This window comes from Notolabrus celidotus, chromosome 13 (genome assembly GCF_009762535.1).
Source record: "Notolabrus celidotus isolate fNotCel1 chromosome 13, fNotCel1.pri, whole genome shotgun sequence".
NCBI classification, from domain to species: domain Eukaryota; kingdom Metazoa; phylum Chordata; class Actinopteri; order Labriformes; family Labridae; genus Notolabrus; species Notolabrus celidotus.
Genome location: NC_048284.1, coordinates 17648651 through 17873734, shown reverse-complemented (window position 1 = coordinate 17873734; position 225084 = coordinate 17648651). Strand labels below are relative to the sequence as shown.

At 39.1% G+C, this 225084-nt stretch overlaps 9 protein-coding genes and 1 long non-coding RNA gene across 19 annotated transcripts; 5 read left to right on the top strand and 5 right to left on the bottom strand.

Annotated features, from left to right (window-relative positions):
* Positions 1-1935: 1935 nt before the first annotated feature.
* Positions 1936-9362, bottom strand: slc35b2 (solute carrier family 35 member B2). The gene is made up of 4 exons (XM_034699945.1): positions 9086-9362; positions 6411-6598; positions 6120-6280; positions 1936-4025 (listed from the first exon to the last, which is right to left on the bottom strand). Exons 1-4 carry the CDS (start codon positions 9103-9105, stop codon positions 3093-3095), a joined length of 1302 nt encoding a protein of 433 aa, XP_034555836.1. The 5' UTR covers positions 9106-9362; the 3' UTR covers positions 1936-3092.
* A 3649-nt stretch (positions 9363-13011) lies between these two features.
* nfkbie (nuclear factor of kappa light polypeptide gene enhancer in B-cells inhibitor, epsilon) lies at positions 13012-24156 on the bottom strand. The gene is made up of 7 exons (XM_034699810.1): positions 23919-24156; positions 23375-23792; positions 18194-18296; positions 17199-17409; positions 16799-16887; positions 15549-15797; positions 13012-13845 (listed from the first exon to the last, which is right to left on the bottom strand). The coding sequence occupies exons 2-7, from the start codon at positions 23695-23697 to the stop codon at positions 13777-13779; spliced, it is 1044 nt and encodes a 347-aa protein (XP_034555701.1). The 5' UTR covers positions 23698-23792; positions 23919-24156; the 3' UTR covers positions 13012-13776.
* A 5840-nt stretch (positions 24157-29996) lies between these two features.
* Positions 29997-40538, top strand: tmem151ba (transmembrane protein 151Ba). The gene is made up of 2 exons (XM_034699293.1): positions 29997-30632; positions 34124-40538. The coding sequence occupies exons 1-2, from the start codon at positions 30546-30548 to the stop codon at positions 35564-35566; spliced, it is 1530 nt and encodes a 509-aa protein (XP_034555184.1). The 5' UTR covers positions 29997-30545; the 3' UTR covers positions 35567-40538.
* tcte1 (t-complex-associated-testis-expressed 1) lies at positions 32828-48428 on the bottom strand. 5 transcript variants are annotated; one of them, XM_034699294.1, is made up of 6 exons: positions 48354-48428; positions 46143-46326; positions 45484-46052; positions 44296-44745; positions 41949-42096; positions 32828-33060 (listed from the first exon to the last, which is right to left on the bottom strand). In XM_034699294.1, exons 1-6 carry the CDS (start codon positions 48411-48413, stop codon positions 32990-32992), a joined length of 1482 nt encoding a protein of 493 aa, XP_034555185.1. In that variant the 5' UTR covers positions 48414-48428; the 3' UTR covers positions 32828-32989. The 5 variants fall into 5 exon arrangements, with proteins under 5 accessions (XP_034555185.1, XP_034555186.1, XP_034555188.1 ...); XM_034699295.1 differs by having other exon boundaries at positions 46143-46323; XM_034699297.1 differs by lacking the exon at positions 32828-33060 and adding an exon at positions 33156-33199.
* A 6062-nt stretch (positions 48429-54490) lies between these two features.
* On the bottom strand, positions 54491-63470 carry rnf8 (ring finger protein 8, E3 ubiquitin protein ligase). 4 transcript variants are annotated; one of them, XM_034699291.1, is made up of 9 exons: positions 63214-63470; positions 62870-62998; positions 60345-60793; positions 59727-59934; positions 58541-58603; positions 58287-58376; positions 58093-58200; positions 57722-57933; positions 54491-54918 (listed from the first exon to the last, which is right to left on the bottom strand). In XM_034699291.1, the coding sequence occupies exons 1-9, from the start codon at positions 63334-63336 to the stop codon at positions 54882-54884; spliced, it is 1419 nt and encodes a 472-aa protein (XP_034555182.1). In that variant the 5' UTR covers positions 63337-63470; the 3' UTR covers positions 54491-54881. The 4 variants fall into 4 exon arrangements, with proteins under 4 accessions (XP_034555182.1, XP_034555181.1, XP_034555180.1 ...); XM_034699290.1 differs by having other exon boundaries at positions 54491-54915; positions 57729-57933; XM_034699289.1 differs by having other exon boundaries at positions 57729-57933; positions 63214-63469.
* A 1666-nt stretch (positions 63471-65136) lies between these two features.
* On the top strand, positions 65137-74891 carry aida (axin interactor, dorsalization associated). Of its 2 annotated transcripts, none has more exons than XM_034700189.1 (11): positions 65137-65178; positions 66176-66242; positions 66340-66393; positions 67783-67837; positions 67922-67985; positions 68236-68339; positions 68521-68529; positions 69797-69919; positions 70009-70131; positions 72868-72985; positions 73064-74891. In XM_034700189.1, the coding sequence occupies exons 1-11, from the start codon at positions 65159-65161 to the stop codon at positions 73161-73163; spliced, it is 837 nt and encodes a 278-aa protein (XP_034556080.1). In that variant the 5' UTR covers positions 65137-65158; the 3' UTR covers positions 73164-74891. The 2 variants fall into 2 exon arrangements, with proteins under 2 accessions (XP_034556080.1, XP_034556079.1); XM_034700188.1 differs by having other exon boundaries at positions 65148-65445.
* Positions 74892-76349: 1458 nt separating this feature from the next.
* mia3 (MIA SH3 domain ER export factor 3) lies at positions 76350-100412 on the bottom strand. 2 transcript variants are annotated; one of them, XM_034700185.1, is made up of 28 exons: positions 100108-100332; positions 96547-96680; positions 96367-96453; positions 93830-96272; positions 92444-92773; positions 92097-92227; positions 87006-87137; positions 86852-86873; positions 86661-86749; positions 86497-86574; positions 86284-86394; positions 86130-86201; positions 85932-86036; positions 85715-85837; positions 85532-85619; positions 85334-85386; positions 83914-84004; positions 83645-83783; positions 83308-83470; positions 83180-83215; positions 83003-83070; positions 81569-81654; positions 81187-81300; positions 80500-80562; positions 79671-79717; positions 79482-79550; positions 78566-78968; positions 76350-77479 (listed from the first exon to the last, which is right to left on the bottom strand). In XM_034700185.1, exons 1-28 carry the CDS (start codon positions 100226-100228, stop codon positions 77220-77222), a joined length of 5658 nt encoding a protein of 1885 aa, XP_034556076.1. In that variant the 5' UTR covers positions 100229-100332; the 3' UTR covers positions 76350-77219. The 2 variants fall into 2 exon arrangements, with proteins under 2 accessions (XP_034556076.1, XP_034556078.1); XM_034700187.1 differs by lacking the exon at positions 79482-79550 and having other exon boundaries at positions 100108-100412.
* A 1672-nt stretch (positions 100413-102084) lies between these two features.
* On the top strand, positions 102085-109034 carry taf1a (TATA box binding protein (TBP)-associated factor, RNA polymerase I, A). The gene is made up of 11 exons (XM_034699752.1): positions 102085-102331; positions 103449-103627; positions 103917-104080; positions 104340-104453; positions 104542-104740; positions 105441-105562; positions 106336-106494; positions 106655-106721; positions 106865-106988; positions 107126-107280; positions 108156-109034. Exons 2-11 carry the CDS (start codon positions 103516-103518, stop codon positions 108200-108202), a joined length of 1263 nt encoding a protein of 420 aa, XP_034555643.1. The 5' UTR covers positions 102085-102331; positions 103449-103515; the 3' UTR covers positions 108203-109034.
* Positions 109035-140018: 30984 nt separating this feature from the next.
* On the top strand, positions 140019-152343 carry dusp10 (dual specificity phosphatase 10). The gene is made up of 4 exons (XM_034699639.1): positions 140019-140278; positions 141426-142246; positions 149184-149552; positions 151035-152343. Exons 2-4 carry the CDS (start codon positions 141472-141474, stop codon positions 151298-151300), a joined length of 1410 nt encoding a protein of 469 aa, XP_034555530.1. The 5' UTR covers positions 140019-140278; positions 141426-141471; the 3' UTR covers positions 151301-152343.
* Positions 152344-202932: 50589 nt separating this feature from the next.
* Positions 202933-203952, top strand: LOC117824208. Its single transcript, XR_004633545.1, has 2 exons — positions 202933-202995; positions 203591-203952. It is a non-coding gene; the product is annotated as an uncharacterized LOC117824208 (long non-coding RNA).
* The last annotated feature ends 21132 nt before the right edge of the window (positions 203953-225084 follow it).

Genomic DNA, 225084 nt, shown 5'->3' with positions numbered 1-225084 from the left:
CTGAACCGTTGCGTTAGAAAAAAATTCATCCCCCGTACAGTGTGTGCCGATAGAGAAATTAGCTACGTAGAGCCAAGACGTTTTTTGTACCAGGCTGTAAACATGTTTATTAATGCTGCAAAGATTGTCTTTTTTGAATTGGTGTCTATGTGGTTTCCGGTGTTTCTGCAGCCAGCCTCAAGCGGATTCTCGATAAATTGCAGTTTATAACACTTCGGCATGGGCTTCATAGTTTGAGACCGGAGGTTGCCACTTGGTATGAACACTGGTGCCACAACACAAATACATTCTGAAGGTGTGGCTCTCTTTCATATTTATCAATCTGTAATGTTCCTGCAGTGTGTCCTACTTCTTTATTTGAAATCCATTCTACCTTACATCAACCCACACTTCTACAGACTGCACATCTACATGAAGTGGAACAGTCTTGGGTTAAGTGCTCAGGTTTAAAGGTGGAGAATGGAATAGAGATGCACGATATTATCGGCACATTATCGGTATCAAACGATATTGGCTTTAGAATTCATTTAAAATCAGATAGCAGCCAACACGCTGATATCCGTCAATATAATTAACCAATAAAATAATGGGCTGCTGCACACATGTTGGGCTCATGTTTTAAGTTAAATTTAAATTAAAGCAGCAGTCTGTAAGGTACATGTAGCTGACTAATTTAGGCACATTTACTGTCAAAGAGTAAACCATTTAATTTAATTTGGGTTTAATTGCTGTACAGTTGCACTTTTCACATATTTCCTGTGAACAGAGGTTAGGTTTACTTACTATGTCAAATGGGAAATTGGCCAAATGTGCCCTGGTTGTGTTTATTGTTATGATTGTCTCAGGGAGAGCATCATCCAAGTTTTAAGTGGGATGTAGCTCTTTGTATTAATTTTGTTTGAAAGTAATTGTCGTAAATAAATATGCAGTTTTAAGGATTAGGTTTTTTTTCTTATTTTGCACAGAACAAATGTGATAAGCATATCACCATAATACTGTACACTAATTCCAAGCATCATCCAACCCATTCTCCTCTACTGTTCCCCCTGCTACTACAACATGCTAACTGTCTCCAACAAAAACAAACTCATACGCACCACAAACACTGCCACCAAAATCATCCGCCTCCCCACACCCAACCTGTCTGACCTCAACAACAGAGCCATCATACGCAGAGCACGCACTATAACACTGGACCCCCAACGCCCCCTCTACTCGGTCTTCACACGACTCCCCTCCGGTCGCAGATACAGATCCCCTTACTGTAGGCGAGCCCGGTTTGGCAGAAGCTTCGTCCCATCGGCCATAGCACTGCTAAACAGAATGCCACTGTAATGTGTCCGGTGTGTTTATATGTGTCCAGTGTGTTCATATGTGTTCGGTGTGTTTTATATGTGTCCAGTGTGTGCATATGTGTCTGGTTGTGGTGCACCATTGCTGTGAGGCTGGGTGGATGTTTATGGTTATTGTGTTCATACATGTATTCCTGTACAGTCGGTGGCAACAAATCTCCTTATTAAGGACAAATAAAGATCTATCTATCTATACAGAAGAGAATTGATGATCTCTGCAACTAGGTGTGCGGAAAAAAAAAATTGTATCGGTAACCGGCTAAATGAGTTGTAAAATATCAGCATATCAGATATCTGCAAAAAATCCAATATCGTGCATACCTAGAATGGAAGTCCAACATGTTCATGTTAAAGCGTAGAGAACAAGAAAACAAACTAAGGGCCTAGTTTAGAAAGGATCAAGAGGTTGAGTAGCTTACTTTTAAATGATTTTCAAGTCAGAAGTAGAATTTTTACTTTTTCCAATTTGATCATGACAAAAGTGAAGCAACATTTTGTTTATTGGATTTGCCTAACAGACCACATGGCAAATCCTTCAGGACAAATAAGTTAAAAAAGAAACAAACCTCCTCACTCCATAGTGTTCAGTTAATTTAATATGTTTTATTATTAATCCAGTTACCAGAGGAAATATTAGAATAACAAAAACAAGATATCAGTAACATTGCATTTCCCTTGATTGCATTCTGTTCTGCAAACCCCCCTCCCCCTTCACACCCAAGTGACGGCGATAATAATCATCATCATCATCATCATCATCAGAATCCATTCAGTATTCTAGCAAACATTCAAATGTAACAGTGAAATACATGTAGCAGTCCTTTTATAAAAGTACACAACAGACAAATTGGTTGAAAATAAACAATGACTTTGAGAGATTTATTTACACGACTTTCTCAGTCCCATTTAAAACATTTAAAATCTGTGTTCTGACTTCAAACAATGTGGTGCAAAAAGAACCAAAAGCAGCGTCTGCTTCAATTAAATCAGGCCAAAGTTATTTCATTTCTAAGTAGTGCTTTCTTTCTCACACAAACTGTTCTCAGCATCCATACCGTCTATCATGTCTAGATGTTGGCCTTAGGAGCATGTTAACATAACTTAAATTAAAAAGAAATGTGTGCACCATGTGGTTCAGGCTATTTATACAGCTTCACAAGATATAACCCCACATTAAGACACATAAAGGCCCCTGATCTCCAACATGGAGGACTGTGAGATACGCATCTGGTAATCATGACTGACAGGTTCCACCGTGGATGAAAAGTGTTGTCTATACAGAAGGTGACAGTCACGTATTCTGGGTAATGCTAGGTGAGGGAAATTACATTTAAATGAAAGTTGATTTCAGTCAGCTCACATACATTTTCAAGGTAACAGTACCCTTTGACTGGCTGCACAAGCCACATACGGTGGTTAAGGAAAGAACATATATTTAACGGTTAAATTATGAAAGAGGTGAAGAGGCAGTTTGAAAACTTTATGGTATGGGACTTGTGTATTGAACAATCTTACAGGCACTCAAAGCTTCCGCGACCCGCCAACCTGACACATCACATGGACCCCCTAGAGGTAGGTCTTTGTGTGAGAGTCAAAACTGCAGATTCCCTTTCTGTACCTTTGCTAACAAAAACAAAAGGAAAAGAACGATTAAAAAAAAACTGATGGACACAAATACGCAAAAAAAAAGCACCACTGAAAACGTGGCCTCAGTTCCCAGTTTGGTGCAGCCCTGCGGTGCTATACCCTCTGCCCGACTGACTGTGCAGGCCGCCGGCCTGACTTCATACGGCTGCGCGCGTATACCCGCAGAAAAAGTGCCAAGAAAACTACAGCAACACCAAATCCACCCACTATAGTGACAGCATGACCGTAGAGAAAACACGAGAGGAGGATTGCGATGGCCTGCCGCAGGGTCATGATGATGGTGAAAACTGCTGCTCCAAACTGGTTGATGGTGTAGAAGATAAAGAGTTGCCCGCACGCGGAGCACACGGACAGCAACACGGCATGGAAGGCAAACTCAGAGTGGCGCGTCATGAAGGACAGCGAGTCAAAGAAGGCACCCTGCTCCAACAGTGAGCCGACCGTGAAGAGGCAGGAAAACAGGTTGACCCCGAACATCATCTGCACTGAAGACATCTTGTACTTGAACAGGTTGTCCTGCCAGTTGGAGGTGAAGCTGTCGAAGACAATGTAGCCTACGAGGATGATGACCCCGCTGAAGGTGGTGACCGTGGATGGGTGCTTGCTGGGCGTGCTGGACAACAGGAACATGCTGACACCGACAGAGATCAGCACGGCAGTGAAGTACTCCCAGTATTCGTAGCTCTTGTGGGAAACGATCTTTCCCATGAGCATGACAGGGATGACTTTGGAGGCCTTGGCCAGGACTTGAGTGGGGAAGCTGATGTACTTGAGGGCCTCGTACTGGCACCAGCTGCTCATGATGTTGGAGAGTGAGGCAAAAGAGTACTTGTACATGGGTGCTCCGTGGCTGGGCTGCTTGAACATGAGGCACCACAGGCCCGACACGGTCAGAGCCAGGATACGGTTCATGAAGACCAAGAACTGAGAGTCCTTGAATTTCTCACCCTCCTCCTCGGGAGTCTGGGCTCCATATGAGCGTGTCATTACCCGCTCCTGTAGGACTCCCCATGTCAGGTACGATACCTGGGAATGAGAAAACTTTTTTTAGCGTCAGGCTGGTTGACTTCATTACATTTTAGCATGAGCACTGAAATTGATTTTTGATGTAGTATCTTGGAATATTTTGAAACTTGAAGATGACTCTTGAAGGTTATAGAAGGTTTTCTGTTTCAGCCTGGTACATCATTTAGATTTATTGGATGTCGTAATGATCTCTACTCTCTATACTGGCAGAACACATAAACACAGAATATACAGAACATAAATTAAATTTCATTCTGTAAAATCTAGAAGATAATTTAAAATCCTTAAAGCAGTGAATGGTCAGTAAAGAGCCACAAAGAGCCCATTGTGCAGTCATCTCCCTAGAATACTGCACTTGCATGATTCAAGACTGCTTTTGGTTGCTAGGGTCTCCAAAAGTAATATGGGAGGCAGAGCCTTGAAATATCAGGCAAATCTTTATAAAAATAGTGTAATATTCTACTTGTTTGGGGTCTAGAGACAGACATGGGGTCAAATAAGTAATAATTCTAGATGGGGAATTTATTTGGACCTCTTTCAGATATTGCAAAGAATGCAGTGTCTGTAAAGTGACTAAAATGAAGTTTGTTGTGTTTTTGTGCTTCATAGATTAAAACTAGTTAAATGATTAGAAATCATTTTGTGATAAAAAAAAAACAGCAAACTGGACTTAGGCTGAACTTTTTTAGAAGAGTATTCTAAAAGACTCTTCCCATCAGAAACAGACCGCTTCATGGCCAACAGAAACCAGCTGAATGATCAGATTAGAAAGTTGCTTTCTTGTACATATGGCATGCAAGTGTGTTACTGATGAACTTTAACACAGTACTCAAATATCTAAGGGCTACAAGAGTTGTGTTTTTTTGGGGGGTTTTTTCTCTCTGTTTATTCTTAGTGATGTTGTAGATCTTTTTCTTTGTACATTTTCTTTAAAGTGTGTTTCTGCATTGGGTATCAAATCCTATACTCAAGGGTGAGTCAAAAATGAGCTGTTTACTTACAGAAGATAGTCTTATATATATACTATAAGAAAACTCATCCAATGTTGACATGCTGACACGTCTTTGTTTTGTCTTGTTTTGTTTCCTTGTTGTTGTTGGTTTTTTTTGTGAAAACTACTAAATAAAAAGTTTTTTTTTTTAAAAAGAGTTGTGTTTCTGCCTGTGTGAAGCCCTGTTTTGAACTCTTAACTTTTATCTTTGCGCATCCAGTGCCTTCTACCTCAATTTCAGAGTGCTTCTCACCAGTGCTCACTGTTGCTTGATTAAGAAAACTGTGCGGTTGCACTTCCACCTCCTTTAGTAGTGACTGTTTAGTTGTTTTGAAATTGGGGTCTAGAAATTGACATGGGGTCAAATAAGTAATAATTCTAAATGGGGAAAATGGTGGATTTATTTGGACGTCTTTAAAAAATTGCAAAGAATGCAGTCTCTGTAAAGTGACTAAAAGATTAATAGCATGTTTCATATACACTGTTATTCAATGGAATTATTAAAGTCAGAGCATTAGCAGCAACTCTAGAACTAGACATTGCACCGCAAAGTGACTCGGTCCTCCCCCATTGTTGCTGACAAAACTGATAGCAGTAGTCCCACCTATTTTTGATTGTGATCAGTTTGTGATGGAGAAGTGACAGTCCTGAGCGCGGAGGTGTTCTAAAAGTTGAACAAATTTCAACTGAAAGTGTGGTAAGTGCAGCAACCAAAAAAAAGGGCATTACGGCGCTAAGGGTGCAGGGTGCTAAAAATGCGGAACTGTATTGGTTTTGTATGGAAAACGTGCTGCAAGTGCAAAAAAAAGAAAATGATGTTAGTGGACATAGGCCCTTAATGTGACTGCTAAGTGTTGCATTACGCTTAATTCCTGGTGAGCACGAGTGTCTCTAAACCTGCGCCTCCCTTTATACACACTTATAGCTTAATGACGTTGTTGAATAGGTGAGCTGAATGCAGACTGAACCTTAACGACAATCAAAGTCACACAAGACAAACACAACAAAGCTACACAAATATCATATGCTGTTATCATAGGAATTAGAACACATGCACATAGCTTTATGTATTATTTGATTGTGTTCTCTGGGAGGAGCCCCACCTGAAGTCCGGCAGCACAGAAGATTAATTTGATAACCTGTCTGACTGATGAGCCTGAGTTACCCTCGTTCCTTGGTATGAGTGACACATCATCCAGAAGACCTGATTTGGCCTCATTGCCAAACACACAGGACTTTATGACAGGGAAGCAAATCCCATTACCTGAAATGAAAGGAAAAAGGGTAAACACAGATGAACGATATTTATATGAAGTTGCTCATGAAGGAGTCAAGACTTTAACTGGCAAATATTTTTTTTCCAAATGACGTGTCAGTATCTTACAAGCACAAACCTGTGTCTAGGTAATTGGTACGTTTGAAGTAGCTAATGAGGAGGTAGCCAGGGATGATGATGGTGGAGTATCCCAACATGTTGACGAGAAAACGAAGAGGCCAGACATCGCGCCAGCCTTCGAATAGTGACGACTCGTCGGCAGCAACAGTGGAAGGAAAGAGAAGCAACACAAGTGCGAGCCAGACCCTACATGACAAACAATACAAAGTAAACAAATGATTATAAGATCCCACTCAATCTTGCAGTCATATTTATGACAAACATGGTTATATTGAGCTCAATGTCAAACTGAATGGCAAATACTATTTATTTTGAAAACTGACTGATTTCTCACTGCAACACCCGTATTATCATATTACATCAAATGTGTAATATTTGTAGGTCCACTGAAAAGAATATCAAATTCAGTAAAAAAAAACAATGCTCCACAACATCTAATTCATGTTAGCTGCTGACCCACAATCCCCACATCACAAGGATTTACAAGCTCCCTTGATGGTGTTTTGTATCTCTTAAGCAAGCTGCAACCTCTGGTCCTAAAAATATGAGTCCAATGCAGAAGTGCTAAAAACTGCAGTTCATCGGGATCCGCTTGAGGCTGGCTCCAGAAGTACCAAAAACCACATACACACCAATCTTTACAGCAGAAATAACATGTTTACAGCCTGGTACAAAAGATGAGTGAGGTCTGGATAGCTCATTTCTCTATCGGCACACACAGTACGGGGGGTGAATTTTTTTCTAGAGCGGCAATTTTGAAGATATTGAGATTACGAGTTTTCCAATTAGAGGCACAGCTGACTTGTTTTTGTTCTTCAATTAAATAATTCATTGCTCAATAAAATATTTAACACTTGATAAAGTTCTATTTAAAAAATAAATCTGTTTTATTGTAAATTCCCCATCTTAACTTCCCATGGAAATTTACCAGACATTTTCCACCCCTTTGCAACCCTAGTGGTATGTGCCAAAAGTTTGCATACTCAAGCACAGTACATACTCTGCAGGAATACATTCCGTACGTTCAGTGGTAAAAAGTGTTGGGTTTGTAACACAGGCCAAGTCCTGAAGACTACAGATCACGAGGGTTATTTGATCAGGACTCCCCTAACAGCCACAGTGCACTGTATGACTGTTTTCACAAGATGTACTAACAATAACTGGATACTACATTTAGTGAATGTGATATTGGTGCCCTAACAGTCCCATGAACGTTGTCCACACCTGGCACACACTCTGGCTTCCTCAGGTGTGCAGGTTTAAGGATCAAGCCGTGCTAAAAAAAATATTAGCTTCACCAGGTTGTGACAATTGCAGAGACTGCTTAAGTTTGCTCCTCTTCCTTATGATTGTTATGAAAAAGGAAAAAGGAAAAAGCACCATTGGGTAAGTGACTATCACCTGGTGAACATTAAAGTTGCAATACCTCATGAGGCCACAACACCAACATTCCTCTACTGCCCATCTGTTGTTGTTTTGTTTTTTGACTAGGTTTTCTGTTTACAAAACTACCCTATCTAATCTTTCTGCATTAGATATGCAAGCTGCACTAACAGCGTGGAGATGTGAAGGATAGACTATGGTGAGAATCACACCGACACACACACACACACACACACACAAACCCTGTTTAATCAGCCAAAAAGAAATTTGAGGAGTATCATCAAACCGGCTCCTCAAACAAAGCACACAACTTAAACAAATTAGTGGTGAAACCTTAGCTTCTATTATAGGTAAGATCCTTGCTGTCGTGGCATAGTTTGTATCCCTTTCGAAGTGGGGTTGGGCAGTTTCCCAGGGGGCCTGACTCACATAGAGCCTCTTTGTGTGGGACTCTGACTTTGCTTGGTCAGAGTAGCCCACTGCAGAGAGAGACCTGGGTTTGGAACAAGCACTGTATTGCATTCAGGAATGCACTGCACTGACAACCCACACTATGCTACACCAGACAAGAGGAATAACTGCAATCATTTACCTGAGTGGAGAATGAGTGTTAAGCATCTTGTGTAAGGTAAAACAGAACAAATTATAAAACCCTCCCCTGGTTCCAAAGGAAATTAGATAGCATAGGTCTTCACAACTGTGACTACAAGCTGCGAGTAAACACATTAGTGCAGAGAGGGGAGAGTCTGCACCAAAAATCTGTGACCCATCAGAGTCTTGCACAAGTGTGAGAATTACAGCCATAGTGCCACAACATCAGATGTCTCCATCTGTATCACACACTCCATATTTTGGGAAGTATTACCACATGTAAAAGCTCCATAAATCTGCAGACACTTAAATCAGATGATGTGGCTCTCTGTGTGTTTTCAAACACAGTGTCTCACAGCATTCAGTGATTCTGTCTCTGGTAAATAAAAAAAACACAACCTTTTATAAGAAAGTAATGGAATATTAAGAAGAGTTCATCTGGATTAAGAAAGCTAGCTGAAATTGGTGTTACAGAATGTGTTGTCACACCGGTTTCAGTGAACTGTTACTTGAATTAGCAGGTTGTTAGCAGACTTTGAAAAACACTTACTGTAACTTTAAATAACAGATATTTCAGCTTAGCTTGAAAGTAGATCAGTATATGTAAGATAACAGCCAGATTGCGGCTGATCAGGCCAGCAACTCATATTAAAGCATAGATATATTTTACAATTAGCTCCTCTTGGTCCTAAACGTTACCTCCATGATAAAGATGTCATTTTCCCTCACTCCGTGGCCCGACACCTGGCGCAGCACACACGCCGACACAGTCAAACCTTGTCGCTGTCACGGAGCATAAGGACACACGGATCCAGGAGGCAGCGATGTTTTATTTACAAGGGAGTGTCTCCTTTGTACTAGCCGCCTTTAGCTTTGATATCTCCAACTTATCCTCAATGGCCGATGTGTTCACTTGAGCAGGAAAGGCTCCCCTCCTCTGTGCTCCCCACCGAAGGATGCCGGAGACACAGCAGGGCCAGTCCTGCAGCAGCGCCCCCTATCGGTGCGGAGGAGTAACTACAACAGGGGCGTCAAACTCATGTCAGTTCAGGGGCCACATACAGCACAAGTCAGAGCTGTGGGAAGTGGCTTTAAGTTGGGGGTGCTGTAGTAGGAGGTGCAATTTTTCTTTCTTTTTGCATTTAGGTTACTTATGCAACTGGTAGGCTATATCATACAAACATTTTATTTTTATTTATCTGGTTTGAATACAAGCTTTCAAGATAACTTCATTATAAATTCACAAATTACAACTTCCATACCTGTTGTACAGCAAAGAGCATACAAGCCAAACCTGGTAAAACAGGCTCAAAGGGCAGTAAAGCGCATTGAACAGAACTTATTCAAATACGTTTAGTTTTTAAGCAGGCACACACAGGGCCCATGCATCTGGTTATTTTAAAATGAATAATTATTTAAAATTACTAAAATTATTTCTCCAATCTTCCTAAGGCATTACATTTTCAGAAAATAATACAATGAAAAAAAACTGATTTATTGTGTTAATTAATGTATTTGTTATAACTTATTTATGCATCCAGAAAAAAATGTGTGATGCCTTTTCCAACAGTGGGTGCTGCAGCACCCTCAGCACCCCTACTTCCCATGGCCATGGCCCAAGTTGATCTGAAGTGGGTCAGACCAGTAAAATCATAACATAATAACAGTAATAACAACTCTAAATGCTCCCTTTGTTTTAGTGCAAAAAGTACAAGTACATTCTGAACATGTTCACATTTAATGAACTATCTTTCTACAAAAACAGCTGTTGTATTTTCTGCCATGATGAGTCTCATAGTGGGTCAAATATTTAACTTTTTAAGCCCTGGAACCTGGCAGACAAGGCAAGTTTAACTCTATAAAGCACCATTCATACAAATAGCAATTCAAAGTGCTTTACAGAGTTAAAAACAAAAACCAGAACAGTAATAATCAACAAAAAACATACAGAAAACACTTCAAACATTTACAATTTATATGCAGCCAGTTATGTTTGGTCTACTCTCTCTCTATCTGTGTGTACTTATGTAACTTAACTTACATAGTAAATAGTGTTGGGTCTTATTATTTATTTAAATTAGGTGGGATTATTACCTATTACTTATTACCTACCTGCTGTGAACACACCAAACACTCAGGTTACCCATTCACCTGACACACAGTGTGTAATGTTTACTGTAAAAGAACAGATAGATTATAATAATGAAGAAGGTAAAGTTGATTATTTTTGGACCCCTCAGCTCCAGCATGAACAGTTTGCTTGTTGGACAGTGTTTTATGCAGGGGTGTAGTGCTAGTGCTAGTAGTTAGTAGATGATCTTATAGTGCTCTAAAAAGTCTTTATGAATCTCAGCCGGATTATGCAAACAGCAAGTCATCTATTTTCTCACTTTGAGAAGAAAAGTTCTGGGGCACCGGTCAGGGCACTCCGTCAGCACTATGATTTTATGCAACCACCAGAGGACAAATTTGAAATAGTAGTTACTTTAATAGAAAAAATATAGTTCACCCCTGAACTAAAGTGTAATTACAGAGAGGCAATTCAAGTTGCTGCATAAACTGATGATGATAAGCAGTGGTGGACAAAGTACACATCTTCATTACTTAAGTCAAAGTAAATGAAAGTTACTCTGTTAAATTATTACTTGAGTTAAAGTACTGGAGTACTTCCTTTTAAAAATACTGAAGTATTCAAAGTACTTCTTAAAAAATCTCAAAACATTGTATTTTCACAATACATAAATGCAGTGAAGAATACATGGAAGTACATTTGGTTACATTATGTTTATTTAGAAACCATCACTTGAAATCTCTAAAAACTATACCATGTAATAAAAACAGAAACTAAGTTACTCCAAGCACAGACAACTTAGTTTGAAATGTTCATCTGGAATGAAACAAATGTTACGTAGCTCAACACGCTTTCTCAGGTTGGACAGTGAATGTTTGTATGTTTGGGCAGAGTGGGAAACAGGGAGAACATTTCAAACGATACGTATCATTCTTCATTTCAAAAACCTCTGACACGGGCTGAAGATATAACCATGGGTGCTCAGGTGGAGAGTTATAACCATCATTACCACCTCTAAATGAACTGCCTGATCTGAGTGAAATTAGCTCTGTGTTTGCTCCACGTTCAACCTTGGAGACGCACGATATACAGGTACGACTAAACCACTGAGATAAACAGAACTACACAAACACATTTTACTGTCTTAGGGATCAGATTTCAGAGAAGAGAAGGAAATGCATGAGCTGACTTCAAAGCAAAAGTAGTGAGTAACTAGAGCATTGATAGAAACGTAGTGAAGTTAAAAGTACAACAATTGTCTTCTGAATGTAGTGGAGTAAAAGTAATAAGTTCCACAAAAAGTAATACTCAAGTAAAGTACAGTTACTCAAAAAATGTACTTAAGTAAATTTACTCTGTTACTGTCCACAACTGATGATAAGATACCTATCCAAGAATGTTAGATTAATGTTCTTCAATCACTGTTCAATTATGATATTTTCCCTGACTCAATGACAGTAATCTTAAGGGCTGAAATCATATGGAATCATATAAACCTGACTTTCACTTTCTCATTCTATTGTGATCAATTGTTGACAAACATCAATTTCTCATGATCAAATCTCTCAACAGGTTAGGAAATCTGTCATCTTGAGACAACAGAAACATAAACACAATAACAAAAGAAAACTTGGACCACAAAATAAAATAATTGACCCTTGATATCAACATGAACAAAAGGCATCGCTGAATTATACAACCTTGAGTGTTGATGTCTTTGTGGACTGTTTGTTGAGCCTACAGTGTGTGTTATATGTTTGTCTATGTCTTTGGAAATGCAGAAAGGTGCTGTGGAAAAGAATTGTCCCTAGGGGACAATAAAGTCTCAAGTCTAAAGTCTAAATTGACATTTAAAAAAACATATACATGCAACTATGTCTGCTCCTGGTCCCTGTAGATCTGCATGGTAGTCTATTAATCAATTATTACCTGTTGAAATGCAAACAGAAACAGTAACAATGCCTGGCTCATTTAGAAAATGAAACATTTGGTAGAATACCTCTTCATCAGCGCAAATGGCGAATCCGACTGTTTCACAACACCTCTCCGTTTCGAATAGAGCCTGTCGCAGCACCAGTACGACCTGCACTGTATAGAACAAAAATAACTTCTTGCTATAGACCGAGAGGGGAAGTAGGTAAAGTTTCATAAGTGTTTTCTGACTTTGGAACCATGAAGCTTGTCAGTTGAGGAGCCTCCAAAATACATGCTCATGTGATGTGAGAACTTGTTTTCAAGCTTATTATTCAATCCGTCTTGCTGTTGGTATGTGCTTATAAACAAGAAACAGCTGAGTGGAATTTCCAGCTGCTCCACGGTTATTGTTTTATTGGAGCCACCAGGAAGAAGCCACTTACAGGAAACAAAAGCAGCTGACATAAATCAAAGAAAAGAACTCATGTATTCATGAAACACTTCTGTCATTCATTCCTGTCAAACACAAGACTTTACGGTCACATGTCTTTGATGTCTTTGACAAATGCTTATGCAGTTAAATGGTTTTCAATTCCCCTTGATTCTTTGGAAAAAGAACACAAAATGCACCAAGTTTTTTCTTCATTTTATTACAAAATAAACAAACTGCTTATATTAACTAGAAGGGCAGAGTAATTTCACACCAAAGAACAGTCCGATAAAGGATAAGATAAATCCTTTCATTACTTTAAGTGGCCAAAAAATCAAAAAGATGAAGCTACATTAATGAATTATATATTACATTTGTATTCAGGAAACACGTTTTATGAATTGTTAGTTGATTTTTTGAAAGGTTGCAAGTCTCTTTGGGACTCAGTGATAGTTTATCATTTTGTAACTCTCTTCTGCCATCAATGCACGCCTCAAAACAGTCCTTCTCTGGCTACACAAGAAATGCCACATTTACAGGAAATATAAGCATGTTATCATACAAATGCAATCATTTGCTAATAAAGTTTGATAAACTGAAACTTTGAATGTTCCATCCATAGCCTTTCAAACACGGTTCCTGTAATAAAGAGGTAGAATTTTCAATAGATCTCGTTAGAAAGTTTGGCACTCACATTGAGGTGGATTTTCTGCAACCCCTCCTGAGGCATGAGAAGCAAAAAAAACTGACTCAAAGTTATTTTACAGTGTTAAGCTAAAATTCTCTGTTTGTCAGAGGGAAGTAAGATTTACATGGTGCACATATTTGTCTAGATAATGGACAAAAAATGATCAGATCAGAATCCACTACAAAATGAGGCACTATTAAAACTTCAGTCCAAAAAGCTTTTTCTCTTCAAGTCCCAGCTGCGGTGAGATCCCAGACTATTTCAGAAGGATTTTTCTGAGACTCTGCTCAAAACTTCACACCGACCACTGATCGCCCAGAGATCTGGATGTCATCGAAAGGAAAGAGAGCCAGGATCTAAAATGACAAAGACACAGAAGGTCAGAATCTGTAGTTTCTAACAGAATGCTTTCATGCAAGAAATCATTTCTTATAACAGTTTTATTTATTTATTTATTTTTCATCTAGTTCAAATTTTATTCTATTTCATTTATTTATTTATTTTAAAAATAGTATCTTATTTTCCTTTTATGGTTTAATATTTTAGTGTTTTATTATCTTAGGTGATTTTAATTTCTTGTGTTGAGTTTTAACATCTTATTTTTACCTCCAGTGGTTCCTCATTAAGATATCATGAGAGCGTTTCCTCAGTTAGTTCAGCAACTTATTCATTTATTTTTTATTGTATTTATTTATATTATTTTCATTGTTTTTATTATTATTGTTGCATATATTGTGTTCTTCACCTTAGGATTGTGGGTGGGGTTTGGGATTAGGTTGGGGGGGTGATTTTATTTTTATTTTTTTCTGTACAGCACTTTGTGTTACAATATCATTGTATGAAAAGCGCTTTATAAATAATGTCTGATTGATTGATTGAAGTAGAAGTGACTTGAAAATAGATGATCTGTCTAAGAGCTCCATCACTCATACTGCTTTAAACGGAATATTTGAACACATTTCTATGAGGGTCATCACTAAATGCTGGGTTATCTCTGTCCCCAGTGCTCACATTTGTTTGGTAACACTTTTGGTTTTGTAACAGACAACCACCTGCGACTACATAATCAAGCTGAAGAATGTTGTTCTTCCAGGCAAACGAAAGATTTTGCAGTACTAAGAATGAGAATGTCCGCAGGTGTTTTTTGAACTGAAAACCAGAGTTAGAAAATAAAGGCAAAGTTTAAACTTAGAGAATCCCTCTAAAGGGCTGCTGTTCTATTTGTCACTTTGTGAGTAATTTCAGGGGATAGGCCAAAATAAACTATTTTTGAATCCAGCTTTTCAACTTTGAAATCTGGAATTGATCTTTTTCGATTGAACCCATAAACAATGAGATCTGAATTGTTAAGCAAATGATGCTTGAAGAGGAATACAGACTACATTTGTTGGAGACAAGCTCCAGTTTCATGTGGAAACAAAGGTTTTTATGTGAGAGGGATTGTAACTCAGGGTTAGTAAGATAAATTACAATACAGATATTGATTGTGCTAAAAGAACATAACAGCCGGTGCAACAGTGTGGCTCATGAATGTGTTCTTTGTTGGAAACTAATGGACATGTACAAGTCATGTATGTTGGTTGTAACCAGAGGTTTCTATGTATGAACCATAGACTGTATAATTAATGGACGTAGTATCTGTGACGTCACCCATCTGTTCCTGAGCGCTGTTTTGAAGCCAATCGACGGCGGCAGCCATATTGGAAATGCGGAACTCAACGAGGCAGAGTGTGACGTAAAGAGGAGGAGTTTGAGCCTCCTAGCCAACAGCTATGTGTTCCCGTCCGGGGAGTCAAGTCAGTCATGTCCTTATTTGGGCAAAAACTCGTAATCTCAATATCTTCTTAACTGTCACGTTAGAAAATAATTCCCCCCCATACAGTGTGTGCCGACAGAGAAATTAGCTACGTAGAGCCAAGCCGTTTTTTGAACCAGGCTGTAAACATGTTTATGATTCTAGATGAATTGCAGTTTATAACACTTCTGCATGGGCTTCACAGTTTGAGATCGGAGGTTGCCGCTTGGTATGAACCCGTAACTATCACTCACGACAACTTACATCATCATTCCCGTCAGCCAGATCCAGCGCGGTTTCATCCTCCATGTTCCTCAGCATCGTGTCAGCGCCTGACTGGCAGAGGAGGTTTGCGATCGCAGCGTCCTGTCTCCCGACAGCGAGATGCAGGGCCGTGCATCCATTGAACATGGCCTCGTCCACGTTGGCTCCCCTGCTGAGGAGCAGCTTTACTGATGTGATGTCGTGCAGTTCAACGGCGAGATGAAGAGCTGTTTTGCCGCTGGTTCCTTCCTGTTAGTGGCGTACATGGACGACAGTGATCAGGTAAGACAGGACATAATAACAAATCTTTATTTGAACATTTTCTGATATCTTCTTTTCTAGAAGTCTGCACGTTTCTTATAATTTTGCATTACACAAGCGTATCATACTAATAAGTATAAAAGGGATATGAGGCAGAGCTGTATGTCTGGCTGCTGATTTAAACTAAGAGGAATGTCTGGGGTAGTTTGGGGACTCACTGCCATGTTCTTTTCCATCATTAGAAAGTTAAGAGTGGCGAGCTTGGCCTAATCATATCTCATATCTAATTATGTCACCACGCAGGAAGCCCCAAGCTCGGCTCATATCACTATCAGCTTTGCACAGGTGCAGCAGATTTATAGTAAGGAACACAACATAAGGTCAGGCAGCGAGAATGCAGTTTGAAAGGGATAAGGGTGATTATAAATACAAGAACATCACTGGATTCAATGAGGAACACCCCAGAACAAGCAACTCAGAGAATGATGAAGCTTTCCTTTTTTTTTTTCTCTAAAGTTATATTTTTGGGCTTTTTGCCATTATTGACAGGACCGCTGAAGAGAGACAGTAAATATGGGGAGTGGAGAGTGGGGGAAAGCATGCAGGAAATAGTCGCGGCCTGAAATCGAACCGACGACCCCTGCAACGAGTACTGTAGCCTCTGTATGTGGGGCGCTTAGACCACTAGGCCACCAGCACCCCAGAATGACGAAGCTTTCTTACTGTTTTCTCATCCTCTGTTTCAATCTTAATCTCAAAAACAACACATTCAGAGAGACAATGTTTGATGCGTAGCTTAAATCTTTTGAGCGACAGCTGGGAGTCAGAGTCCGCTGACTGCAGGTAGAAAATCTGGGACAGTCTGAATGACATAATGCCAATAATCTACTTTCTTCTCTGTGAGATGACGGATCCATTCTGCATCATCTTGTTATTAACAACCATGACGGTGCAGAATTGATGATGCAGGTTTCATTTCAGAGACTAACCTGTATGTTTAGGTCCGCTCCCTTTTTCATCAGAAGTTTCATAATGTGATGATGCCTGTTCAGTGCAGCCAAGTGAAGACAGGTAAGACCTGCAAGGACACATCTTGTTTAAATTGTGGATAATGTGGCTCATAGTCAGGACAATTCAAGCTGCCAATATCAAACTGAGACCAAGGGGGACACAGATAAACAACAGATCAACAGTGTTGTAGACCTGCCACATCTGTGCTGGCTTTACAGATATTGATATTTCTAAACAAAGCTGTAAACAAGAACTTCATCTAACATCTGTAACATGATCACACGGACGACGTGGACACTTGGTAGTGCTTCTATTAAAAAAAAGGAACTGTTGGCTGAAGACACCCAGCAGCAGCAGCAGTTGGTCTTTCGTCCTCACCTCTCCAGTTCTGCGTCTCGAGGACCGGCGCCAGCTTGCTTGGGGAAACATCTCGAGTCATCTCTGTGGCACACTCTGTCTGCCCGTGCTGGCAGGCCACATGGAGCGCTGTGTTTCCATCCTGGTCCTGCAGCTCTAGACTGGCTCCTTTCTCCAGAAGACCCTTCACCACCTCGGTCAAGTTCAGGTATGTGGCCAGGTGCAGAGGGGTCTGAGGAACACGGAAGAAAAGGATGTGTTAAATTAAACATTCAATACCAGGGGATCTACTTTTTTGCATTCAGCGTTTTGTAACATGCATGAATACTTGCTTATTCCTACTCTATTCAAAACAAGTCTTGTGTTTGCATTGCATTCTGGTATATTGGGGCTATTGTGGCTGCAGAATATTATGTATCTGTTTTTTATTCATCATGGCATTAACTACAGAATTGATCTAAATGTCAGGATGTGGTTTTTAACATACGTAAAAGGGGTAAGGAGCCTTTTTCTTGGTAATTGACCCAATATATGGACAGGAGGTCTCAGGATGACTACAGGGAGGAAATAAGGCAAGCAGTGCAGGGCTTACTGAGTCATTGCCAGAAGTGCTGAATCTTAACTTTACTGTTTCATTTTGACACATGTATCAGTCTTTTTTTTCTGTTTTTTGCTCTAACAAGACTCTGATTCTTGGAGCACTAGAATGCTGCCTCCACCCACATCCACACAAGGATATGCTCCACATAGCTCCCTGTGGCTCTATTTCTACAGAGAGGTAGAGGAGGGGAGTTTCCATTCAAAGTCCCTGATGAGCTAACACTAGAACCACCCACAGTGACGTCTCCTGAGAGAGGTTGGACTGCAAATAAAGAGGAACTACACTTCTCTGGAAGTACAGAGATAAAAATACTGCAGCAGTTTCCACAATCAAGATACAGATTTAAGAGGAAGTCACTTAGGATTTGAAAAATTCCTGTTCAAGCTGTGGTGTGTTTGCGTAGTGTCACACTCACCTGATATAAGTTGTTTTGGATGTCCAGGACTTCTTTTGGGAATATCTCTATCAACTGTTGAGTGATGAATTCCTCTTCATGTATGATTGCTAAGTGCAGGATTCTACAGGAGTGGCAAAAAATAAATAAAAAATGTGTTCATTAGTGCTTGCGAAAACTTGCAGGCTTGTTTTCTGTCATTGAGCAATCAACACCACAAAAAAAAAAAGAAGACAAAAAAAACAACACATTTCAGCAACAGACAGAAAATGTTGCATCACAGTTTTCCTCTGTATTCATCTCAAGAGACTCCCCAGTAATGTAACACTCAGTGAAGGGCAAGTTACATGGTGAGGTTATTGAGCAATATCAACATTTCCTCAGAGGTGAGCTTGGTGAGCTGCTGAAGTTAAAGACACCTTTCACTTAGTTTGAACACTTGATAACAATCACAAACACACTAACCTCAAAACCCTGAGTGAGGACACGTTAAATACAAATGTGTTGAAAAGCAGGAAATGGCAGCGAGCATTTGGGCTTAATTTAGAGTGGGCTCACGCAACACAGACAGGGCCTTATCTGTAAAAGGATTTGAACAGATTTAAATAGTTTAGCCTCAAATGTCAAACGCTCTTTTTTTTTTTTTTTTTTTTTAGGCATTCAAGTGTTTCGTAAAATGTTTGTTTCTGTGGTTGCTGTGCTCTCTGCAAGACCAATGCGCCTCTTGTTCTTCCAGAGTAAAGGTCATTTAACTATTCAGAGACAGACAGAGTGGGATCAAAAGTTCCCACAAAATCTCCCCGCGCAGACATTTCATTCAGCTTTGTGATTTTAGTGAGTCAATGTCATGTCTTGGTGAGGTCAAACGTTAAATATGTGGGCTTTATCTGATCATTAAAGAAATACAGACTTTATCCATTCTTTGGGATTATTGTTTTTGTAAACATTCAAATCTGCAGCAATTTCTGGAGATGTTCAAATTCACCTAATAGTTTCTAAATGAATAATAATTAACTCTCTAATTGTTTTAATATATCAATGCTTGCTGTTACAGTGCAATGGTTGACATATAACTTTAAAGGGTTGATCAATAGGGCGCGGACTTGCCCCCCACATGTCATTCCCCCACTCTCTCCCACTTTCCTATACTATCCACTGTCCTCTCCCTCTGTCAATAAAGGTGTAAAAGACCCAAAATATTATTTAAAAAAAAAAAAAAAAAAAGTTGATTATTAAATTCTACTGGTGCTACCCTGCAAACCATCAAAAGATTTTTTTCCCTCTTTTGTCTGCAGTGTGACATCAGCAAAACATGTTACAAAAGATAACAACACTTTCAGGATGATTCAACAATTGTCTTGCAAGTGTTCAGTGCAGACTGCACATCCTCAGTTCAACCACACATCCTCAATTCAGTGCCACTGCTAAGGAAACATTGCTCCTCAATGACTAAATATGTACCACCAAAATAAGGACTTTAGTTGTTGGTTTATCAGTTAATTATCGTCATTTTTATCAGCAACTCTATACATAATACATGTTGATGTTATTTATTATGTATCCACCCCCACACACACATATATAAATATACATCTTGGTTGGCGAAGCAAGGTATGTTTATTTTACATTAAAGTGAATGGTCTATTTAAATGTTAATGATTTATTGTTGTGGGCATGAGTGTTATACCTTTGCCAGTAAGTGTGTGGAATTTTTTACCGATGTTTTGAACTGAAATGTTTGCTTTTAGTTGCATGGTGTGTGAAGACGACTATTAAAGAAATTGCATCAGTTGAATTGATAATAAAATGTAATGTAACTCAAATTGTGTTATATCATGCTTAATACAATTTTAGGTGTTCCTTTGATGGGAGCTGTAAAGTACTCTTGTATGCAATGCACGGCTTTCTTAAATTTAAACCTCAACTGTCGACAAATAAAGCCAATGCAAAAGGGCAAAGCACTGCAGTTCCTCAAGTGTCCACTTGAGGCCAGCTGCAAAAGCCAAAGAACCCAATGACTTGACCAAGCGGCAACCTCCGGTCTCAAACTATGAAGCCCATGCACAAGTGTTACGAACTGCAGTTCATCAATAATCTGCTTGAGGCTGGTTGCAGAAACACCGGAAACCACATAGACACCAATTCAAAAAAAGACGATCTTTGCAGCATTAATAAACATGTTTACAGCCTGGTTCAAAAAACGTCTTGGCTCTACGAAGTTAATTTATCTATGTGTACGGGGGGGTTCTAACGCGACGGTTCAGAAGATATTAAGATTACAAGTTTTTGCCCAAATAAGGACATGACTGACTTGACTGGGAACACATAGAGCTGTTGTCTAAGAGGCTCAAACTCCGCCTCTTTACGTCACACTATGCCTGGTTGAGTTCAGCAGTCCCAATATGGCTGCCGCCTTCGATTGGCTTCAAAACAGCGCTCAGGAACAGATGGGTGACGTCACAGATACTACGTCCATATTCTATACAGTCTATGGACTTGACAAGTGTCTTTGTAGCTTTCGGCCTCCAACAGCGGCACCTCTTGGCCAGTTTCGATGATCAAAAGTTAGTTGGAGTCACCATTTCCAATACGGGCACCACCGTTACTTGGTCTCATAATGCTTCTTCAGAAACTGAAGGGTGACGTCACTGAGACTACGACCATGTTTTGTACAGTCCATTGTCCCTTGGGGTTGGAATTGCAGGGTAACTTATGATACCATACCTGATGCATTCATTGCCCATGATAATAATGATATCACAATGCAGGAATAGGCCCGAAAGGTTAAGTGCATGATAAATGTCAGTGGCACCACCTTGATGAGAAGTAGAGAGGTGGTGGTGAGTCAGATTAGAAGAGAAATCCAACGAGCTGGATGGTTCCTCCTCTTAGATAGCAGCTTCACGTCACCTGGTAGCGGCACCGAAGGCAGGTCCGTAATAAGGTCCTCTCTTTTGTGAACCAGCTTGGGATTAATTAAATAAGATAAAGATGATTTTAGTCCGTTTGTTTATCCCTCCTGTTATGTTGCGGGTCAAATTGACCCTTTTTAAAGTCTATTTTAGTTAATATATGTCTTCCAAACCATTTAAATGCAGCACAAAAATCTGGGCAGCATGTCACAGAAGAGATGTCGTGTTAATTTATCAACATCACTTCATAAAAAAAAAAATTCAAACTGTAACATAAAATAAAGAAAAATCTGTCATGTCAAACTATTCTATTTACATTAAGGGCTTTCCGATGTACATTAAAAAAAGTTTTAACATTAATTTTAATGAAAAACGAGTTGAAATGGTTAGTAATGGAGTTAAAAATTATATTTAAATAAATGCGTTTTGGGATTTTTTGGGGTTCTGACACTTTTGGATAATTGAATATGCCCCGGGTCAAATTGACCCAGGGACATTATTGAACATAACAGGAGGGTTAATGTTAAACTCACAGTACTTGAGAAAATAGGGACAGATATGACGATTTGCAAAGTTTTAAACTTTCTATGAAACACATCGGAAAAATATTCAATCGTATCATCTCTATCGGCTTAAATAAATCCAATTCAGAAATCCAGTCGTTTTCTTATTAAAATCTAAAAATAGAGATTTATTCAATTATGATCCCATCAGTGTTATGAGCCTGCTAAAAGTGTCCTACCTACAATGCCATCACTGACTTCATTTTGTGCCTGCATATTAATCTGCCCCTGCATCGAGTCAGCCCTGCTGTGAGGGAACGCTTCAGTGTGAAAGGGACTTCCTGGTTTGAGTAAGACTTGAATGAATAAGAATTCAAAAATCCCACAGGGGAAAAAAAGAGTGTTTGCATGATTCTCTCTCATATTTCAGGTGTTTTTTCTTCCTCCAAGGTATCTATAGTTAGGGTGTGAGAATGAAACCATTTAGCCCCAACAACCAGCAAGCGGAAATGAAAAGAGGTCAGAGACACAGCAACACCTTTTTGAGAGAGTGATTACATCAATCGCTGGATCACAGTCAGGGACATTAAAAGGACATTTTCAGATCAAAACAGTTTTGATGACGGAGCAAGACGAGCTGAGTGGGTCCTGAAAACGTCTGCATACGCTGATGATGATGTGTTTGGATTGTGTGTGCAAAAAGCAGCAGTTTCACTGAGTCAGACTGAGAGCTGAGCTGCAGCAGAGCAGATAAGGCGAGAAAATCGACATTTCTCCTGCAGATGTTGAGTATGAAAGAGAAGAAGAGCAAATGAATGAGTAAGTGGGATCCACTGACATTAACATGCACAAACACACAGACTGTCCCATCCTGATCAACAAGTTTCTTGGATCAAAAGGCGTCCACAGTGCTGCCTCACAGCATGCGCTTTGTCTGAGCTGCATGGGGAAGTCCAGGCCTATCTGTTTCACTTCTGTTTTCTGACTGAGACGACGCACAGGAGTCAGTACACATTCATGCCAAGGACAAAGTTCATTTAAAAAAAAAAAGGGGGCTGCAGTATCATAGTGCTATGAAATCCCCTTCAAAACCAGCACCATGGGAAAAACTGGACCTGGAAATACAGCGTGATTTAAAGACGCCATACACTGCCTTTTATGGAGGTTTTTGGTTCAACATCTCTCTTGGAATTTACATTAAAGACTGAAGTTTCTTGCAAAGGTATTAGAGCCAAAAAGTCCATAAATGTGGTCTATCAATGGGATGGACAAGCTGTGTAATCATGGATTTTATAGATAAGGGGCATTTTTTTAATGCATAAAAAGCGGATTATTCTCTTGTCACAGAATGCAAAAGGTTTTACTTTAAGTTTCTCTTAAATCATGTAGAACTCTGGATTTATACATTTTAAATAAAGCCTTAAAAGGTGTTGGCATGGACTTTGGTGCTTGGGATGGTTCTTCTTTGAATTGTCTTGCATTTAATAAATAATCAATGCAGCTATAGAAGCAGCTATTCTGTATCAGCATCATATACTTATGCTTAAAACAAGGGGGCGAATTTCATAGATTTGTCAGAGCTTAAATAAAGATTCAAAAGACCTCTTTGTGTGAGGTACTGTTGAAAACTTTGATTTTGGATTGTACATTTTTAAAACCTTTAGGAGAAACATGCATGGCACCATGTTTGAACTTCTGTATGCAACCAAATGCTTTAAGAGAATTAAATCTTTTTTTAATGTTCTTTTTTAATATATATTTATACCGAAAAGTAATGAAAAACATACGTGTCTCCGTCTTCAGTGATAGTGGTGAGCAGGTTTTCCTCCTGTTCAGACAGTTCAGACATCTGTTCTTGCTCCTCGGTGCTGGAAAGCGTGCAGTCCCCAACTATCTCTGTCAGACTCTCCACCGTGATGGACGAGGAGCCATAGGCCGAGTCCAGGCGCTCCTCCACGGCGGAAAACTTGTCCCTCGGTGCCCCGAAGTCCCCACTCGGCTCCCTGGGCTCCTCTTCTTTCCCCTTCTGCAGGGAACGGTACGACTCGATGCCCGAGTCCGTGCGGTTGTCCTCCATCGCCTCGTCTTTCCTGCAGTCGCCGCTCGCCATGGTGGTGGAGTCGGACTCGCCTTCCCCGAGGGTTTATCGGCTACTCACGGTTGTGGTGGCCCCGCGTTGCTCCGTGATGTGACCGGGTAGCAAACCTGAGGAAACCACCGCTCCTTTGTGAAACCAGAGGAATGAGCCGCCGCGTTTCATGCCACTAACACAGCAACAGAGGTTTATAACTTTAAACTTTTTAAAACACTCTAAAAACTATAATATCTCACGGTGCTTCAAGACTTCGAAACAGTCGAAGCGTCGTCGTCTACATATCCGGTCACACTCGAGCTCCAGGCGGAGAGAATGTGAGCACTGAGAGCCGATAAGGTCCGGACTCTGGAGGAAGAAGAGGAGCTGAATATATGAAAGGCGAAGCTGTTGTTGTCACGAGGGGAATCCCCAGTGCGCGTGGGCGTGAACGAACTCACAAACATGCGTACACGTGCGCGCGCACACACTCAAACTTCAGCTGTGGGAAGAAGAAGAAGAAGAAGAAGAAGGTTGTCACAGTAACAGCAACAGGAAGAAGAGATGACTGTCAAAATAAAACAGAGTAAAATCCCCTCAGACTTCATGGCTGTCTTTTCTGAGCTGTGTTTTACATGTTTTAGGTTTCTTACAGAAAAACGACGTTTGATCACGTGTACCCATTTAAAAATACAATTTACTAACCCATTGATCTGCGTTCATTTTTAAAGGTCTACACCAGGGGTTCAAACTTTTTTGGCTTGTGTGCCCCCTTTCAAAAACAATTTCAGCAAAGTACCCCCTTGTATGGCCGAGAAAAAAAAATCAGGAAATAATATGGAAAAATAACAAATAACTGTATGCATGTGGTTTTACAGTGTCATAATAAATTGAAATGAAATATGACACAAATTCTATACTTTTGTAGTGCAATATTTTTCAGAAATAATCCAAGATTGAGGCAACTGTACCTTTGATGGCTCAAGGAGCCCACTGATTTATTTCTGTCAAACAAGAAGCATTTCAACCAACTGTCCAATTTATGAATGAATATGCTCAATTTGGAAATAGTGCTCTATTTGATGTTGCATTGAAATACAAGTTAAATACTGTTGATAAAATTGTTTAAATAAGACTTTTTAAAAATTTGTTGTGATGCAACTTTTTATTTTTACATTTGTCATATACCCCTTGCAGTATTCCCACGTGCCCCTAGGGGTACACGTACCCCCATTTGAGAACCCCTGGTCTACACCAAGTGGCAACCTTTGGTCTAAAAATATGAGTCCAATGTGGATGTGTTAAAAGCTGCAGTTCATCGAGGGTCCGGAAATACCGGAAACCACATACACACCAATTCAAAAAAGCTGATCTCAACAGCAGAAATAAACATGTTTACAGCCTGGTTCAAAAGACAAGTGTAGTCTGGATAGCTCCTTTCTGGATCGGCACACACTGTTCGGGGGATGAATTTTTTTCTAACGCAGCAATTTCGAAGATATTGAGATTACGAGTCTTGCAATGATAGGCACAGCTGACTTGATTGACAGGTGGGAACACTGTAGCTGTTGGATAGGAGTCTCAAAGCCCGCCTCTTTACATCACAATCCCTCGACAGCAGCAATATGGCTGCCACCGACAATTGGCCTCAAAACAGCGCTTCAGAAACAGATGGGTGACGTCACGGATACTACGTCCATATTTTATACAGTCTATGATCTACACTGATAATCATTGTAACAGAATATTAGATGGAAAACTACATAGAATAACAGAAGTGTTGTCATTGCAAATTTTGACTGTTGTATGTTGTATCTGCAGCACTGACTGGCAGAGGTGTCAAAAGTATTCACAGTCATTACTCAAGTAGAAGTATAGATACTAGGGTTTAAAAAGACTTCTGTAGAAGTTGAAGTATCAACTCAAGCTTTTTACTCAAGTAAATGTGTAAAAGTGCTGGTTTCAAAACTACTTCAAGTATACAAGTAAAAGTAATGTAAGGGGAAAAATGTCATTAAGGAAAAAAGCTTATAGGGGCCTATAGTGCACTACCCCACCTCCCAAAAAAACATGTTTCTGAAGGCCATAATGACTATAATGTTATATTAATATGTTAATGTTGAAATATTTGGGTTGCACCTGTTTCAGCCGCGTTCATGCTCATTGAAAATTAACGTATTTTTGTACAATGCAAATACATTAAAGAACCATATATGTGTACTACTGAGCATTAACGTGTTTCATGGAGCAGAAGATATGATGACCTTTAAGTATTGTAATGGTGCAAAAAGTCAAACTTCACAGGCATATTATCAAAAGCCTTTATTGGAATGTCAATGTACATAGATGTGTTTTTTTGAACAATGACAAACCGGAATGAAAACAAGCCGAAATGAAATAGGAGTAACAAGGCTATATTTAAAATGTAAGGAGTACAAAGTACATATAATTGCGTGAAAATGTAAGGAGTAGAAGTAAAAAGTTGGCTGAAAATAATTACTCCAGTAAAGTTTAGATATCCAAAATTTCTGCTCAAGTAAGGTAACGAAGTATTTGTACTTTGTTACTTGACACCTCTGCTCACTGGGGGATTAGAAGCAGAGTGCATCATTGTAAGGTTACAAAAACACAATACTCTTATTCATGTACTAAGTCTTCATAATTTCATCACTTGAATAAGACAACTACTAGATTCTCTTGTAACTTCCCCCCAACAAATTTTATTGACGACGACAACACACAAGCTTTATTTTTGTAAAACACAACAGGAAGTCCAAACTTCTATGGTTAAAGGTTTGTCCAACAGGAAACTACAATCAATTTATAATACAAGGAACTAAGGCCTTGTTTCTGAAAAGCTGCCAAACCTGAATCTGGTTTATTTTTAGTTTGACAGGGACACTGAATAAGTATTAGACAGGCTGAATTGTTTGGTATGTGCTCATATCTAGGACCAGCTGCATTGTCAGTCTACACTCTGACAGAGACTTACACACCAACATGCATGTTTCTTTGAACACTGCTTTGTGAACAACCTTATCTTACTGACTTATGTACAAGTGTTTTTCTAAGAAGTTTAGTTTTAATTAGTTATCAAATTCTACATAGTCACAGTCTGTTGTGGTGAAGAGAGAGATGAGCCAGAGGGCAATGCTCTCAATTTACCGGTCAATCTACGTTCCAACCCTCACCTATGGTCATGAGCTGTGGGTAGTGACCGAAAGAACAAGATCGCGAATACAAGCGGCCGAAATGAGCTTTCTCCGCAGGGTGGCTGGGCTCAGCCTTAGAGATAGGGTTAGGAGCTCAGACATCCGGGAGAGGCTCAAAGTAGAGCCGCTGCTCCTCCGGATCGAGAGGAGCCAGATGAGGTGGCTCGGGCATCTGGTCAGGATACCTCCCGGACGTCTCCCTGGGGAGGTGTTTCGGGCATGTCCGTCTGGGAGGGGGCCACGGGGAAGACCCAGGACACGCTGGCGAGATAATATCTCTTAGCTGGCCTGGGAGCGCCTCGGTATCCCCCCCAGAAGAGTTGGTGGAAGTGGCCGGGGAGAGGAGTGTCTGGGCTTCCCTGCTGAGACTGCTGCCCCCACGACCCGGACCCAGATAAGTGGAAGAAGATGGTATGGTATGGTATGGTATGGTATGGTATGGTATGGTTTGGTATGGTATGGTATGGTATGGTAGTTATCAAATTTTAAAAAGGGGGACCTTGACATTATGATTGACAGCTCTGTGGACTAATACAGGCTCCTGCAGCGTTCTATATCGGATTGGCAGAGTAGAGGAGGAATGACAAGAGAAAATGTAACAAACACTAACACTAACAGAAGAGTGTTTGACCTTGTCATAGCCATGAGTGTCTGCTTCAAATCAACACAAGAATCTGTTCTGCTGTGGGCTGTAACCACTTCAGGGATCTTCAACGTTTTACTGGTAAGCTTAATGCCTGTCCTAACAGTGAAGGTGTGATGTCAGTCCCATGACTCTACCAGCTTGGTCGCTTCTGAGTATACCTTGGTTGCACCAGCGCAATATGTTAGCTCTTAGGAGGATGGCTGTCTTTTGGCTTCACATTTTCAATGGGTGGAAATGAAGACATGTTTTCCATTCTATTTTCAATTAGTGTCTGGACACGCCCCTGGCCAGGAGGAGCAAAATACTCTTATTAATCCACTTTCTCTTTTTGATGGTGATGCGGTAATGTTAAGTTTTCTTGTTCTTATTAAGACCTCTCAAAACTAAAGGAATAAACCAAGTATCATTGTTTGTTTACTTTGCCATCATGATGATGCTTGTTATGGTTCAGCCATCAGAGGGCTCACTTACACTGCAACTGTTCTATGAAAACAGCCAGTCACCATGAATGTAGTCTTTAACACAAAAGTGGCTGTCAGGGAAAATATTTTTTTTAGAGCTGCCAAGACCCGCCATCTTTGTTTTCATGTCATCTACTGTTTACTTACACTACTTTATCTCAGCAGTCCAATCCAGTGTCCGTACAGTGGAATAGGATAAACAAGGGCTTGAATGCCAGAAGGAAGAGGCTTCCTGCTGTTTAAAGAGAAACAGTACTAAACTCAATACGAAAGCCTGCCTTTTACAGCAAGACTATTGTGTGAATTATCAGCAGCAGAGAATGCTCAATATATAATTTTATGAATGTGAAAAGGTGATCATAAGTTGAACGTCATTGATCACTGGATAAACTCTTAAATAAAGATATGTGGAAGTGGGACTGTAGTATAACCAAGCAGGCAGGTTTGAGCTTATGTGATACAATTTATCTTATTCATAACTACTACTTATTATTTTCATCTTGCTTTACTTTGAAAAGCACGGTAGGAAAATGTCCTGCTTTTGTCTGGGATTTTGGATGAAAAAAACACAGGAAAGGGGTATAGGTTAGGGTTTTTGTAGAGTACTTACTTGTTTTTGAAAGCTTTATGTTGTTATTTGTGTTCAGTATTGTCACTGTCATAATGCTATGCATGTTTTTATTGTTTCTGAAAAAGGTCCATGGAATTTCATTGACTTACTGCACAAAATATATTATTGAAGGAAAAAAAACGTCCCTGCATGAACCACTCATTCTTTACATTTTTCCATTTTTGGTTCTGATGAAGTCTTATATGAATCAATACCATATAAATACTAGCTTCAAAATAAGTCGGGCCTCAACTTTCTAGCATTAACTTACCTTAAGAATATTTTAAGGATTAAAGGACTTATGTCTCAGCAGGATGCAGAAAAACTTGTCCATGCATTTATCTTTATCAGACTAGACTACTGTAACGGGGTCTTTACAGGACTCCCTAAAAAGTCCATCAGACGACTGCAGCTCATACAGAATGCTGCTGCTCAAGTCCTAACAAGGACCAAAAAAGTAGACCACATCACTCCAGTTCTTAGATCCCTACACTGGCTTCCTGTCTGTCAGAGAACAGACTTTAAAATCCTGTTGATGGTTATAAAGCACTGAATGGTTTAGGCCCAAAATACATTGCTGATCTGCTGCTACTGTATTAACCACCTTGACCTCTGAGGTCATCAGGTACTGGTCTGCTTTCAGTCCCTAGAGTCAGAAATGAAACATGGTGAAGCAGCGTTTAGTCATTATGCACCACATATCTGGAACACACTCCCTGAAAGTTGCAGGTCCACTCCAACTCTCACCTCTTTTAAATCATAGACTTTTTTATTTACCACTGCCTTCCTATCTTAGCTTATTTTAACTCACTTTAATTAAATGCAAATTTTAATGTAATTTTTAATATATTTCTAAATTTCCTTTTCTTTTCTGTTTCACTATATTTGTCATTTTAATTGTGCTCTTTTATGCTTGTCTGGATGTTTCCAATGCTTTTAATCTTTTAATGTAAAGCACATGGAGTTGCCCTCGTGTATGAAATGCTCTATACAAATAAAGCTGCCTTGCCTTGCCTTGCAATTGTACTATGTAACCTGAAATATTATGTGTTATTTTTGATTATCTCAGTGCCATCCTGTATAACAGTATGTGACAGTAGTGACTTTTCCTGAACCAGCACTCTTTGCAGTGTGTTCATACAAAAAAAGGAAAGCTATCCCTTATGGGTGCCCAGGAGTGTAATATTTGTTGCAGTGGTATCAAAACAGGAATACATATTGTTGGATTTTTACTAGTATTGTAGCAGAGTTTAAAATTCTGACATCTTGATAATAACCCTAACTTGTAGCTACAGTTTTATAGACTATTTTTTAGAGTGGATATAATTGGCATTATCATAATAGGTCCATGAAGACAAGGCCAATGAGATGCAGAGGGATGGGTTTCTCTCTGCAGCACTTCCTCTGTGTCCTGCAGGGATCCACTCGCACAGGGGTGTATGTGTATCTGTGTGTGTGTGTGGGTGGGTGTGAGTTATTTACATTGTGGTGTTGGAGCTGGCTGCTCACACGTGCCGCTGCCTGTTGTCTTTGTCCTGCTCCACAGCTTCACTTGCTGCCATGAGCACTGCCTACAGGGAGAGGAGCTGACTGACTGACGCCTTTTCCTTTTTCCTCAACCATAGCTCCCTTGCAGCCTTCTTCCTCTTCGTCATCATTATCATCATCATCTATCCATTGCACCGCAGGAGGAGTCTCAGCCTGTTTAGTGCGTTTTTCCCGAGATACATTGACCGGATTACCTTAGGCGATATACCCAGCGACGTCTGTCCACCTGGAGAAAGCCGGGGATGAAGCATCTTTTCAGGGCTTCCATTTGGACTCCGGCCGGGCTGCTTTGTTTTGGATGTGTTGGATGACGCGCAGAGGGATCCTCGTTGTCTTTATGTTGCACCCTCATTCGGAAAACCCCCATCCCATCCGGAGATCCATGCCCCGGTTACTGTGCTGTTATCATCATGTCCCCAGCATCGGCTGCCACCGCCAGTGAAAGCAGCACCACCACCGTGCCCGAGGAAGAGGAGCCGGAGAGCCCCAGAGAGGAGGTGAGGACACGTAGTCTGCAGTTTACAGGCTAATTTCCTGCACCCTTTAATTGGTGTGCCATATTTCATTGATATCAGTGGAATCCCCATAATCCCTCTGTTGTAACCAGATTTCAGAGATTATAGGGTTTAACAGGGGCAAGGTGCACCAAGAGGTTTGGAATTAAACCCCTTTTTTATGCGATTCAAATTGAACTTATTGTCATAATGTGCAGAATACATGTATGAAAGCGCGCACCCGAGAGTGTGAACGGGCATGGGTCTACTTCTGTTTGTCTCCTTTCCAGACAAGTGGTTTCCAACATGGAGTTCAGGGACCTCTTGTGGGCCCCGAAAAGGTTCCAAACAGGTCTAAAGGGAATGTAATGTGTATATGAATGTTTTGTTGTTTCCCACTGAGATTTTTCAGACAAAATCTGATGGTTTTGTTACCTTAGATAAAATAACTCTTCCTGGAAACTGAATTTACCTGGGTAAAATATGAAAACTCATCAGCTTGATTTCCGCTTCTTTTTTTGTACGACAAACATTCTGGACAAGTAGAATATCCGTTACACAAGAGGCTTTTTATATAACCTGGTCTTATTATGTCAAGGGAAAGTGTTCATGAGTGTGAGAGGCACTTAGCTCAAGGCTGCCACAGTTGTCTGATGAATTGTGAAGCTTCCTCAGCATTGAGGTACAGTATCTGACTAAAACATTTGCTCCCTGAAATACTGTTTTCCACTCACTTTTTGTGCTGGACCATATCCTTCAAGTAGAAAACAACAACTGTCAATCTATTTCTAGCACCTTTTAGTTTGTAAATTCAATGTTATAACATCTCAGGGCCCCGTCACCCTGGAAGGACCTGTCGGAGGAGATCAGGCAAGACACATCCTTGTCCTCTTTTAAATCTCTTTTAAAAACACAGATAGATATACTTTATTGCAGACTCATAGGTCCATAACAGCACAAGTGTAATATAAAAGACCAAAAAAAGTAAAATACATGTCCAGCAAGAAATAAAGAGATCATATGACAACAGTTTACACATTCATTTTGATCAGAGCATAAAAAGGCTTTTGTTCCACTGTTTCAAAAAACAAGAAAAATACCTTGTGTCACTTAATGTGAGCTCCCTTAAAATGTCATTTTCTGAATCAGCTAAGGAACACATAAATTTATACATCAAAATTCTCAGTACAGCATGAAACATAGGGACATTGTTTGATACAAACATAAAACTTGCACTGGTCCATCTTGGTAGTTTAAGGAAAAATCTTTTTTAAATGTGCTTTACTTCTTAACTCATCACTGACTTTTTAATTTCTGCATGGTTTTTATTATTGTCTTTTCCTTAACTCATTTTAGCTCTCCTTACCTTTATCGTGTGCTTTTGTTTTCACTCGCTATGTCTTGCACTCTGTAAAGCACTTTGTAAACATGTTTTTAAAAGGTGCTATATAATACAATTTATTATTATTATTATTATTATTATTATTATTATTATTATTATTATTATTATCTATGTTCAGTGTTTTAGTCTAAGCCACGATCATGCCAGTGTTTAGAAGGATGACTCCATGCTGTGTCCTACACTCTGTTTAGTTTTAATTCATAGCCTGCTGAGGAGTTTTACATCATAACCTTGTGAAATGCAAATAATGAGGTCCATCAAGAGGCAGCAGCATGTCATTTTCTATGATAGAGTGTAATATGATGACAGAATAAAGTAGCATGGAACCCGTAGTGTTGGTTTTTTTCATGTTAAACTATCACTATGAAAATATACTTGATATGAATCAGGTAGAAATCATGTAAGTAGGAGGTTGTGTAAAATATAATTGAAAATCTATTTATTTAACTTCATATACGTCATTTGATCTTACTGGAAAAGCTTAAATGTTCACAGTTTTCTAACTTCTTTTTTTTTTTTAACCCTTTCTTGAGTTTTTCCAAATGACAGGTAACCAGATTCTACTCCATTATATGTAACAATATTCAAGATTTTGGGGGATTTCATTAATCAGTAACACCACTGTGTTTGTGTTGAGAGTCATGTTCTTCTGATGCCTAATAAATAGCTTGGTTATGATGATCATTAGTTGGGAGTTTATCAGTTGAAATGTAATTTGTGTAGCATTCAAAAAACCATCTCTTTGAACAGACAGAATTACAGAAACAGTATTTTTCCTTCTACCAAAGTATGGAGCTTTTTTTATTTATTGTGTTCCTGCTTTAACCCAGGCAGTAAAACCTAACGCGAAGCATAAAGTATGTCATGTTGTATTGATTGTAGTGGTAGAGCGTGTACAGGATGCAGCTTAGTAAATAGTATTTCTGCAGTAGGTTTATCTCAATGGGGAATTTCAATGTTAATCCCTTTTTACCCCGCAGGGTGTAGCCTTGGGTTGGTGAGGGACTTCGGGACCATGTGACCAAGGTGCTGCAGATAATTATGGAGAGAGAACATCTATTATTCACGCTTACATGTCAGTCAAACAGTACAGAGCTGACAAACTGAATTCAATACATCAATGCAGGGGTTCCGTTGTTTTAATGTTGTGGCCATCCATGTGCAGAGGCTGTCATGTAAGAGATAGAGAGGTTAGCATTTGTTTTTTGTTTTGAAGTGAGTCAGTGCTGCTGAGTTACAGTCTCACATGGTTTGTCTGTGCACTGTAAGCTCTACCCCTGGTGCAATGTCTCATATGCTAATTTTTTGAATGAATTTTCTTATAATAAATCCTTTCGGGGGCTTTTGGATCTGTGCCAGGTATATGTGGCAGCTTTCCCGAAAGGCGTGACTAGCTCTTGATGGAGTCGCTCAGGCTCGCTGTGCCCCGTGGTGACAAAGGATGGCACCAGCTTTAAGCTGCCACAGTCAAACGACTTCTTTTTTTCTGGTTAGCTTGACATTAAATGTGAAACCTACCCCTCAGTAAATATCTGTTCTTTTACTGTTCTTTTCCCAGATGTCATATTTATATAAAAACCTGCACTAAAAACCATGTGAACACCTACACAGTGCTCCTAACTGACAACAGGGTATACACTTCCTGCACTTTTTGGGCTAATGACACATTTTCTTGAATTCCAGTCAGAAGAGTGGTTGAGTTTTTTGATTATAACAAGAACAGACCAGGACACAAGAAATTGGCTCACAGCTCATGCATAAACTATGCAGAAGCACTTACAACGCAGAATATTTCCCTCAATATTTTATATGCATGAGCCAGTGCTTTTTAAGTTTTTAACTTTATACCTAACAGAGATTTAGGTCAGACTTAAGTTTGTCAATTAAATTACAGCTTGAAGTTTGGCAATTTAACCCTGAATATTGCTGATTGTTTGAGGTTTTGGACAGCTACATCCTGAGAATTGAATGCCTCACAGTGAAGTGTCCCATTGGAAGAAAGAATATAACCAGTATTGAGGTTATGTTTGAGTACTGTCTTGTATACGACATTTTTAATTGACTTATTGCTTTATTTTCATCCTCTTTGCAGCAGCGACCTCAGAAACAATCCCTCTCCAAATCCTTGTGTCAGGAGACTCATTGGAAATGTCTGCTGTTGTCCCTGCTGATGTATGGCTGCGTCGGGGTTATGGCCTGGTGCCAGGTGACCAAGGTCACTCGCCTCTCCTTCGACAGTGCTTACAAGGGAAAGTCTATGATGTACCATGACAGCCCTTGCTCCAATGGCTACATCTACATCCCCTTGGCCTTCCTGGTCATGCTCTTTGTGGTCTACCTGGTGGAGTGTTGGCACTGCTACACAAGGAATGAGCTGCAGTACAAGGTAGATGTGGAAAGTGTAGCAGAGCGGATCCAAAGGATGCAGCAGGCTACACCCTGCATCTGGTGGAAGGCCATCAGCTACCATTATGTCAGGAGGACGCGGCAGGTGACACGCTATCGTAACGGAGACGCTTACACCACCACACAGGTGTACCATGAGCGAGTCAACACCCATGTGGCGGAGGCCGAGTTTGACTATGGGAACTGTGGAGTCAAAGACATCTCAAAGAACCTGCTGGCTATGGAGAGCTTCCCCATCACCAGGCTAAGGTTCAATAAGTGCTTTAGCTTTGCCAACGTGGAGTCAGAGAACTCCTACCTGACCCAGCGAGCTCGCTTCTTCACAGAGAATGAGGGCTTGGATGACTACATGGAGGCCCGAGAGGGGATGCACTTGAAGAATGTAGACTTTAAGGAGTACATGATTGCCTTTTCTGACCCTGATCACCTCCCCTGGTATGCACTGAACTCCACTTTCTGGACCGTTGCAGCTTTCACCCTATCCTGGCCTCTGCGGGTACTGGCGGAGTATCGCACAGCCTGTGTACACTATCATGTAGAGAAGTTGTTTGGCTTTGATTTTGTGCCAGCAACACCTTCTGAGGAGCGGCCGTATTGCAGACACATCCCTCGAGTCAACACAATTGACAGCACAGAGTTGGAGTGGCACATCCGCTCAAACCAGCAGCTGGTGCCCAGCTACTCTGAGGCAGTGCTCATGGACCTGGCCCAGCTCTCTGGGAGCTGCAACAACTACTCTGTATGTGGAGGCTACGGCAGCTACAGGCAGAACTGTGAGCGTTGCCACCGAGCCATCAGCAGCTCCTCCATCTTCTCTCGGAGTGCCCTGAGCATCTGCAACACGGGGAGCCCTCGCATCCCCTTCAGCGCAAGCCGCTTCTCGCTGGGTCGGCTGTATGGCTCCAGGCGGAGCTGCCTGTGGAGGAGCGGCGGGAGTTTGAATGAGCAGTCCTGCCCCACAGAGAGCACCCACTGCCTGTCAGGAAATCAGAACAGTGAGGAGAATCCTCCAGCCTACCAGGATGCTCTGTACTTCCCTGTTCTTATTGTACATCGCAACGAAGGCTGTCTCAACCATGACCACCGTTCCCTGCACAGAAACGGCTCCTGTGTGGAGACGTCTCTATGACCCACAGCTGCCAGACTGCTCTGAGCAATGAATGCAATGTTACAAGGTTGGTAGGGCTTACAGTGACTTCTGCTTCTTCCTTGGGCACGAGGTTAACTCAGACAACAACCACAAGCAAGTATTTGTTCAAGTTACAAAACATTCTGTAGCCTCAAACCAACAGGAAGTAACGTAAATCTGGGAAAGTCCTTACAGTACAGTCAGGAAAAAAAGATGATGCTACAGACAAACTTATTGTTCACAATCAAATGCAACCTCCGAAGGACAAAAATGCCAAAAAATAATGTACTGTCTTGCAGCATTTACAAGGACATGGATAAAATCACCAAGAGGATCACATCCTACTGTAAATGCCATATTTGTAGATCTTAGTCACAAACCATTTACAAGGATGTGAGTAACACTTAATAGTGTTTGAAGCCTGATATGAGCTTTGACTCAGCGGTAGCCTAAAAGAAGAGTGACTCATGGAAATGACTGGCGACAGCCTCCTTTTCATAGCGTTATTAATAAGGTTAAACGGTTTTATCCGGTCTCATGGTTCTCATAAAGCAAAGTAGACTTCCCAAACTAAAATCTAAAACATCTGCATGGGGAAAGTTTTTGATAGCAACTAATTTCAATCTATTCATTCAAAGTCAAAGCTCCTGGAATTCACACAAAGAGGAATTCATTTCCATGGTATGAAAAGAAATGTCTGCTGCAGATGCTGAAATATCAAGTTAACAGAAATCAGCTTGGTTGCGGTGACATTATACTTCCTGGCTTACTAAATATAGCAACACAGTCAATGAATAATTTAGTACCTGGTGGGCTAAAGGACACGAGAACTTCAAACTGAATCAACAACACTTCTTCAGTCTGTTTCTTAATTACTATATACCCTTAATGCTGTGAAACAGGCTATTAAAAAACGTCACAATAATTTGCAAATTCAGCTAGTTTAAATCTCAAAGATCCATTTAATTTCATATTTGGCAATATCTCTATTCAGCCTACCTCCTTATTTAAGTGCCTAGCATTCAACTGTTACTGACAAGCATAAGCTACTTATAACTAAAGTCATCCCAACCCCTATTTTCCCTTTATAACAATCTTAGTAAACAGACTAAACACATGGTTTACATAGAAGCATGATGCTACATTACCTGTTCTCATTACTGTTAAAAACAGACATGTTGAAATATGACCCCTTACTGTTCTCCCTCATATTATAACATTGCTCATAAGTGTAGCCGACTGAAGCTGCTGCTGATGCATATCAGAGAGACAGCTAGAGCTCGCCATCCACGATGCTACAAATAGGCAGAGGCCTGGAATAACTACTGATAGTGTCACATTAAATAATATGTCAGGGTTACTTTAAAGAACTAAAAAAAAAAAAGTACTTCCTCTCAAATGAGTGCATGCAGTATCTTAGTCGTGATGAATTTTATAGCACTGCTGAGCCATGCAGAACAAGAGATGAAAATCAGGCATGCTCAAACTTTCAGATTGTCACAATTTAAGCTAATTTAAATCATTTACATCACATCTTGCCTCTACATCATGTGCGTGTTTTATTCTTTCTGAACGATCTCCAAATCTCAAAGGGGAAGAAGAGGCACTGATTCAATTTAAGAAGATTTAATTATGCACAAATTATTCTTCATCAAATGAGAACTGCAGGAAAAAAATCAACTGGCACAGATTGTTTTTTCATCATTAAAGCCCATGAAAACCACTCAAATGTGTAAGAGTAGTACAATGTCAGGTATTTTGTGTTACTTCCCTTTACAACTTGTCTTCACAATAATGAGCCTGTACAGTAAAATGGGACCAGTTAGCCATACTCATTACATTCCATATGTGGTGTTAAGTTGGAGTAATCAGTATAGCAATACAGAAAATTGTCAAAGAGAGCGGCACAAGATATAAACGCAGATTCTGTCAAACCTCAAATTTCATTTGAACTGTTTTCACAACACATAGCTCATCTATGCAAGCCCCTCAGAACTCAGGATGGTATTCAGGAAAGATTCTACTTTGCAATAACATCCACAAAAATCTGGGTCATGATGAAGACATTTTATTTAATTTTTTTATGCCTCAACTGTTTAACATTAATGCTTGCCTCGTGCACATGTCTGATTCTTTTTTAAATTAAAAAAAAGGCTGTCAAACCAAACTCAGAGGCCATCATGACAATGAGCCCATTAGTCCCACAGATAACAAAGAAAACAGCACAGGTAGAAATATGCTCTACCTTACACCTCCTAATGGTGATTAATGACCAATCTGTACTTCAAGAATAGTTTGTGCTATACTAACTATTTCAATGTAGTGATTTTTTAAAAGCTTACAAACATATATTTTTTAGATCTGTCTTGAAATAGTTTAACCCTCCTGTTATGTTAGTTTCTCAGGAACAGCAATAATGTTCCTGGGTCAACTTGACCCGGGGTATATTTAATGATCCAAAAGTGTCCAAACCTCAAAAAATCCCACTAAACATTTTTTAATCTCATTATTAACTCCATTACTAACCATTTAAATCAAGATTTAGTGCAATGGTTTTCTTTAATTCTCACAGATCGTGGTTCAATGAGGATAACTCACTCGTTTTCATAAAAAATCATGTACAAACTTTTTAAATGTACATTGGAAAGACCTAAATATAAATAAGATAGTTTTACATGACATAGATTTTTGTTTTTTTTATTTTGCATTTTTAATTATAGTTTTTTTTATGAAGTGATGTTGATAAATTAACAGGATACACCTCTTCTGTCACATGCTGCCCAGGTTTTTATGCTGTATTTAGCTGGTTTGGAAGGTATATATTGCCTTCAATGGGAGGAACCTCTGAATGCCACTAGCCTCTCATCCACTGTGACACGAGGGCCTGGGTTATAGAGTAGTGGAAGTTGCTCCACCCACTTGAACCCTCACTGTCCCAATGGCTGCCAGCTTGTCTCTATTCAATCCCAGCTCCCGCAGTCAAATGGTAAAGTGTCTTTGGGCAAGGCATTTTCATTTTATATGTTATTTCCGCTAATTAAGCCAAGCAGAAGAAGTTTCATAGCGAAAATTTACTTTTAATATTTTTTTTCGGATTTTTGAACTTTAAAATGTGTCAATTTGACCCGCAACATAACAGGAGGGTTAATTATTTGTAATAACATTATTGAAATACACTTATCTGCCTTCTTGCCAAGAGTGAAATCAGGAGTTCTTTGTTACTGCTTTGTGTACAGTTAATTGGAAGTTACTGAAAACTGGGGTTTAGTTTAGCTCAGCCAAAAAGCTGGAGGCTAACCCTACTTTGACTCTCACTATTTTACCCCTTTGATTTAATCTTTACAAAAACTGAAGTGTAAGACATCAAGTTGTGACTGTAATGCTGGCATGTGAAACATTATAATTCACTGGTTTGCCAGCAGTATAAGCTACAGCAAGCTAACAGTGAGTATTAATTAAATAAACACAAACTTGGTATCCAGCTTCACATCTGTCTCTTCGCAAGAACTTACAGGTGTATTTCACATAATGTCAAAATATCCCTTTAATGGTTTACTGACGGTGCACCAGAAAACCTGTCTGTGAAACACGAAGCAGCTCTTTTGTTTTTGATTAGACACTAAATAAAATGTTGGTGAATTTATTTTTTATTCCAACATTTTCTTTTACATATTTTTTTCTGATCCTGAGTCATGAAAGGCTGGATTATTTCCCAGAATGCAATGGTCTGGGGGAAATCGCATCCTTTGGGTCATCTTTGGGGTAAACTGCAACGCCGTTAAGAGGAACATTCAAACCAGGGCATAAAATATACTAAATATACTATTAAATTTACCAAAATAGCTAAATATTTTCTGATTTCGCTCACTTTTTTACATGAAGTCATCACAACTTCTCATCCATTGTTTGCCAACAAGCCTCTGAGATGGCTTCACTGTGATATTCATATATAGTCATATGTAAGAATAGAAAATGTGTTTACCAGTTCAATGTTTACGTAGCAGCAGTGGCAAATAAAGGTACAAATTTGGGGGTGATCCAAAAAGTTATAAATCTGACTGGGAAGGGTCTTAATTAGACATTTTCCCTCCATAGATGACTGTTAGCATAGAGGCTTTTTGTCATGCAAAGCACTGAACCCTTTATCATGTGTATGAGGTAGATTAGTTTGTTATATTATTCTCTCTTTTACCCAAGAATACTCTGGGGTTTGTCTTTTTGTATTTTAATGATGAAGAGGATTTCAAGACTGTAGGGCAGAAAGGATTCGTACTGTAAATAAAAAAGAGACGAGATGTTAGGATGGCTGTGGATGTGGGTCTTGTGCTCTACTGAATGTGTCAGAAACACAGGGGTAACTGAAGCAGGGACTCTTTTGATGTGAAGATGTTAAGTGGTGGGTGTGAAAGTTGGAAACGGCAATACAATCTGTTTTAAGCCAGCAGCATTTTTTTGCTGCTTTTTTATTTATTGAATGACTCTTGCTTCTCTTTAAAGCCATTTTTACATTTTCAAAATAATATTTGATACACTCTTTATGACACCGAAACTGTTGGTAAAATGATGTGACTGCTTTAGGATGAGGGGCACTCCTGTATTCACATCTTGTAAGGGGATTATTGATCATTATTTAAGAGCCTCTGTGTTTATCAAAGGCAGATTGCTCTGTGTTTCACCATCTACACACAAAACTGCTTTGCCGATCTACATACGGCCAATAAAAATGGCGATTTTGCAAGCTAAAATTTTTGAAAATGTGATATTGATTACACAAAAATATTTCTTACTCTTAGCAAAAGGTATTACTACATTGTACAACTATAGCTTGAGCGACTGTGTAGAGGTTAAAAAAAGAACAAGTCTGTATGTACTCCAACACCACCACAAAGTTGCCTTGATGTAACAGAATGACTGAATACCAAATATGTGTATCAAAATGGAAAAGGCTCCTCAATAAACTGAAATGCTCACTTAAGAATGTGTCAAAAGTGTTTTCATAACAACTGTTTCCTTGTCTAAAAAAGACAGTATTTGATTCACCAAGTAATGAAAACTGAATTTGATTTGATTTTTTGTCTTACAACTACACATGGTGTAAAGCAGTGGTTCTCAAAAGCCCCATTTCCACCAAGCGGTTCAATTCGGTTCGTCTCAGTACGGCACGCATTTTGTGGCGTTTCCATTGACTAAAACTGGGACAGGTCCCCAAATTACCGGGCCGTACCGTCCCACTTTTTGGTACCCTTCTATTGGGGTGCCAGACATACCGATCCGACCCCAGAAGGTGGAGCTAGAAACACTGCAGTCCGTTGATTGGCCGAAAAAATCGTCACTTCCCGTGCAACAGCAGTAATAAAAAACAACACATAACCCCGCCATGTTTAAATCTCCAGTGGACTTTGGGACGATAACTTTTTTTGTTTGGAAAATGGTGTCAAGAAACAGGTTTCCATGGTTGACCACGGAGGTGCAGACTTTCCTCGCTTCTTTCTTCTTTGTTGCATTTATTAGCGGGGTACACTGTGTCACGCTGCCATGACGTCACGCTATTATGTAGCTGATGCGGCTATCGGCATCCGGCTTACACGCCGCCCACCAAGTAGGGCACGGTTGGCTGTGGAAACGCCAACAGGATCAGGCGTTACTGATCCGACCCGTACCAAACTGTACTGATCCATACCAGACCGTTAGGTGGAAACAAACCAAAAGTGGGGTCCTGGGACCCCTGGGGTTCCGCGAACCATAGCGTGGGGGTCCGTGAAATAATTAGAGTACATTTCTAATAAATTATAAAATGGAGTTGTGTCATTACAAAACCGCATATACACCATTGTTATGATGCCATTTAGTGACTCGAAGGGGTATGTGAGTCTTGCTACTGTTAATTTTCTGAAAGCTTTTAAGATCAATTACTTGAAAAGTATAAATGCTGTCATGTTGAGTCCACAAGGAATGAAATGACCCTCTGTTTTAAAGTATACAAGTGGTATTTACTTGATTTAAATTGACGTGTTATCTGTTTATCACTATGGAACAGGTCTGAAGTATTTACATTGATAAGTTTTACAATACAAATAGTTCCAAGGGCATCTAAGAGTGCAAATGGTAGTAAGCATGTGCTTAATCTGTGTTACATCTATGAGAGGATCCTTGGACAATTTTGTCACCTGTAAGGAGTCCCTGGCTCCAAAAAGTTTGAGAACCCCTGGTGTAAAGGACCATTTTGTATTTTATATTTTCTGTGTGATCAACTCTACTTTAGTATTAGCGTTTGGACTGCTAAGTTAACCAAGGATAGGGGTGAAGAATTAATGACTGGAAGAAGGTGGGATATGATTACAAAAAGATGCTGTTGAAGTCTACTTGTTTTTACTCTCATTACCATGCCTCTTTTTTTCTGAGCTCTCGTTAGTCCAAACCACCTGGTTAATGAAGGAAGCACTCTGCTCATCGATGTCTGTTAGACGGATATCGCACTCTGTTACGATGGTGTTGCAAGACATTGCCTCCTCCAGAGCTTTACCTCCATCCTGCAAACACATACATGGACACACATACACACAAAGACAGAGAGAACAGTCACACACAGTTGACACTGATGCATACATGTCTAAGATATCACAGTCACGACAACCTTAAAAAATCAACCGTCTGCAACGACTTCTGCACAGAACAGCCCACACTTTGCAAACAGCGCTCTCTGAGTGTCACCGCTGTTTTACTGTTGTGTCAGGAACAGGCTTTTCTATTTCTGTGAGATATAGAGACCAAGGTCACAGATATTGACGGTACAGCAAGTTGCATTTTTTTTGCTATGTGGGTGATTTTTGATCCTCCACAGTTTATTCCAGTCAGACATACATTGTGCAACAAGAGAGGTAAAATGGGATCCTCCTCTCACAGGGGAAACAACCCTCACTTACTCAGCTTTCCATTATTGCATGTTTTCCTCACATATCTATGAATAATTGAAAACCTGTGTACTTTCAAGCTTTTCTGTCTGCTACTTTCACTGTACTATGTTTTCACACGGAGCAGCAGCATGCTTAGAGCTGATGAAAATGCAGTCTCTGACAACAGTTCACTGATTCAACTTGACTTCCTTGATGGCAAATCCAACAGAAAAATAATGTGCAGTCTTATTAAGGATAAGAACAACACATTAAATAAGGAGATGGAATGTTTTTGTCGGTCTTATCAATAAAATGAGTACATTCATTCATGACTAGGACAGTTTTGCCATGATGATTTGGTTGTCATCCGGCTGGGCCTGCCAGCTTTGAGTTTTTGGTTTTGGATTTTAAGCCTTTTTCTGGGGCGCACGTATTTTATTGCAATATTTGATCACTTTCCTACGATTGATCTGTGACATCACGGGTGCAATGTTTTCCAAATCTGTGCCTTTGTGCTGTCTTCTTCCTCTCTTTAGGCGTTTTTGGACAGCAGGAGCTTTATCCCGGAACTAGGGACTTTACCCCTGAACTATGTGTGTTTTCCTCCCTGAAAAGCCCCTGCTTGCGGGGTAATACTTTTCAAAGGTCCTGGGACTTTCGGTTGAACGTAACGGTGTTTGTGGAGTTTACACAGTTGTTGAAACACAGAAGGAGTTCCTGGGAATGCGTACTAGTTTAGTTTTTTATTAAGATTTCAGAATATTATTTAATATAATGATTTGCACAATCTACCCGGGAACTTCAGTTCAAAACGCAGACCACAATGGGGGCACAGGAACCTTTTAGTTCTGGGGAAAGTAGTTCTGGGGGCTAAAAGACCCCGGAACTCTTGGTCGAAATGCACCCTTTGTGAGTTGGATCAATCAATCTACCATTACATCTCTAGTTATTTGCAGCAGATATTACATTTTAAATACCACTGATTTTTTTTTACTACTTTACTGCACCAAATAGTTTAACAGTGTTACACGTTTTTGGGGGAATGTAATAATTATCTATGAATCAAGCAACTTGTGACTAGTCTTGAAATGTCAGTCTGCTTAACTGCAATGTCCTAAACTAGCTACAAAGTTTGGATCCATTGCACTAATGTGCAGAGGTATCAAAATATTCACATTCATTACTCAATTAGAAGTATAGATACTAGGGTTTAAAAAGACTTCTGTAGACGTTGAAGTATCAACTCAAGCTTTTTACTCAAGTAAAAGTGTAAAAGTTCTGGTTTCAAAACTACTTCAAGTGTAAAAGTAAAAGTAACGTAAGGGGAAAAATGTCATTAAGGTCAAAAGCTTAGGCTGTGCCACAGGGGCCTATAGTGCACTAACCCACCTCCCAAAAACAAACATTTTTCTAAAGGCCATAATTACTATAATGTTATATTAATATGTTAATGTATCATGTTTATACTTCTTATCCAATCACAATCAAATTAACTCTTTAGTGTGTTTTTTTGAACGATGACAAGCCAGAATGAAAACAAGCCGAAGTGAAACGTGAGTAACAAGGCTATTTTTAAGATGTAAGGAGTAGAAAGTACAGATAATTGCATGAAAATGTAAGGAGTAGAAGTAAAAAGTCAGCTGAAAAATAATTACTCCAGTAAAGTATAGATACCCAAAATGTCTACTTAAGTAAGGTAATAAAGTGTTTGTACTCCATCACTTGACACCTCTGCTAATGTGGCTTTCTCTTTAGCAGAGGTGTCAAGTACCTCAGTTAGAACTTAGTATTTATTACCTCCCAGAAGTCACAATAAAATATAACCACTTAACTCACCACACCCAGGTTGTTGCAGGAGAGATTGATGCTCTTCAAGGCCTTACTTTGAGCTATCACTTTAGCCAGTGCAATGGCGGTCTGCCCCTCCACCTGGTTACCTCCAAGGTGCAGATGCAGGAGGGTGTTGTTGTTCATTAAGGCTTTACCAATAGCCTGACCGCCCTCATCTTCCAAACGGTTCAGACGTAGGTTGAGAGACGAAAGAGTAGAGTTCTTGGATAAGGCGTGAGCTATAGCTTTAGCTCCCTGGTCTCTGATTTCATTGCCACACATGTTCAAGGTCTCCAGTTTACTCTGGTTGAGCAGTTTAGCCAATGCTCGGGCTCCTTTGTCCCCGATCAGGTTGTAGGAAAAGTCAAGTTCCCTCAGGGACGGGTGGTCCAAAAGGTGTTTCACCAGCTGACAGCACTTTTTATCCTCAATGTGGCTGTCATAGAGCCTCAGAAGCTGTGAAAACAGGGTATTGTAAAGGTGAAAAAAAAAGAATATGCTGTGAACACACAAAAATATGAATTTGTAATGGCAGAGGTCAAAGGGAATAGGAGGTGAAAATAACAAAAAAATAAATTATAGTAATTTTCCACTCATATAGAAGCCAGTAGTGAAACAATTTGTCAATTCATGAATTAGTGGATCAAATGAGAAATGTTAACATTTTGAAAATTAAATAGACAAAAAGCAGACTCTCTCCATTGCTAGCTTTTCATATGTGGTTCCCTGTTTTCTATCATTATGAATTAAATATCTATACATTTAATCAGGTGCAGATGTCAGATAGGAAAGCTACCTGAGTATATTTCATTAATTATGGATGTAATACAAATCTGATAATTAGTTTATGCTCAAATCTAAAATCCAACAATCTTGCAGTTTCCATACCATGCACACAGACTGGCAGATACATTCACTGTTCTCATGCAGTGACAAAACAATAAGACAAAAATGTTGTGTCATATAGTGACTTATTTAGGCTGCAGCCAAGGGCTCTGCTGTCATTTCTTTGATGTAAACAGAGTATGAATGTAATACTTGGGGAAGGCCTACAAGAATTTCCTTGTGTCATGACACGGAGGCCAGTTAAAATGTCTGTAAATGATGCTTTGAAACGGGAAAGAAAGTCAGGCAGGCTGAATTACACCAAATACAAGTCTTCAGACCCACAGGCTTCAAAGTATGAATATTCACCTTCAGAGTCTTGCAGGATTTTAAGGCTTTGGCCAGGGACTCACAGTCTCTGTCAGTCATCTCAAACATCTGCCGTTCAAAGTTCATGCCACATTGTTTAACCCTGTACACCAAATGGAGCTCTTCCAGGTTTTTCAGCTTACTGAGCAGGATTTTAAAATCAAAATGGTCCATACACGGTCCCTCATCCTCCCTTTTGCTTAGTAGCTCAGAGCCGAATTCCTCTTCCTCCCTCTCGGGCTCCCTGATAGGTGGCAAGAGCTGGGCGATGTCCAGCCTCTTGATGTAGTTCTTACAAAGAGGTACCATCTCTAAAACTTTCTCTTTCTCTGTTAGATCTGGGATAAAAAGCTCTATAATATTCTCCATGTGCCTCTCAAAGAACATTCGCTTCCAGCTGTGGCCGTAATGAGAGATTTCACAAAGGTCCCACCGCTCCTCACAGCATCGCTTCCAGTAGACTCCATCGCTGACCAGGTTGGCTGTCAGGTTGAGGGGCAGAGCGGTCGACAGACCCTTCTGCACAAAGTCCCTCTGGATGGGTGTCAGCTCTTCAAATATGGGATTCTCTGAAACAGGTTGAAGTTTTGCATATAGCTTGATTTTAGCACAAAGCTTATAACTGTGGAAAATAATGCTAGAAAAAAAGTAGAGTATACCCTCAAAGTTTCTTATGATAATTTGCAGACATAGGTTCGATAAACAAGGCACTATAGCCAAGGTCCAGTCCAGATCTTCAGCAATGATCCTCCTCATCCTGCTGTAGTCTACAGCTGGAGTGAGGTTTTCTCCTGGAGGAAAAGGAGACTTGGACATTCTTGCAGGGTTTTTGGGGCCGATCTTCTGCGTACAGATAAGAAACATTAATTTGCAATTGTGTCATTATAAAGTGTCATTGTTATTTCATTGTATTAAAGTCAGTGGTGGACAAAGTACACAGCGTCAGTACTTAAGCCAAAGTATAGTTACTCCAGGTAAAATATTACTCAAATACAAGTGAAAGTTGCTCTGTTCGATTATTACTTGAGTTAAAGTCCTGGAGTACTTGCTTTTAAAAGTATTCAAAGTACTTCTTAAAATATATATATATATCACATTTTAAAAAAATTATTTTCACAAAGATAAACCATTACTTGAAATCTCTAAAAACTATACCATGTAATAAAAACAGAAACTAAGTTACTCCAAGCACAGACAACTTAGTTTGAAATGTTCATCTGGAATGAAACAAAGGTGACGAAGCTCAACACGCTTTCTCAGGTTGGACAGTGAATGTTTGTTTGTTTGGGCAGAGTGGGAAACAGGGAGAACATTTCAAACGATACGTATCATTCTTCATTTCAAAAACCTCTAACACGGGCTGAAGATATGACCATGGGTACTCAGGTGGAGAATTATAGCCATCATTACCACCTCTACATGAACTGCCTGATCTGAGTGAAATCTGCTCTGTGTTTGCTCCACGTTCAACCGTGGAAACGCACGATATACAGGTACGACTAAACCACTGAGACAAACAGAACTACACAAACATATTTTACTGTCTTAGGGATCAGATTTCAGAAAAGAGAAGGAAATTCATGAGCTGACGTCAAAGCAAAAGTAGTGAGTAGCTAGAGTACTGATAGAAATGTAGTGGAGTCATAAGTACAATAATTGTTTTCTGAATGTAATGGAGTAAAAGTAATAAGTATCCCCAAAAAATAATACTGAAGTCAGGGGTGTCCAAACTTTTTTCAAAGAGGGCCACATTTGATGTTGTCAGAATACTTCAGGGCCAGTGGCTCCTACTGAGACTTCGGTGACTTAGGAATCATAAAAGTGATATATGAAATCTCTATTTAATAACAATTATTTTACATTTTTTTCTCAATAAATCAGTAACTAGGAAGTCCTCGGTTCTCCACAAGCCACTTAAACATTAGCAAACTTTATCTTCTTCTGTAGAATGTTTTTCATTCGGGTCGGGCAATGTGGGAAAAAATATTGTCTTGTTATTTTTCTATGGCAGGATCATGATCTGGATTTCATCACACTTCTTTTTCATGTTGTTTTTAAGACTTTTCTGACCAGCAGACAACATTTTAAGAAATAAATAATTCTTGTCCTACATTCTGAACTATTTTTTTCTGCACCAAATTTTGCCTTTTCTGCACAATTTCCTAATTTTGATCTTGTCTTGTGTCTTCTGAACTTTTAGTGTTCATCAAGAACATTTTCACATCATGATAAAAACATTAATTTGAAAAAAAAAACTGTCAACTTCAAGAGTTCTTGTGTTTCCTCCTAATTATATTCCTGCAGAATATCCAGAGCTTTGAATTTATAAAAGTAGTCCATATGAAGCTTTTTGAGACGTTTCTGGATTAACTTTAGTTTTGTTTGTGCGCTTGAAAGAAACTGCAAATGTACAAGATTCAGAAGGTGATTAATTTCTTTGCTATAAATAACACATTTAAGATGGAAGCTTGGGGCCATAATTAAATGGACATTGGGCCGCAATTGGTCCCCGGGCCGTACTTTGGACACCCCTGACTGAAGTAAAGTACACATACTCCAAAAATGTACTTAAGTAAATGTACTTTGTTACTGTCGATCACTGATTATGGTGTATTAACATGATAACAGTTTAAATGAAATGACACACAATACCTAAAATAATTTTACATGACTCAAAGCTGAAATGTGAACGTCTGTGGATTTAAGCTACCAGGAAAAACTGTCTCTAAATCAAGTCTCCCTGGTGTTAGATTAACTGGCTAAAGCAGCCTAAAACTTATGCTATATTTCAATTCTCAACATTTTATATATAATTAAATGAATAGTTTCTGTTTTATACAATGTTGTTATCTATAGACCCACAATGTTACCTGCACTGTCCTGGTCTGGCCTTCGTCGGTCTCCGTGGTAACAGAATGCGCCAAGCTCATTCTAAAACCTGGGGAATCTGAACACTCAATGCGGACTTCGATAAAAAAAAAAGATGCTGCAGTTTGCTGAGGTTTTAAGTTAACATTTATTGTATTTATTTATTTAGACGGTATCACGTCTATAAGGTCATCTCTGGAAACACAGGATTGATAAATCGTGAATTTTCATGACAACAGTGAGTCATCAGTATGAAGAACTGGAATTTACGACGGTCATGGAATGCAACATAAAACAGGGGACATTTCCTGAATAAGGTAATATCTTACAAATAAAAATCATTGATTTAAGAAAAATATTGCTTTGAAAACGAAACCCAAATGGAGAGTTCATTTGCAGAAACAGGTAACTCACTGTTAAAAAATTAAGAAAATGTTTCAAAAAATATATTTTTTCTATTATTCGCTTTAGGCATTATCATTCAACTGAAGTTGGGTGGCTTTGACTAAGTAAAAATTACATTAATAGTTAGAGGTATCTAAAGAATGTAACTTGTATATGAACGTTACATAAAAAAAGGTATATAAAATGTATATTAAAAAGAAATATGTTTTTTGGAAATTTATAAAAATGGAGTTATCTGTTTTTGCAAATGAAGTCTTCAAATAAAGTCTAATCAGCAAAGGTAAAAGGTTAGTGCAAATATGCCCTCTGATTGTTATATTGTTTATTCTGTTTTTTGTATCACTCATGTACTCATTTATATTAAAGGTTTACTATAGTAGGACTCTACCTGAGCTGCTTTTGCACATTAAACCATTCACTTTATCTCCAATACTGTCTGCACCTTAATATCATTTGCACTTTTATCTATTTACATTTGTCCATTTTCAAACTGTCACAGCACTGCACTACCTGCACTGTGTACATAGGCTGTTTTGAACTGTATTTTATTGTAATTTTATTGTATTTTATATTCAAATTGTTGTTATTTTGATTTCCCTGTATGTCTTCATATATATGGTAAAAATGGACAATAAAACCTTTGAATCATTTGAATCATAGTTGTGCAATAAGATAGATTTAAAGTGTGACCTTGTGCTGTTTACTCGAATACTGCATTTTATTTTATTCTAGCAAATTAGATAAGTAAATCAAATATATTTGCTCAATCAATTCATTGTTAAATGACCTACATGTTTACAGTGCAGGCACTACTAAGATGCACATATAATGCAAGGATTCAAACAGTGGCTTTGTGAGGCCTCAAAATCAGGTCTAGACTAAATAACTTCAATATTTTAACAGTGGGACATAACATGAGAATACTGCTATGTATGCTGAGTATGTTATCAGGTCTGTGTGACATCAGTGTTGCAGTAGGTTGTATGCTTGATCATGCTGGGTGAAAATATTTGGAATCTAGAGGGCTGACAGATGGACCAAAAATATGGAACATGAGTCTTTTGGATGAAAGCAAGCTGGAGTCCATCCATCTTGTAAACAACAACACAAAGCAGGTGCACAGCAATGGAAGAGGCAGGTAGAATTCAGTTAAAAAACACAGAAGACTCAGATTTTAGCGAGAGTAAAATTGTGTTTTTTCCCATCCAAAAAATACAATTTGCTGCAAATCAACAGTGAGATAAATTCAGATGACTTTTCTTGATCATTTAGCTTGAACATTAAGCAATTTTTTTAAAAGTATGTTGTGATATTAGTGCCCCTTATTTCTGAAAGGAAAGAACATCGTCATTCTATATCCAACTATACCCTTTAAATTGAATAGAAGCCAGATTTTGGGAGCCTTATCTTCAGCTACAGAAGGAGAGACGCAAAATAGAGCATGATTATTCCTTTCCTGAAATCTGTTTCTCTTTGCATGCAGTGGCACTACACTGCTTTGTGTGTTCATATATTCTCCCAGTCTGACACAGTGAGAGGCAAGATCACCCAAACTGAAAATTTTGTACATATAAGAGCCGATTAGAGAGGGAGGAGATGACATTTTAAGCTGACACCTTGAAGAGTTATCCCTCCTTTGATGTTAGGATCAGTGTAAAGTCTCGTAAAATGTTCATTCAATTTATTTAGATACTTTACATCATAGCTGCTGAGCATAGATTTTCAAACCTAAGTCTTAAGTAGATGCTCCACTTATAATATGGTTGCAGATGATTTTTTCTGTCCATTAGCCAACCATATAAAAGTCTCAGCTCACTACTTTTATCAAAAACGTAATGATCCAGAAGGCATTTTTTCATTAAATGAAAACAGAAGCTAGAACAAACTGACTATTTTCTATGTGGGAGACCAGAGAGAGATGGAGAGGTGGAGAGGGTGTGTGTTTGTGTGTTGGGAGGGGAGTTACCAGCATCATAGCGTTGCTCCTCCTAGAGGGGAAGCAGAGCGGAGGGCTGGATGAAGGAAAGAGAAGCTCTAACTGTAGCCCTGAGGGCAGTCCATCAGTGTCGTTCTCACGTAATAAGTCACGACAGACACACGCTTCCCTCGTACTCCTGCTTTAATGGACTGGCGTGACATCAGCTCAGGAGGCACACTTGCACTGTGAGCTGCTGTTCCACTGCACTCGGGGTAGACTCAAACTGGGATGAATCACAGGGTTGGGGGTCCCTGAATCTGCAACACACAAACCCTGTAGACACTGATCAACACTGTAATTCATTGTCTAGTCAGGAGGCAGTGTGATTCAGCTGTCTGAAAGTATTTAGGACTGATGCCTGTATGGAAAGGTAAACTCATAGGAAGGTTTTGGAAAAGACATCCTCCTACTGAAGACCATAATAATAATAATAATAATAATTGATAGGATTTGTATAGCGCTGTTCATGGTACTCAGTCACTTTAGAAAAAAATAAAAATGAAGCAAATAAATGAAGGTGACAGAGGTGGGGTGGTAGTAGAGATCATGTGTTGTATTGTCATTTTTGATACATTGAGCAAAGCTTACAACCAGGATATCCCCCTAAACTCACTCTCAGCCATCTTTAGCATACCCCCTGACTCTAGCCTGTTGTGTGCCTGTGTGTGTAGTGTGTGTCCACCAGCCTCCGTACAGTTTGGACCTGAACTGGGTGGGTGGGTGGGGTTTAAGACATTGCTGTAATCCTGTGCCTTATTATTCAAAGCAACTTGATATTGTCTGTTTAAATGTTCAAAATTTAATAAAAAGAGTATGAAAAAAAAGTGTAGAGGGGTACCACCTATAGTTCTGGAAAAATAGCCTATTTTTAAAAGAAGGAACATTTACTTAGATTTTAAATCCTGTCAGCAGAGTTGCATTTTTGTGTTGCTTTCAAAAGTTCAAGTTGTTGTTTGTATTACATATACATTATGTGTAGTACTCTTAGAGTAGCAATTTCAAAATTAACTTAAACCATTGTATTTATATCTGATTAATTACTTCTTCTATTATCATTTGATAATCTTAATTATTGTGTACAGGAGCATCTTCAATGACTGAATAAAGTATTTCTAAATCTAAATCTAAAATGTGCTGGGAATGAGAGGTTGGTACACAGGAAGTGCACAAAATCCTTGAGGAATAGCCCTGCTAACAAATATCTCACTTTATTACTCGGCTTTCTTACTGATCTTCCGGTTGTGTAAGATGCTTGATTCTGATTGGTCAAAACCCTTGACAACCCCTTGTCAGCAGTTATTAACATTCATTAACACGAGCAACACCAGAGTCAAACTGTTCGCATGCATTCATGTCAAAACAATACACTGAAAAGAGTTTGTCACATTAAACAGGCAGATAAGAATCCATCAATATGGAACGCTAACTGACGTGGAATCACTGGGATAATTTTTTTAAAACTGTAAACATAAATCACTTTAAATCAATAATATATTTTAATCAATGTTTTGACAACGTGTTTGTATTTTAAGTTAGTGGGTTTCTGGGTTTTGGGATTCTTTTTCCCATAACAACCTGCTTTCTTTTTAGTTATCCAGGGCATTAATAGGAAACTTAAAAGGTTCTGGATCTTGAGCAGTCTTTCAAAGAATGGGTTGAAGTAGTTGCAGGTTTTTTTGTTTTTTGAGTGAGTGCAGGCTAGTTTCATGTTGGTACTGTAGTACTGAAACTCTCCCTCAGTCCTGAAATGGAGCACAAACAGCAGGAGGACTGCATGCCTCACCTTCTGCCTCAGTGTTGAAGCCACTTCAATCACAGCCTGAGGAGCTGTTGGATTAGTTGTTAGGCAACACGGCATGTGTGTGATTACCTAAAGAAAGGAAACTTTGCCAAGGTGAAAAATCTATTTATTAAAGTGAGATTTAATCCAGTATCTCACAACTCACAACTTTTTTTTTTCTTTTTTCTTTTTAACATATTATCTTGTAACTTGTCAGGAAACTGTTTGTGGGGACTACAGCACCATAAGAGAGGCAATAAAAGCTATACAGTTGTACAAGCTTAAAACCAGGCTAATACTGATGGGTCATTTCCTACTCATTATCTGAAAACACTCAGCTGTTTGTTCACATTGATGAGGAGAACCAAAATGTGATATCAATTCTTTAGTGTTGCCTGTGGGAGTGATTAATGCTCCTCCTCTTTCATCAGCAGAGCACCACACAGCATGTGTGATGGGAGAGGCAGCTCCCAGGTGGGCAGGAGGCTGAATAGAAAACCGGGCATCGCTAAATGGAACACAAACAGCAGCAGTATGTTTCAGGAAGTACAGTGTGGTAAGATTGTGTTTCAACACAGTACAGCTGGCTTTTCTTCACTGCTTTCTTCATAATGAGACTTGGTTGGTGGCTCCTGGATTAGCAGATCAACATCTACTATGAGCCGTAGTGAATCACCACACACACGTTCAACAAATTTAAGTTTCTAAATTTTTTACAAGCAGTTTATCACTTAAATGCTAGCTTTGTAAACTGTGACATCTTTGTCTTCTGAATTGTTATTCTCCAAAGACAAAAACAGACATTTCTAGCTTGTTCATTTTGTATATTAAATTTGATGCACAGGGCGCCATCAGTAAGTTGCAGTTTGATTCTACTATGAATGCCTTAGATCCATTTTTGTTGTATTTAAAGCTGGGGTTGGTAATCAGATTTAGATACACTTTTTGTTATACTGGTTTAAATGATCTCTATGTCCCGATGGCAATCAATACATGATGTGTTCTTAAAAAAGAGCGAAAAAAAGCTGCTATCTACAGCCGGAGTAAACCTGGGAAAACACCAACCAATCACCGCCTTTAGGGTCCAATTTTTAAACAAATCAAATCCCGTCCTGCCGTTCTGCCGCCTCCTGCGCGTACATTTCCCCGGCGTGCACTCCCCGTCTCCTGCCTCTGCTTCCCCTGCCTCTGCTTACTACCCCTCTCGCTCGACCTCAGGCCTGTCCCCTCTGACCCGATCAGGTGCTTTACTCAGGACTGTAGTCTGGATCAGAGTCTAAAAAGCTCTCACCACGGGGGCTCTGACAAGCAAAAGAATTAATGACATTTAGTAAGTCCTACGGAAAATATATATGTATTGTAGCGTCCGTCCGGACGCTGTAGGGCCAATTCGTGAACACGTTGAGCTTTATTAACCGGTCACTGTTGGCCGTGATCACGCCAACCAACAAAGCAACAATCAATGTTTCAATGAATGATAAACTTCTCCTCTTGTCTCTCCTCTCTCCCGCTCGCACACTCTACACCTCTCCTGATGCCTTCACTAACTGTAAACACTGTAGGAATTATGAACATCTACACTGAACACATTTAACACAGTAGAGCTGTTACAGTTTTATATGTATTATAACTTTTCTCTGATATAGTGTCACCAGTACAACTGGATAATGCTAGCATGACAGTTGTGAGTACTAACAGCAGCCATGTTTGTTTGTGTTTTTAACTTTCACTAGGATAATGTTTTGGTGAGGACCGGTTTTGAATCAGTCACGATCATACGGTCGCGGGGGCATCGTTTTGGAGGAGCTCCAAGGGGAGGGGTTAGACGGAGTCCTGAGGAAATGCTACATTCAAACCGATTCAAACTCATGCTAGTTTTCTGTGACTACCAACCCTAGCTTTAATTGTTAAAATGAACACTCAAGGTATCGTTCATGATCTAGAAAAGGGTGTTATTAACAGGCGTTAATGCCATCGAGTGTGCATAGGAAGAAACTTTATTCCCTTCATTGAAAATAATGACATGTAGACAACTTATATTTGTACAAAAGAAAAAAGACAAACCTCAGTTGAATCTAGCCACTAGACTCCTGATGAGTCCAAACTTTGCGTACCTCCTTAAAAGTCCCACGGATAACTAAGGGAAATGCAAACAACTACTCCTGAAAGTCTGATTCACATTACCGCCCGAAGGCCCAAAAGAGCTAATCCTCATACATGTCCACGCTGTCATCCGAGTAGTCGCTGTAGGCCGAACTGGAGTCCAAAGGGAAGCTGTCCACGGATACCACCGAGCTGAGGCTGCTATCTATGGACACCATGCTGCTCTCGCTGTCACTGCTACTGCTGCTGCTGCTGCTGTCGTCGTCATGGATCACCTCGATCACCTGAGCCGAGGCAGCTGCTGGAAACACGAGAAAAAATGGTTGAAGGGCGCTTCTTTACACACATTTAAAAGAGCAGCAGAAAAAAAGATGTTTTCTAAAAAGTAAAAAATAAAAACATGATTGGAGAAAGAGGGATCCCTACTAGATTTATCCTTTGCAAGCTTCTTCCATTTGGCAAATAAAGGAGTTTAATCTCATTAAGGAGAGAGGATGTTCTTTTCTGTTCAGACAGTGAAGCCCTTAAGGCACATTTTTGATTTGTAATAAAGGGATTTATGTCAATAAAACTGATTTCACTTGACTTGGTTAAGCTTTGTTATTCTTGCTCTGCTGTGCATCTTTTTGTTACAGATACAGAAAAATCTACAGACTGACCCCCTAAAGTAAAGCGGGCATCTTTCATGATTTTACACACTAACCCACACAGCTTTGTCAATTTTGCACCATTAAAAAAAACCCCATCCAATTTCCTGCCTTCCTTTAAGAGTCAAATCAACACAGAGCCAGAGCCAAGGGCCTACACACACACCATGAAAAACTACACAATGCTTTCCACTTCTGATTAAAAATCATCTTGAAACATTGACAACATTTTATCTGAGAGGAGCTGACAGAGATATTAAGACTTTTAAGCATAAATTAAAAACATATTTATTCAGTCTGGCTTTTATGTAGGGTTTAACAATTTTATTACTTACCTTTTACTGTAATATTGATTTAAATGTTGCTTTATTATTTTATTAATTTTAACTGTTATCTTATTCTATTTTTTGTTTATGTTTTCATTCATTTATTTATTTTATTTATCTACTCAGTTTTATTTTCAACTCTTATCCTTACCCTTTTTAAATCTATTTATTTTAACCATTTGTATTCTTAATTTTGATGCTTTATTTTAATAACACATATTTTATTGTTGGTGTGCATTATTCTCTATTTTATTTTAATTTGTATTATGATTATGATTATTATTATTATTATCTTCCCCTAGTATGTCTTGCCATTATTTTATTTCTGCTCCTTTCTTGTTTTTCAATCGCTGTAAAGCACTTTTGGTTGCATTTGATTTGTATGGAAGGTGCTACATAAATAAAGCTTGATTGATTGATTGAACTCGAAACATTTTCTCCAGAAGTGTCTGAACCTCACACATCTGAGAATCAAGTTCTGCAATCAAAAATCAGGAAGAGGGTCACGTTTTTAGTTCTTCAGCTCAAAAAGTGCAGAGAAAATAACTCATGTTAGTGACACATTTTCAAAATGTAGTATCATGGACTCAGGGATGCAGCTAGAGATTTGGGGTATTGACTGTTCTGCCCCATACAGGCCCCTGCATGGACCTGTAGAGACCTGCATCTGGCTTGTTTGTTTATTATATTTTCTTAATCTTGTGCTTATTTTTTGGATTGTATTTACAATTTCATTTTTTTTTTCATTTATCAGACGCTTTTGTCCAAAGCTATTTAATGCTTTGTGCAGATTGGCACCCCTTCAGGGTGAGAAATGACCCCTCGGTTCTGAGTCGGTGTCATGCTTGCTCTGTCAGGGCTCTAATCTGCCAGAACTTACTACAGTTGTGTAATAACAACAGTTAATATCCTGTATTCTTCAACATGCAGCGCATCAATTTTGCAAGCACAATTTAATCACTGTTATACCAAGTCATCATAGAAAATCTTGTTTTTGATGCATCATTCTAAATTTTTGCACTTACAGTTAAGCCCAAATTATTCATACCCCATGCCAAATTTTGACTTAAAGTTACTTTTATACAACCAGTCAATTTTTTCTTGATTGGAAATGACACAGGCGTCTCCCAGAAGGTTATAAAACGATGTACAAGAGGAATTATTGTGGAAATAAATATTTCTCAGCTTTTATTCACATTTGAACAAAAAGTGGCATGTCCAAAATTATGAGCTCCTTTGTCTTAGGAGTCCACAAACCAACTGCAGAGAGCTGCTGGTTTTCACCTGTTGTGTTCATTAAAAGCTCATTTCCAATCAAGAAAAACCTTGCTGGTTGAATGAAAGTAACTTTAAGTCAAAATTTGCCAGGGGTATGAATAATTTCGGGCTTAACTGTAAATCAACTTTTCAGCATTTGTAAAATATCACACAACAGAGAGGGGAGAGACACGGATTCAGCTTCACTGTGCTGCCACCTAGTGTTTGAAATGTGTACTGCTTCCCACTAACAACCTGTTCATCTATTAATCACAGAAATGCTGAAGCAGTGAGTGTGACGACTCTTTTAACACATTTTGAAGACATGTTTCTTTCTCCCGCCTGAATGCCTCTGAGCAGCTGCATCAGAGCAGCTAAGGGTCAAGCTCTCCAAGCTTCAAGTGTCATTGATTCCCAGTCATTTCATCTGATGAATGTAGCATTGCACATCATTGCTGGTAAGTATGCTGCTGTCAGACGGATATAAATGCTGTCCGGGTCATCCATGTGAGATCTTGCGGCCGAGTGTGACCTGGCTGAATAAGCTGCATCGCTGTCACATACTGTAGTTTGAATGCAGTATGTAAAGTAGGGAAACTCCAGGGAACATGAGGCAACTCTAAAACTCCTGCAAGTATGAATTACCGCCACATGATCTGTGTCTCAAAATACACAACAAACCACCAATAAAAAAAATACTACATTACTGATCTTCACATATGCTCCTGTTTTCTCACGTTTCTTTTACATGTTCCTGTTTTCTGCCTTTTTTTCACACGTCCGTCATGAAGCTTTCAAAAATAATTTTAAAAAAAGAAGTAAAAAAAATGACCTTTTCAGCTTAAGGATTCTGATGACACTGTCGATGACGCACCTCTCACCTTTCCTCTCAGAGACGAGGGTCTGCCGTCTGTTCTTCATGTCCAGGCTCAGGTTTTCCACCATGCTGTCGATGCAGTTGTCCAGGGCCAGACAGCGGGTCTGGGACTGGATGGCCTGTCTGCAGATTGGACACTCGTCTTTCTTTTTGCGCCACTGCTTGATGCAGAAGCAGCAGAAACTGTGTGCGCAGTTCAGGATGACTGCCTGCAAAGTTAGATACGATTAAAAAAACGTTAGACTCATTGCAGTAAGAGTTCTTGTTTGGTGTCTACGTGCAGCACCTCAAAGAGAAAACACAGGTTTCAGACAGCTGCATGGTTCTCTTTAAGTGACTGCACGTATGAGGCTGACTCATACCCCTACCTCGATGAAGAGCTCAGAGCAGATGATACACTGAAGCTCATTCTCCAGAACCTCAGTCACTTGTGTAACAACTTCCTCCTTCTGGGCCCTTGCCTTTTCTTTTTCCTCCTGCAAATTAAATCACAAATGAGAAAACCTTTTCTCATGCTATGCTAAGATACAAGAAACTTCAATGTAGAAATGTAGTTTTTTACCTTTGTCACTTCCAGTTCTTTGTTTTTGGCCAAAAGAATTTCCTCAAAGCCTTGCCGAGAATGGGAAAGTTCATCTATTACCTTCTTTTGCTGAGGATGTTGAAAACAGTGTGACAAATACAATGTTGAGTTAATTTCAAGCACAAGAAGTGCACTCCAAAACACTAAATTTGAACAGGTTTCTTCATATTTGTCAAAGAATTCTTTGTCTAGTTGCAGAAGAGTAAATAAAGCTGTAGGTTTATTCTACACACCTCTTGTAATGCCTCTGCCAACTGCTTTTTCATGAGCTCCTCTTGTTGCTGTGTTTTCTGTGCCTGGAAACATAAAGAAAATGAACCATCATAATGAGTACTTCAAATGTGTTAAACTGTTTTTTGTGTGATCAAATTTATATTTTATTTATGTTTGTATGCAAACAATATATTGATCAGCGCAAGCTGAAACATCATGCTTGTGCAATAAGTTAACCTCAAACAAATAAGGGGAGAAGAGCAAAAACAAACCATTGTCAATATAATAAAACAATATTAATAAATGACAGTAATAAGAAAATTAAGCCCCAAACCTCATCCCACCCCCCATCCCCATTCCAGGCCACCATATATCAACATAATCAATGTAGAAGGGATTTGAGTTTCGTAGACATCTGTGCCAAGTCTCTATATTTGCTTATTTCGCCCCATGAACTCTGACTGTTGAGAGTTCAAGGTACACAATATCTAAGTATGTTAGAAACCATACTCGAAAGGAAAGCACATGTGGGGGTTTCAAGCGCATTGCAATTAGCTTTTTTGCTGATGTGAGACCAGCTAGCGTCACCTTTTTTTTATTAATGTTTAAGCCTGTATTAGCGAGATCATTTAAAACAAGTGTAGCAGGTGAAAGCTGTAACTTGATATCAAACATCTTAGATAGATTGGAGGCAACCATCCCCCAAAAACTGGCCACCGGAGGGCATTCCCAAAACATGTGTGTAAAAGTACCGGAGGCGTTCTAAGAGCACAAAGTGCAGGTAGGGTGGAAATCACTTTTATTGAGCAAAGCTTCAATATGATAAATCTGCAGGCTCACGCCACAAACAGAACAGACAACGTATGTTACACATGGTTATAAGAACAAACAGTGTTGTGGTATTTGTGACCATCCCTCAGATTCAAGTCCAACTTGAGTATTGATTTTCAAGGGCTGTAATAATTGATTTGGTTTAGAGCAGATGGTCTGTGTGTTCACCTGTTTGCACTTTCATGTTTGCACTTTTGAAGATTTTACAGTAGATGCACGTAAGATGTCATTCAGAATCTAATGTTAAGAAACTAAATGTGTTTTCTGCAAATCCAAAAGGTTGCACACAGTCAGTTAATAGTTTGGTTGAACAGCTGCCTTCTTTTATTATTAAGAACTCGGACTCATTCCTCTAAATCCTGATTCCTCCCTTACCTCTAGTTGTCTCCTAGTCTCACTGAAGGACTTCTCTAGAGTCTCCATTCGGTGCATCTTGGCTCGGAGCGTCTCCAGCTGACCCTGCAGCCCCTTCACCTGCTCCTCTCGGAGCGGGTCAGTCTGCTGAGGCTCCCCACCCAGAGAGGCGACCTGCCTCTCTGTGTCGTCCACCTGCTCCCTCAGCATCAGGATGTTCTGGCTGTACCTGCAGAAAGAGAGAAATGAAAACAATCATTATATTTGATAGTTTCCAGTATTTTTTCAATTTACTTTATATGGACATTTCTTATGGAGTGCAATACAGATACATTATATTCTGTTTTCATCTAGGATTTGATAACAAACTATAAACTTTTGGAAAATAACCTATAGCTCAATTAGCTGATAACAGCAGAACAAGGCTGCAGGATCTTTTTGGATCCTTATCTTCCTCAAGTCTAAAAGAAGCAATACACACATGACTCAAAATGTAAATACTTGTTAATTGAAGCCAATGATACTTTGAATCTTTAATCTGGGTGGACAGAAAAGTCTGTAGGGGATCTGAAAAAACATTAAACCTGCAACAAGTGTCCATGTACAAAAGTTAAATGAAAGGCACAAACTGGGGCTTACATTTGTAGGTTGTCCTGGTCACAGGTGGAGCTGGAGCCATCTAAGGACCTGTCTACTTCCTGAACTTGTCTGCTGGTTCCTGTTTCTGCTGGCTGCGTGTGACTGAGCCTCTGCTGAGGCTTCACTGACGACAGAGGACAAGGCTTGGCAAAGGACTTGTCTGAAGATGAGCACCGGTACAACTTAGGCTTTGAGGTAGATGGCTCAACTTCCTCCCCTGTCAGCTTCCTTTTGGACTTCTTGGGAACGTGAGCTGCTCTAACACCCTCTCTTTGTCCCTTTGCCAGGTAGAGTCTAATGTCTTTGAGGGGCCGCTGGACCAGGATGTAGTCAAACTCCACTTTGTTTCCAATTACAGGAACACCAAGTTGTATGGAGTCTCCCAGCCTCAGCTGGTGGGTTTCTTCTGTAGGGATGCGGTTTCCATTCACCCACACACCGTTCAGACTCTGGGGGAAAAAAGCAACAGTCTTTTTCAGGTGCTGTGGAATACAATAATCAAGATGATCAAGATACAGTTTGATAGAGATTAATAATAATAATAACAATAATAATAATAATAATAATAATAATAATAATAATACATTTTATTTATAAAAGCGCTTTAAAAGTTTCTCTTAGACACTTGACAAAAAATATATATATATACAATAGATAAGCAAAAAAAAACAAAAACAGAAACAAACAAAAACAAACAAAGAAATCAATCAATTATAGGTTGAAAGCCTTTCTACATAGGTGGGTTTTGAGCCTGGATATGAATTTGGTGAGTGAGGGAGAGAGTCTGAGGTGTTGGGGGAGAGAGTTCCAGAGGGTGGGGGCAGCGACAGAAAAGGCCCTGTCCCCCCAGGTTTGGTGCATGGGTTTGGTGAGAGGGGTGAGGAGGTTGGCATTGGTGGTTCGTAGGTTGCGGGTGGGATTGTATGGTTGCAGAAGGTCGATGAGGTAGGAGGGAGCTAGGTTATGGAGGACCTTGTAGGTGATGAGGGGGATCTGTATTCTGGAGGCGATGGGAAGCCAATGGAGGTTCTGGAGGACTGGGGTGATGTGGTCTCTGGAGCGGGTATGGGTGAGGAGGCGTGCAGCTGAGTTTTGTATGTATTGTAATTTGTTGGGGAGGGTGTTGGGTATACCGTAGAGCAGGGGTCCCCAAACTGTGGGTCGGGAACCCCTGGGGAGTCGCGAGACACAAATGGGGGGTCGTGAGATGTCTTTCAGAATGATTTTTGAAAGTGATCTAAAAATATGTATAATTATTATTATTATATATTTTTGTTTATTTGCCTTGTTTTCTTATGTTTATATTCATTTTTGTTTGTACTGTTAATTATTATTATTTCTTTATTATTATAAAAAAAAAATGTTATGAAGTTTTTTTTCTCTTTGTTGGTTTTGTATTACTTATATATAATTTTTAACTCTTGGTGAACAAAGAAATACTGAAATAAATGCAAGTTGAATGACAAAAGTTATCTAAAAATAGTGCATTTTACCCATTATAGTAAAAAAAGATTGACACAAATAGTAGCTAAATTTGAAATAAAACCTTGAAAATAGAAAATGTAATGAGTTTTCGGCCCTTATTTTTGCCAGATGACTCCTAAGTTTAGGGTTAGTGAACAGTTAATTATCAAAAGCATCAGTAGCAGTAGGTTCATTCATAAAGGCACAGGAAACACAGACACATGCTCATATACAGTTGTATGAAAAAGTTTGGGCACCCCTGACAATTTCCATTATTTTCATTTATAAATCATTGGGTGTTTTTATCAGCAACTTCATTTTGATCTATCAAATAACTGATGGACACAATAATATTTCAGTGGTGAAATTATGTTTTTTGGATAACGGTAAATGTGCAATATGCATCAAAGCAAGCAAGAAAAATCACATCAATATTTAGTAGAGCCTCCTTTTGCAAAAATAACAGCCACTAGATGCTTCCTATGGCCTGTAATGAGTGTCTGGATTCTGGTTGAAGTTATTTTGGACAATTCTTTGTTACAAAACATCTCCAGTTTAGTTAGGCTTAATGGTTTCCGAGCATGGACAGCCCGTGACATCTGATTTAATTTCATACAATTTAGTATTGCTAAACTTAAAGTTTTTGTCTGGAAAACACCCCAGTACTTAGCTTTTATTAGAAAATGAATGACATGCCACTTTGATCATTTTCTGTGAAGACAGAGTAAATTATTATGCAGCCTCAGAGGGGTGCCCAAACTTTTTCATACGACTGTAGGTAGGCTAATTTTCTGCAGACCAGCTGAATGAAGCCACATTTAATCACTTTGAGGGACAATGGGGGTCGCGAGTTTTTGACACCTATATTTTGGGGATTGTGGGCTGAAAAGTTTGGGAACCCCTGGTTTAGAGGATGTTATTGCAACAGTTGAATCTTGAGGTGATGAAGGTGTGGATGAGTGTTTCAGTGTTTATGCATGTTAATGCAGAAAATAATCAAAACAGACATCATTAGACTTTAAAGTGATATTCATCATTTTGACCATGACAAAGCTGGTCACCTTCTTGTCTGTCACCGTCCACTGTCCATCATCCCTCTGTCTGAAGGTACAGTGTAGCCTGGAGATCATTAGAGGACAGCTAGGAGACACCAGTTGGTAGGTAACATCCACGCCACGTCCTATGGTGATCTGAGGAGTCAAAAATAAACACGACAAACACACGGTTAGCTCCAAAGCAACTGTGGACATGAATACTAACAGATAACACCATGTTTAGGATATAAAGATCAAGTCTACAGTCGTACGGTGCAACTATGTGAACAATCTGACTTCATCTCGAACTCTGTAAAGTTCAGGGCTTTAATGAGAAACTTAGCTAGTTGGTTAGCATTAGCAAACTGCACCTCAGTGTTTTCGAACAGACGAAGCCAGTCTGCGTGTCTCCCGACTCTCATCAAACAGAACACGTCTGAGTCTGAACATTCATCCTCCTCAGCTGCAGGAGCATCTATCGTCACGGTTTCCATTTTAGCTCATTCTCGTAGAGGCTAACACAACCAGAAACACATCTCTGTGTGTCTTACTGCTCCATCCACAGCCTGCGAGGCTGCTACAAACAGAGAGTGAAGGTGGAGAGTGACAGCCAGGGCCAAACCGGAAATACAAGGGTGGTTTTCAAAATAAAAGCGACACCGGACGCAAGAATAAAAAATATATACAGTGAGAACACCAATACATATTTACTTAGAATTACTGAAAATAAACATAATTGTATATTTAAAGTATTTATATGAATGATATATGCTGTAAGACAAGATTGCAGTACCTGATATGCAGGGGCGTGCAGTGGCAGTTCTGGGGAGGGGCCAACAGGGGCCAGTGCCCCTGTAAAACTGAACCTGGACCCCCCTGTGGCCCCCCCTCCCCACCAACATAATATTATACAATGAAAAAAGCTTTGGTATCGCACCGATGTATATATAGTATATAGGGATGCACTGATGTTTTGCTAGTTTGTTCTCAGCCGGTCCTCGCCCTTCTCAGTCTCTTTTGTCAGGGTTGAATGTGTCCCTCTGACAACACCCTTGCCCCTTTAATTTGGTATGAGTTCAAGGCTGACAGTAGATTTCTTTATTGGTGCCCTCAAATGTTACTTTGAAAAAACATCTTTTGTAAGTCCTTACATGAAGAAATGTATTTATTGGGATAAACCCCTTGAGATGTGCAATCTTGTTTTAGAGGGGGGTAAGCTGTTTTTTTTCTTAAGTCAAATGGAATGGACTGGTTAGACAACTCAAATGTGCTGTACAAGAAGGGACAAAGCAGACTCTTTCTGCTCAGGAGACTCAGGTCTTTTGGTGTGGAGGGGGCTCTTCTGAAGTCCTTCTTTGACTCTGTGGTGGCATCAGCCATCTTCTTTAGAGTAGTCTGCTGGGGAAGTAGCATCTCTGCTGCTGACAGGAAGAAGCTGAACAGACTGGTGAAGAAGGCCAGCTCTGTCCTGGGCTGCCCACTGGACCCTGTGGAGGTGGTGGCTGACAGGAGGATAATAGCAAAGCTATCTTCTCTGATGGACAACACGTCACACCCCCTCCAGGAGACCATAACAACACTAACTAGCTTGTTCAGTGACAGACTTCACCACTGCAGGAAGAAAAGACCTGCGGTATCTCTCTGTGAGACACCGCAGGTCTTTTCTTCCTGCAGTGGTCAGACTCTATAACCAATAATATATATATATATATATATATATATATATATATATATATGTTGTAAGATATGCTTATTTTTACCTCTTTAATTTGAACTTTTTAATAATTGTTACTTTATAGGCTCTTGTTTTATTTATTTTGCACTGTCTACTCTGTTACTGTGACACTTGAATTTCCCCGTTGTGGGACGAGTAAAGGACTATCTTATCTTATCTTATCTTATCTTAATATAACAACTGTTTAATACGTTCATGAAAGTAGGTTGTGAAGACAGAAAGGGTAAATGTTATTTATTTGTAAATGCAGTGGCCACCCCTGCTTATGTGAGAACCTCAGTTGGGCCACCCCGGTCAAAAAGTTCTGGATAGCCCCTGTATATAGGACGAAGAGAAGAGATACAACATATAACATTGTACAGCAATATAGCATACAATAAATAAAATATAGGAAAACAAAAAGAAAACATTTCTCATTAATATTTCTTATTGTATAAACAGATAATTTCAACATATTATGTGCTTAAAGGCTTATTTCACCACTTGAGTACTTCAAAAAGACATCCGGTCGCCGCTCAGTCGTGCGACTCCGCACCTCAAATCGCACGCACCCCCGAGCTCCAGGCGGGACTTCCTCTGTGATGCGGATGCGATATTCATGGTGAGCAGGCAGAAAGGGCTTGGTCGGGGTGTCACTGGTGTATGTGAGAGGCTCTCTGGACAGCAGAAAACCGGGTTGACGACGCTGCTGAAGCCCCGTGGATGAATCTCCTTCTCGGCTATGCTGCCCTGAAAGCACCGCGTGCACCCGCCCTGCCAACATGTCTGATGTCAACAAGACTATTCAGAAATGGCACGCCAGTTTTAGGAAAGGCACGGACTTTGACTCGTGGGGACAATTAGTGGAGGCTATAGATGAGTACCAAATGTAAGTTGCGTTCAACATGTGTACCCTGCTGCTGCCTCTCTCTCTGTCTCCACACAGCTGCTTTATCCTGAGAATAGCGCGCGGCGTGTTTTTATTCCTTTCATTTTTAACCCATCTCTAGTGAAAGTCTGCAGGGCGCCTGAAGCATTCAGAGGCTGCACGAGGGTTTTCATGAGAAGTTCTAGCCTCCTGAACTGTCAGTCAGCTCCCACAGCAGTAAACAAACCCTACCCATCCATGACGTGATGTGGCAGTGGTTGCAGAGAGGGAGCACAGTCGCTGCTGTGTGTGTGCATGTTGCATCTCGCCTTCGTCCACAGACACCCTGAGTTCAGGGAGAGTCATTTTAATGTATCAGTGGAAATCAGCCGGAAATACGCGCAGTTTGTTTCATTATGTGTCATGCAGTGCAGAAATGGGCCAATATTCCTGGGAGTATTGAGAAATAGCCAGCCACACCCTCTCATTGTTATGGGTGGGTTTTCGTCTGTGCAGTGAGGAATGTTTCTTGCTCTCACAAAAAAACAGAGACTTCACCATTTTTAAAAAATCTCATCTGCTATGTCTACTAATGATGTTTTTTAATTGCAGTTATAATGCAAAATGTATACATGGAAACTATTTTTTTATCCACAAGGGGGCGCATTTGTTAAGCCCCCCATGTATTACAAGTTTTACTGCAGAGCTGTAACGCACTTGTGTCGTTGTTGTTTTTGTTGTTGTTGTGAAGTCTGGCGAGGCAGCTTCAAAAAGAGGTCCAGTCACCAAATTCATCAGACTTCACAGAGGAGCAGAAGGTAATCATTACATCTCTGTTTAACCTCTGGACTTAATAGTTCCATGTTCTGCATTATTAACCAACAAGTGTTTTTTTTCTCCTTTCTTTTTTCATAGAAAACGTTAGTAAAGATTGCAACATGCCTGGAGTTGAGGAGTGCCAGTCTACAGGTTTGTGTCATTATTTTCAAATCTGCATGACATGAATTCACAAACATTCAATATATAGGGTTGTAGCAAATAGCCAATATATACACAATAAAAAGGTCTCAGTTTTTTATTAATCTCAGTGTAATTTGACAGAAATGAATGAGAACACGGCAGAACAAATGACCATAAATAGATATTTTTTTATTATTACTTTATTGCATGTAAAACAATTTCAACTTTCCAGATCATCGTACTTTCAAGTACATTAAATTTTTTTCCTTATTGTTACATACATTAAATGAAAAATGACATAACAATAAATTAACCCAAATAAACAAGAACAAAACAAACAAAAAATAAATAAAATAAATACATAATACAAATTAAATAAAGTAAAAATAAAAAAGGGGTTGGGGTTGGGAGGTTGGTCTAGTGCTTTTATGGAATTGTATATTCTGCCAAGTCTGATTTTAGGGTAGATTTTTTTTTTTTTTTAAATAAATAATAGATGTATTATTTTATTTACTTAAAGCATCAATCAAATACATCAGTGGTTATATACTGTATTAATGCCCATGTATGGTATATAAAGCTTGCATTGATTTTGACTGTGAAGTTTGAAGGTTAAATTGAAACAGTAAGGAGGCACTTTTCAAACAAGGGTCAAATTTGAAGTACTGACATCATGAATCCGAAACATCTGCAGACAGAAATGTTTGACCTACCACCTTAATATTAATACATCAGATACTTGAAAACATGTTCTCTTCTGATTTAAGTGCAAAGGTGATAAGCCTTTATCAGCTGCATTAATCTGTCATAATGGTTAAAAAGTGTATCTGAAATGCTTTGTATTTTGTAACAGTTTCTCTAAGTGCCCCTTAACTTGAATTTATTTTTCTCAGTACTATTCATTATTTAAAAACATTCAATTTTCACTCTTTTGGAAAAAAAAGTCCTCCCTTTTTTAAAAGATTTTTTGTACATTTCTTCTTTTTCTTTTTAAAAGATTTTTTTGAACATTTCTTTTTTTAATAGATTTCTTGTACATTTCTACTTTTTTAAAATATATCTTGTACATTTATTCTTCTTTCAAGATTTTCTGTACATTTCTTTTTTTTTATTTTTTTAAATTTTTTGCTTATTAGCAGTTTTCTTAACACAGTCTAGTATTCTATTCTGATGAAAGAAAAGTAAACCCTCTACCTCTGTTGAAGTCCTTATCATTATTTTGCTGTAAACAGAACACCTTTAGTCTGAAATACACCATAATAACTCTCAAAATACTCTGTGGAACACAAACTCTTTCTGCCATAATCTAATGCACTCAGCATGAGATCAAGTGTCACCATAAATTCACTTTATAAATATGTAAAATATTAAATATATCATGTTTCCAACTTTCTGTAGTGCACACAGTCAACCGAGGAGTTCAAGCTAGAAGAACTGAAGAAACTGGAAACCAGTAGGTGTAATTACTGAGAGTGGAGTGTAGTCCTGTTGTCATGACCCGATATTGTAATTTAAACCTGTCTGTTTTTGTCACCAGTAATTCAGAATATTCTGACCTACAACAAAGAATTCCCTTATGATGTCCAGCCAGTGCCCTTAAGGTAAATGTTCTTCTTAAAGCATCCTGTGTTACACTTTTGAAGTCTAGTTCTCGTACTAGCTGACTAATGTGGAATTTGTCGTAGATACAAATGCAACCAAGTACAACACAGTAAAGTAAAGCAGTGAAGAACACATAGCTACACAAACCTGGGTACACAACATTGTTAACCCAAGTAAAAGTAGCTGAAAAGGGAGGCACATTTCTGCTCTGCACAAGAAGTGATCAAAGTACCGCTCCCTCTCTGTCAGGAAAATCCTCGCTCCAGGTGAAGAGGAGAACCTGGAGCTGGAGGAGGAGGAGGATGCTGCAGCAGGAGCAGGTTCTACAGAAGCCTTCCCCCCGCGAGCCCCTGGTAATGTTCACAGTTAAAATCTAACGCACCCAAAATCAATGTTTAGGGCTGTTTGATCTGTTGTCTCCTGTTGTCACTCTTGTCTGTTGTTTTGGAGATTCGTTTGACTGTGTGTCATTTTCGTTCTCTCTGTCGGTGCCGTGCATGGCTTCCTCGCGTACACTGCCTGCTTCATTTGCAGCTTCGCAAGGTACGGCTTTATCATCCAAACAGCATCTCAATGTGTTCTCTGCTTCATGACAGATGTATTTTGGTTTTATCACAGCCTTTCAGTGAAATTAAAAGTGTGTTGCTGAATTGACAGAAAAGGGAGCTTAGTTTAGAATCAGAAACTTCTTTTTCTCTTTACCAAATTAAGGTCCTGTTCAGCAAGCTGTGGACAAAATATAGTATTTAGAAGCTAAATTTATCTCCAGATCATTTGGTGGAGACCAAAACAGAGAGTACATTGGACTTGACTCATCAAACGGACAGATCAATGCTAATGTCAACACAGGTTAGCTTATTTAGTAAACAGGCAATAGTTGGCTAACAAGTTTGACATTCAAACTTTAATGTATGAAATGAATGCAGCTTGAATATATGGATACAAAATCTGTTCATTTTGATACTTTAAAGACTAATGAAAACACCTTTGTCAGAATGGATTGCTAGTAAGAGAGAAATTAACCTTTGAGTCCTGTAGGACCCTAACTCTCAAATTTTCATTGATTCTTATTTTCAATATTCAAATGGTTATCAAGCCTGTAGTGCTGCTTTAACCCTCCTGTTATGTTCGTTTCTCAGGAACAGCAATAATGTTCCTTGGTCAATTTGACCCGGGGCATATTTAATTATCCAAAAGTGTCAGAAGAACCCAAAAGAATCCCAATTATTTTTTTTTTAATCTCATTATTAACTCCATTACTAACCATTTAAATCAAGATTTGGTGCAATAGTGTTCTTTAATCCTCACAGATCATAGTTCAATGAGGATAACTCACTTTTTTAATGAAAATTCATGTTAAAACTTTTTTTAATGTACATTGGAAAGACCTAAATAAAAATACGATAGTTTTACATGACATAGATTTTGTTTTATTTTATTTTGAATTTGAATTTCTTTTTTTTTATGAAGTGATGTTGATGAATTAAAACGAGACACCTCTTCTGTCACATGCTGCCCAGATTTTGATGCTGTTTTTAGCTGGTTTGGAAGGCATATATTGCCTTAAATGTGAAATGAACCATTTTTATTTTATGTGTTGATTTCACCTAATAAGCCAAGCAAAGACGTTTCATACTGAAAAAATACTTTTCACATTTTTTTTTAGATTTTTGAACTTTAAAAAGAGTCAATTATTTGACCCACAACACAATAGGAGGGTTAAATGTTGTCTGCTGTTGCTGAATGTTTGCTCCTAGATGATGTCACTACCTACTGATATGGTAACGGTCAAACCCTCTGTCCTCTACAGGTACTTTGTTGCCAAGGCTACCCTCAGAGCCTGGGATGTCACTACTTACACTCAAGATAGAAAAGATTGGGTTAAAGGATGCTGGGCAGTGCATTGATCCTTACATGACCATCAGTGTCAAAGGTAACTGACCAGTGTCATTGTACTCATCTCTATAATGTGTTTTCAGATGTGTGAACAGATGAATGAAATGTCTGTGTCACCATCTGTAGATGTGAATGGAGTAGATTTAAACCCGGTGCAGGACACCCCTGTGGCGTCCAGGAAGGAAGATACCTACATCCACTTCTCTGTGGAAGTGGAGATTCAGAGACATGTGGAGAAATTACCAAAAGGTAACACCTGAAAGTTTAAGTTTCCTACTATAGCGTCCTTCTTTCTCAGAGTGCAGATGTATCAACAGTAACCCTTTTATGTTGGGATTCTGCAAAAGCACTGTAATGAAACTCCACTGCCACTAAGCCTTTTTTCTTATACGTTGACTCCGCAACACAATAATATTGTTGTCTCAGCGTGTGCTTTTACAGTACAAGTTTTACAGATTCCTCTGTTCTTCAGACTATGACAGTGGTATAAGTTTTTATGCTGGTCATGTATACATTATATTCCATGTGGATATATCTAAGATGGCTTTATTCAGGAGTGGCATTGTTTCCATTAAAATATGTGATATGGAGATAGTTTTTTTTAGTTTCCCTTTTAAAACTGGAGTGTTTGAAGGTTGTTGATACTGAAACACAGTTTGCAAAACATGATCAGCTCAGTGTTTTATACCTAAACCAACCAGGTACAATTTTGCATCACCATGGGTACAGTTTTCTGCACCATTCCACAGTCGTGGTTACAGAGAAAAGACGACATCACATCACTCCTGTCCTCGTTTCGCTCCACTGGCTTCCTGTGTGTTTTAGAATAGATTTTTAAGATTTTACTGACCACTCTTAAAGCTCGCCTTGGTCTCGCCCCGGGATACATTGCAGAAATGCTAATAAATTATGAGCCATCTCGCGGCCTTAGATCCTCAGGTGGGGCATTTTTGGTCATTCCAAAGTCGGGGCTGAAATCCAAAGGGGATCGTGCTTTCTCTGTCAGAGCTCCTCGACTTTGGAACGACCTCCCTGAGGAGATAAGGCTTGCAGAGTCAGTGACATCTTTTAAATCTCTTCTTAAAACCCATTTTTACAGACTAGCTTTTATGTGACTTTATCTTTCTAACTGCTTTTACTTCTATTTTATTATTAATTTTGATTTTTATCCAACTAATTAATTGTTTTAAATTGTATTTGATTATTTATTGTTTTAATTGGGGGGACAGAGCTTTCTCTGTCGCCACCCCCACCCTCTGGAACGCCTTACCACTTAACATTCAAAAATACCCAAACCAGTCCACCTTCAAATCACTCACAAAATCCCACCTATTTAAACTGCTTTTAAACTGTGATTGCTTTTAAATGTATTTTATTCATGTTTTTTATTATTCTGTTGTTTTATATGTTTTATCCTTTGTGCAGCGTCTTTGAGTTTTTAGAAAAGTGCTCTATAAATAAAGTGTATTATTATTATTATTATTATTATTATTATTATTATTTATATTATTATTATTATTACTGTTGTTGTTGTTGTTTTTTATTTATTATTTCAATGTTCCAAATTTATCCTGAACACTTTTTCTAATTTTCCCGATGTGATGTCATCCTCTTATTCTGAAAACCTCTTTTATTGTCCTTTGAATGCTTCTATTTACATATCCATTTTTATTTATTTATTTATTAATCCTTGAAAAACCTCTTAAAAACAATTTACTGGTTTACTGTCCCACCACTTCATTCTGTTTAATTGACGTGTATTCCTTTTAACCCCTTGCGTTGCATTTTGTTTTGCATCGTTAAAGTTCCTCCTCCTTGTCGTTCGAATTCTTTGCTATGTTATTTGAACCATGCTTTGTTTGTCAAAGCACTTTGTAAACATTTGTTTACAGGTACTATATAGATAAAGTTATTATGATTATTATTATATTACCCAGCTATATACATAATGAAAGAACTGGATATCAGCAAGTTTTTGTGGCATAACCAAGTCCTGATTAAAAGATCTACTTTATATATATATATATATCCTCTGTATGCCTACACTTCCTACTATTCGTTAAATACTATTGTTCAAAATGTAATGCACATCAGTTAGGAGGGGTGCTACTTCATACATATAAGAAGATATGTCTGTGAAGGTTCTCAGTCATCCAGGTCATGGTAGTCCAAAGCTTGATCTGTAAGGCAACTGGACTGGTAGATTCTTAGGGATGATCCTTTGCTGTCTGCATCTCAGGTTTAATTGAATGTGGTTCCTGTGGTCTGCTTATTTCTTGGCAGTCTTTTCGTGCTCTCGCACCCACTGGAGGGTATCTTTCCCAAAATGCGAAGCTATATGTCTGTGAAGGTTCTCAGTCATCCAGGTCATGGTAATCCAAAGCTTGATCCATATGGCAACTGGACTGGAAGAGTAAAAGTGGTTAGAAAGATAAAGTCACATAAAAGCAAGTCTGTAAAAATGGGTTTTAAGAAGAGATTTAAAAGATGTCACTGACTCTGTGAGCATTATCTCCTCAGGATGGTCGTTCCAAAGTCGAGAAGCTCTGACGGAGAAAGCACGATCCCCTTTGGATTTGAGCCTCGACTTTGGAACGACCAAAAATGCCCCACCTGAGGATCTAAGGCCGTGAGATTCTACCATTCCAGTTGCCTTACGGATCAAGCTTTGGAGTATAAGAAGATATGTTTCTGGGACTGTTTTTCAAAGATTTGTCTGTCGAGGAAAACAAAAGGGTTTGAGGCTGAAGTAAGCCTCAAACTAAGGAAGCTGAAAAGTTGTGAGAGATGGGCAAACACATTTTTGTGGGATTTGTTGAGGGTAAGAAAATATACAATAGGGTCTATCTTATCCTTTAAAGCTGCCGGGATCTTGACATGCCAGTGTGCAGAATGTTTTTCTAAAATCGAAAACAGACCGTAGCTTTAAACAGATGGTACCACTGATAGTTTTAACCCTTCTCTTCATGTTATACATTCCTCCAGGAGCAGCTATCTTCTTTGAATTCAAGCACTACAAACCTAAAAAGAGGTTCACCAGCACAAAGTGTTTCGCCTTCATGGAGATGGACGAGATCAAACCAGGTCCCATTGTAATTGAACTGTGAGTCGACTCAAATGTCCTTTTTGGTTCAAGATATTTTCTATGATTTTACACGTCGATAACATTTTTGAATTTTAGGTACAAGAAGCCCACAGACTTCAAGAGGAAGAAACTGCAGCTCTTAACAAAGAAACAACTCTATCTTCATCTTCATCAGACGTTACACAAGGACAGCTAAGTCCCAGCACGCCTTGAGTTTTACACCATCTCTGCTTATCTTTGTCTTACATCCACATGGTGCAAAATGTGGTGACCACCTCATCACATCCAGCAATACTAAATCAACCTCATGCTCTTTTTTTCTGAGTGTATGAAGAAAGCAAAGGGAACTGAGCTAAACATTTCCCACCGCTCAGTTTTGATTTTTTTGTTTCTTTCATTTTGTCATATCTGTTGCAGGAAAGCCTTCTCCCAAAAACTCAGAACCCCTTCAAACAAGCTGGTTTTGACTACCTGGAGATGGAGGGCTTTCATTCCTAAAACAGGGTTGTGTTAAAACAGTCATTCCGCCTCATCCTCAGTCTTCCTGAGCTCACTGATTTTTGAGGAATGGGACGAAACGTGAGTTATCACTGGTGCTTAATCTGAGTCTGTATTCAGTTTTGCTCGCCACTGTTGGTGCTTTTGGACTTTGACTTTCTAGTTAAATCTCTGAAGTAAAACATTGAAGGAAACTATAGTTGCCAAAATACATGGACTTAATGGGGAAGTCATGGCAGGGTTGGCAAAGAAATACCCTGAATAAAGCAGCACTGAGTGATCTATAAAACCACTGAGTAAACAAACCCTGGCAGGATTCACTGATGGAGTTTGGATTTGCCATACTTTAAGAGTTATTGTGTTTTACTTTATTCAAATAGATCAATAACAACAAACTGGTTTATGTACGACGGCGTATTAGGGCCACTTAAAGAAATTGAAAAAAATAATAATAATCAAGAAAGAAAACTCAAATTTTTAAATTTTTTTCTCAAAAATGTACTAATTCTAATTTATTCTTGTTGGATAAACACAAACACCTCCATCCAGTGTGCTGCTTTCTTCTGAACAGCCCCAATATATGGCAATGTCTTTTCAAAGTCCTGATGCTTATAATAATGTGATGATTCTGGGCTAGAATTAGTAGTATCTCCTTACTGCTGAGTCCAAGTAGGCAGTACAATTTGATGAGGCTGTCAAGTGGATCCATGATGCAGTGGAATGGACAAAAGGCAACTTGAGTTTGATTTCTCACTGATTTCGTCTTTAAAAACTCCACATTTTTAAATATTTGCTCAGAAAACCACAACTTTATAATCTCAGATATATTGAGTTTTTTCTGAAACATTTATGACTTTAAAAACTTGAAAATTTCAAGTTTGATTTCTCAGATTTGTGACTTTATAAATTCGAGTTTTTCACGAAAATGTAATAATTCCCCCCAAAAAATTCTTTCAAAGTGGCCCTAATATGCCTTCGTATAATTAAACTGTCATGTAAATTACAATGTAAAAGTAGTAGATTGTTTTCACAAATGGTTAATTCAGCTTTTTACTAAACTTTAAATTAACATTTTTTAACAAAACCAGTTTGAAAATCTCTTAAATTCAACATTCCACTAATCCATCTACTACCGTCTCTCCCCTAGACGGTGAAACACCTTCAATTCCCCTCCAATATTTAGTTTAATTTGTGCTTTCTTTCATATAACGCTAACATGAACTAATTTTTTGACCACTGAGGCAGCAGATAAGAGCTTTAACCACCTATCACCACCTTTAACAGGATTTTGGTGGACTTGTTTACACATCCAGTGGACATGAAGTGACATAAGGTGCATTTCGACCAAGAGTTTTTTAGTCTTTTAGCCCCCAGAACTACTTTCCCCGGAACTAAAAGGTTCCTGTGCCTCCATTGTTGGCTGCGTTTTAACCGCGGGCTGAAGTCCCGGGTAGATTGTGCAAATCAGGCCAGTGACGTATGGAGAAAAAAAATTATATTAAATAATATTTTGAAATCTTAATAAAAAACTAAACTAGTATGCATTCCCAGGAACTCCCTCTGTGTTTCAGCAACTGTGTAAACTCCACAAACACTGTTCCGTTCAACCGAAAGTCCCAGGACCTTTGAAAGTACTACCCCCTAAGCAGGGGCTTTTCAAGGGGGAGATTATCTACCCCTGAACTAAATTTAGACCCTGGTTCCTCCAGTCGAAACGCACGTATTTCAGGGGTTAAGTCCCTATTTCCGGGGTAAAGTTCCTGCGGTGGAAAAACACCTATAAGTGATACATCAGTCACTTTTCTCTTGGCTGTTTCATTTGTCTCTACCAACTTTTGATGATGTCATCTTATGTGGTTGCTGCATGGGTAACATACAGATGGTCAACTAAACATTAATCCTAACCTTATATAATAATTAAATGACACATTAAAGAAGTCCAAATGTCCTGTTGGCACACTCAGACTCTATGAAGTTTCTTTTTTTTTTTCTAAGTCACAGTATTTAATTCCACAGTGGTATTTTTAATGTTAAATGGTGCAAAACAATGTTAATACATTTAGTTAATTATTTAAAGTTACGTTAGCTTTCTTTGAATACCTTAAAATGTTAAAGCCAGATTGACACTCTTTGTGAATATTAGTTCAGGTCAGAACTAATAAACAATGAGTATTTTTTTAAATGTCCAATAATTCTGATGGACCTCATATCAGAATGATGCTTCATTAAATATCGGTTTCATCGTGTCAGAGTTCTGTTCCAGCTTTCTGTAGATGGATAAATTGGATGCAGAATGGTGTGCATGATGTGGATGTGTATCCTGTTTTTCAAGAGTGAGGATTTTATGTAGATTTTTTTCCTGAACAAGCAGAAAAGCTTTGGTCCAGTTGGATTATTAAGATGTTTTTTTCTCCTCGTGTTACTTAGCAGATGAGGTTTTTTTTATGAGTAACGTAGTATTTTACCAGCTCATCATTATTGGGTTCTGAAAGACAGGAATTGTACACTTGTTCTGACTTTTTATGAATCATCTTACTCTTAAGTTTCAAATCATGAAACAAAATAAAAGAAAATCTGCACCCATGTTTTTGAAATTTCACATCACCCTTTTATAAAGGGCTTTTAAAAAAAAAAAAAAATGAACCTGCATGTTACTTTCTATTTCCACTCTGACTTTACAGATGTTCTCCTTCATTTAAACATCTACATTGTAATATTTGTTTTTCAGATTTTATTTTTGTAAAGACACTATTCAGGACTGTAAATCAACTGTAAGATACACTAACTGATGAATATACAGTAACTTTGTGTTTGTATGAAGCGCTATGACGTGGTGGGACTGAGACCTGTGGATGTTTAAGTTCTGTTGACACTGAGGGGGAAAAACATTTACAATGCTTTATTTCAAATAAACTACAAATGAGGCAGTTTGGTGCATTCTTTCATTTAGAAAACAACCTTTATGAGTAGAAAGTAGTAATAGGAGTACAAACTTTGTATTGTTTCAGCCTCTATAGAGTAAGCCTAATTTTGCAGAGTATGCATGTTTTGGATAAATTAAAATACTGTTTTTAAATGAACAGAACTAAACTTAATTTTTTGGTGTCAGCAAAAGCCAAGATATTAACCTAATTTACTTCAAAAGGAGCAAAGGCATTACAAAATGTTAAGAGAATGGCTTGTGTAAAATACATCCATGGTAAATGATCTGTAACCAGCTGATACCATAACACTGACAGCTTTTACATTCTTTATTATTAAAAGTTCTACCAACATAGTAAAATAAGTTATACATCTGGCCATCATCATATTACACATTTGCTTTACAGTTGGTTCTAAAGCATCAGCTTTGGGAAAATGATGGTATTCCTGAAATGCTAAAAGCTAAACCTCCCTCCTTTTTTTAAAATAATTTCCACAGGAAATGACATTAAAAAATTTGCCCCTTAAAAATCATTGCTATATATTTTTTAAAGATCAACAAAGATGAAGTTCCTCTGGCGTATAATGACTTATTATTGCACAATAAGCTGTTTAAAAAAGTGGCAACCCTTTAAACTTGTGGATTTCAGACACACAATTATTGATGATGCTTTAATTTAAGGACCATGTTTCTCTTTTTTTGACAAACATAAATGCAGTTTTTATCGTAGAACTGAAGTTTGAAAATAATCATGACCTATGTCCAGACTGGATCTGGGGTGTTAATGGGTTTGGGGTAAGTTCAAGTCCTCTGCCAGAGCTGCTGGCATTTTTAAGGCTTGACCATTGCTGGCCTCCCTGAGTCCTGAGGGACCTCCTGTTTCACATGTGGGCCCTGTCCAGGGCCGCTGTGAGCAACTGCTGAGCTCTGGAGGGCATCGGGTGGAGCCTGACCATAAGCATCTCCGGGATGTGACGGGTGGGGATGGACACCTGGAGGCAGGTTCATTGGTGGGCCGTTGGGGTCACGTGGGCCTGGGAAACGCATGTCTGGAGGGAAGGGTGGACGTGGTCCCATGGGGCCCCGCATACCTAAACACAACAGTTGAAAAAAGATATGAGTGAGTGCAATGAGTGAGACACAATAAAAAACACATTATCCAACAATTGTTTTCTGGTTTCTTTGGATAGGTCAGTTTATACAACTTTCAGCAAGTAGTCTAAGCCAGGGGTTCCAGCCCACGACCCCCAAAATATAGGTGCCAAAGTCTTGTGACCCTCACTGTCTCTCAGAGTGATTTAATGTGGCTTCATTTAGCTGAGTCTAAATGAGTCTACCTATATGAGCATGTGTCTGTGTTTCCTGTGCTGTTATGAATTAACCTAAAGCTACTGATGCTTTTGATAATTAACTGTTAACTCACTCTAAACTTAAGGAGTCATCTGGCAACAAAGAAAGGCAGAAAACTCATTACATTTTCTATTAACAAGATTTTATTTCAAGGTTAGTTACTACTTTTGTAGATATTTCTACTATATGGATAAAATGCACTAATTTTAGATAACTTAAGAAAGAAATACATCTCACTTCTCACTCCCCAAGAGCGCTTCAAGATCCAATCAACACTAAAGTTTACGTATATGTAGAAGCTGTGGATCCATTATTTTCGAAAGGAGACTCATATCGTGCATGTGCTTACCATACATGTGGGTGAGTCGTAGGTGCGCTCCTTCACTACTAACACTAGCACTACTGTGTCAGGTGACTGGGAAACCTGTGTGTTTGGTGTGTTTGCAGCAGGTTTCAGTCCTTAAAGAATATCATATTCGGCCCACTATGAGACTCATCATGGTGGAAAAAAACAACAGCTGTTTGCGTAAAAAGATACTTAATGTAATGTGAACATTTTCAGAATGTAGTTGTACTTTTTTTGCGCTAAAACAAAGGGAAAAATTTGGAGTTGTCGTTATTTAAAGGGGTATTACGTTATGATTTTACTGGTCCGGCCCAATTCACATCAACTTGGGCTGTATGTGGCCCCTGAACTGAAATGAGTTTGACATCTCTGCTGTAGAGGAACACAATGCCTGAAAGTCTATCATACCAGGACAGTTTTATGGAGAGTCAGTGAGCACTTCTAAACAGGAATGAAAAATATATCAAGTTGCTGAACGCACCGTGAGGAGGCACCGGTCCAAAGTGATGAGGAGGACGGAAGTGTGGTGGAGGGGGACCCCGAGGATCATGTCCAGGGCCTAGCCTGGGAAGAAACGCATGTCCATTGGTAGGCCGAGGTCCAAACTCTCCTCCCATTGGCCCAGGCAAAGGCATGCCTGGGTGCCCGTTGGCTGGTAGTGGTGGCCCATGAAGAGGAGGTACATTTGGAGGAAGAGGACCATGAGGTCCTGGTGGGAGGTGGTAGGAGCCTGGTCGTTGATGTCTGTAAGGACCAGGAGGAGGCAAGCGGCCATGGGGTCCAGGAGGGAGGATCTGGTCATGTAGTCCAGGGCCGGGTGGAGGTCCTTGGACCATGGGGCCTGGCGAGTCCCTGATTGGAGATGCTAGGAAGGATCCAGGGCCCTGAAAACAGACAGATAATGAAAACAAGTCCTGTTGCTGTGTTTTCAAGTGAGGTCATAATTTGAGTCAGTCCTGTGAGCGGAGAGAGGGATTAAAAGTTTAGTCATGCAATAAAAAAAAAACATCTACAAACCACAAATTCCATTCCCAACACAAAGTGCATTTAGTGCTTCATCAAATGACCAGTAACCACACACCATGATTATTTGGATGAAGAAAAAAAATCACACCACTTTCCCCAAAAACATGCCCTCGTGACACAACCTCGCCCGCCTTGAACCAACCCAAATATTTTCCAATGCATGTTTTGGCTTAAGTTTCAACTCTGCAACCCCTGCTTCTTCTGTGCTGTGAGAACAAGTGAAGCCACACACTCTGCCCATACAGTTAAGTCAGCGCCCATGAAACAAAATGCCTTGAATCTCTCCCTTAATCCAAATCCAGCTCCAGGGAAGAGGAGGTGGAGTGCTCACACACACCGTCAGACCTGGACTGAACCACCTCTATACTCACAGGCTCAGGACTGTCTGTGGATGTCTCGGCTTTAGTCTCTTCTATTATCTGAGGATCTACTGCTTGTGTCTGTTTCAGAGCAAAAGCAGACACAGTGAACATGTAGGTAGGAGTTCTTCACCTTCAGAGAAGGGACGGAGGGATGGTAAATTAAAAAGTAGGAATGTGATTGATTAGACTTAAACTTACAGATACATCCATGTTGGCAGGCGAGGAGCTGCGAGGGCCCATCATGTCTGAAAGAGGAGAAACAGCACAGTGTTAAAAGAATGTTTAAAACTCAACACAGGAAATTAAAATCACCAAAATAAAATCAATTTCTTAGACAATAAAAGACTAAAATATTAAACCATTAAAAGAATGTGAGATGCTATACTTAAAATAAATAAATAAGTACATAAATAAATAAATTAGAATAAAAGTGACTAAAATTTGAAATAAATAATAAATAAATAAATAAATAAAACTGTTCAGAATAAGGATAAAACTCAGTTAAAAGCGAGACTAAAAGGTAGGTCTTGAGTTTGCTTTTAAAAATATTTATCCTCTGTGCAGCCCTCAGATCTTCAGGTAGGGTGTTCAACAGGCGTGGGAGCCTTGATAATAAAAAGCTGCCTCACCGTGGGTCTTAGTTCTTACTTTTGGCACAATTAAAAGTCCACTACCTGAAGACCTGAGGGCTCTCCCTGGCTCATATGATAAAAGCAAATCTGATAAACAAGAAGGGCCAAGACCATTAAGAGATTTAAAAACCAATAAAATAATCTTAAAAACTATTCTAAAAGATACTGGAAGCCAATGCAGAGACTTTAAATTTGGTCGTGTGGGCTCTTTTTCTGATCTTTGTCAGCATTCTAGCAGCTGAGTTTTGGAGCAGCTGAAGCTGAGACATGTTCTTTTTGGGAAAACCAGAAAGAAGAGCATTACAATAGTCAATTCTACAGGTCATACGAGCATGAACTAGTGTCTCTGCAGTAGAAGTGAACTCTCTGAATTGCAGAGACTGAGGAAGACGTACCCATCCCAGAAATGTGTTTGTTTTCAGCGTAACGACCGTGTGGGTCTGATGGAGGTCGGGGACCTAAGAGAAGAAGAAAAGGGTCACAATGAGGAAGGAAATCCTTAAAGACTCTGCCTTCTGCTTACATGGGGAACGGAGAGGAAACAGGTCATAACAAAGGGAGAGACTGGTCGTCATAGTCTATGGGGACAAAAGAAAAAGGGTAAAAAGTATTCTGGATGACTTCAAAGCCCCTAAAAACTTAGTTTCAAATTGAATTTCTCTCTTCTTTGATTCATGACTGATTGAAAAACACTCACATTTTTTAAAGGACAAGAACTTTTTGATATTATTCATAATTGAGCTTAATTGAGTTTGATTTATTGTAAGAAGCTGTGTGAGAATACGTGTTTTTAGGGACTTTAAGGAGCAAAGGTGAAGACAATTCAACAGGAACACAACAAGTCCTTCACAATAAGGACACATCTTAATGACTCAACAAAACGAAACAACAAAAAAATGAAAAAGTGAGCTGAAGACACAGGGTGTGATACACACTGGGAAGCAATTCAGGGTAGAAAAGAAAATGAAGGTGCTGAAAGGAATAGTAGAAGTCAGGAGTGCAGGAGGAAAATGATTTCAAGAGACGGTAGCGGAGGGATGATGTCCAACTGTTAAAGTGGACAGCAATCCACCGGGACTCACCATACGGGTCAATTCTTCGCCCCACTGGGGCAGAGGGAGGGCGCCTGGGGCCCTCTATCATTATCGGAGGAGAGGGTGCACCCCCACTCACAGGAGAGGGCCCATATGAATCACCTGTCATAATCAAACCATCCGTTTACCAGAAGAAAAGAAAGAGACAGCAATAACCCAGTATCTTTGCAAAGATGAAGTCCTCGTTCCAGGCTCAAGAGAAAGACAACATGAACAACCACAAAAAAACAACAACACACAACTTCCCATATAGTCAAAAAAATAACACGACAAAGACATGCAAGGTTTCCTCAGAGAAGAGCCTCCTCTTCTCAGACCATGAATATCCCAATGGAGGAGAAACATCAGGCAAGCTGAGAGGCCTGCTTACCTTGGCGAGGGCCTGCGGGTTGTCCGGAGTTTGGTCTGAAGAGTGGAGCGCGGCGCTCGTTCAGCTGTGAGGTCAGCACAGCGAGTCTACGAATAGTGAATGAATAAAAAGAAACAGAATTTAGTTTGATGCTAAGGTTGATATTTGACATGGTTTAGCTAGCTTTGATTTGTTATGATGATTGATTCATGTTTCTGAACATCATCAAGTTTTAGCAAACCAACAATCCTTGAATGTGAATGTGAGCTCTAATTTGTCAATCAATCAATCAGAGTTTATTTATAAAGCACTTTTCATACGATGGCATTGTAACACAAAGTGCTGTACATAAAAAACAACTTAAAATAGAATAAATTAAGAAAAAGATCCCAGGCCCAGACCCGACCCCAAACCCACCCCACAATCCTAAGGTTAAGAACACAATATATGCAACAATAGTAATAAAAACAATACAAATAAAATTTAAAAATAAAAAATAAAAAAGAAGTTGCTTAATGAACTGAGGAAACACTCTCATGATATCCTAATAAGGAAACACTGGAGGTAAAATAAGATGCTAAAACTCAAAACAGGAAAATAAAATCCTCCAAATAAAATCCATTTCTAAGATAATAAAACACCCTAATATTAAACCATTAAAAGAATATGAGATGCTATACTTAAAATAAATAAATAAATAAGTACATAAATAAAGTAGAATAAAAGTGACTAAAATTTGAATTAAATATAATTATAATTAAATAAAACTGTTATAAGAATGAAACTCAGTTAAAAGCGAGAGTAAAAAGGTAGGTCTTGAGTTTGCTTTTAAAAGTGTTTACGCTCTGTGCAGCCCTCTGATCCTCAGGTAGGGTGTTCAACAGGCGTGGGAGCCATGATGATAAAAAGCTGTCTCACTGTGGGTCTTAGTTCTTACTTTTGGCACATTTAAAAGTCCACTACCTGAAGACCTGAGGGCTCTCACTGGCTCATATGATGAAAGCAAATCTGATAAATAAGAAGGGCCAAGACCATTAAGAGATTTAAAAACCAATAAAATAATCTTAAAAACTATTCTAAAAGATACTGGAAGCCAATGCAGAGACTTTAAATTTGGTCGTGTGGGCTCTTTTTCTGATCTTTGTCAGCATTCTAGCAGCTGAGTTTTGGAGCAGCTGAAGCTGAGACATGTTCTTTTTGGGAAAACCAGAAAGAAGAGCATTACAATAGTCAATTCTACAGGTCATACGAGCATGAACTAGTGTCTCTGCATTGGCTTGAGAGAGACACTGACGCACTTTGGCAATGTTTTTATGGTGATGAAAAGCCTTTTCTGAGAAAAATAGCTACACCACACAGTTCTGGAGCTGTTTGGTGTTTGTGCCAAATGGTTACTTTTCTGCTGATAGTTCACCAGAATGCAAAAATCACGGCACAATTCACACTGCCACTTACTTTTCTCTGAGCTTTGATGCTTCAAGTTTCTCTTGATTCAGCGCCCGCTCCGCATTACGAGCATTCACCTGAAAACAAAGCACGACAAACTCAATACCTTCGCTTATTATTATTATTATTATTATTAAACAGGCTTGAATGTTTTTATAGCATGTGTGGGTAAACTGTGCAACATACCCAGTTAGAGTGAGTTTTGTTCTCTTGTTCTTTTATCTTAAAAAAAGAAAGGCAGAGTGGTTCAGTTAGGGTTCATTTTTTCTCCTTGTAATCTTTTCTGTTCCTGCTCATGTTACAAAAAAGTCTACCTGTTCTTTATAGACTTCCTCTGTCTTCTTCATCTGATCCTCCATTTCATTAATGCGCTGTCGTAAGACTTTAACCTGCTCCTCGGCCTCCACGGCTTTCCCTCCCACCTCAGTCAGCATGCTCTCTTTGCTGCGACGCTCCAGCTCCTCCTTCGTTAATCTCCTGTGAAACCACAGAAACCACCGTCTTCCAATAACAGTAACACAACTTTTCCCTCTCAGAAACACTTGAAGTCATCGTACCTTGGACTGGATTATGCTAAAAATAGTACAGCCTTTTCATGTGTGTGACAGAACGAGCATATAAACAGCAGCTCATGAGAAGTGCTTCACTCACTGCTGCAGAGCGTTTTCCTTCTGCTGATACATTTCCACCATGATTTCATTTTTCTGCTGGAGGATCGTGAACTGGTTTTCCACATGGCTCTTCTCACTCTTTAGGGCTGCGATTGCGTGCTCCAGCTCCCTGTGTTGATCTGTTGCCATGAAATACAATTTTGTTTGTTTAGAGAAAGGAGGAGAAAAAAAATCACATTCATATGCAATTTTTCCCCTTCCTGCTTTTTTTTTTTTACCTTTTCCCAACTCTATTCATGACTGACATACCTTCCAGTGACTTCCTACTTTTCTCTTCATTCAGTAGTTTAGTCATGAAGCGATCACGCTCTTCTTCGACTACAGTCAGAGTCGTCTGGACCTAGAGGATATTATAATAATATAATACACTTTATTTATATAGCACTTTTCTTAACAAGGTTAAAAAGTGCTTCTCAACAAAAAAGCAGATAATTACAAAGCATAAAAAAACAGTGCAAACAGGAGGGAGAAAAAAGACAGAAGCAAAACAAGACATCTGAATACAGAGCAAATCATGAATTAGGGGTGGAGAAGTGTCTTCTTATATAAAAATGTTTTTAGTGAGGATTTAAAAGCAGTTAAGATTGTGGACTGTCTAATTGTCAGTGGAAGGGAGTTCCACAAACATGGAGCTCTGATTGAAAAGGCCCGGTCACCTTTTTTTTTAAGGCGGGATCTTGGCACAACCAGCAGAGATGCATCCACAGACCTGAGGGGCAGCCCAGGCACATAGGGGGTTAAAAGGTCTCTTAAATAGTTTTGGGGCCTGTCCATTTAAAATTTTAAAAGTGATCAATAAAATCTTAAAATCAACACGATAAAAAAACTGGCAGCCAATGTAGGCTGGCGAGGACAGGAGTGATGTGTTGATATTTTGATGTGCCTGTTAAAATCCGAGCGGCTGCATTTTCGACTAGTTGGAGTCTGTGGAGGGAGCTCTGACTGATACCTGTTAAAAGTGCATTACAGGGGCGCTGGTGGTCTAGTGGTCTAAGCGCCGCACATACGGAGGCTACAGTCCTCGTCGCAGGGATCGCCGGTTCGATTCCCGACCGGTCGACCATTTCCTGCATATCTTCCCCCCTCTCTACTCTCCATATTTCATGTCTCTCTTCAGCTGTACTATGAAATAAAGGCAAAAAGCCCTTAAAAAGTACATAACAATAATCAAGACGAGAACAAATGAAATCATGGATGACTTTGGACAGATCAGAGGGGGAAAGGAAAGATCTTATTTTGGAGATTTGTTTGAGGTGAAAAAAACAGGATTTAACAGTATTTTTTTTACACGAGTGTCAAAGCAAAGATCTGTGTCAAGTGTCACTCCTAAATTCTTGACCTTCATTGTGATGTTATTGCAGAGGGGACCGAGTTTGTTATGGAGAAGGGTGGTGGAGTGAGAATGACCAAAGATTATGATTTCTGATTTGTCAGGGTTGAGCTTTAGAAAGTTATTGGACATCCAGCTTGTGATGTCTGTGAGGCAACTGAGTAAGTCAGTTTGAGGGGAATGTACAACTGTGTGTCATCAGCGTATGAATGAAAAGAGACTCCATGTTTCTGAATGATCTGACTGAGGGGTAGCATGTAGATGGAGAGCAGGAGAGGGTAAATAAAAAGAGGATGAGATGAGATGGCAGAAGCTTTGATCGCCACCTTGACGTCTTACCCGAGAAACGTCCATCATCTGTTTGATCCTGTTTTTTATGGCTGTCTTCTTGTCTGAAAAAGTTCATAAACATTTTGTTATGAATATACACGATATATTAATTCATCTGTGACTGACGGAAGAAAGCGCGGTTGCATTTTAAGAACAAAAAAATCTATTCAAGTCATCTCTCTACATTGAAGAAATAGTTGAACAAACCAGGTGCAACTTCTCCGTTGGCTAAAACTTTGGTGTCGCCTTTCTGTGAATCACAAGCATCCAGGTCTGCCAGAAGATCAGACAGCACCTGCAGGGAGACATATGTGATGTGGGAAATGTTAATAATTTAATGCATTATTTCAAAAGCAGTATTTTAAAAAGCAGTGAAGATAAAATCCTGACCTCCACATTGTGATCTTTCAGCACCACCGAGTCCTCCAGCTCTTTCTGGGACTTCTGATAAACTTTAATCTGCTCGTTCAGCTCCTTGTGTTTCTCCTCCCAGACCTTTATGTTTGCCTTAAGCTGCAAGAATGAGAGAATCCATCATCCATCAATTTAGACATCTCTTACAAAAACTCAGAGATCGGCAAAATATGCAAACAAGTCAGCTTCTTACTGTTTTATTTTCTTCTTTTAGTGCAGAAAAATCTTTCCCTTGAGATTTCTGATGAACGTTTCGGGCGTCTTCGCGGATCTTGGCCTCGTCCAGGAGCACGCTGGTCTGTAGCGAAAATAGAAAGGTCATTATAGGACGTTGATACAAAAGGCATCATGCAATCATGTAGCGTGTAGAAGATAGTGTGAGGAATGGTACCTTAGAGAGAGCATCCTGAATCTTTTTCCTGCTGAGCTGCAGTTTTTCGTTCAGCTTCTCTAATTTCTCGATCTGTAAAAGAAATAGTTCAGCATTCTGAATCTTAAAATGGGACAGAGTTTTGGCAAAGATGGGGGAAATGTTAAACACTCACCCTTGTTTCATTTTGTTGAGAATTGACCCGCTCATCCTGGAGGAGTTTGGCGTATTTGTTCCTTTCCTCAGCTGTTTCTTCATTCCGTGTTTCGGCCTCCAAAACCTTACTCTGTAAATAAAAGGGCCACAAGAGAAGCTTCAAAGGCAGTTCAGAGAAAATGTTCGTACCTTTTAAATCTAAAATTGAAACAAAGAATCCCTTGGTTCCTACCTCCAGATCTTGCATTTTTCTCGCTGTAAAACTAACTTCTTTCTTTGATTGTTTTTGATTTTCTTTTAGCTGTTCAGTCTTTAAAAAAAAAAGCAAAACAAATCATTAGAGAAAGTTTCAAAAGCAGCGTGTCCATTCTTGTTGACGTTTTAATTGTTCCTCACCTGTTTCTGGAGTTGAGACATTTTGGTGAGGGCATCCTCCCTCTCTTTTTTGAGCGCTTTAATTTGCTCTGAGAGCTTTTTCTCATCCACTGTGTCCACCAAAGCAGAAAAAAGAATCACTCAATGAGTTACATTTTGCATTTCTGCATTTAACAAAGCAATGTGGTGTAACAACATGCATATAGACTTACCAAGGAAGTGTCTCTTCTTTACCTGAAAAGGTTTAGAAAAGTGATAAGTAAAGGTCACATTAATCTGTCAAGCAGTTCAGAGTGATTCTATGTAAGCTTTTCTGTATCATCATGATTTAAGTTGATAGGAGAGAGGCTGTGGTCCAACACTTACAGCCAACACGGTCCTCCAGAAGAAGAGGGTGAAGGTTACCACTCCGATCAAAGCAGTGATGACCACAGCCTGCCAAGGACACCCATACAGGGTTTCCCCCGGCTTCCACTCTTCTGGTAGTAGTGAAATCATCTAAAAGAAGGGACAAAAACAAGCACAGCATTAGGATGATGATGATCATAGGCAGGATCAGGAATGGGGGAGGGGGTACTCCTGCTATCCATACACTGTGGTTTAATGATTTAGAATAGTGTGAACTATTTGTTGTAGCACAGTGAAATGTTTTATATGTACCCCTACACATGTTAGAAGATGATTATCAAAGAAGGGAAGGTTATCTGTTTCTGTTTGCACCACTGAGACAGAAGCTTATCTACACATTACTATACAATAACAGCTAAGTGCACTGTCCTTCTGCCACATCTACTTCAATTCAACTCAGTTTATAACTTCGTACAGCACAAGAGTGAAACAGGCGCACGATTGCAAAACTAGCCGTCTCTTTCACAAGTTTCCTGCTGTCAAGTCACTACTTCAGCACAGTGTTGAAGAGTATTGAAACAACTTAATGCTGCTATATATAACAGCATTTTTCATTTGTTTACTGAAGAGTCTCTGCAGTTGATTTTAAACAGTCATGATGTAATAGTTGTGTGCTAAAAGAAGGCCAGGATGATAATATTCAGATCAACAGTCACACAGAACCGTAATTCAACCACTTCATTATTGTCCAGTCATACCAGGAAAGTAACCTTTGAACTGACCATGAGACTGCTCATACGGAATAGAGATGTAACGTTCGCGAACGAATCAGTCTTTTGAACGGCTCTTTTAAGTGAACGATGAGAACTGATTCACAGTTTTGCGAGACGTTCATTTGGGAGCCACATCACGTGTCACCTGTGTGCCCCATGAGTCTTTTGTTCACACTTATTGTCTACACTTTGTTATTGTTTACATTGTTATGATGTGGATTCGAGTCAAGAAGCTGAGCTCCTGTTTGTAAAGTAGTTCAGGTGTAGAAACATCAGGTGGAGTCGTACAATTTTTCATTCACTTTTTTATAATATCCTAATTTTTATTCTAGTTGTATTTATATTTTTTTATATACATATATATTTATTCTTATTTATTATTTTTTTTCGGTATTGTTAAATACACATTATTGTTCTTGTGAGGAAAATTTTACAGTACAGTTGTTTTGCATGGAAGTTACCTGTAGCCTGGAAGTTTTTATAGTAATATAAATTTGTGCTGCTGCCTATCTTGGCAATAATAACAACAATAATAATAATAATAATAATAATAATAATAATAATAATAATAATATTTTTATTTGTAGGGCACTTTTCAAAAACCAAGTCACAAAGTGCTTTACATGGGCAGCAAAATAAAACAGGCAGATCATAAAAACACACAAGTCAAGATAAAGAAATAAAACATATTTTAAAAGACAAAATTCCCCTAAAATAACTCTAAATGAATACAATTATTTTAAAATATATTTCTTAAGACGGTTAAAATAAAATAAAGTCAAATAAAATCCAGGAAGGCTCTGCGATAAAAGTATGTTTGTATAGTGGCACAAAGTTTTTTAGGTGAGGGACAATTCAAAATAGTGATCTCACTGTGGAAGCATGGGGATATGACACCAGCTTAATGAATGTTTACGATGCCAAATGAAATTATAATTAATATTTCAGAACAATTCCCACCAATAGATAGATAGATAAATAGATAGATAGATAGATAGATAGAAACTGTATTAATCCTTTGGGAAGGTTCCCTCAGGAAATTCAGATTCCAGCAGCCAGGTAACACCAAAGGACAGAAAAAAACAGCATGCAGATATAAAAGACAAAAAATCGCAGGTTATATACACAGTACAGTTCACAGTAGCAGCAATATACAAGTCTAAAAAGGAATACCGGTGCAGGTTTATAATAAAATAGCAGCAGCAATAATAAATAGATAATTAAATATAATAATGAGTAGTGCTTGTTTGAGTTGTGTTGTGGTCAGTTCAGTTAAGGCCTATTTACCCCCCCATCCTCTGTCCTCCTCCCACCAAGTGAGTATATATATATTGGTGGGATGTGTAAATTTGAATTATTGTAATCCAAATCTTATTGGATGGTTTCCTTGATAAAAAAGAGTTACCCCTGGTTGACTTCTAAAAAAATAAACAAATAAAACAATGAGCCAAAGAGCCAGTCTTTTGAACGGCTCTTTGAAAGATCCGGCTCCCTTCAAAGAGCCATAAATCCCACCTCTACTACAGAAGCATACTCTCTCTCTCACCACAGGCTTGTCTCTAAATCTCGTATGGCTCTAACTAATGCAGGAGTTTAAATTATACACAGACCACATTGTCTGAAAGGGTTACTGTGTGTTTATGAACAAGCCATGCACAAAGGCTGGACTATAATCCTGTTGTGTTTCAAGGGAATCAAACTCTAATAAACACAGAAAACATCACACAGGTGAACACCAATGTTAAAAAATATCCAGTCAACATCTAGATGTTCTAGTAAAATAAGGTTCAGCTGGTAGTTTAGTGTGTTACATGAGGAGTAGTTTAGGTATTTGTATGAGCCACACGCTTATTAACACGTCAGCAGGCCGTGACAGCTTGATAACAAACATGATACACACACAGGGTACACAGCGCTGAACATAATATATTTCACTTACATGTTGAAGCTGCTTTAGAAAAAACACGTAAACATGATCAGGTTCCATGACAGGTCGGGGTGAAGTATCAGTCTCCATGCCAGTCTTTGAGGCTAAAGCGGAACTATAGTTTGACAGATATTAGCTTGCTAGCACGTCCCCCGTTAGCTTTCCTGTATGTAAACTAATGTTATCCGTGTGGATCACAGCAGAATGAAGCTGTACACACTCAGTGCTGCTGCTTCTCTCATGTAGTAGAGACTGCTGCCAGGTTAAGTAAAGCTGGGACTGTGTAAAGACTGTTAACGGTGATTACAAATGAGCCGTCGAGTCCCCTTCACTGTCACTAACCAGTCAGAGGTTTAAGCTTGAGCCGGAGGGTACAATACGGATTAATAATGTTACCACACAGACATTTTTAGATTCTACAAGAACCAGGAAGCAGCGAGTCCTTGTTACGACTGCGTATTACGATATTTCTTAACCTCTGCATGCCCAATACAAGGCCCAGCAGCAGTTCAGCGAGTATCTCAGCTCCACACCGGCTGTGTTGAACTTCAGTCTACAGCGCGACAGACAACAAGACAGGGGGAGGGCCGCGAGGCGTTCAGGGGAACTCGGATATTTGAGTTTTACCCCGATACACTGTTCCACCCAGGGGTGCATCTCGCTGGGCTGGAGGTGAAGCTTTCACCAAAGTGTGCCCCCTGGTGGCTGGCTGCAGTATAGGTCAAAATATCCGTCTCCCCCAAACTTTTAAAAATAAATACACGTCGTACGAATGTTTCTCATATCCGTATGCTGTGGTGAAATGTAGTTAGTATTTGACTGTTTTGTGTCCAAGGCCTCTTTTTTTTGAAGAGTTTCTTTTTCTTTAGTTATTAGAGGTTAAAAAACTGGGTTTTTGCTTCCGGGTTTCCTTTGATTCACAGCCGCCGTAGAGGGAAACTTCAAAGGACACACAGCATCTTGTGACCATAGACTGTATAAAATATGGACGTATTATCCATGACGTCACACATCTGTTCCTGAGCACTGTTTTGAAGCCAATCGACGGCGGCAGCTATATTGGAGATGCGGAACTCAACCAGGCAGAGTGTGACATAGAGTGAGCCTCTTAGACAACAGCTATGTGTTCCCGACCGGGAATCAAGTCAGTCGTGTCCTTATTTGGGCAAAAACTTGTAATCTTAATATCTTCTGAACCGTCACGTTAGAAAAAAAATTCACCCCTCATACAGTGTGTGCCATTAGAGAGATTAGCTTCGTAGAGCCAAGCCGTTTTTTGAACCAGGCTGTAAACATGTTTATTAATGATGCAAAGATCGCCTTTTTTGAATTGGTGTGCATGTGGTTTCCGGTGTTTCTGCAGCCAGCCTCAAGCGGATTCTCAATGTATTGCAGTTTCTAACACTTCCACATGGGCTTCATAGTTTGAGGCCGGAGGTTGCCGCTTGCTTGTGACGCTACGCTGTAGGGCGGAGCTCGTTACAGTGGTTTCGCAGGCTCTGGCTGCACAATGGCTGCGCCCAGGAGCGGGATTTTTTGGTTTCAGAACCGTACAGCAGGAAGAGTCAGTACAGTCTATGGTTCCGCCGTACAGGGCCAAATGCTAGGGGCACCGGCCATCCATAGGGGGCGCTGCTAAATGAGTGAGGAGGAAAATCTGAAGATAATAGGAAAGACAATATTGTTTTATCTAATTTAATTTTGGATTAAACCAGCCCCCTACAGTGAGTACCAAAAATACCAAAAATTGACATTGGAGTTATTTTTTGGACTTTCATTTGAAATGCAATGCACAACATGTAAAACGCAGTGGAGCTGCTGTATTTTTGTTGTTAAAATATTACATTTCAACCAAGTACTGTATGGTTTTGGAACGTGTCTGGCTTGTTAAAAAGGACATACAGTAAAGATAAAAAAAAATCTCTCAAATTTTAGGGGTGCTGGGATTCAATTTGGAGGGGCTTCAGCACCCCCAAAAATGGGCTAGAAACACCTACAGTATGTATGCAAATCATTTTTTGAAGTCTCTTTAGTGTTCATGATTTACGTGTTTTGTTTTGTTGTTTTCCTTACACTTTGGAAGCCGTTTGCTTAATTAGATAGAAAATGCAGGCTAGCCTTAAATAAGGAATTTTGCTCCTGCCTTTTCAGTCATCACTTAACACATCACTGTTGCTTTGTTTAAAGTGTCTGCACTGTAAAAAATATTGTGTATATATAATGAATAAATTCTACTACTATTACATTATGCATTTTGAAATTGTATTATTACTTTCCTGCTAAACATCAGTGTTATTACCATTTTATTAATGTTCTTTTAGAGGTCATTTATATTTTAAAACAAAGGAAGCCTGTAAAACATAGCTGATTAAGCTATTGTACACAGTAGCTCTGAAACTGTAGACTTACCACTTTTGTCCACTCTGTGAATTTTGTCTCCATCATGGAAAGGATGCAACCCATGTAAACAATTCCAGTTGAGATAACTCCCACTTCTTCTTCATTAACGTTAGAAACTGGGTCCACGGAGTCTAAAGATCCTAGTAGAACAAAAAGTACCAATTAGTCCGTTTTACTGTACTGTGGTCAGATGAAGTAAAACTTTCCTTATGCAGTGGACTGTGCTCACACTAAGAAGCTATGTCAAATTTAAGGTGAGGTATGACAATAATTAATATCTAATGTGGTTTAATAGAGATATCAATGATCAATCTACTTAATAGAAAAAGATTTGATGATCGTGTCATGTATTTTACCTGAGGAGCCAGAGGACGAATGCTCAACCTCAACACCAAGGCCCATGTCCAGAGGATTTTCCAGGGTGTCTTGAGGGACTCTCTGCATGTCTTCGGATGCACTGAAGCTCGGCTGATTGTCCTTATTTCGGTTAAAGTGTCCGCTGTCTTCTTGCATGTTGACGTCCGGTCCACCATGCCTCTCATCCCAAACTACCTGGCCTTCTTTAGTCTCCGCTGGCTTTTTCACTTGCTCTGTTACTGTGAGGTTGTCATCACTCTCAGACCCTGAAGTGCTGCTCGTACTGTCTTCTCCATTGACGTGGGGCGTGTCATGATTTGTATGTTCATCTACAACAAAAATATGAAAAGCAGAAATCAAATGAGCTAATTTATACAGATCAATATCAAAATCTTGCAATAAAAAATTGATTGTATTCCTTGAATTTGATGTGATATATCTGTAGGGTGTCACTTGCTGTATGGCTTTGCCAATATTGTGCCATTTGCTTAGCATCTTTGGTAATGCAGGTTGAGCCAAAAGACACTGGGGATGCAGTGTGATCAAAACAGCTTAAGTCATATTAAAGGGATAGTTAGGCTTTTTGAAGTGGGGTTGTATGAGTTACCTGTAAATAGTAGTATATTACTCATGGGGATGCAAGCCTCCTCCGCCTCTTAGTTGAATAAGCGAACATAGAACCAGAATGGAAGCTAGGCTACAAATGGCTATAGACGGGGCCAGCTCCACCACGCAGTTTAGCCAATTTTAAAAACTCAAACCCAAGCACTATTCTCTCTGTAAGTGTATGGTTTATTTGGACCTGATCTGGAGCTTTACTCTGCAATCAGAAGGCTATTCTTTTTTTGCTCTATTTCTGGATGAGGCACCTATGTGTTCTTCAAGGGGAAAAAATCCATTGGAACATGCACTTACATCGTGAATAGTGCTTTGGTTGGAATTTGTTAAACTTAGCTATATGACCTGTAGGAGCTGACCTCTACAGCGGTTGATAAACTGGCTTCGGTTCGAGTTCTCCTGGTCGCTCAACAAAGGGGCCAAGCTGACAGGCATGTCCTGTGGCTAACACACTTACTATCGACAAGTACCTCATTCAATCCCATTTCAAAATAACAAACTTTCCCTTTAGTGTTTGCAGGAATTTCCAAAAAATGTTTACAATTTGGATAATTCTAGAACAAGACTCTTGAACTGTGTCTGAAAGGAAATATTTGAGGCACCTGCTGTGCCTCAAATCAAAGTCTTTATTCAGTAATGTGAGGATCATAAGCTGATGGCCAAATCTCAGTGAGTAAACCAGGATATGAAAGGGGGGTCACATAGGAGCCAATACTGCAACTTTTATCAAACAGATTATCAACTAAGATAAGAAAATTCAAACCCACCTTTGACCTCATCTGGCACTTTTTCTACTGCCAAAGGTGTGCTATCACTCGCTGTTGAATACTTCTGTCGTAAGCTGAATGCAAGCTCCTGGAAGTCATCCAGTATTTCAGTCTCTTCATCTGAACTACTTGTGTGCATACTCTCATCGTTGTGTTTTGAGGCCCGGCTATCCAGCATTTTCTCAATCTCATCCAGGATTGTGTTTTCAGAGGCTTCCAGGATGCCCTCTAGTGAGCTCTCGATGTCTTGCATAGTACCCTGGTGCGAAAGACGAGTAGCCTTCATTTCTATGTCCAAGTCGGAGAACATAGCCTCCACTTTGAAGAGATTCTTGAGACCCAGAAGCTTCAGGACCTTCTCCATTTTCTCCTCTGGGAGGTGGTTACGGAGAAGAGTTAATCTCAATATGTCTTCGCTGTACTCTGGCTCCGGAGTTGATACATTGGGATCGGCTTCTCCTGTTGAAGGTTTGTCAGGATCTGTGCTTGATTGTGAGAAAGAAAGTGCATTTTCATCCTCAAGTAGCTCTTTCTCCTCCACTGTCTCTGAGTCTTTTTCTTCTTCCAAATCTTCTTTGAAAGTTTCCTCTTGAATCACTGGTTTCTCCACTGATAATTCTGGTTGGATATCATTACTCTCTGAATCTGTCATCACTCGTTTATATGTCTGATTAGATAGGCTGCCAGCCACCATCTTTCCATCAGCTTCCACTTCTGAATTCTTTGATTGCTTTTCTTGACTGGATGAGTGCTTTTCAGTTTCAGTACTGGCAAATTCTTGATTGACATTAACTTTGTCCTCCCCCTCCTCTATGGGCTCGAAGGGTTCATCCTCTCTTTCAACGTTCAATTTCTGAGCCTCAGGAATAGCATGACTGCCATCTTCAGGTTCCAGATCCTTGGACGTCTCATCTTCTTTTTGATGTTGTATCTGCTCATCTGTTGGTTCTAAAGTTTCCTCCCAAGCTTCCTCAGGCTCAACCACTTCTCCTTCTTCGTCATCATCATCATCTGTTGGTTCAACATTGGTGTTTGGGGAATCTTGAGAAACATCATCTACAAAATGGTCTTTCAAGGATTCTAATGGTTTGTCAACACTCTCCCTTACTTCTTCAAAACTCTTTGGAGTTTCTGAAGCAGCATCTTCATCTTCATCATCTTCATCGTCTTCCTCTGAATCATAATCTTGTGCTGTTCTCTCTCCTCCGGTGACAACGGAGAAAACAGCATCTCCAAATGTTGACCACATTCCCTTCTCCTCTGTCTCTGGTTTATCATCAGGGTTCGTCTCAGAGAATGACAAAAGTGGAGTTCCTTCTTCTTCATCTGTCTTGTCTGTAGAAGGATGATCTACCTTTTCATTTTCTTCCTCTTCATTTGGGGTTGTTCTCTTAGTTATTTCCCCATCAGAGACAACAGCGTCAAATGTTGTACCAAACTTTGTTTTTAACTTAGGAATGTGCACCCCTTCTGAAATTTTGTCTGAATAAGATCCTAAGAAGTCCTCTGTTTCTTCAGAGAAAGACAGCCTAGGAGTTATTTCTTTAACACCAATGTCCTCTTCAGGAGGATTTTGAATATCTTCACTTTCATCCTCTTCATAAGGGGTTACTTTGGTGGTGATTTCCTCATCAGAGACAACGGCATCAAAAGTTGTTCCAAGGGTAGTTTTCAGCCTAGGGATCAGCACTCCTTCAGATATTTTGGTTGCACCATCAGCTGGAGTGTTTGTTGTCTCTTCAGAGTAAGACAGCAGAGGAGTTTCTTCTTTAACATCAATGTCATCTTTCAGAGGAGTTTCCATATCTTCACTTTCCTCCTCTTCATATGGGGTAACCCTATTGGTGATTTCTGCCTCAGTGACTACAGCATCAAAAGTTGTTCCAAAGGTGGTTTCTACCTCAGGGATCTGCACTCCTTCAGATACTTTCACTGTACTATCTGCGGGAGTGTTTATTGTCTCTTCAGAGTAAGACAGCAGAGGAGTTTCTTCTTCAACATCAATGTCATCTTCCAGAGGAGTTTCCATATCTTCACTTTCCTCCTCTTCATATGGGGTAACCTTCTTGGTGATTTCTCCATCAGAGACGACAGCATCAAAAGTTGTTCCAAAGATGGTTTCTACCTCAGGGATCTGCGCTCCTTCAGAAATTGAGACCGATTCTGTAACTTCTTGGGTATCTCCTTCTCTAGTATCTGGTATATCAGGATGTTCTGTGGGTGATTCAGTTGTCATGTCGAGTTCATGTGAAGAGGCACTTTGATCGTCTGATTCTTTGTGGGAGTCCTCAGAGTTAACATGATGGGCAGCTTCTTTTTCCGTTTGTTCTGATGTTTCCTCATTTTTCCTATCATTTTCCTCTGGTGAAGATCCTAAGAGTAAATCTGTGTCATAATTGTCAAACTTATCAAATCCAGTGTCAAAACAGACGAAATCTGTTTCCTGAAATACAAAAAATGAGAGAAGTTATAAAGGCTAATGTTTACAGCTGCATTTTAATTCACATTTTGACTCAATCAATGACAGATTTTCTTACCTCTGCTCGAACTTCAATTTCTTTGTCAGTATAAATGTGTTTCACTTCAAGAAGCTCTTTTGGGAAATAGCCAAAGCTACTTCCAACCTATTGACAAATATAAGGAGGGAAACAGAGAGGATTATAGATAAACAACCTCAAAATTAATTACTGAAATAATCTTGTTCGTGGTATACTTACACTTCCTGCCCACAAGTCAGGCATTCTTCCTGATAATTTATAGTATACATAGATAGTCTCCGACTTCTTAACTGTCAGGAACCGACAGTCTGGTCCAGAGAAGTCCCTCAAAGCTTTCCCCCGAACCAGTAGCACTGCAAAAGCAAAATATGAGGTATTATTAAGACTTGTTACAAAAATATATGGCCTATATACATTCTGGTTTCACAGAAAATGTTTGTCTCTATTATTTAATGTTATATACTTTCTCAATGTGTAGGTAAATTATTAGATTCACGTGTTGTTGCTCTTTATGAGTCGAGTTCAGAGGGTAAAAGGTGAAACATTCCTCTGAATATTAAGATTTTATACATGGTTTGGTGTGATAGACAGTTCAGAAAATGAGCTCATAATTACATTTAGAAAGCTGGAATAGATTAATTATGGGACATTGAAAAACTACTCACCTAATTGTTAATCAAAATAGTATGCATTTTTCTAGTCTTATATATTGTTGTATCAACTCTAAAATATTGCCCTTGTACCAAAAGGTGCAGCACAAAATGAAAATGATGAAAGCATGAAGCATTAGCTATCTGCATTGCCACTGTTCATGTTAAACTCAAAATCTCATGGGTGTTATTCCTGTCTCCACAGATTTTAGCTTTAATACATTTCATCAGTAGAGAACAGGGATGTAACGATACATCGCGAATTGGTGAAAAATCGATACAAATAAGGGTGGATTAAAATCGATTCAACATAATTTGTATCTGGATCATATTTTTAAACAGTAGAAGGTGCCATCTGCATTTCACTCCGCTTGTTCAACATCATTAAGTCTCTTGCGCTGCTCTCTCGTCACTCACTGAGTATAGGTGTTTTAAGTTTAAAGCATGTTTCAGAATCAGCTGATTAAAAGGTGTTGCTCACAGCAGAGACGCTCAGCTGGGGGATGCAGCTGAGTGACAGGTCTCCATGAGCGCTTTTTTCCTCCACAGCCAGACTGATTCTGACCCGGTTGTGCTCCCGGCTGACACCGTGTTAAAATGCTTATTTTTCTCAATAAGAACGAGTAGACAGAAAACTGGACACTGTGAATCTAAAATATGATCCTGTTCAGTTGTCCTGTTGCAGTAAATCCACATGTTGTAGTCTGAGTCTTCACTCTATGACCATGCGTCTGCAGAGATTATTCATAAGCCTGCTCCTCACGTTGATATTCAGCATGTTAACATTTTGAACACCTCAATATGATCAGTAGCTGTTTAATACCGTCAGAAATATACATTGTGTCGTGAAGGAAAATTTGATTTAGGGGGAAAAAACACATTTGACATTATTTTTTTACATGGAAAATGTTCACGTTTTTTAATGATTAAACGATAATTGATCGTTTACATTTCCAAAGATCGATCAAGGAGAATGCTTGAAATTTACATCCCCAATTCAAAGAGATTTACCTTATTTGTTTTAACATCAAATACTCTCATTTAGGAATCGTTCACTTTCCATTTCTTGATAATTGTTATGAAATTTTCAACAAGGTATTTTTTTGTATGGTCATTTTTAGTTTTTTGCAAGGTACTGAAAAAAAGTGTGCAGTCATTTTTTTTGAGTGACAACACACCTTAAAAATGAAAAAAGGATGATTTTGTTTACAAAGAAATATAAGAGAAAAAATATATATTGCAACTGTCCATATCTGAGAATTGAAATAAGATAGTAGTTATTTAAATTTTGAGTTCAATCCAATTTTCTTGAAAATCGTGAGTGAATTGTGAGTGAACAAAAAAATTGGGATTCACATTTAGTCGTGGGTTGAGTGTATCGTTACATCCCTAGTAGATAATGAGGAGCACAGCCTCACTGGATGAGATGTGTTTCGTGTGGTAATGTGCCTTATCTTTACTGTTTTATCGCTCCAAACTGACTTCCATTCATTTCAAAGTGGCCAATAAAACCATTTCCTTTTAGATACAGATGACATCATATACTCCCTTCCAAAATAGTAGTATGTGATACTATCTCTAACATTTATGATGAAACTCTTCCAATGGATCCAGAGATTTGTTTGCTGGGCAACTTTGCTAATATTAATTTCAACGATAATTATGCTATCAAGCTTATAGAAATCTTGCTGATCATTGCCAAAAAATGTATCGCCTTAAAATGTACATCAAATGTTGGCATTCCTATTGGACTCCGGCTCTCTGAAGTTAATAAATGTGTTCAGCTAGAGAAAATAACTTACAGCCTGAGAAATAGGAGTAAAACATTTTATAAGATGTGGTAACCCTATCTGCACTACATGGAAAACCTGCCATCTCACCATCTCACATGATGGACTGTGCCATTGCATAACAAAACTGCATTGAGAATGTCTTGAATATCACCTTTGAGGAGAAGAGTCATTTCTGTCTCTGGTCTATTTTTGTAACTTTTTGTTTTTCTATTTTCTACCTACTGTCTGTATTTACTCTGTATATTAACTCTTCTCATACAGTAGGCTTCCTTCTCTTCTGTCCTTTATATATATTGCAGAGTCAGTCCTTGTTTTATGTCATTACTCAAGACACACTTTTACAGGAAAGTTTTTATTGTGTGATTTTATTTAATTTTAGCTCTGATTTTAAGGGTCTGTTTTATTAGTTTGTAGGTTTTTAAGCTTTTATTTAATTTTATTTTTAAATGTTTTTTAATTTTTTAATGTATTGCCCACTGTAAAGCACTTTGTTACTTGTATTGAAAAGTGCTATATTAATAAAGTATTATATATATATATATATATATATATATATATATATATATATATATATATGTCTATTTTCTCTTTGTATTAGAATCTGAACAGCAAAATAAAATATTCAATAATAAGATACAGATGACATTTGGGTTTATCTCCAGGTGAATATTAAATAACAGCTGTGGCACAGTCACCTCAGACTGGACCTGTGTTAGCTTAAATTCAGCAACGCAGCAAAAATGTAAACATGTAGTGATGGGATATAAGGTTATCTTGAATTCTCCATTAGATAACCTTAAGCTAAGGTTAAGTAAGTATTTAATAAGGTGAAGTATTGTATATACAGTCTATGGTTAAGTATAAAGGGTTTGCTGGTTTAGCTTGGCCAACTACAAACATGATGTTCTATATCATGTAGCATTAGCAACAAGGTGAAAAGTACACCCACAGCTATTTCTGCCTGACAGTAGAGCTAGCCATGCTTCGACTATAGTGGAAGGTAACTAATGTTTGTTGAGGTTAATGTTAATAAAGCTGACTGGTGGCTAACTAGCTGCTAACATTAGCTAGTCCACAATAAAGAAGGCCTGAGGAGCCAGGCAACCGGCCAACACAGGCTGCGTCTGTCCTGATCACCCCTCAAGCCAAGGACTGCTGTAAACATAAACCCGAGGAGGTCTGACTAAGCTGAACACATTCAGAACTACTGCTAAAGGTTATCCAGGTTGCAAATATCGACTGGCAACAGGTCGAGAGATAAGGTTTATGGCTAGCTGTAGTATCTGGTGATGCATCCTTGGAAGTCAGGATGAGCAACAACAAACAGGCAAACTTACTGCTGCACTCCTCGTCCGCGCATCTTTTCAGGTCGGAGAACCTTCTCTCCAAGGCTGCGGTGGAAATAAAATTAAATAAAAGTAATAAAAAGCCCTGTCGGTAGAAGTATTTTGCTGCCATGCTGGCAGTTTTGTTGACTGGCTTGGTTCTGCAGCTTGAGCATGAGCACTGAGCAGAAGGAGCCGACACGTCAGCAGATCAGATCCGGCTGGGTGTAGGCTCGGATAGACTTTCACAGGATATAAGGTTTTGGATCTGGCTACTTCATGGGACTGTGGGAAACAGGCTCAAAGAGAGGCGGTGGTAAAACAAAAGGAAGAAAACTGTGCAAGAATTTAGCCCTGTCATATAGTTTGCATATTTTCTCTCTCCCCAAATCAGAATAAAAAAGAGATAAAGAAGGAGTTAAAGAGCGTCAATGTGGTAAATGGGCTTAAAATCAAATCACACAACTATTACATTTGAATTCAGAGCTTACAAAACCTGTTAAGCCAAATGAGAACATGGGAAAATTTCTTACAATTGACAATAATTAAATCAAGGGAGACATACAATTATCACACATATATTTTAAGACAGTAGGCCTGCATGAACACTCCTCTTAACCTCTGAGTTATCACAAATATCTATGCATGAGTTGTTGAATAAATAATAAGTTGTGTTTACAGGCCTGAAATTAAATTCAATACTTGAATATCTCACTTGAATACACTGGATTATACGGTGGCCCTGAAGGACAAAACACATTTACAAAATTTGAAACACTTTTACAAAGTTGGAGACCAATTTACATTTTGGAAAACATTTTCCCATTTTATAAAACAAAATTACATCAGCAAAACACTTTTACTAAGGCCATAACAAATTTACATGTAAGGAAACAAATTTACAAAAGATAAAACACTTTAACCATTACTGAAACAAATTAACATTTAATTTTTACTGAAAGGGAATGTACCAAATAACGGAATTGATCCGGAAGTGATCGAGTGAGGGGTCATTTAGTTTGTTTTGATGGAGAGAAACCAAACAGAGTGACATGGCTTATATATTAGGACATCCTCAGGTCTCAGAGAGAGGTATCAGACCTCAGATGAAAAAGCCTCATGTCTCCAGAAAAGCTCCGTCATACCCTGCACAACCTTCATCATGTGTCAGAATCCAGATGAAACGGCCTCAGACCACATAGCCTCAGGCTAAACAGAGTCAGACTAAAAGGAGTCAGACTCAACGGTAAAAGTGTTCTGTCGTTTGTAAAATTGTCTACAGCTTTGTAAAAGTGTTTCATCTTTTGTATATTTGTTTTCCTAAATCTAAATTTGTTTCAGCCTTGGTAAAAATGTTTTGCTGATGTAATTTTGTTTTATAAAATGTAAAAATGTTTTCCAAAATGTAAATTTGTCTCCAACTTTGCAAAAGTGTCTGATCTTTTGTGAATGTGTTTTGTCCTTCAGGGCCACCATACAAATGAGAGCAATGGGAACATTTCTAACAATTGGCAATAATAAAATCAAGGGAGACATACAATTATCACACATATATGTTAAGACAGTAGGCCTACATGAACACTCCTCTTAACCTCTGAGTTATCAAAAATATCTATGCATGGGGTTATTGAATAAATAGTAAGTTGTGTTTACAGGTAAAATTAAATTAAATACTTGAATATCTCACTTGAATACACTGGATTACATGAGCTAACTCTTCTATACACTTGTTTCCTTGTTTTATTACCTTAAAGTATTGATTTAAAAACAAAAAAACATCGGTGTAACAACATGTGAAACTCAAAAAAACATTAGCAAAATGTCAAAAACAAGTATCTTTGCTGAGACAGCTCTTTGACTGAGGTCAGGTCAGGTTGTTGTAATATGAGGTAAAGGGGACAAACTATGTAGTCACAGCCGAAGAAGAAAGTATTTGCCCCGCCTCTTCCGGTCACAGCAACCAATGAGCGTTCAAATTTTCTTCTTCACGTCTTCAGCTGCAGTACAGGAAATAAGATGACGAATATCAACATGCTCACATGTGGAATCCTCATGAGCTAGTTACAGAAGAACCTACATAATTAATTATGAAATAAACCTGAACTACGAGCAACTGGAAGTCAGACTTGGACATAAGCTAGCTTTTTGACACTAACACAGGCTAACTCAGCTCTTAGTTAGCATCGGCACGTTGTTTACCTTCAGCAAAGATCGATTTAAGGTTTCCCCCCAGCAGGTAAGAACTCAGATAACTTTGTGTTTCGAAAGACTATGCCTGTCTATATTAGGCTTTAGATGTCCCAGCTCGATTTATTTCATTTAACATGTTCAACTTTGTCGATGTGGACCATTTGGCACAACAGTGCTGGAGAGTTAATAACAAATAACAAACATCTGCAGCATGAATTTACCAGCAAACGACGTCTACAGGACCACAAAACACAGTTTTTTTAGACATTCGTCTATCTGAAATGGCCTGCTGCATGGGTACTTTGTGTAAACGATTAGACCAGGGGCGTCAAACTCACTTCAGTTCAGGGGCCACATGCAGCCCAAGTTGATCTGAAGTGGGCCGGACCAGCAAAATCATAACATAATAACCTATAATTAACGACAATTTTCCCTTTGTTTTAGTGCAAAAAAGTACAAGTACATTCTGAAAATGTTCACATTTTATGAACTATCTTTCTACAAAAACAGCAGTTGTATTTTTTTGCCATGATGAGTCCCATAGTGGGCAGAATATTTTACTCTTTAAGCACTGAAACCTGCTGCGAACACACCAAAAACACAGGTTACCCATTCGCCTGACACAGAGTGTAATCTTTACAGCAAAAGAACAGAGATTATAATAATAAACAAGGTAAAGTTGACTATTTCGGACCCCCCAGCTCCAGCATGAACACTTTGCTTGCTGGACATTGTTGTATGCAGGGGTGTAGTTCTAGTGTTAGTAGTTAGTGGATCATATTATAGTGCTTTAAAAAGTCTTTATGAATCTCAACTGGTTTATGCAAACAGCAAGTAATCTATTTTCTCACTTTGAGAAAAAAAAGTCCAGAAAAATAAGCAGCGTTCAGGTGCTCTCAGTCAGCACTATGATTTTATGCGACCCCCAGAGAGGACAAATTTGAAATAGTCGTTACTTTTATTGAAAAATTCCAGTTATTGTCTTCTCTGTAATTTTTTCACTTTGCAAAGTCGTTCCGCGGGCTGGATTGGAACCTCTGGCGGGCCGGTTTTGGCCCGCTGGCCGCATGTTTGACACCCCTGGATTAGACAATGTACTTATAAAATAATATTTATATTTCTTCACTTAAGGTTGCTGCTACATTCTTATTTTCTCCCTGCAGATAGAAATCATACACTGAGCATCTGCTTAAGTGAAACAAAACAGCTCTTGTTATCTGAGTCCGGACAATGGATGACTTGGAAGGAGAGCTAGGACCTCTGAGAGACCCAGAGGATGAAGATGACTCTGCAAAAGGATGGAAGAAGCAAAAGCTCCCGGTGGTTAGTCCTGTGTGTGAAGGTGAGTTTATGCATGTACTACTTAGATACACTGCAGGCTGAAGAAAACATATTAGAATCAATTCAGAAAGTAGATATAACAACAACAAAAAAAGCTCATCTGAATACAACAAAGGCTCATTGATTAACTTTTTAATTAAACAGATATATACAGTCCCTGCGAAAAAAACAACATGTTTCTCTAATGATTTTTGAAACACGTCAAGCTATAACCTATAATAGTATCAAATGTCTATGACAAATGTATTTGTTTAATCTGACTTAATGAACCATTTCATTTTTACCTGAAGCAACACCAAAGGAAACTGGGTTCCATCAGAGTACCAGGATGTGTCTGAAGCAGATAAGAGAAGCACTGCTGCACCATAGATGGCAAGAGGCAGCTGAATTTATGGCGTGTTACCCACAGATGTTAGAAGACCCGTCACATGGCTCAGCTCAGCAGTATAAGGAAGTAGGTTTGGTTTTGTCTTTGTTGGTTTGATTTGCAGTTAGACAGAAATGTATTGTAGAGAAAAATAGTGACTTCTTTTTATTCTATAGCATAGCATGATCAGAAACTAACCTTACTACTCTACCGTAGAAGATCTGTCTCTAAAAGTCATTGTAATTCTTTTCTACATGTATTTGTTTAGATAAATAAACTGTTAGCTATGAACATCAGGACCTGCATCCTCAATATAAACACTCTTTTTAAATATTTTCCAACTCAGACTATTTGGGGAATCGGTACGGAGATCCTTCACCATCATCCAAAATCAAAGCTGGAGGACTACAACAACATCTATGAACAAATGAAGCACTCAAGTGTTCGACATCATCTGATGGTACTATAACTGTGGAGAGTCCACCCAACTACACCCATGCTTATCTTATTTTTCTTAACATTTAAGACCCGTTACTTTGCTACTTTAGATCAGTCTGGAACATTCATTCCACCTGCTGCTCAATGGTCACTTCGACGATGCGAGGCGTCAGCTGTCTGTTGCTGAAAGTTGGAGATATGGAAGAGAGACAACCACCCAGAGTCAGAAGACTAAACTGATCCAAGTCTACAGGAGCCTCTTGGATTATATGATCTGGTGCGACAAAAAACGTACACAGCACAACAGTGGTAAGGTGATACACAGCTTTACACGTATAGCATTTATTATTCACTTAGTAGGCTACACAGCAATGCTGATAGCTCTTGTGCAATGCCACACTGCCACCTTCAGGTCAAATCCAGTAACAATAAAAGGGAGATAGAACTCTAAAGAGGCTGTAGTAAATCTCTGTCTACAAACTCTACTGTAAACTGTTTTAGGTAGATGTTTTTTATTTATTTTTTTTACTTTAAAAAAATCGATTTGCATGAAAAAAGAACATGAGATCATCATGGGTGTTACAGTAAAGAACAAAATATTTTGTTACGCTTACATCATGACATGTCATACTATTCAAGGTGCATACACAATACATTTTTTTTCCAGCATTCAATACATTTCTCCAACTGAAGTCTTAGAACAAAAGTAAGTCTCTCCGTACAGTAAATTTCTTTAACGATCCCGCACCACTGGTCCACTGTTGGGGGACCTAGTTGCAACCATTTTCTGGTTATTGCTTTCCTGCTACTTGCCAAAAGTATCTTCAATAGGTATTTATCTTTCTGTAGGACTGTTTGTGGTATTCTACCGAGATATAAAGTAGCAAAAGAAAAATCTAAATCCTCCTCTAAAGCCACCTCTCTCCAACAAGGCTGGATTTTTGAGGTAGATGTTTCTAACCTTCAAAATTGTTGTCAAATGTTATTGGAACTGATCTCTCTGTTTCAGATTATAACAACCCTGAAGACAACAAAGACATGCACAACTACTTCAGACAGGCTTCTGTGAATCTGAGGGAAATTTTGAGACATCCCGGAGTCTGGGATCCGCTCGTACTGAGTTTTGTTGAGGTCTGAACTCTTTTTCAACTATTTGACTTAAGAGAAATAAACTTGTCAATTTAAATGATAAGATAAAGAAGAATAGACCAAACGCACTGTAACTCCCTTCAGTTAAGACACGGACACAAGGCGTTCCTTTTCTTACAGGCATTTATTTCGCACAGTCAGTGCCTTTGAGCATGCCGTCAGAACTGAAATAAAAATCCTAATATCAGCTTGATAAAGCTTAAACACAAATTACATAAACAAATAACACACTACTTATCAAATCAAATCAATATACATAGAAACTATATGCTGTTTAACTTATAATCACATCAAAGAAAATAATTCGGCCACACAAACAAACTTTAACACATACCTCATTGGCTCCATGAACTGTAAGGGAGTAAAAATGAAATTCTGGCTTCCCAGGTCTTCAATGTGCAGCAGCTTCCTCCTCCCTGCATCATCCTTGCTGCATGGCAAGCATGAGTTGCATCTTGCTAAGCCCCCTTTCTCATGTCCTGGATGCTTTCACTTTCTATTAGGAACAAATTCTTATTAACTTATTTTAAACAGCTAAATATTGTAACCTTAAATTATTATATGAATTGAAATGAATTAAATCTACAAACTTTAATCACTGGCAGCTACACTCACTCAGTCATTAAAAGCATCAACAACCTACTGTGTGAACTTACTTTAGATTTTTCTTTTGGGCACGTTACAACCATAATAAAGACTTTCTTCACCATTTCAAAAAACATTTTTATTTCATAGCTGCTGTTGTATTTTTACAGATGTTGGAGTTCTACGAGGATCACGAGGAAGCTTTAAAAGTCCTGAATGACTACGCTAAAGACAGCAGTTTTCCACCCAACCCCAACGCACAAGTCTATCTGTACCAGTACTTAAAGCGGCATGATTGTTCAATTGAGGAACAGCGGAAAGTTTTAAAGGTATAACCCTAAAGTAAAAGTGCTAAAGCTATAATCTATTACTTAATGCCAGTGTATTAATATGTAATAATCTAGAACTGGTGCTTTTAGGTTTACAGTTTGGCCATCAAAGCCTGCTTGGTAAAATTCTTCCTAAGAACTTCACTCCTTTGTGCTGTAGGTGCTCCATGTATTAGTCCCGAGCCATGAGTTGATGTTGGAGTACAGCTCTCTCCTGCTTCAGTCAGGTGAGAGCAAAATGAAATTTCTCTTTGCAAAGGTTCAAGTCTTAAAAAGTAAAGTTTGATAAATCATGTAAGGAGAGTGGAATTTGAATCTTTTTCATCGAGTAATATCTAACTGGAGGATAATTCTTCTGCTGTCTTTTCAGAGAACACTAGGGACATCCAGAAAGCTTTAGGAGTTGTTCTTGAAATGCTGGACTTTGCCTGCTGGAGAAGCAGCCTGGATGTTTGGAAGCGTTTAAATGCCATTATTCAAAAACTACAGTTACAGTATGTTTGAATGTTTGTAAAATTTAAAGTTGTAGCTGTGAGTGAAATGAAGAAACTGCGCCTCTATTTATCCTGGAAGCCACCAAAAGTCACACTAAAGACTGTTGATCTTTTATGTATGTGTGTGTGTTGAACAGAGAAGACTGGAGGGGGGTTGTCTCGGAAAAAATGGCTCTAAGAAAAGACTGGTGGCCTGCGTTACACTTCACGAGCTTCCACGCCAGCACAGACTCTGAGAAGAATCCAGAACTCATGACAGTGAAGGCATCGCTGACAAAGATCTTGTGCCCTGGTAGGTATAGATGCACATGGAGGTAGTGTTGAATTCAACTGTTAACTGTCATTAATGACAATGTTGGATCATCCCTTAGAGATATGAGTAATCTCAGAAGCAGGAAGTCTCAAGTCCTCTGAAAGCCCCACTGTATGGGGAGTCCAATTTTACTGCTATGACTACTAATAATTTTATAAAAGAGGCACTCTAGCTGAAAAATATGCATCTGGTTACATTCTAAACCACTATAATCACTTGAAAGTGTCTCTTTTACAGAAAAGTTATTTTCACAGTCACATTTCAGTCACATTTCTGAGCGCTTTGTGGCTTACTGCTGAAAATTGACTGCACTTTGATTTAAGAGTTGCCATTTTACCTTAAAAACTAGAATCTCTTAAATGACAAGTACAGTTTTTTTTTTTTTTTTTACCAATGACATCACTTGTCTCTGAAAAACTTGAATTTTCAAAATGTAATACAAGATGTTGTATTCTCAACTCAACTAGACTGAACAGACAGAAAGTCACAGAAATGGGTAAAATAATAAAAGACCAAAACAGGAAAGGAAATGGTAAACATTAAAAATACTTAAAATCAAAAATGTAATTAAAAAAAATAAAAATAATGAAAGTGAAAAAGATCAGATAAACTGTAGGAATAAATGAACCAATAAGATAAATGAATGTTGTGAAAACAATGCTAATTGCAAATGCAGAGTTTTAAGCAGTGGGGGGATGTGATCCATTCTCTTTTTAAAACTCTGACAGCAGCATTTTGAACTAGCTGAATTTTTCTGAGAGACTTTAGCAGCAACGACTTTAGCAATGTTTCTGAGATGATACAATTCAATGAAAATGTACACAAGCTTATTATTATTATCTGTCTTCTTACAGACCTGAACCTGAAGTACACAGCGAGGACCAGGGGAGAGGACACATAATAAAACTCAAACTCAAACTCCACAAATGCAAACTTCACACAACCAGGAACAACTGAAAAATTCCAGGAAGAGAATCACGATGAAGACATGATGATGCTTTTTTTTTCCTTTTACATAACATTTATTTATTTTGCAGATACACCTATTAAGTCTCACACTGACACAGATTTGTGACCCTCTTTATATTCCTCTTTTTCTTGTGAACTACATCCAAAGCACACAATTGGCCACTATGAGGAGCTCTTGTTCTGTATGAAGCATTACACAGAGTAGCTGCAGGTTATGACCAACACATTGTGACAGTGTTGCTCTAAATGTCAACTTTCATGTCAGTTTTATAGTCTCTGTAAACATTCTAATGAGAGCGGTCTCATTCTGGCCTCAGATGACCTTTGACCTGGTATTGGGGGTCTTGAAGGTCTGATGTAAGTGTACACAACACACAGCCTGGGGGAGTTTCTCCATTGTCATGTCAGAGAAATAAGAACAGACCCAGCAACAGGACCTATGTTATATTTTCTTTACTATTGACACGTTTTCTTAACCAGTAATGTGTTTCACTTGAATGTGCAGGCTTTCTTTTATAAAGAACACAATGCACTTGTGGTCTGTTTTCATTATCTACTATTATTCTGCTTTATTTTCACTTTATTGTCTGACTTGTAACCAAGCCTTGTTTAACAGGTTTGTTAATTTGGTTACATCAGTTCCTATTTTTCTCCAAAAAGGTTTCTAATGGCATGACAGGATTCTGGCCCCCACATGCTCTTCTTACTGTCCTTTGTACCGAACCATGAAATAAAGTCTTGTATCCAGCAGCATGCCAATTTAATAAGTGAAAGTGTTTGTAATGATTCTGTTTTGGCTTGCCACAACGTTGGCCATGCAGCAACTCAGTCAGCCGTGTGGTATGTGTGTGTGTGTGTGTGTGTGCGTGCGTGTGTGCGTGGTTGCTTTGCAGTCATTACATAAACCAAAGCCTAAAGCACTTGCCTGACCAGAGGAGCAGCTGCAGAGGGGATCTGGGAATACAGAACACATGTCGTTTGAAAATTCAAAATTCGGGGCGCAGTGAAGAGGATAGAGTTAGGAGCTGGTCAGCGCTCTGGATGTGTCCTGGATGTGACCTTTTGAAATCCTTGTTTTTTTTTTTTTCAGGGCTCTGAATTGTTTAATCACCAACGCAGATGTTCAGTCGTGCACTGTTCCCTCTGTCTTGGAGTGGCTCTGTTGGGAGATGTGTTTTTTTACCCCTCAGGTCACCTTGACAGTGTAGCTTGAATATTATTATTATTTTTTGTGTGTGCAGGGATACAAAGTTGACACCCTCTCATCCTCTTTAACCCACTTCATGATCACTCCACAAAACAGCCTCTTAAGTAACTGTAGTTGGTTAATCCTCACCCGTTTTTGGGGTTTTGTGCTCTTTTCTTCTTATCTCACCAGCTCAGTCCACAAGGACCTGGTTTGTTTGGGGTTTCATTTCTCCCCAGTCATAGTAGTCACACTAGAGTCTGACTTAAGAGGCATATGAGACAACCTCTCGGGGATGATGAGGACTCGCAAGCAACAAAAAGTGTCCCTTGTGCTCCCATCAACACATTGTTGCCTTCTGCTGTAGGAGACTGGAGCAGGGTGTTCTTACAGTTAACAAGACTGATATTATAGATTTTATCCAGATTTACAATTTAGATCAAGGAAAAAAAATAACTGACATAGTATTCACAAGTAATGCTATAAAACCAGGACCAGAATAAGGTTTATAGTAAAGCAGGTTTACACATACAAGAAATCTATCTTGGTGTTGATATACTAAATGCAACGAAATGGAGTCAAAAAATATATATAATTTCTTCACATTGTAAAATTAATGCAAACATACAATGTGTGTTTTCAATACAGTATATGGCAGACTTATAAAAAGGATAGTTGGGGAACTATTTACTCATCTACTTTTTATCTAACCTTCATTTTACCCAGAATATTCCCATAGAGATACAAACTCTCTTAAACAAGGGAGGCTTAGCCAAGACAGCAATACAATGAACCAACAACAGCCTTCAACAAGAAGAAACTACATCAATCAATAAACAAGCCAAGTGCATAATAAACTGTTCAAATATTACATGGTTAAATCTTGAGAACTAAAAGTGCTCTGATTTAAAGTAGTTTAGCTTTGACCAAGATTAGGGAGAACCCTCTAACCCTAACCTTAGACACACTTTCACTAAAGACAGACATTGGTATATGACAATGAACTGCGTGTTAAAATGGATGCCATGTGTGCATTTTTGCTTTGAGGCCAAAATATTTATAACTCCCTCTACTGACTGACTGGAGTATAGTAGGCCATAAACCCTTCCTCTGTGATATCAACACACGAATCTATTCTGCAATGGACTGTACTCACCTGAGGGATCTTCACTGTTTTCTCTGTCTAGTTTAAGTAATGTCCTATACATACAGCAAGCGGCAACCTCCGGTCTAAAAATATGAGTCCAATGCGGAAGTGCTAAAAACTGCGGTTCATCGAGGATCCTCTTGAGGCTGGCTCCGGAAGTACCGGAAACCACATACACACCAATTAAAAAAAGACAATCTTTACAGCAGAAATAAACATGTTTACAGCCTGGTACAAAGGACGAGTGTAGTCTGGATAGCTAATTTCTTGATCGGCACACACTGTACGGGGGTTGAATTTTTTTCTAAAACTGCAATTTCGAAGATATTGAGATTTCGATTGACAGGCGGGAACACTGTAGCTGTTGGCTAGGAGGCTCAAAGCCCGCCTCTCTATGTCACAAGCGCTCGACAGCAGCAATATGGTTCCCGCCGCCGATTGGCTTCAAAACAGTACTTCAGAAACAGATGGGTGATGTCATGGATCCTACGTCCATATTTTATACAGTCTATGGCATATGTGTCAAACTCAAGGCCACATTATCTTTGGCCCGCGAGATAATATCAAATTATTTATAGAGCTGGCCCGACGGTATTTTGCACGCACCACTAAAACTACAAGTCCCACAATGCACTGCATGTCAATCGAGGGCCCGCACGCGAGAGCCGTTACCGTTCTCCGCTCATCATCAGCCTTATGAAGCTAGTCACCTGCAGTCAACTTTCAGCTATCCCTCTCCCCAAAAATGGCTAAACGAAAAGTGGACTTTGAAAACAGGGGGGGTTCAAGACAGGTGGGAGGCAGAGTATATGCATGTGCGCAACAGAGGAACTTTTGGGATTAAGATCAATGCATGGCACAACTACGGGAAAAGATCTCTTTGAAGAGGTATCCAGATGTGTAAATGAAACGAGGCTGCCTTTGGATAAACGTGTGGGACTGACGACGGATTGAGCGCCCGTGAAGTGCAGGCAAAAGAGTGGACTAGTGGGCAGAATCCGGGAGAGGATGCGGGAGGAAAACAGCGCAGGTGAGCTGACAGCTTATCACTGCATCACACACCAGGAATCGCTGTGTGGCAAAGCCTTGGAAATGGACCATGTTATGAGCACCATAACACGAGCAGTTAACTTCATAAGAGCCAAAGGTTTAAATCAGCGCCAGTTCAAGTCTTTTCTGGAGGAGTTGGGTTCAGAATATGGTGACTTGCCCCATCACACAGAGGTGCGATGGCTGAGCCAGGGAGAAGTGCTGTAAAGGTGTTTCGAGTTGCGTGAGGAGATCTGTCAGTTCATGGAGAGCAAAGGGAAAGACACAACAGAGCTCCGCGATAAAAAAGTTTCTGTGTGAAGAGGCATTTCTGTGTAACATCACGAGCCATCTCAATGCGCTCAACCTGCAGCTTCAGGGGCGGGGCCGTGTGATCACAGACATGTACGCTGCAGTGAGGGCTTTTAAAACCAAGCTGCGCCTGCGGGACACGCAGATGCTGCAAGAAAACTTGAGCCATTTTCCGTGCTGCCAAACAACCTGTGTGAACAACTGTTCTCTTTGAAGAAGTTAAACAAAACATCTCACAGGAGTCGTCTTACTGATGAACACCTTCACAGCTCAGAGCCTGACCCCAAACACTGATGAACTTACATCCAAGATGAGATGCTGAGTATCTGGCTTAGACTAGTGTGCATCACAGAGCAGCCGACTGAGCTAAAATATGTTTCCTTTTTACACTTTTTCTTGCTACCACAGGGCATTTTTGGTTTTTCTTTTCAGATTTTTTTTTGCTAATGTTGTTGGCCTGTAGAAAAATATTTTCATAAGAAATTAGTAAAGCTCATTCATTAGATAAGCTGCAGATTGAGCAATAAGAAATGAATTCAACATATTTTTCATTTTTTAAATGTTTATAGGCAATAAGCTTTGCTAATTCAATGTTCAATATGTGCAATAAGTTCATTTAAATAAGTTTTGCAATAAACATTAAACCAGTCCGGCCCTTGACTTGCACCTATTTTTTTTATTTTGTCCCTCTGTGTATTTGAGTTTGACACCCCTGGTCTATGGTATACAGTCAGTGGATATGACATACACAATCATTTTTTTCTTACATATTTTGTCTACCAGACTCAGAGAGCTTAAAAATGACAGTTGAATACTGGATTAAAACAAACAGCTGTCAACAAGGCTGCTAGGCTATTAGGAAAAAAACCCATTGGCTAACCCATTAGCTCCCGTTTGATGACAGCTAACAGTAGCCTTCAAGTGCTATTTAGCTAACATTATCTTTCAACAAAAAACAATAGAGAAGGCATTCACTCTGAAATTTAAGATAACTTGTGACAAATTTACATTACATGTAACCGAAACTGTTATTTACAGCTTCAAAACTTTTCACGCACCACAGCATGATGTCAGCGTAAAATAGCCGCTAAGTGATTACTGTGAAGCAGTCCAGGGATAGTTACACCATGAAACATGAACTAAACTTCAAAAATCTGTTATGAGATTAAACAAATGTCGACCAATGCAGGATGAAGAAGTTGTTACACAGTTAGCTTTGTAGCTATTGGTTGGCTGTTTTTGAACAAGCTAGCTGTTAACTTTCTTCCAGTCTTTCTGAGGAGCTGAACTATTTACATCCTGACTTATAACTCAATCATAATGTCAAATTTTAGAAAATGTGTTTGTTGATTCTCATGTCAGAAGTAAAGAATGATGTTGTCTGCATAATGAATATGAAGCCACGGGTTATTAACTTAGCATAAAGGCTAGAAATGCTGCTATATCTAAACATGTAAAGCTTGTGTATTAACGTTTATAAATGAATACAGTCTATGGTACAGCTTCAGGAGAAAAGCAGTGCTATATGTTCACCTGGGAATGCACCCAAGGTTGCTGAGACGTACTGTTCTGTAAAATCTATCATGTTAAAAATCCTATCTGTGAACTCTGACGACTCTAACAGGCCCTTCATGCCTCCTCTAGCTCAGGGAGATTTTTCTGACGTTTTCAGAATAACCCTACTGTGAACCGACAGCCATAATAATTTTGGTATAACTCATCATTAGAGCTGGTTGCAGACTGAATTTAAAAACAAACATCTTGCAGGGAGAGATGTTTTGTGTTATGCCTGGTTTGGAAAGGCGCTGGATGTTGTTTTGTTGTGTGTGAAGCATTAATTGAGTTTTCCTCTCTCTTACAGTCATACTCTCTTCCCAGACACACAAAAACACTAACACACACACACACACAGCGGTTGGTGACTCAGGGTCTTGCTTGGTTGCTCTGCAGGGCTCTGAGGATTTGTAACCTAAAATCCAGACTTGCACGGTGACAGCGTAACATCTCAGTAACTCTGCACAACATTTGAAGTCTGGTGTGGTTTGGAAGGAGGAAGGAGGGAGAAAGTGTGATAATTCAGCCGTTCAATTTTGGAGTTAAGATACTAATGTCTCGGCCAAGTGCTGCATACTAACAGCAGGGAGGAGATAGAAAAAGGAAAACATAAGCTAGGGTCTGATTTAATTTAAAAATACGTCTTAAGATCAGACTAAAGGAATGAAAGGGGAAGAAATGAAGCTCATGAATGAAATTCTTATCATGAAAATATTTCCTTTGCTGATGGCCCTTTTGAACAACAGATAACAAAAAGCTCTCAACACACGCATGATTCTGGCAGACAAAGCTTGCTTAAGGGGAGGCAAGTCTTGGAGAACTTCAGCGCAAGCAAGAAAGAATAAAGAAAAAGATTCCCAAAATATCCTCCCTGTTCTGTCTGTGAAGTTGAAAGTGACAACCGCAGTACCTTTGTTCTTGGAGTGCAGCTGCAAAAATAGCTTTCAATAATGTATTAGGAGAATAAAGACTGTGAGCTGATTTCTGGGGAGCGACTCAGGCTGCTGAACACAAACTGATCCTCTTGACTTCTTTAAGATTGCTCCACTTATCCAGCCTTGAAGAAAATATATTGCCTTGAAAATAAACAGCTAACCCCTCCACAAATATAAACATCTGGGGACTGGACAATCTGAAACATTGAAACATAAGATGTACTCAAGACCTGTTCCTAAAATGTTGCTCATGCACACAGTTGTAGGGGACAAGCAGTGCAGAACAGTAATGTAATGACTCTGAAATGCAAAGTGGCCTGACCAGCGGAGCATTCACCAGAGGCTATGGAGGTTTAATTTCTTGCGTGCCGGAGTGTGATAAGTGGTAATCCAAATGTTGTGACTCTGCTTCAAGCTCTGTGGAGACCAACCGGCTGAAAGTGGATAAAAAATCTTGAATGATCTGAAAAGTGGGAGGGGAAAGCACTACAGAATTCCAGGCGGGCATCAATTATTAAGAATCAGTCACAGTAAAGACAAGGCCTTTGAAGGCTGTTTTTTCAGAGCTCAGAATGAAATACTGCATCAACAAGAGAATATTTTACCAAAGGCAAGTGACAGGCATACTTTAGTTTCAGACTTGTGGTGACTGTTTTTCTGTTCTTGCTGTGTGGAGTGTTTTAAATCAGTGCTTCTCAGCTGATCTAGCCTCAGGACCCAACACACCTCCATGAGATTGTGACCCACATTTCTGAAATTTGTCATTCAATGGAAGTTGACAACCAGCGACCCACTTTTAGGTCCTGACCCACCAGTTGAGAGCTTGTTTGAAATTACGCATAAGAAAACATGCACCCTCCCCTCCAGTCCTCCCTTAGGTCCCTGTCACACAATGTGAACGCAAATGTCAGAAACCTTGGAGTGACCTTTGACAGCAGCTTATCTTTTGAAGGACATATTGATAACACCATCCAGTCTTGCTTTTATCACCTTATATTAATATAAATATAAATAATATTGCCCGGATAAGATCTATGCTGACTTTTAATGACACCCAAACCATTATTCATGCTTTTTTTTCTTCTAGACTACATAATTGTAAAGGGCTTTTAACAGGTTTAACTCAAAAATCGATCAATAGATTACATTTGGTACAAAATTCAGCAGCAAGACTTTTAACTAAAACCAAGAAGAGAGGGCACATTACTCCTGTTTTAATGACCCTACACTGGCTGCCCATTGCTTTTAGAATAGATTTTAAGGTTTTACTTATCACTTTTAAAGCACTTCACGGCGTGGCCCCTGAATATATCTGTGATTTGCTGTCACCATACCAGCCCGGGCGCAGCCTCAGGTCCTCAGGCAGGAACCTCCTTAAAGTTCCTGTCACAAAGTTAAAATCTAAAGGTGACTAAGTGTTTGCTGTGCAGGCTCCACGACTGTGGAACGACCTGCCTGAGGATCTCAGGCAAGCAGCATCAGTATCTTCTTTTAAATCACAGCTGAAAACATATTTATATCGAAAGGCCTTCTTGTGATATTGTTTTATCCACCATGTTAAATTTATTTTTAATCCACTTTTATTCATGGTTTTCTTTTATTCACTCATTGTTTTATTCGTTTTACTGATTTTAATTGTTTTATTGTTTCTCTTTTACTCTTTTTTCAGGTGTTCCTCTTACATTGTCTTGCCAGCACATATACCCCCCCCCCCCCCATGCTTTGTTCTCTGCTCTGTGATTTGGGTGTATTGGGTCAAATTGCTAGATTGTAACAACGGCCCATCAGGCCTCATTTCCCACTTTGCTTTGCATTGGATTATTATGTGTTTCTCTCAACTTGTTGTTTGTGTTTTTTCCAATATGCCATTATTACTTATTGTTTTGTTGTATTTTGGCGGTATTTTTGATGCAGCCATGTCCATTGCGTTTCATGCCCTTGTATTTTCCCTCCATGTGATAAACTGTGTGTCTTTGCTAAATGCTTTTCCTGTTCCTTAAGGCAATTTTCTGTAAATTGCTGAAGTTCAATAATCCAAACAAGAACATACCTACTTTGTAACATTCCTTTCTTTAGCAGAAAAATGTTGTAGAGCTGTATAGTTATGCAACAGCAGCAGATATTTTCATGAAATGTCTTCTGTTGTGAGGCATCATGTTGTGAAGATCAAAAACCAACCTTCCAGGCAGGTTACAGGTGAAAACTCCTGTAAAGCAACCTGTCAAAAAAGGAAAAAGTACATTGTTGTCATGTTAAGAATCTCATGCCACTCTCCACTCAGCGTAAATCTCAATAGGTATGTCTTTTTGAAAGTAACTATTAAACTCAATTAAGACAGATATAAGGATTTGGTCCAGCAAATCAAAAAGAGTCATGTAGATATTTATTTTTTATGAATGGCTCAATGGTAGCTTCCTTGATCCTTGCTGCCAGGAACTGTGGGATATCATTACCTCCTTTCTTTTCAGGCATGGTCCAGTGTTTTCTATTCATAAGGAGATTAGGAAGCATTGAGGCATTTTCTTTTGGGCTTACAGCACAAAAAGGGCCAACATGAGTGGCCTTTTTGTGGTTTTCGTGCTAGAAACTTCAGTGTTTTGGTTTGTCTACTGCTCACACCAACCCACTTCGGACAGTCCTTCTTTAAACCCCTAAAAAGCTTTAATAAAACCTCTGTACACACATTAAGAGGCTATAGGATGTGATATTTTGCTTGGTTGACCAGAAAAAGAAATACAAGTTTTTTAGGGTTACCTGCTTTCTTGTTTTGCATGCTCTCCTCAAACAGCCTACGCCTCTCTAAACAACAATTAACTTTAATTAACTCTATCCTTGTCTTAATGTTTTCTGTCTCTTAATTATGCTGATGTTTAATTCTTTCTTTTGAGTTATTATAGCCCTTTCCAGCAGGGGGCACTCCAGCCACCTGCAACTAACCATGTATTTAAAGTAATGACTTCATCTCAGCCTTGACAAGTTTTTTATTTAAGTGTCTGAATATGTGAATGGAGCCTCTGAGAGAACAAAATTGCTTTTATTCAACATGTTGTCATCTTTTGTGTTGACTCACATGATGTCATCTTTTAATTTGTGTCATTTTCTCTTCTGCAGTTGAGTGTTTTGACTGTAAAGAGTAAGATAATGGCTCTAGTTTTCAGTAAACATGTAATCTTAGATTTTCATCGTAATGGGTGTTTATTCTTTTTTCAGAGGTGATATCATCAGAGGTGATATCATCCACTAACACACCCTCACACTTTCTTTTCTAACCTAGAATTTCATGTTTTCACACTTACAATCCTTGAGAACTCTACAGGTGTAAACCAGGAAGTATAGACTGAAACAGTTTTCCTGAAACCAACCTGTTCAATTGTTGAATACCACAGTGACTCATGTAAGTGTATATGTGCCCACTGACTCATAATGTTCCTACTTATCTGCAATTCTGACTAAGTACAGTGAGTGATGAACAAACATGGAACTCAACTGACCTTAAAGAAGCTGTTTTCAGAGTACAGGGTCTCCATTGTGGGGTTGGCGTGGTTGGAAAATAAAAGAAAGCCTGCTGCATTTTGAATGAATGTGGGAGCTGTCTGTCTGTCTGTCTACGTTTACTCATCCGTCTCTTAATCAGTACTTCCCTTCACCCTTTGTATGTCTGTTTGGATGCCAGCACAGATAATGTAATAGAATTTTTCATTTTATGTAACTTTTGACCTAAAGGTAAAATGCGTCATTTGGATATTTGAAGCCTGAATAGTTAAAGGATACTTAAAGACAAAAGCTTTTAACAATCTATAGAGACAAAATAATTCTCGCCCCAGTTAGTTAGTCAAACAAATTGTTGCTCTCTATTTGTATTGCATGAAGGTGTCTCCATGAGTTGTTGTGTTTGCTTACTCACAACAGAAAGAAGCTGTTGTGTGTTTGGATGCACCACTAATAGGGCCAAGACCTCAGAAAAGTATGAGCATCCAGACTATCGTATAAAAAGATGGACAACATGACAGCTCCTCAAAAGTGAAGCCAAAACACTTGATGCTTCCTCTAATGACTAGCTGCAGTATAGGTAATAAATCTTGCCTCCTTCATGTCAACAGATGAGACATTAACTTTTAAATCAAAATTAGACCAAAACATTTGCATTACTCATGTTTTCTGTCTCTAAAGTTATTCTTAGTGTGCTGATTCATGTCCAAACGGTAATTTTTCGGAGAAGTTTATTTACGGTTAGTTATTTGATGCCATTAATAATGGAGGAGAAGTTTTGATTCCTAGTGATGGAGGGTGCCAAACTGTAAATAATGACCCAACATACCTTTCAATCAATCTAGCTTTTGGCCTCCGGGCAAACAACAACAACAAGCCTTATCTTAGTAAATAAACTAAAATGTAAAAATGTACCTCCATACAGTGTGCATGAATAAATCCATGAAATACAGTTCAATCAGGAGAGACACAATTTGAATATTAAAGGTTATTTATTACAACTGAATGAATGATGAAACTTGACAGAAATCTTTGGTGTAAGAACTCTATGGGGATAATGTTGTGAGCGTAGGATGTGTGAATTTGGCAGCTGAAGAAATCCCCTGGAATCAAGACACTGGTGGTGGTGGTTGATGAATTCTAGGAATTAAAGACTTGCAGAGACCAGGTGGAGATGGGGGAGGTGGAGGGGTGCGCGCCATCAATGCAAGAACGACCCTAGCGGGAGAAAGAGACACATTTAAAAAGACAGCAGAAAATTGACGGGCTAACGATAAGGGCGTGCCACTGAGCTATTGGATGACAGCCGCCGCTGATTAACCAATGACAGCTCTGGAGCATGCAGCTGGAAGTGGATGAGCTATTGAACGAGGGAGAGGAGAGTTAAACAACTGCTGTGATTGCTTTATAGTCTTCATGTCTGAACTTTCGCTAGATCTACAGTTGAGGGCAAAATTATCAACCCCCAGGAATTCTGGAACATTTTCCTTAAATTCTGCCGAATGTTTGCATCATTGATAAAACTTCATATAATCAAACATTCACCAGTGCTCTTTAGTAGCTTTGGTACATTTTGGAATGTAAAATACATTTTTAGGTTTGCTTTATATTAAATATAGTGAAAAATGGAGTGGTCAAAAATATTAGCCCCCATGTGAATTCCCAATCAGCATTGAGATTTACTTAAGGGACTCCAAACAGGGCACTTGAACACGTTATTGAGAGAGACTACTCTTACTAATCATGCCAAAGACAAAGGGAATCATTCTTGAGCTCAGAAAGAATGTAATGGAGGCTCATAATAAGGAGTAGTCTATACTGCCATGTCCAGGTGTTTTACAGTGTCTCAAACAGCTGTATGTTGCCTCATTGTAAAGTATAAGGAGACAAACTCAGTTAGAAACAAACCTAGGCGTGGTAGAAAATGCAAGATTTCAAGAACTCTGGAGAGGAAAGTAGTCGAAGATGTCAGCAAGAGGCCCCGGACATCTGCTAAGGTGATTGTTGCTGACCTGACCCCTTCTGGAGTTGATGTTTGAAGGAACACAGTTGTAAGGGATCTTCATCGTAATGGGCTTCAGGACCATCGTCTAAGAAGAACTCCTTTACTCAAAGAGCGGCACATCAGAGCCTGACTGAGGTTTTGCCTGTAAACATTTGAAAGGTAAAGATGAGTTTTGGGAGTCCATCCTTTGATCTGATGGAACAGTTTGGGAACATGGATGTTGATTGTGTTTGGCTAAGAAAGGTAGAGTCCTTCAACCCCTAAGAACACCGTTCTCACAGTTAAACATGGTGGAGGGAGCATCGTACTGTGGGGCTGTTTTGCAGCCTCGGGCACAGGGAGCCTTGTCCGGGTGCATGGCATCATGAAAAAAGAAAGTTATTTTGACATTTTGAGGGATAATATGAAGAAATCTGCCCTTGTTTCAATTTTGCACAACACGAGGAGGTGGAGACTTGGTGTCCATCTTTATTCACAGTCAATATATGGTTAATGGTTGGAATGCACTGCCAACAGAATAGGTTTTGTCATGTTTTCCAACACAGAAAAAACAGAGCTTTCCAAAGAACTAAGATATGAGCAATAAGATGTGATGTAGTAACAGGAAGAATGGACAAGCTGCAGGATGCTGACTCTAAGTTTGATCAGAGAAACTGTACAAGATAAAGCTGGTGTTACTCAAATATGAGCAGAGTGACTTCATAGAGAGCTTTTTTTTCACTTGTGGTTTGAAACACATTTTAGGCCTTACTAAGTATGGCATCAGGTTAGTGAATCATAAATCTACTCTAAATTAAGGTCAGTGACTTTATTCAGGGAAATGGAGGATTAGTAACCCAGTGTGAAAGCATGGATTATAGATATGAGACTTATATTGTTCATGTTCAACAATGGAGCTCTAATTAGGAGAGGAGAATAAAAGAAACCAGACATAAGATATACAGACAATCCTGAAATTATGAATGGGTCTTTTGTTGGCTTTGATGTTTTCTGTCAGATAAATATAAAACAGCAACAGACTGATCCTCTTTAACTGTAATGTTTGTATGCAGTGTAATTTGAGTCTTTGTCTACATCATATACCAGCAAAGCACTGGTCCGATGAATTCAAGCTCTGTAACCTCTTTTGAATCTGTCTGCTGGTAAATGTTCACACCCTGACCTCACTCAAACTGTGCCGTTCTTCTTTCTATTCAAAAAGCTGTGATGCTGTATAACAGGCTGTTGGCCTTTAAAGTTTGCTGTTTGTGTGTCTTTGTGCTGTGTTAAAAACTGTGTGTTAGGTCAGATTAACAAATGGTAGGGCCGGTGGTGGGCTGAATGACAGCATTAAGCGGGGGAACAATGGGAGTGTGGCACTAAGCCCTTTCACAACCTGTCTGACAGCTCGTAGCGTTGATGTCATCCTCTGACTCAGGCCGTTACCACCGCCGCTGTCACCCTGGACGATTGGACGCATGACATCACCAAATGACATGTATCACTCTGCTTTCAATTCCCTTCTTTTCTGTCTTGCTCTTTTTCTCTGTCATTTGCATACTCATCAGCTTTCCTGCTCTGTCGGCTGCCTCCCTGTCAGTGGTTGAACGAGCAGGAGCAGAGCATGAAAGGACATCATTAGTTTTCTGAGGAGACTCTGATAAAGAGAGAGAAAATCAGAGGACAAAGATGGTCGGGCCATGTGATGTGCTCTCGAGAAGACTCTTAAATTAGTGATGTTAGCTGAAGATAGCAAATTGGCAAAATATGTTTAGCATTAGCACTCAGTGAGATGATTAGTTAATGGTTTATCACATTTTAAATAAAAAGTACACATTGCATTTTTGGATTAATTTGATTATTATGTTGTTACCTTACCAGAAAAATACGGTACTAAGAATTACTAAATGGGTTGAGACACTAAACCTGCTGGATTTGTTTAAAATGCAGTATGACAGAACTGAAACTAAAGTTTTTTGCAGCTTACCAGATATCACTCAACAAGTTCACAACTCAAAAAAGGAGTAGACAGTAGTTCCTCACACTGCATGTTTTATAGAGCTATGAGCAGTTGCTTGTTCTCTGTATCAAATCCAAACATTTCAGTTCAACCCAATCCAATCCAATCCAATCCAGTTCAATCCAATCCAGTCCAGTCCAGTTCAGTCCAGTCCAATTGAGTTCAGTCCATCAAAAATCGAATTTATCCATAGTAGGTGTGGCCAAATCATAGACTGTATAAAATATGGACGTAGTATCTGTGACGTCACCCATCTGTTCCTGAACACTGTTTTGAAGCCAATCAACGGCGGCAGCCATATTGGAAATGAGGAACTCAACCAGGCAGAGTGTGACGTAGTTTGAGCCTCCTAGCCAATAGCTATGTGTTCCCAACCGGGAGTCACGTCAGTCATGTCCTTATTTGGGCAAAATCTTGTAATCTTAATATCTTCTGAACAACGTTAGAAAAAAATTCACCTACCGTACAGTGTGTGCCGCTAGAGAAATTAGCTACGTAGAGCCAAGCCGTTTTTTGAACCAGGCTGTAAACATGTTTATTAATGCTGCAAAGATCATCTTTTTTGAATTGGTGTCTATGTGGTTTCCGGTGTTTCTGCAGCCAGCCTCAAGCGGATTCTCGATGAACTGCAGTTTATAACACTTCCGCATGAGCTTCATAGTTTGAGACCGGAGGTTGCCGCTTGGGCCAAATGTGCAATCTGCCCCAATGTTTCTATGTGTAGCCATCAATCAAAAAGAACCACAGGGAACCTTAGGAAGATTATTTTACCATAGTATTGACCTTTTAAACATCAACATCAAAAGAGGATCCCAACCTTATCTATTAATTAAACGTTTTATAGATAAAAAGATCAAAACAATAGAGAGAAACTAAATCTTTCTTTGGTTTAAATTTCATTATTTTATTTTAATTCATTGCCCATCATTAATTGGCCATTAGTGAGCAGTTTTGCAGCAGTAGCAAGGGAAAATCTCCTTTGACAGGTCAAAACCTCAAACTGAACCACTGGCCAAGCCAGCTGCCTTGATTGGAGGCAGATGGCTTTCCTGTATTTCTTTCCTACATTAGCTACTGCTTTAGTTTTCCTATCGCATAAAGGAATAATGGTCTGAAGCATTACTTATACAAAACAGTATGTTGTTCAGCTGCTCAACATGTTCTTCAAATGCCCCCCAAGTCTCTGTACAAAGACAAGATCCCTGTTTTCTGTTCTGTTACAAATTTTTTTTATGAATACATCCAAATGGAAAAAATGAGAGTCAGGAAAATGAACATGTCTTGATTGTTAAAGATAATGCTTATACTTGAAAAGCTTGAATGTAGCTTTTCTGGAGCGCTCAAACACATCAAACACCTTTGAAAAATGTGCTCAGTTATCGTCATGTGACTCAAGAATGGAAGCTTCATATCTTATTGTGTATGTGAGGACTATATGCATCAGTAAACTCCATATGTTGTTTGAGACCATGATATGCAGTGACAAGTTCATGATGAGTCAATGATCAAACCTTGAGACATTTTTGTCACAAAAGAAGGACGTATGTCACTTTTATATCAATAGTTTGTAAATTAAAGCAACAAACAGCATATTTGGGCATATTGTGTGTCATTAATGTGAGAATGTTCTATAGACCTAACATTTTTTAAGAGCACAGAAAGCTGTGATCAACCTGTCAAATCTGTGAATCTTAACTCAGACCAAACCAGATGGTCTGAGATTTCTGAGGTAGATGCTTATCAGTTTCCCTGCAACTCCTTGTCTATGTTTGGTTACCCGTCACATCCTGTTTATCACTTCTTTTTCACAGAGTTGCATAACCGGGATTCAAGTATAATTTAGGCAAATAAAGTGATTCTACAATACGTCATTGCTGTCATAGTCACTTATGGCTGATGCGACAAGTCAATTGTTATACAATCTTTTCTGGTACGACAACTATTTGTATTCTGGTCCAGCATATATAAAGCAACTGTAAAGATCACCAGTCTGAAATTCAGACTGGTGAGCTGTTTTACACTGTATGGGTAAAAGGAGAAAATCCAGCTATAGGCAGATGTATAAGATGGATGAACCACATATAGCATAGCTGTATTCTGCATCAACTGGGACGAAATGCTGACATTATAAACATTTTTACACAATGCAAATGACATCAAAGAACATTTGACTTAAAGCTGGGGTTGGTAGTCAGATTTAGATACACTTTTTGTTATACTGGCTAAAATTATCTTTATGTCCCGATTGCATCAATACATAATGTGTTCTTAAAAAAGAGCGGAAAAAAGCATCTACAGCCGGAGTAAACCTGGGAAAACACCAACCAATCCCTGCCTTTAGGGTCCAATTTATGAAACCAATCAAATCCCGTCCTGCCGTTCTGCCCACCTCCTGCGCGTACATTTCCCAGACGTGCACTCCCCGTCCCCTGCCTCTGCTTCCCCTGCCTCTACTGACTGCCCCTCTCGCTCGACCTCGGTCCTGTCCCCTCTGACCCGATGAGGTGCTTTGCTCAGGACTGTAGTCTGGCTCAGTGTCTAAAAAGCTCTCACCACGGGGGCTCTGACAAGCAAAAGAATTAATGACATTTAGTAAGTCCTACAGAAAATATATATGTATTATATGTATAATAGCTTTTATCCTGATATCATGTCACCTGTACAACTGGATAATGCTAGCATGACAGTTGTGAGTCCTAACAATAGCCATGTTTGTTTGTGTTTTTAACTTTCACTATGATAATGTTTTGGTGTTTTCTTACCGCTGAGTGAAACATGAGTTGACAAAGTGCAAAACACAAACGATGTGTTGAGGACCAGTTTTGAATCAGTCACAATCATATGGTCACGAATCAGCGGCGCTCGTGCATGTGAGCGGGGGAGTCATTTTAGGGGAACTCCGAGGGGAGTTGGGGGAGGGGTTCGACGGATTCCTGAGGAAATGCTACATTCAAATTCATGCTAGTTTTCTGTGACTACCAACCCTAGCTTTAAGTTACTGGAACTGCAGATTGGTTTTAATTCAAATTTACAAACGTCCTCAGTAAAAGCATCTTAAAGTATCTACTAGTTCTCTAAAGCACTTTTTCTAATCAAACATTCAGTGTTGCCCTTTGCAAATGGTCAGCCTTTAGTTGCTTTCTTTAAGTGTTCACTGAATTACTGCTCTTCCCTTATTCAAACACTGATTCACAATAAGGCATTAACATTGCTATTCTACCCACCTGGCGTCTAGTAAGTTTTTCAAGCAAAAATCATCCCCTGTCAAAAAGGAAGTGAAGTGTTATACATTTCTGACAGCCCAGCAGCCTGTGGAGAATAATACAGGGAAAATTAGAGCTAGCATTAGCAATATTAGCAACAGGAAAAGTACTTAAGCTATAAAAGTGTATTAAAAAAAATCTTCTTCAGCGAGGATACAAAGTCATATTGTTTCATATGTAAGCAGAGCCAGATACTGTAACAGCTTCCTGACGTTCTATACAGTATTTTGTCCCTCGCTAATTCACAGCTGTAGCCTAGAGCAGCTGCTAACAGAGGCTAAACATTAACCCCCTTTGGGAGCTGCTAAAAGGCCCACTGGCTCGCACACAGCCGTGCAGCAGGTGACCCCCTGTCCTAGAAACAGTTGCTATTTAGACGTGATTAACAGCGGGAGCAAAGAGAGTCATTGTTATTTATATTGTGTTTGTTTCAGAGGTCGAATTCAGCAACCATTTCTAATAAGTTGCTACAGTTGAGGGTCAAACGGCTGAAATTGTTTGTGTTATAACCTGTAGGAAGACTTTCAATAAACAGACCCTCACTGTGGGTATAAATATCAAGGGACATCATGTAATACCCCCAGTCGTGTAAATCCATCCATGTGTGTGATATGCTTCCATTCTGAGAGAAGGTCAGGATTAAATTGGGCTCTACACCGCAGGGGGAATGACAGTATTTGCTATTTTTGTGGTCATTATCTCAGATTTCATCAAAACATGAGGTTAAAGCACATAGACACTATACATACAAACCACTTCAGTATTTCCCTGTAAAGATGCTTCTGACTTTATAAACTATATGTACGAGTGTATACCCAAATATGTGAGGCCTAACGTTTACATTTTCTGATCATTAACGAGACAATATTTGGTTGTTGCTAAGTGACCGTGAGGATGATTCACCCCTCCTCAGGCGGAGTGACATGCCAACCTGAATGAATAATACTGAGCAGACGAGTCCACCTCAGAGGAAACAGGGTTGTTATGAGTTCACTGATGTAGCTGTTATTGTTCGGTGTAAACTATGCTGCTCCCGGTGATCTGTCACAGCCACAGGCCCTTTTTTACACGGCAAACACTCAAGGGAAGCATTTGTCCTTTTAGTAGATGACGTTTTTTTTGTTCTTTTCTTTATCTGCTTACAATTATGAGTTACTTTCTGGAGCTCTCAGTCTTTCAATAGGAAATCCCCCAAGGGTTGTGAGATGGTTAAAGAGAAGATGGGTATCACAAGGCGACTTATCAATTGTGTTAATATTAATAAAATGTCTTCTTTAACACAGCCATACATCGAAAACATTGTTTATAGTTGTGATTTATGACGATCCACTGCAGTTTACTTCATTAGCTGACAGAGATATTGAGACTTTTAAACGTAAACTAAAAACGTATTTATTCATTCTGGCTTTTATGTAGGGATTAACAATTTTATTACTTACCTTTTACTGTAATATTGATTTAAATGTTGCTTTATTATTTTAGTAATTTTAACTGTTATCTTATTCTATTTTTATTTATTTATTCATTCATTTATTCTTATTTATCTACTCAGTTCTATTGATATTTTTAGCCTTAGTTTTATTTTCAACTCTTATCCTTACCCTTTTTAAATCTATTTATTACTATTTGCATTCTTAATTTTGATGCTTTAACATATTTTAAGTACACATATTGTATTTTTGGTGTGCATTAGTCTCAATTTTATTTTATTTTATGAAATTTGATTTTATGAAATTTTAATTTTAATTTTAAAAATAATTTTAATTTGTATAATTATAATAATAATAATAATAATAATAATAATAATAATAATAATAATTATTATTATTATTATTATTATTATTATTTCCCTAATATGTCTTGCCATTGTTTTATTTCTGCTTCTTTCTTGTTCTTTAATCGCTGTAAAGCACTTTGGGTTGCATTTGATTTGCATGAAAGGGGCTATATAAATAACGCTTGATTGATTGATTAATCAATTACTTTAGAATCACAAAAAAGTTATCTTGTGACATTAAAATATATAGCAGAACCAGATCATACTGTTTCTAATATGACATACCTTGCTTGCACATGGCAAAAGTGGCAACGAAAAACTTCCTTTAACAGGCAGAAGCAGAACTAGACAAGACTACATAGTTTCTAAGGTTCTAACACAAATAAATTGAAAGAATCCAAGAAAGATTTATCCGCAACTCAAATAAACAGGACCATTGAAAAATCCAGAGCGAAACATAGCTACCTTTAATGTGTAAACAACATTTTTACTAGTCAGTCAGCCATGGTTGGACAAAGGCTAACCTTAGCATTCAGCTATTTACTAGCTAACATTGCCATAAGCTGGGACTTTGATAAAAGCTAATATAACTGTCTCAAAGTTTATAGCTAACCTCATGTTTGAATTAACGTCCCACCCCGAGTAATGCAAGCTAGGATATGGTCAAATGCTAATGTTAGCTGTTGTTCAAAAATAGCTAACAACTTGTTAAATATGCAGTTTTACTTAAAAAAATATGGTCTCATGTCCCTCAAGATTTATAGAATGATTTTCCTACTGCCATAAAATGATAATGACTTGGTATTTTACACATCCAACCCTGAACACATTGTACAACCAAGCGGCAACCTCTGGTCTAAAAATATGAGTCCAATGCGGAAGTGCTAAAAACTGCAGTTCATCGAGGATCCGCTTGAGGCTGGCTCCACAAGTACCAGAAAACACATACACACCAATTCAAAAAAGCCGATCTTTACAGCAAAAATAAACATGTTTACAACCTGAGACAAAAGATGAGTGTAGTCTGTATAGATCATTTCTCGATCGGCAAACACTGTATGGGGGGTGAATTTTTTTTTTCTAACGCAGCAATTTCAAAGATATTTGGATTACGAGTCTCTAAATGAGAGGCACAGCTGACTTGATTGACAGGCGGGAACACTGTAGCTGTAGGCTAGGAGGCTCAAAGACCGCCTCTTTACGTCACACTCGCTCGACAGCAGCAATATGGCTGACGCCGCCGATTGGCCTCAAAACAGCTCTTCAGAAACAGATGGGTGACGTCACGGATACTACGTCCATATTTTATACAGTCTATGTTAACAACATAACAATGGCTTCTAAGTTTCCCTCCCTGAGAACAATGCATTACGAAAATGGCCACCATATGAATTTGAAGAATTGGTGGACAGGTATTTGGTGCAACTGGACAGTTTTATTAAAGATGTTACACTACTGCTTCTTGTGGAAAACAGATTCAATGAAAAGGTTCCAGTTGTTTGAAAGGGTTGGGAGTGTCAGTATAAAAAATGTCATTTGAAAAGTGAAATGGTAAATAGTGGAAACATTGTAAATAGTTGAAATACAGCAAAGGCTCAGGGGATGAAGAGTGAAACAGCTAACACTCAACTAGATGTAAAATAAGTTGAAGTCACCGTTCTGACAGAAGTTGAGTTTTGTAGTTGTAGTTGAATATATTTAGATGTCATTTGAAGCTTTGAAAATATACAGAGGAATACATTTAATTTCAAGGAAAGGTTGAAGGTCCTGATTTTGGGGTTCAAAGAGTAGGATATGACCCCTTAAATAATTTTGAAGTTTATCTCTGAAAAGAGCTGAAATGTTAGTTAGACCTGTAAAATGAATACACTGCTGAAAATGAAGTGGAAATAGTTAAACAGCTTCAATAGAAGTGACAGTTTAATCACACAAACTGAAAGTAGAGGAAATGGCAGTTAAGTTAGCAGCTCAAAAAGCAGAAGGAGGTTAAATGTCAAATAAAGAGTAGTTTATTATCAGTGGAAAATATTTAATGTCACACAGAAGAGCCAAAAGAAATCATGAACTATGACATTCAGTTGAGTGAAATGTGTATATGGAGAAGTTTAAAGGAGAGAAAAAATTTGCACAGAGAGAATAAGTAAATAAGTAAAATAAAGAATTCCCTTTAGGGACTCCACACACATTGACTCTTTAAGATGATCTCTTTTAACCTGAGTTCATTTTTTGGTGTTATGCTGACTAATAATGATTTCTCAGTCTGGAGATAAGATCTAAGATGTGGCCACCAGTCTACGTATTATAAAGTCTGTATATCTGATCTCATCAGATCTTCAAAATTTTTATTTTTTCTCTCAGCATGTGGTCTTAGACATCTACATCTCAAACTCCTGTTTGTCACAAGCTGTCACTGCTTACAAGAGTTTAGACAGGAAATCAACTTTCCATCCAACAAATCACAGAATAAACAAAGACAAGCAGTCATGGTGTGACAGTTTTTCAGAGGGAGGCACCATAATGCAGCAACAGACTGGGCTGACAGTTTTTTCCTTTTTTTTTTTCTCACTGGGCTCTCTGAGCTTAGACAGTTTGCAGAGCGATTGTTACACAGCCCCGAGCATTAATGATGAACAGAATGATATTATGGAAAGCTGTGTCAGTCATCATTTTACTTGTTATGTTATATTATCCAATGAAGTGAACAAAACAGATATTTTTTTAAATTTCTCATTCCTTTCAGTTCAACAGATTTGGTGCAGTTCAGTGACATGTTCATAACACAGGCACACATCTTTTCAGGCAGTCATGAGTTCTGGTCTCTGGGCTGCCCTCTCAACACAGTTAAAAATAGTTGGATACATTCATAAATAAAATCACACTTACAAACCCATATCCTGTTTATTTTTTGAAAGTTTTGAAACAGTTGCAATCTACCTCCTTAAGTAGTTCAGACACTAACTCTTTAGAAATGTTGTATGACACCAGAGAGCAGTGGCGGTTCTAGACCAATTTTACTTGGGGGGCCAGGCTGGGGCCAAGGGTGTTGTCAGAGGGACACATTGACAAAAGAGACTGAGAAGGGCGAGGACCGGCTGATACAAACTGGCAAAACATCAGTGCATCCCTTTATACTAGACATACAGTATATACCACTGTGTATTATATCAAAATGCAGACTGACAGCAGCTGTTTGGCTGTTTACACTCAACATGAGTTCCTTAGCGCTCTAAGGGACTGGAACCAAGTGCCTCACGCATGTGTTCCGCCTGTAACATCGGTGTGATACCAACGTTTTTTTTATTGTATAATATTTGTTTGGTGGGGTGGGGGAGGGGCCACAGGGGGGTCAAGGTTCAGTTTTACAGGGGCACTGGTCCCTGTTGGCCCCTCCCCAGAACCGCCACTGCCAGAGAGGGCAGTTTAGCTGCCATTTAAAAATGTATTCCACAAAATAAGAGTAGCATTACTGACAGCAGTCTTTCCCCATTCATTTATAAACTCTGGTGTTTTTAAAGCTACCAAGATTTGAGATCTGCTGAATGGTTTTAAATGTTGGTAGTCAAGAGAGTAGTCAAATAAAGAAAGAATTTACCACTGAGTGCCCGGTACATAAACAGAATACTGTGTTGCTCTCTGTGATGCCCTAATGAGGGCCAGCTTACAGAGTGATAAAGGTGAACATGAAATCTGCGATGAAGCATAAAGTGCTATGATCAAGTGGCGACTTACGGTCTAAAAATATGAGTCCAATGCAGAAATGTTAAAAACTGCAGTTCATCAAGGATCCGCTTGAGGCTGGCTCCGGCAGTAGCGGAAACCCCATACACACCATTTCAAAAAGCCGATCTTTACAGCAGAAATAAACATGTTTACAGCCTGGTACAAAAAACGAGTGTAGTCTGGATAGCTCATTTCTTGATTGGCACACACTGTACGGGGTGAATTTTTTTCTAACGCGGCATTTTGAAGATATTAAGATTACGAGTCTTCCAATGAGAGGCACAACTGACTTGATTGACAGGTGGGAACACTGTAGCTGTTGGCTAGGAGGCTCAAACTCCGCCTCTTTACGTCACAATCGCTCGACAGCAGCAATATGGCAGCCGCCACCGACTGGCCTCAAAACAGCGCTTCAGAAACAGATGGGTGACGTCAGGGATCCTACGTCCATATTTTACACAGTCTATGGCTGTGATATATGGCATCCGATGGCTTCAGAACAGCAGTTGGATTTGTGTAGGGCGTGTCTCCATAGTCCAAAAAGATTGTAACTTGCTCTTTGAACTCGTTTTCACTGAAAGGCAGGATTCATTCAAATAAAGAAAATCAAGTTGAGGCCTTAGCTTTCCAAATACATTTGAAATTTGCAACCTAAAAGACAAATCCCGATCTAGCCAGATACCCAATCTGAATCCTGATTGATGAGGGGTAAGAATGTTCATGGTCAGGACTTCTGAGAAAATGTGTAATTGCTGATTCAGCAGTGATTCTTTTACTTTCGTCAGTCAGGAGAGTTTCTAAAAGTGATGAATTAAAGAATATGCTAGCAATAAGTAGGTCAGGCAGCCTTAAGACAATTGGAGGTAATTGATTCTCCCTCATGGATTTCACATATTTGCACATATGACATCTGTAAGCAACTGTCTTAAAGGCTTGATTCTGGTTGGTCAATACTCCAAAGCAATGGTCTGTTATTTCTCAGCAGCACATGGTTGCTGTGGACAGGCCTCTGTGACAGCTATGACAGGTTTGAAGCTGTGTTGTTTTGTGTGACAGCCCGCAGAAGTGATGCTGATAAATATACAGAAAGGAGAGGGTTAAAGGTCGAAAAGGCAGTTGAATCTTTGGCAGTGTCCCTCCTCGCTATCTCTGGACATGATGCTTTTCAAGCTGTTCAGCCTGCAGTCGTCCCATCTGTGCTGTTCCCTCTTACAAACCATCAGCAGCAACATTTTTCCCATCTCATAAATCCTCAGTGTTGAAAAAGAAGTGAGGTAAGCAGCCAGATGGGGGTGACAGGGCAGTCTTTTGCATATTAAAGACTAAAAACATCAATTAGTAAATTTGCAGATTTGTAATTTAAACTCTGCCCCCCGGGACTTCACTAAATGAATGCATGTATGACGCCTGCTTTCTGAGGTTATTTCAGGCTGAGCTCTTCCTGTGCTGCTCTAGAGGTGAGATGTAGCGTGCACCTAGCTGTAGACGGGAAGTGGTTTGGGTCTTTAATCAAGGGCACGCTCACTCATGTTTTCCATGCTGAGCGACTCAAAAAGGTAAACCACATAAACTGTTTAACATCAAAGCGTGACATTATCTAATTTCATGTGTGTGATCTTTACACAGATACACAAAGCCACATATCGTCATGTTTTCCACCAGCTGACATTTGTAGAGGCAGAGGGCTCTATCTGGTTCAAGTTCTCAAAAATTGAGAAAAGAGGATGTTAAATGTTAGGCATTCAATGCAATATATTTAAAGCTGGTTACATCTGTAAAGCTTTCATCAGCAAAATCTTCATTATTATGTTTGCCTGACACAAAAAAAGCAGCTAAAAAAGTAAAATAATATTCTTGAAGACAATTTCATTAAATACATTTTTTAAATACTTTTATATATATATATTTTTTGGGGGGGTATTTTTGCCTTTATTTGATAGGACAGCTGAAGAGAGACAGGAAACATGGGGAGCAGAGAATGGGGGAAGACATGCAGCCAATGGTCGAGGCCGGGAGACGCACCAATGCCCACACTTACATAAACTCCAGAAGAAAACATTTAAAAAATAGTTATTCATCCATGAGTGTAGACTGACATTATGAAAGATCTTGATGAAGCCAAAGAGCCTTAGGCCAAATCTCAATGTCCACCCTCAAGCACTCACTGACTTTGAGGGGCGTTCCCGTTAAGTCCGTGAGGGCTTAGGGCTGTCCCTCTGTCAAATCATTAAGTGTGTGAGGGATCTCTCACTGACTTTTTGAGCCCTTTATGCCCCCTTTCCATTAGTGGAAATTTGTGCAGACTTAGTGTAAGGGAATTACCCATAGTTCATAGCATTGTGATGTGAAATATGGGATTCCCAGGGGAAGCCCGCGAGCATGGAAAGGTAAACGAACTCCGTAACATGGAAATTAAAAAAAAGTGTGACAGTAAAAAAAAAAGGAAGAAAGTTGCAATGAAATTTATAGGTAAAAAAGTGTGCCTGTAAGCATAAATATAGAAAACAGCCTTAATCTATTCATCTTCACATATATGTGTATACAGTATAATTTATATATTTATAGTTATATAGCCTATTCATATATTTTAAATTGTGTGGTTAAACAGTCTGTGCGGTAAGAGCCTGGATCACATGGCAGTCAGTCTCCCCCTTAAACGCCTTCAATTTGAGGAAAGTCAAAATTGTGCAATAAAAAATCCTAATATCTCTAAGGTGAGCTTCATGACATCATGCAGGTCACGTGAGAAGTCGCAAAGTGCTGTTCTACAGTTTGAGCCCTTACAGCCTCTTGCCCTCAATCACTTTCCAGCTGACGTCAATTAAGTCAAGAAGGGCTCAGGGCTCAGGGCTTAGGGAGGACCTTGAGATTGGGCCTTAGAAGCCAATGTGGAACTGACATCACCTGCATTACCTCTTACGGCTAGCAGAGGATGACTCCACTAGTTTAAGAAACTTTTTGTATTAAAGTCTATGAGAAATAACCCCACTTCTCCCTTGATGTATTACCAGATTAATTTAACACTAATGAGCTTATGGGTTTAATTGCAAGTTTAATGTCTTCTTTCTTGTAGACTGATGTCCATTTTGCTAATTGTATAGTTATGTTTGAACTACTTTTATTTGGCTTCAGTGTTTCTTCTTCATCACACTTCTACTCAACTGTTATGGTAATGATGTAATTTCCAATTGAAGTTAATTTGGCAGCTTTACATAGCAGTTTTTGAAATTAAAACTAGAAGTAAGAGATCTTGCTTCATGTCAGGGTCCTGCAGGATTCTAATTTTCATAACCACCCGCTCACTAGAGATTATTAAGCTTCATGCCCAGCTAACAACTAAAGACATACACAAGTTAATACAGAACAAAGTATTAATTTTAAGATGATGTTATTGATTTAAAAATGATTCATTTTACAGCTAAAACACAGTCCCTCCATTTCCATGGAAAGTAACTCTTCTATGGCGCCAGATTCTTATCGACATCCTTGTAGGATCAATGAACATTAAATTGAACAGTTCAATTCTAAAACATAATTGTGATAATAATAATTCACGTTTAACTGGACACTTCAAGTGAAGGTAATGTGAGACAAGATGAACTGGACTACTGTAAGAATATTTATGTTGACATCTCTGTCCTCATTTAGCGCTACTTCTTCTCAGAACTTTACAGTAGACACACCCTGAGACATTAACGTGGCAAATGTCACAACTTTTAACAGTGTTGAACTCTTGTGGTTTAAGTTACTTCACAGTGATCAGCAACATAGAGATGAACTCACCAGCTCTGGATTGCAGGACAGGGTAATGTTCCACTTGCTCCACTTTTCCCTATCAGAGATGGTTGGGTAGCTCCTCAGGCTGCTCTCACATTTGTGACTGGTAACTGTCATTACTTCTAGTCTGAGTTGGAAATAAACATTTTTGCTAGTGTCAACAGGCAGAGGTGAAATGTTCTGGCCCCCTTACGTGGATTGTTTTGACATGACAATGTGTGTGATCAGGTTGAACCTGGTGTCACTTCTGCTGATGAGAATGAATCACTGTTGTTTTGAGGTTTGACCAATCAGAAATAAGTGTTAAACACAGCTGGATAATAACTGATCAATAATACATTTTAATACCATAAAAATAAGGAAACTTGGTGCACGGTGGTGCAGTGGGTAGCGCTGTTGCCTCACAGTAGAAGGTTCCTGGTTCGAATCCCTGGCCAGGCAGGTGCCTTTCTGTATAGAGTTTGCATGTTCTCCCCGTGCATGCGTGGGTTCTCTCCGGGTACTCCAGCTTCCTCCCACAGTCCAAAAACATGCTCACCAGATTGACTGATCACTCTGCCCGTCGGTGTGAGTGTGCGCGTGAATGGTTGTCTGTCTCTCTGTGTTGGCCCTGTGATAGGTTGGCCAGGGTGTACCCTGCCTTCCGCCCGAAGCCAGCTGGGATAGGCTCCAGCCCCCCATGACCCCTAACGGGATAAACGGTCAAGATAATGGATGGATGGTACCAGGAGTGATAAATAAATCCAAATTAGCTCCTCATTTACAGCCTGAAACATTAAATCCATGAACACCAGAATGTATCAATAATTCTAATCAAATAACATGATCTGCATTGTACTAAAAGACTATTATATTTTGGTAGGATAAATATAATTTGAATCTAATGCTCCTGTATTTCTCTTAACATTTCAATGCAGGTCTTCCTATGGTGTTGTTTTACTACTTCACTCAAAAAGTTCTTTTTAAAAAACTGACCTTAACCAAAGTGTTTTTATTGCCTAAACCTAACCACACATTTTGTACACCCACCATCTCCTGGACCTCTTCCAAATCTTACAGAACTGTACACAAATATTGCACTTCCTACATTTATCAACAATGTATCCACACAGGGTTGCTGTTGCTGAACATATTTCAGGCAACAGTTTCATTTCCTAAAAACATACTGCAAATAAATAAGTCTCTTAAAGATGTACTTGTCGAACATGAGGTTGATATTCATAACTGTTTCATTTACGGTTTAATTTGCACTCTGTTTTCAGAGGCCTGTTTAAGTTCCAGGTAATGTATTAGCATCTATACATGTCATCATAATAATCACACATTCTTGATCAAACAACACCATCTTTTGTCTCGTTTACACAGTACAAACTTCAAGTGATAAAGCTAGTCCATCAAGCCATACTAAAATAAAGAGCCCCGATGAAACTAGATCTTAAACTGTGACACCAGTAACAAAGGTTAGTGTGGTGCCAGCTAGGCAAACATTTGGCCAAATGGAACCAGCCACACAAGCAGAACTGGTTGAATTTACATAACTGGTCAGGTCATGCTGCATCTGCTGTTTGAACTGCCAACAGAGCTTGTAGAAGATCATCCAAACACCTGCATATCATTTTAAAACACACAGAAATGTTCCTGTTTCTAATGTGAAGGGAGATCTTAACAGTCACTGAAGTCATTATAGTGTTTCCTTTCATACATCCTCTATGTCTTGCTGTCACTCATCCCTTCTTGAGTCATTGTGACTTCTGAGAAATACATTAGCTCTTTGTTAATTTTCATAGTCTACATGTAATGTACTGTTCTGTGAAATCAACATCTCACCAAACTTAAACTGCTTCCATACTTCATGACAAACCATTTAATTAGCATTTGTCACATAATCACACAAGTTTTAATACTTTAAGGAGTAAGAGATATTTTGGGTAGACTTGAATTAGTAACTGAAAATTAGTCTACTGTTAGTTCAAGCCTTGCATTTAAAGTCTGTTACGTAAAAAGGCACAAGATTTATCAGTGAAAGTATACAAAGTATCAACAGTGGTCACTTCATTGGAAACTACTCCATGTGATGGAAACTTTTAGTAACAGTATTTGTTAGTGCTGACTCATCAATATGTAAACATGATTATAATATTGTAGTTGTCTATGATGATGCATGTTGATTTTCTTTGTTTGTCTCTTTTGTTTGTTTTGTTTTTGTTTTTGTCTTGATTTTCCTCTTATTATTAGTATTTCTATTATTACCACTTCTTTGTCTGTCTGTTCTTGTTTTTTGATTGTTGTCCATATTTGTGACTTGTTTACACTGCTACTCTATCTACTCTCACTTGGTCACCCTTTCTTGTAAAACACATTTATTGCACAGTAAAAAAAAATACAAATAAAAAAAATATGATGATGCATGTTTTTACTTCTTCATGTGGGAATAACATACGGCAAAGAGGGGTTAGAATTAAACCTGTGGCGCCCACTGCAAGGACTACAGCCTTTGTACTGTACACTGGGACTTAACTGCAAGGCCAAACCAGCTTCTCTTCATAGGTTCAATGTATGTCACAAGATACATCTGAGAGGCTGAGAGACGATTGTATGAGAGATTACAAAGGAAAACAATTTTACAGATATCTGTATGGGACTTCCACTTAAACAAATAATATATTAAATTATAATTTTATTTTACAACATTTTGTGTTCAATAGACTGATCTTAGTATGTCAAACTGAAAAGAAACCAGTAACATCAGATGTCAGATAAACGTAGTAGGCTAACATTATCTGTTTCTAGCCATCTGTGGTGGAGAATACGTAGCATAAAGTGAAGAAATATCAAGAACTATTTAATTCAAATGAAGTAAGCCAGTAAATTAACTTTCAAAATTAACTTTTGTTGCCAAAAATGTATCATGTCCAAATACTATTTGTTTTTTTTTCATCAGTACATTGATGGTAGCTTTACAGGCCTTTTATCTTTGCCGCTTTTCAAGACAATCCATTTTAAATTCAGGATGTATGTTTGGGTTCTTTGAATAAAAAGCATGAGAATTTAAAATAATCTGGCCAAAACATTATCCACCAGGGTTTTCCAAGAGCCCCGCCCTCAGCTAAGGCCAATACACCAGTATTAAATGTTGGTCAGTGTCACTACTTGTTGGTCACTGGTTGCCCATGCAAAATACAACTGCTTCCTCCATAGAACATGCTTCACCTGTCCAACGAAATTCATTCAACCAGGCCAGTAGTTTTTCTGCAGTCCTGCTCACAGACGAACACATAGCACCAAAAATAACCTCATCTGCAAAGATAATCAGGCTATAACAAAACACACAAAAGCAGTACATTAAAAAGATTCACATTTTGTGTTTCTGAATATTAAACCAAACAAACCTTTGAGTGTCTCCTGAAAGAAAGGGGTTGTTGTTCACCTTCATCACAAAGTGAAACAGGAGTCGGCGAGAATCTGATCTGAATAGGCTTTGATCAGCTGTGCCCATTTATAAATAACTGTACAGCAGGCTAATAATAGAAGCAATAATACATGCCCTGCATTGTTTCTGGCCGCCAATGAGGATAAATAGAGAGCTCAGATTATATTTGGGGTTTAAAGCCAGTGAGACCTTTTCACTGCAACATGGCTGCTGTCATATGGGAGCAAGCAGTCAGCCAAGTTGGCACTCGCGTAATGGCAACTCCTGCCAAAGACACCCACTTATTACCACCAATGATGTTACTTTTCTGTCTCACACCCAGGTCAATGCTGTTGTCCAACACAGACAAGAAACCATGTTCATTTCTATGCTTTTATAATATGACTATGTTACAGTTACAGCAGTTTAAAATTAGTCATTTGGTACACTTTGACGCAAAACGGGAAGGTCAATTCATATTTTTAGACAACATGAGTAAGTGAGGAAGTGGGGTGACAAACTTAAACTGTTTCCAGACATGCCTGGCTTTAATAAAAGATAACAAAAGTGATATTAAGTTGGTTGGGGTATTTCCTTATCAATTGTATTGACACAGCTGCTTTTTTGCCCTTTCATTTTTTCTATTTTTTAACAGCTAACTGATTCAAGTTTTTTATTTGGAGAAGAAAGAAAAACTGGTTTATTCTTGTTTGTGTTTCCTGTTTTGTCATACTGTTTTGTATAACATTCTAAGTTGGAATGAATCATACTTTTAAAGTAACCTTACTGAAACTTCCTTCAGGCACAGTGGGAAATATCAATGTTTCAATGTTAGTAGAGGGCAGACAGACTGTTAACATGTTAAAACTTAAAACAAATTGTAATGCACATCAATAACATGAATTTATGTTGTTCATATATGTTTGCTGCTTTGATCGTTCATAAAGGTGATGGCATTGTCTTGCCAGAATAAAAAAAATGAATAAGACAAGGATAAAATGAATTAGCATTCACATTTTGACATCAGGTTGGTGTTTTGATTGCAGGTCAGAGTTTTAGCTTCAATTATTTGCCAATTTCTTTACTAATTGCTGAGGGATTCCTCAAAAACACAACATATTTATATTAAGATCAGTTGAACTAGGATCACCTTTCTATACTACTTTCTATACAAGTCTGCTTTATTACATGAGTGTGATGATAAATCAGCAAGCATAATGTCTATGCTAATAAATGAATATGATAAAAAGGTCTATAAAGTTGTTATAGTAATTAGCTCATATAATATTGTAATTGACTGTAGTGATTAAGTTAAATTTAGTATTATTAACTCTCACAAAAAGAGCTAATGCGTGCTCTCCACATTTAAAAGTCAATAATTTCAATACCTATTTTTGTTACTTTTAAATGTATACATTTTCCTTTATTTTTTCATACAAACTGGGAGAGAAGCCTATTTTTTCAGTTTTTTCATTTACATTTGAAAACTTCATACAGATAGCTCAGTTTTTATACATTTTCAAAAAACATATTTCTTTTTGATATAGATTCCTAATAAAGTTACATTTTCAAGATATCTCTGATTAGTAGTCATTTTGACTTAGTCAAAGCCACCCAACCTCAGTTGATTGATCATACCAAAAGCTAATATTAGAAAAAATTTATTTTTTACTCATCTTTAATTGTTCAAAAGTGAGTTAGCTGTTTTTTTCAAATGAACTCTTCATTTGTTTTGTGTTTTATATAAGAAGAAGATAAATAACAGAGGTATGTGAAACAGGGAAACTACAGAACTGTGTGAAAATTAAGACAACAACGAAATAAAAAATTCAACAACATAACTTAAGAGAAACTACACCCCTATGATCCTATTATTTTCTCCTGTGCTTCTCCTGTGGCACAAAGTAGACAGATTATAAGTTTATGTTCTTGTTGGCGGCTCTGCTTTACTGTACATTACTAGTTTACGAGTAGCACGTGAAGGCACCGTGTCTTCTTCCTCGAGCCTCCTTGGGAGACTTTTGATTGGCTGCCAGTGACATCATCTCTGCTCGTACGTGGGACTGAAGGCAGTTCAAGCGACAACCTCCTAAAAAACCTCCCTCCTCGGGAGCCACAGAGGCAGACAAGCTCTGCCAAACCCCTCCCACCAGCAGGGCCGGACCTCACTGTACAAAAAGGAACACATTTAATATTTATGAGGTCGCGTATTGGCTCGCGCTCGCGTCAATCCCGCTGCGCAACTTCTGTAGGCTGGCAGACTTCCTTCAATATTATTCTGGGGGAGCAGGGTAAAAGTACTAAAAAATGTTGCCGCTCCACAACACCGGGACGGACTGAATGGAGGCGACGTTGTCCGCGAGCGGAGATTAATAAGCCCCTCTACGGTGCACGCGACACACATCGGTAAGCAGAAATAAAAGGCAAGTTTGGGAATTAGTGTCCAAAGCATGAGTTGTTTAAATGCACAGTCTGGAAGCTACCATGCTTTTCCATAATACATGATTAGAAATATGTGATAACTGCAACAATTTGAAGCTGATGATATCTTATTTTTGAGACAATTATTTATTAATAGTGCGAATTTGTTGTTTTATTAAAGCTGTAATATGTATAATATCCCTCCATTGCGACAAAGTTACAAATCCTAAAATCCTAAATAAAAGCAACCATCTCCTTTTAATCCTTAATTTTTAAATTTAACCAGTGTTGTGAATTTGACATTTTCAGCTCATCTGAGCAGCTCGTCTCGTCCTTAAAGCCATATCACATTCACGGCACGTTCTCATGCCGGTTTCTTCAATGAATTTGGCCATTAATGATTCCTGCTGAACCTGCACCGTGCTCAAAGGATGGCAATGGCCGGGACAGGCGTTGCTCGGCGGGTGTCTTTACATAACATGCCAGCATGACATGCTTTTAAATGCTCAGACTGCTGATCAAAAGGAATTGCCACCCTTCTGTTGATTTTTCATTTATTTATTTATTTTTTTATTGGACCCCGACTTTCCATCTGGGGGAGAGACCAAACTGCGGCGCTGATGCAGTGTTTTATCTTTTTTTTTTCCCTCCCTTGTTATAAAAGCTTGGGATCAGAGAGACCACAGTTGGGATAAAAAATTCAACAGCACACACACACACACACACATACACAAACACAGATACACACATAGCCTTGACACACATACACTCAGACATACAAGTGTACAGTATATGGAGGATGATTCATATTGATTACACTCAAAGTGATTCAGTTACACCAGACTGTGATGATTTCATTGTTTATTATTAGTGGCCGGTCTGTCACGCCTATATTCTCTCACCATGTTGGGTGTAGCCCTGCAGGTGTTGACACTACTAATATTTGGCTTCAGCAGCCGTTTTCTAGTTTGCATGTTGATCAAACAGACACGAGGTCGTCCTTTGTGCTCTCTGCTTTTTCATCCACAGCCTTGATCTGATTCCCTGGAAGCTAAACTCACTGAAACAGACTGTTTTTCCATCAAACATTTTTCTCTTCACCTCATGCTTTCTCTTGTCTCTGTCCCCACAGAGCGGCTTGTTGAGTTCTCCGTAAACGTCCAGCCCTCGGCCTCCCCATGCCTCCATCTCCTCTTGACGACAGAATTGTGGTGGCGCTGCCAAGGCCGATCCGACCTCAGGAACTCCAACTGCGCCTGGACACCAGCTACCTGGACTCCATCTCCAGCAGCAGCAGCAACACAGTCATCAGCACCACCGTGGTGAAGATACGGGCGACGGCCAATCTTGTGACGTATATGCCCTCATCCAAGGGCTCCACGCGCTCGTTGTCGTGTGGATGCAGCAGTGCCAGCTGCTGCTCTGTGACCACCTATGAGAAGGACAGCCCGAGCCTCAGCCACAGCCAGGTGAGCGCCAGCAGCCCCAACCTCAGCTATGCCGGGCCACCTACCTCTATGGTAAGCAACCATGAGGCTTTGAGCGCTCCCACTCTCACCCCTGGCACTCCAAAGGCAGCCCTGAGGGTTATCCACCCCAATGAGCTTGCCAAACGGATGACCTGCTGCCCCATGGGACACCCCATAGGACCCATGCCGGTTATCATTGACTGCCGGCCCTTCATGGAGTACAACAAGAGCCACATCAGGGGGGCTGTGCACATCAACTGCTCTGACAAGATCAGCCGGCGACGGCTTCAGCAGGGCAAGATCACTGTGCTGGACCTCATCTCCTGCCGCGAGGGCAAGGACTCTTATAAGGGCATCTTCTCCAAAGAGATTGTGGTTTATGATGAGAGCACCATGGACCCAAACCGCCTCACGTTCTCTCAGCCGCTGCATGTGATCCTGGATTCCCTGAGGAGGGAGGGCAAGGACCCCATTGTCCTAAAAGGTAACACCGAAGTGGATTCATCAGGGCTTAGGAGCGAGAAAAAAAATCAGGCTTTTTTAATGTAAAAAGGGGATAGAAAGCACAATTTGATCAGCTTCAGCTTGAATATGGAGTGAATGAATCAGTCAACGCATGTGTAATCTATCTGTTCATCCCACTCTCTTGGGCCAGTCTTTACAGATCACTGTTCACTATCAGTCAGGTTCTACTAAAGGTTTCTGCCTGTAGAAAAGAAAGTTGTGTGTAGCTGTTGCCAACTTCCTCATTGGTAGCACACAATATTACATCAAGTAAAGTCAAGAGCTTCTATTTTCTTACAGTTTTAGGAGATACATTTGATTTAATTTGGCACTGGAATAATGAAAAGTGATTGATAGTTTGGTCTCTGAAGAAAGAGGAACTCAGAGAGGAGTTCAAAAAGTTTGGAAAACTAAAATCCTTATCGTCTCTCTATCAAACTTTCTTGGCCCAGTTGGTGGCAGATGGCTGTCCAACAATAAGTCTGGTTCTGCTCAAGGTTTCTGCCCATTAAATATATATATTTTTCTTTGCCACAGCAAGTTTTTTGCTCAGTGGTTAACTTATGTTGGCCCTCTCTAACTCATATCACATACTAATCTTTTGTTGTACTTTAGTGAGGTTTAGGTATAAAAAGATTCATTCAAGGAAATCAAGGAAGGTTTTGTGACAATGTAAACAGATTTGGTGGCACATCAATGTGCAGCGTTGAGTTAAAGCTGGTTAAAGTTTCACCTTTATTGTTTTGGTCAGCTGATTTTGCCTGTAAACACACTAGCTGTAATTTTCCCCCTTGAGTTTAGCACTGAAAAAATACAGCAGTAAGGTCATGACACACAACAGTTTATACACATGAATTCAAGCCTGTGGACACAGAAATATAACAATCCATTCATTTACAGAGTGCAGATTGCAACACAATCAACTCATGACACTTTGCATGAAGAGCAAGACTACACCATATTCTAATATTATTTACAGAGAGCCAAATTAATCCACCAAGGAGCTAGCATGTTACACAAGAGGCAGGTAAAACGTATTCTAACTTATTATTTCAGCCATATTCCACCTGAATGAATGAACGAATAAAGAAGAAATAAGATAGAGAGAGAGAAACAGAAAGAAAATTGGATAAAGACAAACAGACCCCCTCCGCATAAAAAGCATACGCTTTTTTCCCCAGCTTCCTTTGACATATTTCAAGCATTTTCAGAGAGTAAAAAGGCAGTTGTTAGTAAATAATGCAGTCCTCAGAGATAGCAGTCCTTTGGTCGCTGCCATGTTTGCTATCTGTGGTGTGTGTGTGTGTTTGTGTGTGTGTTTGAAGCCGGAGCAGCATGTCGTGTGGGGGGCTGGGCTGCGAGTGTTTCATGAATGCCTGCGAGTCACCGTCTAGCGCCGAGATCACAGCTCCTTGATCTCGTCTCTGCTCTCCGTCCTCTGGTCCTCCTGGGTGCTTTGATGGACGAGGCTGCTCTTCAGTCTCTCATCCTGCATTGGTGTGTGTGTGTGTCTGCAGCTTGCTTCGGTGAGAGGAACACACACACACACACACATACCATCTCGCTCATTCTTCCACCGGCTAAATTCTTGCAAAATGCAAGACGTGTGCTCTTGCTGAGACGAGTCCTTACTCACATCAAGAATGGTCTGTATGTCCCACGCGTCCCCGTTTACATGTTTGATTGAAGCCTATATTCTATCTTACGTAATCCGATTCTTTGGATGATTTAATAAAACATGAACTGAACCAGCCCTTAGCACGAACTGGAGGGGTCTATGCTGAATCATAACTTACATATTTCTTATTCATATTTTATTTTGGGGGAAATTTAGTGCTGATTTAATCTTTATTTATTGAAACACAAAGAACTTTAAAGGAAGCAGATTATGATTAGTACATGAGAGGTGTAATAGTGCCATATTTCAAACATGCTTGTATGAACGTTGAATATTTACAGGCATGTCATATTCTTGATTTATTGGCTTTTGCTTCAGTGGAAACACAAAATGTTCTGTCCCTGCCCCGCTGCAGCTCAGAGGAGTGACATGTTAACATTGAAAATGTCAGAACTGCTATAAACAACGTGTCAGTAGTGATGGAGACAGCAGGTCTGTGGTGCGAGAGGCCCTTTGCTGAGGCAGAAGCAGTAGTTTCTGAGCAGGAACTTGGCCTGTGGCTTACAGAATTGATGGACAGTTTGCCTCTGCGAGTTCAGTTTTTAAGATAATGACAGACGGTCACACTCCACAGATCTCTTCCTGCAGCAATGTGTTTCTTCTTCTTCTGGAGAGTGTGATTCTCAGTTTACGATCCAAAGTGTTATTTATCAGCAGAGTTTAATTTGAACAGAAAGACTTTGGTTCAGTATGAGCCAAAACAGAAAGCAATTTTCATACTTCACCATGTGGCTAGCCCAGGAACTTGACTGTTTGTTGATTGTAGCCAAAAGAGGTTGGCTTACATTTCTAGAGATACTAAATTCAAGGGTTTGTCCTTTTTGGAGATGATTATTATCATCTTTTTTTTTCACTTAAAGCTAGGGTTGGTAGTCACAGAAAACTAGCATGAATTTGAATGTAGCATTTCCTCAGGGCTCCGTCTAACACCTCCCCCCTCCCCTCGAAGCTACTTCAACTCATGTCTCACTCAGCGGTAAGAAAACACCAAAACATTATCACAGTGAAAGTTAAAAACACAAACAAACATGAAATGTACGCGCAGGAGGCGGGCTGAACGGCAGGATGGGTTTTGATTGGTTTCATAACTTGGTTCTTGATGGCAGGGATTGGTTGGTGTATTCCCAGGTTTACTCCGGTTGTAGATAACGGCATTTTTTCACTCTTTTTTAAGAACACATTATGTATTGATTGCCATCGGGACATAAAGATAATTTTAACCAGTGTAACAAAAAAGTGTATCTAAATCTGACTACCAACCCCAGCTTTAAAGCTCCTGAGGGGAGTTTTGAGCTGGTTATGAAAATGCCCAAAAAGTAACACTGATTTCTCTTTTTGACCTACAAAACCAAACAAGGCCATCAGCATTTAGATTGAGTATTTCTATACAGTCCATTTTTGTGTCTGAAACCATCGCCGTAGGGTAGGTGTCAGACACAGTGATGATCCGCAAACTGTCGAAACAGCCATTATTTACATCTTCCCCAGCAAAGAGTTTCATTGTGTGATAAGTTTGAGTGTTAAGGGGCGCTGGTGGCCTGGCGGTATGGGCGCCCCACGTGCAGAGGCTGCAGTCCTCGTTGCGGGGGTCGCGAGTTCGAGCCCCGCCTCGGCCATTTCCTGCATGTCTTCCACCGCTCTCTCCCCGCATTTCCTATCTCTCTTCAGCTGTCCTATCGAATGAAGGCAAAAAGCCCCAAAATATAACTTAAAAAAAAAAAAGTTTGAGTGTTAAAATGAAGCAGGGTTGAATTTTTTTTTTTGTCAAAAACGTGACTCACACATCTTAGCTATGTGTACAGGGGGGGGCACCAGATCTGTCACAACCTGAAAGTTCCTCACAGGATCTATAAGTTCAGCTTAATTTAAAATATGAACACACAAAAAAACAGGTTTGATTTAAAAGGATTCCCAGTCAATCCCCAAAACACAACTAACTAACCCAGCACCTCAAAACAGTTGTATACGCCCTTTAAAAGGCATTACTCTCTATCATGAGTTTAACCTCCTCTGTAAAACCAAGTTATTTGTGGGCGGCACAACTTAAGTACAGTCAGACTTTCCGCTTTAGTAAAACCTATTACTATGAGTACTCTGAAATTGTGGAACAAGGTTTTCACCCTCAGGGTTAGACAGGAACCAAAACAAAGCCTAAAGGAGAGTGAATGTTGATATTTGATAGGAACACTACAAGAAAAAAACACTATTGTTATTTTGTGCTGAACATGCTAACATAACAGCATGTTTCTGGTTGAATGTTTGTCAGAAATGTTTAAATCTACTTCAGACATTTCCTCTATGGAAAGTGACAATGAATGTTGATCAAGGTTTAAACTAAGCATGCAATGGTGGACTAGAGATGTACACATTTAGTCGACTGAATGTTAAATAAAACGTTGACACCCTCACCAGTCTACACTAGAAATACTGGTCGGCTAAATTAATTACTGATATTTTTATTGTTTTAGAAACAAAACAATGTGTTGTTACCAAGTCATAGCACAACTACCTGCCACCAGCCAGGGCTGAAGCTGCTGTAGATGGCTACTGCCACAATGCTATAATACTCTAGTGCCGGGTGCAAGCTAGCACAGATTACAGATGGCGTCTATTTTGTCAGAGTTTTGATGTCAGAAATGGAGATGAAGTTGTATGAAAGCTGTGTTTGGTTTAACTGGCATATCAATCAATCAATCAATCACACTTTATTTATAAAGCGCTTTAATAAATACAAAATAAAAAATAAGTTGCTGAACTGACTGAGGAAACGCTCTCATGATATCTTAATGTGGAAACACTGGAGGTAAAATAAGATGTTAAAACCCGTCACAGGAAAATAAAATCATCAAAATAAATTGAATTTCTAAGATGATAAAACACTAAAATATGAAACCATTAAAATAAAATAAGATGCTATACTTAAAAAAATAAATAAGTACATAAAGAAATAAAGTAGAATAAAAGTGACTACAATTTGAACTAGATAATAAATAAATAAATAAATAAAACTGTTAAGAATAAAACTCAGTTAAAAGCGAGACTATAACCGATCAACAGGAGCATTGTTTAACCAACACAGGCATGTGGACATTAACTTGAAAAGATGACCAAAGACTGGAGGTGCTAACTCTGCTAATGTTAGTTTGACTATGTTTAACCTACACTCTGTGAACTCGTGTGTAGCTGGGTTAAATAAATTGTGCTTGATTTGACTTATTTGTGAGTGTAAGTCAGAAGATAAATACCTGTTTTAACTACAAGGAAATTCACGACCTTCCGTAATAAAAACATTCAGTGTGTGATTATCGTGGCCAAACTACTTCACAAAATTGTCAAAACAGTCGTAAAACTTTTAGAATATCTCTAAATATATACAAAAGAAGGGTCAGTCTGCTTCAATAAAGGATGAAGGAAACATATTAAGAAGCATTTTATGATACAAAGTTACACTACGTGAACAGAGGAATACAAAGCAGATGATTAAGATGCAGTATAAGAACAACAGTCTTTGGCACTCTTTTCTTTTTTTTTTTTTTTTAAACTTTGTTTATTGACTTTTTCACAATTACATAAAAAAAAACCTAACATTTTGCGTACAAATGCACAAATAGAGACATAACACTGGACAGTCAACTTCCCCCCTAAAGAAAAACAAAAACAAACACACAAAGAGAAAGGGAAACTAAAAAATAAAATAAAATGTATATAAGTAAAATAAAGCAATTAAACAACAACAATAATAATAATCATATAATAATACATATACATACAAATATACACATTTTTGGTTGTTATTTTGTCAAGGTCCTTCTCCCATATTGTCAAAAGTGGACCATGAGACAAGTATGAGTGTGAAGGGAGATAAACAGTGGGAACAAACAAAAACAGAGCAAAATAAAAAGTATCATTAAATAAACAATACAAAGGTTGTGTGTAACTAACAATCACTCTCTGGCACTCTTAACAAAGGTATGTGTGTGTTACAGATTTTATATTACACCTAGCACCTACCTAGAGTATTTCTTGGTGTTAACTAGATGAACTATTTAAATGTGCAAAGATCTGAGACACAGCTTTGTCCTATGAGGTCAGGTACAGAATATTTTAAGTTTTGAAAATACCACTGGAAGTCCCCCCCCTGACACTTCATTGACTCTTGTGTCACAGACCCTGTCGAGACTTCCCTTTCTGTACTTTGCTGAAGTGTAAATATAACCATGAAAAGCTACTAAAGTGAGGGGCGGTGTCTTTATCACCGGGTTAATGTTCCTGTTTGAACAATCGGCTGTTTTGTGGTGAAAGAACAGTTCGGCAGTTGGTAAGAGACCTCCACCTGTCTGCTCCTCACAAAGGGGGAAGTCGAGTGATGACCTCATATGGCACGATGTCAACTGCTGCAATGTGAACAATACATGAACTGATACTGTGCGTTTGTGTGTGTGTGTGTCTACTTTCCACTCCTCTCCATCACTCTGCCAAAGGGAAACTTTGGCATCACCAGCGACAGGTGCAAACCAGTTTATTTGGGGAAGTGCAGATGTCCAGCGAGAAGTATATTAAATATGTTCATAAATGTACCTGCACATTAACGAGGGGATTTCTCAAGTGGTTTAGCCAGTGGAAACTTTCTTAGTACCTATTTTTGTTTTTTATGACCAACTCAAAATAGACATGACAGTCAGTTGTTGCGAGTGGAAACACTTCCAATCCCTTTATTTTTACTCTTTCTTCAAACGGAAGGATTCAAATAGAAACCATGCAGTCCATCGATTGTAGATTTCTGTTATGATTTATTGCTTCAAAGCTCTTTCAAAGAAGTTGTCGTTACCTTATCAAATGTAAATGCAAAGTAAACTTGTCCTATTGAGGCGTAACGTTTGCCATGTGGCGGACAGAAGCAGGAGTGCAGTATTTTTAGCATAGAAGACTCCAATGGGAACTGAACCTTTAACCTTAGCAACGTCGGCTTCATGCTCTTTGGTGGGAGATCACAAAGGTCTAATTTGCAATTATGAAAAGAAAAGAGTGTAAAAAGAAAGAAAAGTGAGCTCTAATGAAGCTGTCAGTTACCGGTTTAAGTCTGTGAAGGGGGCATTATGGGAAGAGAGGGCAAAACAGGGAGAGAGTTCAGCATCCTGACTGCCTGGTGGATAAAACTGTCCCTCAGTCTGCTGGTTCTGGCCCGGAGTTGTTTTACCTTTGAGCTGAAGTCACAATGTTTTGGTGTCTGTGTCCACAGGAGGCCTTAGCTGCTTCAGGCAGAGCCACGAGAACCTGTGCGAGCACTCGCTGCACCTTCGAGAAGGCTTGGACTCCACTGCAGCTGCTGGCCTGTCGGGGGCGCTACCTCACTCCCTGCCCTCCACCCCGGACATAGAGAACGCAGAGCTGACACCCATCCTGCCCTTCGTCTATCTGGGTAATGAGCAAGACGCTCAGGACCTGAACGTGCTGCAGCGCTACAACATCGGCTACATCCTCAACGTGACCACCCACCTGCCACTGTTCCACTATGACACGGGCCTCTTCATCTACAAACGCCTCCCTGCCACAGACAGCAACAAGCAAAACCTGCGCCAGTACTTCGAGGAGGCGTTTGAGTTTATTGGTATGATAGTGTTCCCTTCATCTTTTTTTAAATTTTTTATTACAGCTTTCAGTTAAGAATGAAATATTGGTTGTAAAACTCATGGTGGCCTTTTAAGACACTGCAGCCAAGCTTTAAGTGCTTAAACCAAGCGGCAACCTCTGGTCTAAAAATATGAGCCCAATGCGGAAATGTTAAAAACTGCAGTTCTTTGAGGATCTGCTTGAGGCTGGCTCTGGAAGTACCGGAAAACACATACACACCCATTCAAAAAAGCCGATCTTTACAGCAGAAATAAAGATGCTTACAGCCTGGTACAAAAGACGAGTGTAGTCTGGATAGCTCATTTATCGATCGGCACACACTGTAGGGGGGTGGAATTTAGAAGATATTGAGATTACGAGTTGTCCAATGAGAGACACAGCTGACTGCGGGAACACTGTAGCTGTTGGCTAGGAGGCTCAAAGCCTGCATCTTTATGTCACAATGGCTCGACAGCAGCAATATGGCAGCCGCCGCCGATTGGCCTCAAAACAGCGCTTCAGAAATAGATGGTTGACATCACGGATACTACGTCCATATTTTATACAGTCTATGGCCCTCCCCTCCATTTTATATCTGATCGGTCACCCCCAGTGTCACCCAAAATCCCCGACTAGGATTGGATCTTCTTTTCCAGTCTGTAAATAATTAAGCTTCAAAGAAGATTACTTTCAAATCAAACAAATATATACCTGGGAGTATAATCATGTTATGATACTTTCTGCTGCAGTTAAAGTAGACGTAATACGAGGCAGTCTGCTGTGATAGTGACAATGACACAACAAGCTCTTAAATGTTGACACTAGTGTTATAGTGAAGACCACATTAACATAGACCAAGACATGTCCGAGACCAGAGTGCACCGAGACAAGACCAAGACCAAGACCATGACCATATATATCAATGAAAAATCATCTTGAGAGTTAACAAAATAAAAGACTTCTGTTTATTTTATTTAAGTTTGCTTTGAATACAATTAACAGAAACAAACAAGGTTTGGTTTTGTCTTTGTTGCTTTTCTTTTGACTCCTTACGTTAATTTTTTTACAGTAATGACATGGACACAGAGTGCATCAGTGGTGGTCTCGACCGGTCTTGATATAAAATGCGGAGTCCGCCCAGTCCGAGACCGAGACAAGACCGAGTGAAAATGCTTTTGATTTTGAGACAAGACAGAGACCTTAAATAAGCGGCCTCGAGACCGGTCTCGAGACCAAGACCGGTCTTGAGTACCACAACACTAGTTGACACTACAGCTTCATTATTGAGTTCATCATATTGTAGACTTAACTGTGTTCATATGCAGTTGTTTACCCAAATAAATACAATAAAGACAAGTTTTCAGTTGGTATAAGACCCAGACAGACACCTCTTCACTGTAACATCAAACCCTGTTTGAATAATGAACCTTGCATTTACTTAACATGTTCTGTTTTTTTTTTACCATGTTCTTCTCTGCAGAGGAAGCACATCAAGCAGGTATGGGCCTTCTGATCCACTGCCAGGCAGGCGTGTCTCGATCAGCCACCATCGTGATCGCCTATCTGATGAAGCACACCTGGATGACCATGACAGACGCCTACAAGTTTGTCAAAACCAGGAGGCCCATCATCTCTCCGAACCTCAACTTCATGGGTCAGCTGCTGGAGTTTGAGGAGGACCTCAACAACGGAATAACGCCACGAATCCTCACACCAAAGCTGGTCGGTGTGGAAACAGTCGTCTAAAAAAATGAACGCTTCAAACATTTTTACTTACTCTCACCGCTTTTCAAGAGAGGTTCGACTGCTCTATGAGCTGGTTCTGAACTGAGGGAGAATTTTCTTCTTGAATCTCCTCACGCTCATCTTGGGCTCCCTGGAGTAGCAAAGCTCTGGGTCAGTGGTGATAAGAAATGCCAAAAATCTCTACTCTTTGGACCTGGCCGCAGTCCCGGAGGAGGAGGAGTCGAGTTCGAGCGATAGAGAGAGAGAGAGAGGGAAGCGGTCGGTTGGAAGATTTCCATTTGTGACCGCAGAGGGAAAGAAAATTCAGTTTGGGAAAGATACTCTAAGTGCTTGGAGGCAATTACTGAGAGGAGAAACTCTTAAAGCTCACACTGTGGCACACAGTTTCTGTTTGCAGACTCAGGCGGGGTTGGCCGCGGCAGTGCCTGTCAAAAAAAAAAAAAAAAATGAAATGAAGACATGTTTGGTGTGTTAATGTTGTTGTTCTATTTTTATACAGGGGTTTATGGGGTTGACCATGACGAGCCCGCAGCGGCTTACTGTGCAATAATTTCAGAGTGGAATGCAACTGAGACCTTGATCTTATGTGTATATATCGGTGATGATTACAAAACATTTCCAGCTCTTTGCTGAAATGCCATTCTGATGTTAATGTAATACTGTCCTTCAGTTCTATATGTCCATGTCATGCTGTAATATTTAGCGCAGGTGTGTAAAGGACTGAAAAATGACAGGCTTTTTATTTTTTTGAGTGCAGCTTGTTGGTTTTGAACCACACATTGATATTTTGTGTGTTTGTTTCAGCATCTTTGTTTTGCCATTCCTGCATCCACATATACATACATTTTAGCAATATACTTGTTTGACTAGATAGCCATGACAGCTTTTATGTTTAACGCACGGCTGCTGGCAGAAGAGAGAACACTTAAGAGTAATCAGTGAATATTGTAAAACAGGGCTACTGCTTATGAATTGAGGACTTTCACTGCCTGCTTCTTTCTTCTTTTCGCCCCTATCGTCCATAAAAAAAAAGCTCCATTGTAGTGTACTGTACTGTGTTCCTATGCAGCAACATGCCCTTAGTTTTCAGCTATGATTTAATCCATCAAAAGGTAGCAGAGTCAAGGTGCAGACTTCAAACATTCATCTCGTGCGTCACGGTGTAGTGTGACACAGGGCGGTACAGTAGAGCAGCGTGACCCCTTGTCTAATCTTTTGCCAGTCCCTGTTGCTGACACTAAGCTACAGTTAAGTGAGCTCCTCTGCCTCGGCAAAGGCGAGCGCTGCCGTCACGTGCTGTTCTAGTGCCTCTATCAATGCCTTAATTCATGTGTCACCACTGGGCCTGCGCATTCTACAACATCACGTGCGGACGGATGCAGAACGAGGTCAAATTTTTAACTCACCGACTGAAGCAACCTGCTCTTTTTTTGTTGTTGTGTGACAAACGCATTTCACTTTTCAAAGACTTATCTCTGCTATTTCTGATTCACATGCGGAAGTTCAGAAGATTGCATTCAGAGATGCTGAAAAGCCCCGAGGTTGGGAACTGCTCATTATGTAACTCTGATCTCTTGGTGGCATAGGAAGGAGACTCTGAACACTACCATGAATTGTAAAATAAATCTGCACTAAACAGTAGTGAAAAGAGAGAATAAAGATTTTGTGCTTGCCCACATAAAGTAGTTCCCTCTCATATTACCCCCCCCCCCCCCCCCCCCCCCCCCCCATGGCTCATGTTACAAAAATATACATGTAGATAATTACAAAGAGACCGCAACTTGCTTGTGCTGCTGCAGATTTTTGCATTCACAGAACTGAAGCTAAATGTATGCATTTCAGGCCTCGTCAGTTTTTTAACATTTTACTCTTTCAGCCGTCAACAGTTGTACTGAAATAACGACTTAAGGGAAGTTTCTTAGTAATCAGGTGTAATGCATGTGTTGAGACACACACACACACACCACACTTTAAGGATTTTTTATTTTGCTGTGCACGACTATTCAAAAGTATATTTTACACAGCAGAGTGCAAGTCCAAAAGCCATAAATCTCCAGATTATAAACTGTCCTTCTTAAAATATTAGAATTAGCCTAATGCACCTTTTACACTCACTTCTTATAGTCCCATTTCTGGACACTCTTAAGACTCTCCTGTATTCGTAAGCTGCAGTTGCAGTGACAACATGGAAACATGACGCTCCCACCAAGACGACTTTTTAACATCAATCAACATCGACAGCAGCTAACAGCTCAGAACACACTGGGATAGAAAAAATGTTGTGAATAAATGAAAATGAACATACATTTGATATAAAGAATTTATAATATCATAGCATCAAACCAACATTTATTTTTGTTTCATCGACTTGCATTTCTTCTACCAAAGTTTTCACACACCGTAATAGCTTTTTTATGACTTGAGAGTGAATTTTCTGTGTTTTGAAATACATTTTACAACTATTCTAGCCTATAAAAGCCACCAGCTATTTTAGTTTAATGAATGAAAAGACTGCTTAACATTCAAAATTAACCATCATCTTGAGCATGAAATTCAGACCAAAAAAGTGAGTAGTAACCAACTCTTCATCTAGTGTTTTATAGCTCTTAAGAGAACAATGTAGCTTCCTCAAAAAGTATGATTTCTGTGTTAATCACGTTGGGTGTTATCGTCTGTGTTCGGTTCTCTATTGTTTGCATGAAAGTAAAAGCGTAAATTGAAGCACAGGGCTAACATGAGTATCAATACACCAAAAAAAGGAACATTTCCCGTCACCGTGTGTGAACCGTTAAATCATGCAACCTGTTAGCAAGACGAAGGAGAAAGCGACAAGCTCTCATGAAACAGTTGTAGTACACTCAGTGAGGCTACACATACAACGCTGACATTCACGACAATAAGCTCTGAAAACCCTTCATGTGAAGATTCATGCTATGCAAATAAAGACACAGGTTGAAATGAATGATCGTGAAACTGTTCTGTGAGGTCTCTGTGATCATTTTGAGCATGAAGAACAGAGTTTTTTTTTGTAGAAGGCAACTTAAAGATGACTCAAAAGATGTTGATATGGAGACTTGTTCTCACTTGTACTTTAGTTGCTGTCGTCATTTGGTGTCTACTGGTGCTCCACATTATATTTGATTACTATAAAAAGGGTATATAGTAACATTTACCACACGTTTGTAGCTTGTGCATTTCTATTCAGTGATTTTGCAAAAAGAAAACAAAGAGTGCTAACCATCTGAGCCGATGTTATATATGAATAATGTACCTTTTTTCATCCCATCTGCTGGTTTCTACGACATCAGCGTCACATGGCTCTTGTATGTATCTTAACAATGTAACCGTGGTACTGTACTTTACTCTCTCTCTGGTTGGACGACGAAGCATGCTGTGTGCTCCTGGCCTGCGAGGGACACTCTCAGTCATAATGGTGCTGTCTGTCTGTCTGTCTTTCCCACACTGCTCTTTCTGTAGAGGTCATAGCCTGACTGACAGCTCCAAGAGACATCCGCTCCATATTTGAACAATATCAGGCTGTCATGTTTGATGTGCACTCTTTACGACTAGACTTGTTTAAGAGTCTCTGCTTGGAGGCTCCGGAGGAAATGGGCTTCACTTTACAAGTCTCTGTATCTTTGTGTCCGTGGTCAAAGTCAAGTATATACAATATATAAATATATATATATAGATATATATATCTATTTTCTTTGTATGCATATATTCATTACTATTTTTGCACTGACCTAAGGACAGATGGATTTATTTTTTCCACAAAGGGTGCTATAATAACGGAGGCCTTCTCCCACACCTTTTTGCATGACTTGCTTAGAAAAAATTCCTCAACTGGTCTGTCATCTCTCCTACTCTTCCCCTACTACTCCTCAAACTGTTGCAAATTGAAGCACTGTAATTTTGTAATCCCTACTTGTGAGCTTTGAAATAAACAGGGAAGCTTCAAGTTTACTTTGGCATCTTGGAGGTTTATTTTCACACTTGTCTTCTTTTTACAACAAAGAGGGAATTTATTCAACCACCAAGAAAAAAATCATGTTTTCTGAAATGTTTTTAGTGCTTCTAAAAAAATATTTCTTGATAAAAACACACAGATGTTGTTTTTTTCTTCTCGATAATACAAAGCTGCTTAAATCACTGTATTTATATTCACAATGTATTTAAGAACATATAATATGATAGTGTCCACCTATAATGATATAGGCACAGACCTTAAGTCTAAAGCTGTCGTTCCCCTTGGCTAGACTCAGCTATTTTTCACTTCATCATTGTGTTCTTAAGATGCGCTATGCAACTGTTTTGCCTCACACTCACAGGGCCTTTCAACTGGTTTCCAGATGTTCGCAACAGGAAAAAAAGGTCTGATTACACTGACAGACAACCTAAGAAGCTAGCTGCAAAGCAACAAGCAGTTCACTAAGTGAATATAACTAAGCTAAGACTGAATAAAAAATGGTTGTGACTGCAGCTCCCCAAAAGTGAAGCTTACATAAGGTGCATTTCAACCAAGATTTCCGGGGTCTTTCAGCCCCCAGAACTACTTTACCCTGAACTAAAAGGTTCTGAGCCCCCCATTGTTGTCTGCGTTTCGACCGCGGGGCTGAAGTCCCCGGTAGATTGTGCAAATCAGGCCAGGGACGTATGGAGGGAAAAAAAAGGTAAATGCACCAGACCACCAGACCATTTAAGGGTTGTAGGACCAAAATATATAGTTTTTAACTCAAAAAGCCGTGGCAGAGATCGCTGGTGTTTTGGTTTTAACCGCGACCCTGTTAACTGCCGACTTTCAGCTGGATGCATCCCTCATAAACGTCTTTAGACGATCATTAAAGATTTATCTGATGAGGATATTGAATCTTAAAACTCCCTATGTGTTTCAACAACTGTGTAAACTCCACAAACACCGTTACATTCAGCTGAAGGTCTCCAGTTTACAGGGTCACTTTTAAAACCGTAACACTGGGAGAGACGCATTCGCGGTGGGCTGAAAGAAGACTACTGTTACAAAGCTGTTAAATCAAGAGAATCACAGCTTCTTCTTTTGAAAAATACACACACACAAAACAGATAGAACAAATAAAAGAAAGAGAAATCAAGTGAATCACAGATGTGTGTGATGTTATTGTGGACGACGGGCGGAATAAAAACACTGCAGTTAATCTACCAATCAGACACGTTCAGCATTGCAGGCCCTGCCCCCAAAAAGCCATTGAAAAGTACTACCCCCCTAACAGGGGCTTTTTAGGGGGGAGATTATCTACACCTGAACTACTTTTTCACCCTGGGTCCGTCGGTCGAAACGCACGTAGTTCCGGGGTGAAGTCCCTCTGGTCGAAAAACGCCCAATTGAGAACTCTCCCTGGTGACTGGCTGCAGAATAGGCCTAAAAACCCCACCCCCTACATCATAACAGATGGGACATGGGTTAAACTAGAAAATTAAAATACATGCCACATTTTTTTTTCTCAAACAAATTTCATATCATGGCAGTTAGTTAGTTAAATCCTGCTGATTTGTGTTCATGTGTTTATTTTTTTTGGACAGTATAGCTTTAATAAGGTATTTAATATTGATAAGAGTCAATGTGACATCATGGTTGACAGCTCTGTTGACAGTTTGGAGTCAACGTAGAGGAGTGAACAGACTTAATTCTCCACATCTGTTCTATGAGGGTTGATTTATCTTAATAGTTGACAGTAGTGAAATGTCCCTGAAACATGTCTTGAAACCTGTATGACCCCGATCTTTTCCCCCCACAATCAGAGTTTGTTAAAAGATAACTTCTTCTGCCCAATAAACACCCCCCCTCTTAAAATCCGCAGTCAGGGATAGTAGCTTGCACAAAAAGCAGATTAAGATCTGCTGCTGACATCAGTGCATGGCATATTATTTGCTAATGGGCTGATGTAAGTCAAGAGCACAAATATCAGCCAATATCAATGCTCAACTGATACATCCTAGCTGTCATCAAACATTTCCAAATATGCTAATGCCTGAGAGTCCAAACTTAGACATATTTGTTATTCACTAATATGAATAATGAAAACTAGAAAATGTCTCCTTTGAAGTGTTGCTACAGCTTCAAATGAGACAATAAAAAAAGTTGTGTGAAAACAATAGAAGATTAAAAAGTAGAGACCTCATGACAGAGGTCCTGTGATGCGACCGCAGCCAGAAAACATGGGAAGCTTGAAGACTCCCTAACTGTTGGGATCAATAACGACAAAACAAGCCTAACAGCAACATTTCACTAGACAGCCTCTCTCTGCCTCTTGACATTTGAGCATCCAGTGGAGCACACAGCCTGAGTTGTGAATTATCTCCATTGAACCATGTGTCACATAGCTGCAGGAGTTATGAGCCTATATTTACTCTGACTTCGGAGGCGTCTCCCGCCTTGTAGCTGGCAGTGAAGGGGTGTGAGGGGGGGTCAAGATCTCTCCTTAGGAACAGGCACCAAAATAGTTTTTAGCGTTGTTTCTAATTACAAGTGATGAGTGCCCCGCCTCATTAATCCTTTCCTATCAGCACCGGGCCGGCTGGCAGCACCAGAATAGCCCTGATCTTTGTGCTGCAGAACGCTGCTCTCCTGCATGGACGTATTAGGCAAAGCAGAAGAGGAGGAGGACCTACCTTTTACACACACACACACACACACACACACACACACACACACACACACACACACACACACACACACACACACAGAACCAAGTGTGTGTTTACTTCTCAGTCAGAGGAGGCAGTAAAATAAAGCAGAGAGGATTTGAGAGCCGGAGGACGGCTGCACTGGTTACCGTCTGGACTACTGCTTTTGTCACAGGAAGACGCACTCGCACGTCATCCCACCATGGCTTCACTGACGGACAATACAGCATCACTGTGCAGCTCATGCATAAAATAATGCCTCTCAAATTAAGTAAACATCAAAACAAGAGATGCCCAAGGACATATGAGTTCAGGTTAATTTGAAACAAAAAAAGAAAATGGAAATTGAAGTACAGAAGAATGCAGAATGAAGACAAATGTTAATCTTTTACTGCTGTATGAGTATGTTTCCTGTGTATCTGTTCATAGTTTTAAAATCCTGTTGGACATGTCAGTAATTTTATAATTGGGTGTCAAACTTGATGTCAATCATCTTGCTGCAAAACGCATCTACCAGTGGCTCCAAATCCTTGTTGTAAAATATTATCTAAATGGTAAGAAAAAAAAAATCTATTTCCCAAAGTTAGATTTCTTGTTTTATTTGTAACATTTTTCTCAACCTTTTGCTCAAAAACTCAACTTATGTTTATAGTCCGGCCGTAACTTGGGATGAGACAAAATTTAAGGGGTAATAAACTTCAATAGCACCATAAAAAGGACGGTCAGGAGGACCTACCAAAAATACAGAAGTACGGGTCGACTGGCAAGACTTATTGAGTATTTAATGTAACTTATGAATAACTTAGTTCAATCAACGCACTAAACACAACCCAATCCTTGACCATTTCAAATATTTCCAATCTGTGATGTAGGTATGAGTCAATATTGCAAAGTTGCATAATCCATCTGTACTGTTCCTTTTTATAACTACATAAAACAGTTTAAAAAAACCAAAAACATTCAAAAAATTGAGCTTCAGAGATTTTTTAAACATGTTTGAATAAAGTCGGACCAATTGTTTTTCCATGCCTCATATTCACATGGTGTCCATTTTTCACACATCTCTAAGATCCTGCTCAGGGTGGTTAGCTCATATGTTGATTTGTGGCAGTAATGCATGTTACTGACAAAAAGTCAACATTCCATCCATCGGCATTCAAGTGTTTTGCAACTGAATGATGACTGCTAAAAAAGTGGGTTGAATTCCAAGTAACTCCAATAGCTAACATTAGCTTTTAACCAATTCCTAGCTATCAGTCAGTAGCTAGCAAAATACTGTTATTTAGGAATTCACATCTTTTGAAGTAAGATTTGTTATAATGCAATGTTAGCTAATAAAAAGAGGATTGTACGCTAATCTTAGCTGCTTTTTTTTTTAATTGTATTTTTTTTACTTTTACATGTTCGAAATAAAGTCATCAAATCAAATCAAATCAAATCAAATGTCAACTAATGTGTGTTACAGTAGCTTATTGTCAAGAATACTGGTTAAGTTTTGATTTCCTTTATTTAAAGTCATGTTTTCTGGCTTTTACATCTTAATTTATAGAAGAGAGGACAATTGATAGGGTAGTAAACCGGGAGAGACAGTGGGGGAACAACATGAGGGAAATGGGGTGCAGGCCAGAATCAAACCTGGGCCACTGGCGCAACTTAATCACTATGCTAAATCTGAGCCCTGTACTGGTTAATTTGAAAAGTGACTAACTTTCCCTGATTATTCAGCTGCCGATCAACTGGAGTGTGGCGATTGGTCATCAAATTGTCTTGAGAGTGACATCAGAGGAAAATGGCAGTGTGCGTAATCGCATACGATCATACTGTTCATACTGTTCATACTATTCATACTATTCATACTGCATATGGCATCACATTGAGTATGTAGTATGTCAACTCTATGTGCAAGAGTTGCTTTCAGTAGACTAGATTGGCTAGAGTCCTAAAGTTTGAGATGGTAGTCATACCCTACCTCCTTAATGGCAGAGCTCACCAGCCATCAACAAGAGGTGTACAAATACAAATAATACGTATTACATATGGTTGAAAATATGTTAAAAACTGCGTAACTGTATGATTAAAGGTGACATATCATGCAAAATTGACTTTTGAATGGTTCTTTACCTGAAATATGTGTCCCTGGCATGTCTACAAACCCCCCAAGAATGAAAAAAATCCATTCTGCCCCTGTTTTGATTTCTACACCTTTCTGTAAATGTGTGTGAAACGAGCCGTTTCAGACTTCCGTGTTTTTGTTACGTAACAACAATATCCGGTCTGTCACGGAGTCAGAGCTCGGAGCTTGTTCAGCCCATAGACTGTATAAAATAATACTGAATCCCTCCCCCGTTTTTCATTACCTGCACAAATATGTGCCAACAAGGAGCTTAGGAGGGAGGCATGCTAGTTGTAGGCTTTCTTAATAAACGCAAAGGTCGGTTTTGCTCCCCACGTCTGCAGATTTGAAGATATAGTGGATGATTTTTATTTGTCATGGATAAGTGCTAGCGCTAATTAGCATAGCCACATAGCTATAGCTGTAGCTGTAGCTGTGTACCAAGACACACGTCGACATACTGACAAATAAAACAACAAGAAACACTAAATCTGTGACCAATCCTTCATAAAAGGTCCTGCTGCCTTTCTGGCAGAGGTCGGTTTTACTCCCCACGTCTGCAGATTTGAAGATCTAGTGGATGATTTATCATGGATAAGTGCTAGCGCTAGTTAGCATAGCCACATAGCTACATGTTCGTAGCTGTGTACCAAGACACACGTCTACATACTGATAAATAAAACAACAAGAAACACTAAATCTATGACCAATCCTTCAGAAAGGTCCTGCTACAGGCGCCTCTCCGTCAGGATCAGATTCAGAGGGTTGAAGTAACGCGATCTCTGAGCAGCCGTGTATATTCAGCCAACATGTAAACATTAGATCAACATGCTGGAGAGCCGAGGCACATCCACTTCCGGAGGGGGCGTGGTCAGAGGGAAAACAGAGTGTTCTGATGAGGAATGAAGAAAAGGACTTTTCAGGCATGCCAAAATCTGATTTCAAAGTGTTTTTTTGAGCATAAACTTTAAATACATGTTTTTGGGACCTCTTAGACCAATATATATTGATGAAAAAAGCGTGATATGTCCCCTTTAATATGTTTGTATATTTTAGGGTTTTTTTTTGTGGCCAAAAACACGACAGGGGTAGCTACTGTAGCTTAGACGAAAAAACTGTGTTTGATAAAGTGAAATGGCGGGAAGAGGACATGTACTAGTACTAAGTTGTCAACAGAATTCTAACTGTCAAGTGAGTAGTATGAAGTACATACTGTTTGAGTACGTAGGGTTTGTTAGTACATGGTTTCAGACACAGCCAATGTTTTAAGATCTAAGCTAGGCAATACTAACAAGCCTAGCTACTTAGTTACTATAGTAATAGTACTATTTAGATAAAAGGGTACCAACCATAGACTGTATAAATAATGGATGTAGTATCCGTGACGTCACTCATCTGTTCCTGAGCACTGTGTTTTGAAGCCAATCTACGTAGAGAGGCGGAGTTTGAGCCTCCTAGCCAACAGCTATGTGTTCCCGTCAAGCGGCAACCTCCGTTCTCAAAATATGAAGCCCATGCAGAAGTGTTATAAACTGCAATTCATTGAGAATCCGCTTGAGGCTGGCTGCAGAAACACCGGAAACCACATACACATGAATGGGAAAAAAGATGATCCATGCAGCGTTAATAAACATGTTTACAGACTGGTTCAAAAAACGGCTTGGCTCTACGTAGCTAATCTCTCTATCGGCACACACTGTACGGGGGGTGAATTTTTTTCTAACGTGACAGTTCAGAAGATATTAAGATTTCGAGTTTTTGCCCAAATAAGGACATGACTGATGTGACTCCCGGACAGGAACACATAGCTGTTGGCTAGGAGGTTCACACTACATCACACTCTGCCTGATTGAGTTCCGCATTTCCAATATGGCTGCCGCCGTCGATTGGCTTCAAAACAGTGTTCAGGAACAGATGGCTGACGTCACGGATACTGCGTCCATATTTTATCCAGTCTATGGTTCCCGTCCACGAGTCAAGTCAGTCATGTCCTCCTTGTGTGCGGATAGAGAAATTAGCTACGTAGGGCCAAGCCGTTTTTTGAATCAGGCTGTAAACATGTTTATTAATGCTGTAAAGATTGTCTACGTGGTTTCCGGTGTTTCTGCAGCCAGCCTCAAGTAGATTCTCGATGAAATACAGTTTATAACACTTCTGCATGGGCTTCATAGTTTGAGACCAGAGGTTGCGGCTTGGTACCAACCTTCTTTTGAAGAAAATTCTTTTTTTCTAAAATTGTGGATTACTCCTTTAATATTCTGTACTCAATAAACTTACTTTTCTGAAACATGTTTAAGTGTTATCCAGTGATGTAGATGAGTCAGGGTACATTGCAGATTATGTTTGCACCCTCCTCCTCATACTTGTGGTTACTTTTTGCCTGCAGCTGTATCTGATCTTAATCCTGCAGGCAATTTCCAAGTAAATTCAGAAAATATTTTGGTTTCCTCCCACATGTGGTATCCTCATGTATCCTGTGATGCAGGTTGTTCACAAAGAGCTGTGTCTAAACCGTCCCGCTCACTGCTGTAATGTATTCTTGCTGTAAATTAGTTCTGGCCTGTGATTCTCTGCAGTCAGCTCTTAGTGAGTATGAATTACCCTCCTCCATCACAGACTCTGAGAGAGAGAGAGACTGGAAGTGTAGGACGGGGGGAACAAACAGAGCAGTGAGGGATGGAGAGAGACAGACAGACCGGAAGAGACAAAAAGAGGTTATGGCCTATTTCACACAGCAGACAAAGGAGATTACAGGAGGTCATAAGGCATGACACAAGGCCGTCTCTGCAAATCAGCTGATGCAAATATGCCACCTGCCGAAGAGCCGAGGACAGGGAAGGACGAAGAGCTGGGAGAGGGAGGACACAAATGAAGAAATGTTTTATTCCGCAAGATCAAAATGATATCAGACGACAACGCCGGCTCAGTGAGGAAGGGAGATAAAAACGCTGTCATGTGGAGCTGCTGAGTCTGCGAGCCTGTATAGTGAGCGTTGCGGCAGTTTGTTATCGCTTGTGGCACACGTTGGACTTTTGAAGTGTCACGGCTTGTTACATGTTAGCCACACGCTGACTGCTGCACAAGAGACAGGACAGGGCTCAGTGTGGTGACGCCACGCCATATGTTGTACAGTCTTTCTTGGAGCTGCAGAGGCTCTATGTTTGGGATTTGGTGGCTTGTGGTTAAGCTTCTCCACCACCAGAAAGACACTTCAGAATTCAACACGTCAATCTAATTAACATGTTTATACCACAGATGTAATAATAATTATGAGGTTTTCTCCAAATCTTTTATAGATGTCATACATTCGTTGGTGGTTTTGTTCTGTATGTTGGCTGTTGCTATCCTGTAATTTCGTAGCCAGAAGTGACAGATTTGGTTGCTACTGGTTGATTAGATTCCATGGCAGCAACGTATCATTAACACACCCCAAAGCATGTAATTAATTCAAGCACCAAGATTTACAAAATAAACATCAAGCTGTGTTGAGGAAAACTTAAAACTAGTGATTAAGACCATGAACTTGCTATGAAAATATTCCCGAGGTCATAAATCATCTGGGAAGTAAAGTCTTTTTCTCATCTGGCTCCAGACAATTAGACTTCTTTTTGCAACCAGTGCAAAGTTTAACCCTCCTGCTATGTTCGTTTCTCAGGGACAGCAATAATGTTCCTGGGTCAACTTCACCCAGGGCATATTTAATAATCCAAAAGTGTCAGAAGAACCCAAAAAATCCCAATAAACATTTTTTTAATCTCATTATCAACTCCATCACTAACCATTTAAATCAATATTTAGTGCATTGGTGTTCTTTAATTCTCACGGATCATGGTTCATAGGGAAACTCACTCTTTTTTAAAGGAAAATTAATGTTAAATTTTTTTTTAGTGTACATGGGAAAGACCAAAATATAAATACAAAAGTTTTACATGACTTAGATTTTTGTTTATTTTGAATTTTTTATGAAGTGACGTTGACTCATTAACAGGAGACACCGTTTCTGTCATAGTGCCCAGGTTTTTATGCTGCATTTAGCTGGTTTGGAGGGCATATATTGCCTAAAATGGAAGGAACCTCTGAATGCCTCTAGCCTTTCCTCCACTGTGACATTAGGGCCTGGGTTATAGAGCAGTGGAAGTTGCTGTACCCACTTGTCCCTCACTGTTCTAAGGGCTGCCAGCTTGTCTCTCTTAGATCCCAATTCCTGCAGTCAAATGGTAAAGTGTCCTTGGGCGAGGCATTTTCATTGTATACGTTATCTACACTATTTAAGCCAAGCAGAAGAAAAAATGCTTTTAACTTTTTTTTTCTTCAGATTTTGGAACTTTAAAATGGGTCAATTTGACCCGCAACATAACAGAAGGGTTAAGGCACTTTCACATTGGCTTCATTTTAAAGGCTAATGGTACTTGTGTCTAAATTATAACACCCATAGTTATACAGCCAAACCATTGGCTGTATAAAAAAGAGGATGTGTGATGTCACCCGTAAGTCTGTGATCGTTTTGAAACCTTGTTGAGTTTTCTCATCTTGGTGTTTTGAAGTAAGCAAGAAAGTAGTTACTGAGGTAATAAATCAACTTGAGTTGTAGTTCCAGTTTCACACCTGGTTTCTTATAATGTGACCTTTATTGGAGTCTCCCTCTTCTGGCCAGTGGAGAAAATTCAGGTTTTAAAACTTTCTGCCTTGACTTCACTTTTGGACAGTGGTGGACAGTAACAGAGTCATTTTTTTGAGTATCTGTACTTTACTTGAGTATTCTTTTTTGGAGGAACTTATTACTTTTACTCCACTACATTCAGAAGACAATTACTGTACTTATGACTCCACTACATTTCTATCAGTGCTCTAGTTACTCACTACTTTTGCTTTGAAGTCAGCTCATGAATTTCCTTCTGTTTTCTGAAATCTGATCCCTAAGACAGTAAAATGTGTTTGTGTAGTTCTGTTTGTCTCAGTGGTTTAGTCATACCTGTATATCGTGCGTCTCCACGGTTGAACGTGGAGCAAACACAGAGCATGTTTCACTCAGATCAGGCAGTTCATTTAGAGGAGGTAATGACGGTTAGAATTCTCCACCTGAGCACCCATGGTCATATCTTCAGCCCATGTTAGAGGTTTTTAAAATGATGAATGAAACGTATTGTTTGAAATGTTCTCCCTGTTTCTCACTCTGCCCAAACTCACAGGTTGGACAGTGAACTCAAATTCACTGTCCAACCTGAGAAAGCCTGTTGAGTAACGTTTTACTGTCAGATGAACATTTCAAACTAAGTTGTCTGTGCTTGTGGTAACTGAGTTGCTGTTTTTATTCCATGGTATAGTTTTCAGAGATTTCAAGTAATGTTTTCTAAATAAACATAGTGTAACAGAATGTACTCCTGTGTATTCTTGACTGCATTTATGTATTGTGAAAATACAACGTTTTGAGATGTTTTAAGAAGTACTTTGAATACTTAAGTATTTTTAAAACCAGTTACTTCAGTACTTTAACTCAAGTAATAATTTTGTTGGAACAACTTTCACTTGTATTAGAGTAATATTTTACCTGGAGTATCTATACTTTGACTTAAGTAATGAAGCTGTGTACTTTGTCCACCACTGCTTTTGGAACACCATGAACCACTTTTCATATACAGTCTATGGTCTGTTCACAGCAGTGTGATGGCTCTGATCTGCCCTATGATTCACATACAGTGATCCTAGACTGTAAACATGGACACTTGTGTCAGCAGCGGAAACATATGGATAGCTTTGATCTAAATAACACGCCTTAAAATAAATTCAGGTGACTAATGTAGGGGAAAGTAAAAATAATGTAAGTGTCAAGTGAGCATGACTTCATGATGCTAGATATTTCATTTGGCCTACTGACCTAATGGGTTTCCATCACTTCCTTTTTTTCGTGCTCTGAACATGTTGACATTCTGACGTGCCAAAAAGGACAAGCTCCAGTTGAAATAATACTGTTAACCACAGCTCAGTTACATCAAATGTCAGCAATTCCAGTGGAGAGACACACAGAAGGACATCCCTATAATGGAATACAGCTGGCTTGAACATGCTCTTTTCTACTCTTACATACCTGCTATAATGAAAGGTCTTACATAGAATTTGGAGAAATATTTAGATGTAATTAAAACATGTATACATGAGCATTCCTGACTCAGAAAAAGAGGCAGAATTTGTCTCAAAACTACAAGGTGTATCAATGGTTTTGGTAGATGTGTGAGTCGTCTTTTATTTCCACACTGCTTCCTCTGTCTCTTTCTTCTGCTCCAGATAAGTTATTTTAATTACTGCCCTCGTTTTCATACATCCCCCCAAAAAATCTCACATAAAGAATGTTGGCTCAGCAGGTCACACCACCACCCAAGGGAAAATCATTGAAGATTTTTGGGTTGCATCATCTCACCAGATTACAGAAAGGAGACACTTTAATTTAAAGACTTTCATTTCATTTGGTTTGAATACATGCCTTGTGGGTGACAACTTTGAAGCAATAAGTAGACATGCATCAGATACCAAAGCTTGTTTTTTGTGTGTGACAGGAATAAACAGGTTTGTATACAGGAGGAGTTTCTGGAAAGCTAGAAAATGAAACAATAAGGTGGTCACTGTGTCACGACTAGGGATGCACCGATCCGATCCTGGTATCGGATATCGGCTAGATCGGACTCTAATAGCTAGATCGGATATCGGTGACAAAGGGCCGATATGTAGTGCCGATCCATATGGCAGATCTATTCATCTCAGTTCTATGCTTTTCGGTGTTTAAAACAGCCATGTGCGTCTCCTACATCATCAGCGGCGGCTGTGCATTTTTGCCCGAAGGAGCATGATGGAGGATAACTACAGAGGCCCTGCAGTTTAGGTGCATGTCACGCTTCTTTTGCTAACAACTCCACCGGAAACTTGCAACATGTGTAGAGGTAATGTTTCCATGGATGGCAGTCGCGCTGAAAAATATAATGGAAGCCCAAAAGAGGAAGTTAACGTGAGCTGTAGCCTACTGCAAAGAAGGAAGAAACCTTCTATGAATGGATTCGAAGTGTGAAAAAACTGACAGGTTATTGGATTTAGTTGTTCCGGATCCTTGAAATTAAGGGATTCCAGCCTCTGGTTTAGCACTTGGAACCCAGGTACAGTTCACCATCAAGTCAGAAAAGCCTGAAGTTGCCAAAACATGATTCTATCCTCACATTAAGGAATAGAGAATGTTAAATCAATACCAGGATCGGATCGGTTAGTATCGGTAACGGCAGATACCAAAGCCCAGGTATTTATTTCGCTATCGGGACCTAAAAAGTAGGATTGGTGCATCCCTAGTCACGACACGGCACAGCCCGGCACAGCCCGGCACAGCACGCAATCGAGGTAAGTTAAACCTACCATGAAGTCATGCTCACTTTTATGTTGCACTCTTGTTGTTGAAAAACAAGCTGAAACAAAAAACTAGTTGAGGTCTCAAGAAATCAAGCAGGTAAGAATTGTTAACACAGAAAACTGAATAAAATAAATCTACAGATGCATGTCCACTTGTAGCTTCTAAAGACTACAATTCTTGTCTGATGGCTTTCCACCTATGTGTCTAGATCTGCTTGAGATTTCTGCCTGTTTCAAGAAGGCCTTTTTTTAACCACTGTTACCAGTGCTTGCTCACTGGTAGATTAATGCTGTTTCCTGGTGTATAATATGAAAGGGAGCAGTCTCAATTTGCTTTTATGTATTCTGTCCTCAGAACACTTTTGTCATGATTTAGTGCTATTAAAATAAAAACTGAATGATGCTTGAATGTTTTTGTACTCTTTGACCAGGTGGAACCGTCACTGTCTGGAGGTATTCTAAACACTGTCTGGTCTGCTTGGCTTCCCCCCTTATCATCTCTCCTTACCCCCACAGACAGCAAGCAGCCCCCCTTCCTCCTTCCTCCTCATCTTTCGATCTACTTTTTTTACCCAGGGAAACCCCCCGCCACCATCTTCATGACACACTCAACCCACCCATTATATATCACTGTGGGGGGTCAGGGTGAGCCAAAACAATCATTTAGACCCCATTTTACTGGAGCACTTATCTGCTAAGAGCTCTCACACAAAACGTTAAAACCCACAAAGTGTTGTAATGTGGATGGAGTTTGATGGATGATGGAGTTTCATGTTCAGTTTGAGATCATTTTTACTTAAAGATACTGAAACAGAAGTGGTTGAAACAAAGAACAGAGAAGTAACTCAACCTTGTGGCATTAAGAGATCCATAACTGTTCATCACATTTTTTGTGATGCCAGAGTGATGCTCCTGTTTTGCTCACTGCATTGAGACACCAAATTATTTAGCCCAATGTCAGAAAAGGACATTCTTATCTTGTGTGCTTGAGTCCCACAAATTTAAGTATCAATGATTACATAAGAATTCTGTCAGTAGACTTATAAATATCTATCTTTAAATACGTTTTTGTGTTTAAACTACAGAAAAGATTTCTTGCCAATGACTGTCAAAGCAACTCATGACCATTCTCCAAAGTATGATCATTGAGGATCAGTGATCAAACAACAGGATAATTGTCTAACTCTGAAGTGATATAGTCCTAAATTGTCTAAGTCTAGGAATTGGAAATAGCCCATTGGTTAAAGAAAGGTGAAGCCAATAGTGTGGTTCAAACAAGTGGCAACCTCCGGTCTGAAAATATGAGTCCAATGCTGAAGTGTTCAAAACTGCAATTCCGCTTCAGAGTGGCTCCGGAAGTACCGGAAACCACATACACACCAATTCAAAAAAGCTGATCTTTACAGCAGGAATAAACATGTTTACAGCCTGGTACAAAAGACGAGTGTAGTCTGGATAGCTCACTTCTCGATCGGCACACACTGTACGGGGGGTTAATTTTTTTCTAACGCTGCAATTTCGAAGATATTGAAATTATGAGTCTTCCAATTAGAGGCACAGCTGACTTGATTAACAGGCGGGAACACTGTAGCTGTTGGCTAGGAGGCTCAAAACCCGCCTCTTTACATCACAATAGCTCGACAGCAGCAATATGGCTGCCGCTGCCGACGATTGGCCTCAAAACAGCTCTTCAGAAACAGGGTGGGTGACTTCCCGGATACTAAGTCCTTATTTTCTACAGTCTATGGGTTCAAAGCCTTCAACCTTCATTCTCTCAAAAGACCGGCAGGAGCGAATAAACTGGTTACCAAGTGGCAACCTATGGTGTTAAAGTTCAAATCAAACTAATGCTAGTTGAATTTTCCAGTTTGACCCAATTTCCATCTGGCAACATGAAGTAGGCAAGCTTTAATGACCTATACTGCAGCCAGGTCTCAATGTAAAGGCTTCACTCGATAGAACTGTTGTGCTGTCTATGTTGTTATACGCTCTATGATTCCTTCACACTACATGGAGCTAGATATTTTTTTACCTAATTTGTTCTAAAGATATTAAGGCCACAAGTTTTGTATAATTACGCATACGGAGAGGCCTGACTGTCCCGCCTCAACTCAGCATATATTTGCCTCTCCCTAGGTCAACTGAAAGTAAAGTTGAGTCAGTGTTTCCAATAAGGTGACCACACTCATCGGGCTTCATAACCCAATCCACTTAAAACCAATGGATGACGTCACTGAGGCTACATTCATGTTTTATATAGTCTATGCTGGTTATAGAAAGACGTCTAATATGAAACCAGATGAGAAAAGGGCTTTTTCTTTTTACATTAATACAGTGTATGCTTTTGAACATGGCTTCCTTGATCGAGACATTAAGTTACCCACTGTTGTTATTTGGTTCAGCTACAAGCTGGACATGAGTCACCATATTCTGTCTCCTTGGTGAAAGGCTTGTGTATGCTCTTAGTTAAACTCCTTGAGCAGACTCTCTTGCTCTCATGCACCTGGCTTCCTCCTTTTTGCATCTCAGTTTCCAGCCACAAAAGATTGCCGCCTAAATATAGATGTTAATATGCATAATACTTGGCAGCTTGCACAGACGACCTATGTAACCTTCTTTTATAAGGGCGGTTTGTCTGATTAATAATCAGGCCTGAATTAGAAGTTTCCTTTTGTTATGTGCTAATGAACTTCAGTGTTGTTTCTTCCAGTATAGTGTTATTTTGAATACATCCTCTTGGTGTTAAAAGATACATAACAGTGAACACATTTTTACCTGGAAGGCAGTTCAATCTTTTGTGCTCATTAATGCTCATTTAAGTTACATGACTTCAGTTTGTGAACACTCTGCTGCTTTAAGAACAACTGAAGAGAGTACATTCAACAATTTGGATATTAATAGAGTCTGACCTTTAAGTGAGACATGCACAGAAGTGCATGTGTGCATGTATGAGCGGTGCACACATGCAATAAGTCATACCAGCTCGTAGTAACTCAGCATGTCACTAACTGTTTTGTGTGTACACATTGAGCTGAGGTGCAAAGTTGAGCTCATATCAGTATCCTTGACTTTCCCAGACATTGAGGTTTCATATGCAGCGAGTGTAACTCAATAGGTCCATCAATTACCTCTGTTTCCTAGGTGCGTTCACAAACAACAGCTGCAGAGTTTAATAAACTAGCCCTGCAACTCTATCACACGGCTGAAATATCATGAAGCCTGAAAACAGAGGATGATGACAGTAGGCTTCCTTTGTTGTCATCTATCAATCTCTCTGATACAAAGACCCTTTGAATCACATGTTTATGGGAGAAAATGTATCACTGTTCTGTTTTTGTTATTCTATCAGAGCCCAACCCTGTTTTCTAAATGACACACTCTAACACGGCATGCTGCTCAACATTGAGGCATGCTGTTGCTGTATTAAGTTGCTGCAGGCTTCATTTTTGGTTGTGGGACAGAGGTAAATTTTTTCCATGGTAACTGGAACCTCATTCAAAACCCTGTCCTTGAATAGATATGAGAGTGACTCTCTTCTTTTAGACTGAATTTGAGTTGCTGGTGCAAACACATGTGTGTCAGCTCTGGTCTTTATTTACTTTATTTATCTGTATGGAAAAAGATACAAAAATAAAGATTAGGCAGCTGTTGTATGTCAGGACAGATACCCAAATGGGTCCAACCATTAAATATGGAGTTATCAACCAGAAAGGCAAGCAGAAAAACAGCAATGTGAATCATATAATAAATAGATTAAAATGGAAAACAATTATAAGAGGAAGGATGACAGTATATGTTTCAGTGTGGGTGGAAGGCAAATAAAGGTATAAAGAGGGCGGTGAAGACAGTTCATGACTAAAGGGTCAGGAAACAGAGGGCGTCTCCAAAACTGAACTCATCTAAACTTAGACACAATGTAGGAGATTAGATTCACATTAGTTATATCACTGAACTGCACTGGAGCAATACTGACTGGCACCAGACGAGCAGATTTAAAGTAGCAGAGGGGGAAATTGGAAAAAAAATGGTTGTCTTTATATTTTGTGCTGTACTTCTATATCAGTGAATCCAATAATAAACCAAGAAATGATCTACATTAGAGGATGGGTGGATTGTTTCATCTCAAAGGTACAAGGTGTCCAGATCTCTGTGCTCACATGTCAGCCTTCTCTTGATACTGAAGCCACTGTCCATAATGATAATCTTTTCTGCACTATTCTTCTATTTAACAGCAGAGAGCAGCCAAGCTTTAGACAAGAGATTCAATAAAACTTATGAAGGTTTTTTGAGATGCTTCTAAATCCTCTTTCTCAACTACCTTAAACCTTGGTTATTTTATTTCCTGTGGTGATGACAGAATTTTATTTTTGTTTTAAAGGGGGCAAAAGGTTCAACCATTTAATCCCAAAGTTAGGGGAGTAGAGAGGAACAGCTAAAAGGACAATCAACTTTAAAATGTGTTTGGTTTACTAGCACCCCTGAAGAGGCATACACTCTCAGATTCGTTATATTGTCTGCAGGGGCTTTTCCATGGGTGGCCATGTCTCCCCTTAAATTCTGATCGGCCCAAATCCTAACCATAAACTGTATAAAATATGGACGTAGTATCCGTGACTTTACCCATCTGTTTCTGAAGCGCTGTTTTGAGGCCAATCGTCGGTGGCAGCCGTATTGCTGCTGTGGAGCGATTGTGATGTACAGAGGCGGGCTTTGAGCCTCCTAGCCAACTTCACCCCCCCCTACAGTGTTTGCCGATCGAGAAATGAGCTATCCAGACTACACTTGTCTTTTGTACCAGGCTGTAAACATGTTTATTTCTGCTGTAAAGATCGGCTTTTTTGAATTGGTGTGTATGTGGTTTCTGGTACTTCCGGAGCAAGCCTCAAGCGGATCCTCGATGAACTGCAGTTTTAGCACATCCACATTGGACTCATATTTTTAGACCGGAGGTTGCCGCTTGATCCCAACCCAAAATTCCTGAACAATGATTGGGTATTTTCCATGTCAGAGCCAGTACTGTTGTTAAGTAAACTATCTAGCTGTGTTGCAACAGGATACTAGCAGCTGCTTTTCCGTGTTAGTACTTAAAATTGTGACTTTGAACAAGCATCTTTTATTTAGTCTTTAACTATTCAAGCTAAGCTAAGATTTGTATGTTGCCACTTTATTGTGTTACTTTTGAAAGTAAAAACTAAAAAATACACAGGAATGTGGATACTTTCATGTGAGTAGTATCAAAAGTGGGGTGAGAAAGCTGTTCGTCATGTGTGTAAGACCACCCCTGCAAAAGTAAGCGCCCCAGTTTGGCCACCCCGATCAAAGAAGTCTGGCTCAGCCCCTTATTGTCTGTTGTCTCTCTCTCTCCCTCTCTTTCTGTTACACATAATGATCTAATAGGATTTAAAAAGGTGATGCTTATACATTCAATTGTGATCAATGTACAATATAACAAAGCCAACTTTGCTTTTCAATTAAAAGCTGATGTAGCTGGAGAGCTGAGTTCATGGTGTGATACATGATACAGCTACTGTTTTCTTTTAACATATCTTGGCTTCTTTTGTGGTTAGTTTCCCCAACATTGAAACTGGTAAATAAAAACTAAAGAGCAGAAGATATTTTGCTCTTTGGAGGCCTCGTCGTCTCTGTTTGACTCCTCCATAGCAGACACACAGGAGCAGCAATTAAAGCAGAGTTAAAGCAGAGTATACAGACACAAAAAAATGCATGCTGCCACCTTAATACAGACATTTAAATTGATGTTCATCTCCTGTTTTGATAGCCATCAGTTTTCATTACTGCTGTTATAATGGCAGTCCATGTATGGATGTATGTATGCATGCATGTGCAGCTCTGTAGGATTTAACCTAATCAGAAATCTGCTCCAGGAGTGACTTTGAGCATGCTTTGTTCCTTCAGGTTCTCTCTATTTTTCACAATGGAAACATGAGTGCAGCTGAATCAGGACTTTTATAAATAGCTCAGACTGTGATAACAGAACAGAGCTGCTCAGAGGGGCTGCTCGAACTCCCTGCAGCTTCACTCACACTGGAGAGAAAATAGAAAGGTTAAATGTTTGAATTGATGCTGCCCTCTGCTGGAGAGAAAACAAGTGCGGGGAGAGAGGTAAACAAGGACAATCTAACTGCTTTAATCCCTGTGAAAATTGGTTCTATTATAATACTTCTCAGGACAGAAATGTCTTGCTCGCTTCTCAGATACTCATCAGTTTATTCTAAAAACAAGCTGCTGATGTAATCTAAATCTGTTAACCCTCCTGTTATGTTCGTTTCTCTGGAACAGCAATAATGTTCCTTGGTCAATTTGAACCGGTGCATATTCAATTACCCCAAAGTGTCAGAACCCAAAAAAATCCCAAAACACATTTGTTTTAATCTAACCTTTAACTCCATTACTAACCATTTAAATCAAGATTTGGTCCATTGGTGCTCTTTAATTCTCACAGACCATGGTTCAATGAGGATAACTCACTTGTTTTTCATTAAAATCCATGTTAAAACTTAAAACCTAAATATAAACACAATAGTTTTACATGACAAAGATTTTTGTTTATTTTATTTTGAATTTAATCTTTTTTTTTATTAAGCAGTGATGTTGATAAATTAACACAACTCTTCTGTCCAGATTTTTTTGCTGCATTTAGCTGGTTTTGAAGGCATATATTGCCTAAAATAGACTTTAAATAGGGTCAATTTGACCCGCATCATAACAGGGGGGTTAAACTGCACAAACTGAATGAAACAAGGAACATTAATACTTTGCACATGTGGATGTGACAAGATGAGAACCTTTTGGAACATTTAATTGACAAAAATCTGTGTAAATATGCCAATGAGGGCTAAGGCTATTATTTGGAAGCTATATCCTCCTGATATATGATGAATATATATATATTTTGTGGGGGTCTTTATGGGAACATGTTTTGCACTGAAAAATGCACTCATGAAACGCAGCTACATATGATGCCTGCTGTCTTATGTGACTACTTGGTTGTCTAAACCTCACTTTGCTGACCTGATAGAAGGCACAACTTGACCTGAGCACAAAGTGTGAATCATCACTCCACCAGTCGCTGTCTCTTCCTCTCTGTCTCTTTATTTGTCTTCCACAGCAGCTACACCAGCCCTCCGCTCTGATTAATGCATGTTTATGAGATCCTGCGTTAAAGCTGTCATTGTCCAGATCGACCTCCTCTCCCTCCCTCTCTCGTTTGTGTATACTCTTCTCTCTTTGAGTCTCCTTGTTGACTTATTTTCTCCCAAAAGTGCTTCATTTATTTGACAGGAGCAGCTAAGCCAGACCCGGGGCGATACAGGACAGACGAACGCAGCAACCGGCAATAAAAGTGTCATTTTTCACCTGCTTTATAAACAGCTCGTAATGTTGAGATGAGCCATTGCCTATTATGGGCTGTGTCCAGCCTGTGACATCAGTAAACAGAGCAGGACAGCTCTCTGTGAACCAATGAGGAGTGTGTTTTAATAAGCAGACAGGGTTGTTGGGGGTCTGGATTAGCTCGTCTGGTGGTAACCAGGTAGACAGTCTCCTTGTTGTGTTTTGTCCTGGGAACAGACGCCGAACACTTGGACTCTGAAGCACAAACTTTGGATCATGAATATTATAGAGGTTATGGGGTTATAGGACAGCTTTATTACTCTGACAAACACCAGGAGGGCTGAGAGAGGAGGACAGGACGGCCATATGTCTGCCTCTTTAGCTTTGCAAAGCAAGCTGTTGAACTTTTTGACTCCTCTGGTTGTCTTTCGATTCACCTTTATTTTCAACTGCTTGACCAGAACTATTGCAGCTATTGAGGACCTATCTTTAGAGTTACTCTGTAACTGTGACAGCATGAAACAATACAAAAAAACGATACGACGGGATCATTCATACAATACAATACCATACATTATCCAACAAAACTATATTATATATACACAAGGTGATAATGATAAAGTACTACCATATGATATGTAATACAATAAGACACAATATACAATAAGACTAATTAAATTATGTATAAATGTATATATATTAGTATGTATATATGTATACATTTTTGTGTGTGTAATTTGCATATATGTATATATATATGTATATATATATATGTATTTATATATGTATATATATGTATGTATGTATGTATGTATATATACATATATATATATATATATATATGTGTGTGTGTGTGTGTGTGTGTGTGTGTGTATGTGTATATATACATGTGAGTGTGTGTGTATATATACATATACACAGATATATTTATACTTATGTTATATATATAGGCTACAAGTCTGTGCACATTTTTCTTTGTGTCATTGGTTTTGGAAATATTTGTAAATGTATTTATTTAGTTGTGTATATACGTTGTGTATATATGTTGTAAGATATGCCTATTTTTACTTCTTTAATTTTAATTGCTAATAACTTTTTAATAATTGCTATTTTATAGGCTCTTGTTTGCTTTATACTGTTTTGCACTGTCTACTTTGCTGCTGTAACACTTAAATTTCCCCGTTGTGGAACGAATAAAGGACTATCTTATCTTATGTTATATTATATATTCATCATTTTTAATATCCCTAGTATTGAGGGGTACTCTAAATTAGCCAATACTCAAGTCTTAGTGTCAGAATCCGTACTGGGAAGGAAAATAATAGCATAGGATCAGCTCTATCTTAAAAAAACAAGTTTCTCCATGCAGTCTTAAATTTATGAAACCAGCTTGTCATTCTGCTCCTTTAAAAAATCCTGTTCGAGATTAATCTCAAAGTTCACCTGAGGCCTTATGAGGGCCTGGCTGCTCTGCCTTTAGTCAGGATTAGACTCTGTCTGCCCTCCATGTCTCTCCTCCATATATATGCAACCTGTGCTCTCTTTGGGTAGGTAGCAGCATTGCTTTCTAAATTCATATCCTTGTCATTAATCTCCTGCAAAAGAAATCCATATCAGGCCTGTGACTGGTTGCTGTTCAGTGGTGATAAAGTTAAAAAAAAGGAGACGGGGCCCTCTAGTGTGCAAAGAAGGTATTGCTGTTTCTTCTTCAGGATCTTGTGCTGTTGTTACTTACTGTATGTTTCACGGGTGCAAGGAATTGCAGTAACTTATATTTGTGGACTTCTGACTTGTGCTATGTAGTTGTAAGCTGATAGAAGTGTTCATTAAAATGTTTACAATCACTATGACTGAGCTTAGTTTCTTTGTTTTGTTATCTGTATAAACTAAACATCAAATATCAGGGAATAAATTAAATATTTATCTCCACCTGTAAATCAAGAAGTGTCTTCTTTAGTAATTCACTTCCACAGTGCTGGCAGTCTATAATTGGATCTGTAAGACTGAGACTCAACTTCACGGTGAACTGGCAATGACACACACTTTCCCTAACTCCCTCACACTCATTAAACGTGCTTTGTTCCTGGTGTCTCACTTTCTTCATTCTTTCATTTCAGGCCTCCTTGTCTGCGTTTCCACTCTCTCCCTCTCCCTCTCGACATCTCTGTGAGTCTCTGTGGGCTTGTAAAGGAGTTTTAATAGATAGGCTTATAAATCTGCAAGTGACAAACTCCAGTCCTGGCAGAGCCGCGTGTGTACGTGGTGAAGTGCTTTGCTGTAAAACCAGGACCTCCAAGACTCCTGTGCCCCCTGCGACTCCCGCTGGCACTTCTGTGAGACCCCACAACTGCTCGGCCATAACCACAACACACAGGCAGGATGCTTGGAGGTTTTTTTTTGGAGTTTAGGCTTTCTATTGGGCAAGAAGAGGGCCTTGGCTTGAGATGACTGGCTAGTTCAAGGGGCCAGTATGAGATTGTTAAATGTGAGACTTATTACTTTATTCATTCACATTGAATTTCAGTTTCCTTTATTTTTTCTGAACTAATAAAATACTGTCAGCAAAATTTCTGAATGTTGGCTTGCAATACTTTAATTATTCTTAAAGGGAAGACGATGGGCACAAAAGCAGAGCCAGGGCACATGGGAAGGTAGTCAAAGTAAAAATTCCGAACAAACTTTACAGAAAATGTTACAATCCTTTAGATTTCAGTCCAATCCAGAATATTTTGTGACACTTGATTCCTGGTCTTAACCCTCCTGTTAAGTTCGTTTCTCTGGAACAGCAATAATGTTCCTGGGTCAATTTGACCCGGGGCATATTCAATTATCAAAAAGTGTCAGAACCCCAAAAAATCACAATACACATATTTTTAATCTAATTTTTAACTCCATTACTAACCATTTATATCAAGATTTAGTCCATTGAACCATGATCTGTCAGAATTAAAGAACACCAATGAGGAGAACTCACCCCTATTTCATTAAAATTAATGTTAAAACTTTTTATAATGTACATTGGAAATACCTAAATATAAACAAAATAGTTTTACATGACATGGATATTTGTTTATTTTATTTTAAATTTATTTTTTTTATTTTTTATTAAGAAGTGATGTTGATAAATTAACACGACTCCTCTTCTGTCACATGTTGCCCAGGTTTTTATGCTGCATTTAGCTCGTTTGGAAGGCATATATTGCCTAAAATAGACTTTAAATAGGGTCAATTTGACCCGCAACATAACAGGGGGGTTAACAGTTAGTGCAGGGTCCAAGGACTCTGGAGAACCCCAAATTTAAATTTAAATTAAGAAATCAATCATGCATTTTAAAAACCCACTGGACTCTAACACTTATTTAACAAATATTTAGTTGTTGTTGCATTTAATCAGCTGTTTTCATACCTATATATGGATAATGACTCTATGCTGTTGGTTCATTGTTTTTGCCAAAATACATACAGTATTTAATGTAACGTTGGATAAGTGCTCTATAATGAGCCACAATTACATTAAACTATACATTATTATGAACCAGCTTTCTTTCTAATCACTCAGCTGGGTTAAGTGCTCGATTCTGATTGGTCCAAACCTCTTAACAGCGGTCAAGTTTCCAGCATATCTAAAAAGTTTCAGATTTCACCTTTTACTGATGACTGTGTGGTGTGAACGTCTGTTTCTGATAGTATTGGTAAAGAACATGGAGGGAATGTTATGTTTAGATTGGCGGATAATGGCTGACCAGTCACCAGCAGAGAAAATAAGACAAGAGGAGGAAACAGGAGGAGCTGTATAAAAGAGACCTCGACCAAATTGAAGAAAACAGACATGAAGCAACCACAAACCTCATCAAGTGTGGGCTCTGGCAGTATGACAGGACTCAATTGAAGGAGGAGAAAGGGTGCTGCTTTTGTTTTCTGCAAATGTTCGAATGCCAACAGAAAAGCACTCATGTTTTAGCAGCATAAACTCAACTTTGTGTCTTAAGTTGGTAGATAAGTAATAAGCGAGATGACGTATAGTAAGTGGCTGATTGTATGACTTACTAATAAGCTACAGTGAGAAAAGCTGGACCACCAACAAATCTAAGATCCTGCATGAAGCTTTTCTGTTTGAGAAGGGTGGAGCGCTGTAATCTCGTTTAAAATATAATTAGATTGAAGCTTAATTCTCCTCTGGGTCCCCTATACTTCCAGCTGACATATATACGTAGGATAAAGCACTCAACAGGACTGGCCTGACCATCAAAATGATAAATGATAACGAGGGGAATTAAGGTCAGAAAAAAGAGGAAGCCAACAGTGATTTGATGATAACGATAGGGAAAATACTTCAGAACATCATGACATGCGGAGAGTATAAAAGTGTCCATGGGGTGGCGCTGTGAAGTCTCTATATCTGAAAACATTCAGCGCAGTACAGTAAAACTTCCTTGTCTTAAAATGGAAGATAAACCAACTCTCAACTGTAAAAACAACAGATCGGGCTCACTGGCTGCTGACCTGAAGGCCACAAACGCCTTTTAGATTCCTGTTACAATAATGGATTGATAGATTTAACAGGCCCAGTCCACAAATTAATAATTCTGTCACACATTGCAGAGCGTATCAAATCTGTCAGATGGTTTTAACAGCTCTTTTTTCGACTCCACCTTTTTTCCATTTTTGCTCCAGTTGAATTTGGCCCGGTGTTTTCCTTTCCCCGGCAGCTGTGTTTTGAGTCATTTACAGCTCAGCTGACATCCCTGCTCCACATAATGGATTAGAGAACAATGAAATCATTTTTTGGAGACGTCTTTGGGGAAATGATGGATTCATTGGATTTATACGACGGCTGATAAAATGCGTCTGTGACTTTATATTGTGTTGAAAATGAAGACAGAGACTGAGTGGGAAGGAGGAGCACATCTTCATGATTCAGTGTTGACATCCTGCACGGTGCTTTTTTTTAAATCTATGCTTTGATTAAACATCCATAGCTGCTTTTTCCAAACTCAATTAATCACAAAAGTCAATAGGTGATTTGTGCTGACACTAATGCCCAATGACATAATCTTTTCTGTGCTATGAAACTTTTACAGAGGCCTTCAGTTATGTCCTCTAAAATGATAAGCAAACACTTTACTTTAGTTGATGTCAGACTCTGCTTTGCACAAACTCTGAGCCTTTAGCGATTAAGTTTCCCTTACTTTTCTGTCCATTTCAATAGTGACAGATTAATATACAAGTGTCACAAAAACATTCTAGGTTAAAAAACGTTCATTTGTAACCAGCTGTGTCAGAACTTTCTGTTCTAAATAACTCATACTGGGGAGTTTCTCTGATTCCACCTGCTGTACTCAGAACATTGTCTGCTAAAAGTTGAAACTCTGAGTTATCATTTTTCTTCGTCTTTGGTGGCACCTGTGGTTAAAAGCAGTAATTGCAGCTGTTTTTGCACTTTTCTCTAGCTCACTTCCCAAAGATGAAAACAAAGCTTAAAGTGTATCATCAGCAACAGTCTTTTCTTTGTTTGTTGAGTCAAACCCAAGCGGCAACCTCCGGTCTCAAACTATGAAGCCCATGCTGAAGTGTTATAAACTGCAGTTCATCGAGAATCCGCTTGAGGCTGGCTTTAGAAACACCGGAAACCACATACACACCAATTCAAAAAAGACAATCTTTGCAGCATTAATAAACATGTTTACAGCCTGGTGCATAAAACGGCTTGGCTCTATGTAGCTAATTTCTCTATCGGCACACACTGTGCGACGGTTCAGAAGATATGAAGATTAAAATTTTTTGCCCAAATAAGGACATGACTGACTTCACTCCCGGTCGGGAACACATAGCTATTGGCTAGGAGGCTCAGTCTATGGTCAAACCAGACAAACAATACACTGCTTTGAACACAAATGATTCTTTGTGTAAGATGTACTTTTAAAACCTGTTTTCTCTCAAAATAGTTGGCTATGTCCTACACATCAGGGTGACCAGTATGCTACAATAAAGAGTTATTTTACTGAGTTAAAGCATCTTATCCAGAACAGCACTCCAAAAAGGGAGCTGCTGCTTCGCTGCTCAAAGCATGCTGGTTTTGAGCAACGTCAGTTTCTAACACCTTTCGCTCTAACTATGTCATTGTGTATTTAAAAAAACAGAGGTATACTGTTGTAAATCAACAACAGCAGAGGTCAGAGTCAGATCCACTACAAAGAAATGTCATCTGTCAAGTCATCTGAAACCCTCATTTTTTTTTAATCTGTGTCAAAGACTCATTGTGTATAGTTGCCTTTTAATAGATAACTTCAACAAATAATTGTAATACCCGTTTTGAATATACAACAGTGTACTGTCACTTTAATGCTTGTATTTTAAAAGTGTATTAATATATTTTTTAAATTTTATTAAAATGACTGATTAATGACTTTAAATTTAAATGTCTTCTTTTAATATGATTCTTCTGACCTTTGTCATGATACTTGAAATATCTTGCATGAAGCATTTTGAATGGCCTTGTTGCTAAAATGTACTGTATAATGAACTTGCCTTGCCTTATGCTTATCTTTTTACCTCTTTAATTTTAATTTTAATTGCTAATAACTTTTTAATAATTGTTACTTCATAGACTCTTGTTTGCTTTATATACATTTTTTGCACTGTCTACTTGCTACTGTGACACTTGAATTTCCCCGCTGTGGGATGAGTAAAGGACTTTCTTATTTAATCTTATCTTATTTCAATACAGTGTAGGTCATTTGTTTGTGTTACACATGTAAGAGCTTCAATATAGGTTCAATCACTTCTGTGTTAACAGGTTTAGCAATAAAAGTAAGGTAACTTATGAGGCACTTATTTGATTTAAAATCTACAAGATTACTTCAAGGACAGCAATAGCAACTAGCGTGGCTTCCAGTCTATTGGTTATAATGACAGAAGGAGGGATCCATTATAGAAATAATGCACACTTATAATAGGATTATTTATTGTTGAATAATTCACTTGGACTTAATACAGTTTTATATTATGTTGTCAGCAGGCTCAGTGTAAACCGTCCAGGAAATATTCCCCCACTGTGAAATAACTGGCCCTCCTTGCTTGATCACACTGGGTGGCAGAGCTGGCACTGCACTGGAAAGCATTACTCCTGCATCGTGTTAATGGACTTACTTAACTCCTGGGTCCTGACTAGTGTTTTCCAATGAATTAAAGTGTCAGAAGCCACAAATCAGTGCCTGGGATCGGTCATGTGGGTACTGGTGGTGGGGGAGTGTGGGCTTGGTGGGCTCTGTGCTCTTTCTTAATGGTTTGTTCTCTGGACGCATGAAACCGGAGCCCTAAAACCCAACCTGGTGTTACTGAGGCCCCATTTATACTTTGCCTGTAACATACATGCACTCGCACACAAGCTGATACTTTCAGTACAACCATCTCTCCCAAAATCAGATCTACTCCCACCACCACACACACACACACACACACACACACACACACGCTAACCTCTCCTCCTCTCCCCTGACTGCTCTGGCAGATCAGAAACATTTACTCAGCTAAATGAATTAAGTAATCGCACAATCCCGCAGCCTCTGCATTACAGAGGAATTTCCATATTACAGCATCTGATACTCCCTGTTCACAGCTCTCCTACGCCACTAATGCAAGACCCTGACCAGGCGGGCTGAAACTGGATAGCTTAGGGGATTCTGCTGCAGCAGATGCAGTCAAATACAGTGCGTGTGTGTGTGTAAGTATGCGTGTGTATGCTATAAAGGTCCTGTTTTTTTATTAGAGCTCATTAGGACAGCAAATAAGTCACTTAAGTTTAAATTTAAGCAACAGGCCACGAGAGGCTGTGGTTTGCAGTGATTTAGAATGGCTAAGTGCTATGGTTATTAAAAAACATTTATGATTTAATCATTTAAAAAGTGTCTCTTTAGCTTTCTTAGGAACAGAAATTCATGCAGCTGAACCAGGTATGTCAACGCTTTTATTCAACTTTTTCTTCTGTGCTAAAACTTGATTTCTACATTTCCCACATTGCAACTCTAACTGCCAGCAGTTGGGTTAGAGGTAGTATAAAGCATGGATATATTGACGTCACCTATTGGTTTCTACGGTTAAACTATGGTTGCTTATACAGCCAAACTGTGGCAGTTCCCATGTTAAAATGCAGAGTCAACTAAACTTTTTGAATGCTTTATCAAACTATTTTTCCGTGGAAGTACAATACGATACGATACGATGTACTTTATTGCCCCCGTAGGGAAATTTGTCTTTGACATCAGTGCTACACATGTTACCTTCTCCTGTAAAAATCACCACAATGGCACAGGAACAAATAAATAAGAAAAAATACAATAAATAGTACACATTCATAAAACACAGAGCATAATCTTAAAGAGAGAACACCATAACACTGTCCCAACCCTAACAGGTTATTTACTATTTAAAATTCTAATAGAGATCGGCACAAAGGTGTTTTTAAACGATTCAATTTACACTTGGGGACTCTGTACCTTCTTCCAGATGGTAAAAGTTCTCAGAGTAAAGGATGTGCAACGTGTCTGCAAGTATTCCCTGAGCCTGCCCAAGAACACACTGCTCATAAATGGCCTGTAGAGAAGGGTTGCCAGTCTTTCCTATTAACTTCATGGCAGTCTGCACCAGGCGAGAGAGCTTGGTTTTGAGCTGAACAGAGAGGTTACCATAGGAGTAGGACTAAGAAGTCGGGGAAACCTGGGGTTAGAACATATTAATGATATAAATGAAAAGTATTTTGCTGATAAAAGTTACAGGATTAAACCAGCAGGCTGTGCTTAAGCTATGGATGAAAAATAATATGTCACAGAGACAAATTATTGGACATTTGTAGATGCAGAATATAAATCTAAAGGGTTTTGATTTCCTTATAATAAAATGCATAACAGACCTTGGCCTGGTTATACTGATGAGTCTTATAGCAACAGGTTTTAGTTGTCAAGATGTGTGTGGTGTTTAAAAGTTCTGATTCATACACTAATACAGACATCACATACAATGGTTAACCCAACCCTCTCGTCCCATAATCCCCTGCCTGCCAGCCCCCTATACCCCACGTGTGGGGATAATTAACCAGTTGGTGGAGGGCCACACACAGCTGCGGAGTCAGGGGGCTTTGGCTTGACGATGGGTAAGAGCACATTTGGACGAGCTCATAGAGGAGAGGTGGAGAGGTTGAGTCAGAGTGAAGCTGGCTGCTGTGTAACTGTCAGAATGATGATTCTGGAAAACAAAAGCGCTTACATCTGCAGAAATATGCTTTTATAAAAAAAAATTTTATTCACAAACTTCAAATTCCTCAATGACACTTCATGTATTTCAGACATTCTTGACCTGAATGTGAAGCATGTTTGAGCGTCCAGGGGTTGTGAAATTCAACAAACACCTGTAGTGTACAGTGTTTTCTGAGCTGTAAGGTTTTAAAATGCACGTCAGCTCTCACTTTTTATTCACCCTTTAAATCTCTCCTCGAGTCCCCGACTGTAATCCAAAAAATGCTTTAAGGGGTGCTGGTGGCCTGGTGGTCTAAGCGCCCCACCTACAGAGGCTATAGTCCTCGTCTCAGAGGTCGTCGGTTCGACTCCCGGCCGTGACCATTTGCTGCATGTCTGTGCTGGAATTTTAAAAAAAATGACTCACACTGGCCCCAACTTCTGACCTCTGCTCACTGATGTCTCACATCCAGAAATATGACAACTGTTTCTGCAGACCACAGCTAGCTAAGCAAATATTTTATTTTCATGTCAGAGATAATATTCAGATCACTGAATAGAAGCAATGTAAAAATGATTTGCTTCGAGTCTGGCTTTCATGTGAAACTGTATGTATTATCCTATATAACATCAAGTATTAAAAGAAAAATTACAACATTATTATTTTATTAATTAATGAATTACTTGTGCAAGATATATGTATGAATAATACTGTAATATTCCAGTGTAATTTTTTTTTTTACATAGAAATAGTTTTAAGAGCAACTAGAACAATGATATTAATAAGATAAGATAAGATAAGATACTTTCATGGAAATTCACGGAGTTACAGCAGCAAACAAGAAGGTGTACAGTGCAAGAATTCCATCAAGAATATATATATAAAAAATGTAGGATAGTAAAATCTATAAAAGTCCTCTGAATATTGTGGTGAAAATAATATAGGAGATGTACTTAAAGCTGGGGTTGGTAGTCAGATTTAGATACACTTTTTGTTATACTGGTTAAAATTATCTTTATGTCCTGATGGCAATCAACACATAATGTGTACTGCGCGTACATTCCATGTTTGTTTGTGCTTTTAACTTTCATTATGATGATGTTTTGGTGTTTTCTTACCGCTGAGTGAGACATAAGTTGACGTAGCGCAAAACACAAATGGTGTGCTGAGGACCGGTTTTGAATCAGTCCCGATCATATGGTCGCGAAGCAGCGGCGCTCGTGCATGTGAGCGGGGGTGTTGTTTTGGAGGAGCTCCGAGGGGAGGGGGGGAGGGGTTAGACTGAGTCCTGAGGAAATGCTGCATTCAAATTCGTGCTAGTTTTCCGTGACTACCAACCCTAGCTTTAAAGCTCCTGCAAGGAGTTTTGAGCTGGTGATGAAACAGAATGAAATTGAAAAGGATGCCTCTTCAGAAAGAACAATGAGCATTTCTATATTGTTATTTTTTATGTCAGCCACCACTGCAGAGGAGCAGGTGTCAGACAAAGTTGTTGATAGCACGCTACAGATACAGGCCTTTTGCCCATAGCAAGGTCACTTTTGAGAGATACGTTAAAGAAAGCTGGGTGCATGTTTTTGTCAGAAAACACTACGTATACATGCACAGAACTGTTAAGATTTACATTTTGGCCACAGGGGGCACCAAAATTGACACAAACTGGGAGTTCCTCACAGGAACTTTAAGAAGTGACTGAGTGATGTTCATGTAAATTGGTTTGTAAGTAGGTATTATACAGTATTTATGGGACTGTGTTTTGCAGGAAGTCCACATTGGTTATATATCCTTGCACTTACTTGTACATGATGATTAACTTAGAGTATGACTTCCATTGACAGGGTCTACTTCCTCCAAACCATTTAAATTATGATTTGCACCATTGTAACATCTGCCCTATGATTAGACCTGCATGACTTCCTGCTTGTAAAAAAGCAATAAGAAGGAAATGTCATAACCTTGAGCCTCCTAATCTCAGTGGGCAGGTGGACAGAGTAAATTATTTTTTTGCAATGGAAAGGATGACTTCCTGAGAATTAAAGGAGCAAGTTTTGCCCAGAAGCGGGAGATATGGACAATCTCTCTGACAAAGGAGAAGAACACTATCTCTGGGGGTTTCTAAAATGATACATGTGGATTATTTTTCAGCTGAAGTGCCCCTTCATTAAGTTTCCTTTAATGTTTTTCTTTTTGGGTGCGTTCTTTGTTTCTGTGTTCATGTGAGAACAGCAGAGGTGTCAAAAGTATTCACATTGATTAATCAAGTAGAAGTATAGATACTAGGGTTTAAAAAGACTTCTGCAGAAGTTGAAGTATTAACTCAAGCTTTTTACTCAAGTAAATGTGTAAAAGTACTGGTTTCAAAACTACTTAAAGTATAAAAGTAAAAGGGATGTAAGGGAAAAAAATGACATTTAGGAAAAAAGCTTAGGCTGTGCCACAGGGGCCTATAGTGCACAACCCCACCTCCCAAAAAAAAAAGTTTCTCAAGGCCATAATGACTATAATGTTATATTAATATGTTAATGTTGAAATATTTAGGCTGCACCTGTTTCAGCTGCATTCATGCTCATTGAAAATGAACTCATTTTAGTACAATGCAAATACATTAAGAACATATCTGTAGCCTGTTGCCTTTATTGGAATTATGTACATCCAAGCATCAAGCACCCACACACATCCAAGACCCGGAACAGCTGGTGTTGACCAAAAGGGTCTTGCTCACCACGAAGGCTAGATCGCTTCAAACTAATCTAGGCTAGCCAAAATGTTTGATTACTTCATTAAGACACTATCACAACACACGCATAAATGTAACGAGTAAGAAACTTGGCCTCTTTTCGGATGGTACGATTTATCTGGATATGTTTTTGTTTTTTGGTGATTTTTTTAAACGATGACAACCTGAAAAGAAATAGTAAGAGTAACAAGGCTTTTTTTTTAAATGTAAGGAGTACAAAGTACAAACAATTGCGTGAAAATGTAAGGAGTAGAAGTAAAAAGTCGGCTGAAAAATAATTACTCCAATAAAGTATAGATACCCAAAATAAGTAAGGTAGCAAAGTATTTGTACCTCGTTACTTGACACCTCTGTGAAATAGACTAAATGACAAGAAAAATGATCAGGCTTGCATGGTATGACAAACATATGCAATGTGTGATAACATGGTTCAGTGTTTCAATGAAAATGTTGAGTGGATTAATTATTAAAAGAGTATATATTGACTATATATTTCAGTTTCTGTCTATCTGTTGTTCTTCATGTTTAAAACAATACCTGTGTCCTTACTAAATCCTCATTACAGTTTTTTCATCCTTAAATTGAAGCGATACTCTGAGGAGTCTACTGAGGGCCGGTTTGAATTTAATTTGACTACATCAAAATAATGCAAAGCCTGGATGTGATACCCCGGCCTCCATCCATTAGCTAGAATGTATGCATACTGTGTGAATTAGCTTTTTTTAAGTCAAATAATTTATCTTATTTACTGCAAAAAAATCTAACACAAACAATGGGTTTGTTGTATTGCTCACATTGCAATAACCATGAGAATGTAATTAATTGAGCAGCCTTATCTGAGCTGTCATTTTTACATTGTATGAAAACACAGTCTCACAGATGAAGTGGATTTCTATTTCCACTAGGAGTCACTTTTCCTCATCAATTGTATCAGCACACACTTCAGGCAGCGGTGTAAACTGTAAACAATTATACTGATGTTTTATTGACTATTCAAAGATCTCCACCAGGTCACTGGGTGTGATGAAAATTATTCAATAATAGAAAGAGAGACGATAATTCATCATGCAGTTTCACATGCGCAGAAAAAGTTTCCCCTTAAAAAAAAAGGTGAAATCTTTATTTGGCGTTGTGAACTGATAGCATGACTTAACATCCTCTGCTCTCACATGCTGACATCCTACAGTGAGTTCAGTTCATCATCACTCAGTATATTATCTGAGCATCAGTGTAATCAGAGGCTTCAAAACAGGGTAATAATCAGGAAAAGTAAACATCATGCTGTTTTCCTGTTTGAGGTCACAGTGCTATTGCTGTAAGGGAAAACCACTCAGAGCAACAATACAGTAACTGGGCTATTTAATCAGCTTAAATGAGCTTTAATATTAAGTTTCCTCTTTAACAATGAGTGTGCTGCTGCTGCTCTGATAAGAACTCATGCTGTTTTAGCTGATAGTTTCATATTTGTGTAATTATGCAGCCTCAGTGGGATATGATGGTAAGTACTGTCAGATGTTATCGAATATGTGATGATAAAACAGTTAGAGAAAAATGTCTGGGGCTTTCCTGAAATACTTAACACAAGCAAAGTTTGGAAGTACCTTATTTTAGTATCTGAATACTGCAGATTTTTTTATGCAATGTTTCAGCAGGTTAACGTTATATTCATTCGGAGTTCAGCCAATTGATCAAGTAGAAAACAGGTCACTAAGTGGCGGACCGGGGTCCGGGTCTGGACCGAGAAGCCGTCCGATATGGACCCGGACCTACAGCCAAAACACAAGTTCTGATTTAAAATCTGACGGGTGCTTCTATTTTAACCTGGGCAGCTTTTTAACTCACTCAGATCTGAAGTGAGTCCTGAATGATTGGGACCCCTGACTGCCACGATTTGGCAGTATAGTTTAACACCTCAGAGAGTGTTTATTGATTCAAGTGTGTTATCAGTTATTATGACTATTTTTATTTTAACCTCTGATTCAAATTGAACTCCTTAGTTTTAAAGAGATCTCATGAAAAATAACTTAAAATTTTACTGGAATGTAAGCTTCTTTCAGGGATTTGAATTAATTTTTTTGTTATTTATAGGCTATATCAATAGTTTGTGTGTTTTTTTTCATAACTAAATTTCCAGCATAAATGGTCAACATATTCACCAGAATGCAGGAATTAAGTTTTAGATCCTCAAAATTTCCTGGGGGAGGACCCCAGTATGGGGGTTTATTTATGTTTAAATTAATCCTAAATTTTGGGTATAAGGTTTGAAAGGGAGTGCTGTTCTATTTACCCCGCCCTTGCCCCTGAGGCAGCCAGAGTGCACCACTGATCATTTATTATGTTCAATCCTGTGTGATCAAAATAAGTGCACTTGATTAAAAGCAAGTGTGATAAGGTCTATGTCATAAAAAATCTAACTCCTGACACTCAATGTTGGCAACCCTGGTTTAAATATTTTTTTCAAAAGGTTTTGAATCATACTGAATTCATTTAAGTTGACAGTCAGGTATTGATTACATGCAGATAGAGTATATCACACTAAATAGTTAAACATTATGATCTTTCGGACCTTTGCTTCAAGAATTTTTTCCTAACTGGACCTCTTGCAGTTTTAGTTGAATACCCCTGAAGTAGACCAACGACAGATCACTTAGAAATAACTAATTGGATGAATGTCCCTATCGTTACCAAATCAAAGCTTGTCAGTGGTGACACTTTTTCATTGTCCTATGAAAAAAGGTGTTTTAAGGAACTGCAATCAATATTTTTTTTTAACATTTAAAAAACCGAAACACTAATTGTTAATTGAAAATGTAATAATTTGATTAATAACCACAGAATATAACCTCATAACTATTCTAAACCCCTTGCAGACCACAGCCTTTACTATACATTATATTCCCCCTAATTTAATTAAAACTACAATGGTCATTTTGCAAATCAGTTGTATAAAAAATACATTTTGAAAAAGCGCTTGATCTCTTTTTCCCCCACAACTATTTAAAGTTTTGCATATTTAAAGTACTTTTTCATTAAAGTTTTTGCACCTTCACTTGAGTGACTCGTTGAAACCTCAAGTATTGTGTCGTAATAATAAAGATATTAAACAGGGACAATATTACGTGAGCTTTGCAACATGTTGCTCTTGCTTTCTTTCTTTGACCTAAAAAAAAAAATTTATTTAAAAAAAAAACATCAACACAATAACACGTCTCTTCACCTAGTTTTCAGGGACATCTCACCTCTCTCTCTCTCTCTCTCTCACACACACACAGACTCAAACACACACAGGCTATTTTGATCTACTGAAGTGAAAGGAAACAAATAACAGTGCATTAGCTCAGGCTGCACGCACACAAAAGCGTCCTCACACACAAAGGTGCTGGGATTATTTTGGCAGGCGGCAAGTTTATTATTTTGTTTTATAGGGCAGGAGGGGGGTTGTTTTGCGGCGCTGCCTGTGATACAGAGGCTGTGTTTGTGCGCTTGTGAGAAAGGAAGCAGCAGTAAGATCAATACATCCTCTGCGTAGATTTCCAGCAGAGTGTGACGTGCGTGTGGGGAAATGAGCCGGGCCGAGGATACTCTGCTTGTTATGGATTTGACATGAACTTGGCCCCCGGCCCCTCCAAATGTGATGAATGTATTATTTAATCTTCCTGTCTTTGTTAACCTCGCTCTGGCTGAAGGCTCTGCGATTCTCTCTGAGTGTGAGGGGATGAAACAACATCTCCAGTTTGGCCTTTGGATTTTATGAAGTATAATAATGGCTTAATAATAGTACCTCTGTACAAGGTATTTTCCCACCACAGACACTCTTGAAGCTGGGCTATATTCGAGGAACACTAAGCCAACTGATAAACACACTTTTAACAATTATGAGAGGACATTAACAGCTGCTTTCACACTTTATCAGTTTCATGATTTAGAGCAAGGGACAAGACTGAGTAATGCACCTTGAGTTCAAAACTTGATTTCTTTGGACTAAGGACATATTGCAAAGTCAAGTTATTCTATTGAGGGATAAATTAGGTTGTTAAAGTTCAAGTTAAATGCAAAACCAAAAATACAACAGTGCTGAAACACTAAGTTTGGATCACTTTTTCATGTGACTCACATTACTATGCATTTCTTATTCTTAATAGTTTAGGGGCACAGTTTTTGGTAAGTAGTTTAAGTGCAGTTTTTTTGTTAATTTGTATGTATTATTTTGTATCAGACCCATGTAAGCCATTTTAGGTGAAATCATAAAAAAAACTTTCACTACCCTGATTTAAATTTCATAAGAAAGCATTTTAATACAAGCCTCATGTCTAATCAATTCATTGTTTCACCAACAAAATATGAAACATTTTGTAAAAAATGGGAGCTCATGTTCAGTAAGTTAGATGTCAAAGTTCAAAGACACGTTGAAATTATTTATAATATCATAGACCAGGAGCAGATAATACTTTTACTTAACACTCCCTAAAAAGTCCATCAGACGACTGCAGCTCAAACAGAACGCTGCTGATCGAGTCCAAACAAGGACCAAAAAAGTAGACCACATCACTCCAGTTCTTACATCTCTACACTGGCTTCCTGTCTGTCAGAGAATAGACTTTAAAATCCTGCTGATGGTTTATAAAGCACTGAATGGTTTAGGCCCAAAATACATTGCTGATCTGCTGCTACTGTATGAACCACCTCGACCTCTGAGGTCATCAGGTACTGGTCTGCTTTCAGTCCCGAGAGTCAGAACGAAACATGGTGAAGCAGCGTTTAGTCATTATGCACCACATATCTGGAACACACTCCCTGAAAACTGTAGGTCCGCTCCAACTCTCCCCTTTTAAATCAAAGACTAAGACTTTTTTATTTTAACTCACTTTAATTAAATGCAAATTTAAATTTACTTTTAATATATTTCTAATTATCCTTTTCTTTTCTGTTTTAGTATATTTGTCATTTTAATTGTGTTCTTTTATGCTTGTCTGAATGTTTCCAATGTTTTTAAAGTTTTAATGTAAAGCCCATCGAGTTGCCCTCGTGTATGAAATGCGCTATACATATAAAGCTGCCTTGCCTTGCCTTACCTTACCTTAACAGGTGAGTAAAACTATAAATTGCTTATCAAATTTGTTGAAGGTTCAAAATAATTTTGGCGTGCAAAAACAGGCAAACAATCTCTGGTATAAGTGCATGATGAATTATGTAGAGACTGGATGGCCCTCATAAACACAGATGTACTTACTTGTGCGTTGGAGGAGTAGTCTGCTAAAAATACATCTCTCTGCCAGGAGCCTCGGACAATGACAGGGCAATATTCTTCAGAGGTCGAAGACGTCAGAGCTGTTGGACGGGAATCAGACACAAAGACAAAGAGACTTATTTAGACCGGTGACCGGCTGCGTGAGTGAGAACCAGATTCGTCACCTTTGGGTCAGAAATATTTCAGTCAACTTGAGACACGGACTGAGAAAAGAGAGAAAAACATATGAAGGGATGGATTTCACCTCTTACCTATATTAAAAGAAGTAAATTTGCAAGACAGGCTCAGGCACCAAAGGGCTTGTGGGAGAATAGGCACTTTATGTGGAAAGCTGAGGTTGACACGTCATCAACAGCTGCACTAACTGCAAGTTAATATTTACATAATGAAGTATAAACGTCTCAACAGTTCGTCAAACAAAATGTGAAGACATTCACACTTCATGTTAAGTTTTTATGATTTTTATCACACTTAATAGATTTCAATCTGTGAAGTTTTTTTGTCTTAATCTTTATTGTCAAGTTTGCAGTTATTAACTACTCTGCATGAATACTCTCCAACAAGACAAGCAGAGTAAAATAAATCATAAAGTCTAATCAGAATTGTTCATGTTTCGGAACCAAAACCTGTAAAATCAGTTTAAATCTACTTCCATACTACCATCTTTTCTTTCCTTAACCATAACTCTTTATATTCTTGTTTGTTCCCTTCCTTCTCCTGCACAAACAAGAATATAAAGAGTTAAGGTTAAGACAAAATTCCCAAAACTCAAAGTCTGGAAACATGTGGTCATACCAGAGGGAGACACTTTCAATTAAAAAAGAGGAAGACTTATATTACATCAGTACTGATCTGTTGGTTTGCTCCAGCAGGGGGCGTTCATAAAATACAATCTGACGGCTCTGTCACACCAGAGAGTGGCACGGTGATACTTACCCTCACATCTACATCATCTTTAAAAACAGATGAACTACTGTAGCAAGCAATCTAACAGCTAACAAGGTGGCCAGCATGGATAAGCACACAATAGCTCTCTTTCAGATCTTCTTCCTATTTTCTTTGTGCTGGGACATTAACACAGCAGCTTGGGTAAAGAGAAGAGGAAGAGGGCACTTTGAGATGTATTTTAATCAAGGGCTTGTCTTTTAACCACCAGTCTGATCATTTTGGCGGAGTTGTTTATATTCAGACACAGGTTGTAAAACAAAAGTAGAGCTTGCAAGCCCCCCGTTATCTGTACAGCTTGGGGTCAAACTTTCTTTCACAATTATTTTGATTGATTTTGTAATTATAGAGCATGTAAGCATTGAAAGTGTAAAAAAAGGGCATACAAAGAGTGTGCGCACCAATGGCAGTACTTCAATACAACACAATACAACAATTTTATTGGCCTTTTCATGACAATGACCCCAAGCCCCTCCCACCCAAACCTCACATTACTTACATAAGAAAAAAAACAACAACAACGATCCTTAACTAAATAATACAAAAGAATCCAGTAATAAACAAATAATTAAATAAGGATACGATGGACGCTTGGGGTCAAATTTGATCAATTTTAAATAATAGTATAACAGCTCATAAACCGACTATGCTCAACTTAAGTGAACTAGGCGAACCATTCTATGTTAATTAAGCCAACATTTTAAAAGTAAAACATTGGTAAAGCAACTTCAAACAGAGATAATGTGTAGTTAGCAGCTGTTGTGCCAATGAAATCCTGACAGGGAAAGCAAAGCTAAACATTTCCATTGAAGGTGACTTTAGACAAGGTGAACGGGACATCAGCAGGAATATTTATGTTGACATCTGTGACTTTCTCTGAGCTTTACAGTTGAAACCTTCTGTGGTTGTCTGGATTACAGGACAGGATCTTGCTCTGCTTCTCTATCAGAGATGTTTGGGGCCCAGTAGCTCCTCAGGCTGCTCTCACACCTATTTGCTGACCCTCAAGACCAGCATGAGAGCCGTTTTTGCCACAGTGTCAACAGGCAAAGGTTGAATGTGCCTGATTGATTTTATATGACATATGTGATGAGGTTGTCCCTGGCATTGCTTTTGCTATTATCACCATTGTTCTGGGGTTTTGACCAATCAGAATCAAGTATTGAACACAGCATAAATATAAAAGTTAATAACTGTCTTTTTTTGTGGTTATTTTGAATTGACTGGACAAAAAAAAAGAAAATGCAAGTGGTAACTACTGTACAGGTGCGGGGAGTTCTTTATAAATTATCAGGTTCATCAATGACACATTTTTTTCCGACATTGTTATTGTCTTAACCCTCCTGTTATGTTTGTTTCTCTGGAACAGCAATGATGTTCCTGGGTCAATTTGACCCGGGGCACATTGAATTATCCAAAAGTGTCAGAAACCCAAAAAATCCCAATACACATTTTTCAAATCTAATTTTTAACTCCATTACTAACCATTAAAATCAAGATTTAGTCCATTGGTGTTCTTTAATTCTCACAGATCATGGTTCAATGAGGATAACTCACCCGGATTTCATTAAAATTAATGTTAAAACTTTTTGAATGTACATTGGAAAGCCCTAAAAAAAATGCAATAGTTTTACATGACATAGATTTTTGTTCATTTTATTTACATTTAAAAAAAAAACATGATGAAGTGATGTTGATAAATTAACACATTGTCTGTCACGTGCTTCCCAGATTTTTATGCTGCATTTAGCTGGTTTGGAAGGCATATTGCCTAAAATAGACTTTTAAAAGGGTCAATTTGACCCGCAACATAACAGGAGGGTTAAGTAAAACTACTGCAAAATACCCGAAGTCACTTGATAACTTGTGATGCAGCTATGAATAGGTAGAGTAAAATAATGTAAATACTGCAACATGACTTATCACTAAGCATTTTGGTGGTGTTCAAGTTTAAACAAGTAAATAACATGTCACTTCTTCTTTATTACAATTCGATTTTTAGGGCCAATGAACCAAAAGTAAAAGCATCCAAGTGAAATATAAAAAAATATATTCTGCAAACCTCTGTAGACCCAACGTAAGAAGCACAAGGCTTTGTAAAAAAGACTGACATAAAACAGCTTGTTACGTGCTTCATTTCTTCTTCTACAAAAGGCCTCACTGTGATACCAGAGTCTGTTTGCACCACTTAGGCTCAATGCTTCAAAACACAAATGTTAGATATGACGCTCGATGTGCAGTGCAATGGAGCTTCTCGTGGCTCTGTTACAGCCGCTGTGACCTGTAGTCGCTGAACCCGCTCCGATGTGACAAAACAAGCCAAGATCTTTTTTGAAAGTAGAACTCGTGAAGGAAAAAAGTCCTCTGGAGGTGAGAGAAATGCTCTGTGAACGTCTCCAGCATGACACTAAAAATACTGAACAGAGTCTTCGGCTATTAATGAGCATCTCCGTCACTGTTGTCTCTAAAGAGGAGGATGAGCTACTGTCAGCTGTGGCCGGCAATCAAACAAATATAGATTATGAGCTTTGAGTGTCACAAGTACGAGATGTATCCACCATTTCACATCTCCAGGGAGCTTTCCTGACCTTTTCTTACTCTGGCTGCAGGTCCGTACAACCATTTATCACTCAGTCCTGAGATCCTAGCATGTGGTAATTCCTACAAAAATACCAAACCTTCGCCACCAGCATGCAGAGTGACCCAAAGGTCTGAGGACATCACGTCAGGCAACTCGGAGAAAGCCCAACTCCCCCACAAAACACCCTAAAACGCTTTTCACTTTGCACTGCCAAACCACAAAGAAAAAAAGAAGCAGCTATATCTTGGAGAATCTGCAACATAAAAGTTGTTTTTTTCAGCCCTATTTAAAGCCAGGGTTAGACTTTAAGCCTCTGATGAGAATAAGATTAGGGTTTAAGTTCAGGGTAAACTTGCTAGGTGAAAATTATAACAAAATCTAGCGGTACAGTCTGGCCAGAGAGGATCAAGCTCCTAAATCTGGAGCCTCGCCTCCTCAATCAGCTGGACACAAGTGACCACAGTCAAGGGCTATGTGGATGTTATACTGAGCGCTCGCCTCAGTCACAGGACAAACCAGCAACAAATCAGACATTCACAAAGAAATCAACAGGAGATAATCAAACATTTCTTCTCAACAGGTTTTAAAAATTAAAAAGACATTTGTCTGAGAAAATGAGCATTGTCCTCTGGCCCTGAATCTGTTCCACACATTTCTGGGGAGGCAGTAAATTTCGATACATGCATCATTTTTTCTGCTTCTTTTTGCCCCAAATGATCCATTATATGACAGTGAATGAGGGGCCTGGAGTTGAGTGGTCTCCAATGCCTCTTCACATGCATACCTCAATAGCAGAGCCCCCCCCCCCTGCACAGGATACAGGAGATTTGGATGTGCAGAGCTGTGCTCAGCGCCTGATGTCACAGATGACTCAATCCAGAGGCTAGTAACTCCAAAAACACATCACAGAGATCCTGAAATGGGAGTAAAGGAGTAGATGGGATTAGTTTCCATGTCTTCATAAACATGTTTTCTCTATTAGATAAAAGTATTGTCAGTCATAAAGTAGGATATAGGACCAGGCTGTTCCAAAGACTACATGAGGAAGAAAAAATGTAAACATTTAACAACACTGGGACCCTGTTTAAGAGAAGGGTCAACTTTCTTTTGCACAGGCTCTAAAACTCCACTTGAGTTAAACACATCTCTGTGTTTTGTTTTACCCTCTGCAGGGCCAGCCTGCAGTGCGAGGGTCCCGTGGGAGGTTGAGATTAGCTAGAATGTGATGAGATGGTGACAAATATCCAACACTCCCTGCATCAACAATCCTGCACAAAAACCACAAGGAGAGCAGGGGGGGGGGCGGGTTGCTCCGATTGGACCGGAAAACCAAACAAAACAAAAAAGGAGAAGCGGCCAGGAAGCAAGGGATCCATTTCATGCCTCCTGTCTGTTTGCCTACCACCTGTTAGACATGATCATTACCACCAAGCAAGGCAAAGGGGGGCTAAGCCGGCCACATTTATATCAACAAGCTGGGATAAAACTGTCTAATTATCCCCCACGGCCTCTGGCCTGGCCCCCCAGCTCTCCTCGCCCAGGCGGCCCCCATTTGCCAGCTTGGCCCGCAGCCAAACTATGTGAAAGCACATCCTAATGACAGCTCTCTTTCAATCCCAGGTCTTTGTAATTGCCCTGGGTAGCTTATACACATTATGTGGCACTAGTCCAGCTCAATAGTTAGAAGGTCAAGGAGAGGTTTAATGGAATAAGTATGTGAATTTATTATTGCTGTGCCTGTTACTAATAAAATAACATCATGAGAAAGTGCTGAGGTTTATGATGACAACTGGGCTTCATTTAAAGACAAAATATGGGTGTATTTGAAAATCTTTTTAAATAAGAACAGTGGACTTGAAGACTGTAGACATTTACCATATTCACACAGCAGCTGTTTGCCCCTTACATCCTGCTCGGGGTGAGGAGCTCTCATTCTGTTATTATGTTAGTGCTTCAATAATGATAAGCCACCAACAAGACGATAACAGAGAAAGTCCAGCAGGACATCTGGCAATATTTCAATCTAATATAAGACAGCTAATGAAAGCATTCAGCCAATTCCTAGCAAATGTTCTTGTTGGCTGTGGAGCGGATGAATGCTAATATTACATTTTAAAATTGTAACAATATACACCACATGAGGCATGAGCAGAATTAACTTTGTCAAAACAACATACTTGATAATGTTTCAATTACAACTGGACAAATGCTAATCATTAGGTTAGAAGCTGAATGCTAAGATAACCTTTTGAAATGGATTCATCCAACAGAAATAGACTCGTAAGAACAACAAACTTGATTATCCACTAAGTACTATCAGACAACAGCTAACATTAGCAGTTCACCTCTTTTTTTGATAATCTTAGGTCTATATCAAGCGGCAATCTCCGGTCTCAAACTATGAAGCCCATGCGGAAGTGTTATAAACTTCAATTCATTGAGAATCCACTTGAGGCTGGCTGCAGAAACACCGGACACCACATACACACACCAATTCAAAAAAGACGAAAAACAGCTTCGGTCTACGTAGCTAATTTATCTATCGGCACACACTGTACGAGGGTGAATTTTTTTTCACGACGGTTCAGAAGATATTACAAGTTTTTGCCCAAATAAGGACATGACTGACTTGACCCCCGGATGGGAACACATAGCTGTTGGCTAAAAGGCTCACACTTGAGTTCCGCATTTCCAATAGGGCTGCCGCCGTTGATTGGCTTCAAAACAGTGCTCAGGAACAGACGGGTGACGTCAAGGATACTACGTCTATTATTTATACAGGCAATGGTCTATATTAGCTCATTTTGCCTTTGCTTAAAAGTTTCATACTAAACCTCACCTTAGCATTTTGCCACTTCCTAGCTAACTTAGCAAAAAGCTCGTATGTAATTAAACACTAACATCTTTTGAAAGTAAAATAAGATAGAAAGAACATAAATACACTTAACCTTGTTACAAATTTATAAACCACAAGCCACCGTCAGCTGTTGTTAGCTTTGCAACACTTTCAAGCTAATAGGCCTATTTTTCTTAGCTAAGAAGTAGCAGAATGCTAACATTAACTTTGAAATTGTTATGAGATAAGGTCGAGAAGTTATAACTAATCTTTGCAAAACAACGTATTTGATAACCCAGTTGCTAACATTCAGACGACAGCTAACATTAGCATTGCACAACCTTCTTGCTAATATCATATTTATAATTTTTTCCTTTCTAAGTAACCCATTCTAACGTGGCCTTATCAGCGCTGCACTTCCTAGTTCAGCCAGAAAGTGGTTGAATACTAACCATAGACTGTATAAAATATGGACGTAGTGTCCGTGACCTCACCCATCTGTTTCTGAAGAGCTGTTTTGAGGCAAATCGTCGGCGGCAGCCATATTGCTGCTGTTGACCAATTGTGACGTAGAGAGGCGGAGTTTGAGCCTCCTAAATAACAGCTATAGTGTTCCTGCCTGTCAATCAAGTCAGCTGTGCCTCTCATTGGAAGACTCGTAATCTCAATATCTTTGTAATTGCCACATTAGAAAAATATTCACCCCCCTACAGTGTGTGCCGATCAAGAAATGAGCTATCCAGACTACACTTGTCTTTTGTACCAGGCTGTAAACATGTTTATTTCTGCTGTAAGGATCGTCTTTTTTGAATTAGTGTGTATGTGGTTTCCGGTACATCTGGAGCCAGCCTCAAGTGGATACTCAATGAACCGCAGTTTTTAGCACTGGACTCATATTTTTAAACCAGAGCATGCCGCTTTATACTAACATTATATTTTTTAAGTGACATAAGATAGAAAGGGCATGAATGGATTCAGCTTCATAAATAATAGCTCACATAAGCATATAACTTCTTCCCTGCTAATAGCACCATTAACAACTATACCTTTACATTTCTACCGTACAAAACAGTCAAAGCTAACTTTCAAATTCTGCCACTTTTGAGCTAGCTGTACAAGTGGCTGGAGGCTAAGGCCGTCTGTTGTCTGATTGAAGCTTATTGACATGTTATGCTAATTAAAAACATTATCACGTCTTCTGTATTTTCATCTGTTGGTGGTCTGATAATGATTTGTCTGATTTTCTGTGTTTATAAGACAACATATACACAAAGCACTGATACAACAGTATTGAGCTCCTCAACTTGATGTCAGCAGATGGCTACTATGTGACTACGATGAATAAAGTTCTCCCATTTTTCCAAAGTCACATACATGAATCTAACTTTAATTTTCTAATTCAAACAAGTACAAATAACTTCCAAACAAATCTCCCCCTTGTGAGCAAATGCTAAGTTAAGCTTTGATGATCATCCGTGATTGAGAGCAAACGCAGCTTAAATGTAAGCAATTTGCACCTGTGCAAAGCTGACTATTATCATAACAGTTTTGATAGCTACAGAGGGAAAGAGGTGGGTAGGAGTGGGGGCATTCAGATTCCCCAAGGGAAGTAGCATTAGGGTCTTAATTAGGACGCAGGGGGAAAGGTTGAAAGTAGTCAGAGATGAGGGATGCAGCAATGGGAAACTGGAGCTGATCGTCTTTCCTAGTTCAAGGCTAATTGCTGTAAGGGATCTGACATGGGTGTGCGGGGAAACATGGATGGCATGTAATAAGACAATTTGAGGTCAATGTTAAAAGTCGTTGGACTAATTCAGTCTGCTTTGGTAGCTTTAGGTTCATCTTATCAAGATTTTATGGGCACTTTAAAGTCTGACACTTGAATAATCATCAAAAAAAGTCAAAAGTTCAGTTTATTCTGAACTATACAGACTAATAATATACTTTTTTGTTTATTTGTTGACATGTAGTACAATAACTCCATTTAACATCTGATATCTCTGAAATATCCCAGTAGACATTTTTAATACCACAGGTGACAAAATTGTCACTCATCAAAAGCTGCCACAGCAGCGTGTTTACTTCCTGGAATCTGTTTCTCCACAAGATCGCCGATAAAGCAGCAGCTGTGGCAGATATGATTACTACAACTGTGCTCAAACTGGAAGCTGGCTTTAATTTCAAACCAAAGACTTGTTCATGCATTCACAGCCTGCTGTAGATTAGATCAACTCATTTAACACAGTGAGGTGTTCAAAATCAGAAAGGAAATTCAATTAATTTGAATTATGTGCATAATCAGTGGGAGGTTTGCTAATCAGGATTTATTATCGAAACCTGGTTTGTGTTTCTGTTTACATGCCAGAATAGATGGATTGTTTCTAAATATTGTGTTTTGTTACTTTTATGTATTAGGAAGTGAATTGGTCTAAATGGGCTTCCATAGAGAACAAAGTCAATCCCATTTTTCCCCTCTTCATTTTCCCAACAACGATTGACATAACCAACATTTTCTGTGGAAAGACTCAAACATCTGGCCGATCTCATCTGGATTCATATTAGATGCATCACATCCTTGGTAAATTATTTGTCTTCTTGTGGTATTAACCTCACAGGGAGTGAAAGATCAAATTTTACAGTGAAACATAAAACTTGTTTCCAAACAGGAGCCAGTGAGTCAGCTGAGAGAAACATGCTCAACCACAATGGAGTTAAATATTCAGCCTGAGCAGTTTGCCAGTTTACCAGCATTCTTTTTTTTTCTTGTTCGAAAATTAGATTATTTTAGTGCCAAACATCCATGGCTGTTTTTCTCAAAATGCCAAATGGGACTGTAAACTGTAATATAAACATAAACCTACTTTTTTTTTTTAACATTGCTACTTCACTGATTTATTTATTTATTGTATTTATTTGTTTATTTCAACAGGGACAGTGTACAGCCATTTAGAGTTAGCTAGCAGCTAATTTACATCTGTAGTCCCTGGGCAGGACACAGAGGTGATGCCTCTGTTAAAAACAAATAGTACATAATTTAAACAGCTACACAATAATATATAACTACTATAAAACAACAGGGATACATTTACATCTGTGATCTGTGGTGTTTGACACAGTCCCCTCTATTTGCTGTCCTAGTTGTTCTTCCATTATCTGCACGCAGTGATATAAGATCTTTTAATGGGGGAGCAAACAGACCATTTATCACTTTAAACACCAAATAAACATCAGCAAAACCCACAACATTTTCAAAAGTTAAGAGGTTATACTTCTGTATGATATTGCAGTAGTGATAACTTTTTGGCTTCTTGTCCAGTACCTTTAATGTTTGCTTGTACAGTGATTTGATGGGAGCAAGTGTTGTTTTCCCAGCTTGTGACCAACTTGTGACACAGTACGACAGATGGGAAAATATCATTGCATGCATGTATAGTTTTGCTGCATCAATTGGTAGCTGGTTTTGGATAAACCTGAAGGTCCTGAGATAAAGTCTCACAGTAGTACAGAGCTGATAAAAGTGGTTTCAGGTTATTTTACTTCAATATTCACCAATGTAGTTGCTGAACGGTCAAAACTGTAGAAAGAAGCAACTAAATAAATGAGGCCAAATGTTGAAAAAGGACTGTTCTGTGATTGCTCTGTTAATTGTTTGGTAGATCCAGAAATAATTTGATTAGAAGTTCATTATGCGGTTATTTTTTGCAGCAAAACTACAAATATTATGAATTTACAAGTTCTTACATTCAAGGCTTTTCTGAATATCTTGTTTGAATAAACGATAGTAAGCTGAATATTTATTGGCTTTGGACAAGGTGAATGAATGGAATAAAGTGATCCTAACCTATTAAAAAAAAACGACACCACAACTAAAAATGTTTTACAGTGTGACATGGTATTTGACCTCTGTGTTGCTACATTATTCTCTGCCTGCTTTTTAAAAACCTGTGATTGTTCACTGATACACTAAAAACCAGGTGGTTAAAACATTATTTGTTATGGTTAACACATTTCAAAGTAAAGCAAGGGTCATTTCATTAAAGGGCCAATCCAGATAATTTCTATGAAATACAATAACAATCCTAATTGCCCCATAAAATGAATTCTTTTCATTGACGTCATTTTTAAACAATTCTTCCAGATAAAATCCTTTTTGGCCAAGTTTGTGTTAAGTTGGTCATGCTCCTGGTTTAAAGATCATCAGAAATGACTCCCCTGGCAGCGTCCAAACTTTATAGAGTAGTTTAACCTCTTAAGACCTGGCGTCCAGATGCGTGGACATCACATTTTGGATTATATGAACATAATGCTTAATTCTACTTAAGAGTACTAAAGTTAAAAAAAACTTTTGTGACCGGGTTAAGTCTGTGAAGGAGGCACTATGGGAAGAGGGGGCAAAACAGGGCGAGAGATAAAACTGTCCCTCAGTCTGCTGGTTCTGGCCTGGAGACTGCATAATCTCCTTCCTGATGGCAACAGGCTGAAGAGGCTGTGAGATGGGTGGGAGGGGTCGCCTGCTATGCGACAAACTACCGGTAAAATTCAGCATGGCAGCAAACGCAAGGGAAAGTTCGAGTGGCCGCTCCAGACTTCAACATCGACAATGTAAGAAGTCAAATCAAATGGCATGGCTTATTCTTGTTTAGATATGCATAAAAGCGTTGTAAGTTTGCCAATATATGTAAATTTGATAAAAGTTAGCAACAGCCACGATCCACTATGCTGCTAAACATGATGTCCACGTATGTGGACAGACGGGTTTAGCTCTGTTGAAAATGTTAGCATGTTAGCAAAAATGTTAATGTTAGCATGTTTAGTAAATCAGCTAATAGCTAACTCTGGCGCAGCTAAAAAGCTGTACATTGTCCCTGTCAAATAAATAACGGATTCACTGATTGATTGATTTATTGATTGATTGATTGTTTGATTGATGGAATAAATACATAAATAAATTTATAAATAAATACATTTATATATAAATAAATAAATCTAAGTGGATTTGTATTTTTTTTTTTTCATGATTCCATTTTCAGGGTTTTTTTCTTTGACAAGAGCACTGGATTTCTTCAAATTTTATATAACCGTCCACTCAGATTCAACAATGTTATATACCAATACACCTCAGTGAATTCCTTACATTGGTAAATATGTAACTTACTTTGCAATAAGGACTATTTTTATTCTGATTCTGGTTCTGCAGGATGTGGAATGCATTGGAGAGCAATGACGCCAAACCTAGCCGAGTTTGAGCATGAAGAGGAAACTGAGCAGGACAGAGAAGGCTGGACCCCACTGAACTATGTAGAACAGTATATAGATAAAGAATTGATGAAAATGATTGCAGATTGCTCTATTGCTATGCCACTGGCTAGGAATGGGGACCTACTCACAGTTGATGAGATTTACAAATGTTTGGTGCCTGTATTTTGTTGTCCTGCGTCTGATACCCAAAAATCAGGATGTACTGGTCTAAAGCCGGTACATCCTGATTTAATAAATGCAAAAGCACTCAAGACAAGCACTGCTGTGTTCAGGGTGGAAATAAAGAGTTTTACACTATTACACAATGGTGATTTTATTGTATTTTATGGAAATTCAGACCAAGTGTCCACATACGTGGACATCATTTTTTCTCTAAAACTACATTGTGTGAAAAGATGATGCTTAGTTTTTATACTCATCAGGTTCCAGTAAACCCAAATAGCAAAGGGACATCAAAAATGCATATCAAAAAAGAGCTTGGGTCTTGGGAGGTTAAGGCAAGCCTGCGCTAATAAAAATACAGGTGCTTTTCTTCTTTTACAAAGACCTTTGCAGACTTCTGTTCAAACATAGATAAACAGCAATACATCATTTATTTATTCTTCGGCTAATCCGTCCAATGTGAAGGACAACTCCAGGACATCCACTCCAAGATTTGACAATCCTGTTTGTGAATGATTTGCCAAATGTTGAAAGGCTAACTTGAACATTTTCCTGGTAAAAAAAATGATCCTGAGCTTTGAAGCAGCTGAGAGTGCACTGGGATAAAAACTCCACACAATTTCCACATGAAATAGGAAGACTGGGGTCCACCGGGAGACACTAAATTGAAACTAAGGCTGCGCCTGATGGACCACAGGATATGCCTGCAAAATTTAGACACATCAGAATGGCAAAAAAGTCTGTTAGTGCCCATTCATATAAACTGAATGGCTTGTAATGTTCTCAGGCCCTCGGAGGATACTTGCAAGGTTGAGGAAAGACTACAGGAAGAGCAGAATGGTTTTGACATAACTTTATTTTAGTGCACTACAGGTTTTCTCTCCTCCCTGCAGTTTAATGTTGTATTCCACTGGGTCCCGGAAGGAAGCAGCTCAGTAAATCCCTACTGCTTGACTTAAAAAGGAAACGGTATCTGAAGACAGGTGAAAAACTGGAAGATAAATACATCCAGGCCCCTCGCCCGGATTGTTTCTCTCAAGAGGGCCATCTCCCAGCCACACAATATAATGGCAGAGCCGTTTGGTTTAAATTTAGCTGGAGGGAAGCTATAACGATGAAATAACACTTACTCACTTTTAAAAACATAACTCATTTTGATTAAAAACTTGCTTTACATGGTTTAGACCACTGGCTGTTTTTTGGATAACCCTGTCTATCTGGGTTTTTGGGTCATTTTGCAGCATTTAATTGGGAGAGAGTAACAGGGAATACTTAAAACCACACAGGGGGAACCTCTAGAGGGTTGTGGCGTGGTAGGTGAATTAGGAAGTCTTCACTTACCCCGATCTAATGAACTGAGCCGATGTGTGCCCCCTGTAAGGTTTAACATTTTACCTTTTTTATTTGGAGGAAGGAGGTTGGGGGTTGAAAGGTAAACAATGAGCAGTTCTGCAGCCGCCTCAGCTGCTCCCAGTGCGCTTCAAAGGGGTTTCCATATGTTTTCAAGATTTGAACCAAACCCCGGTATCGCCATTTAAAGACGGTCAAGTGAGCATGTTTTCCCCTTTGTCCCCCCCCTCTACATTTGTTTTCACTTTAAACCCATGCCGAAGAGTAGCAAGCACGGAATTAAAGGAATGATTTGGAAATAAAAGAAATGCTCATGCACTCACTGACAAGCGTGCATTTGTAAATGATATGCCATGCTTTTTAAATGATCTCTAGGGCTCTCTTTCCACAGCTCTGTGTTATTGTGTTTCTAAGCGAGCCATGCTGTAGGTTAGTAATCACTACCAGGGAGTGTCTGTTAAAGGGGATAAAACATCCACCATCTGCTCCGCTCCAAGTTCTTGTCATGTTGATGGATACTTGTGCAACAGTGTGTAGATGGTATCCAAAACATCAGCGAGCATTTACAGAGTCATCTACTTACAATCCTGAGGACTATGTAATAAACACATAAAATTGTGGAAACAAAGAGAAGTTATATTCATCTTAGAGACAATTTCCAACAAGCCACTTACACTTTTATACATTCTGACTGCTTGTCAATTATTCGATTTGAGTTGTTCTGTTACATAAACCAATGTTCCAGCTGCCATACAGCCTTAAACGTAATTGGCTAGAGCACCAAACAACGAAGGGGTTGAATACATTTGTATATAAGCTTTACATTTTTTTTATTTTTACATGAATTGAAAAAAAAAAAAAAACACAGCAAGGCTACTACCAGAAACTATTGTTTTAGAGCAGGTGAAATTATCATGTGAAGACAAAGAGCCATGCTAACGGAGAGACTTGGTATCGGAGAGTCATGCTAACATTTCAAAACTACAAAAATGTCAGTAGTGAATGTTTCCCCATCTTCAATTTTGTCAAAAGTTAATACAAATCATTATTAACATAAAACAAAGCAGTGAGAGACATCAATATTAATTTCAGTCTGTGATATAACCAGCGAAATAGTATTCTTAGGAGCTTTAAGTTTATTGAGCCAGGCCTTACAACGGGAACTGTATTGAAATTGTGTCCATACATAGTTTACTAAAAGGGCTGTCAGCATTATTTGTGCTGTGTCCAGAAGTGAAGCAGTATTTTTAAATCACGTTATTTTGTAGATTTTTGGCACACTGGAGTTAAGCCAATGGAGCCTCTTCCTGCTGCCACTGTGGTGAAAATTAAAGACACTACTTTGAATGACACATTTCACTTAAAAAAACTCACAGGACAGCTCACCTCTTTTAAGTCAAATGCACTTTGAGCCAAACAGAATTAAAATATCACCAGTACGTTTACATGAGACTTTTAATTCCTCTTTAATTCAGAATAAAAATTAAATCCTCTTTAAAAAGATTAAAAATGACCTTGTAAACACATAATTCAGAATGAAAATGACCATTCCCGAATTAAACTTAAATCCGAAGTAAGTGTCTGGTTTATTGTGATTTTAAATCCAAATTGAATAATCCCTCGATCATGTATACGTTCATTCCGCCTTAAATGAATTCCGGTCGTTCTGCGCATGCTCGTTCCCTTGTCCTGTCACGATGACGGACATATTCCACGCTGGCGGGCACATATTCCAGGATGGCCACCCGAAGCAAGTGCTGGACTCAAGCCGAGACTATTTATGTATTATTCCTCGCTTCACACTTTCATCCACTGCTGTCTGGCCTTGCGAGTGGGATGTGTCAGTGGGCTGAGCAGCCGTTGCACTAACCGTTGGCTTTGATTCGCCAAAGTACGGTCTTCCGCCTCCCTTCTTCGGTCGTCTATCTCTCTTCTCCTCCTCAGCTGACAAAAGTGAAGTGTCCTGCTGCTTATTCAAAACTATAATCAAAATGAAAGCGAAAGTTGTACTTATTGTGTGGTCTTCCATGTTGTAACCGAAAAGAAAAGAAGCAGGAACTGGAGTCTGTTTTCTTCCGGTAGACGTAAATACGTCACACCCCCCACGTCCAATCAGAACCCTTCCCAACCCCCAGGTTTAAGCGGAATTGAATAAAGACGATTAAACTTGTTTTCTATGTAAACCTCAATTCTGAATTACTATTTCAGTGTTAACACGAAGGAGAATACTTTAATTCCGAATTATTTATTTCTGAATAATTAATTCCGAATTAAAAAACATCATGTAACCTTGGCTAATGTATGTTTAGCTTGAGTCCCTACTTACAAGCTTTGCATACAGGTAATGCTAATAACACTGATGTCAGCTGGTGACCGCTTCAAAAAAACTGGCAGATGACTATTTTGGAGGGTGGGAATACAGACTGCAGACTGTGGATGATTAAGTTAACTACAGGAAAGGCAAGTGCATATCTTAATATTTTTTACATCTAACTTGAGTTCTGTGATTTCAGGTGGGACTTCTGTTTTTTGGTTAGTTTCTTGGTGAAAACTTTGGTACAATAATGACTGACTCATCAGTTCTTTTCTGTTAACCTCACATCATTATGTTTTCAACAACACTCAATGTTTTTGGAGCTATGGGGTTATTGGGTTTGATATGCATTTTGTATATGAATCCCTGCATATTTCTTTTTGTGTATTATGTAACATTATTTAAAAAATAACCTGCATTTAATAAAGGACTTTGAAGCTGACTTCTAAAGCTAGGTACACACTACAGAAAATTTGGGCTGATTTTTGTCCCGATCTCCCCTTATGATCAAAGCCAGCAAAGGCCCGATTGTCTGATGTTTACAAACGACATGGTGTGTGATTTTCCTGAGGTGTGGGGTGTGTTAAGAGTGATTCTGTCCGGTCGGAGCCGCTCGGAAGGCCTCAGAAGGAGAGATCATAAATAATGAACATCTTTATTATTTGCAACTAGAAATCCTGCAGTGTGTGGGATGTTCCAAGAGGAGCCAAGCATGCACAGTGTGCAATGTCACGTGTACAGGAGCAAAAGCCAATCAAGATGCGAGCTGACTCAGCTGACTGTGAGATTTGGAATATTGAGCATGAAGAACCTGATACTCTGCTGAAGAATCGGTTAGTGTGTCGTGTGCTCCGTAGTGCACACCACACACCATAAGATCAGAAGAGAGAGATCTTGTGCAATCTGTCTTTTGTTATCATCAAGTGTGTGGTCTCTAAATGTGTGAAGGTTTGAAGAATCCTGTAATGAAAAAAATTGTGCCTCCAATTCTAATTTGATGTCCACTGTATAAAATACCTGTGCAATCTAGTAGCTAATTTTCTTGTATTAACACTACAGTTGCATGCAAACTAATAATATGTGAAACCTAGGGTGAAGTCTGGAGTTATAAACAGAATGAGGTGCATTAAGGAATAGTTTCATTGTCATCTCAACTTTGAGCTGAGTTCATTATTCTTTACTTAAAGGTAATCAGTGAGGCTCCCTGCTCAACAAATTTCAGGACACTATTTACATATCTGCTTTAATCAATGCGGTTCATTTATTTTTACCCTATTACAATAAACACGCTGAAGTATTACCATCTGGCTAATAGTATGGGGAATTTAACAAACTGCAGTATAAACTCAGAAACAGTGAATTGCTTTAGTATGAGGAATTTTTAGCCGGCAACATTTCCAGTCCAGAAACACAAAAGGGATATTTTGAGACATCATATAAATCCAGAAGGATGTTATAAGGATATCAGCGATTTTGCAGGGGTCAGTAGAACATGATTCAGAGGTCTCTCAGAACAGAAGGGATCCTGAAATCTTACCAGGGATCAGAGCAACATTATGACAATACGTATTTAACATCCTGAAGGACAAAAGGAGCTGGGCTATAATCTCTGAACAAGATGTAAACCAAATGTGCAGAGAGGCATAAAAAAGCACCATGAAACCCAAGTGTTTCAATGTCCAAACATGCCATGACCGCAGGCCATCTGTTTTTCCCCCGTTACACTGGGAAGCCACTGGAGAGGTCCACAGTGATGCGTAACCTCAATAAATATTGCAACTCCGCAGGGACATCCCTCAATTTGTCCACTGGTGATTCATCTGGGAACTAATAGTGGAAGACAATAAGCAGCGAGAGGCAGCATCTGAAAGACATCAGTAAACATGTGCGTAAATCACAGTGACCCAGAGCGATGGAAGGAAAAGGCTCTCCACAAAAAGTCATCATGTGGTTGGATGAGTACAGGGCTGGAAACAGGACGATGTTCAGGCTATTCCCAGATACTTGATGTTTGGTTTGTATAATTATGAGACCTTGTCCTTTCACTGACCTCACATGTTACAATAAATCCATCAAATAAACATGCTGTTTGTTTACAGACAAATACAGTGGACACAGCAACTGTTTCTGCTGATTGTGGTGCAATTAGTGACTTTGCTTCAAAGGAATTTACCTACCACATACCTGGATTTCTTTGAGTTACAGCTGCAAATAGTTTTGTGCAAATTTATGTCAGATAATGTTTGGACATTAGTAACATTAGGGCCTCAAACATTTATTGTGGGTCAAAAAAGGTTGTATTTGAATGCTGCTACACACAAGACACAAATTGAATGATTTGCAACGGATTATCCACTGAAATACAATCTTTTTTTTTTTTAAGAAGAACATCTGAAATATTGGATCTCAGTTTGGGATAAAAAAAACTTCAGCTGTCAGAACTTTTTATCCCACAACAGTCCAGACTGCCAAATGTTAGCACAGGGAATCATAGTCAGCTTTACATTTTTCATCTGAAATGACAACTGACATGAGTTTGACAAAGCAGATGGACTTGAGTGTGAAAAGTAATAGCTATTACGGTGTTGAGTTTCAGCCTTGTGTTGATCCAGTAGCGACCCTGTTAAGACTTTCGAGTAGGAATGTCAGGATGCAACTAGGGATGTACATTTTAAGTATTTTCCGTGATCGATTTTTGGAAATTTTAACGATCAATTATTGATTAATCATTAAAAAAAATATATATATTATTCTTATGTCAAAAACAAGGCCAAATACGTTTTTTCCACCAAAATTATATTTTCTACAGCAACAAAATGCATATACAGTTGTGCTCATAAGTTTACATACCCTGGCAGAATTTATGATTTCTTGGGTAGTTTCTGTTGTCATTATGATATAAAAAGATTAAACACAGTTGTTTGATAAAACTTTGCTTCACCCAACTACTAACCATGAGTGAAAAATAAGTTTTTCTGTTATCATTCATATTCTCTAAAAAATGGCTAAAAAAAATCACAAATTCTGCCAGGGTATGTAAACTTATGAGCACAACTGTACCTGATGGGATTGAATACGGGTACATGCTTAACACTGATCAATGATCAGGCTCATAAAAATGTTCTCTGCTGGCATAGTCTTATAAAGTGAAGGCTCATAATACTAACAGAAAAGTACTTCAGACTCAGTGTCCAGTTTTCTGTCTACTCGTTCTTATTGAGAACAATAAACACGTGTATTCGGTCAGGTGTCAGCCGGGAGCGCGACCGGGTCATAATCAGTCCAGCTGCAGAAAAGCTCAGACAGCTCTGATGTTGCTGGTCTGCAAACATAGCGTACTAGCAATTCCCACCAGTCTGTTGGCTTTGTATCTAAAGGAGAGGAAATGTCCGGTTTAAGGTTGTGAACCTTTGTGTCACTGTTGGCAGCAGTTGCTTATTGATCCTCTTTAAAAAGCGGAGACCTGTCACTCAGCCGCAGCCGCCAGCTGAGCGTCTCCGCTGTGCCCAACACCTTTAACAGCTGATTCGCATCGAAACATGTTTTAAACTTAAAACACCTCCCTGATAGCTGAATGTAATATAGACCACAAAAATGCAAAAAATTAAGAACAATGTGTATAACAAGGCTTAACACAAAGACTGATAGTATATCAAACTGGTTTGCCGAGTGTGGCTAGAGACATCCTTGTTGTCCTTAATGGCCACGTGCTGTAACACACTACATCAATTTATCTCAATTTCTTGATCAAAACACTACCATACCCCGCCCTGCTACGAGATGCCATCTGTCACATGTGTTTATTTACATAGGGTAGTAGAGCCATTAATAGCCCTAGCTAGTGCAGGGTGGCTGTGGTACAGCTGCGACAAAACACATTACTGGCATTTAAGGTCTACAATAATAAAAATTGTATGTCAGGTTTATTATTATTTTAAAATCAGTTTCACAACTCTTACATTGTATTTAAGGAAGTACCATACTCAGTTAATCCAATTAAGACCCACAGTCTCTAATTTAACTACAAACCAAACTGATACAAGGCATCACAGCTCTGACTTGTAAACATATCAGTCTTTATGCCCCAAAACAAATACCTACGCAGACTTTTGTCCAATTACACAACACTAAAACTAGCTATTGCTATCCTGTTGGCAGACAGACTGTGCTTGGTTACAGTTGCTAAAGTAGCAACAAACAGAGACATAAGTAAATTGAGCAGATCAAGATTACTCCTACTTTATGACCCACTTCTGGTACTTTTTAGCCCAAACTAAACATTGGGGTTGTTCCTGTAAGGTAATTCTGACTTCTTGGTTGATGCCAATGAGGGTCAAATCAGAGCAATATCCACCCATAGTGAGTCCTTCAGCAATAGACATATTAACACTTAGCCGTAAACACCTTAGCACATGAAAAAGTTCATACCCGTAAATCAACATCCATCTAATCCATATGCAGTGACAATTTTATTGCACTCATAAAATGCTCGCAACTGCTTTTAAGCACATTGTATTTTCAGCAGGCGTTTTTAAAAGGCTTAAATTTCACTCAAACAGCATCAGGATGAATGGATTGGCAGCACTGATGTGAGCGCTTTTTTTCTTTTTCAGACAGGGAATTTTTCCTCCCCGCAGCCCCTGCCAAGAGCAGGAGGGGAAAATCAACTCCATTCAACTATTTGTCAACTCCCTTTAGAAACATTTAATAGTAATAAAATTTATGGCTGCAGTTTCCAAAGGATACTGCCAGTGAAGTTCATCTCTAGAAAGTGGCTGTAAATGCTACCATTGTTTCAGATTTTGATTTATGATTTAACCTTTTTGCTGAAGTTTTGAATATAAACACTGAAACCTGTAATGAAGTATGAATATACTTTAAGTATGTATTTATGTATCCAGTTGACTATTTATCTGTCCATGTGTCTATCTGTATATTCAGTTAATTCCATACAGTTCACAAGGGATCCAGACTGAGGAAGATACACCCTCCTGTCTTTAGGATGAGCAATGACAGAACCAGACAGCTTTCAGGAATCCACTGAAGCAGCACTTGTAAAATGGAGATGCCATATGGCGCTGGTGCGCATAAGTTGCCTTGAGACAGGTTACCCCATAAACACGTGTGTCAGGTCTGTCCACTATGTGTGATTCATTATAACATTTTGATAAAACCTACAGACACTGGCTTAATAAACCTCAATGAGTACACATTTAACAAGACTGGAGTCTTAATTTTTGGAAGATTTGACGAATAGGTCACCACTGAGGCCGAGTGTGATTTCCTCATTCTCCCCATATAAGGGATTTTCAGGCTCCTTTCTATATTATTCCATTACAGTTTAATTCATGAGATATTATAAAACATGTTAGTCATACTGTGGATCACAGTTCAAAGTGTTAACCTTTTATTGGACAGTGTAGGATTCCCTGTAATAAGGTCATTAAAACATGGCGCTGTGGTGGATTTGAAGGGGAAAAGGGAATCACAGCCAGAGTGAGTTATGGACCATCGAGGAGCAGTAAAAGCCAATGATGAATTAGTGTGTATTTCTATTTTTTCCCTCCCCTTTTTCATCATGACACAAGGAAGGAAATGCTCTTTGTTTTCTTTAGGATGTGCAATTTTTCTTCTCTTCATCCCCTTTCCGAATCCTCCCGCTGAATCCTCAAGCCATCAAATCGAGGATTTAAAAGGCCTTTGGCAGAAGTAATGGCTCCCTGCAGAAGCTACCTCATGATGCCGGGTGGTGATTCTGTAATGTCAGGGAGGAAAACTGACCAATCTGTGAAAAAAAACGTGGGATATTCACAGAAAACCTGGCAAAAAATCAAAATGTGGTATCATGTGGAGCATCAATCAAGCCTCTTGCTCTCCTAGCTGTAATTATTGGGACATGTTATACATCTTGAGACGATTCTGAACAGAGAATTGAAAACACTGAAGGATAAATGGTTCCTTTATAACAGGAGAGAATGAGTCACTCATGAAGATGAATCCCTTGTCTATACATTTAGAGAAAGATCAGGTGTATTTGCTACAGAACTGTGATGCTTTTCCAACTAACACCATTTGCAAACCATTCTGTTCATTGTTTTGGTCAATCAAACTTCTGTTATGTTTTTATTAATGAGGGTGAAATCCTTGGTCTTCTACCTCAGAAAAAGCCAGGCCATGAAGTGCTGTAAATTCAGTGATCTTTGTCATTTATCGCTTGAGCTTGGGATTGTCTCTGGTTTTCTGCAGTCCTCAAATGCTTGTTGAATTGGCATGACTGCACTCACTGTTTTTGGGTGCTAATGCTAGATGAGGCTACAACTGCTTCAGACATTTCAATACCCCTTCACAGCAATGAGAGCTTTTCAGATGACTTTAAAGATTCGTTCTGTGAAAACTTCATGTTGTTGCAATCATGTTACCTCCCTCTTAAAAAAAGTGAAAAACATACATATAGATAGTGCTGGGCGATATTGAAAATGATGTTATCACGATAAAATATTTCATATCAGTCGATATCGATAATTATCACGATAAATATCAAATCATTATTTCATTTAAATTTAAATGCAGATTTTTGGTCCTGATTGAAGTTAAAGAAAGCAGACAGTTTGTTAGTTTGTATCTGGATTTAGTTTTCTGATGAACTTCTTGAATCTATCATTTCTGATGGTGCTAACAGGAAGCAGGTCTTTTGTGTAAAATGAGATTTTTGTGAAGTTTTATTTTCTAATTCTTATTTTTCACAGACTGAGGTTATTTCCATAATGTGATTTACATTAAAACAAAGATATGTCAAGTTGTGTACTGTGTATCAGTTTAGTAGAGTATTGTTTTAAGTTGTGCTCTCCCCTTTTTGATTACTAAGGGTTACAGGCAGAGTGATATTGTTTCCGACAATACAGTTAATGAATCATGGCCGTTCGGTGCTCCGCTGTGTTACGGTCACGGTGGACATTAAACGTGTTAGAAATGCACAGCAGAAGTTGTCTCTGTGCTCTTCCTTTACCCACATCCTGAAAGTATATTTAATGACGTGTATTAAGTTAATAGTTAACGCAGAGTCAGCACAGTGTCAGACTAACCACTCGCTGTCCCTCGTCTCAGCTGTGTTTACATTCAGCTCTGAACGTCTTTAAGCCCCGCCTACCTCTCACCCGCGACATGATTTGCTGTTCAGTGCTTCATCTTCTTCTGTCAAATGTTGGGCGGCAACTAGCGTCTAAGGCATATTAGAGGCATATTCCATTTTTACTCTTCTTTAGCTTGTTGTATCTGCACTTGTTCTTCTTCTCTGTTTCTAATGGTGGATTACATGCTCCCCCCCAAATTGTTGTATTGGAAAAATTCCTGAATAATAAAAATCAAGTCTTTGCTCTGCTCAATGGAGAGATAGACTGCTGCGACTTCACTGTGTGCACATGTGTAAATTACATTATGCTCGTCCAGCAGAAAACTTGTGCAATTTATGGGGAAATAAATCTATCCCCTTCCTGACAATTAAACTCAAACTATAAAAGGGGGGCACACAAAAGAAAACCTCTCCTTTAATAAAAAATAAAAGAGAAGGAAGAAATAGAGTGAGCCTTGAGCTACTTTCTAATTTACTCACCATAACACCACCAACTACCCTCAGGAGTTCTGGCTGTTTGTATTGAGCACTGACCAGCCACAAGTCAGCGTGGGACGCCCATGTATGAAAAACAACATTAAAGCATGCATCTGTTACATCCCCAGTGAACAGGGAGAGTATTTGTGTGCCAAGCTGAGATGCTGATGGTGCTCAGCTGACAGGTGGCTGAAGTGATGATGGAGTTGTGGGAGCCTTATGCAAAACAGAACATGATGACAATGTACACTGAGGAGCTTTTCACTAGCTCATGGTTGAAGTTTGTGTTCAAGTCAAGAAATAAGTGAGGTATCATGTTTAATAACTTTAACTACAAATTAAAGTACTGAGTTCATTTATAAACTAAAATATGCATAACCAATGTGGAGCAAAATGGGTTTGACAACTCCTTCTCTTCCCTTCAGCCGGCTCTCTCTCTGTTACAGTCAAGTAAGTCTAACTTTAAAATGTGGACAACATGCCTCCTTCTCCTCTCATTGTAAAACACATGAAGCCAAAATACAGACACAATGGGCCCTGACAGGTCTCAAACTATGAAGCCCATGCGGAAGTGTTATAAACTGCAATTCATCAAGGATCCGCTTGAGGCTGGCTGCAGAAACACCGGAAACCACATAGACATGAATGGGAAAAAGACAATAGCAGCATTAATAAACATGTTTACAGCCTGGTTCAAAAACATCTTGGCCCTACGTAGCTAATCTCTCTAATGGCACACACTGAGCGGGGGTGTACATTTTTTTCTAACGCGATGGTTCAGAAGATATTAAGATTACAAGTTTTTGCCCAAATGAGGACATGACTGACATGATTCCCGGACAGGAACACATAGCTGTTGGCTAGGAGGCTCAAACTCCGCCCCTTTACGTCACACTATGCCTGGTTGAGTTCCGCATTTCCAATATGGCTATATTTTTTTTTTGTCAAAATTAAACATGCTTCAGTGGTAATGAAATTTAAATTGGGATGGTTTAGTTTGATAAGTTTTGGTCCATAACATTTCTTAAATTGATTAAATTTAAATTGATGACTACAAAAATGCACAAGTCAATGATTGTGTTTGCAACTCTAAAATGCACTGGTTGTTCTGATCTCTGCTTTCAAAATTGCCTCTTGCTGCTAGATTGTGAGGGACCACCATTTACAAGTTAAATTACTTTGGAGTTATGTCAAAGCAGAATACAAGAGTCACATGAGAGTAAGTATATGGCCGTAATGTGACTGTTTCATGTTGTCAGCTGTGAGCAGATGACTAGTTTAACTTTTATGCTTCTCTGTGGTCTAAAGGGTGTGAGTGTCTGCGGGCTATAGAAGAAAAATTCAGTGGCTTGTAATTGGGGCACACCACAGAGAGTTAAGGGTCGATTTTCAAATCCCACAGTGCTAACTTTCTAAAAAGAGAAGCATCAACATTAAGAGCTTTGCAACTTAACATACCACATTTCCTGAAATTAAGTCATTACATGGAGTAAAGCTGATGAGGTCACAGCTGACAGGAAAGCCTGAGGCGACAGACTCAACACAAAACAAGAGACCTGTGGCTCTGCTCCAAACATCACAGCTCATTCGTGTTTTTTAATCAATTTTTGTTTGATTTTTCAAACTTGAAAGTGTCATTGTTACACCTTTAAAGCAAAGCGTTGCATCATGTTCTAAAAATATAATCTGATGTCATAATGTTGGCTTTCACCGCCTTGGTGTAACTTCCTTAGATTCAATTAAAATGGACATAAGAGAACAATCATTGTTTTCTCAGGTGTAGTGCTCAGTCCAAACTACATGTACGGAGTAGAACAAACCTTTTGTTTCCTAGATTACTCCCTATTCTGCTTCCTAAATGTGGATTAAAAGCACAGAGTGAATATTCTCTCAGGTATTTGACAGTATACACAAGTATACAAGGATTCTTCTGGTGCCCTTGCTCCAGCTATTCCAAATCAGCTGATTTATGCTCTAAAGTAACCCCTGAGTGAAATCTGCACCCCAGAATCCAAACATCCAGAGAAGTGTTGCTCCTGGCCTGCACAGGGTCATTTACTTAATGCCGAATGAATCTCTAATCCTGTGTAAACGTCAGCTCCGTGTAGCAAGAGCTTCTGCAGACAGAGAGATTTTTGCTGCTTGAGCATTCAGCCAAAAAGTCTGAGCTGTTCCTCAAGCTGGAGACAAGGTCAAGGAAATAATGTTTGATCTGTTATGGCACTCTTATAATTATTTGGGCCCTAGAGGAGGACCTTTTCTTTGGCTTGGCTTCTGCCGTCTAATATTTCACTTTAAAGATGTGAAAGCCACATCACTCCTTGTGGTGGAAGTACACTTCTGGAAATTCCTAAATCTTCTTACAAATTTGTTCCCCATTCATTGCGATTGGTTTAATTACAATGCATTTCACCAATCAAAACTCTGTGGAGTGCAAACTACAACTAATTCTAGATTTATAGACTTTGAAGAATTGAAAGCCAGGTACAGTATACAGGGGATTAAAAGAAGATTTAAACAGTTAATTCTATGCCCCATTTAAACGTCTGGAATAATCAAAACACAAGGATATTTAATTTACATTAACAGAATTTATGCAACAAGTGAACATGGCTTCTTAACTCCACAAGGGAGGCAAAAACTGAAGTGCTTTTAACATGCATTTTCCTAGTGGCCAGCAGGGGGAGACTCAGCTGACCAGAAATAGAATATCAAATATCACCCCGAAGCAGCATAATTTCCCCAGGGATCAGGTGGCAACAAAATAGAGAACATCAATTTCAACGTATTTTATTTACATGGTTTTAGCTAGCATTTATGTAAATATCTTTTTGGACGATGGATAAATGAAGCACTTTTAGATAATTATACATTCTTATTGTTTTTGGGAAGGTGTCCAGTGACCCCCATTCAGTGTCTGGCTACCAGGGGTGCACCTCGCTCGGCTGGAAGTGAAGCCTCCACCAAAGAGTCTGCCCCCTGGTGGCTGGCTGCAGTATAGGTCAAAAACTCTGTCTCCCCCATTCATTTGAATCGGGCTGCAGTCAAATTTTAAAAAATAAATACACCTTGTACAAATGTTTGTCATGTCCGAATGCTGTGATGATATGTAGTTATTATTTGACTATTTTGTGTTCAAGGCCCGTTTTTTCTGAAAAGTTTCTTCTTCGTTAGTTATTAGAGGATAAAAACGAGGTTTTACTTCCGGGTTTGCTTTGATTGACAGCTGCCGTAGAGGGAAACTCCATAGGATCTTGTGAGGCTACGCTGTAGGGTGGAGTTTGTTATCGTGGCAACACAGAAATTACCGTAGCAACCACAGAAATTCTCTGTAGCGCAGACTCTGGCTGCACAATGGCTGCACATTGGAACAGGGTTTTTTGGCTTCAAAACCGTACAATGGGAAAAGGCGAAGCAATGCTGTCCATTTTATATACAGTCTATGCTGGCAACCCTCCAGGGGGTCCCGACCCCCACTTTGGGAACCACTGACCTAGGCCATCATTCTGGGGAAACACTCATTTCCGCACTGAAGCAGAAAATGAGGCTGCCTTTCCAGGACAAATACTTAGTCCTAACATTTGAAATATCTTATCAGCTTGAATCCTCAAACAGATGAACACCCAGCTGTGATCCTAACAGCAGTGTAGGAATTTAAAAGCGTTGTTACAACAGTGTATTCATACAGCAGGGCTGAAAGTGAAGCTGGTGTTATTTCATTCAATAAATCTCCCTTAACGGCGGGGAACTGGAGGAAAAAGTGTCTGCCTTATAATCCAATGAACTTCTTTACAAGTGATGGTTTATACAAGAGCTGAGCTGCTCTGAAAGATGTACCATTAGTTAACACATGTCTGTTTGAACTGAGGTGGCTGACTTGTCCTCTCTGCAAATCACTGACATTTAATTTGTTCTGAAAGCAGCTGGCGATGAGTTACTGCCTGTACGGACAGGAGAAGTGACAGCATGGCAGATTTATGGTGAGGAGGAGAAGACAGTAAAATTGAGGCCTGGACAAAAAATCATGTGCAGGGGAGGATCTGACATGTCATGGAAATACTCCCTGTCCTGACTGTTAAATGTCCCCATTACTGTCTCATACAGGTGATTTAGCCATAGTTAGAATCACAGGTACACTACTGACATTAATCTTTTCATTCTACTCTGGATTTCACATACAGATGATGACAAATTACTTTACGATTAGTCGTTCAAACTCTTAAGAAGTAGAAGTATTGCTTGAAAATTTGTAACCATGACAATAATACAATGTTCTGTATTGTAGAAGAGTGGTGTGCTCCAGCTGTTTCAGCCCTGGAAAATGGATATTGATTACCTATTACTGATCTGCACCATGCACTAGAAAGAAAACCAGCAGGAGTTGGATTAACACAATTTTTCAATGAAGAGAGTAATTTGAGGAATTGAATAGACTGTTTGGAGATGTGTTGCCTTTTGAAGACATCTTTATCCTTCATGCACCATTACTGTCAAATTGATGATATTCTGATGATGGTCATATTGGTTTTACTTTGCAGTCAAATAAAACAATCTAGAACTCTTAAATGAAAAGTATGCACCAATTATTTGGACTGAATGATAAGACTAGGCCATCATGTTTCCACTTGCCATCAATACACTTACATGCTTACGTATTTCACCAAATCACTTTGAAAGTGGTCCTAACAGCGATGTTCACTACTGCAGTGTTGTCATAGTTGGGATGCAGATTTCATCGACTTGAGTTACAAACACTATTGTTTAAGGTTATGGTTCTTTGTGAGGGCATTAAGACCTCATAATTGAAATGTAGCTCTAGCGAAAGTTCAGACAGGAAGACTATAAAAGCAATCACAGCAATTGTTTAACTCTCCTCTCCCTCGTTCAATAGCTCACCCGCTTCCAGCTGCATCATGCTACGGAGCTGTCATTGGCTAATCAGCAGCAGCTTTCATCCAATAGCTCAGTGGCACGCCCTTATCGTCAGCCTATCAACTTTCTGCTGTCTTCTTAAATGTTACAATGTTACAATGTCATTTAGCAGATGCTTTTATCTAAAGCGACGTACATACGAGAACAAGAACAACACAAGCAAAGATCTAGACAAGAGGAAACAAGATCAGTAAGAGTAACAAAGTGCTTCAAGTCCATTTGGATACAGGTACTGCCAAGCAGTGTAAAGGCAATGCACAAAAGTAAATAAGGATTTAAAAATATATATATATATATTTTAGTAAAATAAGGAACATCAACAATGAAGCAACCAAACAGTTTAATACCTTCCATTATCATCATCAACAATGAACTTGTCATCACCACAATAATTACAAAGTACCATGTGCTGGGTCACTCCAGAGCTGAACACAGTTTCCCAGAGTAGAGCAGGACAGTGCGAGTCAACTGTAGCTGGAAGACACGATCTGCCACTGGAGTCAACAGTGGAGAATACTCTAGCTAAGTGCATAGTGTTTCCTAAAGAGCTGGGTCTTTAGCTGTCTTTTGAAAGTAGAGAGGGACTCTGCAGATCGAATGGAGTTGGACAATTGTCTCTCTCTCCAGCTAGGTCCTTCTTGCATTGATGGCGCGCACCCCTCCACCTCCCCATCTCCACCTGGTTTCCACAAAGTCTTCAATTCCTGGAATTCATCAACCACCAGCACCAGTGTCTGGACTCTAGGGGGATTTCTTCTGCTGCCAAATTCACACATCCTACGCTCACAAAATTATCCCCATAGAGTCCTTACGCCAAAGATTTGTCAAGTTTCATTATTCATTAAGTTGTAATAAATAACATTTAATCTTCAAATTGTGTATCTCCTGATTGAATTGCAATTTCATTGTTTTCTTTATATGAGCAATTGCTAAAAACATGAAAATTCAGGAAGTTTTTAATAATTTTTGTGTTTGTGTGAGAACAGCTATAGAGGGATATACCATCCCCCTAATACAGCATTCTGCATTACTAGGAAATGGCGAAAGCAACATGTTTGCATGTGACCTTTTTAAAACTTCCAACCATTCATAGATCTCATAGTGCAGAACACAGAGTACATTTTTTAAATGTCATATGAAGTACTTTCTACAGCGTGGAGTAAACTTACTTTATTGCTTTCCACTGACTGAATCTAACCACCTGTTTGTATCTGCAGACAGAGCTAAAAAGCAGTTGTGAGAAAGTGATTAGCTGACATGACAAGTGATACATGTCACAGGAACAACAAGACCTTGGAAAAATACCACATGGAGGCTAACAGAAAGAAAAAATAGCCAACATCATGACTTTGCAATAACCTATCACTCATCACAAATGGCTCACTATTCTTTCTCTTTGTCTTCTTCTGTTTCTCCTTTCCTCTTTCCCTCACTCAGATGCCGTGCATTCCTCTTTGTTTGCTCATACTGAGCCCTCCCTGCGGATCCCGTGCCTGACTTTCCCAAAGCCGATATTAATATCACAGGCCATTGTAATGGAGTTATTTTCATGGAAGCCCCGGAGGAAGTCACGTGGCTATGATTAGTCCCCCGAGGGCCCGGAGTCTCCATTAAGCCGGTTGTTTTAACTCACATAACCATCAATGAAGTGGAAAAAGCCGAGGAAGTAGCCATCACTCTGGGCCGGGTGGGGTGTTTTCAGAGCACCTATTTTGTTAATGGGGCCAGAATATTTTCCCTCTCTCCCTCTTTTTTTTTTTTTTTTTCTGGAAAGGGGGAATTATTCTTAAACTGTGGCTTTGCAGAAAAAAGCCTACACATGTGTGCGTTTACATTTACCCTCCACCATTAAGATTGATAGCGATGGGATCTAGTGGTTAACACACTGTTTGAGCTGGGAGAAAAAAAAAAGAAAGGCGGGGGGAAAAAACAACATAAGGAAAAGCACGAGGACTCACACACACTCAGCAACTACACGCAAGGGTGAGCTCCGATGCATCTGCCATCAGGAAGTGAGTTAAGATGGAAAAAAAAGAAAGCACGCTGGAATACATTTACTCTGTCAAGTTACTACTTAAACACACATGACTGAGAAAAGCAGACACTGCCACATGCATGCTTCCTCTCATAACTCTGCTCACCTCTCTTCTTGACCTAAAAGCCACTGGGCCACTTCAGCGCCGGGCCACTTCCAAGGAAACAGGAAAAGCCGGGCCGGCTGAAGAGGCGGCTGACAGCTTTCAGATGGACTATTGGTGATATCGAGCATGTTCACAGGCTTACTGCAAGGAAGTGAGGGCTGTTCCCACTCATTACCCCCGACATGAGCCTCGTAATTGTCAAACCAAACTGTTGTGCTGTCAGCTAATAATGGGGGTGAACGAGTAAAAAGGGGGAGGGGGCACTGAACATAAACCTTCGACAATAAAAAAGGAATTTGCTTGAATTACGAGTTTGGATTTTCTGGCAATTTATCCGCAATATCATTCACTCTTTTCTGATCTGGAAAATATATCACAGTAGGTCCTATCAATGGAAATATCAGGCTATGAAATAAATGGATCACGTTTTCAGGCCAGGGGATTTCTGACTTCCACTCTAATAGTTGACATAATGAGAAAAAGAGGCTGCACGTTGTATTAAAGATATTGCGTTTTTACTTTGGATAACTGACAGCGTATATAGTGTGTTCCTGTGAGTTAAGACGGTAAGTGAGGCCACAGAGGGGTCATGAGGCATCTATTAACACATGAACGGCTGAAAGAACAGAAAATAATTGTCAAATAAAAGCCAGCTTTCCACCTTAAATTGGACATACAGCCCCTGACTCAGTACGTATTACCCAGCATGCCTCAGCCTTCATAGCCACTCACCCTGCTGTCTTCACCCACTCCTCAAACACACATTTCAATACTACCTGTCATTTTAGCTTAGACCACAAGGCAGTGGTTTTATTGTCAGACTTTCTTAAATAAAGCCAAATAAATCTTCCAGTTTTTTTTTTTACAAAACTTACTCCAAAAAATTGTTTTGTCGTATATATTGCTCTGAAACCTGTACATATTGTTCAGCATTAATGGATGTGTTGTTAGCTACCCATGCTATGGACACTTATGCATCCCCATGCCACCGCAGATGCTGGTTTTTGCACTATGCACTGAAATTGAACTGGGTGGTCTCTTTCCTCTTTACAGCAGCAGATGAGGCGTCCATGATTACCTGAATGAATGTCAAATTTGGATTCCTCAGACTAAGGACAGTTTTCCACTTTGCCAAAGTCTATCCTAAATGTCATTTCTAGATCATGTTTGTATATAGTTTCTTATTTTAATGGTACAGAAACCTGCATTAACAAAAAATTGTATTTGGAAGTGACTGTAAGCCCATAAAGTGCCCACCACAGAGGCAAGGCTGTTTTAATGCAGTGCCGCTTGAGCGGCCAACTGTATTAAAGAAGAAGAAACATTCTTTATTAATCCCCAGGGGGGAAATTCAATTGGGGGAAACAGATTTCACTTGTGTTGTTTTTTTTCCGTCATGCTACACCCACAGTTTTTTGGTGTATATATACATACAATCTTGCACACACATGCAGTGGACATGCACTTTGGGAGAAATGTCAGAGTGAGGATACTGCCGTCAACCAGTGCACCCCGAGTGCCTTGGGAAGGTGAACCAGCACCTCTCCAGCCACCAGTCCACTTGCCAAGCTTCGTCCATGCTGGGACTCGAACCGGCGACCCTTCGGTTCCCAAGCCAAGTCCCTATGGACTGAGCTACTGCCGCCCCCAGTATTATCTACTGTAGATGATGTAATACACCAATCCTTGCAATTTCACACAGATGAATGCCCTTTTAATACCCATAGTTATGTTACAGATTTACCTAATAAGTTGAAAGAAGTTCCTCCTGTTTTTTTTTTTTTTTTTAAGCACTACACTAGGGCTATATAAATCGATTAATCGATTAATTCGCATTTTTGGTTTAAAGCGATTTGAAAAAAATAAAATCTAGATTTTCTCCATAACCTCCTTCGCTGCTCCCACATTTCTAGGCTTGTTTTCAGAGGTCATAGAATTATATTGTTTGAATTCAATGTTAGCGAAAATACATAATGCACTTTTAAAGAAAAGTTTACAGTTTACAGTACTCCATCTGTCAAGTTTTTACCATCAAAAAAGGTCTATCAGTACAATGAATATTGTTTCCCATTCCTACCAAGTCTGTTCTGTCACTATGTACTGCACAGTGTACCTTTAAGGGGAAATTCAGTCTGCCTTTGTCAAATTTTATTGATAAAATTAAATGAGAACAAGTTGTTGGTCGTTTGTAGTTTTCTTTTTTCAGGAGAAAAACACAAAATTGATTACAATCAAAAATTTTTTTTTTTTTTAAATTATTGGGGATTTTATTCCTAGGCCATATCGCCCAGCCCTACATTACACATCTTTTCAGTGTTTTATGTCCCTGTCTGAACTTTTCAGAAAACGGGTTGTTATTTAAAATATATCTTTCATAAAACTATAAAATGTTTCAGTTTCAGCATTATATTTTTTGCCTTTGTGCTTCAATTGACATTTAAATAGATTATTTGCAAACTATTAAAATATGTTTCTAACAACATTTTACACAGAGACACTGCTTTTTTGTAACTGGGGTTGTACTTTGGAAAATGTAAATACCATGTTGGTGACATCATCGTTCAAATTGATGATAGCATAGACCTTCCATTCGGTCACATCTGCATGTTGTCCAAAATGATGTAAGCAAGTTCCCATCACTTTCCCTTATTAATGTCAGCTCCATGTTGGGCGCTGCGCTACATAAACACCCACACACATGTTAATAATGCACACGCAGCAAGACTCTATGTGGGCCCCATTTGACCTGCGTGTGTTAAACTGACACATATATAATACGCCACCTATCCCCTGCGCTGCATGGTCCGGACTGGGCCAGTTTTGGGGGGAGTGGAAATGGAAGATCCACATGGAGCATGTGACATTGTGGAACCTCTGCTTTTCCCCGGTCGGAGAGACCAGAGGAGGCCGCCCCCGTCCCTGCTGCA

Coding starts and splice junctions, on each gene's coding strand:
- tmem151ba (XM_034699293.1), top strand. CDS start 30,546: ATGTCCCCAGCATCGGCTGCCACCGCCAGTGAAAGCAGCACCACCACC. Junction 30,633..34,123: donor CGGAGAGCCCCAGAGAGGAG/GTGAGGACACGT, acceptor TCCTCTTTGCAG/CAGCGACCTCAGAAACAATC.
- tcte1 (XM_034699294.1), bottom strand. CDS start 48,413: ATGAGCTTGGCGCATTCTGTTACCACGGAGACCGACGAAGGCCAGACC. Junction 44,746..45,483: donor AATCCTGCAAGACTCTGAAG/GTGAATATTCAT, acceptor CTGTTTTCACAG/CTTCTGAGGCTCTATGACAG. Junction 42,097..44,295: donor CCTGCAACAACCTGGGTGTG/GTGAGTTAAGTG, acceptor ATGTGTTTGCAG/GATGGAGGTAAAGCTCTGGA.
- nfkbie (XM_034699810.1), bottom strand. CDS start 23,697: ATGGCGAGCGGCGACTGCAGGAAAGACGAGGCGATGGAGGACAACCGC. Junction 18,297..23,374: donor ATCACTGAAGACGGAGACAC/GTATGTTTTTCA, acceptor CCACTCCTGTAG/AATCCTGCACTTAGCAATCA. Junction 17,410..18,193: donor TCCAAAACAACTTATATCAG/GTGAGTGTGACA, acceptor CGTGTTCCTCAG/ACCCCTCTGCACCTGGCCAC.
- slc35b2 (XM_034699945.1), bottom strand. CDS start 9,105: ATGACATCTTTATCATGGAG. Junction 6,281..6,410: donor TACCAATTACCTAGACACAG/GTTTGTGCTTGT, acceptor CTTTCATTTCAG/GTAATGGGATTTGCTTCCCT. Junction 4,026..6,119: donor TCTGTGCTGCCGGACTTCAG/GTGGGGCTCCTC, acceptor TCTCATTCCCAG/GTATCGTACCTGACATGGGG.
- dusp10 (XM_034699639.1), top strand. CDS start 141,472: ATGCCTCCATCTCCTCTTGACGACAGAATTGTGGTGGCGCTGCCAAGG. Junction 142,247..149,183: donor GGACCCCATTGTCCTAAAAG/GTAACACCGAAG, acceptor CTGTGTCCACAG/GAGGCCTTAGCTGCTTCAGG. Junction 149,553..151,034: donor GGAGGCGTTTGAGTTTATTG/GTATGATAGTGT, acceptor TCTTCTCTGCAG/AGGAAGCACATCAAGCAGGT.
- rnf8 (XM_034699289.1), bottom strand. CDS start 63,336: ATGGAAACCGTGACGATAGATGCTCCTGCAGCTGAGGAGGATGAATGT. Junction 62,999..63,213: donor GTCTGTTCGAAAACACTGAG/GTGCAGTTTGCT, acceptor TTGACTCCTCAG/ATCACCATAGGACGTGGCGT. Junction 58,377..58,540: donor TGGCAGAGGCATTACAAGAG/GTGTGTAGAATA, acceptor CAACATCCTCAG/CAAAAGAAGGTAATAGATGA.
- taf1a (XM_034699752.1), top strand. CDS start 103,516: ATGGATGACTTGGAAGGAGAGCTAGGACCTCTGAGAGACCCAGAGGAT. Junction 103,628..103,916: donor GGTTAGTCCTGTGTGTGAAG/GTGAGTTTATGC, acceptor TTTTACCTGAAG/CAACACCAAAGGAAACTGGG. Junction 106,989..107,125: donor ATTCAAAAACTACAGTTACA/GTATGTTTGAAT, acceptor TGTGTTGAACAG/AGAAGACTGGAGGGGGGTTG.
- aida (XM_034700188.1), top strand. CDS start 65,339: ATGTCTGATGTCAACAAGACTATTCAGAAATGGCACGCCAGTTTTAGG. Junction 66,394..67,782: donor TGAGGAGTGCCAGTCTACAG/GTTTGTGTCATT, acceptor AACTTTCTGTAG/TGCACACAGTCAACCGAGGA. Junction 70,132..72,867: donor TGTGGAGAAATTACCAAAAG/GTAACACCTGAA, acceptor ACATTCCTCCAG/GAGCAGCTATCTTCTTTGAA.
- mia3 (XM_034700185.1), bottom strand. CDS start 100,228: ATGGCAGCAAAATACTTCTACCGACAGGGCTTTTTATTACTTTTATTT. Junction 87,138..92,096: donor TCACAGAGTGGACAAAAGTG/GTAAGTCTACAG, acceptor CCCTTCTTTTAG/ATGATTTCACTACTACCAGA. Junction 86,037..86,129: donor TTCAGGATGCTCTCTCTAAG/GTACCATTCCTC, acceptor TTTTCGCTACAG/ACCAGCGTGCTCCTGGACGA.